Below are 246,260 nucleotides of genomic sequence, written 5' to 3' on the forward strand. Positions count from 1 at the left end.
TTTTTTGGCACTTAAAATGTGAATAATAATTGGGACATTGAACATTTCTTGGTTTTAGAACATTTTATTTTCCAGGTTTGGGGTCTTTTCAGTTTTTCTAAAAATTTTGAAATTGAAACAGCCTTTTTCCTTTGTTTCTTTCAAGAATACATAGCATTTCCCCATCACTTCACCAAGCATTGATCTGCTGTAGATTAAACAGCAGCACCCCATACTTTCTATTAATGTGCTTCCATCTTTTTTAGGCAACACATCCTCCAGCTTTTGTCTTTCTGATAATGATACTGAAAAACTTAATCACACAGTCATTTTTTAGTTTGTGAGGTCTTGTATTCAATTAATCTGCTTCATTTGTGCCCAGAATACCTGGAAATTACAGGTGCTCTCACATCTAAGTACTGGTTGGCTGGCCAGCTTCCAAGTTCATTATGGAAAAAACTAGACAGCACTTTACATAAAGGTATGCATCAGTTTCTCACTTTGTGATGATACAAGTTTCCATTTTGCCTTCTCTTTCCCCATAATCGGAGAAGACCTGAACGTGGGTCTTTATCATCATCTTTGCCCTCGAGCAAACACTTAATTGACATGAGTAAGCTAATCAAATCCTGAGCAGCAGACATGCCTGAAATTGTGGCTGTTGAATTTGAATACTCTGTTTCTGCTGTATGCTTCTAATTAAACCCTACAGTTCTTATATGGGACTCACAGAAATTCTTGAAAACTTAAGTCTGTAAATTCTTCAAAACGTAGGCCACTCTCTTAATCCTGTTGTAGTTGGTAGGAGCATTTCTAGATGACCTGGAAATAAACCAAAATAGATTTTTCTTTTGCTGTTCCTCACTATAAAGGTTCTTTATAACAGTTTCAGAGAATTTGACACAACTGTACAAATTAGGACTCGGCTGCATAATTTGTTAAAAATACATTTTAGTCACCATAACTAGATTACAAAATTGTTGTTCTGTGCAACTTCACATAACGTTATTAGATAGAGAGCCAACAGTAAAGCTTTCCGTATCATCAAACTTCCTTCATCGGTGCTTTTTATCATCTCCCTTGCAGACTTACGCCCTGCAGACCAGGTTTTGATATATTTACCTACAGTAGCATCTGTCTCTGTAGTCCTGTATTTTTCAGTGGAACTGCTGTTGGAGCAAGGTTACTGTTCCATGTGCGTGTAGGAATGCCACTAAGTTGGTCCTAAGTGATTTGATGACTGAATTATGTTAATTATGTCTTTGTAACTGGCATTCTCTTGTGCAGCCTGGGTTCAACTTCATGGAGGTTGATTTGGGGAAACGACTGTGGAAGGTGAAGCCAAATACAGCGTGTTGCACTTTCATCCTGAGATCTTTCCACCGTGGTCTAACGAGTTACACCAGCTAAGAATGACCGTACTGGCTGCACGAGATTGCATTCTTTAAAATGACTATATACTAATAATTGCATAAAAGTATATCTGTGCTTTAGGAAAGCATTTTATAATAATGTTATTATAAGAAATACTAAAAGACGTATGGCATTTTTTAACATCCTTTGATACCGGATACTGTTTGACAACAACTGTTGGCCAGCCAGTAGCTGCCATCTGCCCATGGAGAAACTGGTTATGGTTGTGGTCACTGTGTGGGGGCAAAGGCAGACAGCCAGGGTAGACTGCTGGTCACCTGGTAATAAAATACAAGAATAAAAATGTTACAGCCTTCTAGATTAGCAGCTCACAGCGCATTATCCATGGTTTGCTCTCTTCCCTGCAAGCAGGATTTTGACAAATTGTCCTCTGATGTAAGGTGTAATGTTCTCATTAACTGATTGGTACACCTCCTGTTTGAAAAATGTTTGTGGTTCTAAATTCTCTCAAGATTGTGGTGAACCATTGCAGAGGGATTGACTGCATCGCTTTATTTCAACAACTATGCAAAAATAAATTATTTTTAAAAATGAAAATTAACTCAGGCATTTACTGATTTGCAGTTAATATATTGTGGCAATGCATCAAAAAAGTCTAGCATGAAACTACTATGTTATTTTATTATTCCCTACTTTTGTATCATGGAAATCCCTATTGATCCATGCATTATGTATTTTTTATTAGGTTTTTAATAGCAACTGTCAAAAGAGACACCTGTGAGTCAGAACTATTCTTTTTTTTTTTTTAACATCTTCCCCTCTTTCCTCAAGAAAGAAATCTCTGTGTGTCTCTTCCTATTGTTGAAAAACAATATGAACTTTCATTTTCAAAAGCTAGCATTTTGCTACAGTTTGAATAGATTCCTCTTTCTCTGGGCTTAAGACTACTATATCTGAATAAACTTAACAAGAACTTCTACTCTTAGAACTCTGTTATTAAATACTTTGCTGCTCTGTCAGTGAAACATGAAGAAATGTTTGTTCGCCTTAAGTTTGTGGTATCTAGTTCCCTGTATCCAGTTTTTCACAGCTTAAAATGAAGTCCATTGTTTATTCATTTGTATACAATGAACACACTTACAGTGCCCTACCTTTAAGTGTGAGAAATAAGTGTAAAAGAAGGCTGGCTCGAGCTTCGGTGGATAGCAGATGTCCTGGGCTTCACACCTGCTTGCATGGAACTTGCTGTAGAACAGGCTGAAGTTTTGTTTTGCAAAACTACCATCAATAGTTCAATAATCTGAGAACTCAAAATGAATTTTTGTGTCACTTGTAATATCTATATTATTTAGTCTTTAATGTGCATTATATACTTGTGAGTTTGCATATCATGGAGATCAGTTTGGCTTTGCTCCTATTTAAATCAGGCCAAAACCATGATTGAATTTTGTGTTGTTCTATTATCCCTTCATTGAGTGAGAATCATCAAAATGCTCCATAGTTAGTAGAAAATTATGTCGGCTCTCTCAGCAGTTTCCTGCAGACAGTAGAGAAAATTTCTGTTACCCTGAAAGTGAATTTATTTCATTCCAATAAAAAATGCCTACTACTATAATAAACAGCTCGTATAAGGCACCAGAGGGAAATTTCAGCCATATGTGGTTGTTCGAGCCACGCGTCCTGGGGACAAGCAAGAACACTTGTTCATGGTTGTTCATCCATGGTCATGTACGAGGTCTATTCTCGGGTTAACTTAAAGAATAGAGCTGAGCAGTTTGATTTTTTTTTAAACTACACAGTAAATACAGGGAAAAAGTTGCATTCTGTGCTCTAACAACAGGGGTCTATATCCTATCGCTAGGATCGCAGGGTAGCGTTTGCAGAGCTGCAGGGTGCGTCAGGGGTTTACAGCCCTGGTGTTCTGGGGCGCAGTGCTGTTACCTAGCGGAGAGCAGCGGCCTCCTCGCACCAGAACTGTAATGCTGGCAAACACAACCTTTTTGGTGCATTTTCTCCCCTCTCCGCCGAAGCCAGACGCTGTTTATGGATCTTGCTGGTGTGGACATTCACAGAAATGAAATCTTGTAAATCTGTCTGGCCGCGGGTCAGGCTACGCCCGGTTGGCAGTTCGGCCCGGACGCAGCTCTGGGGCGGGGTGTCTAGACGGGCTGTCGCTGCCCCTTCTGCCACGGCAGGCCCCCAGAAGAAGGGCGGCGCGGCCGGATTCCTCCTCGGCAGCCCCCGAGCCGCCATCTCCGCGCTCGGCTGCCCTGAGGCGCTCCCGCCTCGCCGCGGGCCCGCAGCAGCCCGGCGGCACGCGGGCAGCCGTTCAACCGCCGCCGCCGCCCGCGCCCCGCCCCCGGCTCCGGCCGCCACCAATGGGGGTGGGTGCCGGCGCGGCGGCCCCGCCCCTTGGCGGGCTACCTCTCCTCGCGGGCGGCGCGCGGCGGGGCAGTGCGCGGAGCCGGCGATGGCCACGGTGCGGGAGAAGGCGGCGGCTTTGAGCCTCAGCGCTGTCTGCAGCCCCGCCGCCAGGCCGCCGGGTACGGGGCGGGGAGCGGAGCGGAGCGGAGCGGAGCGGAGCTGAGCGGGACGGGACGGCGGCTGGGGGGGAGCGGGGCGCCCTCAGCGCGGGTTTGGTGGGGACAGCCGGTGAGGTGAGGTGAGGTGGGGCCGCCCCGCTGCGGGGTCGGGGGGCCGGAGCCGTCCTGCTCTGCGCCCGGCCCCTGCGCGCCGGGAGCTCCGTGCCGGCGCCTTTCCCCGCTCCGCAGAGGTTCAAAAGTTGGCCGCTCTCCGCCGCCGGTGGAGGGAGGCGTTTCCTCCCCGGGAGGCCCCGTCCGGGCGTCGCGCCTGCCCCGCCGCCGCGGTGGCGCAGCTTCGCTGAGCCGGCGAGGAGGCTTCGAGGCCGGGCGAGGGGGCTTGCGGCTGGGGCGGTGGCGCCGGGGCGGTGCCCGTCAGGTGCCCGTGGGGCTGCGGGCGGCGGCGGGTGCCAGGGGGCCCGAGCAGCTGTGTCTGTCCCGAGAGCAAGTCAAAAAGCAGGCGGCTCGTTCATGCAACCTGAAGGGCTAAAGGTTGCTTGCTGAGAACAGGTTCTGTCTTTTTCCCACCTCGAGCACCGTAACTTTGTAAAACCTTGTAACCTTGATACTTACTGCCACACTTAATACCACTTCCCCCAAAAAGATTTTGGGAGGTATGTGTGGAAGGAAGGGGTGATAAAGCAGAGGTTAATAGTAGAATTATTGCAGGTAGTATGTGTTGATATTCATTTTAGCAACAGAAACGGGTGTTGATGTATGCTTGGTGGTGTTGGGTTTGGGTTTTTGGGTTTGTGTTTGTTTTTTTTTTTTCCCTTCCAAACAGGCCAGTCAGCTATTAAAACATAGGGCTGGAAGGAAATTCTGTATTCTGTTTTGTTTGTTCTGCCTGCCTGAAGGTGTCATTGGGTTAAAGTATCAGCAAGCGCGTGCTTTGTCTGTCTTGTACTTTTAAAGCTTTGGAAACTGGAGGTTCTGGAAGGTTTCTACCTAGTCTGGTTCAGTGCCTTGTATTAAAAAGTTTTTTTTTCCTGATGTGAATCTGTTCAGAAAGCAGGTGTCTGTTTGATAATGGCTCTGAAGAGAACTGTTGCTGTCCTTTATAACAGTGTTGGTGTGTTGAAATGCTATTGTGTTCTCTGCTTTCCCCCCCAGTCTTTACAGCCTCCCTAACTTCCCCTCTTCCCCTGCCAGCTTGCTAATTTCTGGGCTCTCGAGTAGATGGAGATCAGCTGGAAACTCTGGTGCCCAAAACTGGAATACAATGCTCTAACTAAAGCAACTCCAGACTAAACAGAACAGAAAAAATACCTACTGCATCTCTGTGGAAAATGTTCATGGTAATATGTTCCAGAATGAGTTGCATGTTGTTTTTTTTTAAACACTGCATCACACTGTTAATTCATTTGGTTTGAGGTCTGTCATAACCCCAGATGGCTTTCTGTAGGAATGCTGCCAACTACTCATTCCATATTCTGTCCTTCAGCTTTTGATTTTTCTCCTCTTCCTCTGCTTTCTCTCTTAATAAATTATTCATCTGATTTACTGAGAAACATATATTCTAATTCTAGCCTCTCTGGTGGCTGCAGCTCTTCCCAGTTAGGTGCCACCTGCAAACTTTGTAAGTATATTCGGTATTTTTAAGTTCTTGTGGAGGCTGAGTCTAGCCTGTGGTCAAACTGTTAGTTGCTAGTATGCTATTCTTAATCAGATTGGTAAATGAGTAATAGTTTAGTGGTTTTATTGGGGGAGGGAAGACTGATTAGGTCAAGGAAGTAACATTGAGTACACAGAGCTTAAATCTCAGTTGGAGCTGTGGTGGTAGAGGGCTGTTGTGTGGGATAAATGTCGAGTGAGTGGTGTCTCAGGAGAATTTTTGATCTTGTTAGTGATATGCTAAGTACCGATACTAGGTAGTTTGTGTGTATGCACAATCCTGTAGGAAAGAAGGTTCTGATGTGTCTCTTCATCCCTGCTTCCCTCTCCCCTGCCCAGCGGCATAGTTTTGTCAGTGTTAGCAGGGGAACTAGGGAGTTACAAGTACATACAACTAGCTTTTGGTTGTGGGAACATGTGCAGAACATGTGTTCTGCAGGTATAACCATTAGGTGATGAAGGAGCATGCAGAAGGATAGTGTCAAAGTGACAGGCTGGAAAAGTTAGAAGCTCCAGCTTGCGAAGCTTCAGGCTAATGTAATGAGAGCAACCACCAGAGAGAGAGACATTGGTACAATGCAGGCAGACTTGCTAAGAAAGTCACAAAATGTTAATACATGAGCAACCCAAGCCAAACTGGAAATCTCAAAGATTTTTAAATCCTTAGAAGATTCATGAAAGCTAGTAGCCAGAAAGGGGGCAATTATTTTCTAATTGCAGCATGAATTCAGTCTTTATGCTTTCTCTGTTCTTAGGCTTTAGCTTGGCACAGAAACCATTTGGAGCAACGTACGTCTGGAGCAGCATTATCAATGCACTTCAAACTCAAGTGGAAGTGAAAAAGCGTCGCCAGAACCTGAAGTGCTATCATGACTGTTTTATTGGTTCAGATGCGGTGGATGTTGTCTTTGCCCATCTTCTACAGAACAAGTATTTTGGGGATGTCGATATTTCCCGTGCTAAAATAGTGCGTGTATGTCAAGCGCTGATGGATTACAAAGTATTTGAGGCTGTTTCAACTAGGGTCTTTGGAAAAGACAAACGGTCTGTATTTGAAGACAGTAGCAGTAGCCTCTACAGATTCACAAATGTCTCAAACCAAATGGAACTTGATAAAGATTACCAGCAGTGTACACCACAAAGGTTAGTGCGTGGAACATGAAGATGAGAAATTTTTTCAATAGGAAAATATGTGTTCTGGGAGGAGAGAAGGGAAAACTGCTGTACAATTACAGGACCTGCGGGGGGAAAAGTAGATAGTATATAGATGTTTGCGGGTGGAAGATATGTTGGAAACAGCAATTTGAAGTGAGCAAATCATTCAGCCCGCATAGTTACTGGTTTTCTGTGTCTGTTATCACATCGCCTTGGGGGAGCTGGGTAGAAGTTAAGTGCATTACAGATACTGATCTATTGGGCTCTAAACCAATAAAACCAACTGGCATTCAGGTGCATCAGGCTAATGCAGTGGAACAATCTTTAGTCACTCTGTACCTAGCTCTGGCATAAGCCAGTAATCCATCCAGTTTTTAAGGAAAAAACAGGTAAAAATTGCTTTCTTCTTTCATTATGTTAGCTTCACTACACTTCAAATTTAGCTTTCTGAAATGTTTTCAGCTGTTGCTTTGTTTGTGTATGACTTGTTGCTAGGCTAGGTAGCAGGCTGTTATGCTATTGCATGCCATCATAGAACCAGAGGGAAGTGCAATTGTGGGGTTTTGTTTCCCTGCCTCTTTAGGAGTGGGCAGAGACAACCCTCGTACTAACTAAACCATCACAAAACAGAACACACTGCTATGTAGATGACACTTTGCCAAATAACTTCCCTTAAACAGTTTTTGTCAAGCATTCATCTCTGAACATACTCCAACGTATTCTTACAAGAAACTATATTCATGTGGTTATTGCAATAGTTTTAGCAATACGGACTTTTGAAAGCTGCAATTAGTATTGACCTAAAAAGAAAATACCTTATGTGATTGATGTGCTCATGAGAGTAGCAAATGTGAACTTCAGTGCATCAACCCAACTGATCAGAAAATTCTAGAAGCTGAGATTAAAAATGGATAGTTCCTTGGTCCTGCTTCTCCCCCCTCTTCCTTACCCCCTCCCCAACTAGCTCTTGTCCTGTGCTAAAGCAAACTGTCCCAAGTCTTTATTTGGAAAGAGCAGAATTTGTGAGAAATGAAAAACACTTTAATCAAATGTGGTATTTAAAAAATACTATATTCATCACAAGGGCTGTTAAAGCAAGACTTAGAATGTATTGGACAAACAGTCACGAAACAAGGTTATTCATGTTCTATTAGTGTAGAATGAAGGTGCTTTTCTTCTGGGCAGGGCACAGATCCATTGGATTACATTTCTTCATGTAGTGAAAGGAACAGATCTATTGATACATACAGCTTGTCACATACGCAGCAAAGATAGTGGACATCAAAAGGATTTTGCAATGCCCTAAACCAAAGAAGCTATAGAAACTGAAATTAAACAAATATGCTTGGAGGAATAGTAATTTTGTGGCTCAAGTTGTTATGCTACCTACTTGATAGCATATGAAGGCAGTTATGAGAAGAACCAGCTAGCACGCAGGAATGGGTGACAGGTTTCTGAAGCCTTCCATTAGTTGATGGCACGAACAAGCTGCATAACTTTAGGAATGGCCCGTAACTTCAGGCCTCCTAGGTTTTTCAAGAACAGCTCTTAATTTTTGTCCTCATTTTGCCATCAGGAATAATGTCTTAAAACTCTGGAAGTTTTGAGGGGGGAATTTTGTTTGTTTTTTAAATAATTTCCCCTCCTTAACCATTTCCTCTTCTTAAATTTTCTCTGTGGTAATTGAGGTAGCTTGCTGATGCTGGCTGTGACAAGTTCCAAGAGAGGAACTATGCATTTCCATGCAACTGTTGCATGCAAATAACTTTTTAAGGTATCATACATTCTCCTGTGTGACTTGGACAGAGAAAGTATCAGGCGGAGGAGAGGGGGGAGAAGATTATGTAAATATTTATATAGAGAAAACATTTTTTTTTTTTAATCTTAGACAATTATCCATATCTATATGCTACATGGTATCTTTGCTTATCCATATATATGGATATAATTATATATAAAAACTGTTTCTTAATCTCAGACATGAGAAGAGCATGTTGTTTCACTCTACTCCTGTCAAACCAGAAAGCTTGGAGGATCTCTGGGAAAACCTGAGTTTAAAGCCTGCAAATACCCCTCAAGTAAACATCTCGGATAGTTTGTCCCGTCGAGGTAAGCCAAATAATGTCTGTCATTTGTTCGTGGGAGAAGGAAGGTAACTGTAGGACTGGAAAGGCTTAGGCCTGTCAGATTGGAGAGGGAGTCAAACTGACTCTTACAGTATTTTGTTTTGAATGCCATGTCATAACAAAGGCAAATTATATTTGTTGCAGGCTTGCTTTTTACCTTTTTATTTCATCAGACAGGACCCATTATCTGTAGTTGAAATAAATCAGTGTTGAATTTTGTGGAGAAGAATACACAATTGTGTAGAGCTTGACTTGAGTTAGGATGTTCTTCATGATATTCAGTTACCTGCACTACTTCCATGCTTGACTTAATCATGGCCAATAGTCTACTGTTCGCTAAAGCTCTTCTCTTGCTTTTTAACTGTGTATCTGCACCGTCCGGCGCTCCTTCGATATTGTGTGAAACTGTTCCTGACAATTCATGTCTTCTCTCTCAGACTAAACTGTGATCTAATGTGGTTTTTCCTTTGGTTAAAAATGCTAATGCATCCTAGAAACACTCAAAACTTGAGCCAGATCATAAATGTGGAAGCTGTCATAATGACAGTATCACTGTTACGCTCTTTTTTTAATCCCTTATCTAGAGCAAAGAAGGCTTGTGAATTGGAGCACAAAGCATGTAAGGCACTTCAGACTTATCCAAAAAGCAGTTTCCGACTCTTGTAGTTAACTAAACAAATCGCTAATTCTTTCCTTTGGTGGTGATAAAATGCACTTAAAGCTGATAAGGGCCACGCTCTCTGCTACTGTAAATCTTTATTTGGGTAAAATTAATCTGTTAGGACCGATGGGAGGAAGGGGAGTTGTCTTTTTCATAATCATTCTTTTTGCACATGCTGAATGTCTGTGTGCTTTGTGTATTCCACCCTTCCCAGTTATTAATGAAGTGTGGCAAGAACAAACAATTGCTCGTCTGCTGCAGCTTGTAGACCTTCCGCTCCTTGAGTCTTTACTTGAGCACCAAGAGATCAGACCTCAGCTTCCACAACCAAGGAAGGGAACTGGATATGTCATCACAAGTAACTACCTAGACAGGGAGATTCTCAAGGCTTTCAGTGACTCACAGTAAGTATTCATCGCTCACCTCTGCCATTTTGAAAAACTTTCTGCTTTCATAGGAATGTAAAGTACGGTTGATCTTTGGGTAGAAATGTAGTAGTCTCCAGTACTGCAGAAAGGATGCGAGCAGGCACTTTTCTCCCTGTTAGACTTGACTGGATAAACTGGTAAATACCAATTGCTAAACTCTAAACCAGAAGTAGCTGAGACAATTTGTGCTGAACATTGGAAGAGTTTTTGAATGCAGTGGTGGTATTTGATAGTATTCAGAGGGGAAATTGTTTGCTGCATTGAGGGAAGAATAGAGCATTTTGCTATCATCTTGAAATTTTTTTCCTTAAAACATTACCTGAGGGAGTAGTTTAGTTTCTCCTACTACATTAAAAAAAAGCCAAGAACGCTGAGCCTGAAACTGTTAAAAACATAGTCTGAAAAGTTTTTACCGGTCTGAATCAGACCAAGGTTCAGGTTTCTTGTTTATCTAGCAATAATTATGTCCTTGTCTAACAGTAGAGGACACTGCTAACTTTAGGTTTAACTGCTTGTCACTGTTTACCTGGTGGGTTATGAATTCTTCATCTTGATTAAATACATAACAAAGAAGTATATGCCTATGATCTAGCCGAGTGTGTCAGGAAAAGTGGTTTTTGTGTGTGTGTGTGTTAATTTCTAATGTATTTAAGTACTCTCATGCAGTGAGAAACCAGCCTACTTGCTTTCTGTGAAAAACAATGCAACCAACTCTGAAAAGCATCAGTAAGTAATGCTACAAAGTTAAACCACTCTGTCTTTTAGAACAGATGAATGGCTCTCAGCAGCAATAGATTGCTTGGAATATCTTCCAGATCATATGGTGGTAGATATTAGCAGGAACTTGCCTGATCAGCCAGATAAAGCAGACACATGGAAACTACTGCTGTTTGAAAATATTGGTAGATACTACGGCCAAAAAAAGGAGCCGCTGTTAAGCCATGCATCTGAAATTCATTTAGGAATTGCAGAACTATTGGGTAAGTAAAATAAAGTTATATTCCTAAGCTTATGTGAGAGAGATACTGACAAACTGAGTGTTTACTACAGCAGCCAAGCTTAAAGGTTGACTTCTGCAAGTTTTTTGTAATTTCTAGTCATGAAGACCGTGCTTTGAAATAAAAAGAAATTTTGGTCCTGAGTGTATGCAGTTCTGTAGTTTGTGTTCAGTTCCATGTAGAATGGTTGTGAAACTGAAGTGCTGTAATTTGGTAGTAGTTGGTATCCATGGAAATTAAATACAAATATGGCCTAATATTAAATACTTAGGCCACAACATCTAAAGTTAAAGCTGTGTGGATGCTTTGTATACCATTCACAACTCTCCCCTCTTGTCCATAGAAATGTGCATTTCTTAAATTTTATGTTTAGACAGTATTTTAGAAAGCTTTTGGTGTTTTAGTCATCAATTAACATCTCATCTCTGTTCTCTTTATTTTTCATCCTTCTCTGCCTTCATTATTTTTCTTGTTCCATGTTGGTAGGAATATTTTGCATTTATATCCCTTTCCTCCTCCCTGCATGATAAAGGGAGGATACTAGTACAACCTACTTCATTTAAATAATTCACACATCTAAAATGGGCATTCTGCTTAGTAAGGCCAATTAAAACTTAGTGAAGCTCTACAGAATGGTTTGCAGTTAATTCGTCAAGCTAGGACATATTCCTCATTTCTTCGTAGATCTTTATTTCCACAAGAGGTCATCAATTTTCTAAACAGAACCATTTTCCTCTTTCAGTATTTCACATTCCATTCAAGATGGCTGAACTGTAATTGAACTTAATTGAAAGTGAGCTTTCCTAAATATCTGTCTAAAAGCCTGGGTGTGGGCTGTTCTCAGATTGTATGCAAACAGCTCTCATCAGCCTGTGAGAAATTTTTGTGAGAATGAATTGCTTTGTTTGACCAGTTCTGTTTAGAGAGATGAACTGCTCTGCCGTGACTAATTTAGGTGTTTTATTGTAACATTTATTTAAATAAATGTGGCAATAGATACCTTTATCTCTCCCCAGTGAATGGGAAGATGGAGCAATCTTTAGAAGCTGTTCAGCTCTATTTGAAGCTTCTAGACAGCCAAGTCAGGGAGGAGTTCAGAAGACTACTGTACTTCATGGCTGTTGCAGCACATAATTCTGAGCTCAAACTACAGAAGGAGGTAAATGTGCATACTTAACTGTTACGTATTGCTTTACACTTACTGAAATCTAGAGGTCCCAGATACTGGTCAGAAACATATTTGTAGCTTAAATATGTGACTACAGGAGAAGCAAGGGTTCTAAAAGAACAAAGGCAGTGTTCTTCTTAAAGGGGGAGACTAATTATCCTCTTCTGATCGTTATTTCACGTTGTCCTTTAGAGTGACAACAGGATGGTTGTGAAAAGAACATTCTCTAAAGCTATTATCAACAATAAAACCTTATCCAGAGGGAAAACTGACCTCCTGATCTTGTTCCTTGTGGATCACCAAAAAGATGTGTTAAAGGTAAGTGCTAGAAAATGACCAGGGTTTTGTTATCTTGTATGCTTATGCAGAATTGCCTTTTTCTAAGCTGCTGTTTGGCTGTCTTCTCTTTCTATTCGAGATCCCAGGGACACTGCATAAAATGGTCAGCAACAAACTGGTGGCTTTGCAGAAAGGTCAAGATCCTAGTATGATAGCAGGTAACAGTTTCAACTGAACTTTTAATTCTTGTCATGCACCCAGATGAGAAATAGAAGGGACTGAGATGATGCAAAAAGATTTGCTGTAACAATGACTAATTTGACTCTAAAGGAGGATGGGTCTGTAGAATCTCCAGGGTGGCTGACTGTGGTGTTAACTATCTGAATGTCTCATGTTTCCTTTTAGGCTATACCTTTTGCCAAAAACTTGACGAAAGGGAGTATCGCTCCAATACAGAGAAGACCACAAAAGATGAGCTATTATCTCTATTGAAAGCTATTGATGAAGATTCAAAGCTCTCTGACAAAGAGAGAAAGAGACTGCTAGGTCAGTTTCATAGTAGTAATCCAAGTATTTTTATGCAGTATTTTGGAGATAGAGTTACTAATATGTGTGTGTGACTTTAAATATAGATTACTTTCTATACTCCAGCATTGAAAACACTAATATATTTGTAAGTCTTTTGTATTCATGTATCTAATAAAATTATTTTGTGGAAATGGATGGAATTTATACTATTATTACCAAAGCCAACGGTACCCAAGTTTAGTCTGTACTTACAGTTTAGCTTTGCTCATTCTTAATTGCTGTAGGGCCAAAATAGTCCTTCCTTTTCCTCATCTACAGCCAAGTCTATTGACTCCTTCTATTCAAGTATCAAAATTACTGAGATGGGAAACACCTCTCCATGAATAAGATCTTTCTGCCTTCTTTTGCGCCAGCACTGAATTTTATGCTGAACAGTTTTTTCTAATTGGTCTTGCCTTATGTGGCTCTTATGTTGCATTGATCCTTGACTTGCTGTGTGATGGACAGAGCTGAGTAACATCTTCTGCTTGATATCCTACAGCTTTTCTTCAAGCTTGCCAGCTAACTATACTGTGTATGTATATGACAAATTACTATGCTGTTTTAAGCTAAAATGGCACCATATTGAGGAATTGCCAGGGAAGATGACTTTTTCCCAGCTGAATCCTACTCTGTACACTGAACTCCCATTGACTCTCCTGGGATGGTAAAGATATTCTGGATTTTTAAGTCAGTCTGGCTTTGGTTGCCATAGAACATACTGTTTATGGCTAGTTGTCTTCATCCCTGTAGTGTTTTGCTCTGTCTGTAAGTCTTATTGATGTCACCAGCTGTAATTAGAAAAGAGCTGGAACAAATGCAAGGCCTTTGGGTTTTCTTATGGCTGTATATTTTACCTATGTCTAGTCTACAGTGGAAATCCCAAGCTGTGCAACACGGGCAATTGCAAACAGGAAAATACATAGCATGATCAGAGATCTAATTTTGACTCTTGCGGAGTTACCTTTAGGATGATGCCAGCAAAACTTCATTACAGTTCCTGTTGCAAGAAATCACAAATTTTGTTCCATACGCAGTGCTGATAGAGCTCTGTTCTCTTTCATTGGGGGGGGGGGGGAAGCTAGTTTAATTGGGATCAAAGGTAATTTAATCATGAAAACAAAGTAGTAAAAACTATTACAAACCCATGTGGTGAGCTGTTTTTAAAAACACAATCCTATTTGAGATACTACTCTGTAATACGACTGAGGAGTTACTCAGTGGTATTAGCGGTGTCTGTTGCCACTGGTTATTCCTTCTCCCGAGTACTTTCTCTGAAAGTGAGATGATGACTTGGTGTGCAATAAGACAATGTGTTACTGTATTCTGGTGAGGGATGGAAGACAAACATGTAAGAGGCTTATTCTAGTCAGTTAGAAAGGACTTCTAAAAGATAATGAGTTCTTGAAAACTGATAGTGTATGCCTTTTTAGTAGTTGTTTTTTGTAGTTCTTAGTTTTAACTGAAAGCTTTTGATTATAAATGCACTCTCTCAGAAAAGGTGGCTTCCACCCCCACATTTTAAAGTGTGGGTTAAAGGCAGTTTCCTGCTGTTAGAATTTCTGACTGTATGTTTCTTAAGTTACTTGTGGCGTTGTATCGGTTGCATCTCCTGCAGAAGTATATTTCTTTCCTAACTCCTGGTTCTGTGTGCTGTCTGGGCGGACCTCGCTGTTAAGAGGATGAGATTTCTATCTTGAAAATCAGTTCCTGCCTATGGGCACGGCCTGCTGGAGCACGAGTTCTGAATTACAGGTATCGCTGCACTGTGCCAGTCACTGGCTTGGTGCTTTCAGGCTCCTGAAGAGCAGTCTGCAGAGCAGAACCGGGCAGGAGAGATGTTTGGGTATGAGGCAGGGCCGGCGTGGCCTTTCCTCTCCTCGGGTGTGATACAGCTCTAACAGTACCTGAGATTTACGTTCGGCGTGAGCTGGAGAAGGTGTCTGTAAGTGGGACAGCAATGGAGCGCCCTGGCTTCTTTCCCTGGTTGCTCTTGGCCTAGGACAGTGCCTTCCCTTGCTGGGTGGGTTTAATCTAAGTAGCGGCAGAGACCTATGTATGGCTACGGGGGTGCAGCCCTTGCTCGGAGCTGCGAGCGCCGCAGGGAGCTGCTCCTTGCTCTGTGACCCGGGGGCCGCCCGCTCCCCCCCCAAAAGCAGCGGCGAGCCATAACACCGAGGGTTACTCCCGCACGCTTGCTGCAGAGCGGTGCCCCCGGCCCGGCCCGGCCCGCGTTGGGGGGAACGGCCCCACCGACCGCAGAGCGGCGGGCTCCCCTCGCCCCGCCCCGGCGCGGGGAGGCGGCGGGGCCCGGCGCGGGGCGGGCCCTCGGGAGCCGCTCCCGCTCCGCTCGGCAGCCGCCGCGGCCCGCCCTGCGCTGGGGCTGCGCCTGCGGCCCAGCCTCGCACCGCCGGCCGGCAGCAGGGAGCCGGGGCTGGGCGCTCCCCCCGCCAGAGCCGGTGGCCGCGGCTCCTTCTCCGAGCAACGGTAAGGCGGCGGCGGCGGGGCCCTGAGGCGGCGGGCGAGGCGGCTGGCGGCGGCGGAGAGGTGCGGGGCTGGGAGGCCGCCGGGCCTCCGCGGGCCTGTGGCGGCGGGGAGGCCCCCGGGCCCGGCGGGGGCTGCCTGCGGGAGGGGGCCCGGGCAGCCCTGCCCCCGGGACCCGTTCGCTGGGGAAGGCGGCTGGGATGCAGTGCTGGCCGAAGGAGGCTGCCACATCCCCTTTTCGCTCTGTGCCTTGCCCCTTTGGCGTCTGGAAAACCAGACACGGCCCCCCCGCTGCGCGGCAGGGGCTGGGTTTCCCTGTGGCCCGTGTATGAGCCGCTGTGGCACCTCTGCCTGGGGCTGGCAGCGCAGGGAAGGCGCCCCGAAACTTCGGAACCCCCGTGAAAGTGTTGCAGGAAAATCGGTGCCCGGTACTGGGGAGGGCAAGGGGGGGGTGGAATAGTAACGTTGCTGCTATGCGGTACGGTGCTTTTGTTACGGTACCTTGTATGCTTTATTTTGGTAGACCCTGCTGATGGACCGGGACTTCCAGGGCCTTACACAGAACAGGTTGCAGACAGGGAGAACAGTAGAAGTTCACAAGCATCCCCTTTAATTTGGAAGAGGAGCAGAGGACGGGCCGTAGCTTCACCACGCAGAGCTGAGGTGCAGCTTGCCTTTTAGTGGATTACGAGGGAAAGTAGGTTTTGATGTGGCGGGTGAACAGAGGGAAGAGAAGGGAGTTCAGCATTGGAACAGAGCTCGAAGAAAGCTGGCCTTCAGGGCTCGTGTGTTTGGCCTGCAGGTAAGGGGAATTGTTGAGTCTTACCTCAGAGCCACGCTTCAAGTTAGGAGGAGCTGCTTCAGTCTTGTGTGTACTCCGTAGAAGCACAGTGAAGTTTACTTAGTGCTGGTGTGCATCAGATGATTTGAGGACCTTTGATGACAAGAACCTGTGGAAAATATTTTATTTAAATTTTAATGTGTTGGGTTTTCTCTTGCACTTCTGTTTTTACTAAAAATAAATTGAAGGAAAGTGCCAAGAAGTAGACTTTGTTCTATTAAGAGTCAGAATTGTTTCTGTGAAAGGAAAGATGATGATTGCGCTTTTGGAAGTGGTATTGTCAAGCTTGTTTACCCAGTGGAAAGAGGATTTGTTCTAGATGTGTTCTGGCAAATAATAGCAATAATCCAGCAGAAAAGAGTGGACTATTGCAAACTGAACAACTGAACCAACAAGTGTGCCCGTTTACCTCATCTGCTGAACAGTCATTTGGTGGAACGGCCGAGGATTTCTTGTGCCGGCTTTCCACAGCTGAAATAGGAGTTTTTTTTTTAACAAATGGTATTTAAATGAAATTGCTTGTTCTGAGACTGTAGCTCCTGATCTGCCATTTTATGGAAAGCGATACTTTAGGATGTAGTCTGTGTGGTAGGAATGATGGCCTGGTGGGCAAAGCTGGGGGTAGTAATCATGAGACCGATTATTGTCTTGGCCCTGTCATTTAGTTTCTGTGAGTCCTCAAGCAACTCAACTCACACCTCAGTTTCCTCTCTGTAAGCAAGATATAATATTTCTCTGCTTTTCTAAAGGTAGTGAGGATAAAGTGCAGCGACAGATTGCAAGGCACTATCAAGTGTCATGTGCATTAAAGACCTAAGTGGGTCTTAGTTGAGTCATCTTTGTGCTTCAGATTTTGACTTCAGGAGGATGCTTTGTGGAAGGGAATGGGTAGGAGGAACAACCATCTAGTCTGGCTGAATGACTGTGGAAGCCTTTAGGATAATGCTTTTATTCTAGCCAGATGCAACAACATGTTTCCCTCCTCTGTTTAAGCAGTCATATCTTATAATTTCTATTGCAGCTGGTGCTATGATTTTCTCTATTAACGGCTTCTTTATTACCAGAGCTACTCGTCCTCTTGCTGCTAGAGTGTTTGCAGTAACAGACCTTTTGTCCGCTATACCGGAGATCCGCTTCTCCTGGAGCACGTCACTGGTTTCCCACCAGTGGTTTCCCACTGGTTTCCCGCTTGCGTGCTGGTGTGGATGCCTTGCGTTACACCTAGCTGGAGGCTCTCTCTGCCTTAGTTAAAAGGGTGGCAGTGTGACTGCAGCTCTGCCCAGACTGCCACTTTCTTGTCCCAGCTGGGATTGTCTGTGTATGTGAAGGGGGAGATGATCACGCGTTTGGGGCAGGGGCGTCAGTGACTCTGTTCCACCTAGAGGTGGGGGCTAATATACATGTCTAACAATACCTGTACTGATGTCTTAGTTTCCCTATGTAATTTATCCCATGCTTTTTATGCTTTGTTTTCTTTTCTAAAATAGAAATCACACAGTGCTGTGGACAAGTGTTGCATGTTGTTGTGTATCTCATGCATCTAGCAAGATGATGATCCTGAGTCATTGCTGTAGAACAAAACCATTTCTTATATGCACTGAGCTTTCCAGCTGTCCTGTAGAATCACATTGGCACAATCAATTTAAGCACTGATGGAGAAGGGTTAGTTGTTACAGCTGTTGTATGAAAATAAAAAAGTCTCGGTGCTGCATTTTACGTTTCTACACTGTTGCTTGCTTGTGCTGCATCCTCTTCAGTGTAGTCTTTGACACTGCAAGTATTTTTTCCTAGCTGGTGTGAGGTGCCTGTGGAGGCTGTATCTCTTGCTGAGAGCTTGTTTCTTTCAAATTTTGGAAGTGGGGATGATGGGATACTAGGTGAAAGAGGAAGTTGTTGTTTTTCCAAGAGCTTGCTTTTTTTTTCTCTTTTGAAAGGCAGACTCTTCCTGACTTCCCATTTCACAGAACATCCAGGTTATTTAATTGAGTTAGAGACATCATATGCTCTCTAATAGATTTTTAGAAAACTGAAGTCTGAACAGTACCTTCCTGTATGGCAGAGAGTTTTCAATGGTAAGATATGCAAATTACGTTCTTCAGAGGGAAATCTGAATACGAAATAAGTGAAGATAATGAATGGTGAGACATGCTTTTCTAATGGTCATTTTTTCAGTGTAACTTTGGGTACACCACAGATATCTGTGATGTAATATAAATATTATTTAATATCTAATGTTTAATAAACTAGTATTTTAAATAATATAACTGTTCTTTACTGTCTTAATGGTTTTTAAAAAAAATCCTGGTATTTTATGCATAAATCATGACTCTTGCATGGAATGAAAATACGGAGTAGAATTTTATATTAATATCTCTCTAGTCCTTTTCCTGCTTCTTAATGCATTTGGATGGCTCCGAGTGAAAACTTTTAAGTTCTGAGCAGTTGGGGCAGATCATAGGTCAGGAGTGCATTATGTTCAGAAACATATGTATGTTTTGTAGTGGGGAAATGTCTCATTTGGCATAATCTTTTTGTAAAACATGTTTGTAATATTATTCTGAAGGTATTTTTCACTGCTCTCTCATAAGCAATGCTAAGAAAGAAAATTAAATATGTTTTTCTTTCTCATCTGTATGCATTATGGCAAGGGAACAGTTTCAGATTTTTGAGAACTTACTAGGAATGCAGATTAATTAAATGGTAGCTGTGTTGAAAGCATCCTGTTTTGTCTAAGATGGGAAGTGAGTCACTGAATCCAGGTCCCCTACCATTATGGGAATGATATCATATAATTCCTCACAAGATTCCTTTTATTTTTTTCTTAATCTGGAGAACTCCCAGGGATGTTTTCCCACTCAGCCATGTCAGAAAATGCTTATTCATTCCTTTTTTCATCTTTTTTCTTTTTCTGAAAAGAACCAACTGAAAATGTCTCGGAATCCTGACAAGCCACATTCAAGTGAAGAAAAGTTGAGTGGTTTGGAGGATGGTCAAGAGGAGAGCTTGGACAACCCGGATCAGTCTATCAGAAAAAGAATAAGACAGAGTGCTCCAGGGTCACACAGAGATGATACACCGAAGTGTAAGCAAAACTGCTTTATTTAAAAAAAAAAAGTAAATTCTATAATTGTTTTTGGTGGAGACAATCATGGCATTTTATAGCATTCTGTGCAAGTTTGACTGTTTTGCAGTTAAATATTGTGTGACTCCTGATCGCTTGCTTTGAAACGGTTTGTAACACCTTTCTGCCCATTTTGTTCTAGTACTTAATTGTTCACAATGACCGTGTTGCTCAGAGCCGCATACATCTTAGATACCCTTGCGTGTCTGCACTCAGGGAAAGGATAAGCACTACTCCAGTATATTCTAGCTGAACTGTTGCTGCTGTTTGCATTATCAGCTGAACCTTCTGGGTTGTTGCAGCCTCTGTTTCTACTGCAGGGCAAGGAGGGCTGTTATCAACAAAGTAATGTCCTGTCGCCCCCCTCGCAATACAGATGGGAAGTTGTATGTTTAATCCTAATACTGCTTCTCCTGTCAAGCAGGAGTGCATATTTTAAGTTTATTCCTAGGGCATGTTTTTCTTTGTCATTCTGCTTTTAACATGAGAATCTGGATGCAATATGGCTACCAATTATTTCTGGCAAATCTATAGATAAAACCAAGGGGAAGTTTTCTGGTCCCAGGGTTTCAATTCAAAGAGGCAGAATTGCTCAGATAACTTGTTCCAAATTTCTGTAGGGAGTGTCTCAGCATGTAACATTTTATCTGTTGCATTTTTTTTTTTAAATAGTGTTCATTATTACCTGAGGTTTAGTGTTTAGTGTCATGTTACACAGAGGAGATGTTCTGAGGGAGTTTATGTTCTTATGTCTTGCTGGTTGCCTGATAAGAAATGTGGTGTATGTATGGAGAGAGGCTATGAACATGTGAAAGTGAAATGCATAGCAGAGTCTTGCACTGCATTGTACCACAAAGAAGTCGTTGGTCTCAAGCGCTCCCCTCTTGTAAGGGAGCAGATATAATATGAGAATGAAGTAACATGATTTAAGAGCATTCTTTGGTAAATGAAAGAGTCTTAGCTTTTAGTGCATCCACTGCTGGAGTGAAGTCATTTGGCAGTTGGACAAGAGCACTCTCATTCAGCCGTGAACTTTGTTGTCCTGCTAGTTCTTCTCAGAATATCAATCCTTGCTGTGTTCCCAGAGTCACTGTGCAAGATTAAGCTCCAAGCAGAAGGAAATAAGGGTTTAAAAGCACTGCACGAAAAGAGCAAGAGGTTATTGAAAAATTAGCACATTGGAACCATACTGTATATACTTGGAACAGCTTTGAATGGCAGACAGGTGATGGACAGTTACTTTTAAAGGCCCTTTTCTATGTTACTAACTTAAGTCTAATCAAACTGAATTATGAAATGAGGCAGACATGATAGTTTGCCTAAAACGTATCTCAGTGAACCCAGTTTATGAAGATCCCTGGTTGATTTCTTTCCTTTTGAGAATTAGTATGTTGCTCCTACGCCCGGACTGTAGTTGAAGTGAATGAACTACAGAGAGGAATCGATCCATTAGAGCAATTCTGTTGTGGCTCTTTTCTGCTCTTCTGCTCCGCTAGATGTTTTCTGGCAGAGCCGAGACGAACTTTGCCGTTCTTGTCTGCCTCACCTGAGGACACTAGTGATCTAGCCTTCTCCTTTTTTACGAATACCTGGACCGGGGAAGAGCTGTGGTGCTTCTCCTAGCTTTTGGCAAGGCATTGCAGAGCACACAGACACACTGCTTGCACTGGTGCTAGCACAGCTAAGAGGAATCTTTACCACAAAGAATCAGTGGCAACAGGTTTCAGTTGGCTTCAGTGGGGATGGGATTACTCCCCTAACCAGCATGGCCGACACCCTTGGCACCTTCTCTGCCTTTATGTTGACTTGGTTTTAGGGCTGTGACACTTCCTGCACTACAGCAATGCCAGTAGTGTCCCGGGAGGATGCTATGTAGTCCAGAACAATTAATTCCCACTGCATCCAGCAAGCAAATTAAGTTTTCTGAAACTGTCCCTGTCCCTCTTCTACCTTCTAGATTTCTACAGTCAGTCACTACCTTTGTCTCCTGCCTAATGAAAACTGGCCTGTTTTTTCAGGTTTGGCGCTTCCTCCTGCTCGTGTGTATGCCCCAGGGCCCAATTTTAAGCTGCTTGTTCATCCTTGTCAGTCCCAAATGCCTGCCAGAGGAAGGTCTTAGGCACTGGTGCTGGGACTAGGTCTTGATGTCCTTTGTCACTTGGACAGTGGCCTCTGGGGAAAAAGAGTTTGGAGAAGTGCCAGTTGCACTGGAAGTAATGAGAATAATTAGCTACTAGTATGTTATTGCTTAATGTTAATGGTGGTTTATTTGCCGACTGCTTTAGAGATGAAGTCACTTCCTTGAAAAATCTAAAATTGAAATGGCAACATGTGCACAATAATTGGGGAAATAGTGTAGTGAAAATACTAGTATTTTTAATGATTTCTTCCTACAGTATGGAGAAAGATGATATTAAGCAATCCTAAAAAAGTGGGGTTTTGGGTGTGAGGTTTGCTTTTGGGTTTTAAAAGAGTTTGATGGAACTTGGAAGCAATTGACATACTGAGCCCCAGAATGTCGACCTGGGTTCACTCCTTTGTTTCCTGTAATACTCCAAACCTGTGTCACCTGCCAGCTGGGAAGAGGAAGGGAAGGAAAGGAGAAGAATCTTCAGATGATACTGTCTTCTGGCCCTTTGTACTGTCAAGAAGGTGGAAAGGGTCCAAAAATACCGGCAGACTTTTTTTCACAGATAACTGTCTGACAGTTTAATTTATATTGCAGCTAGTCCTCCTCGGCCTGTGTCAATAGAAGAGCTCATGGAAACAGCTAAGGGAGTAACCAACATGGCATTAGCACACGAAATTGTTGTTAATGGAGACTTCCAGATAAAACCAGCTGAATTACCAGAACACAGGTAAGATTGTTACCAAACAGATACATAAATTAAATTTGCATTTGTAGAACTGCAGAACAGCTCCAATGGATCAGGTAAGGTCTCTGGCTAGTACCTTGTCTGGCAGTGCCTGACATGAGGTAGGAAAGAGCACAAGAAGAACGTAAGCATGCAGTTCTGCTTCCTTAGAAATGTGTGTGCGTGAAAGTTGAACCTCTTGGAGTAATTGTTTGGGCATGTGTGGTGCGAATCCCAGTGTGGTGTGGTTTCTGTTCGTGTCCCCTTGTCCCAGGAGCCTGAGACTGCAGTCCTCTGAATACCCAAGTCTAGCTGCAGGTGCAGGTAGTGCTCTTAGCATCTTTTTAAGCTTTCACTGCCTGCAGGAGTAAGATGAAACTGATCATTTAGCTTTTTCTGAGCCTAATAGTTTCTCCAGGGATTTTTTTGGGAAGAGATTCTTGTGTTTTATTAGGTTAGTTCTTTCTCCTTTTAACTTTGAAGTCTTTCCTTCTCATTCTGACCTACAGTCATTCTATCCCCTGCTGAGAGGGGAGAGGGAGAACAGAAGGGGCCTTGATGTCCGGTCGCATATTGGCCAGTGTAGCTGACCCAGTTCTGATGTCTGGTTGCATATTGGCCCGCGTAGCTGACCCAGTCCTGTTGACAGATGCTCCATCTGCTGTTCCTTTGTCTGTCATGCACAGAGAGATGTGGCTGACTGTGTTTCCTGGGTTAATTTGTGAAAGTTGAGTGCATATTTCGTGGAAGAAACTGGGTCCACATTGGAACCAGTGTTGTCTGCAGGTGTCTATGTTTGAGAGAGACCCCAAAGCACGTTACCTTCACGGGTGCTGCAGGAGAATATGCTATGGATGGCTCATAGAAGACTGGCATTGGTTGTCCTCTATAGAAAGTGGTCATACTGAGACAAAAGGTCTGATGCCCATCTCCACCAAAACAAGGCGACAGTGGTTCCCGTTAGCATTAGTAATGAGAGGATGTTGCTTCGAACTAGAATCAGCCCTGACTGAAAAGGCAGTAATGGGAACAGTCTCATCTTCCCTTCTCACCTGGACTATTCCTGTCTTTCCAGCTCTGACACCAGGGTATTATACCAGTGGTGTTTTATTAATGGCTGTGGACTGCTAAGCAATAGTAACCAAAGGAAATGTGCTCGTGCTATTAAACAGACTGAACCTCGTGGTTCCAGCAGGAATTGCCTTTGAGTAAGGGTTGAATGGAGCAGATGAAGGTCTTTGCTGTACTTTGTTCCCTTGTCTCAGCCTCCGAGTTGGTAGGAAACAGAATCGTGGCCCCCTTAAATGTTAGGTAGACCCAGGCAGTGTGGTCCAGCCCTCCTTTGTTGCCGCACTTGCAGGTTGCGTGTGATTCAGTTGTGGTCCCATGAGCTGGGACCTGTCTCTAGCCTGCGCAGATGCTGCCTCTGAAGCAAGCATTTGGAAAGCGTGCCCGAGACATGCAAAGCTCCTTCTCCCCATTCTATGTTATGTCTTCTCTCTCCCAGCATCTTTTGGGGGAACTTCCATCAGGTGTTTTCTGCTTGGCAGTTGAAGGCTGAGAATAAATGCTTCATCTGAAGTCCCACAGTTAAGAGAGTGCTGTTCTATTCAGTGTCCGCTTCTGCTCCGTGTTCCTTCATGTGAACTTCTCACGTGAAAGTGTGCTGTGATAGTGGATAACCTTTCTGGTATGCTTTAGTGCCGTAAAATTGGTCTCAGCGTTTTTCAGGGAAGAAGGATTTTAGCATGTTTTCTTTTTTCCATCCTTTCTTCTTTTCCCACCCCCTTTCAAAAAAAAAAAGAAAAAGGAGGGGAAGAGCTGGGGACCTATGCTGAACTTTGGAAAGTTGGATGCCTTTGCTCACTGATGCTGAGCAGTGGCTGTAGTTGTTCACCAGAGTGGCTGATTTGCATCTCTTCACCTGATCACAGAAACAGAGGTACTGCAGAGGTCACCTTGCTCAGGAGTGCCTGGGTGTTGCAACGGGCCAGGCCTGCTTTAGTGCCAGATCCCTGTATTCAGCTTTTGTGAGGGTTATGTGTACAGCTATTTACCACCTAGAAAAGAAAGAGCAGTCCTTCAGATTTTGCTTGAAAAGGGACTCAGGAATTTTCCTTGGGTTAAATATTTTGTGTGTATAGCTTAGAATTCCCGGCAGCTTGAATGTATGAGTAGGCAAGTGGTTGGAGAAGCAAGCAGTTGTGACGGTATTTGCAGCTGTATGCCCTGTCAGTAGAGCATGTAGTGGCTGGGCTTAGAGGGCCACGGGGCATAAGTGCCTCTGGGCACTGCCTGAACCTCAGCCGCACACGGAGTCAGAGCCTTGGGAATCTGGTGTTTGTTGTGGGCGTTCTTTGTGTGCGCACATGTACGTGTGAGCATTTTACTTCTTCGGTGTTGAAGTTAAACCTGGTGTGAACAGGAGCCTGCCTGCTGAAGAAGAGTAACTTCAGTATTTTGAATTAGGAATTGGAGTGAAGCAGTGGAATTCATTTATTTTTTTACACAAACTGAACTGGGCTCTTATCTCAGGGTAGTTGCAATATTTATGCATTGAAATGCAGAAGCTTTTGTGTCAGGGAAGTTACTTCATTTCTGTTAGGTTTACTTGATGAATTTTTCTTAGTAGAATTGCATTTCCTTAGGCTTTTGAAAGGAACATGAATGAACTGGTCTTTTGAAGACAAGCTGTAATTTTTGTGATTTCTTTTTTTTTTTCCTCCCAGTCGTTTACTTTAGAGGTAGCATGTGATAGGTACTTTCAAGGATTTTAATTTGTAGCTGCCTTTGCTTGTGTGTAACCCTTTATTAAGATATAGGCCATTCCAAATCCTGTGTCCAGTTTTTCTTGCTTTTCCGGGTAACTCAAAATGACAGATCTCTTTTAATCGTCATATATTCATTATTACATTATGTTCATATTATTACATGCTGTTCTTCAGGAGCTGCACGTTATCTATGTAAGGTGGTGCAGAGACAAGTATAATTTTTTTAACTGGTTATATTTACCCACAGCTTAGAAAAAAAAGTAAGAGATATTGTGCATAAAGCTTTCTGGGATTGTCTGGAAGCGCAGCTAAAGGAAGATCCACCAACATATGATCACGCAATTAAACTATTGGGAGAAATTAAAGAGGTAAGATGATGTGATATCAAGGTAGCTTATTGAATTTGTGTAGCTGCATTGATATGAATGGGCAAAAGTGGTTGAAGTTTGGCTTTTCATAAAGGACTCTCTTGATCTTTTTCATTACTATATCATTGTCTGTGAACGTATATAAGTTGTATAACCCCAGAGGAGAAATTTGAATGTAAAAACAAATGCAAAACCATGTAACTCCAAGCTTCCTTCATTTTATGACAGTGGTATTAGTTACGGAATCAATGAGATGCCCCAGCACTGGGCTGACAAAGCCAAGTACAACAGTCTTACGTGTGATCTGTACTACAGAGTGTTTGCCACTTAGTAACTTCAGTATCATACAGAATGGGGTGAAACACTTGGAGTTGGTTAAAAAAAAAAAGAGATTCCTCTTGTAAAGGGCAATTAGGTTAAATAAAATTGGTTCAATAACTGTTGTGATCCTTGTAGTCTTTGATGTGTAGAACTAATGCACTGTTTAAAACTTTCCATTTCAGAATCTCCTGTCTTTCTTGTTGCCTGGTCATACTAGACTTAGAAGCCAGATTACAGAAGTTCTGGATCTGGACTTGATAAAACAGGAGGCAGAGAATGGGGCCCTTGACATCTCTAAGTTGGTCGAATTTGTTATTGGGATGATGGGGACTCTCTGTGCTCCAGCTCGAGATGAAGAAATTAAGAAACTGAAAGATATTAATGAAATAGTTCCTCTGTTCAGGTACTGAAATAGTATTTATTAGTCACGTTGAGAGTCCCTTAAATAATTTTAGATGTGTGGGGGGGGTTCCAGTGGGGTAACCTGCAAATCTTTGTAGAAAAAAAGAGCGATAGGGAAAGGGATATAGCTGTGGGTGTGAAGGGGAGAGATGCTCCAGAAGTCTTTAACAAGGACCCTCTTTGTTGTGGTGAATTGGGGTATTTGTCTGGCTCCTGCATATCACTGAAGGACATTTTCTTAAATGCCAAATGCATATAAGCCTTAAGATAACAGCTGAATGGTCAGTTTGTGTCAGAATTTAATATCAACAGCAGAAGGGGGGAAAAAAGCAAGCAGGAGCATAGGAAAAAGGTATTACTGTTCTCCATCCAGTTCTTCCTTTCCCCCAATTTGAGCTCTCTTTACCCCCCACCCCACTCCCTGTATAATATCCTTTCAGTTCTAAAGGGAGTGTACGTACCACACCTGGGAGCACAGAGGCTTCTGCTTCGGCACCATGTTCTCAGTTGAACAGCTCAAGGTCTCAGTAGTCAGAAGAAATTTCATTAACCTTGTTGTTTTCTAATTTGATAAGCTTCCAAGAGTTCAGGATTGACTTGGCAGAAATATCGCCAGCAGGAATTAGGTTGCTTTGAAATGAAGGTTTTTTTTCTTTGGGTTTTTTTGGTGGTTCCCCCCACCCCGTCTGATTATTTCTTTCCCACTGAGGTTGGCTTTATAGGCTGCCAACAGAGATAGTATGCAAGCTTGGAAATCCAGATGTCGTTTTGTGTATTCAACATACGATGTTGCACATCCTGGGAAATACCATCTATGGAGCTAGTAAAGTTAATTCCATGGAGGCTTTTTTACAGGAGAGCAAGTTTTAGTTCCTACTTGGAAGAGGCACGTGCATGCATGTACATGCTTGCCCAAGCTTTCTCTCTGTCTCATGCTCTTAAATTGTTAAGCACCCTGTTAATGTTTCCCATGCATGTTTTTGCTCTTTCCTTAGACAATCTGTAATAAATCTTGTAAATAGTACCTCTTAAAGATCTGCAGCCTTGAATAACTTTTTCTGTTTGTTTGTTTAGAGCCATTTTCTCTGTATTAGACCTAATGAAAATGGATATGGCAAACTTCGCTGTCAGTAGTATTAGGCCAAAATTAATGCAGCAGTCTGCTGAATATGAAAGAAAGAAGTTTCAGGAGTTTCTTGAGAAACAGCCAAGTATGACTTTGTTCCTTTCTTTCTTCCCCTCTGACCTCCCAGTAAACTGTGTGTCTTTGCTTGTAGATCATGAAAAGAAATCAGATTTTTTTGTAAGTTCTAGAATTTGTATGGTGAATGGCAGCTTGCGCCCCGAAACTGTGGTTTGCAAAAATCTGCTGGAACAACAGTTCTGCACTTAGTGTGCTGGAGTTCAGTTTTATTTCAATACAGTGTAGGGCATAATTAGCTAGCATCATCTCACCTCCAATTTCCTGTAGCTGTGTGGTTTTCATTTTGTTTTAGATGTTCTGCTTAATGCAATAAATGAAATGCATGTCAATAACTGATATCATGGGTATTAATAATAGTAACTAATGGGATTATTTGGAAATTACTGATGGAAAACCCTGACTTTGAAAAGGAATTTTCTTAACAAGATTTTTTTTCCCCTGCTCTTCCAGATTCTTTAGACCTTGTCACAAGGTGGTTGCAAGAAGCAGCAGATGATCTTGCAAAGCAGAGATGTAAAATGTTGCCTCCCCACTGTAGTGCTGATGGTGCCGCTGGTGGAGCTTCTGCCTTGTGCTCCACTGCTGTACAAAATCAGGCCTATCTGAAGCTCCTAAAGTGGGATCATGTAAACAGGCCTTTTCCAGAAGTAGGTATTTAACAGAAAAATTGATTTCTGTGCTTGGTCTGCTTTTCTATTTCTGGGATATAACAGAAGCTGTTTGGATTTGTAGCCTTGCAACAAGTACAATACTAAAACATTTATCTCTTGATTGAGAGCTCTTGTAGCTCTTCTAATAGGTACTTCTTTTTCAGTATTGAAACTCATTTAGTTGGAAGAGAGGAGTTAATTCTTCTCATTTTGTTCCTGTTACTCACCTGCCGAGCACGTGTTGCTCTTTTCTGTGTCTTTGTCTTACCTTCACTGCGGTGAATCGCTCGGCATCACACCGTCACTTCACCACCCAGCATTCTGACTTACGCTGTGCTGGCTTCCTCATTCTTCGCAGACGGTGCTAATGGACCAGGCCCGCTTCCAGGAGATACAGCTGGAGCTGGAGCAGCTCCTCTTGACTGGGACCGTCCTTCTGGTCACCTTCAGCGCAGCAGGCTCGGCGCTCGTTGATGTGCCTGGGTTTGCTGAGAAAATCAAAACCATCGTCAAGGTGCTGCTGACAGGAATGCATCTTCCGTGAGTATTGAATAATCCTAGTCACGCAGAGGCAGCGTAGTTCTGTTTTCACCCTAGTAAATAATCAATTTAAGCCTCTCTCTGGCTGTGGACTGCAGAATACGTAGAGGAAGCGGTGAGGGCTTGTTATGAGCCCAGGCTGACAATTTTTATTCAGCTTGCTCAGACAGAACTGTCTTTTCTTGCTCCGTTCTTTTCCGATACGTACATGCTCCTTTTTTCGAAGTATGTTTTTTCATGACGCCTGGTTGGCACATGAGAGTGCAAGCAGCTAACCGTGCCCACAGCTTGGGCCAGGCTCCCTCGAGAATTCGAGCGGGGTACGGTAAGCTGCTTGCAGATGTAGAATGATTGCTGTGCACGTTACGGGCTGATCACTGTTCGTTGCATTAGTCAGAGCTGTCTGCGTAGGTCAGCTCTTATTTGTATGGATTGTTCAGGCTGGAAATCTTTAATGTTATCCTACCTTCTTGTTTCATATCTCAACTTTATTTTTCATATATATAGAATGTATTATTCTTTATAGTGCTGGCTTTATCTGGATTATGCTTCTTCCATTACATTTGATAAATAAGGCAACTATAATTGGATAGTTTATCTTTAAAAGGTGGAAAAAAAGTGAATAACTAATACAGCTAAGTAATGCTCTACTCCACGTTCTCTAGCTCCTTTAACCTGCAGGAATCTTTGGCTACCATCGGCGAAAAGGTGTGTGCTGAAGTTAACAGCTGCCTCTCCCAGCATGGGTTTACACCATTCTCAGCGGAGAGAGAGACCGTACTTAAAGGACAAATCCAAGCAGCGGCCAACCCGGATAACACCATATGCAAGCTAATAGGTATGCTTTGACAAAATGCTCTGTTCTCAAGTGACCGCTCGTCTGTCTGTGTAGAACTGTTGGTGGCGTGTCATGCGTGGTTCCTCATTTAATGTTTCAACTCTGTTTACTACGTTCAGGCTTTCTGTATTTTATATGAGATTACACTATTTCTAATTGACTGCCTCTTTTGAAAACAAACCAAAACCCTTGGTCCAATTTTTCCAGATTCTCGAATCGAAAAGTTTCTGGAGAATTATCTTGCATCTAGTCACCAGAAATCATTACCTGCTGTTCCTGGAGGATTAGGCCCTATTCAAAGAGAGCTGGAAGAGATTGCTGTCAAGTATGTTCGTCTTGTCAACTACAACAAAATGGTCTTCAGCCCTTACTATGATGCAGTCCTTGGCAAAATACTGACTAAGGAAGAATCCCAGCTTGTAGGGGAGCCAGGAGAATCATAAAACCAGTTTGTATGCTACCAATACGGTATTGTCAGCTATCTTAAAAAATTGCACCAATATTTGTCTAGGAAAACAGCTTTCCATGTAAATACCGGTTCCTTTGAATTCACTAGCGATGATTGACGAGGAAAATACATGAGATGCAAAAGGGGTTCTGAAGTAAATGATGAGAGAGAGATGCATTTTTAATGTAAGTATGCAACCTGGGGGGGGATGTCTTGGTAGTTTTTCTGGCTGCAATTTTTAGATTTTTGAGCTGATGGACAAGTTTAGGACTTTTGAGCTGTAGGACAAGTTTAAGAACCAAACTTTGTATTTAAGTGGCTCATTTTAGGGCATTTTACTCTAATTTACCGTGAATTTCGTTTAATTAATCCAGAGCAGATTAGCAACAGTCCTTCCCAGAAGGGGTGATTTGGCTTTAAAAAAATCTTACTTTAAAGATTTAAGAAGAAAGCTAACATTCTAGATAGATAGGAGAAACTTTAACAGGCAAAAAGCAAAGCCAAACAGCACTTTATTGTAACATTATGGTTAGTACGGTAGGCTAGTAGTTTTTTCTGCATTTTACTGCATTTTTAATAGCATTTTTTTGCTGTTTACCTGCAGATGTTAGAAAACACATAATATATTTTTGTAGCAAATTTTCTGGTTATTGGGTAACTGTCCTCTGCTATGTACAGTACTTACAAAGGTGGCAATCTTATAGATTGCAGCTGTATTTATCTCTTGTAAAGACTTCAGAAGGGCAGAGCTAAAATGTTTTGATAAAAGTGGCATTTCTTACCTTTCGTTTGCTGGTAGTTTACTCCTTTTTATGTGAAATACTAATTTTAAAGTAAATCTTTGTCATTTTCAGAAGGTGGATTTAAAGCGTGTGAAACTTTAGGCTGAAAATTTTACTTGTTTTTTAAAACTACAACTGGAGATGGTTGCATATTCAATCACGTCTTCAAAAACATCCAGGAAGTGCAGAGCACTATCGGAAGTATGAGTGATTTTAATGTACTGTGAGAAGTGAATGATTTCATGTAGTTTGAATATACAGGCAGTATTTTCAGTAGACGATTTTTTTCACTTCGTAGAGGTGTTCTTGAAACTTAAAATATTTGTAGGTGTTGACTTTAATTAGCTACATGTTGTATAGATGAGCGTTCACAGAAGAGCTCAATGATCTTACAGCCTTATTGCAACTTCAGGCTCAGCTAGGAGGTAAGTACATTTGAAATTTTCCTCTAGTTGAGCGCAACGCTGTATTACAGTAATCAAAATTTGATGGTTTTATGAAAGCGAAGTTCATAGTTATAAACAGTAAGTGTCCCAAGTACTAGCCTATTCAAAATAGGATGAATTGTCTTCTTTAAAAAAAAAAAACCCAACAAGTTGTATGAAATAAATAAATGAAAGGGCCCTTTTATTGCTAACATCCAGGTTCATTTTGTTAATCAACTAGCCAACCAAAAGAATAGAACTTTGGAAGGAAGCACCTGATCATGACTCAGTGCTGATGCTTCCCTTTCAGCGTCAGCGTGGATATAGCTGCGCTAACTGTGAGTTTGGAGGAAGGTGGGATAAAGACGACCTTTTATTCCGTATTAGCCTATGCAACTAGAAACCACATCTTTTCTCATTCATTACAAACCCCCTTCCCCCAGGGGTAAAAAACCCCACCAAAACCCTGTAAGAGATCACAGCTCAGACAAGTGATTTTTCTCTCGGCTAAATGGACTCAAATAGTAAAATGGATGTCTATCTGCTGAATCTTTCTTTGAGAACTCAAAAATGAGGAGGTTGGTTAGCCAGAAAAAAAAGTTCTGAGTAGGTTTTTGGTGTGGTCTATTTCATTGTTTGAATCGGGAAAGGATACTACAGAGGTCTTCAAGATTGCTGCATCTTGGTTATTAGCGCAGGATCCACCTCAAAATACAGCCTATAGCTCTGCAGCTCCAAAAAATGCATTCAATAGTCGGCGTAACAAGAGGGCTACCAGAAACGTTATTGCTAGAGATATAAAAAACAATTTAAGTAACCAAGACAAGGCTGTTTTCGGTTCTGTTAAATGAGACTTGCACAAGTTATAAATTCCTGCTGTTACTTTATGGTTTAGTATTGCCTAGAAGCTGCCTTTAAAGGCCCCTGTTGAATTATGCATACTACAAACATTTAGATGCTGTAGGGGACGATCTGAAGGATGTGGGGAGGACCAGCATCATGGTGAAACAGACTTCGAAAAGGCTCGGAAAAGTACGTGGCTGATGCCAGACGGAATGGGGCTGCGTCATCAATAGATACAATTGCACTTGCTTAATCTAGGAGATGGCTGCTCCCAGGTCTGGAATTCAGGGTCCAGATGTCTGTGACGGCCACCTCCTGCTTACTCCGACATCGAAGCATGGACTGTGCTGCCACTAGTGTGTGGGTATTGCTGGCAGGGTCGATACAGTACGGCCCGCTGGAGGGGTCTGATCCTAAGGCTTCACGTAGAACAGAAGTGCAGTACCCACATCTGGCTCCAGCCGCACCTCTGGGGGTGCACGCGGTGGGAACGAGGGAACATCTGAAGAGACTGTAATAAATCGCGTTAGTGATTTTCTCAGGTTGGTTTTTTAATTATAGTGGTTGACAAAGAGTTTCTCTACATCCTCTTTAGAAGACAGGGCGATAGGATTAATGGCAAAGCAAAAAAGGAGTTCTCGGATTGGTAAGACCAGGCCGTACCTCCCTGCGAGCACTTCCATGGTTGTACATGAGCCGTTTCACCTTTCAGCCTGGTAGAGAGGAGCAGGGCCCTCAGCCATCTGCGCTGCTGGTGGCAGGAGTGGTTTTCAGCTTGTCCGAGGCCTGCGTTTCCTGTGGCCCACGGGCGTTCCCACGCTCTTGCCAGAGGGCAATTCTGAACAGTCACTTACCAGTTAAAATCTAAAGTATGCGTAGAAGCTGCTTCGAAAGTTCATATAGTGTTTTTGTTAGCTTGTTTGAAAATAACAGGTTAAACTACGTAGCTACTATAGTAACGTTTGGCTTTGTACATTACCTGGAAGACCAATGCAGTTATCCAGGAACAGGTTGTGTTAGCTAGTGCTCCTGGACAATCCACGTTCGAAATATGTACCGAGTTTGTCTTACGATGCTGTCTTCTTTAAACAGTCATGGAATTACAAGCAAAAGTATACTGTATCCTCTAGAAAAAGTGGAAAAAAAGCTAATTCTAATATGTATGCTCTGATCAATTTCCTGTGATGGTCTTATTAACATCGCTTTTGAAGTGGCTGAGTAATATTTAAGAAGTAACTTGTTGTGTTTGAATAAAACCAGAATGAGGCATGATGTTATGGATATCCTTTTATTTTAAAGGAATGTTTTTTTCCATTTTCAACTACAAAACAGATTCCATACATTCTGCCATAAATAAAAACGAACAATAAGGCAGGACACTACATGAACAAACTGAGAACAACTGTTTTCCAGAAAATGTGAATTAAAAATGCTTCACAAGTATAAGCCATCCAGTTTTTAAAATAAAACTGTTGAAAACCCACAAGATTTCAAGTGGTAGATGTGAACACCCTTGAAGAACAAAATGCAGTTTTGACATTTTGCACTTTTGGTTTTGAAAACCTAGTTTTGTTCAGAGCACATTCTAAGGTTGTTCCGGCTGTTTTCGTATCAAGAACCATATGGGAGAAGAGGCACCACAGTAACAAAACCATTTTCAAGACTTTTTTTGTTTGCAGCTGTCCCTTTTAAATGCTTGACTTTTAAGAGACTGACGGACTCAATGCAAGTCTTTGTCTGTCACAGCAGAACTCCAAACTTGTTTCACCGGATTCTCTTTTGCTGTCGTGCTCTGTAAATGTCGTGTACAGGGGGAACTACGGATCCTTTCTCCTCATCGTCGTCAGAATCTTCGTGTGGTCTCTTAACAGCCTTATTGAGCATAGCGTTATTTTCCACAGGTCCATTGCCTTCCACAGCTATTTCGGGTAGGCCTCCGGTAATTATTCGTACAGCTTCATCAACAGCTGTAGAAGGAGAAAAAGATGAATTTAATTTGTGAAACTAGATTCCCTGATTAGAAATAAGCATGCAAACAGGGACACCGAGATAGATGATACGTTGTGGAGATTTCTGGAACGCGAGAGATTTTCCTACCCTGTTCTCCTACAAATGTTAAGAATGAAGTCTCGACTGTCTAAAACTGCGAGCTATGGCAAACACTAATTACAAAGTAAATGCTACTGCTTCAGCTCGAGCCCTCCCTTTACACAAGCACTGAGGTCATTTGCAAGCTTAGTAAAACAGGAAAGCCTGCTGGGGAGACAGTATAGCCAGTTCGTGATTCATCAGAAAGTATGCATAGTAAGTCAGCTGCTGCTTACCAACAGAGAAGGCTTCAGAAATACCATGTATAATTTAAATAGATGTTTTATTTTCACTCTAAAAGAAATTAAATCCTAGCTTGCTTTATCTTTGATCATTTGCTCCTTAGACTAATAGAGGGGGGGGAAAGTAGCATATTATCATCTGCCGTAGCTTACAGGAAGCCTGGAGTATGGATCTATCCTGGTTTTATATGTCATAACTCGACCTTCGTTGTAGGAGCTCAGAAAACTTGAGTTGTTCTCAAACACTGCAACTGTGTGCGTTCAGAGTCACGCCTACCGCTGAACTTCCCGTACTGCAAATTTGTAATGTAATGTTACAGTTACAAAGCTGCTAGAAATAATGCCTTGCTTCTTTTAAAGGATATTCTGAAAATCTTCATTTCTTTCTTTTAATGGTTACCACCAAGATGTTATTAAAGTAGCAGCTGGTGATTTTCAGCTTTTTGATTTTGGTGATCTCCCCACAGTTCAATATACAAACATCTCTAGGTAGATTCCAACCTACAAACGTAGCCGATTCAACAGTATACTCTTAAATAATAATTACACATCTGTAAATGAGGCCTGGATTTCAGGCAGCAACATCCATATGTAAAACGAAGTCATATGCAGCACTAGGACAGACTCCAGAGCGAACAAGTAACTTACTGTCTGGCAGTTTGCATCTTCTAAATATCTCCATGAGCTCATCCACTTGAACAAAGGGACCCTGATTTGTTACCAAAAAAAAAAAAAAAAAAAGTTTAGAAGATTATTTTCAAGAGAGTGATACATACTGTGGTTCTGCCAAAACAGAAGCTCTTCTACAAGTTTTGGAAGTTTTCAGAATTCATTAAAACAAACCTGGAAACAAACAGGAGGTGGCAGGAGCTTCATGAGAACGACGGCTGCTGGTGGCACAGGAAACACGCCGCCGGGGACGGGGTGTAAGCCTGGCGCTGTGGGAAGAAAAACTGTATGAGGGCAGTGCAAGCCAGCGGACTTCAATTGCTTTTGCAGCATTATTATTTGATGCAAATAATTGCTACCCTGTCACTTTGCCTCTGCTAATTACATATTGTTTAGTCAGTGATCTGAAGTCTATAAGCAGTGTATATAAGCAGCTTATTACCATTTACCAGGCCCAAACTACTTGTACTTATTTCCTTGTGACCTGAGTATTAAGTAAAAGAGATACGCCTTTAGCAATCCAATTAAAGAACAGCCTAAAATTTAAGTACATGTTTAGATGACTGAAGACTAGGAAAGTCTCTGTGATTAGGTCTGCTAAACACGCAGGTTCGCAGCTTGCCGCCAGGTGAAATATAACCACTTCCGACTGAACGTCTGACTTACGTGCTAAGTGCCTTGGCTGAAATGGAATCATTTGCTGAGTGTCCGGTTTGGGATATTCAGGTTTTCTGTCTACTTCATCTTTGAGAACAGGCACGATGGAAGGTGCAACCACAGGGTCTGGAATTATAGCTGCCAGCTTGGCACGGGAGACATCCTGCGAAAGGCAGTCAGAGAGCACTGAGCTCGGCAGGACCACGTTGCTTGTTTAAATTACAGAACAAAACATCTCTCTAGACCAGTTGCTCGTTCTCACTTTGTCACCATTAGAATTTCAGATGTCCTCTTAGAAGACCATCTGGGCAAAACTTGCATGTTTTCATCAAACGTTTTAGTCCTACAGCGTCCCAGCTGGGAGCGCAAACACTTGTGTTTGTCACCAAATGGGACCGTATTTGTCACTTTTGAGTGGCTCCTTTTTTTAGGCTAAAAAGATTTAGGTGAACAGGTGCAGACCACTAGGCCTTCGCAACTATCATTTCTCCCTCATTTCATTCCCTAGATTGCTTCAGCTGGAAAAGAAAGAAGGCATAAGGCAGGCAGCAGGCATGCAAAGCACCGGTTCAAACAGGATTATATTTTGGCGTGTTACAAGCAACAGCCATCGGCCCAAGGGCTGAGTCGCCTTAGGTGCACGCACCTCACGTGCGCTTCTCAAGACGTACTCTCTTGTGCGCACGCCTGTAACTTCAAAATAACTTCGTCCCGATTGCATTAAAAGAAAAGCATTCGGTGGCTCAGCGCGACTCTTATTTCCACCTATCAGATTATTTTACCGCTGTGTGGAGACCAACAATTCAGCTGCTTTGCTAACTTCCATGACTTCTGTATTTTTCAAAAACTACTTTTCTATGTAAGCAATAAATGGCAGCTGAGGCCCTATTTTTGAGATGTGAATTGAAGGCTCTTTTCCTGTTCATGCAAATGGAAAACAGCAGTTGCTCTGACAGAGCTGTTTCTGCTTCCCTGGCAGCCTATTTTACATCATGCTTAAAAAAAATAAAATAAAATCAACATTTTATTCTATTCCAGTGGTTTTCCAAAGTGTTACGGCCTTCCACATGACTAAGATAGTAGATAAAATACATGTGGTCAGAAACGAGATGGGAGACCACCAGATACAGGTGTGTGGCCTGGACTTTAAATTCCGAAATAGCAGCACCAAAGCCCTGTAGCCGTGATAAACAACTAGAAAAAAGCAGGCGGCCCCGGATCTCTGTAGGTAATTTTCCTCGGCCATTTGCAGCAGTCAGTGGGGCCGCGGTATGTTTGCTTTGATACAGTTCTCAGTGAAGTGAGCGGAGCAGAAGGGCAGCCAGCGATGTTTCATACAAATGACCTGATTCTACAAACTTCCAAAAGGATTTTGGTTTTTGAAGGGGCTCAGGTTTAAGTCCGAAGCGGAGGCCTGTACCTGAGTGCTGATGGCATTAACACAGGAATAACAGTGAAATGAAGTGTTCTTATCCACTTACCTTATAACCAAGGGCCTTCAGTTCGCTAGCAGAGCAAGGGTACAAATCCATGAACTTGTACCTGTCTACCAGCAGAGCAGTTTCTTTACCCTCGTATTCTTCCTTGAATGCTGTAAACCTCCGTTTTTCAACTTTCAGTATACTAGCTAGATCACCAATGTTACTTTCAAAAGCTAAAAACCGAGCCCAGATTTCCCTATAAAAGAACAGACAAACAGACAGTTGCTGAGGGAGAACGAATTACTGATCACGACCCAGTTAAACACAGGAGAGGAGAGGTTCAAAGGAGGCAATCTGGGAACACGTGACCATTTCTACCCTTTACTTTAGATGGGCCTATAACATGCATTGCCTTCCCAGTGTATTTCTGTAAAAGCTTTCAATCTAGTGGATCGTAACGGACTTTGTTACGGAAAAGAAAGGATTACTGGTGTAAATGACTTCGGCATTTGAGGTAAGCTTTTATCATCGGTGTAAGATGCAGAAATAGACTTCACTCAGCCCGCTACACAGAATTTCACTCTGATCCTGATATGCGGAGGACCTCTCAACACAGATTATGCTTTAGTTCACCTGCACAGACTAGCATATTCTAGCAGGCAAGAGCCAGCCCCTACAACACGACAGGCAGCACTTCAGAATTTTTACATAGCCCAGAATATATGTACTCCCTGCTTACTTCTCTGTGGAAAATCTCATATATAACTTAAGCAACACCTGACCGTATTTCTGGACTTGATTCAACTTTAGCTTTGGAGTTCACCTTTGAAGATTCAGCTTTTAAATTCTTGGTTTTTCTCACTTTTAAAATGGACATAAAAATACTTCTCATGAAAGATCAGAATTAAAGTGCAGAGTGAATGTGCACGGCCGTGCGATGTTTGATTTCTTTGTTTTGATGCCTGTCTACCAGAATAATAATGGTGAGCACTTGGCCTGCGAAGGGTTTGGTAAGCGTCTTTTCAGAGAAATAAATTTTAAAAGAAATAGTGAAAATGTGGCGGTGAGTGGTTAATCCAACCCTTTTCTGGGTCTTTCCCTATTTTATTTTCAGTTGGCTGGGAGTCGTTCAGCATTCTCCTCCATAAACTCCTGACTCACCTTCTCTAACATAACGCTCCCGAAAGATGCTCCCAGCTCCCTCTCCCCATCTACCTGGTGAGCAATACACGCCTTCAGCCACGCCACCTCCGCAAACCACTGAGCCCCTGCTGCGCAGGATTTTGCACTCTATCCTCAACACTCCTGTGTCAGTGAGGTTTTAAAGTCAATAAATTAATGAATTTCACTGCAAGTGGGATAGGGACTTTCACAAATCTGTCACAGTTGTTGCTATTTTAGACGGCATGAAGAGGGGAAGGAACATTGGTACCTAATTTTGTCCCGCTGTTCGTTTTTCTAATTGATTTGGGATGTCTGTAGTTGAAAGGGGTTCTGTATCTTTTTTAGTGTAGTGAAACTGCTTTTGCAGACGTACCCAGATTTCTCAGGTGGAAGGCTCCCTGAAGTTAAAACACGTTCAAACAAAACTCTTGTATTATTGTCCTCTTTAAAAATAGAAAGAAAAAAGAAAAATCACACTGAGTAAAATATATTAAAGACAAGTTAAAATCATGTCCATTCAAAGAAATGTGTACATTGAATTAAATATAAGGCTGACATTCCGATACCTGGATTTGAATTTTAGTAAGTAGAAAAAAAATCTGAACACCTACATAAAACTTTACCAATGTTAAATTCTACTTTGAATTTGTTATTTGGAAGTCTGTTTTCGTTGATAGCAACGAACCGATCCTAATACAGGTTCTTTTATAACAGCACAGCTATCGCTTGGCATCTCTTCAGGATCCCTGTTTTTTTCTCCTGTTTTCTTTAATTATCACAAATGGCATAGCTCGGTAATTTTAAATTTGGCCTTTCAATTCATTACTTCCCTTTTAAATTAGGGCAATATTGATATACTCCTATATTCCCCAGAAGTCCTCCCAGAATTATTAGACCTGGTTCCCAATGAGCAGGCAGCCTTTGTACGTCGCCAGCTGGGGGAATGGAGTGGTTGGTGGTTTTGTTCTTAAAGCTGCTAGCTTCTGCCCTCTCTCTCTCGCTGTGTATTTTACCATATCTTACATTTACAGGAGTTCAGTGATCCATTTTCTTGCTTTTCAGTAAAGCCTGCCTGGTTGCTAAGACAGAGCAATACACTGGCAAGTTTTAAGATAATTTTTTCTGATGGCAGTCTATGGAAAGGCATTGCAAATATTCATGTAGACCTAAAATGGTTTCTTGCAAAATTAAATATACTTGGACTTGAAAAGATCTCTCTGTTTACAGCTCACAGAAGAAGAAAAGCTCTAAATCTGTTCAAACTTTCAGAGCCTGACAAAACCAGTGTCCTGTAGCCTGACAGGAGAGAGTCGTATGCCTGGTGCCTATGGGACGCACTGGGAGGGAGGTTCAGAAGATCCAGCAGCACCGCTGCCTGCAGCCACCGCTCACACCAGCGGCGGGGGGGCTGGCTCGCAAAACTGAGCTAGCAATTCGCAATGAAACCCAGACTCTGTTACGCCCCTGTGTTGTTATGCTACAAATACCGAGCTAGAGTATTGAATGCTTGAAGAAATACCTGAAGAAATCTGAAAATCTAACGGGCATCTGGCAGACAGGAGTGGGCAGAGGAAGAGCCTGTGACGAACCGCTCTTCTCCCTCTTCTCTAACTCCCCATGAGACACGGACCAGGACAGTTCCACACAAGGGTCCCTGTCAGCCCCTGCTCCCCGCAGCAGCTCGGGTTTCTTGTAACATCGCTGTTAACTCCTGCGTCAGGGAATCCCACGCAGAGACTTTCCGCCGCCACCGCCGCCTCCTGCCCGCGGCCCCCCAGCCCCCTGTGCCCCCAGCGCTGGCACAGCAGGGAGCTGCCTGCCTTGCCCGTGCCCTGCTCTTTGCATTGCAACCACCCCCCGGCAGCTTCCAAGCAGGACCTATCTTCACAATATTGCTTTTATATCTTGCTCGTCTCATCTATTTGGGGAGAATGAGTTCAAATTAATTTTCGTAGGGACCAACTAACCCATCGCTCCTCTCATGCTGATTTCAACCTCCTACAGACCTGTTTCCTTGGGATTCAGATTTCTCAGGCTGCTCCCCACTGTTCACAGCAGATGCTGTGGAACTGCTGCAATGCAAGTGAGTTGCAGTTTGGAAAGTTCCCTCTCCTCTATTCTATAGCATCAAGATCTAATGTCAATGCACTTCGGGAACTTCAGTAAGGACAAAACAGCAGGGTTTTTTTTCCAGATTAATTGTCGAGTTTTATGAAAAGGTTTCATTGCTCTTCAAGAAGAATTAAAACTAAAATACAAAGAACTTGGCCTGAACCTAAACTCACACATTAATGCTTCATTAGACCTCTTCAAGCTTACCATTAAGGTGAGAAAGGTAGTCGATATATGCCAGCACATATTCTGGAATGTCCCCGTATTTCTTCAGCCCTAGCTCAAAAATCTTAAAGGCCACAGACTTATCCTGCAAGCATAAAAAAAAAAAGTTATTAGCTTCAGTGAGCTATGCACCCTCCTGACACTTCTTTAATATCAAACAAAGTATATATAATTACCTTACTACAATAATACTCCATTAAAGCTGCTGTTACATAGACGTGATGGCGGGTCCGGGCATCCTCTCTTGCTTTCTTAAATATCATTCTTCCAGATTTTATGCCTTCTGCTCGCCTTGCAAATTTCATATATTGGATATAAACCTAAGGTGCATATTAATATTTATATAGTATCAGTGCTAACAAAGAATACTAAGATATAATAAAGTTTTTGACTATATCTAAAATAATCTTTACTCACAGAATACAGCTAATAACTCATAATAGAAACAGGGCTGTGTTGTGCCTCTATGTTGTTTTGCTATAAATACTGAGGCAGAGCTTTTTATATACATTTTTTAAAATGGAATATACCTAAGACCGATCCCCTGAAATGACAATAGTTAATACACAGATTTTCCAAGGAAGGGGAGGTAAGTAGATGAATGTAGTTTACGTAAGCCGGTGCTTTCAGAGAACTAGAGGCTTATTGTAAAAATGGTAACTTTCCAATAAGGTTAAGACATCCGTGAGGCTAAAGAACTGTCAAAAGGCCCGATGAAGCATTTTACTGTACATTATACAATCCGAGATACAAATCATCCTGTCTGCAAATATTTATACCCAATCAAGGGAACAATGAACGTGCTATTTAACTCAGTGGCCAATTTGTGATTTGCCTTTCTTTGGGTTTTAACTTTCCTCCACTCAGAATTAGATCACAAATAACAGCATTCCTCAAATGGGAGGAACTGGTATGTGGTTTCTCAGCAAATGTGTATTTGGGAAGCATTATGACCGGTGTTTAATGACTAGAACATGTCAGTAAATGGATACCTTTCCTCTGACACTGACCTGTTGTTTAATTTTAGACCTCAGACCTTTTTTTTCCTTTTCATGCTTTGTTGTGTCTATTTATAAACTAAATAACTTTCTGAGGGCAGGTGACTTCCTCACACCATTTGTTCAGTACCAGCACAGCTGGCACTACAGACAATGTTGCTTACTGTATAACTTAAGCAGCTGGACTGCAATACTCTTTGATACTTATATGGTGCACTGCAAATTTATTTGCAAACTACATGTACGGTGTATTTCTGTGAAGGGAGAACAATGGGCAAAGGCAACGTGCTGTTAATCAGTTAAGGGGAGGAAAGTGAAATTTCAGTTGAGCCAACAGAACACACACCAATTCTTATGAGGTGCATCATGAAATCTTTAATATCTTGTATCTTCATTGCTTGTTTTAAGAGATTCTCCAAAAGAGACGGAGGAGAAAAGTGCACATGACTTAGTGTATCTAAGTGGATTCAAGGCTATAATTATCAACCTTGCTGAAATTTTAATCTAATTCTGTCATCTCAGTACTCCACCTGCTCAGTCATCCTCGTGACCCAATGAACCTCCCCATTCTTTGTGTGTACTCCGGTGACTATCCATGCAACTGTGGAAAAACTCAATACTAAGGATCGCCTTACCAGGGTGGGATCGATGTCTTCAATAGCCAGGAGTCGGTTATATATGCTGTGTACTTTCTCATACTTCATTCGACTCTAAGTGAATAAAAAGGAAATGCAGACTGCTTAGTAAAACTATTACAAATCACCTGTGAGAATGCAACAATCAATCTGAAGAAAAACCGAACATTTTTCTGCTTCCTTTTTTCCCCACTTGAACATTATGTATGTCACCCCTTTACTCAGATGCATTTTTTGTCTTGTGCAGTCATTTCTTTATTTCCCACATTAATTTCTCACTAGTGCTTACATACGTGCTTTTCAAGAATCTCTGAAGTCTTTTTCTGATTCAGTGATACCGCAGCGGAACTGCCATTGTAGGTGTTTAGGATAAGAAGACTGTTTCCTTTACCTCTGTCTCAAAGTAACGTGCAGACAGCTAGGAAAACCACCTCCATCACTCTCCAACCTACGCATTTCTGATAATCCATTCTGTTCCCTGCCAGCTGCAGCCCTCCAAATTGTGTTGCGCAACCTTAAAAAATTTAAATCGCCAGTACGCTTAGGATACAAGAGGCTGCACTGAAAGCCACGGAAAGCTTTTTCTTTTAAGGGCAAAAGGGTTTTTTTGCTGTTGTCCTCAGGATCTTCCTGCAAAAACTCTTCCACATTATGATAAGTGGGCAAAATATATCCTGCAGAGGATTCCATAGTCCTCATCTGATCAGTGGGAAGTGGCCTTTATTCCTGACGGTTCACGTCCAAAACCAACCACTGCCGCCGCATGACTCATTACGGAGGCTGTGCGGTTTGGTGGCAGGCTGGGTAAGGAGATTTCTCAAGAAAGCTGCAGTATAGGGTGCCTCCCATCTTCCCTCACAGCCATGCAAATACAACATTAAACCCCCAAGAATTAGATAGTTCTTTATCCCCATTTTAAAAGTGAAGAAGCTGATGCTCCGGTACATGTAAATCTATCAGCCTTTCAACTTCACAGTAATTTGAAAAATGTGGTGAATACTTAAGTGGAAAGACAGTAGATTTTAAAAAAATTTGTAACTCATCATACGGGCTTTTCCTCTCCATTTTGTCAGCTCAGTCTCAGAAACACTGAATGAGGTTAAGGCTAGACGAATCAGTAAATTAATTCTACAGAATTCTGGGTATTCAGTATGTTTCAAATAAATGACATTATTGATGAGAGATGTCTTTGGGTTTTGACGTCAGTACATCACTGTTTTTGCTCACCTCTTCATAATCTGCATATGCAAAATAAAGAAGCATATTCTTCTTTAATAAAGTGCTGATCGCTCTTTCATAAATATTAGCAGCCTCATCACTGAAAAGTTTAGCATTGTTCATGTCCTGTTATAAAATAAGTATGATAATATAATTGTTCAGCATCTGTGACAATGAAGGCCAATCTATGGAGTATCTTTGTGTGTGAAAAGTCCCAGTGAACTTCCATGCAGTGCTCCAATAAAGAGATAATCATCTCCCCAGTACTTAAGGAATCACAAAATCAGGCCAAACCCACCCCCCAGACCTAAAACTGGCCAACACTGAAATAGTTTTTCGTAATTCTTATCTCAAATGCAAATATTTTTCTTAAAATAGCCCCAATTTTAAAATTCTGAACATGACACAACTTATCGTGCTAAATATTTTTCACACCCCCACCCTTGGTTCTTAAGTGTTTGGGAGAAATTAACAGTACACCATGTCAAAGAAGTGAAATAAGGAAGAAAACCAATGGCAATCTGCTTACCCCTTTTTCAGCTAGCAGTTTACTGGATTGCTCGAGGTACTGTGCAGCTTCATACCAGATATCTGGGTGATGTCCCAGAACCAAAAGGCATTGCTCATAGGCAAACATAACTGGGGGGAAAAAACGTAAGAAATACTCCTTGTACATTATCGCAGAAACGGTACCATCTTGCACGATGGAAGTATGAAATACAAAACCCAGCAAATAAATCAGACAATATTAACACTAATTAGCTTTGAATACAACGATCACAACTGCAGTTCTTTTATGTTGCCAGGAACTTTACGAATCATAACCAGCAGCTAAAACCTGCCTCCTCCACAGAGGAAGAGGCAGAACTCATTCAAGAACATTGGCCATAAAATCAGGCGGTGACCCACCGTTTCCTGACCTCCAGTGAAAGTTCAGTGGCACACGACTACAGCACTGTCCCCCAAAATCCGTGCATTACTTTCAGCTTGGCTTGAGCAAAAACTAAAGAGTAGTTTAAAAAAACCATCCACACAATTCAAGAAATTTGATCAACTTCTGCTCCAGCGTGATCCCTGAACGCTAAATCACATCATTACTTATGCCGCAATATCTAATTACCTCTTTTTGTTATGAGAGTTTGATCTTCGGTCCGCAGAGGATTGCTCTTTTCCCACTGGATGTATTTCTTCCACATGTCTACCTGCTGAGCCTCTTGCGGGGTATTTTGTGGGGGGACAGAGGGAGCATTGCGGTCCAGACCTTTCATCACTGTCTCATATTCCTGAAACAGAAGCGACGTTTGGAACAGCAGATTTAAACACACCAAACACTTATTTTGGGTTATGCTTTATAAAACTGATACAAATGTTTTAGCATACTAACCTTATTAGTCTAACATACGCTTTTATTTGAAAATAAGAACCAAGTTTAATGCTAGTTTGTAGAATTGAATAGAAGAAAGAAAAGTCAACACAAGGTTGTACCTTTGCTACACGTCGTGCATTCATATAATCTCTACTCCTGTCTTCGATCATCTTCTTGGCTAAGTGAATATTGATGCCCTGGAGAAGGGTAAAGAAAAGGAATTGGGAATGTGCGATTTCACTTTGGAAATCCTGAATCTCATTTCATACAGAAAAGAACTTGAATGGGGATGCAAACATGAGCAAGAAGGACGAAGTTATTTTAAAATACTGATCTTGAAAGGTACTGCATTTCTCCTAATAAACGTATGGGCAAGAACTTAGGTATCAGAGAATAAACTCCCTACTAAAAATCAACTGACCTGAAGCACCTCAGTATATTTTTAATCACTTACAGCTTTCAAAAATACAATGAACTTTACGTAAACCTGCTGGGGGAGAAAGCGTAAAGAATGTATTTGTGATTTACATTTTTCCTTTAAAATTCTGGTCAGTGCCTCGTCAGAGTCACCACTCCCTGCCTTGCTGCTGCTTGCTGTTCACCAGGTGAAGACCGAGACAGCATATGAGCAATTCCGTTTTCTTGGACAAGTAACAACAGAATTGACCTCAAAGCTCTGCCTTCTCTGTTCCTGAAGTAACTGATAGCTTTTAAAAGAGGTGATATTCAGCACACACCTTGCCACACATGTACCTTTGTCAGCTGAGACTTGAGACCTGTCACCGCAGAGCGCGACACCCCTCCTGGGCCGCGGGCCCGCGCAGAGGGCCCTGCCGTGCTGCTGAGCGAGGGCAGCAGGGGATTCGGGGCAGCTGGGCCCCCGGGCACAACCCACACCTCCACATCAGCAACACAGGCCTGGTCACGGGGTCCCAGGCACAAACAAAACCCCGAAGAAACGCTCTTATGGCCGGATAAGCAACCGCCCTTTTGTTCATGCCTGTGTCAGGGTGGATTTTGCTGGTGTGGCTTGCCAGGACTTTGAGGAAGGTGAGCACAGCTTCCAGTCCTGTTCCACACAGGCACCTGCGCTGGGTACTGACTCATTACAGAAGCCAGGTACCACCCGGACTCTCGCAGAGCGCTGCCTAGGAGAGCTATCTGGGCCAGGTAGCATACAAAACCAGCAATGCCCATTTAACGCAGGGCCGGGCTGAGGACGCAGCGACGCTCTCCCAGAATGCGCTCCCAGCCTCGTGAGGTGCAGCCATGCAGCTTTGTGAGCCAAAGATTGTCACTTCTCTGCCTCGCTAGGGGTGTTACCACTTTTGACCATTCGTTTAATTAAAGATACTAGTGATTGAGGCTGATATTGCTACCTGGTGGCTACCAACTGAGCTAAAGGGAGGCTTAAGAGTATTTTAATTGCAGCAAATACCCAGTAACCTTTTGTACTGAGACCTGCACATGATCTCTGTGGTGCTTGGCTACTGATGTGGGGAATCACTTCCCGCTCAAAGAGCCCTTCTGGTGAGGGGCATCTCCATCCCTGTGCCAGGACACCCGTAGGCAGCAGCCCTTTCCCTCCAGGCCAGCCTAGCCAGAACAGGACACGCAGAAACCCGTGTCCGAGCAGAGCGCCGGCCCTCGGCTTCCAGCAGCTCTGAAGAGCCCGAGGTACTGGTTTGGTTACAGGTGTCAGCCAGAGCTGCCTCAACTAGGAGGAGGTACAGAACGCAGGACAGGTTTCAGCTATCGTTTTGACAGCCTCCCTACGTATTAATGAAAGTAGCAGGAACTAGCAGTGACAGCCTTCATTTGCTACGTGGGAGGGGAAGAGGAGGTTTACAAGGAAGTTGTACTGGGGATTTGCCTACGCAGAAGGCATGTCGCTGGGTACCTTCCCTGGTGGTCGGCAGGCCACCTGCGGTATCCCTGAATACCGACGGGGTGGTGAGCTGTTACAGTGCACGCTCGTGGCTGCGGGTGCCAGGAGGCACTCCCACTGGCTAAGCACCGTGGCCCTATTAGTGTCAGGTCAGCAGTCCTACAACTTGCATCATGAGCGACAAGGAAACAGAAATTGTCCCTTCTTTCCTGCTCAGTGCACAGCTGACCCGCAGCATGCCGGCATCTCCAGCCCCGGGCGTAATCTGCAGGACAAGGGAGAGTGCTGTATGAGCATCCCTGCTTGACGGTGCTGAGCACGAGGGCATCTACCCTCAGTTCTGCATTCTCACCTCTGCTGAGGGGGACAGGTTAACAAGCCATTACCAAATGTGTTTACAAATACGCTATAAAGGTGCAGCTACAAATTAGCGTGCAAGGTCAATGAGCTGAGGTTATGCTTGCTGAAGACAGTGTGGTAGCAGACTCACCTGAATTGATGCTGTAACGGCTTCAGGTGAAGGATGGTGAGGAACATTTTATATGTACTTGAGACCCTGTAACTTAATACCGTGAAGCAAGTCCAAACCATCATAGCTGAATGCCATTTTAACCTGTTCTACTATAACTGAAAGGAGGGGAGTGCCTCCTTGGGGAAGCAAGCCCTCATTGCCAGCTGGTCTGCTCTAGCTTCCATTAAATACATTCTCTGTCACTGATACCAGGGATTTCTAATTCACCATCAATTCTACTAGGCCAGCTGGGAAATGGGACAGTTAAATGTATCCTATAGAAAGTCTTTAAAATAAAATAATTACCTTTCAGGTACCTGTGCAGTTTTGCCACAGGTCTTGGTACATACTGCACATGCAAACTGTGTTTATACTGCTGATCTTTTACACATAATTATTTAGTGGATACAGTTTGGGCACCATACTTAATTATACTTTTTTTTTTAAATGTCACAAACAAATTTCATGTTCTTGATTACCTCTTCGTACTTGTTATAATCTCTCCAGAGCTGTTCTATGTTTATCATTGGATTCACGCAACCACGCTGGTAAACCCTACGGACAGCTGTTATCCTCTGGTTTTCTGCATAAGATCCTACTGCTTCTCTAAATAGTGGGGAGAGAGATTAATGTCAGCTATTACAGATCATAACTGGTATGAGCATCAACAGTACATTAACTGAGCTTAAAAAAATTCTTTCAAGGTACTTACACGCCCTTCAAAAAATTGATGTAATCCACCCAGATCTATGTGAGAAAAAATATTACATATAATGAAACCAATGTTTAGTTGTATTGCTTATAAAGTAAGAAATAAAACGGTTTTTGATAAAAAAACATACCTGGTATGACATGATTTCCATGCCAATCTTATCCAGAGCAAAATCATATGCCTGAGCCATTTTTTCTCTGAGGAAAAAAACAAACCACAAAGACCATAGAGCAAGTCTTTAGTATTTAAAAATTCTTTATTTAACAGTATTCTTTTGTGCAGCAAATTCTAAACAAACATTGAGGCATGAAAAGTATCATTCAACAGCTGAGAGTAAAAATCGGCATTCAGATAGCTTTAAATTCTGCATTTAGGGGTTGGTTTATTTTTTTAAGAAAATGATGTAAATCTGTTGGTGGCAATCTAGCACACTAACAATTCCTGAGACCCCCTGCTCCTTAAGTGAGTGCAAATCCACGTGTACTATGGGCACTGGAAGTTGAGAAGATAGAAACCAACTGCTCTCTACCTCTTCTTAGCTGAGACGTACCCGAGGTTTCTTTTTTCCCCAGAATTCCCCAAAATTCCCCTTGTCGTAATTGTCCAGGAACACCAAAAGGCTGGGGCAATTAGGAGTAGCTCCCCTGTGTGGAAACTGGCCAAAATCTTTCACGTGATTTCTTATCCCCCCAAATTGAAAGTCATTTTCCCCAAATTTAAAATGATCACAGAATATTTCCTTGGTTAAGTTTCAATGAAAACAGCTTTTTCTCTCTCTCACTTTTCTCCCAGTCTCCTTTACTCAAACATCTTTCAGTACCTTACTACTCCTTGACCGTATTAGCAGGAAAAATAGAGGAAAGTTAAATTAGATAAAAAGATGGGGGGGGGGGAGGGCACTGATACTTTTAAAAAGTGTTTCAAAACAGTCTTGTAAAAACAAATTTTAAAAAAATGTGCTTTTTTCTGTTAATGCATTAGTTATCTTGCCAGTTATAACACAAAGAAATTATGGTGGGCTGGGAAAGAAACAGTTTATAGATGCTGAAAGGTGCTGATATTTTTTGAAACCTCAGTCAGGAAGAAAAAGCATTAAACTCAGTCTGCAGGATTATAAACAAGTAAAATGTAGTAAATGAAAAGGGATGAAGATTAATACATCCCCAAATGACGACACCCTGTTTTTTATGCCTTTTTATGCTTTCCAAAACTTTCTCTAATTACTGAACTATTTACTATTGCTAGGCAAATACAGTACCTCAGCTAGAATCAATGGTGAATTTTGTGGAGACTCTAACCAGGGCCCTGAGGGGGAGGGCAGCAAAAGGTCCCGACTGAGGAAGAAGCGTGTTTCAGACTGGCTCAAGCACCAATCTCACCTGCAGGGAACTGATATGGATACGCCAGCTGCTCCCCTGCTCTTGCCCCACCTCGTTATGTGCATCCAGACTAAGGAACCAATTTTACCCAGCAAGCTCAATTAAAGAAACTTTACACAAACTGTTTTCTAAACGGAGATTATATATTACGCCCCCGACACTCCACCAGAAGATCCCCAGGCAGGTTTGCCACCCAGGTCCTCCCCACCCCCTAGTCAAACATCGAGAAGAGATTCACCATAAAACTAGAATAATTCAGAGCAACTCTGTTAACTTACTTGTAACTAGGTAGCTTCCCCTTGGTTTCTCGTACATAGGAAAGGTAACATTTCCATAAATCAATGTGTAAAACCTTCATAAGGCATCGCTGAAATAACTGTTTAATACATCAAGAAGACGTGATCAGGATTCCAGATATAGAAATTAGGTTTCTACTTTTAAAGCATGAATTAAAATAATCTTTGTAATTACAACTGAGATTTGTAAGAAAGAATAAGTTAAACTACTCTTCCTTTTGACTAAAGCATCTCCTTGCTATGCAAGGGAACTGGAGAGAATTAAGCAGAGAAATCCCTCTGCGCGCTTCACTGATTACAGCTTGGTAGCAACAGCAAATTGACTTTAGTGATACTTCTTCTCTTGTGTTTTTGAATAGCACATTCAATGACAGCTATCGTTCTTTCCAATCTGCTTTAGCCTAATCACAAGATACTTGTTCTTGCTATAGAGATATATTGCATATATTGATAGGACTCACCTTTTCCACTTTGTCATAATTTTTTGCTTTAATCTATAGGGAAGCAGAAAAAAACAAATCACTTAAGAAACTATTTTAGAATAGTAGGAATATATTCTTCATACAGTACTATAGCATTCCAGTTTGTACTTTGGCTGCCTAAACTAATTACATTGCAATACCACATAATGTTGCAAAAGTATAATTAAACATACAAAAATCATGTACTTTGCTTAGCTTTTTCAAAATTACCATTATTTAATTATTATTTTTATTTTTTATTATTTTTCACTTCCACTAGGGCCAAAATTTAGGTATCAGTAGGTAAAGCTGGTTTCCTGTATCTGGTTTGGACATCCAGACTTAGCCTCTTATTTTAAGGTACTCTGTTGCCTTAAGTGCATATATTGACTTAGATACCAAAGCCTCTAGATCAGGATTTAGTAAATTAAGGGTAAAATACCATATTTACAAAACTAAAAGGCTAATAAATGTATTATATTTGAGTATTTATTTCTCAAAGTACACTTTGCTAGAATACGCTGATGCAGAATAAGGGAATAATAAACCCTGGAGAATCTGTATTTTGACAGGTGCCCTCAGCCTTGGTGCTCCCTTCCAGGAGGGACCAAACCACGCTCACATCTCGGCACTCGTTTCATTCAGACAGCACGCACACCGCAAGGGTAGAGGCAGAGTCTCGAAGCAACAGGTTGCCTTTCAGATAAGACACAGAAAAGCACAAGACAGATGTAGAGGGCAGATTGGCACCCTTCATTTCTTTATTGGCTCCAGCTATGTTAACTTACTAGGCAATCTGTAAAGACACACTCTGAAAAAACAAGGATAATCTACAATGCCTCTAGAAGATGCTTATCTGTGTTGAAATAAAGAGCCTTTAACAAAATAAGGACTTGTTATGCTGTATTGCATTTTTCTAAGCATCAAAACTCCTTTTTAAAACTCATGGCTCTTTGTTTATTTAGATTTTTTCTTGGCGTGAAACACGAGAGCCACAGGAGCAGCTCTGAAAGCTTTTCCCCAAGGAGCATGGCAGTAGGCAGTAAACAGCACCCTTTTGCACCAGGTATTAATGATATCATTTTTATATCATCCTCTTTCTAAAGCATGAGAGAATTTTTAATGGAAGCATTAGGAAACACCGTCTCATCTGCAGGAGGCCTAAAATAAATAGTATGTCCTGTACTGCCCTGTGCACTGCCTTTCCTGCCTGCTGTTTCCCAAGTTTCTGTGCTCCTGCAACACCCCGGCCTCCAAGGCCCCTAAACACAGGGGTCCCATAGAGCATCCCCACTCCTCTCGCTCCTGAACAAGATCAATTAAAACCAAGAGAATTCAAACAAGTTTTGCAGAAAAACTTTAATGGCACACATGGCAGACTGGACCCTTGTGTCTGTACTGCTTTTGAACTGGAGCAGCATCCTGCCCTGGTTGAAATGATTTCAAAAAACCCGGGTTTGCAGGAAATTGAGCCTAATTACGTCTTGCACGTGCAATTTTCACAAAGCCTTTCTACAAACTATTCAGTTAAAAGACAGCTGACCAGAGAAATGACGGATTACGGAGATAACATTGCTCTGAAATAACACTTAACTATAACAAACCAGGAGGCGGCGTGCCCGTGCTACAGAGAACACCTCTAACCTCTGCCCTAAGACCCGCGGACCCAACGCACCCTCAGGTACGGGTACGTATCCTACTGCCGCTTTCTCACAGCTTTTTGTGAGAAGAGCACCATCTTTCAACCTTGAAAAAGCACTTACAATAATTGCAGGCTGTTTAGACAGAAGTCTTTTATGGACACAAATTAAGGAGTCTGATCCTGCCCTATTTCTATTTGAAGGACAGTAACTTCTTATATTTTCAATTTCTCTTCGACCGTAAAGTCCAAAAAAGACATCTCCCATTTTCACTGCATCCTTTTTTGACAGTAAGAGTAACTTTTCAGGTTTCTCAACACCTCCTAGAACATGATGAAAAGGATTCAACTCTTGCTAAAGAGCAAGAGCTCTCCAGCCTATGCCTCCCAGCCCCTGCAAACTCCTTTTATCCTTGGTCACCGAGTGGAAAAGAACAAATGAATCTTGGTTTGTATGTCTACACAGAGCACAGCTGCCTGCACATTTTTCCCCTTGTATTCATTCAAGTAAAATCTTCAATAAGACGAGCAGAAACTTTTTTTTTCTTTAAAAAGAGTGAATACCCAGGAGATAGTTTAAATCCTTTCTTTTGTGACAATTAAATAAAACGAGTCCATGGCTTTGCCACGGACAAAAGGCATCACCTTGTAGTTAGTTATTCAAGAAAAAGACCAAAAATAATTTTTAAAAGCTCAGAATGAAAAGCTATAAGCAGGCAGAGCAAAAATTGGTGTGCCTTCCAGGTTTAGCCACGTAAAAAATGTTCTGCACATCTGCCTTGAGTTACTATGCCAAAGACAACTCCTAGACGTAGCTGATAGGGCTGCGAACGCTGCCTGCCTGCTTAGCGCACCTCCCTTCCCCTTGTCACCCAAAAGCCCAATGGCAACTATTACTCAGCATAAGTGACCCAGACTGACCTCAGTAACTGTATACAGCATCAAGTAAGCGCACAGTAATCCCACGTAATTGTTTACTAGAGCAGTTTTATTAGCGCGTGGCATCACTGTCACCAAGCAACATCAAAGAGACAGAGCACAAGGAGTACTTATCAATTAGACTTACATGCACTTCCAGTAACAAAGACCTTGAAAAGTTAAGTATTTTGCTAAGGAAAAAAAGCTATATCCTTTATTTACATGTGTTATGACTCAAAGAACAAAATATTGTCTACATGAATTATCAGATATATTAAAAGCTGCTGTCCACATCTGGACTTCAAGTCAGTGTTATGTATTTGTTACATCCATAAACATGGTTTGATGTTGATATCTGAAAATTCAGAAATCTCAGTACCGATGAAGTTAGGAGGTTGGAGATTGGCAGGATTTGTTAAAAATAAAGGAAAAGAAAAAGCAATATTGGCCAATGCTTACTGCGTCTCTCTCACTGAAGAGTTTTTACCAAACCCCCAGAGCCAGAGGGAAGAGCAGCTATTTCCCCTGCAGGAATCTGTTTGCGTTTCTTGCCTCACTGCTCCCGAGCAAACATCCTGGCAGCCCTGGCACCGGGATGCCACAGGGATGGGAAAGCCCATCACCAGATAGGGCACACGCTGCCTCCAGGACCCACCGTCACACGTTTCTGTTACATTTCTTGTTTTTCCCATTAGACACAGGAACAGGCAGGGATTAGACGTGGACAAGCATTAAAGGATGGACATCAATACTGTATTTTTGTCCTTAAAGACAAACATAACAAAGTGAACTTTGTACAGATCTTTACAATAGATTATCCTTCAATTTCTAACGCTGCCTGTATTCCTATTCCAATTGCTTTGATTCAAGAGGTAGGCGTTACCCTCATGGAAGCTAACACGTAAGAGTGTCTCCACCACGAATCCACCACCTACAGAACGAGCTTAGGCATACTGTCATTCTAAGGTAAAATTGGTACATATGAACATCCCCCCTCCATCCTTGGAGACCACCTAGTCTGACCAGCTATACTCGGACACTCCTGTAGCAAAACACATCTGACCTCGCCTTCCTCTGCCTGTGAAAACGACAAATTCCACCTGTTTTGCAGAAAGAGTAACTTTAAATTTGATGCTCCAATAGGAAATTTAAGTCACTACTGTATCAGCTTTGTACAAGATGAATTTATAACAAAAGCCAAATTTCTTCCCAGAATACACAACATGCTTCCCAATAACGAGCTTCTCAAACATTCAAGGGCAAAATTTAATCCATAAATTACATGGCACTTCACCCTTTTTAATAGACTTATTAAAACATATGTATCATTTATGATTATGCAAAGCAAGTGTTTATATTAATCTAGAGACTTTAGACTACTTGTAGTTATCTGGAAACATACCATACAAACCTAAAAAGTCTGCTTGTTTTATTTTAACCTTTGCAGTGTTTCTTGGTTTTGACCAAGCTCCTAAGGAAACAAGGTTAGCACATGGTACTTGAGGATCTGCATGGCTTTTTCTGCCATGACTCTCATTTCCTTCTGTGCCCCATCTATTTCTATATCCCAACTCCCTCTCCTTTTTCAATGGTTATCTTCCAAGGAAAAAAGAATATTTTTTCAAGCATAAAATCTCATGTGCCCTTATCCACTGCCTCCAGCTCTACCCTTGGTGAGGTAGATCCTCTTGCCCTCTCCCCTCCCCACCACCCCTGCACTGCTTTCCAACAATTTTTTTTTAACTTTTTTTGGAAGAGAGACCTGAAGAGAACCGCCACGCGCCACCGGCAGACCGCACCAGCTGATGAGGGACAGGCTGAGAGAGGAGAAAACACCACAGCAGCGCTGGCGTTAACTTTGAGGATTTAGTTCATAGTGATTGGTATTTTTAGAACTACTATTTTCTAAAATCTGGTTTAATTATAGATACTACCATGTATGCAACATCTTTAATGTTTTTTTAAAAACACATATACAACATATGTTTCAGAGTACAAAATTACAACCAGAGCATACATGTATGTATTTGGAAGTATTGCTTTTGTTTATTAACTGAAGGGAGCTCACTGTTGAAGACCTATATTCATTCACACAGTTAGATGACTAGGTATTAGGTAATTAAAAGTTAGCATTTTAAAAATACAATCAGACTACACAAAATTTATCATCACTGAATCCATTTGCGCTTCTTTTTTCCTATTTTTTTTTAACCTCTTGATTGTTAGGGTAAAATAATCAACTACCTGCTGTCAAGTCCAGTGGGATGTAATTTGGGTCTCTACTAGTATAGAACTGCAGGTGTAATAAAACACATGCACGTTTCTCTACCTGTTTTCAAAATATAGATTAGGCCTGGCTGGACAGATGTTCACACTTTATCTGCAGAACAGATACTGCTTGGACCAAAGCAGTTCAAACTTCTCAGACTGCCTCAAAGAAATGTAATCTTTGAAAGGATGAAAAGAGTGCAACATGCTAATTCATTCTATCTTTAGCACATTCAGCCTTTTGCTATTTGCTGAGGCTTCCAGTCAGCGACTAATTGCATGAGCACTTAACATGACAAACTCGTTTTCCTACAGGTCCAATAACAGCAATTACCTTTGCAAACAGCAAACCAAGCTCTGCTCAAGTACATGAAATGCAAGGGAAATGCAGGGCTAACACTGCGCTCGCATGTGGTCATTAACCCACGGAGGCTGGATTATAACTGCCTAGATAACTGGGTGTAAAACTTATCCATGCTGAACAAAGCACATCTTTCATTTATGCAAGATATTCCAAGGCTTAGCCAATGAAATCCTTTATTTAAAAACATCGGCATACAATTGCTGATGTAATTTCTGTAATATATAATTTTACTACAATTTATATCAGATAAGGATTGAATGATTCGGAATTTCTGCAGTCTCCATTTGGAATTTTAATATTCCTTGTGAAAATATAGCTTTTATCATGCTATTACTACAGATGGCAAGGAAGAGATACAGTACACCGAGTACAGGAAAACTCATTTTCTCAAAATGTAATAAGATGACGTTCTAAGTATTTTCATTCAGTATGGTGTAATTTTTCACATTGTTATGTGTCTCAATTTCAAAGTCTGCCATACAATGGGATTTGAAAACTTCCTTAAAATTATTCTGAATGAAATGCCTCCAACTACTATTACAGGTATTATTTCTAGAGCTTCCACAACCATGGCATTACATCAAAATTTAAAAATCATGTTGTTTCCACTAGATATATCATCACTTGAAAAACAGTCTCCTTACAGGATGCAGTCATAGCTGCCATACAGGTGGCTACAACGTAGAGCCAAAAAAAAGCACCATTTTGCAGTCTGCTTCCTGATCGCAGCCATCATTTAGGTTTCACAGTTGTTTCCTGATTTACAAAATAGTGGCCTATCACGGACACTATCAAGTATTTGTATTTATATTTAGATATACTTTGAATTCGCTCACAGTATTTAAGAATAAATCAACTTTTCAGTAACCAAGACTATTGCTTAAGCTAATGAACAGGACCTGTAATTCTGCAAACCCAATTACCAGTTAATATCCTACATATATAAATATGATAACAGGCACATACTGGGCAGCTAGTGAAAATGTTAGCTTTCTATAGCAAAATTCTGGGCCACGTCACCATTTCCTGTTAAAGACAACGAAAACCAGCAAAAAGGGGCTCTGTCTAGAGGAAAAATGATCCCTAGTAAGTGAAGGGCAGCATTTTTCATAAGGAGCAGGAGGCAAGCTGTAGTGGGAGACTGGGACAGGAGACAGCAGCAGAGCTAGAGAGCGCTGCTGCATGAACAGCCAGGAATATGCAAGGTTGCTCCTCACTCTCGGTAACTTCTTGAAAATTGTCCTTCCAGCCTCATGACCCCAAGCCATTAATAGCCTTTAGGAACAATTAAGCAAAGCACATTAGGTTAACACACTCTACCAACCTTTCTCCTCTCAGGGGCAGCAGCCTAGAGAGATCTCTACATGAACACCTCCACCATCTGACTAATTGTAAAAAAAAAAAAAAAAAAAAAAAAAAAAAAAAAGGCATGACCAAAGACTTGAAAAGACTATTTCCAGAACTGTGAGCATAAAACCAGATTTATCTGGAAGTTCGGGAAAGGGAGGAACCCAGCTGCACCTGCAGCAGGTGGTGAGGGAGCAGCTCAGCGCAGAAGTCTTTTCAGAAAAGAGTGCAAACGAAGAAATTGTGACATGCTACTCTGAAGACAGAGCAACATATGCCCCAGCTGACACAGAGTTAAATCATTCTTTATTAAAAAAACTATGTAAACAAGTAATTACCAATTTAAAAAAAAACTGTGAGTGGAAGATGTCTTTTTGTTTCACCTATTAGACTAAAAAAACAAATACCTTTAATTTTCAGATGCATCAGGAAAGAAATTAATCCAGAAGAATACAGGAATATAATATCATTAGATATCAGCAAACTGTTTGCATTCTAGAAGTGCAGTAATACAAGGATTGAGAATCTGGACAACCTTGCTTAACAAACTTACAGTAAACAGACTGATCTAGAAATGAATAAAGATTAATGCATCGCAGTAAAGAAACTTAACTTTGCTACTAATAGAGTTTGGAATATTAAAGAACTATCTACCCCACCTAATTCCTAAGTATCTACTCCAGTGTAAAGAAGAACAAGGACTACATTAAGAAATAAGAGAGATCAGAGATGGAGTTACTAAAAAATAGCTATTGTGCTTTAATTTACACCTCAGTGCAATTTGAATTAATTTCCACATCCAGACAAAGCTTTAGGACTAGCCTCTACTCCCTTACAGAAAATGCTGGCCTCCCGGTCCTGCAGCGAGGCACTTTATTCATGTTAATACTTCGAAAAGCAAGCATAAATTTCAGGCACCGCTATCAAGAGACTAGCCAGAGGGTGTACAGAGAAATATTTCTTTATAGGCAGCATTAAAAAAAAAAGTTTTGTGGTGACAAAACTGTTAAATGATTTTTCTAGTTGGAGAACGGTACTGAATTGCAATCACTGATTCACTCACTACTCATTTATTTCTGATGTCACATATACTCTTTTTTCTTGGCTTTGTTTTCAATCTGGGTTATAAAAATGAGGAAGCGATTTCTCAAGCTTATTTCCCCTTTCTTCCCATCTGTTTCATTCTCCTGCTATCTATTCTCATTTTGTTTGTGTGTTTTACTTCCTTTCCAGAACGCACTGTCAAAAAAATTCAGATTTGCAGTTATGTTTAAACACTAAACCCACCTCATGTTATTACTTGCACTGCTATTTTCCTTCCTGACAAACTGAGTCCCATCATTGCAAATATCTCCTGTGGATTAGTATAATTCAAGTAAGGCTGCCGAGACAGCCCTTTTCAAGTCATGATGAAAAGCACACTCCATGCTCTTCAGAAAAAAAGGACAACTTCAGTTATCTGTTACTTCACTGCCCTATGGATCTGACACCTAAAAATTGTCTAGAAATTGGGGGTGAAGTAGAGAGTTGCTGCATCTCTAAGTTTTGTTTACCTGCGAGTACTGCCTCAGTCTATTGACCTGCCTGCTCTTTGCTGTCTGGGTAAAGCTCACATACGTATAGCTCATATAGAGCAGCAGTTACTCCTCGCTTTTCTTCCTTGTTCTATTTCCTCAAACTCTTCCATGCAAAATGGTTAAGTTTCCTCTACAAATGTTTTAAGACAACTGTCCCCAACAGCATTTGATACTAGGTATACAATCAATAGTTATGCTTTCCCCCTTCATATACCTGCTCTTTACTTAGCGTAAGCAGTTCTTACACGCCAATTTAAAAATCAATAGACCGTAAGACCTCTTTAATAAGCACCTTCTGTTTGTGGTCATACCACGTTTAGTAGATGGCAACACATATTTCCTGGTTAGAGAAAGACAGCACTACATTATCACTAGTTCCTTTTAAAAAATTTTTAATAGAAATTTTGCTACCTCCCTTCCTGATTAGTCAATTTTTGCTCCCGTATTATTTTTTGCTCACTTTTTGCATCTAACAGCTTTACACGGTCATTCCAAGATGCCGCTCCTTACCCACTGATGTCACCGAACGGCACCATCCACTTCACACTCCACGTTCTAAAATGTGCCTGTAAAACTCCAGCAGCCTACCGACGTGCACGTCTGACTAAAGGCACCAAGACCTCCTACCTACCATCAGGAAGATGTCTTTCATACCTCTGCTCAGCACTACTCAAGAAAACAAGAACTTGTCTTAGGTGTTTAGGTCTTGCCACATACAAGCATGGTTTCTGTAACAGTGTCTAGCTTTATGCATATAATTGGGAAGTACGAGTTACCTACTCCAATCGTTTTTCCAAATAATGGAAGACAATCCAGTGTTCTTTGCTCCTTCAGTATTTATTACGTTTTATTGTACAACACATCTTTATCTGTGGTACCCATTCTTTAATATCTTCTCCAAATCAGGAAAATCATTACCTTTTTTATTTAGGCAATTTGCTCATTGTTAAATTTAATGTAATATTAACTGTATGCTGCAATTTACAAACGCTAAGCATCCTTCTATTTTCCACTCCTTTCTAGCCAGATTCAACTTCGTACTTAGATTCTCAATTTGTCTGCAAATCTCATTTTAATAAAAAGTCAATTTTCAAATGCCCCATGGCTTGTAATTTCCTCTTCAATTTCACACTCACTTTAAGCCACTGCAGAAAACATCACCCCAGATTCACACTCCTGCAAACTACCTTGCTTCCTTCCTGACTTAGGCTTTTTGGTTCTTCCTACGTACTTTAGTTCACTTCTGCTTCTCATTCCTGTTTCTCAATGTATTCTGTATTTTACAGAAGCAGCGGGAAGTTTTAAAAAGTGTTTTCAGATGGCGAACATTAATAGATCTACTGATATCCTTTGCAGTTATTAGGAAGTATGCCATTTCACAAAGAAGCAGTACTTTTTCGCCGAGAATTAGTTTTATATTAGTTTAACTCTCAGAGGAACAAATTTATAGGACTCAAAAGCACATATAGCACCCACGAACTGCAAGATAATCTGTTAACATGACAACATGCAATGAGATAAAGACTTGCTGTCTTATTTATTGGCCAGATCACTGAAGTTTAAAAGTTAAATTAAGAGGGAAGCATAAAAGCAAGGTATTTGGCCCAGTCTGTAAACACAGATAAACCACATCAGTTGTCTTCCTCAACCGCATATCATAAGCAAACAGTCCCTCAGCAGGGGCAGTGGAATTGGACATATGCACTCCTCTTTCTTCAGCTAATTTAGTAAGATAATAGGCGCCAGTATCTTGACAAGGTTGCCAAACTGAGGAGCAAAGATACACTGCAGCCTGCCATCACCGCTAGCGAGGCACTAACCCCGTAACCCAAGCTAAAAACTCCTTGCAATACTAAGACCTTAAGAACAGGGCAGGGATCAGACTGCTGCCACAGACTGCGTATCATAAGGGGTACGTGAGGTATCACTACCTAGAAAAAATGAAAGACAGTTGTTTCATTACACAGAACTCGCACCTTAAAATACTCTAAGATCTAGCTTAAGACCCTTAATTTAAAATCATCTGGTTGCTTTTGACTTTTATCAGAAATCAGCATTCATTACACTAACATACAGCTCATTAAAAAAATCATTCCTCCTTTGATTTTGCTATCCTCAAAGTATCTCAGAGAAAGTAAGAAAGCAAAATTTGCAAGGAAGTTATGATTTTCTATGTAATTTTTTTGATATAGCTGGGGAAAATGCGGCATTTTAGGGGGCATTAAGTTCCCCATTAGGTTTATAGTTTGATGACTTCTCACTACACTCATTGCGCGCCTACAGTTTTGATATATTCTTTTCAAATATGCTTGCATAAAAGTGCAGAAAAGGGTAAGTTTGATAACCATAATTGTTTCACACTGTGAATTACGATATTTCAGAAAATTAATTTTTGTAGAATAAAGTTATCAAATGATAATAATAATTTTTGTATGTAAGCTTTTAATAATTCTTCAACAAGATTATATGTTAATAATACACCTGAACAACCTAGAATTTCAGAGACCTTACTTTTTAAAGGAATCCTTAAATATCTATTTATAAAAAGAAGCAACACATCTAGAAGGCAGCAAAGCTCCCTTAAACAGTCTCCACACTGACTTAGCAAAAAGGGCTAATAGTCCAAATGAAAAAATCTTAGGACCAAAAAGAACTTCTGCCCTTTTGAGTGGTCAAATTCATTTAGAGACCATCCATTAATTTCTTCCATTTTCTAGAGTGGACCTGGTCTAATAAAGGCTCTGTGCAAAATAAAGACAGCCAAACAAGCAATTATCCTAAGAAAAAGGAACACAAGTTGCGTGAAGAGTAAAAAATGGTACTAGAAGATGTAATTGTATCATAGAGCATAATCTTCTTACTGTTACAATATTAGCACAAGACTAGCTTGGCCTGTCAGCAGAGGACAAATTGTTCTTAATGTTTTGTCTCCATGGCTGGAATGTAAAGAGCAATTTTCCAATAATTTGTTGCAAAAATAGCCCAAAGAATGGTTCTCAAAGCCATTAGATTGGTCTTAAGTCTCCAAAGGTGGCTGGGGACTCTAATGTTTGACCACAGAAGACAGCTGTCTCATCACAAGAAAACAAGAATCAGAAATCTAAAACTTAATAGTAGAGAATAATGCCCAGGCACACGTAATTCTCTGCAACTGCGTCGCAGCATCAATTTGCAGTTGACAGGATATATACTGCATTACAAAATAAACCTTACTAAAGCCAAACCAAGTGCACATGAACTGCAACGCTACAAAAATAATCTTATAAGGAGGGCATGTGGGTCCTGGCTTTGCCATGGATTTCCTATGAAATCATGAAGAAACATTTATTATGTCAGTCATTTACTAAAATGGGAAAATAATCTGCCTCAGAAATCTAAGGTTAACCTAATGACTGAGCTGGTTTTGTTCTACAGCAATGAGATATTCCAGCTGAAGTTCAGGGAATTAGCATATTTTTCTAATACAGACAGCTGCCCTAATCGAAAATCCTTCAAATGCCTGTCAGAAATCAAGGAAATTCTCTACTGTTTCCTTTCTGAGAATGCATATTCTTAATCATAGTTACTGAAAAGTCTCATCTATAATGTTAAAAAAGGAAAGATTGTATTTTAAAAGTTGATTACGGAATTAAATGTCCAGATTTGTCTTTTGGCAATGAAGAAGAAAAAATTCACTATAAAAATAGCATTCAGTGGTAAGAATTAATAGCTTCCTTAAACATATGAGTTTTACTGCAGGGTCTTCTCAATATCTCATTACCAAGATTGGACCGATCACAAACAGCCTAATCTGAAACCACATGAACAATCCAAATCTTTTTGGTTAAAGACTTGATCCAAAAGCATTTAAGCGGGTAGACTCTGCACAACTATTCTGGGGCTTCTGTTTCCAGAATACTTGAATTTGAGTGTAAGTACAATCCCAGCTAATCAGGCTGCACAGTACTTTAAAAAAAAGCCTGCTGGGCTCCCATCTATGGGAATAGTCCCACTACTCATAAAACAGGATAAAGACAAAAATATACGTACAGGTACTTTTAAATCTACATGAGTTGATATTAGTGCTTAGAGGACTTTATTAAGCTACCTTACACTTGAATAATTGGCTACATAGAGATGCACTGATGTTGGAAAATAAAAATACAGATTACACATTACCATGTTTACAAATGAAAGCTATGTAGATGACATTTCTACTGGGGGGGGTCAGTGCTACACTCTCTTTAATTTTACAGGTCAGCTCAAAATAACTTACACCTTATGTAGGGTTGGTTTCTGGTTTGTGGTTTTTTTTTTGTTAAACTTTCCATGCAATTAGAATTATAAGATTAAAAACCCATGTAAGTCAGCTGTACCTGTTGTAAGACAAAAGACTTGTAAAGAAAACTGTTCATTATGTTGTTCCTATTTGAAATTCACTGGTGTCAGATTAGCAGAGAGAAGAGCTGCTCTGACTTCAGATGTCTGTTTAAAAAAAATGTCATGTTCTAACATTTATTTCACATGCAGCTAGGTAGGTGCACTTACAGTTTATTTCACATCTTATAAGAAAGATGAAATGCAAAAGCCCATCATAAAAGCAGTACAGAAACTCACAGCCTATATAGCCTAGCAAAAGAGAGAGGCGGAACACAACTGACATCCCAGTTTCCTCCCACCTCTCCCCATCTCAGTATATAGAGCAGAAATACCAGAAGTTAGGGTCAAGTTTTTAAGCTAAAGACTCTGATTTTGGAGTAATGAAAGGACATTGGCACAGGTAAACCCCTAGACTTGCCAAAGAAAGGTTAGCCTGGACCCATAAGCTAGAAAGAAAACCCTGCTTACTGACCAAAAATGGAATTACTACTTTCACGTACACCTGTACAGAACAAATAAATACAGCTGGTAGTTCTGCCTGCCTTGCTAGAGAGCACTCTGAATAATTAGCGTTTCTTTTCAGTAAAGCACTGTTTCATACTAAGTCTCATTTCTTTGTTGCTTTTCACAGCAATAAATGAGTTTGCTTCTACACCCTGACACCAACAAGTGGTGTCCATGTAGAACTAGACATATTCTAGGAAACTGCTGTTGGAGACAGCAGAGATCCAGTCAGTTTGATACTTCTTCCCCGTACCCCTCAAACTGAGCATTTTGTGGCTTTTCCGCTATGACTGAAGATTCAGAAACCCCAAGTAAAGTGTTCTAAAACTTTCTGCAAAAAAGACTTCAGTAGATGGAGAGCAGGAAATTATTTGATTCAGACTGTTAGGATAGATGCATTGTTATGTAGACAAAGACTGGACAGAAAAATACAAAATACTTTCAGACAGCATTTGCATTAAAGAATGTTGCAAAATGCCTGCCAGTTTCAAGCACTGCGTTAAAAAATAATATGTAGGCTCTCAGCTGATTTCTTGCATCTAATTTGCACAGAAGCACACAGGGGCTCTCAGAAATACCAAGATAGTTTTCTTTTGTTATATTTGGCTGCTTTAAACTAGGATGCCAAGAGCAGAACTCGGTCTAATGTAAAGACACCAAGCACAGAATACCAAACCACCACCTGTAAAAGCAACATGTAACTAACACGGTAGCTTTACTGATAATCTGTATCACTGGCAAAAAATATTTGGTTAAGTATAAACAGAAAACTGCTACTATAACATAATGTAAACTACCTAAATTGAGACGATGCAGCTCTCAGCAAGGCAGACAAGGTTCTCAAGAAACGGCGTGAATTTCCCCACATTCAAACTTTAGCCTAGGGTTGGAAGACGATGGTGCTTGACTCGTTTTTGGTGTACATCATCATGGTGACGCAGTGTGCTTAAAAGTCCAGTCTGAAGGTTTAGCAACATGGAGAAGCATCACTACAAAACCTCTGTGATTCACTGAATCAGCCAGCGCTCGAGCAGAGAACTGACCTCCAATATAGATCGCAGCAGACAACTCTGCTCACGCTGGTAAAAAAGATCGTAGTCTAGACAGTTTTTAGCAACTCTGAGAAAGGCAAAACACAAATAGTTCCACTGAGTTCAAGCACTCAGTGCAACTTAACAGTTGGTCAAGATTTCTATGGCACAAAAGTACACTCCAAGAGCAATGAAAAATGTCTGACCATGAAGGTTTTGCAGAAACGACAGACTGTTGTAAGTCTGTCACGCAGGCTAACGACAACACCTCATCAGTGCAGGGTCTTCCTTTGATTCAGACCAAAGATCAACAAGAATTATCAAACTTATTTAGAAACACCAGTATTTTTCTCATTAGTAAATTAAAAAAAAAAAACAACACAGATTTACCTTATTTTTAGAATTTCTGCAAATGGGAAAGAAAAAAAAAAATCACAAAACTTTTCTGGGGGTAAAACTGAATTTTAGGAGCATCAGTAAAATAACAAATAAACATGTAACATCTAACTTTGTGCCTTTTTTTTTGTAAATAGGTGAATAGTAACTTTTTTTAACACCTAAGACTAGTAGCAAGAACAGTAGAAACTTTACAGCATTATGAAAAGAGAAACTTACCTCCATCTGCTTAGTGCCAGAAAAATATTTCTGCTGAATTAAAGCCTGTCAGCTAATTTTAAAGTTCCATAGTATCTCCCTTTTAATACTCATCTTTAACACAAAAAAGCACATGGGATATAATTTTTAAATACCAATCTTAAATTGAATTTATAAAAAAAAAAAGCCTGAATTATGTTTAGTGACATCTTATGTGGAGAAATTAAGTTTTTATCCTTTAACAGTAAATTGTACAGTCAGTTTGCTGCTCAGGCTTGCCAGGACTGAGATTTTATCATGGGCAAATACCCTGGAATATTCTGAGGTTTTAAACAACTACTTATGCTGCCCATTCTGCTCAAGTACTACTGTGCAGAATTTCAGTTGACATAAATACACTGATAACATTTCCCTGAGGAACGCTAGCTAGTGGGCAACAATAACGGGCAAGTAACATATACTTACCAGGGCAGCAATTCCTTTTTTTTAGGGGGTGACGTAGGGCTGGGGACACCGCTCCGTATTAAACATTTTAGCTTGCACCCACAGCGTTTTTTCAGGTAACTTGCAACCAAAAAGTCATGAGCTGGGGACTATTTTAGAGTGCATTTTTATAAAGAAAACCTGAAGTAGCTAGTAGGGGTGTCAGGGGCACCTATTTGTCCTTTTTAAGATTCATCCCAGTCTATTTAAGACCAGTCCATTTGAAACTTTACATTCTTCATTATAAATGAACTGTACTTTCTTTCAGTTACTTTGCATATAATAATCAGTCCTCATCACCATGGAGTAAGCATTTCTAGCACAATTTTACAATTAGACAGAATTTACAATTCCCAAAGCCACAGTCAGTCAGTACTAGAATGATGAAATTCCCCTAGTGAAATTAAAACCGCTAGACTAAGACTTTTGGTGTAAGGCTTGCCATTCTAATTTAGTACGAAGGAAACGTTTCTTCATGTACGAACTTGTCAGCACTATCAGGTTATGCAGGTAGACTTTCAAAGCATATTGCTTGTACTAAAACTATTAATTACTGCAACATCTATGGAAAATGTGGGGAGAGGGGTCAATTGACATAGCCAAGGGAAGGAAAGATGCAAGCTAAACTTCCACCAACAAGATGCATTACAAAAGCAATTTTCTGTAAACTTACTCACTGTCACTTATCTTCAACTTACATTAATTGCATGCTAGTAAAAGTGTATAACACCTTTAAGTAGATGAAAGCCGACATGTATTAAATTACCATCATTCTATTCTTCACAATAGTAACATCAATGAAAAGGCTTCTTACACCTCAAGCTCCTGCACTGATACGATGTAATTACGATTTTATCTTCTAAGTATCTGTGATACAGTACAAAAGAGTAAACTGTTGAGATTGAGCCAAATTTCAGGGAAAGTTTAAACGAAACTCAGTTCAGATCTGTTCGTACAACATACTGCGTATCATAGGCTGCTAAATGTGTCTATGTGCTTTACAAATGCAATGCCATTACCATCTCACCAGCAGCCATGCAGTTGCATAAAGAGATGTTAAGAGCATGAGATTTCTTCTGCAATAATTAGGATGTAAAAGGCTTGCCATGGGATTAGTTTTGGAATTTTTTTTTTTTTTAACAAAATCAGGAAAGTTACAGAAAGGTGGAAAAAAGTTACAAATATTATTTCATTACTAGGGAATCTCCACCCTCCCCGCTTTCTGCCCCATCAAAAATGGTAAGCAGAATCATGCTTCTTAAATTCAAAGATGACGGAACCATCCAAAGACAGCTTCTCGATAAGGACTCCTAGGACATCCTTTCCATCTGAAAGATGAATTGCAAGGGCGCATCGAAAGATACGGCCCACAGGAATATCTGAGAGAGTCCACAATTCTTACAGCAAATACACTTCTAATTCTGCCCATGAAAACATACAAAAATAATCTTTTGATGGATAGGGAAGAATGGAAAGAAGGCAGGCCAATACTGGGTTCAAGACAACAAAAGTAAAGCAGGGAATCTAACTCTGCTTTTCCCATCATTTACGCACTGCATCATGTTTTTGCGCTCAGACTGAAGCTGTATACAATATAAAAAAATTCCGTTCATTGTTATTCTAAATATATTCCACTTCAAGATTATGTACAAATTATTTTTGTAAGTTGAGTACCTATAAACTTTTAAGTACTCTAAGTAAATTATCTGTAGACAATTTCCACTGATATGCTCATACACTCAGATTTCTCTTTAGTATGATTTTAAAACAACATTAATTATGCTGTGTGACCTTATACATAAACATGTATACACACATCAACAAACATGTATACATATACATAGCTTGAGAGATTCCTGAGGAATCCACAGGCATGGAACCTATAGTCATCTTGTCATTTAACCATAAAAACTAAAATAATCAACATTTTGTCAGTGAATTTTAAATAGTGCATTTGATTGTTGCTTTACCTTCCGTTCTAACTTTGGAAATACTAAGGATGCTTTTTTTTTTTTTTTCTCACTTCTGATCCATCACTGGCTTAAACAATATTTACATGTGTGTATATATTAGGGAACAAGCCCTTAACAGAAGCTGCAGGGATGCGGAATTTGACAGGAGTCAAATAAAACATTCATTTCCTCTCCTTCATATAGCCTAAAAGCAGATTTGAGATGAATGGTATCAGTATTAAAATAGGACAAGTCACTTCATAGTTCAAATTCCAACTCGAAACTATTTTGAAAACATGCTAAACCAGCTCCTAAATTAAGAACTTAACTGGAAGTTTTACCAGCACCCATACATACACTATAAAATGCCACCAACTATAGCCAACAGTGTTATACATTTTATTTCTCCAAGCAGGAGAAATAAACAGAAGATGGGGGGTGGCAGGGAAGACCCTTGCAACTGTTTGTTCTTTGACAAGGCATCTTCCCCTTTCCTAAGGAAAACAAAACAAAGACCCAGATACACTGAGCTGCCCTTTTTCCTATTTGGTCACACTACGAACATTTTAAACATACTTTGTTTCATGTATATAAATGTAGTTCCATTGAGCACAATGAAGTTAGCTCACACACTACCTTCACCATGTCTGTTTTACCTGCAGGACAGCACATTATGTTAACTACATACCTGCCACCTCATTTTTGTAAATCTAACCCATTTTAATCTCTAAGTAGAGTTTATTTTTATTTTGTTTCAACAGTAAGAACAGTGTTTGAAAATCTGTACTTCCAGCAGAGATGAGATATGAAAGAAGTTGATGGCTTTGCTGCAGTCTGGACATGTAAAATACTAAATCAAACAACTAGGCATCATTTTGCAAGTTATCTTTCTAGTCCAAATGCATGACTTGCCAAGTATTTTTTAAAATTTATTTGATATTCATTCTCATATAAACCAATACAGAAGTATCAGACTGTGTAAGAGTTTGTTCTGCTATGGTCACGGGTTAACACTTCAAAGAGCGTACAGTCATTTCTCTTTCCAGTTTCACACACTGGTTATTTCTTATTCTCTTATTTCATGCACTAATGCAAACCATAGGGAACTGGAAAGAGTAAGCTGCCCTCATTAGAAAGTCTAAGTCATTATATAGTCATATTACAGGAATCAAATGAGGTAAAACAGTTGATCCTCCATCATACTACTGAACTTCTCAAATTAGTTGATTCAGAGGAACAGTTTGAATTAATAATGATAAAGCCTATACAATTCAGATATATGCATAAGCTCCATAACTGTTTGACCGAAACACAGAGCGAGCATGAAAGTGTGAGTAAAATTGCCACGCTTCCTCAGCATACCAACCACTCTAGCTCTCCTCCTTTTGGAGAGGTTGAAGATGTTAAAGCTCTGAAAGCCTTTAGCCCAGCAGTCAGTCTACAAGAGCTTTGGTGACAGGATCTGCTAATAGATCAGCAATGTGTGCTCACTGGAACTTGTGAAAACTAAGATTAGTACATGGACCCTGCCGCAGGGCTTAGTGCAATCCACTTCTAAGGAAACAGACCCAGAGCCAGACAAAATGTTTACACTTCAGTTTAGAAGTGAGTTCTATTAAACAGTCTTGTCTCAAGATGCAATAGGACTCTGCTCTATCGCAGTGTTACTGAAAACTGTCACAATCTAAATTTAAAAAGAACATCTTTCTACTTAAAATGCCTATCCTTAAACTGAAACATTTCTGATGCCACAGTTCCAAGGAACTCTGGAAACGCTCCCATGCTTCTACATTATGAACATCTGTCACTACCAAACTAGTTAAACCACAATACAAATCAGATTCCAATCACCGTAAGATCTTCTCATGTGTAGTTAACTGCATGTATACAATGTGCTACAAAAAACATGCATGCCGTCTGTGCAATGGTACAGTTATGCACCAATGCATGTAATTTCTTCTCACTTTTGAATTGTTTTATGTAAGAAAGGAAAAATGTCAAAGCTTGTGGTATTAGGTACACAACACTTCACTGCAGAAGTCCAAAATTGTTACTGGATGTAGAACAGCTGTCACACTGAGGCCATCAGTGAGAAAAAGCATACTCTAATAAGGGGAAAAAACCAATGCACACTCTTAAAGGAAGACCATTTGCACTAACAGGACACAGAAGTGCCAGAATGAATGGCTCGCCTTCACACAAGTTTCTAGGCTAAGAGAAGCCACTGTATTTCATCACAGCAGTGACTCAAAACCTTTTCATAGTCTGCAAAGAGACTGTGCAGCAAATAAAGTCAAGCATTATTTTATGTAGTAGCACTAATAGAGAAGGTTTAACAGAAAGTGTTGGCTCAGCCATAAGGCTTCTCAAAATCTGAATAAAGAGCATCAGGTAACTCAACCAGCTGACAACTGGAAGAGATGTAGAATCAATGAGAAATTATGATAATAGCTCCCTCACCCATGCAGATGAAGACAACCAATCTGTAGCTAATACAGGGTACACAAGAAAGCTGTAGAATTTTACTTCTGGTTCTTTCAGGTTCAGACATGAGAAAGAAGCTCAAGTTTGTGCCTGACCTACCTAAACACACATTTCCCCCTCAAAATACCAACAGAAGGACCAGCAAATGACTTCGACAAAAGAAAGCACACAGTGAGAAAAGTTTTCACTGTCCTCATTACACTTAAAATGAGACTGCAAAAGTGTTGTGAACAAGAGTTTTATACAACTAACAATTCCAACAGGGATGTTTCTGTCACCCCACACGGAAAGAATACAACAGAAGAGGAAATAGTTCATGTTTATTCATGTGAAAACAGCAACACACTATAGAAGAGGGTTCATAGTATATCTCTTCATTAGGCATCACTTCCACTTCAAAAATTAAAATTTCTAACACTTTCCCATGATATTTTTTATGATCAAATACAGAAAACAGAATTATAAAGAAACCCACTAGTGTTGTATCGCGCATCTTCTGAAACTACAAATGTCAATTATGTGGATAACTTTCTGATATTATACAACTTGTAGGACCATGGCAACTATGCAAGATGTACGTGCCTGTATTTACATATTGAGCAGAAAAGACAGGAAAGAAGTCGCATTCGCTTTCTAGTGCAAGTCTACAATAATCACACAGACAGAACAACATTTATTAACAGGAATGGAACAAGTCCACACATGAGTAAGAAAAGATCATAAATAATACAGTTGCAAAAAAGATTAAAAATCTCAGACTGAGGTAGTCAAGAATGTGTAATATGGACATTTGTACAGAGCGCCTGCACAGCAGTTTCTCAAAAGCAGAAGTTTACTATGAGAAATGTGGTAGACTAGCAGGGTGGGCATGCATTATAATGGGCATGTCTTCCATTAAGAAATTAACAAAGATCAGCTAGCGATATATACAATGTTTTCAGTTGAAAGCACCACTAAACAATCTCAGCCAAGAAGTCTATTCTACTTTGACTTCTGATAAACTCCAACTTCATCCTGACAGAAGTCAGTTCCCATTTTTCCCCAAGCAGAAGAATTTTGGTGGTATAACAACTTTTTTTCTGAACTCAGAACCAGATTAAAGTAAAACAGGGGAAGAAAATGCTTTGAAGAAACACAAACATTTTAAACAAAAACAATCATTTTTCTAAATGGTTTTATTTACATTTTTCATATACAAGAACGTTAAATGATACATTCTGACTAGTATCCACACCAGTGTGAATTACATGAATTAAAGATACTGATGTATTGCATATGATGAAATGCAAAACAATCAACCCTAAGCTTTGGTCCCGCCCTCTGAATCCTCATACAGCATCTGGTTTGTTACCGAGACATCTAGAATTCAACGTGTTCATATCAAATAGAAGTTATCTGAACAAATATATCTAGTTTCATTTCTTTAGAACAAGCAGTAACACAGGAGTCCTACTTGCAAAATTCGCAAGACAAAAAATACATATTAACAGCCAAACACTTTACACACATGTTACTAGCTTTGTAATTTATTGTTTCTAGACTTGGGATATTTGTCAACTGTCTTGTGCTTACGATTTTTCAGTCTTTAATTATGGCAACCTTTCAACCCCTACTAACAACAGTTCAAAGTGGTCAGGATATAATGCAATATACTCAACAACAAAAAAAGGTAAAAAGGTGTGGTGTGAACTGGCCTGAAACATTCAGGACAATTACAGATTAAAGTTTCCACTTAGAGCAACTGGAACTAAAAATTCTTTAATCATTAAAAAAAATGTTGCAAATACATGAACACAGTTAATAAATGTGCTTAAGAGGATTTTCAGCCTGGTGATTTCTCAAAGGAAACTAGCAGAGAAAAAGGTGACAACTTCAAATGCTTGCTTCAGAACTACTGAAATATTTACAACACTGGTAAAGTAAAAGCTGTTTCATGTGCATGAAAAGCATTATCAAGTCTTTCTGTATCTAAAAGATGATTCAAACAGTCGAAGAGACAAAAGAAATAGTAATAGACAGCTGGGCCTATGGGATCATAGGGTGTATTACATCAGAATTTATTTTTACATTTTTGTAGCACCTTTTAGCCAGATGCCAAAAGCACTTTAATCACTAAAGCAGGCCTCACAACAACCCTGTGAGGTAGGTAGGTATCTGTTTTAATAATGGCAAAACAGGTTAAATAACTTACCCAAGAACACACAGCAAATCAGCAGAGCAGGCTAGAATCCAGATCATGTGATCTATGAATTTAACATTATGGCACATGTGGGACTGAGGCTTACATGTTCCTTTAAAACTGTGAAAGAGGCACTGACGTGTGAATTGATTCAAGTTTTCTGGAAGCAGATTTTTATGGAAAAGGTATCAAGAGAAAAATATGCTTTAAGCAACTAGAGGAAACAAGAGTCTGAGTAAGAAGAGTGGCATTACTGTACCACTTCCTAAATTTCCGTAGATGCAGAATAGCACATTAACTATTTTACTTGCTAAAATACGTATCAAAAATAGACTACATAGTCTGTGAAATTCACTAAATGAAACTCTATTCTCACGAGTCTTAAGCATTCAAATGCTACGACCCAAAAACATTGTGAGCTGGGAGTTGGTTCATCCAATTCTATTATTTCTATGTCCTGCAACTGCTTCTTTGAATGTCAGAAGAAATAAGAACCAGCGTGAGAATCAAAATTTTTTGACCAATTCAAACTTTAATAGTAGAGTTCCCATTAACAAATTGTCAAAGCATGCTCTTCTGAGTTAATCTCCATGTTCTACTGACTACCAAACCAGTCATAATAGCAAGACCAGAGCATATAGATCGGTGCTTGGCACATGAAATGGAAACATGAAGTATTCAGTTACTTCAGCACAGTCTGTATATCAATAGCAATAAGTTAGATGATACACTAAGTGCTGAGCACTGCTTTACACTATATTCCACTAGGGAACAAAGTTGTACACAAAAAGGAAAACAAAGTCAGTGAGCTGAACAAACACTGTCATAAAAACAAGAGGTAATCACAACAGTAAGGCCTGCACTTAGAAGTTTTACATTACAAAATGAACTGGCATATGCAAGGAAATGGTTTCTGTTCGTGTAGATTATAAACAATGATTTCTACTTGAAGATTGGAAGTGACTACAAAGAACACACTCCTCTAGTTAGGCAAAGGGAAATTTAAAGATTTCTAACAATTTTATAAAGAATACAGCTGTTAAAGGGCTAATTCCTTTTTTGTAAGGCCATAATCATAACCCTCACCCTAGCTCATCTTCCAATAATAGACCACCACTACGTAACAATATTCAGCTCAGATTTATGTCGTTCAGAGGAAAAAATTCTCTAGTGAAAGACAACCTGCCAGAAAACAGCCCCCACTTCCCTCTCCCTTTTTTTCTTTCTGTGATGCAAAGAGGAAACATTATCATGTTTAAGAAGTGATATGCTTGTTTTGACATCAGGAAAAACGCAGCTCACAGATGACTGAAGATTTAGCAATTTTCAGATTTAAACACTGAGGCAGTGAAAGTGAATCAAAAGCAACGCTAAATAAAGATTTACCACAGGTTTACTTTCCCAACTCAAGGCTGGAAAGATACTTCTGAACTGTCCAAGAGAAACCTTCTAGCAGGAGGAGACTACTAAGATTTCCAAGGAAAAAAGCTTTTGGAAAATACCTTCCCTATATTCATTGTAGATCTTAAGGCTGCAATAAAAGAAGCCTCAAAACAATTCCTCTATCTCAGGTAGCCTTCAAAAATTATTTGAAGTCTTAATTTATATTCAACCACGCTGTTAAAAGAACATTTGAGAAAACATTTCATTTTGAATTTACTCTCAGATGGGACTGTTCATATGATACACAACTTAAAACAACACTGACAAGAGTGCCCAATTGTGTGAATGTCTATTTTTTAGAGAAAAATTTGGAAATAAAAAGTTATTTCAGCTTATAGCTATAAACGGTTACATATATTAAAAAAGACAGAGAAAAGCACGTTGCTTTCTAGTTAAATCAGTCACTATGTGAGTTTTGAGAAGTTACTGGAACCAGGAAAGAAAAGTTGAAAATCTAAGTCAACTTTAAAAATTTGCCTGTGAAGATGGAAGATAAATTTCTAAAAAGTAACCTCTTACATTTCTTTCAAATATAACCCTTTTCAAGTGTAACCTCTACCAGAACTCTACAGTTCATGTTTTTCCATTGTTTTGAATAACAGAATCATATATTCCATTTCTCTTATATTTGAAGTGTAGTTACAGGCAGACTCACACACACACGAGCTACTGATCTTTACGCCAATTCTTTCCTTCTCAAATTTACCTTGTGTTACCTGGTTACCATACCTGCTGGGTAGAAGCTGATCTTCCTTCCTTGAAGAAGCAGCACGTAAAAAATTATACCCTAGACTATTTTAAGTTTTGCCACTGTTAATATTTCCAAGTACTACTAGATTATAAATTAGTTAAAAGGTGTCGATTAAGGGAGGTAATGTCTGTCAATTCATCTCTGAACACGGTTCAAGATGAGAAGCCTCAGACAAGAAGCTTTACACTGATAATAGTACTTTCTGCTTAAAGATCTACAACATAGTACAGGCTTTCTGAGGCAGTCTTATTCAACTTCAAATTTGAGAAATGGGAAAGATCAAGGTTTTAAATAAGCACAGAAATCAGACAACTTAATGTAATCATCAAACTAGATTAGATTCTAAAGACTAAATCCTGTAGCAAACATTGCAGGGTACAAGAAGCTAATGGATTTGGCTGCAGGGTTCCAAAAGGAAAAACACACATCTGTATGTGTTAGTGCAGTCACAATCTCCCAAATATGTGCAATCGTCAACATTCCAACTACTACTACAAGCTACTGGAAACAAAATAGTGAAAATTCTACAATATTTAATTAGGTAATATTAAATTTAGGTTGCACTCTTTTGCACTATAGCATCTTACTAAAAATTGCAATATAAAAATTTGTTAGATTCCCATGGTCCCAATTTCATTCAATAATCTTCAAAATTTACTGCCAGAACACATTTGGATACGTAATTTAATGTAAAATAAGATACGATAACTATACAATGCAGTTTTGCCATTCAGATTGCTGCTTAGCAATTTTCACATAAAATGGAAAAAAATTTAGCTATCTCATTTCTCATCTACAGAACACAGGTCCCCACCCCTGTAGTCTAGCATGTAGAAGATCTGTCTCTTAAGAACAAATGTGCAGCTAGAAGATGCCCACAGAAAGCATGTGTATTAGTATTAAATATCAGCTACAGAAAATAAAAAAAAATCCAATTATACAGTGCCTTTCATGGCATGTCATTAAAGACTGTTTAAAAGATCAATGCACTTAGTGGGAAGTTTTATACAGTTATGTAAACAATCACAGTTTTGTTGGGATTTTTAGAAGCTAATGAGTTGTGCTAATGCATTTTCCCAGCATTTTCATTCAAGAAATCAGCTTCCATCCCACACCCTCCCTGAAAACACTGTTCACAGAAACACTCAATTCCCTAAGAAAGCAAAAAAATTAGAAGATCCAAACATTCACAGAAAGTCATTCAAATAAGTTTGTACGTATAAATAAAAAAAAGTCCTCTAAATAAATGACACGGGAGGCAATAAATTGACACGACAAGTAAATAAAAGGCTAAAGCACTCCAATACCATTGAAACGGTTTTAATGTTGTTGCAATTCCATAATGCAACAATCATCAACTCATAAAAGACCCAATACTTTAGAATTCATTTTAATCACTCCTTTGTACCTATTTTACAAAATAAAGGCAAGGCATATTTAAAAAACCCTTTTTCCTAGATATTATGTGCCTATCTTATTTATGCTTATGAAAGTGTAAACTTAAACTCCTATTAAATATTATATAAGAAAAAAATGTAAAAATATTAACCTCTGCTTCAATGTACAGTTTCCAGAATCTGCCAGAACTGGGGAACTGGGCAACAAGGCGTTCATAGGTCTTCCGTGCTTTGTCTATAGGTTGATTCTAAAAATTGAAAATCAAAACAGCATTTACAATATTATGATTTATGTAAATGAATATGTTGATTTTACTCCAGAACCAAATAGTGTGAGTGGACCATAGATAAGGAAATGTAATCCTATGTCACTAAACCTGTGCCTCTCGAATGAGAATGCTCCAAGCGTCAAGGTCATATGGATTTTCTTCTAGTTTCTTTTCAGCTTTCTTCACTTTTTCTGGGACATATTCGGCAGCCTAGAAAAATTAAAAAGACGACATAAGAGATCACAAGTAGAGTTTGAAAAGTTCTGTTCCAGCTACAAAGTCAAGCTAACAACAACATTCTGACAATGTAACATTCCAGATCTCAGTTTTTATGCTGGAGTTACTAAATTGTAACTTTATCTGGAAAACAAGTTGTCCCAGTAAGATAATGCACTCTTACCACAACAAGTTCTACATATTTGGTGAGGCAGCAAAAAGCTAGGCTAAACTGACTAGATGTTTCTAAAACACTAGAACAAATTTGAGTTTGCCAGAAAATTTATTGCACTATGAATTTTAAACACTTTTACCGACCTGCAACTTTTAGGATGCAAAAAGTAAATTCAGACCAATTTTTCTATTACAGACCTCAGTCAAACAAATCCAAGTTACTGCACGAGTCATTCTGTATATGCAGGACAGTAAGTATTTCATATCACAAGTTACAGATTTAACAAGAAGACTAGGAGATGACAGTTCTAGCAGCAACATATACATGTTATCCAAGCACAATTTGTTAACTTTCTGATCTGTCAATCAGTGCATTCTTACAGTTGCCTTCCTGTAACTTTGGTACTAACTACCTTAAACCACTTTTTTTACACTCAGACATTCATATTGGAGTTTAAAAACTTTTTTTGATATGAAAAGCTTTACCAAATTGAATGTTAACTTGTTGGCATAGTTACTACTACAGTATAGGCTTAAGTGTTCTTTTAAAGACTTGTGGAAATATCTTACTTTATGATCTCCAGAAATTTTTTTTCGAGATTTAACGCTGTTAGCACAAAGTAGATGAAAAAAATTACAGTCTGATGATCACATACAGACAAGGCTTAAAATACATGCTTGTTACAACCCCAAATGATACAAAGTTTTTTATTAAGCATGAAATATTGTTCTGACCTGTACTCCAAACAGCTTATTTACTAACTTTCCAAACTCGACTCATTTTCAGGCAGATGTTAGCAGTCCGAAATCACACGATCAAGTAAATTCTTGCCTTCGTGAGATGTAATGATAATAACCTGTAAATTATTACTACAAGACCTTTCTTGTGAAATTTTACAAGTCAGCTACATAATTACTGTTAGAATATACGATTCTGTATTGTATAGCGAAGTGTGATTTATTTACTGTACAGAAAATTCTAAAAAAACCTGTCCGTTGCCGAAAGGTTGTTTCAAGGAAATAATTTTAATTCTTAATATTTGATCTAGGTCAATACATAACTCTGAAGATGAAAAAGACAGCAAACAGGACAGAGAGAACTGATGCTCCTATCAAAGGTGCTATCAAACTTATAAAGGGAAGGAGAAGGTAACTAGAGAATACAGAGGTATGACGTCTAGTAAAATTAACAAGCATCACTATTGAGCATCACTATTGCACATCACTCCTGAAGGAAAGCAGATGTTCCAAGAATACAAATCCGAGGTATTATTAATGGATTTTACTGGAAGACCATTTACAATGGCATTATATGAAGATAAGCTGCCAGTGAAGTGTCGTACAAAACAATGACTTAAGGAAAGAAAAAGCTGGGGTTAGCAAATGCAGTAAGCCCGAGTTACTTAGGAACATCAACTTTATTTTCAGGAGTGCCCTGCCCCTTTGCTTTTGTCAGCCTCTGCAAATGCACTACTATACAACACTTGCTTATGTTATACATTACAATTCAACGTGATCATTTAAAAAAAGCTACCATATTTTTGAATATTTTTCAGCACTACCAGTTTTGTGTCAGTCCTACTAGCAGGATGTAATTCAAGGCATATCTTATAAAATGGACAAATTATCAAAAATGTTGCAGAACTGTTAAACTGACATGTAATAGCAGCCATGCATGGAAGTGGAAACGAAAAAAAAAATCAGTAGGAGGGGCTTTACAGGAGTTTAAAGACCATTATTCTTTTTGTTTCAGTTCTCGAGTCGTTCTTAACATTAATTGCTCAGTGCAAAGCACTGTAGCTTGGAAGGCAAGTATCAAGTCCCACAGCAAACAATTATAAAATCATTTTGATTAAAAAATCAAATAAAAAATTAGTAGCTCAAAGGTGTCTGCTCAAAAGTAGTAAATTTATAAATTTCCATATGAATATTTTTACAACCCTAAGTCCATCAAAATTCTGACTCTGTAATACTGCATGGTACAGTTCAACTGATTTAGGCTTAAGATGCAAAACACAGTATGAAATCAACTAGTGGTTTTATTTCTTCCAAAATGACATCATAAAGGAAGACGGCATGATAGAAGACAGCACTGAAGCTGAAATTTGCAAAATGTAAAGACTATTTATGTAAGTTATCTCTACAGATGACCCAAAGTTGAAATGTTGTTTATTCAATAAAGCACTAATTCAAATTCGCCCACACCAGTGGTAAGCATTGCTTCTCATTATATTACATCTCAGCAAAATCTACCTGTCAAATGTTCAATCAAGCATATAATGTTCTGCATTCAATTAGACAGAAAATGCCTATCAGGAGTACTATAATGTCAGCTACAATTAAAAAAACCCCCACCCTACAAAAACAACTGGAGCATTTGTGGAAGCACAGGGTCCTGCACTGTAAGTAGTAACTTTCAAACAGGAAAAAGTAGAATGGGCCACGGAAGCACACCTCAACTATTTTAGTAGTAGTTCAGTTGTATTATCTCAAACCTTTCCATGTGACACACAAAACGCAGCTGACACTGCAGTGAAACAATTAAGGCTTCCAGGAATTTGATTTCACCTATGCAGATGTAGGGCAATAAACTCAGAAAGGCTGAAATAAATTAAGCTGGTGAAAAAATAAATGCTGATGAGATGCATAATCATAGCAATCCTACATTAATGTTGTATGTTTGACACAGGACTCCTACTCTGTATAAGAAGCATAATAAAATGTTCATTCTTTTATTGGAAAAAATAAAAGACTTATTTCCTAAATTAGCAAATATTCACTTTGCAGCAGCAGATAAAGTTCTCATGCAGTTATATAAGACAAAAATTATAGGAGCTCTGCAGAACTGAAAATAATAGGATCAGGGTTTTAAACTGGACTGCTTGGAATTCATTGTACCTTATGGCATATGTAAGAAAACACCCAACTTCCTAAAGCCAGCGAGCACTCCATCTCCAGGATGAATAAAAGCCATCCACATTTCAGAGAGGCAAACTGCACTGCAGGCAAATCAGTGTCTTGGTTATATCTGAGCCAAAACAAGGCCTCATTACCTTGCACCTTCACAAATTATAACTCCTAATATACTGGAGAACTCAACACTTAGGATTTCCAGTCTGGACCATTTTGCCAGAACTAGGAATGTCAGCAAAGATGCCTTCAGTTACACGTCAGACCTGTGAGGACATCTGCAAGCATGCAATGAAAGGGAACAAGGAGCTTGACTTTTAACCTAGCTCTACTATAGCCAGAAAGACATTCGATCCCAGTTTTGAAAACTGCACGTTAACTGCGCTCTGTGCTTAGATCTGTTGTTATCACAGTTCAAGTGTAAGTGGCGTTTGATTATGTATTTTTAATTGTACTTGCACAACAGCCAATATCCAACAGTGTGAATACTTAATTCTTGGGTGTTTGCTCACTGCCATGACCCTTCCACTAGATAAGCATTTTCAGTCCCTCCCTCTGGTTAACAGAAGCACTTGAGTTACTCTCATCCCATGATCATCTATAATCCTGTAACAAGCCAGTTCAGGGAGTTAAATCAGCAGAAAAACAATCCTATTAGAAAAGTGATTAACTTTCTAACGGTTCAACTCCTTGATTTCAGGATCAGATGCGATGCAGAATAAAGGATGCGAAACTATACAGGACTTCAGCAGTCGCAACTTAAGATCACATTAAACTACCGTAAAACTGCACTTAATTGGGTATATACTGGCTTTTAACTTTTCTTTGCTGCCTGAAAAAAAAATGCTGCAAAGAATTGTTGCATACAAACTGGAAAAATACTTTTTCCCTCTGCTTTTGATAACGGTGTTCAGTATACCTCCCACATAATCAGGCTTCTATCCCACAAACAACCCACTCAAGGTCACACAATTTTTTTAGCACTGCATGTTCCATGTCCACAGGTATCTGTATTATTACCACCTAGTGTGATTCACAGCTTCCCTTTTATTATTTATACACAGATAAATAGCAATGGATTTTTAGTTTCACAGGTACTAAGAGTGTAGAATGATCTTTATGATCACAGTTTTCAAAATCTGAAAAGACCTAAAACCAAATTATCCAACAAGAAGCCTAAGAGCTCCTTCCTGCAAAATAGATCAATTGCACAAAATCCAAATTTGAATTCATAAAGGATGTCTGAGGGAACAAGAACAGAAGAAACAAAGTTGACTTTTAGTATTTACTAAAAGTTATTTATCAATCCCCTTCAAGGAAAAATTCTTGTTTTATACCTTACTGCTAAAAGCAAGAGTTAACAGTTTCCCCAGGCCTCTGAGAATGAACCCTCATGACTCCAAAGTGTGTAAGAAAATACCTAGCCAAACACCTCTTTCAACTATCCGCACCACCTAATGCATCCAATTGCTTAAAGCATCCTCCTATTTCCACAAAAGGATCTTCTGCAGTGAAAAGGAAATGTATTTAAACAGCTGTTCCATGTGTGAAGTGGCCAGTTTAAGATGCTTTAAAAACTACCACTAATTATGAAATGAGAACTTCTACAAACAAGACATATAGGCCCTTGTATACAAAAAGGCAGTAATTTTAATGGCTGGTTCAGTCAAATTGGTTCAACATTCAAAAGGAGTTACATCCATTAAGACAGAAGCTACTGTTTGGAGGTTTTGGCTGGCTGTTGCAGTTTAGCATAGCCGGGACTGTAACAGACCCAACGGATATAATTTTAAGTATATTAACATGCAACTTAACAAGCATTGTTAGTTGTCCAGTTAGGTTAATTTACAGGTTTGTCTAGCCTAAGTTTTTTTTCTTAAAGTTTAGTTATAGCTGTATGTGCACAGAACAAATTTTAAAATCCTTTCCTTCAGTAACACATCCCTTCACTACAGTTACACCTTATCAATCCTTGCACTTTCTTAAATCTGTTTTTAATGCCTTGCCTTCTTCTATTCTACCACTAAGTCAATTCAACTGTGAACACAACCTTGAAAAAATTTTTGTCCTTTGAGACTAGCAGACATAACCCAGCTTATTTATCTTAAATAATTTAACAAGGATACTTTTGTAAGTACTGCTCCCCCAGCCCCCATAATCTGGGCTGGTTTACATCTCTGAACAAATCAAGAGTTTTAACTTACTAATGATTTAACACTCTCTCCTCATGAGATTATTTCCCAAATGTTAGCATTTAGACAGACACATTTCCCACTTTAACTTCTTAGTATACCTGGAACTGACTGACCCTGGATATGCAGCTACAATATAGAGATTGTTTATGATTGTGTAAAAATCGGAAAAAAACACCGCATTACCAACTCAAAAGTCCTCCTCCACCAATCCTTGCGTTCATTCTGTTTACAATCCATTCCTACAGTAAATGTAAACAGTGACAGTAAACCCAGTTTTACTATATATCATATATAACAATATGCTCTTAGAGGAGTTTCGTTGAAATGGCTCCACCTGAGATGTTAAACCCACACAATCCTGCAAGATTAAACTTCTGCTTTCAGTATTCTGCTCAATGACATCTATTTTTAAAATGTTAAGGTAAAGTTAACTACAGAAACATTTACTATTGCATTTAGGATTCAGAAACTTACATGATGTAGTATATCAAACAGACACAAGGCATGAATGAGAGGAAGGAGTAGGAAGGAACAAAAGTACCAGTAAGAAACCAGAACAGACTGCTTTAGAGGTCTTTTCTATAGTCTCAGAGACAATACAGACATCTTTTTTTCCACAGCTCAGTCTTGGACGAAATTCATATTCATGTAAAGTAACATGGATCACAGACTGGGGTATGTATCTTAGAAACAGTTACAGGAAGCGTGAAACGCATGTTCTAGCCTTAAAAGATTAGGGGGAAACTAAGGCAGGGGTAAAGCAAATATTGCATCAAGTCTTCAGATACAATTGATGCCTGGCAAGTATATATTTATTAAGTGGATAAGAACAGTGGTTCTGCCATAGTAGAAAGAGGCAGGGAGTAAAATGAACTTAGGTCTTGTTAGAGAGTTCATGAACCAACCTCCACACAATTGAAATGAAACTAGATGTATACATTAAGGTCCAGAAAAACATAAAGGCATGCACAGGTGCAAGCATGTACTCTTTGTAACCTCAAAACATGAAGAGGTTGGGAAAAGCTTGTCAAGGAATTTTCTGGCAAATAGTGGCAGATGCAGCCTTTCAGTCTACAAATGTGGACTTCTGTGATATCAACAGGGCTAAGTGTTTGGTATTCTAAAAACCCACCTTGGAAATTCTGGTTTGTTAAACATCACGTAGGCCTTGCCAGGGGTCTGGCAGGGACCTGACAGATTTAAATCCCGACATCATTCAACTGGTTCTGCAGAAATTAATTTGGGTCCAGCATAGTTAACACAGTGCAAGAATTTAAAATACACTGCAATAGTGCTGGCTTCATCACATTTCTTTGCCCCCCTGCCCCAGTCTGTTCTACAATAATGATGGAAGGAGGAGACAACCTATATAAGTGTAGTTTAGGCTCCTGATCTACACAGTAGAGCAGCCTGGAGCTAAGCTCAACCTGAAGGCAGTAAAGCCACACTTCAGTTGCACTGCACCTGTTACAATAAAGCCTCCTAAACCCCAGCTGGGTCTTTAACCTTAATACCTCTACTCTCCCACCCTCCCTACATCCAATACTCCACTCTCTGTTCTTCCTTCCCATACTACCACAACTTTGTACTCGCCGGGGACAGCATGGCAATTCATTTTTCACCTGGCTGCTTTTGGAAGTCCCTTCCAAACCCTAAGATTTGGAAAGCAAGATGCAGACCCCTCTGCGTGTCAGTGAGTCAGAGCTAACAATTCTGATTTGTCAAATATTTTTAACGTCTGCATCATATGCTACCATATGTACATCTTATGTACAATATAGATGTAAATTAACCATACAGTCACTCCCTTATACTGATCTAACTATGCGACTGTCAACGAAAATGGCACCCAAAAACTCAGAAGCTGGTCGTGGAAGCAGCAGCTGAAACCTGGAACGGGAAAGCCAGACTCAATCCCACCTCTGCCTAGTTTCAGCTTCCTACAGAAAGGATCATTTAAAACCATAAGAATATTGCGCATGTAAAGCCAGAGAGCCCTTCAGATAGCACTAGGTTACAATATACAGCAGCTGCAGTGTGGGGAAGGGAGCAAGGCCCAACTGCCCCAATCACAATGCTTTGCTGTTCCTCCTTCCACAGAGACGCAGTGAATTTAGGTCTATCACGCTCTTTAAGACCACAGTTAGTCTGACATCAACGCATACTTAAGGTACCCCTGCCTCACTACACAACTGGATGAGTGGTAGCCTAGGGTGCAGAGAACTTCATGGCAGTACTGCTAAGGACACTGACATCTAATTATGGCCTATCTTAACATTAGCAGTAAGAAACAGAAGTCTGACAGGGTAAGAAAAAAAGTGTAAATGACAACTTAGTGAAACTGAAGAAAATTGATGAAAGGGAGGTAACTGACCATAACAAAATTAGAGACTTCTAGAAAACCAGAATCCAGAAGCCTTCATAAAGATGATGGAGCAGGAACAAAAAAAATTAACCCAGCCTATAAAAGAGTTGGTTTTTTTTTTATTTTTATTTAAAGTGCACCCAACATGAAAACAGTAATCACAACGGGTAAAAAGGATGAACCTTAATATGGATCAAAAACCAAAATTCAAGCCATATGTTAAACTACATGCTTTACATAGGCTGCAAATAATGATTTGCAATTTTTTGAATGCTAAAACCCTCTGTGATATGGCATCACACTATTAAAGCTGTTCCTTTCCAGAATAGCTTTTACTTCAGTATGCAGACAATAATTCAACCTTTTGCATATGAAATTCTCCCTTGCAAAAGAAAATAAAACTTTAAGCCAGCATTGTTTTTCTTTAAGTTAAATAGTAATGTATTACAAGCTACAAAAACACACTACTTTAACCAGCAGCTTAATTACGCAACTGAAACATCAATATAATTTAAAAAAATATAAATTGGAGTGGGTAAGCTTAAATGTGAAACATATTACACATCAGGATTATAAAAATTTTATTATTCTTACTTCTTTGTAGCCATCTACTTGTGATGAAGTAAACCATTCTGAAGAATCTCTTGCTTAAACATACTACAAGTATATTTATTAACCTGACCAGCTTTGAGCATACAGGCTGGTAATTCATAGGATATATTCCTAATGAGACAGAAACTGGTTATTTTACATTCTGAGCACTTGTCTCTCCTACACCACCACCCCCCCCCCCCCAGAACTGGTGATCTTACAAAGACTTTACATGCCACCCTTTCAGAGTACAGGCCCAGACACACAGGAACATAACCTGTTTTGTAAAGAGACTGACACTCTACAAAGAAAAGCTTCTTAAGAGAGCACTAAGTCATCAGCTTAATTTTAAGTGTTTTTGTAGGATACATTGGCCACTAAGGCATGCCACAGTGTTATCAATCACTCCTCCCTCAGTCAGGAACTTTCATCCCCACCCCTCCAATTAATACCAATTTTAAACATAGCCCTAACTATTAAAAAGACCTGTTTAGAGAAATTCTGCCAGTAAGTCGGAGGTAGTTCATGGTAATATCAGACTTAAAAAGATGATGTACAACACCCTGATTCCACCTGCCTAGAAAATAAGAAGTTATGATAAATACATATTTTAGTATATTAAAACCAAGCCAAAACCAACTGAAACAGTAGTTATTCCCCCTCCCCCAAGAGCAAGAATGCTGTACCACAAGGAAGATTCTTTATTAAATAAGTGTATTTTGTTTGCTTCTAATTTAAAGGTGTTTTAATAATACCTTATTCTGGAGGAAAAGGGTATTGTTAAAGAGGCACACAGCCTTATATGTTAAGTGCATATGTTCAGCAAACAGTCACTTTACAAAACACTGCAAATGCATCAGTGTAAACTGCTTATCCGGGTTTCAATTTTCTTCCGGAGTGCGTGTACTCAATGACCACGAATAAATGAGATCAGGAAAGCGAAGCTCACTGGAATGCCTATTGTCCACCTCGACCTGAATTAAAACTTGCTTACCAGAAACGCGAAAGCTGAGAGAGACATGGTTTTCGGAGCATTACGGGTTTTACGGAGGGCGGACGCTGGGAGCGGCTCCGCGCACCCCCTTCCCTCAGCGCAACGTTTCGCTGACGGAATAAAGCCGAGTTCCTCAAAATGGGTGTGTGCGGCGGGGGAGGGGAGCCCTTGCCCGACCGCGCCGCCGAGCAGACCGGCAGGGCTTACGGGCGCAGGCAAGAGGCAAGGGCCGCGCCCCCGCACCCCGGCCGCGCTCCCCCCTCGGCCCCGGGGGCGGCTGAGGAGAGGCCGCCAGCGCAACGGCAGCTGCGGGCGGCGGCCGGCCCCACACGCTGCGCCATACGCCCAGCCCCGCCGAGGCCTGCACAGCGCGGCCACCACCGGGCGGCCCCGGGCCGGGCCGCCCCACCGCCGCCGCCGCCGCCGCCGCGGCGGCGGCCCTAGCCCCCACTATTCTCCTCAGGGAGCGGCCTGCGACCTCACCCTCCTCCTGCTCACCTGGTCGCCGGCGGCTCCCTCTCCGGACATGGCGTGTTAAAACAGAGCTGGGGCACAGAGGCCCCAGATAAGATTAAAAACCCCTTTAAAAAGCGCCCGGCGCTGCTGCCGCCGCTGCGGGCAGCTCCACCGGCCGCGCCAACCGCTGCGGCCCGGAGTTCCAGCAGCGTTAGCAACAAAATGGCGGCGCAGCGCCTCCGGTCCGGCTTTCAGCGGGGGCGGGGGGAGGAGCGGCGCCGCGCCGCGCGGGGGACGCCGGGAAAAGCCAGGGGCGGTGCGCGGGGAAGGTGGCTGGCGGGAGGAAGTGCGTCACGGCAGCGCGCGGTCCCCGGGGCGGAAGTGGTCAGTGAGCGCGTCCCGGCGGGAGGCGGCCGAGGGAGGCTCCCATGGCGAGGCGGGCGCGTCGGCCCGGCACCCGCGGCGGGGCCCGGCCTTTCTCCCCGGCGTTGTGGGGGGCGGGCCTGGCTCCCGCGGGCCACCCCGCTTGCCTCCCGCCGCGCAGGGGCAGGGCGAAGCACCGGGGCTCGCCCCGGAGCCGCGAGCGGGGCGCTCCCTGAAGGGCGGCCAGGTTGGGCCTTGTGGGCCGCCGTCGTCGTACTCATGGCGCTTGTAAGGGTCGCATTGTGGGCGTTTTCTCCTATCGGTCGGTCCCTGTTTCCTGGCGGAGCGCTTATTGTTGAAACTCTGAAGGACAGTGGGCAGAAACTGGGAGGTTTTGGTGACCTGTAGCCCTGGCCCTGCGGGCTCGTCACGGGCTATTTCGTTAACGAAGCATTGCCTCTTGAACAGTCGCGTCTTTGCAGCAAGCCGGTACTCTGCCCTTGGTGAGGTAACGTCAGCAATGTCTGCTAGCAGTAGACCCCTCCCTTCCACCTCACAAGAGCTCTCGTTAATCAAGGAGGCAAGTTCAAAAGACAGGCTAAGAGGTCATCGTCTCAAAAGACCTCAAGGACACAGGAGACAGCTCCCCCTAAAGCTACTTAACTTTATTTGCAAAATAATCGCCAGAGTCTGTCCCTGAGAGAAGGGCTTTGAATGGGCCACTGCAGAGAAACTGTCTGCTATATGAAACACATTCATTGAAGGAGGCTTGGCAGATACCAAGGTGAAAGCTGACTTAACTGCCTTCACAACAGCAGTGTAAGTGTTCTTGAAATTGTATGATACAGTCATATTTATGGAGAAATACTTGAAGTAACTTGATACTAGCACTCTTTGGGTTCCTTTCATCCTCATCTTCCAAAAGTCACCTTCTTAAATCACAGTAATGTGTGGAAAGAGGACATAAGAACAACATAATATGTAACCTTTTCTTCTGAAGCTTGACCCCCCCCCAAAAAAGGGAGCAGATAGTAAACTTATTTGACCAATCTGTGGAGTAGCATTTTTCTTCTCCGTATTGAAGAATTTTGATTCTGTTATTCTTCAGAAGTGAAATACAAACATGCCTATCAGTCTGTTGTGATAGATAAGCTGTCCTGTTCTCTGATTTCTTGGAGAATAGTGATTTTTGTCATATGAGGCTAATTTGTTGTTTCTTATGGGCTATTTCTTCCATGTCACAGCAGATTCTGTTTTGAGAATATTTGATACGTAAATACAATTTCTTTGCAAAAACCTGCATTTCCAATTCATCAGTGTAATGTTTTTCCATTTCCCATCTAGGAACCAATTCCTTGTAAGTAATCGCTTAAAGCAATGCTGGTGAAACTTGTAATTAGATAATATGTATGTTATTCTAGGTTTAGAGTGTCAGCTGTCTTACTGGCCTGGTTGAAATTTTGTTCTAGTTGGCTTTTTGTTCAAATGTATTTCTAGTCTAATTTTAGCTGCTTCTGGTTTTGGGATTGCCTTCTTTAGTTTCATAGAACGAGAAAGGTGTTTTTGAATGATCACAGCACCAATGACTTCTTGCTTGTCTAACAGAAGGAGTTAGTAAAGAGTGATGCCTAATAAGTGATGCCGAACGTCATTAAGACTTTTGTTCCTTACCTCCTATAGCTCCTCATCCCACATAATAAAATAATCTGCTATCTCTTAAACTGGTGGTGTTCTTGATTTCTGTAATTCCATGCATAGAGCAGACCTCAGGCAGAACGCCAGCTGCTGTAAATACAGCTAGTGCCTATTCCCTTTCTGTCAAGTGCTGCTGTGGCAACTTGAATGAGTTGCAGCTCTAATTCGTGGTCTTAACTCTAATGTGTTAGTTGGAGAAAATTAAAAGGAGCAGTAATGTACAGAAAGAAAATTAAAATTTAAATTCTTATCAATACGTTGTACCTTACTACTTCAGCCCTAATAGCTTGCCTTGTTTAGCAGTTAAATGTGATCTTTTTCGCAACTGTGTGATAATGAAGATGTTTGTATTTTGGTGTGAATCTCACAAGGGGCACTATTACTTACAAAACCTGTATGTAAATGATGGGTTATGTTTCAAAGTAACTTTAGAATGTTTCCTTGTCTTAAATTTAGAGTTTAGATATAACAGTGTTAGCTTAACTCAAGTTTTGCCTCGCTGTAACTTAAATTTGGGCCTCACGCAAAAGTCTACTGGCTTGAGTTCAGTAGCCTTGTAAGTTTATGTTAGTTGACCCATTTGACAGGCTGATTTGGAGCTTTCTTGTTGATGGTATGGGAGCAAATAATGGGGATGCAGCAGCTAAGCTTACAATTACTTAGTTGCTAATTCCTTCTGCGTAGCTCAAACGTTGTTTTAGAATGTGGCTGTTCCTTCCCTTCCTTCTGAAGCTGAGTCATCTTGAGTGGAGTAGCTCAAGGCTTCTAGCCCAGCGTAACTGGAACAGTGAAGACATGATTACAGGCCTGTCTGCTTGGGAAGGCTGCACTTTAATTTTCAGACAGTTTGTGATATCAAAGCACCAGGACATTGCTAATATGTACTATGCTGTAGTGATTCATGCTTAGCTCAGTAATTGACATGATACTTAATGGCAAGCTATGAGTTAAGGAGTAAACTATTGTGGATTATACTGCTCTGTAAGTGAGTGTTGCGGAAACTGAAAACAAATCTGAAACTGAACATGAATTCAAGACTACTATACCTACAGTTCAGTGGTACTTGTCTATTTTTTCCAAGCAGAAATATTTAAAAATTATGTGTCACTTAGAAAAAAACAACGGAAAGAAAGTGAGATCTTAAAACAAATAGACGTTGAACCTCAAAGGCTGTCAGGCCAAGATCTTGGCAAACCATAAAGTGGAGCAAACTTGAAAGGAAACTGCTTTCACAGAGTTGGGGCAGTGGTTATCAAATAGAGCTGACATACCTGTCTTCCAAGTGATTTTAGCTGCCACAGCAGATTATTTTTTAATACTATTTATGAAATCGCAGGTTTTGTGCAACCCTTTTAGTGCAACTCTATAACCACTAAAAACATTGTTCAGAGACTTTTTTCAAAAAGATTCAGTCACATATATAATTATGTCTGCTCAGTGCTTGAGACAATGTTTACAGCTCTTAGATTTGAACTGCCCTATTAATTTCTATGTGTTAATGCTGAATCTCAAGCTACCTGAATGCAGAGGATGCTGGGAATTGTTTACCCCACTCCATTACAATATTATTGGAGGCTGTGGGCTGTGCCACCCCTCCTCTAAGATGAATTTCAGCATATGTAATGTGAAGACATGTTGACGTGAAAACTGAGAGACCCTGTCTTGCTATCGGCCAGGGTGATGGTGGGCCCTGTTGTTTCCTCAGCTGAGAGTTCTGCAGTACTTGAGTACCCCTATAGAGCCCATAATCTGTCCCTTTATATTTCTAAATTCTGATTTCTAACACCATGGGAATTCTGTGAACTGAAAAAAGAAGGTAGTCTAAATTTATATTCCCATAGGCCATAATTAAGAATGAAATTAATCTTTCTGCCAAACTGGTTTTGCTCCTCATTTGACATCCACTGGTTTAGAGTGAGGTGTGTCTCACTAATTGGTTGCATCAATGGCAAAGATGAGGAAGGAAGCAAAACCCAAGCTAACAAGCTCTGCTGAATTTGTTTTTGTGTGCTCTGCACTGGTACTAATGGAGTTTGTAGTGAAGAGTGAAGGAAGCAGCTGGGGGGATTTGGGTGGTGAGGAGGAGAAGGCAATAGTGCTCAGCTGAAAATGGTATCCTATAAGGACCTGTTGTGGTTTAGCCCCAGTTGGCAACTAAGCACGACACAGCCGCTCGCTCTTTTCAGTGGACAGGAATGTGAAACTATCTGCATGGCTATGTGACCGGTAGGAGCTGTGTCATCACATCTGTTGCCTGAGTAACATTCTCTGAAATAGGTTTCTTTCTGGACATTTTCTCACTCTGATCACTATGTCACATGCAGCACAGCACTACAGAGAGCCTTTCTTTGCTCTAAATACATGATTTACAGGTGCTGAAGTAGGAGATTGGAGTAGTGAGCTGCTTGCTCATTACCCGAGACTCAGTCAGACTCATACATGCACTGTGGGGTTTGGAATATGGAAGACCTTAATATGTCAAAATGATTCAGCCTGGGTTTTGGATCTGTTGCCACTTCTGTGTTGCTGGATCCAGTAGTGGGCTTGTTTATCATCAGTAGCTGGGGAGGATATGGTTTATTTCGTTCTAGTTCTGCTTTGTTTCCAATTCATGCCTTCTGTTGTCATCTTTCCCATTTGACTGCTGTAAGCAATCTGTGCAAGAAAGGCATGGTAGGCATACACTATGTTGGCGTTATTCCAGCTACCAGTGTCTGAGGTGCTGGTGATTATCATCCCAGTAGAGGTTTACAATATGGGAAGTGCAGAGAGTCATGTGTCATGAAAGATGTCTAGATTACAGAAACAGAAACATAAGTTATGACAGCAATAGCAAAGGACGAAATTCTGTGTCCCATTACCCAGTGAATCGGGCTTCATGATCACAGTCTGTTATGAAATTAAAAAGAAGGGAGTCAGTGACATGCAGTGGTAAATCATGTGGGTGTAATGCAATGCAAGGAAGTTTCTTTTTTGGAGAATAGGGAGAAATGTGTCAGGTTTTAAAATTATTTTATTTAATGAGTGAAACTGATTTAGAAATTTAGTATATAAGAGAGAACAAAGGTGAACGGATTAGTGAATAAGTAGGGTGAATAGTAGAAAATAATTGTAGCGGACTGCATAGTTGCAGTAATGTATTTTAATAGTGTAATAAGATGTTATAATTATGAATTGAATTCTAGCCTCCTCAACATAGATTCATTTGCTTGATTTGGCTATCATTTAATGCTGTTTAACACAGTATTGCCTCATTTATTTTTTGAAAGCAGCTTTTCAGTTTTCCAAGAGAAGTATAAATAATCCCCATGTAGACCAAACAAGCTTTTTCTAAATCTTGTTCTGTTTGTATTCCAGTGTTCTTTCCCGGTATAAGTAGTTGTTCTCGTTCTATAGCACTACTTGCTGTTGTGGATCAGTATTAGCATTCATCAACGTTTGTTTATATTACCTTGCAGATTCTTTGGAAAATTGACCATAATGAAATCAAATCTGAAGCTGGATCTCAATCTCTGTTTAAACCTGTATTTTAATGATGAAACATTAAGCAGTGAAAATAGTGCTGAAAGTTGTTTAAGCTGACAGCTGGATATCCTCAGAGGCAGGGTTACATTGTTTTTTTCTTAAGATTTGTGGACAGATATTTATGGATGTACCATTTATAGTCTACATACAGTGAGTCCAACATGTCCTGAATGCTTTGGGTGTATAGTATGTGTGCAGATCAGTTCTCCAGTACGTGCGCAGTCAGTCTCGCATGTCCAGCAGCCGTTTCTATGGCATTCCTGCATGCCTACCGCGAGGCTGCAACAGTGTCCAAGTGTCTGAAAATCAGAGAGAGACTAACATCCTCCAGTTCTGCCTGGACAACATTTCCAGGCAGAAGAATAGCAGAAATCTAGAAAAACTCAAATTGCAGAACAAAGTTTAAAAAAAACCCAAATAAATAAAAAAAACCCACACAAACAAACAGAAAACCAAACCAACAAAAAAAAAAAAACCAACTGAATAATGCTGTTTGTCTGTGTACTGGATTAAAGTGGAGTCCAAAACAAGCCTTGCAGCTAGAGGGATAAAGATGAAGTAACGTATACAAATACAGCAGCACAGTTCACTAATCGCAGTGTTCTCCAATTCTTGAGTGTTTGACTTTGTAACCATAAGTATTTTTGAAGTAGTTAAAACGTGTTTAATGACCACTACCATGGCTAGATCTCTTCTTGCGGCTTGTCCCTGTTGGTGTGTGACCACTCCGTGTCCCCAGCACTGTGACTCACCCGGGAGGTGGCAGACAAACACCACTCCGGCTCGGCTGGAAGCAGAGCGAAGGGGACAAGCAGCACGTACCTGGCAGCCGCCCAACAGAGAAAACGGCATGGCAGTAATTTCAGGTCTTTTTATGTCTAGATTACAGGACTTTTTCCTGCCGCGTTACTATTTGACATCAGAAGTGGCTTTCTATGAATTCTACTATGAGTCACAGCTTGCAACGATGAACCATTTTTAAAGTATTTTAACTTAACCTTATTTTAGGAAAAAGTCATGCGCATCCTGGTTTTAAGGTAATACTCAAATACTCAAAGGTAATCATAAGGGCAGAAAGTAGAAGCATATGGAAGGAAAACAGAGGCATCAAAGGATGATTGGAAATCAAAGAGGGAACTTGCCAGTATTTAACATAGCAGTCATCATCCAACAAATAAAAGGGAGAACAAAGTGAGGTGGGGCAGAACATACTTATTTGTAATTGGTGTTGCACACTTTTGCATACCAGTATTCAGCCTCAGTTGTTTTCTAGTGTATGCTTACTGTGGTTGTAAATACAGAGACAAAGCCTTTTAATAACATAGTGTTGATTGCAGTTATTTCTCACTTATGGTACAAAATTTAGTGTTAATTTGATTATCTGATACAATACTGGAGTGCTTCCAAAAATGTTACTGATTAACAGCAAATAAAAATTGAATCTCTAAGCATAGTGTTGCTTGCACTCAAATGCCTTCTACTTAGCTGAATAATCCAATCATCGTAAGATGAGGGTGTAAAAGTAAGTTTGTAAGACATTAGGTGCTATTCATACATAAACGTCACAGAACGTCACAGGTTTACCTCTGGCTGTTTTGGGTAGGACTCTTGTTTTCTTAAATACAAGCTGTCCACAAAGTAGGAAGTTCACCCTGCTGACATAAGTCCTACCTATTCAAGCGCTGTGTTTGTGCAGCCTGGAGAAACAGGAAAGGTGGAACTGGCCAACCAGTCCACCTGTAATGGGGGTGGGGAGGTTGCTATGCTACTATAGTATTTGATGTTTTACTTGAAATCTCAGCTCCAGGAAACAAGGGTTTACGTAAGAATCAATCAGTCCTTCTTTCTTCTAAGTTAGTTTCCTTCTATTATGAAACAAAGCTTGTTTGTGTGATCCAAGTACATAGCAAACTCTCGGAAACCTAGAAGCAATGTGAAAGAAACCAAAGTTAAGGATTGTTTTAGTTTCCTTATTTTAGGCAAGCTTGAGTTAGGAATCTTGGAAATGCCGGTACCCTCCTGGTGCTGGAATAGCAATCACCCCCTCCTTCCACATTCATGGTGTACAGCTTGATCCAGAAAATATTCCTTGCCTCAGTTTACCTTCAAAACCTATCGCGACTGTCCTGTGTGTCCCACCTTAAGCTACGCTTCTGTCTCTAATGCAGCTGTTGTCAGAGTTTATGGTTATCAAAGTTTATTTTGAAGAAATAATTAATGCTTCTGACTTCTGTGTGAATCTCCTATACTGGTGCTGTTACCTAATCCAGACTTAGACCTGCGTGCTGCACTTGAAATAACAGCTCTCTCTGAGTTTATCCCTGTGTAAATTTACCTTGGCAGATTGCATGCTCTTTGAATTAAGGATTATGTTTTCATATGTGTCTATAAAGCATCTGGGTACCATGGTGATCAGATCAGACAAGCAGACAGTTAAATTTGCACTTAATGTTAACTGACAACGCCAGGGTCCTTTTCCATAAGAAGTTGGGCTTCATGTTAACAGAGCTGTGTTCTCTAGCCAAAACAGTGATTCCAAGTATTAGTGTGTGCTATTTTTTAGTAAATTAATAGGGACACAAAGCTAAGGAGGTGCTTTTACATTCTCTTCATTAGCTAAGCTTGTAGTTAGCAGTGGAGTTACTGCCTTTGAACCTCAGTCATGGCACCTCAGCTCAACCACCACGTGCTATAGTAGAATTTGCTTTGGTTATGTATTTCTGAAATAGCATAACGCTGCACTTTGAAATCTCAGTTAAAGGAGATGTCTCAGCCTAAATATAAGAAAAAATATCCTTCAGGTCAACAGTCTGAAAAGCATTGCCTCTTCTCAGCAGCTCTAATTACGTATTGATTGTACTTAAATCTTACGTTACAGTTCATTTCATGCATTTGTTATTTTTTCGTTGTGTTATTTTGACAATTTTTAAATAATAATACATGGGTGAGTGTTTACTCCGAAACAGTAATTTCATTTTATTAGCATACAGAGGGCAATGAGGCAGAAAAGGGAATGTCATGCTTATATGTTAGCTCTTGTTCCAAGTAGTAACTTTCCAAAGACTGTCTGGGAACAATTCCTGGGGAAAATTCCTCCCTGATTATGGTACACATCATCACATACTGTTTGTGAGTTGCTATCGCTATACAGCGAAGCAGTTAAACCCCTCAATGGTGAACTACGTGACAGGCCATGAAGCAGTTCTTATCATATATGTCTATAATTTTAGTTGCGTACGTATGTATATGTAAAATTACCCAAACCGTAATGATCCTGCAGTGATTTAACACAAAAATGAGTGCGCCATGGATTTTTATTATACTTGTTTGCTCCTTGACCAGCAATGATCTGCCTTTATTTCTCATCATTCAGTGTTTCTGTTGCTGCTCTTCCTGTGGTAGTTTGTCCTGGTTTTGTTCCTTAAAGCAACAGAACAAGAGCTGCTGCGTATCGGACATATCCATCCGTTCCACTGCATGAAAAACAGAATTTCAGTGCAAATTTGGTCAAAAACAAATGAATCCCACAACTTTCCTTTTTATTTCTGTAATTCGTTAGGAATTATGAGCACAGAAGGATGTATGTATCCCAGCACAGTTTGGGAATGCCATCCACTCAGACATGACAGTAGGTTTGGGAATATTGTCAACGCTAATTACCTTGTAAATCCAAGTGCCCATTGCAACAACTGTAGCTTTCCCAGTTACAAACATATTGCCAGCAGATCTGAAACAATTTAGCAGTAATTGTTTTCACAGAACGGTAGAAACATGCCTTTGGGCTATTGTTTGGATGCTAAAAGTACCAGGGGACTTTCTCACAAAGCTGTATGCCTATAAAAAGCTCTGGACCTACTGTGGGTTAGACATCAAAATGTGCTTTCTGCAGTATGTGCTCGTGTTCCTGAGTGAAATATAGCTTATGTAAGAATCACTGGGCTGTCAGAACAGAACCAGCGCAGTCCGTGGATCTGTGTCAATGCAGTCTGACAAAGTTGCTGCTAATGCTTTTGTGGACTTCAGCTCTAAAACAGCTTCTGAAACTCCCATTGCAATCTCCTTACAGAAATGTTGCATGCCTAAAGAGCAGCACGTCTCTATCCTAGTAATTAGGGAGAACAGAATCCATTTCTGTGTCGTGTAACAGACTGCCCCTACGTTAACTTTGTTACTACTAAGAAATTAATTTCAGGGGCCTCCTTTATCCTGTGATCCCCGAGATGAACAGAGAAGGCATCCCTTAATTTCTTCTGGGTGCAAGCAAGAAATAACGTAGTATGCTGTGGTCCTGTATGTCTTGGAATACAGAGCCAGGCAGCTCTGTTTGTCTACGTGCTGGTGAGACCGAGGGCATGGCAGCAGCATGGAAACTATCAACAGTGGCCTGGTATTATGGTGGGATATACAAGTCTTGTTGAAAAGCATGTGCTGGCTTACTTCTTGGCTCACATACTGAAGACAAATGTTCAGGGAGTATGATAAGCTAACTGATGACAGTGTGCATATGTGGTGGACTGAAGGATGGCACGTAATAGTGTCTCCTAAGTTATTTGCTCATCAAAGGATGTAATTGTGTTTAGAAAAGCTGAAAGACAGCAGGTTTGGCTGGTTGCATTAGAGTACTTAAAAGACTTAATGCATTGTGTATGTTATCTAGCTCAATGTGCGTTTTTCAGAGGTATCTTTGTCCTCCCACTTTGCTTTTTGTTTCTTCCTTTGCTGTATGACTCATTTTTATAATACGCTTTTGTTACAATTATCTGCTGGTTTTCATAGTGAAACCTATTCCTTCCTTTTGCTACTCTCCTTTTCAGGTTGGCTTTGAGAATTCATATGTTTATAAATTCATGATCTTTTTTGCTTTTTTCTCACAGAAGCTAGCTCTCTGTACTAGTTACCAGTGTTAAAGAACCGTGTCTAACTTATTTACCAAATCATTACATATCTTTTATTTTCTGAACATATTCAAGTCTGTAGGGGAAAACACTGCTGTACACACCAGAAAAGCGAGAACGCTGTGAGAAACATAAGTTAATACCAAGAGGTAATGAAGAAAAATGCCACTGTTTTAAATATAGTGGTAAATGACCCTTACAATCATGATGAATTTTGAAACCATATTTACTCATCTTTTCAAAGCCCTCAGAAGAATGCTATGGATTAAAAACTGTTAAGGCTTGTTTTATCCCTCTCCTTTGTACTTAAAAGTTAGAGCATCTGTCACTAATACTCAAACAGAAGCACTGCTAGCCGAGAGAACTAACTAGTTAGATTAAATACATTGTAAAAGTCTATACAGCTTTTTAAAAATGCCTCTATCTACATGCATATATAAAATTGAGGGAACAACTGCAGTTTCTCTTTCCCAGCTGTATTTCATTCATTCTGATTTTTGTATTTAACTCATTTTAAAAAGGAGGATATATAGCACATAACGGTAGCAACATAAACAAAGGCATTTATAAAACCCAGATATAAGGTGTCTGGGTGAAAAGGCAATTTCAATCCTGGACCTGAAAATACAGATTTTTTTTTAATTTTTTTTTCTAAATCTGTTTAAAATATTTCATAATGTTAAAGCACATTTTAGTTCAGACAGGCCTTAGCTTATACATTTTTCTCATATTTTGGTTACTTGACATGGGGTTCTAGAAAACAAACTGAACTGTTACCAAATGTGAGACATAAGTTACAGACATCTAAGGTGATACAGCATGTTGTCTCAGAGTCATCTAGCAGAGCTTTCTGGTAGCATTGCCGTCTATTTCAGTAAAACATCTGAGTGACAGTGAACAACAAATGACTAGGAAATGCCAATAATGTAAGAAAGGGGAATGAAACACACGCAACTGTTTTGAGAGAAGCTATTTTACCTTTTATTTTTGGGAATTCAGGAAAAATATTATTCCTCATGATTATCTGAATATATAGTATTGAATTAATTTCTTTTGTATTTTAGAAAGATTTTGAGTAAATACATTTTCCCATTATGTTCTGAGAATAAAAAGGAAAGGGAATACTTTAGGCACTCATAAAGTGATAAAATTCAGAGAAAGGTTTGTGTTACTTTTCTGTGATCAGTACTTGTAAATAACTATAGAATATCCTTTATAGGAGTTGTCCAGATTTTTTTACTGGGGGTAAAGAGGAGTTGGCCTTTTACGTAGTTCTTTTTAGGGACTAATGCAGGGCACATACTGAAAAAATTGTCTGAAATAATGTTTAGAATGCAGTGTCAAAATATGTAAGAATTAAACCTGCCATAGGCTAAAGTAGGTACCACAAGCTTGAGGGAGGATAGAGTAAGGAAAGAGTAATAGCCCTTATTTGCTTTCTCTTTATCCAATTTTGTAAATAAAATGTAAGAAACAAATCTAACATCTTCAATGTGTCAAAGCCTGTCTCTCTGTAAGGAAGGGATTCCCTCCTTCAAACTGTAGGCACTCTTGAACCAGCACTGAAATTTATAGTCAAATCCATCTCCAAAGAGTAAAATTGGAAGTGTAATTTGAAAAATGCTATAAAAATAAACAGCAGCCAGACGTGGGGTCACCATTGCTAAAGGAAGAAAAAGTCCAAGCACGGCATCTGGAGAGTTTGTGCTTTCCACGTGGCTATCATTTCATGTTGACTGTTGGATCCCTATTTCTTCTTCTTAGATTGTCCTTGTCTTTGCATTAAATTCTGATCCTAGAGAAGTTAATTGTAAAGCTCACAAAGATCTTACTAGTGGACTGCTTTAAAGAATCACTTGTAATTTGCAGAGCTTTGGCTGTAAAACGGGGTTATAGTATATTTGAGGTAGCCATCTCGTTCTGAGTGCAATGCTGTTTTCTGCACATCAGATCTGTCAGATCCTGTAGACTGTTGCATTTGTCCCCTAATTCCAAGAATAATGTCTTGTCATCCCTAACAATTACTATAAAAATGTGAAGAGGTGCTGTAGCTGTTCCAGAGCAATTTGTATTTTTGACACCTATTGACCCTTCAAATCCTTTTAGGAACTTGCAATCTTTGAAAAAATCACAAAATCATTATGGAATTGGCTTTCTGGCCTTCATCCTCTGCCTGTTTCCTGACCAGAAAAGCAAAAAGGTTAAAAAAAAGAGGGGAGGGGGCAAAAAAAAAAAAAAAAGCATTCAGTCCAGACTGGTATGGCACCTCTAGGCTGTCTGAGTAGGGGAGAAGTAAATAGCTTTTATAAACAGGGTTCCAATAACAGAGCAAAAAGGTAAAACCAACAGAAGACGTATTAACTTGTTTACTTGCTTACTTCTTAAACTTTCCCTACCAGCTTTTGAGAATCTTGACACATCCATCTCTGCTATTCATAAAGCATCTGTCCTGCTTTTTTCATTGCTGTTTTTGCCACCAGTGGTATGCTTGCAGCTCACCTGTGCTTTACTCTACACTAGCTCTGTTAGCAAGTCAGTGTATGAAACCCACAGTGTGGTTTGGGAACTGTAAAACTTCACGGATCTAGTGGATACTGAGCTGGGATATTTTCCTTGCAGGATCTGAAAAATCCTGGCTGCTGGAGAAAATGGCTCTCATGGCTTGGACGGGTGTGCTCTTTGCTGGGTAAAAAACTGGCTGGATGGTCAGGCCCAAAGAGTTGTGGTGAATGGAGATAAATAAATCCAGCTGGCGTCCGGTCACAAGTGGTGTTCCCCAGGGCTCAGTATTGGGGGCAGTTCTGTTTAATATCTTTATCAACGATCTGGATGAGGGGGTCAAGTGCACCCTCAGTAAGTTTGCAGATGACACCAAGTGGGGTGGGAGTGTTGATCTGCTGGAGGGTAGGAAGGGTCTACAGAGGGATCTAGACAGGCTGGATCAATGGGCCGAGGCCAACTGTATGAGATTCAACATGGCTCAGTGCTGGGTCCTGCACTTGGGTCACAACAACCCCATGAACACTACAGGCTTGGGGAAGAGTAGTTGGAGAGCTGCCTGGTGGAAAAGGACCTGAGGGTGTTGGTCAACAGCTGACTGACTATGAGCCAGCAGTGTGGCCAAGAAGGCCAATGGCATCCTGGCTTGTATCAGGAATGGTGTGGCCAGCAGGACTAGGGAAGTGATCGTCCACTTGTACTCGGCACTGGTGAGGCTGCACCTCAAATACTGTGTTCAGTTTTGGGCCCCTCACTACAAGACGGACACTGAGGTGCTGGAGCGTGTCCAAAGAAGGGCAACAAAGCTGGTGAAGGGTCTGGAGCACAAGTCTGGTGAGGAGAGGCTGAGGGAACTGGGGTTGTTTAGCCTGGAGAAGAGGAGGCTGAGGGGAGACCTTATTGCTCTCTACAACTGCCTGAAAGGAGGTCATAGCGAGGTGGGGGTTGGTCTCTTCGCCCCAGTAACAAGCGATAGGATGAGAGGAAATGGCCTCAAGCTGCGCCAGGGGAAGTTTAGGTTGGGTATTAGGAAAAATTTCTTCACTGAAAGGGTTGTCAGGCACTGGACCAGGCTGCCCATGGAAGTGGTTGAGTCTCCATCCCTGGAGGTATTTAAAAGACCTGTTGATGTGGTGCTTAGGAACATGGTTTAGTGGTGGACTTGGCAGTGTTAGATTAACGGTTGGACTCGATCTTAAGGGTCTTTTCCAACCTAAATGATTCTGTGATCTTCCCTATTCTCTCTAAAGGCTCATAAGACTTCTCTTTTTTTCTTCTTTTTCTTTTCCCTTTATTTATTTTTTTCTGTATTTTCTTCCTTACAGAACATTTGTTTTATTAAATTGCATTCAGACAGGATTTAAAAAAAAAAAAAAGATGGGGATATTTAGGAAAAAACTCCAAACCCAATACACATAATCTGGTCATTTTTCTGGTATAATTTGTGCCAGTGACTGTGTCACATGGCTCTGCACAGCACTGGGATTTGCACATGTGTCATGGGTGACACAGTCTACTTCATATTGTCTTTGTAAATCTCAAGGTGAGAAGAGTATGTGCCATGGTACTCATTAAACTGTGCCCTGGTTTCCTCAAGTATCCTGGTGTAGGAGCTGTTACTGAGGCAACACAAGGACTACTGTGCAGCTCCCATAAAAACAAGTCACTGGGGTGTGTCAGGCGTCTACATACACATACACAGTGGCTCTGCACTGAAAATTGCCTTTTTTTTTTTTTTAAAGTTAATCAACTGAGAAAAGCAAATGGGGATGGAAATAATAACGTAAAAAGAATGCTTAAAGGTTTTTTAAATTTTTGGATTTTATGTTACTTTTCTGTGCCCTGCTTTGAGTAGGAGAGAATAGAAATGCTGCTCATCAGCTGACCTGAGCCTGCATGAAGCTGATGGGTGGGTGGCTTTACCAAATGGCAGTATTCTCACCTGTCAAGTCTGATACTGAAGGTTAAGCAGAATCGTTCCCAGGTTGGACTGGGAAGAGTAATTTTGCTATTTTGTATGGAGAAATTTCTTCATGGAGCACTAGTGTTTTGTCCGTGCTAGCTGTACAAAGGTATGGAGCGACCCAATGAAGGCTATGACTATGTTGTTCTGAACAAGTGAGGTTGTGATAGTTGAAGTGCTTTGCTGAAGTCACAGCTTTTACATTTGGCTAGAAATAGATAAGAAGCAGAAACCTTTTCAGTTAGCCCCAAATGAAAGAACAGTCCTCAGAGACAGGCAGCAGACACAGTTCTCTCATATTAAGTCATAGGTTGCATATAGTTGTTTGTCTAACCTTTTTGGCTTTTTGAGTCTGTACAGCAGATGTTAATGCACCTGAAAATAGAAAGCCTGAAACTTATATATTCATCCTTGTTTCATATTTTAAAGCATGTGTGTATATTTATATATGTATGTATAAAAATATGTATACAAATATGTATGACAGGCCCCTTTAATGGTAATCCCTGACCCATTCACTTGCATCATGCACAGCTGACTACCACTTATCTGCTCTGTTCCCCAGAGCCCATTTTGTATGTTAACATGCATGTTGCTCTTGCTGGTAGGATGAGCAGAGTCCATAACTGGAATTACAAGGCACTGACAGGCTTCCCGCATACGCCATCTCTTGGAAAAAACCTATTTGCTCCTATCCTTCCTTGAAGCAGGGGACGCGTAGATACTGTTCTATGGTGGTGGCTTCCATTTGAAAGTCCTCTTGAAAATCCTGCTGAAAGTATAAAAGGCAGGCAAGCCTTGCAAGTTGTTGCCTAATACAGGTATACCTCCAGGTGTATTTTCTGCTCAGATCCTGTGTTCTAGAGCATCTTTTTCTTGTAGTGGCTAAATGTTCTGATAATGGCAACCTCAGACAGGTAATGTGAGATCTTCATGTAGTAGTGCTTGTTGGGTTAGCTAATTTCAAAATTACTTGTTTTGGCAAACTACTGTATGTTGCCTAACACTTATTCCACAGGTGCCACAAACGGATCCCAGAAATGAAGGGTTCCTTTCAAATGCACCCAGTTTTTTGTTAGTAGGATTTGGAGGAGTTTTGGAGTAGTTTAATTTGCCATGATGATGAAGTATGAGGGCATATATGAATTTAAGATCAGCTTGAAAGACCTGGGAGGACACGTATTTCAGTGAGTGCTTTGGCTGTGGTGTAAATACTTGTTAGGAAAGGGCTCCATCCCCGGCTATTCTTCCACCTGCTCCTGGGTTTCCTCGCCAGCTTAGTCAGTCATCTCATTTCAGACTGTAGCCAGATGATAAGAAGGCCTATAGGCACTCTGAATACAAAATCAAGATTAAAAAATGGAAGAAAAATAAAGGTGGAAGCACGGAAGTGCTAGAAAGGAGAAATCACTCTAAAGGCTCTGAATTACTGATGGTCCTTAGCTTGATTAGGCTAAAAATTCTCTTTGTGATCAAAAATGTATGTTTAAAATACTGAAACCAGAAGGGTGTCAGGATACCAACACGTGGCAGCATCCTTGTGTCTAAAGAGGTTAGGCAGAAACAAAATGTAACCCATGCAGAAAGGAAAAAACCGGGCATGAATGAGGGCTTCATCTTAGTGGGGTGACCAAGACAAGCCCCCATGCGTACTGCATGATTTCTGCATGGGCTGCTACATCCATTGACCTCCATGCACAGGTTTTATTGTACCAGCATGCAGGTACAGGAGAAAGATTAGCTCTGAAAAACAAGTTTTAAAATAATTGCTTTAGAGCAATTTTGAAAGATTTTTTTTCCTTCTATTCAACCATGAAATGGAAGTATCCTGCTGATGGCTCCAGCATATTTTTTAATTGAATAATTAACGTGGATAATAGGCATTCAGCAGCGTTTTTGTTGGTAATCACTGGATTTACTAATCTCCCAGAAGGTGGGATGATTCAGAATCTTTTAATGCCCCAAAATAGCAGATAACTAAAACCCTACATACACAACTTGAAATAGAATTGAGTACAAATGTTGAAGAGGAAAAATCAGAAAATGAGCTTGAGGGGAAAAAGGTGGTGGGAATAATAGTCCTAAGTACTAATAATAGTAAGGATACCTATGAAATGACATTTTAAGTATTTGAAGTTTGCCATACTTTGCAAGTGACCAAGACTTCTTTCAGAAGAATCCTCTGTCTGTGCTAGTTTCTTAGCAGGGCTTTGCGGCATAGTTGGTGGGTTGGGCTGGACTGAGAGCAGAGCACCCACAAAAGCCATGTGGCCACTATGTGATGGGTCTCAGGAGAGATTCAGAGTGGTCACGCATGTGTTCCCATAGAGTGGGTGCTATACTAGTCAGCTGCTGAAAATTGTATATGTAGTAACTGTCTGGTGAGCTGTGCCATGATGAGAAGAAACTGTACGGGTTTTTGTGGGGAGGGTTAGCTCATATAATCAACGATACTTCATTCCTGAAGAAAGTCTAATGAGCAAATACATGTCCTGGGTGTACTGCATCATACATCTATTAATGGTGACTAGGAGTTACACGCAAAGTTGCACAGCTTAGGTTAAGCTTTTGTGTAATACCTTTCGTTGCAGTAACGCAGTTCTGGATGTAGACCACTACTTAGATTCTGTGTATCACTTACTATGTATCACTTACAGTCACTTGACAACGGGGGGGCTGCTGCTTGCCATTGGAATTAATTCTCACAATAACGAAGAGCTAACACAAAGCTAACCTCTTTCTTTCCCGAGTGCAAGAGGTATGTTTTTTAACATTAACTTTTCCTTCTCTGGAGAGGGTGGAAAAAGAAACTGCAAGTGACAAATGTTAGTCCTAATGTGTACTTGACTAGATGAAGACAGTCATGCTGAGGTGACTGGGCGTAGGATGGAACCCAAACGGAATAGGAAGTGAGTTACTAATCTTATTTCCAGTGTCCATAAAACAAGGCTATTAATTAACCTCTATAATAAGTACTCTTTTTTACAGAGGTATAGGGGACACTTGAGACTTCACTATTCACTTCAAAGAACTAGTGATCAAGTTCACATTGGCACAAGCTGGGCAGGGCTGGATTTCTCTACACCGTGCTTCTCTGCCAAATTCTGTCTACTAAACTACATGAGTGTGTGTTTGAAACATTATTTGCAGGCTTTGAAAAAAAGATGCTGTACAAAGGCAAACATTATTTACCAATTTGAAGACGCCCTTTGGTTTGTGGCAAAAATCTGTCATGAAATTGGGAATCTCTAGAGAAGTCTTGTCTGCTCCCATAGAAATTTTTACAGTCCAAAATACTGACAAGTGGGTCCAAGAGAGATACAGTACAACAGTGGGCAGGGTATTCCCACCAGTGTAATCTTAAATTGCACTGACTCTTCTCGGGCTGCGGTGCCTTCCAAGTGAAGACTGAACATAGACCAATTGTTGCTCATCCAAGGAACGATGCAGGCCAAAGTGCCTTACTGCCACTAAATGATTCCAGATTAGATAAGACAATGGCTTTCACAAAATAATCCTGATACAATAAAAGAATACTGACGTTGTTATGCACTATACCAAGGCAGCATGCATGGGAGCCGCTTTGGACATATGTCCACGCTCACTGTATCATGATAGCTTGGCAGCCTCTCTGTGAGCTCTCCCAGGACCTGAAGAGCAGAAACACTGCAAGTCAGTAATACTGTACATTGGCAGAACTTCGAGGAAAAGTTAGTCTGTGTCTTTTGAGATCATGCTTGCCTCTAGCAAGTAGTATTCTGTCTTGTATCAGTATTCTTTGGCAAACAAATAAACAGCAAAATAAAGCAGAAGTAGCTTAACAGGAAGAAAAATGGATTTGGAACGCTGCTTTCGACGAGAGGCCAGACTCTGCCAGGCCTTTGTGCATCAGGTGGTATAAGAGCCACTAGGAGCATCACATACCCTTCACGCAACAAGTAGGCAAGTGTATTAATTTCTCCTGCTATGTGTGTACACCCGGGAACAAATGTTGCCAGAAAGGCGATGGGCAAGAGGATCAAAATTACTCTATCCCCCATTTAAATCTCTACAAGACACAGAAGGGGAAGGCTGCAACACCTTCTAATCAAAAGTGGCAAGTCTTAGGAGTCTCTTCTAAGTTTCACAGTAGCTGGGTTTTTTTTTCTAAATCTTGTTGTTCTTGAAAAATACATTATAAGTTTAGTTTAATTGTTTTTTTCCGAGCAACTCTTTTAGAAAAGAGAACAAAGAAGTGAACTTTGAAAACACAAAGACTAGAATTTAAACTAACCCACTATTTATTACTATTTTGACATCTTTTGGATGCCTGGCTAACTGCTTTAGTTTCTAGGTCTATATCATGGTAACTTTCACACACCTTCTCATACTGGCTATTTCTGGGAGTGATGTGTTTTCATGAAAGCACTACTTTTTCCCCAGAACTCCATGGAGTAGTATAGTATTTTACCACTGCAATGCCATGGTTTTCTGGGTTGGGTTTGTTTTTTTGTTTTTGAGCATCAATTAGTATCATGTTTATTAAATACTTAACAAAGGTCTGATTCTACAAACTCTTAAATCCCAGAAGATTACACTGGGAATTCTTAGGCAGTGATTATTCATGTGACTAAAAGTTGTTCATGTAAATACGTTTTTACAGGAATAAAATGGTATAGCCTAAATATGGTAAGTTATTTTGATATATAGGGATTTCTGAATTAAAACTATGCTTTGTTAATAGAATACAGATATTATCACTGACTGAGCCTTCCTGCAATCTGTCTTTTATAAATTTTCTCCCCTCCTGACTTTTCCTTCTTTCAAAAGTTGTAATCCTGGAATAGATTGAACCTGAATTTTAAATTTCAGGTTTGTATAAACTAAGTGGTGGAGCCATATCACTAGCTCTGAATTCACTTTGGGTTGCTCTGTGCTCCAAAAATTCATTCATTCAGTGCTTTGAAGTACTAGTGTGATCAGAGAACACATTGTAAATTTATTAATAAAACTGTATTATGTCATCATTAAGATAAATTACGAAACAACAATGTACAATTCAATACATTCAGTTTTAAAATAAAGAATGGATGGTGCCTGTATTACTTCACATAATCAAAAGAATAGTTGTTGGTTAATAATTAAAAGTTGCATTCCGTATATACAAAACTGTGGCAATAATTGTGTTCTATCTGATTTCAAAGGTACTTTTAATATACTTAGGAGTATTGTTCGTCCATGTGCTGACAGAATTATTGGAAATTCAAATCTGTGCTGGTGCACCAGAGTTTTATTTTTTGTTCTAGTCACAAGGTGGTTTTTTTATGGATGACAATCTTTGCATTTTTTAGCTAGGTATTAATATCTTGAGCAGCTTGGAATTTAAGAAAATAGTTTGGTTTAGTGTACATTTAATCTGTTTTCATTTTCATAAGCCTGCATGTCACTTGCACAGCGTATTATAGGATTGATTGATCGAATGACATTGAATTATGATCAGCTGTCTGAGTGGGCTTTATTACTCCAGTGTGTTACTACTTTAGCATGGAAAAATTTTGACTTCAGGTTGCATTAAAAGGTAATGTTGTCCTCTCATCTGCATATGCCAAACATGATGCTTAATTGCTTGAGAGAGAAAACTCTCCATATGCATCCCAAGTATGAGCATGCCCCAGGCTGCAAGAAAGGGAAAAGAAGTCGCGCCTTGAATTGTCTCATCTTCCAGCCCTGTTGGCAGAGTGAAAGTAGTAAGGTGGTGGCAAGTTTCCTCTTCTCTTGTCTTGTGATTGGAGAAAAATATAGGTTAGCCTTCAAACTTCTGTGGGAAGTAGGATACTAAGCAGCATTTCCCTGTGCTTTGTTAAACTCTCCCTGACTTGAAAGAGAAGGGGGAAAAACCCCATCCTTCTTACTGTTGGTGGAAGCGTCATAGTAGTGCTGCTTTTTTACTTCGACTTTTTTTTTCTCGTAAATTATTACTTTTGGCAATATGCATTAGTTTGTGCTACTAGCAAATGTTGGTAAAAATAATTAGCATATAAAAATGAGAAATAGCTTATTTGTATTAGGTGCAACTTAAATTGCCTGGATTATCCAAAGAAAAGACCGAGTACGAGTGGTGATACGCCATGCGTGCCTTTAACTTTATATACCTCCTTCCACGTCCAAATATTAAAATTCAAGCTAATAAAATTGTATTAAATGTTTTATATTGTTCTGTTTCCCTGGTTTATTTTGTATTTTATATAAGTTATATATAAAGAAAAATCTATTTTAAAAGCTTTTTGAGAACTCTCTGTCTTCCATCTGGCACGAAGAGCATTTCTAGAGGGGAGGGGAAAGAAACAGAGTACTGTCTGAGGTAAATTTGATAGTAGAAGATGGGATAAAACAAGAGGCACTTAGACTAATTTAATTAATGCCATGGTGAATTTAAGAATATGCTGTCCTCTACAAGCATAAACATAGATCAGTAGCTGAATTAAGGAAGCAGTATTAGACTGCACCTGTTGGGTTTCAAACTGAATTCAGACCTTGTTTCAGTATTGCAGTTGGGACTGGCAGTTGCTGAAGGGATTAAATTATTTAAAGCCTTCAGCTGGCTAGTGTAGGCTAGCAGTAGCTTATAAAACACTTAATCTATTTTTTTAATCTCTTCATATGTTTGCTTTACTTAGACAGTAAAACTATACATGACACACACCTGCCACATTCTGAAGCTTCTTTGTCAGATATTTTAAATTTATCAATTAGAGCAGCCTTTAAACTGTAACCATTTGGGTTTCTTTGACAATACACTTCTTGTTAGCCTGTACGTTTTCTTTGATGAACTCAAAACTAAACATGAAGTATGCAGACATAAAGTTCTCTTTCCACAATTTCTTTTAAAAAAGAGGTTCCCTTCTTAACGCAAATGCTGCTCTCCAGATAATTAATGTTTACTGTTACCATTTGGTTTGTGATTTAAAAAAGAAACTGATTCCAAACAGTTTGGAGCTCTGGAACTATTTTTGCAGGGCATTAGCCAACTGCTTACACAGTAGTACAGTAAACCAGTTCAAAAATAGGTGATACTGTTTAGCTTGTTACGTGATATGGCACTTGTTTCTAGAAAGCTAAGAGTAAGTAATGAGTAGTTACAATATGGATTGGACGGAAAAGCAATCTGGATAGCTGTGCAACACAGGATTAATTAGGTAAATCCTCTTAGGTTTGATTAGCCATTGCTTAGATCTACAGTTTATTTTGTCATTGGTTGTTCCTATTAATGTCTTATTTTTGTCAAAGTTTATTACTCCGGTTTCAGTTTTGCATCATACCTTTTTTGTGTCAAAGTGCCACTGAATTAACTTACAACCTTCCAAATAATAAGCAGAGTAACACCTGGAGTCAATTCAAATCAATGTTGGCATTCTCTTAAGAGTCTTTTTAATAATAAACTTTTTATATGGATAACTTCTGTTTTGTTCAGCAAATGATGTATTACATCTTTTTAATTTGGCCTTCAATGTTCAGTTACAGGACAAGAAGGCATATATATCTGCTAACAAGGATGAGTAAATGCTTATTCATGGAGGTGAGATGTTTCCTGCAGTATGCTCTTCGTGAAAAGCAGATGATGGTGATATTTCTGGCCAACCTTTAATTTTCTTCTTCTTTTTCATTACATTGCGAACCTGTGATTTTATTTCTGTAAAATGAGTTTTTGTAGTACCATCAGTACAAAATAACTTAGCCAGCTGATCTACTCTAGATTTTTTTTTATATAATGTATAGTGTAAACTTGAAAACTTTAAAGTACATATGTTGCAGTTGTTTCACTAATTAGCATTCCTTATCTCATACTCTATCTCAAACTTTTTTTTTTTTTAAAACTAAAGAATATGCCATTCTTCAGGAATAAGTAAGGAAAAAACAGACGAGAAATAAAAATTCTTACACTCCCCCCACTGCCTCCCCAAGAGAGACAGAAACTAACAGACAGACACTTCAGGACTATAGCTAGATGGCTCAGCCAACTAGGGGGAAAAATATGCAAAAAGGCATGGGAGGAATTGGGCATTTCAGTGGGTGGTAATCAGCACTGGGATTTCATACTGTTATACAATGCTTCGTACATGTCAGGGCAAGGCTTCATATTTGATATGATACATGTAGCACAAAATCTGGAAGAACAGCGTCTCTGTTTTCACTGCCCCTTCTGCAGCGCAATTTGTTAGTTAGAATTTATTGCAAATATTTGTTCAATAGTCATCTAAGTATTGTTTCTTCTATAAGAAGGTATTATGTCTGAAATTCTGTTTCACCTTGAATGACCTAGGAAACTTACCATCTTCGTCTATGATTCATCTAATATGATCTATAAAAGCGAATGGGGTTAGCCACTGTCGTGTCCCCAAACCAAAATAAAACTTAATTATAATAGAAATTTAACTCTGACAATACAATGCCCTTTAATAGAAAATCAATTGAATATCGTAGTTGTTTATAAAACCTGCAGGAAAAGACAAACCAGAATGCCAGTTGGAAGAGAGAAGTGGGGAATGCAGGTGATTAAATGGTACCTTTACAGCCTTCCCATTCCTAAAGCTAAAGCCGGAGCCGGGGTGGTGTCCGTGAAAGATGAGAACTATTCCCGTTTGCTCCTGTCTGACAGCCCCCTCGGGGACCATTCCAGCAGCTCTGCGGGCTCGGATACAGCGTGTGCCCTGGCACACCTCTGTGCCGGAGGCTGCGACGGCAGCGGCACAAAGCTGCGCTGTAGAAACCTCATTTCCCAGAGCCCATCAGAATTATGGCACGTCGAGAGAAAGGGAAGGGTCTTAACCTTTGAGTGTGTGGGAGGGAGAGCTCTGGAAATGGAAAAATAATCATGCGGCCCAGGGGAAGTGTGTTCTTAATATAGGATAGAAAATGATTAAATGTGATTAAATTTAACAGTGTTAATTTTCTACAATGTTGGCTGAGCTAACTGTAAAGTTTAATATCATCTCATTCAAAGCAAATCAGAACTTTGCTGATAGTACAGCTGATTTTGTACTTCGTGACAGACCACTACAGAGCACTATGATTTCCCATAACTGGGAAGTAAATTTACTGTAAAGCTTTCTGATGGGGGGAAAAAAATGGCATGATTTTTCCATTGTTTCTCTTTGATTCCTTGGCTGGTTTTCAGTCCTGCTGTGTTGCTGGACTGTCAGGGTCATAAAGCAACACCACAGCTCCTGCGGACACATCCATGGGTGGGTTTAGCTCTGCATTGAAATGACATCAGTGAGAGGAAATTCTGCGGGTGACTGCAAAATCTGTCACCATATGCCTCTCATTCCGTGACTGAAGGGGACTGTTTGAAAAACATTGAAAAGTCTTTGGCAAAATGGTACAGTTACTACCCACCAGCTTGCTGCTAGGAAGAGAAAGATGAGCTCTGGGGCATGACTATCTTCCATGTCTGTCTGTCTTCTACATGATGGTGGGGTTCAGCTCCCCACACCCACTGTCATTGGTGGGTGCCATTCCCAGCCTGCGAAGAAGCATTTCAGATAATTGCAATACGATGAATACATGATTGGCAGCAACCACCGTGTTCCCAAGCCACTGCTTGGTCAGAAACTGGTATTGAGGCATTGTCAGTCAGCACTCCCTGCTGTGGGATGGGATGTACAGTTGGCCTGGTGCGACAAACTCATTTCAAGAGCTTTAATAGTAGCGGAGTAACTGTCAGTGGAAGAGGGAACAGCTTTTTTGTGTGTGTTTTTTTGTTGTTTTTGTTTTTAAAAACAAAACCATAAACCAAACCACATAATTTGCAATACTTGCACATTCCCAATGCCAGGGATGGGATTATGTTTGTAAGGTTCTCTTACAGAATAAAATAGGAGGAGAGTTTTTGTGTTCATTAGCACCTAGATTACGTTCAGCAAGTTTTTGCAATATTTACCATTCTTTTCTGGGAAATACTGATTAAACCTGGTTTTCTACTAAGAAAGACTGATTCAACTAAATGGGAAGGATTCATGAAAGTGTAGTGATTTTGTAGATGGTTGTAATAAATAATGTCAACATGTTGCAATGTAATCAAACTGTTGCATTTAAATAATTTTTTTTTTTCCAATATACTTCAGCTCAATCACTTCTGAGGGCTGTCTTGATGTGTCTTTAGGTGGAAGAATCTTTCTACAGATGTCTAAAGCAAACCTTTTAGGGGATGTGTTAACTACCTCATCTCTAGGTACTCATTAGCATCAACTAAGCAAGACCAGTATACAGAGAAGGACTACAGAGAGACAAGGTTATTTTAAGGTGTCTGGAAAAAAAAGTGGACTTCTCATTGTGATTCGTGGAAATAGGACATTGTGAGTTTTCTGTGGACTGAAATGAATTCTTTTTAAGCAACATTAGATATATTCCCTGCCACAGATCACTCTTAATGGTAAAATATATACTCTCTAGCTCAGATAAAACAATTCTCTGAGCTAATATTGATTTAGGATTAGAGTGAAAAATAGATTTCACTTTCTCATGTTAAACTAATTCCAAATTAAGATTTAAATTAAAAGGTTAGAAAGAGGTCTCAAAAATAAATCACTTTGGAAGCCTCACAACTTTGTTATTGTTTGTCTAATAAGCATCAAGCTTTAAAAATTATACTTTGAAAAGAAACTAAATGAAAAGTATTACTCAGAAAGGAGCTTTGCCAAAGATGTTTTAGTGAGTAAGTTCGATTCCACAGTCACTTAGTGAGGGTAATAAGGTACAAAAGGCAATATAAAATCATTGTAAATAGTGTAAATGCAATTGATGCTAGAAATGACAGAATTGAGTCTGCTAGACCAGAAGGCATTTCTGAGGCTACTGTTGAAAGATACGCTTACTGAAATGGAAGGGGAAAAGGATGAATGAACAGATTGCTGCAATCAAGATACTCCATCACTGATCAGAAACACAGCTAGGAGCTGATTTTTTTCTTAGGTATATAAAGCAAATCAGTTAAGGGACATGAGTTAACCAGCTCATTTTTAAGCACCACTTAGTGCAAAGGCTACAGACAGTGATTAGATTAGTTTTAAGTGCCGTATACTAAGTAGTACACTGTTAAAGAACTAGGTAACGGAGCAATTTCCTATTGTGTTTTTAATTAAAGATAATATTTTGAGCTTGGAATTGAAACATGAGAAAGTTAAAGAAGTAATTATTGAATTAAACTAGTGCTTTTCAGTATCATCTGCTGAGTGGAATGCTATTCTGGCTTAAAAGCCTTATATAAGCAGCTAAAGCAATCTTTCACACATGTAATAGATACAACTATTTAATAAAAAATGAATGAAGAGCTACTCATACCCCACTGTGAAATAGTTATTAGTTTCTAGTGTAATACATGAATTTGTATCTGCTAAAGAAATACATTTAAATGGTAAAGAATCTTTGATGACTGATAGTTACATTTCACGTGTTAAAACAAAAATATTTATACTGCTTTTAAATTCACAAGTAAATAGCTGTCATCATGCCAGACTTATAAAAAGCTGATTTCCATATTATATGGCATGTAATGATGAATGGAACCACACTAACAATCCAGTTCGGGTTTTTGTGGGGTGGTTTGGTTTTTTGGTGGTGGTTTGGTTTTTTGGTGGGTTTCTTGTTTGTTTATTTGTTTGTTGTTCTTTTTTGGGTTTTTTTTTACTTTTCTCAGTAAATTTTGATCTCTACGTACTGGCTTTTGAGGGTATGTTGATATGCGTGCAACCAGCACTTGAAATGGGAAAATGTCAGAGTAAAATCTTGATCCCACCCATGACAGTGATGTACTACTTGAAGATTTCAGTGAGACTGGTATTGCATTTCTTGGGCTTTACATGGTATACACATTTTTGTCTTTCAGGAGAGGAAAAGTGTTGGCAGCCCTACAATAATGAATAACACTGGCACTGGCAAACTTTCTTCCTTCAGGAAATAAGGACTCCTGGGGCAGGCGGGCAGCTGGTGCACTGATATGACTCTGCCTATAGGGCTGGCCAACATTGTCTCCTTTTTCCTTGTATACCCCCTTTATCTTTCTGAATCCATCTGTTGTCTCTTGTCTGATACTTAGATAGCAAGCTCTGTAAGATTTAATTCAGAAACCATCATTTTGTTTTATATTTTAGGTGACTCCTGACTGTGAAATTCTGGTCCATAATTTGGGCTACTCTGCTAATATTACCGTCTCTATGTCTGTTAAAATTAATACTAATATTCTGTGTATTTCCACTCACTTTTGTTAGTTAGTAATTTAATTTAAGCATTATGTGACTTTGATTGAGTTTTATGTGGTAGTTACAACACACAAAGCACCAGGAGATATTTGATTGAAAATGGAGCTTTTACTGTTATTCCAGCATTGATCTTATTAGCTGTATACGTAAGAAACTTGATAAATAAAATATTCAGTGTGGAAATTTTCCTCAGTAATCAATAAGCATCCGGAGCCATATTCATCCTAGAAATAATTTTATTGACCATAATGGCTTTGCACCAGGAATTCATTTAGCCAGCGTTGCTTGTGTTGTGCGTAACTGTCCATTAGCTTCCTTTCTACGGTCATGATGTTAGAAAGTTTATGCCCGGCCCTGATGCTGCTGAACCCCCCGGCCTGTTCCTGAATATATTATGACTAATGGCTAATAGTGCTGGTGGTGATGATAATCATATTGCGTGATTAACAACTACAAAGAGGAAAACTAGGTATAAAAGGAAACTCTACGAGGTACAGGGAGGACAGCAAAACTAGTAACAGGACTGCTTTTTGGCATCTTGACTGTAGCGTAGGATGTGGTCCCGTGTGTGATGCCCGCTGCAGTTGCCCTGGAGACTGTGCTGAACACAGACCGACTGTCCGGCCGGCCGGCTGGGACCTCTGTCATGTGGGGAAACCCGCAGGATTTCTCTCCAAGTAATGACTCCACTTCCACAGTCTGGGATGCCGCTTCCCAAGACCTGTGCATGTCCTTTCCCTCCTTTGTAATCTCTGCTTAAGTATAAATGATAAACAAGTGAATAAGAACAGATATAAAACTGGCTATACACATGTACACTAAGTACTTACGGCTCAAAAATAAATACCTTAAAACATGTTCAATGAATTAAATGGTGTTGCTTTTACTCTATAGACAGGTTGGCTGAAAAGTCCCTACCTGTTGATTAAGTAGTGCTTTTTTCTGCTCTTTTTCATGCCTTAATTTTGGGGTATTTCAGTCCGTGCCCTAACACTTGCCATTTTAGCTATGACCTTGAACTGCTTTTAGGTATTTTTGTGAAACATGAGTGATAGGTGATGTATTTCCTCACAGGATGCACTTTTAACACATTTTGAGGTATTAACATTTATGAAATTGAATAATAAATTAAATTGAGTAACAAAGCATATTTTTAATTAAAAGATCTGGCTACTTGCAGATTTGTATTTTTTATTTTTATATTATTTTATAAAGCGCACATAGAAAAATAATTAAGTCTACAAAGGTGCTTTTTGTCATTGAAGCAGGAAAAGGAGAAATTAATTTACACTTATCAAATTGTATTTGTCTAGAATAGCTGTACACCTCTTCTGTTTTAAAATATGGCACAAGATGTATGAAGTACTTTAATCCCTGGCAGATGTATTATTTATGTAACACATGCCAGTTCATTATCTTATTCTGAGAGAGATGCAGTTTGTATAAAAAAAAAAAGAAAAAAAAGCTGAAAATAGCCTTGAGGTTCAGTGCACATAGTAGAACTGTAGAAATTGTGTTTTCTAAGTCACAAGTACCGTGTTGACAAAGATAACGTATTTGTAGAAGGCTGTCCGATTTTCTGTTTTCTTGAGACCTTCAGTCTGTTTCAAATAGCATCTGAGGCTGATGCTGTGGGCCTTTTCTTGTGCCTCTGTGTCCTGATGGCCGTTCTTCCGTTACTGGTGATCCCCTCCAAGAGAAGCTACAGCAAGATCATTTCATTGTTATTGCAAAACTCTGAAGATAACGTTAAAACTTTCGCATGTACATATTCAGTAAAATCTCATCATGATCTAGGAAGGCTCAGTCTTCCTGGTGCAGCAATAATGTTTGATGCTTTGCAGTCTCTGTCCCTTCATTTTCTCACCTGTTGCAGCTCATGGCTGTTCATTTTAGCGTTGAGCATGACATGATGTCTGTGACTGTGGTTTTATTTATAGATACAGATTTGCCATTTTTCTTTCCGTTTCTGCTCTGTCATCTTCTTTTAAACATCAGATCATGTATGTGTAGGGCTGTACTCCCTGTTCCAATAACAGAGAGTGGTAATTATATCAAAAGATGATAAAGCCAGAAAAACAAACCGATTTCCTGTCTCCCTTCACCCCAAATCTAATTAAAATGTTACATGGGTAGACATGTTGTCTTCAAAAACTGATGCTGTGATGATGTTTTAGTGTATTTTACACTAAAACATTTGTTGTTTAATCAAAAGTCTCTGTGATCTAAGTTAGAAAACATGAGCCTCAAGTCTTACTAACAACAGTATGTTAAAGAAAAAAACAAATGAAAAAATTTATAAACCTTTTCCTATAATTAAGCTTATAAACTCAAAACGTTACAGGCTACAGCACCGCCGCCCCGAACTGCACATGCAGTTAGCTAAGTAGAAATGTTACCTTATCTTCCCCTCCATTGTTTGAAGAGAGATTGCTCAGAGGTTACAGTATTTTGTGGACCATAATGACGGTCTGCTGCTATTGTTCCTGTGATGCGATACTTTCTGCCAAGTGTCTCATTACTAGGAGTGGACATGGTGTATTTCACTCGGTCAAAACAATTCATTAAACTACTGCTGAACATCACGTTTTCCTTTGGAACAGATTTGGACCGCTACTGGTTTGGAACAGAAAAATAAGCAACAATAAGCACAAGTTAGTTTTCTAACATTTGGAAAAATTTCATTAGAATATTTGTATCTCAGAATAAACACATTTATAGGAAAATACGTTCTTTGCTAAAGGAGGAAATGTTTTTTCCCTTATAATTTTTTTTTCCTTACAATGGTTTGATCTGGTTTCATAACTTATGTAATTAAAACGTGCCTTTTCTGTTGTTCATTCTAGGAGGAGAGTCTCTAATGTGGTAATTTAAATCTTTAGAAGATATTTTTAACTGGTATTTCATTAATGATGTCTCATGGGGGGGAAATAAGGACGACATTAAGATATCTGCTTTTAAAAAGTCGGAAAACATATGGATAAGTTCCTGATTCCTAAACTATTAAGGGAGGGTGTAGGTGAATGTTTGCAAGCCATGTGCAAACTGACTTGGGTAAAACCGCTTCTCAGGAAGGATTTGTGCCACAGACAGATTAGTAACAGGCCCTTACACCAGTGCAACAGAAGGGTTTTTTTGTTGGGTTTGCTTTTTGGTTTTAATGTGGTTGGACTCCAGCTGCTCATAGCAAAGCCCTGGCTCAGTCCTCAAGTGCTTTCACCACGATGTTGGAGGGACCCAGGTAACGAGGTCGTCTTCCATTTAATTCTAAACTAGGCTTGGATGCGATCCAGTGCCTGCCAGAGTTAAACTAGGCTTCACTCCTCTCTGCTGTGCTTTGTGGGGGAGAGTGATATATTCTCCGTTAAGATAAAACAACTCCTCTTTGCCACGATAAAACATCAGCCTAAACTAGGAGTCAGTTAATCAGGCTATTTCCTTTAAAAGGCTTTGGAATATGTCCCAAAAGCACAACCCCAGAAATCTTTTCAAGTAAGTAGTTTTCGTGGAGTCAGTAGACCTGCTAATAAGCAACTAGTCACTTAAGTAACGCAGGATTGTGTTTTAATTCTGTAATTTGACTGCCTGCTTATGTTTAATGACGTTTATTTGTAGGAATGATGCATTTTGGAAAGTGAGGTCAGCTGGAACATTTGTGGTGTTCATCTGTCTGCAACCCTTGATCTTGCAATGTATCAGTCACTAAAAAAAGAAGTGATTACTCAACTGTAAAAATGAAATGGTTGGTAATATTACTGGATGGTACCCTATGAATATTCTCAAGTGTAGGGGGCAGAAATGATGCTCGTTTCAAAACAATAGTAAAAAGTACACTATTTTCTATTAAAGACTATACTAATTAACACTATATCATTGGAATTTTAGTTTGAAATAAGTTTTTTATATTAAAAAGTCATTTTTCTCCTCCATAGAAAAAGTGTTTCAATGTGTTTTTAACTTTTTATGTTAAGTAAAAATACTTTTTTCCAATGTTTTGATATCATTAGTTTGGTAATGGATTATTTTTACTACTTGGCTCCAAAATCAAGTGTAGTTTTTACTGCCAGCATTTTTAAAGCTGCATTTTCTTTTGTGTTTTTTTTTTTTTTTTTAAACTGTCAGTGTGATTCTGTGTTATAATTCTTATTTTTCATTGATTGCCTTGGATGTTATCCTTCTCCCGTTTTATCAGATTCTCACGGTTTTGTTGTGTAGTATTCTGATATTGTAAAATATTACATTTGTCTTTGCCACGTGCCTCAAAAATAGAAACATACCGGATTTTTGTACACATTTAACATTTGTTAATCCTAACAATCACTTCAAATTATTTTCCTGCTGGAGAGAGAAAAGAAAACGGTCAATATTAAATATACTTACGTGAAAGACACTCAGACACCACAAAGGCTAATAACTACATGAAAATACTAGTTAGAAAGACTCTTGCAAGAAAATTTACAGTGTCAAACTACAAATTTACATCATCATGATACATTTCATGAAGATATACCCTTTCCTTGTGGATCTCCTAAGGTGTATGCATGAGGAATGATCCTCTTAGAAAGAGGAAAAACAGACTGAAAATGAAAATATAGACTGAAAAATACAATACCGTGATACATTATCATTTACGTGATCCAGTAAAGACATTCAAACTACCCTGTAGAATATTGCATTACTCTTTTTATTGACTTCTGTAAATACGAACAAGAACTTATCATAGTTAAGACGCAGTGATGAAGCATCTGCCAAATCTACACCTATTGATGTAATATGAACACAAGCAGAGAAATAAGCGTTTCACAGTACCCCTGAACAAAATCATCTGTGACAATTGGCAGGGTGCCATTTTTTTAAATATAGTTGTCCCAGTTGGTTGTTTCAACAACTATGGCACTTAAAAGAACAATAAGGTTGAAAACAAACAATTATTTAAAAAAAATAAATTCTGCAAATCCTAAATTGAAGTAGTAATTATTTATGTAATTTCAAGATAAACCCTTGATGTTTTTCCACTTATGTGTTTTTTCTGCTGCTTGATATATAAATGTCACTCTTCTGTAGTGTAGTCATACGACCTTTCTGTGATGTGAAAAATAAGGGAATTAGTGTTTTCGTTTGGACGAGGTATGCATTTCTGAAGAGATCTTGTGAATCCTAATTTACCATGCTTCGGCTGCATCGCAGAGCAATCTTGGAATGAGCAAACTTTTTGGGTGAAACTAAACCAGAAGTGTTCCAGCCATCAGTGGATGTTAAGTATTCATTTAGTATGGATAGCAGGTCCTCAGCACCAACTCTTCAAATTTGCTTCTGTTGGGTTGCATCAGAGGGAACATCAGAGGTCTCCTGCAGTTTGTTTTAATTTTTCAATGAAGACACATAACCTAACAATTCTTCAAGGCTGATTTTTTCTTTGGTAAGCACTTACAGTTTTTTTGGAAAGCTGTAAGTCCTTGCACAAAATTGGCTGCTCATTATTTTTCTTAAAGAAAGCATTCATTACAAAGCAAGAAGAGGCAGTTCATCTCAAGTCAACCAGCTTTTATCTACATGATAACCAAAAAGATTTTAAGGATTCCTTCTATATTTCCTAAGACTTACCATTTTAGTCACCCTGTCATTATCTTTGTACGCAAGACAAGTTAATGTCCTAAGAGTTACCACTGACACTTGGTAGAATTTGAAATAGCAATGTCAGGATGGTGTGTGCGGTTCCTTAGAACCGGATTTTAAGGGCTGAAGAAGAAACAACCAGAAAGACAGGCAAGCAGAAGAATGTTTTCAGTCTGGTTTTCTTCTTTGGGAGAGCCACAGAAGTGGATCGCTCCTCATGAATACCTTAGGAGACCCACAAGGAACGGTGATGTCTTCATGAAATGAACATTGGCATGAGCGTGCCCCTTGCAGAAAGCCCCAGAAACCACCACTAACCCATGGAAGGTGTCTTCTGTCCTTTGCAGCTTTCAAATCTTATGGAGGAGCCAGGCTGTTTAACTTGCAAAAAACAAAATGACACCCCCCCCCCCCCTTTTTTTTTTCAGTCCTGTATTAAAGCTGTTTTAGTAAAGAAAGTAGTATTTTGGTGCAAAAAATGAAATGGAAATAAAAGCTAAAATTTATGTTTGAATATCCACACTTATTTTTGCAAATGACTTCACTATGTAAACTCCATAGAGAACCCTGTGAGTTTTTTAACCAAGGAAATACAGTGCTTCTCAACTGACCTTCCAGTTGTTGCAAAAAGAGCAAAGTGTATGTTTGCTTTAATTTGAAAGTCATTTTCCATTTACGCCCAGCAACAGAAGGTTGGATTTTGGATATGTCTAGCAAACAAATCTATGGGGAGGGGATCTGGGGCACTTTGAACTATGTTTATCTGAATATGATGGTAATCAGTGGAAAGTGTATATTTACTTTTTTATGTTTTAAAAAAGCATTTTTTATCAGTTTAACTCTGATCCCTTTACAGGTTTCAGCAAGAATTTGGATCTTGAAAAGCTCTAATCCAAATGCATCACATTGAATGCTTGTTTCTCATAATACAAGTCATAGTTCAGTGACAGTTACATCAGTTCAAAAAATACTTTAGATAAGGAATTGCAAGGATAAAAAAATAGTTAACTTTGTCCAGTCTTATCTCTGTTTTGGAAGGGTAAATATTGTAAACATAAAATATTTCAGCCAGTGTGAAAAACTAGTAAAGTAATACTATAATTTGAAATCCTACCACAAATGAATTCCCTGCTTAACAGATACTGCTAAATACTGTGGGAAAGACTAAAGACTATGGCCTGAAAATTAAAAAAAAAAAAGAAAAATTGAAGTGGAACCTTCCCCTATTCCACCCTCCTTGCGTTGATCTGTACTTGCTGCTCCTACTCTTCAAGTTAGGTGACTACAGCCTGGATCCCTTGAGTGGTCACAGCACCGCGTTGCCAGCCAGCACGCTTCTGCGTTGTTTGGATTTTGTAATTTCTACCCAGAAAACTAAACTGAAGCCTGCGCAGCTCTACCTACTAGCTGACAGGGAAACACTCTGCCTTCCTCTTTGTCTTAGCTCTGACATTCATTGACTGTTTTCCTGAGCTGATGCAACTCACCCAAGAAAACCCTTTTGTGCTGGATGAGTTGAATCTGCTAAATGGGAAGTTCAGCTCCAGCAATGGAGAGTTATCAGCGGGAGAACTGAACTGGATGTGTAGAGCGCAGATCAGGAAAATTGTAAGAGACCAGTTCTCTCCCTTTTCACAGCGATGAACTTTGAGGGTGGCTTGCTGTTTCATGCAATTGCACCCTACGTTGTTAGCAACCGAGTGAAGGGCCTGGGGGATGGAATTACAGCCCTCTGGTTTTGCCTTCTCCCATCCTTATCTTTGTGGTTTTGCTCCTCTGGGCAGCTCTAATAGCACAGCCTTGTTCGGGACTCAAGTTCGTTCAAGAATTAAGAGTCCAGCTGATATAAACAACTCATACTGGCGTAAAAAGTGTGTTGATGATATAGGTTATAGCAGTTTGATGAGAAAAACAAACTGTTCTAGTCAAAGCATTTTCTGTCTGTGTCTACGCTTGGGATTTTGATAACAAAAATAGCACAAAATGTCATTGGTAGGTGTGCCGCCAAAAGCTTCTAGCCTGCGTTTATCCTCAGATCATCTCTCTCTGCTGCATAATAGATTACGTCTATTGGAAATATCTTCTATAACTTCTGTTTCTTCTTTCCACTCTAAGCACTCACACCTAACTACCGCTTATCCTCTGCAAAGGTATAGAAACAAGGAGGAACAAAGAGCCTATGGAGGTGTGTGTTTCAACGCTGAAGTCTAGAAATGAATCTAAATGACATGGGCCTCCTTCCACTGAGTTACTTAAGTACTTTGAAACAAAACACTCCCCTCCAAATGGTATCAGTAGTCCACATTACTTACAGGTGTAACAGGAGTTTCCCTATTAACCCCTCAGTCGCTTACCAGCACAAATGTACCTGCCAACAGAAAATTAGGACAGGGAAGTGTTTACTGTTTTTCAGATGACAAAACAATCATGCGAGGGCTTCTCAGACACAGTTGTATTTAACCTCTGATAGAAATATTCATCAGAGTGTTTAAAACTCGCTGATACAGCTTATGTTGTCTCACCGCGTGTTGTGGGTGGGTAAAAACTCTTCTGTGGCCAAAGCAAGCCTTACGAGTAGTTGACTGAAGGAGGAGATTGAGCACTTCAGCTTGCAGTGGCACTCGCCGGACCTTTCGTGTCGTTTGGGCCCTTTAGTCCTAAGTATGATGAAATTTGCACTGAGCATAAGGAGGCCTTTAACCGAAACAGCTCCCAAGGAAGGAGAAATAATGGATCTTCAGAGAGATGCTGTGCTCCACAAAAGCAACTGAAGGAGTTTCGAAGAGATTCGAGAGTTTGATTACACGGTGCTGATACTCCCGTTGCAGGCTGAGCGGAAGGCTAGCTTGATCTAATTAACAAAACCTGGAACACGAGGACAAAACTGACAGTGGTGAGACGTTTTGGGGGGCTCTGTTATTTAGCAACCAGAACTCCAGAGAGAGACCAGGGAGAGGTTAATCACCCCAAAATCACCCCCCTCTTTTCTAAACCTAAATTAAAATCTGTTTCTGAAAGTTGATGAAAATTGTGCAAATGTGTCAGTGGAGCATTGGATTCAGAATTTTGTCTATTTTTAGAGGATCAGTATCGTTCAAGTTTACAACTGTATTTGGATCATTTTGGTTATCAAACTATAGGAAATTGCATGGTGAAAAGTAAGAAAATCGCTAGAAATAGTTCCTAAAAAGCAGCTGTAAAAAATATGTTAAGACTAGTTAGTAGCCGAGAAGGAGGATTTTTTTTTTTCAGTAGATCACAAGCGTTTAATTTGGGGTGACACGTATGCCAATTTATGTTTGTGGATGAAATACGCTTACAGATTGAATCAGCATATACTTTTTGCTTTATTTTGTTAAGTCATTTTAGAGTTCGTATGGTTAAGTAAGCAACAGGAATGTTTATCAACATTTAAAGTCTTTTAAAAGAGATAATATGTTAATAAAATGTGTATCTGAATAATTCTGTAGGATGTTATTTTTTAGGAGATGTGTGAAGAGAAGCTTGATTAATATTTATAAAATTAGTAAGAAAAAGATGTGATGAGTGGCTCTTGAGAGCTATAATTTCCTAACATTGACACCCACCTATTTTTCCCCACCCCTAAATTATATGTCTCATTACTTAGACGACTGAGTATCGGTGGTGTTGCAGTAGTAACTCCCATGTTACATTTTAGTACTTCCGTGCAATAACTCTGTCTTCTCCAATTAATTAATTCAAATTCTGACTTAGCATCCTAACAATCTTTGTTACAAGGATTGGACCTGAATAAAGGTTAAAATCAAGCAGACACGTGTTGAAAATACTGGAACAAGTAGTGAGAGAAAAATAGGAGAGTCCAAGTAGTTGTGCAAGTAAATAAAGAAACTTGTTGGTTATTTTTGGCAAGAGGTGGAGGAGCATGTGATGTCCAGTTGTAGCTGTAGCCAAGGATTTATCTAGGGGCTAACTACTTTATAGGCAAACAGTAATTCCTTTTTCGCCCCACATCAGCTGAATACTATTTAGGGTCAAGAATGCCGTTTGCAGAAGTTGCCCAGTCCTACAACCGGCCACTAATATTTAAGTGATGTATAATATTAGGGGTATGTTGTTACTGCGGGTGTACCCTGTTATTTTGTCAAGAGTTGGGCAAGGCAAAATGCTGCACTCTAACGCGGGGCACAAAATGGTCATTGCTTTTGCTCCGTGCTGTTCCTTGCATAGCAAGTGGTGTGTTTGATGGTGTCTGGCTAGCGTAGCAGGGACTGCTCGTCAGGGAAAGATGGCAGACCGGCTCTAGAAGGTTGGTGCTTCAGTTATTTTTCAGGGCTGGGTAGGGGAGTCTCTTCATCTCATCAAGCAAGAGCACTCATTTAAACAAATTTGGAGTTCACATGTTCATTCTCACGTTGTCATCTTCTAAGCTGCAGGTCTCGAGAGTCAGATCTTTTCCCTGACGCCAGTTTCCTCATCATGCACGATGCGTATCTGTGAATGTTCTGGGAGTTGGCAGCTAATGAGATGGGGAAGAAGAGCTCACCGTGTGGTGTTTGATGATTAGGATTGCCGTCACTGGAGGGGTTTTGCAGGTGCTCCTCAGGGAGCTCTCCGAAAGCACGACGTTGCCTTCCTCCAGGTAGTGACAGACCAGGGCGGCAGAGGAGAGTTGGCGGTCGGAGCACCTCAGGGTGTCCTCACACGGCTTCCCGCGGGGACGGTCAGCTGGCGGTGAAGAGGCAGAGGGTCCTGCCTCGGCTCCCCCGCTAGGCTGCTGCTGGGGGAGATGGTGGCCACGCACCTGCCTGGCCTCACGGGTGCCAGAGGGCAGGATGGGCGCCCAGCTTCCTCCGAGCCAGGCGAGCTGGGACCGGCGGCGGAGCGTTGTTCGGGCGCTGAGGGGCTGAGGGAGGGCTGGGGCGGCTGCGGGCCCGCCGCGCTCGGGAGAGGGGAGCCCCGGCAGCGCCGGGGGAGGCAGCGAGGGCGGCGGCGCGGGGCGGCTCCCGGCTGCGGCGGGCGTCGCACGGCGAGGCCGGGCGGGGGCGCTGCCGCTGCCGCCGAGGCGCGGGGCCGGGCCGGGCCGGGCGGCGGAGCGGGCGGGCGGCGGGAGGGCCCCGCAGGCTGGGCCCCGCTGGCTGGGCGCGGGGCCGGGGCACGCCGGAGCGGGGCCTCGGTGCGGCGCGGCCCGCAGGCCCCCTCCGCAGCGCTCGGCGGGGCCTCGTCCCGCCGCTCCGGGGGGATGGGCGGCGGCGGGCGCCGCTAGGCCGCCGCGGGCAGGGCAGCGGCGGAGGCGGGAGGAGGCGGAGGCGGCGGCCGGGGGCGGGCTGGGTCCCTCCCCGGGAAGATGAGGCGGAGGCCCGGGCTGCCGAGCGGGCTGAGCTGGGGCTCTTCCCTCCCAGCCGCCAGGACAAGATGGCAGCGGCCGAGGCGGCGGCGGCAGGAGCGGCGGGGGTGAGGGGCTGAGCCCGGCCGGAGCGGCGCTTCCCCGTGGCGCTCCCGGAACATGCCCAGGGCGGCGGCGGCAGCTCCAGCTCGGACGCCAGCGTGGCCCGATCCGTGAAGGTGAGCGGCCGGGAGATGAGCGGGGCCGTCCCCGGCGGGCGGAGAGGGGCGCTGCCTCTGCCCGCCGCCGGCTTTCGCCTCCCGCCCGCGGGGGGCTCCGGGGCGAGGGGCCGGGGCTGACCTTACCCCCCTGCCCCGCGGCGGCGGCTGCCGCCCGGCCGCGGAGGCGCGGCGCGCCGCTGCCCTTGCCGGAGCCCGGCGGCGGGGAGCGGGCGGCGCCGCTTCGCCTTCCCGCCGCCCTCGGCGGCGCCCGCTCCGCCGCGCCCCCGAAGGTTCCCCTTCCCCGGCGCGGGGAAGCGCCCGAGCGGCCCCGGCTGCCGGGCGAGGCCGCCGGCGCCCGGCGGGGGGAGGCGTGTCCGCCCGCCTCGCCCGTTACCGGCCGCGGGGCGGCGGCGGGGCCGGCCGGGCTCCGGCGGTGCCCCGCTCCCCTCCCGGGCGCGCCGCGGCCGCCTCCTTGTATGGTGCGGTCGGGCCGCGGCCGCCGGCGGCCGCTTCCCCCGCGCCGCGCGGGGGGTCCCGCGGGTGGCGCCCGGGCGCGGCGGCGGCTCCTCCCGTCACGGGGTCTGCGCTCGGCTGCCGCCGGCGCCGCGGCTCCTCGTAGCCCCGGCGGGACCCGACCGCTGTCCCTCGCCCTGACCCCCGAGGAGGGACCCGCGGCGGGCCCCCCCCTGCGCTGCGGGGAGAGTTGGCGCCGGGGCGAGAGGAGCAAATGGTGCCGAGGGGCCGGCGTAAATACAAACAACTGGGAAGGAAGTTGACGCTTTAAAATCTGGTCAGTTCCCAAGAACGAGCTCTGTAAAAACAGGGGGGGTTGTTGCTGGTGGCTTGAACGTAGTGGTTGCAGCAGGGATTGTGCTGGGCTTGTTCTGGTTCTTCGTTCACCGTGGTATCAATTATAAAACTGGCAGATGCGTTTGCATGTGTTTAACGCTGTAGGAAATAGTGATTTTCTTTTTTTTCTTTTCTTTTTTTTTATTTACGTGAAGCCCTCAATTGTCAGTACTGTGTGTTTGCATGTATATAAACATCTTTCTTTTGAGGCTCTACTTTTGCTACTAACTGTTGCGTCTGACTTAAAATGTCAGTGCCAAAAAATGCAATGGTTTCCTTTTTTGTTAACTTGATAAGTTGTTCAGAGACTCTCAGGCTTGCCTTCCCAGGAATTGTGTGGAGCTCTGATGTTTTTGTATCTTCCTGCTTGAGTATAACCTTGTTTATTTCAGTTACTCTAGTATCTTTAAATTGTGGGGGAAACGTGTTATTAACACGAGAGACAGTTACATTAAGTAAAGCTGCAGTTGTTGATTGATAACAATGCGTATTTCTGTGATTATCCTCTTCCTCCCCCCCCCCCCCCCCCCCAGTATTACCTCCCATTACATCATTTGCAAAAAGTTTATGCTCTGATTTCACACAAAGGAGAAAAGCTCATCTGGAGTCTGAGGACTTACTTTCTGACGTATAAAATAATTCTGTAACAGAGTTAATTTGCTAAAGGTTTCTATAAGCTAAGTTTAAAATTCACACAGTAACTGTCTAATAAGCGTGGCAGCCAGCAAAGAGATTAATTAAGTATCTGGAAAATAGGTCAAGACTGTATTATGAAGTGGCATGGTGAGATCGCAAATAAATAGAGCAACGTGTTAACATGGACTTACCGGGAGAAAACTGATACCGATGTAACAGCAGTGGCTGCTTTATCTTTGCTGCCGCGAACCATTTATGGTAGCGCATGGTGAGGTGGTGTTTATAATCATGTAAACTAGGAATTAGATGGAGTTTTCATTTAATGCTCTTCTTACCAGGGGCTTCTGTTGTAGTGCAAGTTCTGCCGCTTGCTCAGGGTGTGGCATCGGTTGTGCCTGTAAATTATTTTTTCACAGATACGTTTGGCTTGGTGCTCTAATTTGCGTTGTGGTGGTGGTGTGTGGCTCTCCAGGTCTGAGGGCACTTTGTAATCGGAGAGATTCCACTAGCTGGAATAAAGTTCCATTAAAAAATTGGTCGGAAAGCTGCCCCTGACCTGGGGTCTTTGCTGGCGTCTGTGATTTTTCTTTGTTTGAGGTTTTTTGTGTTTGCGTGTTTCCTCCCTCCTGTCTTTCAAGCAACTACCTACAGAAATAGGGAAATGAGGCCGGCTCCTGCATAATGCCATGCCAGAGACAAAGACAGGGTGTGGGGAGGAAGAGTGAGCTTTCAGCTGATCTTACAGAAGTTGACGCAACTGATAGCACACACAAATTTTAATATTTCTGCTTTTCTTGTTGTGTGCTTCAATTTACAGCAGTTGCTTCAAAACAAAAGTTGTTTTGGAGTTGATTGTTGAGAAAGCGTCTGTCGGATTGATTGTGTCCGTTAAAGCGGATGGGAGGCAGAGCAGCGCTTTTAGAGGCAGAGCGTTAGCTTGCCAGCTCCTGGGTAGAACACGATTAACTATGCTTAATTCTTGTGAAAATCCTAGCGTAAACGTGCGGGAATATCGGGCTGTGCTTCCCCAAGCTTCTGTGTTTAGATATGTACCTCTCTGTTCTATTTTAAGGGATTACACTCTTCCTGTTTTCAGAATAGTTTTCTTTTTAACAGTATATATTCTCTTCCCTCTATTTTCCATTCTGCCAGTATGCTGATTATAGCAACAAAGGTCCTTTTGACAAAACAGTGCATTTTGAAACAGGAATTTTGTAGTTGGCTTTCTTATGGGGGGGGGGGGAGAGAGGAAGAAAAGCATTGGTAACGGGCACAGCGCTGTCATTTGAGGCCAAACATGTATTTCAGAGGAATGTTAAATACAGAAGGAAAACTTCTTTTAGGTGAGCTAAATTTCACTATTGCAATGTGAAGTCTGTAAGGTACGTGGCATATGACTGCTGTGCACATACAGAATAGTTACTGTAGGCAGTATTGCTTTCTGCACGGAACTTTGTGGAAAAAAGCAGAGAACATCTATTTTTTTTTTTTTTTTTTTTATTAGACAAGCCTTAGCTTCACTGAACATATAATTATTTCATTCTGTATGCAGAAGCGTTACAGCTGAGGTAGACTGCTCCACTGACTACCAGGAGTGTGAAGCAGGGTAGAGCAGGCCTGCGAATCAACTGGTGATACTCGATTGAGGGATGAAGAAACGTGGAAGCGGGATGTCCTCGTGGTGATACTGCCACTCCTCAGTTACACGTTCGCTGTTGAATTTTGTGAAATAGTGTCCACCTTTCATGCCTCGAAAAAGCTTGTTTGTACCTTTTCGTGTTTTCTGAGTTTCTTCAGTTCCCTGATGGTGTTATAGTGCAGTTACAGGAGAATTTCGGAAGTCTTGGCATAGGATTACTTTGATGAAGAAAACATCCTTAGCACTTCTTCATTGAAACTATGAAGCTCCTGTAGATTATTGGGTTATTGTCATGGAGGAGTGGTTAGATCGCTTAAAGAATCACCGTCAAAGATACTTGCAACGAGTGATTTTACTAGAAATTTATAGAAGTGTGATTTAACAAAGTTCAATGGCAAGGTTCGCTCTATTACTTATTAAATGAATGGAATATATATAAAGAAAATAGCTAACAGCAGTTTAAGGTTTATTCACAGTTAAAGAGAGAATCCCAGGAATTTAGCAGCAATTAATCATTGGTTAATTTAGCACCTGCAAAGTGATCAGATAGGATTTACTACAATATTTGAATCGATTCACACACACACAATATGCATATAAAGGTGTCTGTTAAAAGTTCCTCTCGAGCTAAGTGAAATACTCGCTTACAAATGATTGTCTACACGGGTGAAGGTTGAGCCTCAAGGGGGGGGGGGGGGGGGGGGGGCCTGGAGTTCAGCCCAGGTCCTGTTGCCGGGCCTCTGTACTTTGCAAACTTAGGAGTTCGCAATTTCTGAGAGGCGTCCCGCTCAGAGAGAGAGACTGGGCGCAGCCTGCTGCGGTCCAGGAGAGCTCAAAGGGTCTCGCTTGGTACCGCTGTTCTATAGGTTCGTGAGATGATTGACTTTAGGCATCAGTAAATTTCCATCCTGTCATCACAGTCTGGGTCGGTAATTACTGGAGTTCGCAAGAATTCCAGTGGCACTGGTACAGATTCACCCGTACCGATCCGCCCGAGTTACGACACAGATAAGACATGTTCCAAGGCTGTCAGGGGGCGACTGATTATTCCTGGTACGGTCAGTGCTACTCCCACCTTAGCCATGCGAGAGCTCCTGGTACGGCCAAGGGACGCTGAACCGCCAAACTCATTGCACAAAGGCCAAGGCTTGATGGGAATTCCTGAGATCGTAAAGCGGTGCGGGGGTGGGGGGGAGATGCACTGCCACAGTTACATAAACTCAGAGCTGGTCAATTTTCATCTGGTCTAACTATTACATTTTCTTGCCTTTGAAAATGAGGGAAGTAAGAGTTGAGCTCGATGCTGGGAAACTTTTACTAAGTTAATGTCTCTGTTCTGAAGTCACCGAAATACTATTTTTACTTATTCAGATTTCTTGACTGAAAATTGGAGGTGGCGTGGAAAATACATATTACTTTCAATCCAGGTCTTGGAAGAAAAGCTCATTCTTCGGATGGAGTATGAGATAGATCTCTAGGTATCTGAAGCTGTATTTCAGAACTCTGGTTGGGTTGTGCATGAAACCAAATATGAAGAAATGAGCAAGGATGAGCACTGAGCATATCAGAGATGACTGACGAGCATGCAATATACCTTAAATAACGATGTTAACTATATCTAAAGCATGTTTCAATAGCTGGTGCTATAAAATGGGTTAGCAATGGGTTACCTTTTCTGACTTCTGCAGGCAGTGAACACCCTCTGTTTGACCTGAAATAACCTATAATGAAGCATAAAGCCTGGAAAATCCTGTTACCTGTTCTTGGCTTCCCCTGCATCCTTCTATAGACCATTTTAATTTAGAGCCCCTATCTCTTTTAGAGATTTCTAGAGAAATGGAAGCGCTCTTTCTCTTCAGGCGCACTAACTTTTGAGTGACAGATGAGCAGAGGAACAACATGTAATTGTGAAAGTGGGTTTTAGTCTGGGACTTCATTTGATAGAGTAGTATTTCCTACAGGGTGTAGGTACTTTTTTTTTATTTCTTAATTCTTCAGTTGTTTTATTTCAATATAGTGAATGTTGGGAAAGATGGCAAGAATTGTTATGAGTCTTGTTTTTTAGATGCAGTTTGGCAATAATCTTTGTACAGTTTTGTAGGGTTTTTTTCACATTATGTCACTATTTTTTCTTTTTTTTCATACAGTGTCTTAATATTCCACTTAAATTTTCAGAGTGGATAACTTTCTGACAAAATGGGGTTAATGTCTAGCTTAGCATTTTTGCTTGAAAACGGAAGAAGAGCCAAATAACTGGAGTGATTTTTAAGTAAGTCAATTCAAGTAGTTTAGTTCTGATTTTTTTTTTCTTATTCAGTGACTTGGAATCAGTTTAATTTCAACATATCTCTCCCTGTGTTATTAACTTTACATATTTAATAGTCCCAGCATTATGGAAACTTTTTGTACAGTCTTTTTTTACCTTTGTTTCAGGAAAAATTAGAAAAGTATTCCTTCTTGGAACTATGGCCTTTTCTTCAGCTCTGTTGTGCCCTAGAATATTTGGGTATAACGGGATGAAGCCTAGAAAAATGTTAAGTTCAAGTTCCAAAATACAGCAATAAAATAAGACCCAGTGAAATATCCAAAGACAAAACAGATATAAGAAAAATGTTCATATATTTTGAGTAGGATCAAAGCTATAGCAACTATCTCAATATGAAAAAAGTAATTGGATTCATATGTACAGAGAATTATTATTGCATGTTATGAGTGACACTCCTATCAAAAAAACTATTTTTAAAATCAGTAATCTTAAACTCATGCGACTTTCCATTCTTGCTAAAATAATTTAACAGTTCTAGAAAACTATTTTAGTGCTTTTTAAAGCATATTACAAATTAAATATGTTTAATGCTTTTCATGTAAAAAGCCGGCTATTGTCAAATGAAAATCCCTTCATGTTTGTATAAACGTTACTTGACGAATGCGTTCGGCACCACAGTAACTACTTGTTCAGAATAAGTGGTGGAAAACTTAGGGATGAGAAAGCTAAGGGGACTCTGCACAGGCATCAGGACCTGAAGATGCTCGTTAGAAGAGGAGGTGCGGCTGCAGGTGGGAGATGCTCACAGCCACTTCCCACGCCTGGCAGAAACCCCTCTGTAATCCACTGACCCGAGCATTTCTTACCCCTCTCTGTACTGGAGGCTGTGCTCCTTTAGGTTACTGCACTATATTGTCCTGCAGCTGTTTTTATGTGAGCGGGACACTTAACTTCCAAGACATGAGATTGGCCAGAATTTAAATTGCTGGGTGAGACCAGATTTTTATCACAAAGCTGAAGCTTGGCTGTTGCTTTGCCTTGGGGTAAGTGGCGTCCAGTGTGTGAGAAAACTTGCTTTGGGTTATTTTAGGAGTTTTGCTTTAGTTTTATTTGACTCTTGGGTAGAAAGTGAACTATGAGATGGAAGTGGGTCTCCTCACCTTGTGCTCACCTTGTCTTGAAGCATGATAAATATAGCAAAACTGGTCCCTGAGCAGGAAAACTGCCAGTAGGACAACTTCAGCTGGGATTGTGATAACTGGTGCAGCTGTACTTTGTGTGGGGCTGGAGTGTCTTCATTGCAAAGATGTTTGCTGCTTTTATTAGTGTGACCAAATCCCTCCAGGCTGGCTCCCTAGGGTCTTTGGATGTGAACTGACATCTGAACCTTTCCCCGATCCTGCTGGTGTCAACTGAAACAAGCGCCTGCCCACAGAAAGGAGCTAGCATAGGCTTAAGATCTGAATGAGAAGGTTGTCATATAAATGCAAAAGGGCAGAGCGAAAACAAACTTCAATCCTGATAATCAGTACCAAGTTTATTATAAGGGAAGCAAAGAAACTTTTTTTTACTGGGGATTTAAGCTTCCTCTAGAAGATAAGAGTCATCACTAGCATCAGGTATTCATAAAAGTTATCTATGTGCACAATTTTATGTGAAGCCTTAGTAATTTACTTTTGAAAAGTAATTTACTTTTTCATATGTAGATATGAAAACACATTTCTTCTCTCATGTTTACTAGTCTCTGTTGTTTACTACTTTGTTTGGGTCCTTTGTCAGTGTTTACAAAAAATGGTGTGTTAACTTTTGCCTTATTCCACTAGTTTGAGTAAAATGTACTCATTTCTCCCCCCCCCCCTCCTGCTTCCGTACGGTGCAGGCTTTGCCTGTATTGGTACACAACAATTGGTGGAACTTGCACAATTTCCAGAAGGCTTTTTATTTGTTTCTTGTGAGATGTCTTTCTGCCTCTTTGACTGAAAAAGCTGTTAATGTGCATCGTTGCCTTGTAAACCTCTTCCTTCCTGTGTTTTCCTAGAAACCTTGGTCATCTGCTACTTCCTACCCTTTTCCTTTCAATTATTCTGTGTTTTGGGTTTTTTTTTTTTTTAATGATTAGAATTGCTTGCTTGTCTAAAATCTGTCTGTTCTAGTTGAAACAGTTTCCACAGCTTGTTTTTGAAGATTTAAACTATTTCTAGGGGTAGAGGAGGTCCTCACAAGATCTTTATTTTTCAGCACTTGAATGTGTTTAATATGGGAATTTTGGTGTTTGGGATCTTACTGTGAAGACCTTTGGAAGGAAGAGGCTTTGCTCCTAAGAGAAGAAAGCAGCTCTCTGTCTCCTCTTTCCTTATCGATTAATATCAACTTATTTTGTGATGCAAGAAATTAATTGGTATTCAGCCTAATAGGAATAGATTGCTTTCATGAGATTCTAAAGGGTTTTTTTAATACCTTTTCATTATGGCTTTTGAAATGATGCTATGGGCTCGCTTCTTTCTTTGACTGTGGCAGCTCTGAGCCCTGCAAGAGGACATCATGGGAGGTTTTCTCAAGAAATATTTTGGGAGCTCTTTGTGGCAAGTGCTCTTTGAGACTAAATGTGTTTTTAAAACTCAGTTGAAGAGGTGTCTAAACTTTGTTTTAAAGATTAAACCAAGAGCGAATGTTAAAAGTTTGTTTATTCTACAAATAGAAAGATTATTAAACACGGAAAGGAACACAACAGAGGAAAAACTGATGTACCTTTATCTGTATTACGCTCTAGCTAGCATGATCATATGCTGCATGTAATCTTGCCTTTCCTTTTGCACATCTTTCTGTATAGTTAAATCAATAAGTTCCCCTGCATAGGGGAGAGGGAGAAATTTCTTGCCCTGGTGGCTTTGGGAAACATTATAATATAGGTTATTACAGTTATTGATTTTGTTAGGAGGCAAAAGGCTGAGCCTTCTGTGAAGAGAGTATGCATTTCTAATGCACTGATTTTTGCCCATAGGAAACGCTGCTTCCTCCACGTCTCTAGAAATCTGAAAGAAGTGGTAAACACCTATTTTTCCCTCCCTCCTTTCTTCATTGTTCTATGTATGCTACATTTAATTTGTACAGCTATTTTCAGTAAGTGACCAATGCTATCTTCATGATGTTGCTTACAATGAAAGAAAAACACTTGTTATATAAAAGCAAAATATTATTTAAAACACAGTTTTAAGTAAGGAATTTGTATTCTAAAAAAGATAGAAATCAGGACTTAGTAGAGTTCTCATTCTGAGTGTGTGTGTGTATATATATATGTATAAACTTTCAAACATATGCCTACTGAGGACGGGGTGTGGGTATATATATGTACATGTGTGTAGATACCTCAGTAAGTATATGTTTGGAAGTTGCTACTGGGTATAGCTGAAGTGAATGAACTGAAGACTGTAGCATTCAAAGATAAATCGAGAAGTGTGTTGGATTAGATATCTTTATTTTTTTACGATGAAGACAGATTTGAAAAAATGGCTAAGAATTAATATTTACTGTAACATTTCTGTTGCAGAAGGAATTTGAATATGGTCTAGGTGCTGTCTTGGCAACTCAGTAACTGCTTGATAGCTAAGTTCTTGTTGGTCCTGTTGGAAAAGTGATTATGATTTTTCATGTATTTGAGGAAACTTTTAACTCAAATGTCACTTACTGCTAGGTGATTCTCAATGTGTAGGAAACATTGTTATATACCTCCTGAACGTGCTCTCTTAGTACAGTAGACCCTGATTTGCAAGTTTTTGCATCACGTCAGACGCGGGAAGCTCGATGGGTATTTGTATGTACGCCGTTGCAAACTTAATGTGCGAGTCCTGTGGGGAGAACAGTAGCTTTGTGTCGCTGTACTGATGTGTGCTCTGTCCAGCTGAAAATCTTTTATAGTAAAAGGATGAAAGATAATTTTGAATAAAACTCCTCCCCAGTGAGTAGTTTAGAGGAGTTGATGAAGAATCAGCTTTATGTCAGTAGGATCCCTTCATGGGCATGCCGATGTTCTGGCGTACCAGCCATTCTGTTTTCCATACCAAGCTCTAGGTTGTGAAGGAACAAAGCTGAAGTAGCAATGAGGAAAATAGCCATCTAGATTTATGTTCTTACAGGAGCTCCGTTTGATATTGTCTAGAGCTATTCTAAAATGAAACTCCTGAATAAATTTCTTAGCTGGGTTGAAATTCTAAAAAAACCCTTCTAATTCTAAAAAAGCTCAGCAGACTAAGAATGCAAAATTAAGCAATGAATCAAAATAAAATGGCTGGAAATAAGATGGAAAAATGGCATACTTTTTTGTTTGTTTTTGTTTTTTAAAAAAAAAAAGGAAAAAAAGACAGTGGCATTTGAACAAGTCATTTACCAACAGGCAGTTTGAGCTAAACCCCTCTATCAAACTTTATTTCTACTTTAGGTAAGGTGGCAAAATCTTTCAGAAATACTGACAGCAATGGAAAAAGCGTGGCTTGATGTGCTGCCTCTCTGCTCCCCTTGATCCCTCTCACTGCGTTGAAGTGGCAGTAGTTTGAATACATCCTTCAGCACTGTACTGTAGTGCAGAACCCGAAGGTTTGGCCTCTGCTAAACATCACCATTGGGGACTTTTATTTCAGTGTGCCTACTGTTTTCAGGTTCAAAAAGAATTAGTCTTTCAAAAGAAGAGATTAGGCTGGCGAAGCCCTGGCTGGTTGAACTGCGCTGTTTGTGTTGATGGTGGCACATTCTGATTTGGAGAGCCCCTCTTTCAGGGCTGGTGGCCGATACTGTGCTGCTCGTGCTTTCTTTTCAGTTGTGTAACAGCTTCTTGCCCAGCAGAAAAATAAATGCTTGAAGTATTGTTCCATTTGTCTTTTTAACTATGATTGCAGTCATATTGCCATTGCAAGATATAGCTTTTGATATTTGTGGAAAATAGGAATATAGCAATTGTATTCTTCAGTACTGCTACTGGTACAAATGATAGCGTTGAGTCATAGGAGTTCACTCTGATATTTTATGTGATTGTGTTCAGTGTACAGCATTAGTTCTTTTTCCAAGTGTTGAGACAATGGTGCAGTTGAGACTAGTTTGCATCACACTTACATTAACTTATATTTTCAGTTTCTGGTATCATTGCAACATTGGTAGTGTCCAATTAAAAAAAATCTCAAGTGTTGCACAAATCTGAAGCCAGCCTTGTAACGTTTTTCTTAGGTAGGTAGTAACTGCATTTTGTAGCTGCAAAATTGGATCATTTTGTTGTTTGCTTCTCACTAAGACTCTCTCCAAGCTTGGAACCAGCCTCTGGCCTTCCAGCCTCAACCTTTGCCACTGATGTGTGCAGGACTGAGGTTTCACGTCAGGCAAAGGCTACCATCAGCTCAGCTTAATTTTGGCCAAAATTCCTGAGCTCTGAAAGATCTTCTGTGTTTTAATCAAAGAATGTAATCATTGCTTTTGTCATTAAACTTCTGGGTCCCTGGTTGGTACCCCTAGAACCGGGTGTTGGCTTCTTCAGTGAGCTAGCATCAGAGCCGCCTCTGCCTCTCACCGTTCTCTATGGTGGAGTATGTGTGTGTGCCTGTGCGGTTCACGTCCAGCATTGCCTCCGTGGTTACGCCACGAAACAATTCATATGGCACGTGTTACTTGAAACACCTCGGTGCTTTCTCCTTTGCTCCGCTCCCTCCCTTCCATGGGTCAGAGATCTGTTCACAGAGCTGTTTTCGAGGTGGCTGGGAGGGTAGGATTCCCTTGTATCTCTTAACTCTTTGCACTTTCTGTAGATGTGTTTTCCTTTATAAATTGTGAAATACCTCAGTTGCCAGTGTTTTGTTATGAATCGTACAGCTGGAGTAAGGGAATTCCTCAGGGTGAACAATTCTTGGGTATGAAAGCGCTCACATCAGTACAGCTTGTTCGGCTACATATCCAAAATAAACAATAACACAGAGGTGCTGCTAGTACCAATAATAAGGTTTCTTCTGGGCGGAAAGAGAGGGCAACTAATTCAGCTTTGTGTTTGCTAAATAACTTGAGAAGTTGGGTGGCACCTAATATAAAAAGAACAATTGTTTTTTACCTGGGAAAAATGACAGTTAGTATCCTTACTGTGTTTTCAAAGTGATGCATAATGTAAATAAAACACTTCATAAGTGCTACTGCTCTTATTGTGCGTTTGCTGGAAGTTACTGAGCTTTTAGAAACCCTCCCTTCGTGCCCAGCTGTCCTGCAAGAAGGCGTGCGAGTGTGTTGGAACTGGTTCTCACCGATGGAGGCTTGAAAGAAGTTGGAAAACAAGTTTTCTTGAGTTAAATTGTAACTATAGTATTAGGTGGCTGCCGCTGGCTAGGCTTTGCCTGCTGGGGATTTTACTACAAAAGCAGCAACATAGTGATTGCACTTCTCCGGGCATTTAAGAGGGGCTGTTTATTTTGCAGAAGAATTAAGGGTGTAGCGTGGCAATTTCTTTTTAGCTCTGCTGCAGTGGCCTTACTAACTAATTACTCTGCTACACGCCCCCTCTTACTCTGTCATGAGGAAATGTCAATTTATAGTTAATTATTAATGGTGGTCAGGCCTGGAACAGCCTGTGCTTCTCAAGGTTTTTACAGTCTGCCAAATCGGTCATGTTTATGCATTTGCCTAGGACTGCTTGAGAAGGCTGGAGACATAATTTTAAGAATCTAGTAAAGAGCATTGTTACAGGTAGGTGAACATTAGCGAGATGTCACCAGAGGTGCTCCATTTCACTGAGCAGCGGCTGCCTGGTTCTCGATTTAGTTTCTGTAGAGAGAAGCTTGACTTGGGGGGGGCAAACTGTGAAGCACCTCCTGTTTATTGTCACTACTTTGTGAAAATGTGTTAATTCATTTATTTAAATGAATTATTTTGAATAGGTTTACTTCATTACTTTGTTCGGACTTTCTTCAGAAGCACAGAATTCACAGTCTTAACTCTGATCAAAATTTACACATTTTGTATCATTTTATGTTTAATAAGTCAAGTGCAGACTTCCCAGTTCTCTCTGCTTCAGTCTGAGAGCCAAGCAGACTCCTTTCCTTCAGAGGGACCCTGTGTAGAGGTAATAACAGTTGGTAGGTGTCGTGAGACAGGCTTTCTTTTCCACAGGCCCTGCGGTATTCACTAGCAGCACCTGGCACGCGAGGCAGGGTGCAGCAGCCTCGGTGTCAGAGCAAAGCACGCTGGAGAACTCCTGAGCCAACTTCAGCTTGTGTGTGCCGCTGCGCTGGAGTGAAGTTAGGATGGTCATCTTACGCTTGGGGAAGAAGAGCCTTTAAAAATGTGTGTAGGGGGAATGGACAGAATTTTCTGAGAGTAAAACTGAAAATCGAATCTGAAGCTACTCGAATAGCCGGAGGCTGCCTCTGGTACTTCACCTGGGGATTGCGCTCTTCAGTCCATCTTCTGATGGATTTATTTACTCTGCTTTAGTTTGCATCCTGGAGTGGTCTTGTACTGCACACATTTGGATTTTATTTTAAATGAAATTTAGTGGGAAGATGTGTGTCAGCTGCTCATGAGTATTCAGGCCCAAGTAACCTCCCTGAAATGAGCACAGAATAAGGTGTGTTGGTTTTTTTCCTTTAGCACCAGCTGCTCTACTCTACATGTCCCTCTCTTATTGGGCTGCTGGACTTGTCAGACTATAGCTACATTAACAAGCTTCAGTTTGTATGAGGAAGCAGGAGTAGGCTCGATAAGAAATGTGCAGAAAGATGTATAAGCTCAGTGAAATGATTTGTGAGAAGGCTGGGGGGAAGACCCACTTTGTGGTATGGTGTGTGTTATACTATTTTATTTAACCAGAAGACTTGCTTAAAAAAAAAACCCTACCCTGCAACACAGTCACTGTTCACTCTTTCCGATGCAGCTATCCATAGGATTATATTGTACCCTGAATCCCCCAAAATGGTAAAAAACAAAAAAAAAACCCCAACCCCCCCAAAAAACCCTACCACCAAACAAACAAAAAAAAAACCCAAACAAAAAAACCTCCCCCAAAACAAACCACTACCACCCCTCCAACCACAAAAAAGAACTCCAGACCAACAAAAAAGCCCCCACAACACGGCAGTGCTGTTACAGTAGAGGCTGTTGTGGTGTTTTCCCTTCCGCTTTTTAAGGTTTGTTGTGCAGCTCTGCTCTCTGGGTGCGGGGCTGCGTTTTGATCTGGGTGGGGGGAAATCAATTCTATTAATAACTTAGCTTCTCAAAGCGAAGACCTCCAGCAGCTGGCTGTATTGGACAGTTACATGCTCTTCTGGAGTACTTCGTTGCATGTATGTTAATGTATAGTAAAGAGTGTGCTTCTGTCAGAAACATCTTCTGAGCCCTGTGTGAGAGTGCATGGCAGAGGTCTTTAAGTAGTCTCAGTGTAGGACGCTGCGGGATTTTTAATGTGCCTGTTTCATTGGAAGACCTATGGAAGTGTTTTATTCATTGGTTATATGAAGATACTGTAGCTTCTCCAAATGAGATTGCATCTTGGAGTATATGTTTAAAAACAAAACAAAAACAAAAACAAAAAACCCCACTAAACCAAAATTATGGGGGTAAGGGAGAAGTGTTTTGGGGAAGCTAAGAAATTAGATGCTTGTACAAGAACTCTAAGACAATTTTTACTTTTCTGGAGTAAAATTTGACTTTTTTGTTCAGTCTGTCATGATTGCATCCAAGGTTGTTCTTCCAGGGTATGCCATCTGTTTTTCTGTTTTATTTAGTGCTTAATTTTTTTTTCTTGGAGTTGCTAAAAATGTCCTCAGAATAACTCAATAAACACTTCTTATCTGAGAACAGAACTGTTAGTGTGGTCAGAGTTCAGGGTCATGGAGCTAAGCTTGTAAGAAGTACAAAAACCCCAAAAGACGATAAAGAGAGCCTGGTTTCTCTCATCCTGCTGAAATTAATGTTATGGAGAAAGCTGGGACTATGTGCTTCCAGTCCTTCTGGACTGGTTTGAATAGCATGAGCTGTAGAAAACTTAAATGTTTTTGAATGCCAGTGGTCCCAGCAGGCTCAGGTAAGGATTTGAGTGGTCCTCTGGCCATGCTAGAGGACTGTCCTCCCCCCCGCCCTCCCAGTGGGTTGTTGTCCTGCCTTCAGAAAACCTCCTTAATTGAAAAAGCAGTGATACACCTACACTGCAAAGTAGCTGTCTCGATTTCATGCTGTCAGCTTTGGCGACACACTTGCACAGGCAAATACCTTCTCCAGAAGGTAAACCAAGCAAGGCATTTGCTCTTTGGTTGCAGCAGATCTGAGGCAAATGGACCTGCTGGGGTTGCTGCGGCTTGGCAAACCTCTTGCCCATGGGTCCAGGCTCCTTCCCATCGAGCAGCGTAGCTTTGGCTGCTCGCGCCAGACCTGTTTTTGCCCAGGAGCTTAGTGGTGTAGCTGTGCTCCTGGGTCTGCTCGGCATTTAGATTTGTCACCTGCATTAGACTCGGAGTTGCGGAGGTGGTGCTGGGCATCTGAACTCTCCTGTCTGCAAACTTTGTGGGATAATGCAGTAGCGTTACCTTGAAAAGAGGGACAGTTTCTTTACTTCTGAAGTGTACAAGTTTTTTGAGGTTGAATGTTTTACTTTTCATGCACGTGTGTGTGAAAGAGGTATAAGAGGGGATTCTGGTGAAAAGGCAAGTGGAGTTTTTTTACCAGGAACCATGAAAACATTTTAAGAAGGAAAAAAAAAAATATTTGGAGCCTTTAGTGTCTTTGGAGTAAGTGTGGCAAATCTGATATTTGAGTTGTCCCAGAAGAACTGATGGAAGGTTTGGCTTGGCCTGAGCCATGCAGGTGGCACTGGAAGCTCTAAGTAGGCTTGAATGTATGTGTACTCTGGGGTGGTTGGTGAGGGTTGATTTTGGAGCTCTAAGTAATGTGATCAGGATAAACAATTCCTTTAAATATAATTATTATAGGAAAGAGGGCAAGTCCCATAGTCAGTAGTATGCTTATGCTGTGTACCAGGCACTTTGTAACCATTATGTTATTTAGGAGAGAATGTAAGAACTTGGGAGAATTTTTGCCTGTGTTTTGAGGTTGAGAATTAGTCTTAAATCCTTGGCGTGGAACAGGAGGCTAGTGGCAGCCCCATAATGTTTAGTGACGAGAGAGCCTGGCTGCCAGTGGTCTCCAGCTTTCTACATCTTCTGGCTCTGGGTAAACAGCTTTGGAAAGGAAAGGGCTTTGAAGTTTTCTTCTACTGCTGGGGCAAAAACCATTACAGGATGCTAAACTGAGGTGATGGCATGATTATTTTAATCGTTCTTGAGATGTTTAAATGCTGATTTCCATAAATCAAATCACAGTTTCAGAATAATTATGCTGTGCGTTTGGTTATTTTTTCATTTGATCAGAGTCATTGCAATGTCTGGCTCCAGTTTTGTGTGACTCATCTGCGATTTAAATACCTCTTGCCAGAATCTTCATGCACTTAGTATGAAAAAGTGATTTAATCAAAGTAGTATTGGTATAAGCCATAACTTCCCTGAAACCTTGTAGTCATTTACACTGGGGTCCATCCAGTGCCTTTTTCTTCATGTTGAGCGTTACGTGACAGAAAAGTTTAAGGCTGGTGTTTGACAGGTCTGGAAGGGGACACAGCAGGGTCAGTGCAGAGATGAGAGCCAGAAGGTACAGCATCCGAGAGATGGGCTCTATGTATTTTAAAGTGGAATTGAAATTCCTCGTCCTATGTGCAGGCCAGGTACCGTTGCCGTTGTCGTCCTCCCTCCTGTGCTGTGCTGGCACCCTTTGCTTCGTGTCTGGGAAAGGGAGGTACGGTGTGGAGCATGACCCTGGACGGCCTTGTGGCCCTGCTTTCTGCAGAGCAGGTGTCCTGAGCCCGGGTGAATTCAGGGAGGCAGTGGGACTAATCCTGTGCCGTCACACAGGCTATGCAGAATGGGGCTGCTGTGCTCGGGGGCTTCCCGGGCTGGCAAGCTGCCTCCTCCTGTGCAAAACTGTTCTTCGTTACCGATTTCCGAGGTGCGAGTGCTCTTTCCGAGAGGCTGTACAGGTGTAGCCTTTCGAGAATGTGATGATGACCTCAAGGAAGGTAGAGTCATTCAGGCTGAAACTTTGATCTCAGCCTTACTGGGAATTCAAAAGTTAAAATTACCCATAGTCTTTTATTCTAACTTTCACTTCTCTCTTAGCAAGGAAGTAATTGTGCTGGCAGAAAAAAAAAATTAAAAATATATGAAAATTATATACAGAATATAGAAAATTATATATAGAAAAACAGATGCTTTTTCTTCCTTTCACATTCACTTGAAAAGAAATTTTCTGTGAGAAGTCTGTCCGTGTAAGTTCTCTACCTACAATTATCAGCCCAGTTTTCAGAAGTGATCTTGCTCAGGGATATATTTTATATAGAATATATTTTATGTAGAATATTATGCTTAGTTAATTTAGCAGGTTACCTTAGAGTGTAGGTTTTCTATGGCTCAGCTCCTGAAATTGGCATATCTGAAAGTATGAGGCTAATATTTAGTTTCCAAATCTGAATTGAAGGGGGGGTGGAAATTGGTGCCTCTGCCCCCTACAGCTGTGTCGCTGATGTGCAGACTTCTGCAATGGGACGGTATATAACTTACAGAGAGCACTTGCCTTTCGTGAATGGGTTAGATTACTGTACATCTTAATTTAACCAGAAAGCTGCAATGGTTTATGTGAACATACACACGCCCCTGAGGTATTTTGGGCCCCATCATATGGCCTGCTTGCTTTCACTTTCATCACGGTGAAATTGTTGGAGTAGCGACAGTCGTGTCACTTGTCCATCTCTTCTCAGAAGCCTGATGGTGCTTACAATGAGTAGGTTGGATAGCTTGTGTAACAGGTAGCATTGGCTCGCAATTAAGAGCTTTTAAGTTATTTTACACCATCATTGGTAAATATTTGAATTGGTTACTTATGTTACTGAACACGACAGTACTTTTGTATGTAGAAATGCTGGGGTTTTTTACATGAAAGCTGAGTTTTTAATAGCACAAAGGTAGTTCCCCCACTTGAAAAATTACTCGTAGTGGCCTGCTGCAGATTATCTCAGCCCTGCCCTGTGCGACCAGCAAAAACGCTGCCTGCTGTAACCTGCTGCTGCCGCAGTCCTTGTGTGCTGAAGAGTGTGCACTGGTGGTAGGGCATGATGACCTTGCTACTGGCCGTAAGACACTAAATAGGAAATAACTTCAGGCTAGCTCGTTTGGAAAATATACTCGTGTCCTGATTTTTTTTTAGAAGAGGAAGCTGCTGCAAAGCTTGGAAAGGTGAATGCAGAATTCTCACCCGCTTTTTCTTTTTTTCTCTCCCTCTGTAGGTATGGCCTCACAAGTCTTGGTCTATCCACCATATGTTTATCAAACCCAGTCAAGTGCCTTTTGTAGTGTGAAGAAACTCAAACTAGAACCAAGCAGTTGCGTGTACCACGAAAGAACCTACCCGCAAATCTATGTGAATGGTAAAAACTTTGGAATTTCTCCCCGCAGGGTTAGTACGTACTTTCAGACTAAAAACCCATTTGACAGACCTCGAGGACGGAACTTCTTGTTGCAGTCAAATGCTGTTGCTTTAAAAAATATTGCAGGTGCTACAAAAGCGTTAGCAGCGCGGGCGCAGCAAGCTCAGTTAGAGGCACCTCGGACTGGGACGCAAGGAAGCCGATCAGATATCCTGGAAGGAACCCAGCGATGTGGATTGAAGCGTAAGAGCGAAGAGCTGGATAATCAAAACACCACGATGCAGATTGTTGATGAACTGTCCATCCTGCCTGCAATGTTGCAAACCAACGTAGGAAACCCAGTGACGGTTGTGACAACGGCTGCAGCTTCAAAACCAAGTGGTACAAGCGGCGATGGAGATTACCAGTTAGTACAGCATGAGGTATTGTGCTCTGTGAAAAACACTTACGAGGTTCTTGATTTCCTTGGGCGAGGGACCTTTGGACAAGTAGTGAAGTGCTGGAAAAGGGGGACAAATGAGATTGTGGCAATCAAAATCTTGAAGAATCATCCTTCGTATGCACGCCAAGGACAAATAGAAGTGAGCATACTAGCGAGACTAAGTACTGAAAATGCTGATGAATTTAACTTTGTGAGAGCCTACGAATGCTTTCAGCATCGTAACCATACTTGTCTGGTTTTTGAGATGTTGGAACAGAATTTATACGACTTCCTGAAACAAAACAAATTCAGCCCTCTGCAACTGAAAGTAATACGGCCTATTCTGCAACAGGTGGCCACTGCACTGAAAAAACTAAAAAGTCTGGGTTTAATCCATGCTGACCTCAAACCAGAGAACATTATGTTGGTGGATCCTGTTCGGCAGCCTTACCGAGTTAAAGTAATAGATTTTGGGTCTGCCAGCCATGTATCAAAGACTATTTGTTCAACCTATTTACAATCTCGGTATTATAGGTAGGTGTCTTTTTACTTTGTTTTTAACTTTTAGTGGAACAAGGTTTTAGCGTTTATTAAAGTTAATGGCTTAAATAATTACTCTTCCAGCTAACTAATAAGAATAATTTGGAAAACATAAGGACCATCTAAGGATGAAGGCCATACTAAAATTAAGTGGTCGGTTACCGTTTTAAATGTGAATATTTGCTTGGAATGTTTTTATAGTGCGATTTTTTTTTTTTTTTTTTTTTCTAGAAGTATGTTTTGTGTTGCACTCTGAAGTCATCACTTTCTGTTATTTTGAGACCTCTGAGACTTTTTAAAAGGAAAACAGAAAAAAAAATGAGCTTGATTAGGATGCCTTTCCTGCCTTCCTAACATGATGGGTTTTTTCTGTAAGCAGCTGGACAGTGAACTAGAAGTGCTGTATTTTTATATCCTGTTGCCAAAAGATTATGTAAATGCCTCTGTTTTTCTCCAGCACTTGTAAATATTTTTCCTAGTTCATATAAACTCAGTTCTGATTGAGTGCCTTCAGCAGCTGTGGACTTCAGTGAACTTCTGGAGTTAGTCAGTGATAGGATACTTAAATGTTTAAGGTGATACCAGGCAGGCATTTAAAGTGATTTTTGTACATGGTTGCGTTCTGCATTGGCCTCAAAATGGAGGTATATTTCTGATTCTGTTTTTTAATCCTTCGTATAGTTATCCAATCTGTGTGACATGTAAAAGCTAATAGTATTTAGCATCTGAGGTCCTTTCGTTTTCTTTATAAGCTGAACTTGTCTTGATTGCAGATCTCTTTCAGTTCTGCTTTGCGTCATTGGTGATAGTATGTCCTGGGTATTGCCTGTCTCTGCAAATTCAGTAAAAAGCTAGTAAACTAGGACAATGAGTAACTTCGAGATTTTAAATATTTTACAGCTATTCATGTTGGAAGTGAAAACTTATGGCTCATTAGACATAGCATTGTTGTGCTTATTCAGTTGCTACACGCAAATTTTAGCTGTAGTTTTGTTTTACTTGGGTTGATGTTCCTTTGCACCTATACTTTATATAGAATTTTGACATGCTTGCTAGGTTGAGCAGGTCTGTATGCTGGGAAGATCAATGTGCAACTCCTTGGCACCTTGTGTGCATTTTGACCACTAGCGTTGCATTACGTGCACTGAAGTGTGAGTAAGCGGGGTTTGTTGTGGATGTACATTCAAAAATATTCTCCCCTTCTTCCCCCCAGGAATAAATCTCGTGGGTGTATGCACTTGTCTTACCTCAATGATGTTGAATGATATTTATGTAGACTCATATAACATGCGCACCTAAAATTCCCTAGTTACTAAGTTGCACTTAAGTGCTTTGTAACTATTCAGGCTGTTCAGTATAAGATCATATTCTTTTATCTTGTATAGTTTTATAATCCTTCTATAAAGCAGCATTGAAGTCAGTATTTTTTGAGAGTAAAAAGGACGTACAAAAAGAAAAAAGGTTAAGCTCTGTCTACTTGAACAGTTTTGGTGTTATATTTAAATATTGGTTGAGATAATTTTGAAACTGACTTAATTTTGAAAAAAAATATGATGCTATACTTCAAAATTATTTTCAGCAAAAAGTTTACTTCTGAAAAGTTTTTTAGCATGCTGGATTTCGTCGTGGATGCATAGCTTTCTACCAGTTGTGTGATTCAAATTAACTTTGTGTAGCTTGGCATGCAGTTTCTCAAACTTTTTTTGTATTGCTTTAGGAGCACCTGACTAGAGTAAATAATATCAGAAAATAGGGATTTCATCCAAAAGGTCTCAAAATAGATGATGCTAGGGAAATTTGAGGAGAAAAGCCTTGAAGAAGAATGAGAAGGGCCTTCAGAGAATATATTGTATTGAGATGGAATTTATTTTGCAAGCGATTGTGCTTCTTGTCAATCAAATAAGGAGCTACTTCATAAAATATAACTGTACTTAAATGTTTTTTGTATTAGAAGAGGGTGGGAGTGATAGTGCAGGTTTGACTTGTTTAACTATGACATGTTGAAACAAACCCTTTAAAAAAAAAAATCAAGCAGCAGTTGGGATGTTGAAATATCTTTTTTTTTTTTTTTTTCTTTTTTCCCTTAAGCTCAGTGGTGCTATGTGTTTGTTTAGGTTATTTAGCAAGAAAGCATTCATTTAAATAGATTTTTATTTAAAGCTTCATGCTAAATTAATCCAATTAGGGTTCAATTTGGAAATTTTTTTTAAAAAAATGCTTGTTCCCTACAGCACCTGTTTTGTTAGCGTGATCCCATCTGTATTCTTGTATACAATCTTTGAAAGCTGTTTCTGTGCAAGCTGTATGTGTGTTGTCGTCAGGTTTACCTGTGATTCTTACCAGTGGGGATCCTTGTCTGTTCAGAGATGACAGTGCATGGGATTTTGAGTCACCAAGTGACAGGCACAGCGCACCATGTTTACCTAGGAAATATCCCTATATTTAGTGGGAAATATCCCGTTAATGTCAATGTGATGTGAACCTGGCCTCTTCTGAAGTGCAAAAGCACTCAGCCAGGGGCAAGCATTTAAAGAAAAACGTATTAAGGAGAAGCATTTTGTTTTTAAATGACTATTTTATGATCAGAGGTCTTAGAAAAGGATGGAATGAAATGCCCTTAAACAGCGGCGTAGGATGAGAGGGCTGCGAGGAAGCAGGGCTGCATCCCCGCAACATTGGGATGCTGCTTCTCAACCCTGCAGTGCCGGTGCCGTCCTGCTCCGGGGTGATACTAACCCCATCCCTGTCCCTCGTTCTGCTCACCCCACATCTGCCCGAGGGCCCGTGCCAGCGTGAGGAGGGAGGGAGGTGGCATGGGGAGAAGGGAGGAACTGTTATTTCTGGCAGCACTGTTAACTTATGCCATGGTCATTTTCAAGAAGAGGACTTGCCCTTTCTTTATGGAAAGCGTATGCCCACCAGTGTCTGTGGAGGCCTATGTTGAATGCTCAAGAGAAACCCATAAAGAAGTTTTGCAAAAGTGACTAAGGAGAAAGGTTACCTTTTTTTTTTTTTTTTTTTTGTGAGAATGGACAACGCCACAAAATCTACTGTTAAGGTGTTTATTTTGAATGGTAGTATCAGTATTTTGCCTCTGTAAGAGGAAGTGAGTAATGAATTGGAAAAATAAGTAATAAGAGGATTAGGACTTAAGGCAGGGAATGTAATACTGCCAGGTGAATGGATAATGAGCTGACTTACCTTACTTACCTTAGTCTGTAGCAGAGGTGACATAATGATGACTACTGGAGACATGACAGTACTTCTGAATTTTAAAAAGCTGTAGACAAGCAGAAAAGTGGAGAGGAACTGGATGGAGTGATAATGATTTGATGTTTTTCTGTTTCAGCTTTGTCAAACAAAGAGAAAGTAAGAAAATGGTTAAAACAAGTATAAAACTACGTTTTGACATTTCGTTACCTTTTGGAAACTCCTGGCTGTTACGTATTGCTAGAAATTAGAGTATTAATATGAATAAATACTAACCACTGTACACTGTCTTAAGTCACAGATTATTATTTTTTGTTTGTTTTAAAGATGAAATGTTATTCTGAATACTGTTTCCCTAAAAGACAGTGTCTGTGCTTACATGCTGTTTTTATGCTGGTCTGGATTTTAATAGCTGTGGGCTAGAGAGATCTGGTATTTGAAGCCTTTTCTTTGCTGCTGGCCCCACACGTTAAGACTGTTGACCTTTTATGAGTGATCTAAGTAGGTAAATAACTAGGCAGTGTATACATTTTGAAAAGAAAAAACCCTTTATACAGCAGAGGTGATCAAGCTTTTCTCATATATGGAAATGGTATGATAAGTATGTCCCTGTCCTTTTGGTCAGCTGTGCCCCAAATCATAAAGAGAGGAATGTTGCATCCAAAAATCAAAAGCTTCTTTTCCCCTTATCACATGGCGCAGGCTGCGGAGGAGGGGAATCGACACGTTTCTCTTATTTCTAAGCCTGGTGTCTTGCGTTTGTCTGGTGAGGCAGAAAGTTTTCCCAGGGCATGGTGTTTCCCTCTGGAAGTCATTTTCCTTTGTTTTGCCTTTCCTGAGGTTACATGTATTTAGGGAAGTGGGTGTGAGAAGAGGGGCTTCGGAATGGCAGGCTCCAAGGGGCCGTAACCTACAAGAAGAATCGAGTGAGCTGAAATGGTCAAGGTAGTCCTGCCCGTCTGCTCCAGGGAGCCGAGTTACTTTCCTTTCTGTTGCCGTGAGAAGCAGTGGCCGCCTTAGCGTTTTGTGTTGAGAGAGAGCTCTTTAGGCCTGGTTTGGCAGCAGACTTCTTCTTTCTTCTCGTTCTCCCTCCAGGAGTGTTTTTCCAGAGAAACTTCTGTTGAAAGCTGTGTATAATTTCCCCTTTTTGAAATAGCTGTGTGCAACAGCAGTGGTTAAGGAGTTCTGTTTTACTCGTTGGCTAATACCCACATGACAGTTAGCGATGCCTTCTGCACACTGCCATTGTCCATACCGTTCAGTTGTTGTTCAGAGTGGGTAAAATTTTATTTAGAGGACTGACGGTTCGATCTCATGGTAACATCTATGTGGCAGGGTTTGGTAATGATGAAGCCTCTTCCTTCTCCATACTTTTCTTCTCCCACTTGTTTGGCTGTAACACCAACTGAATTCATAAAGTGCATCGCCATGTTTGCATTGCACGTCGAGTGTAAATCACTAAGGGAGCGCTATGGCAGTGTTTGTGTGTGCAGAGCTTCGTGATTTCTAGGGCTTGCTGTTGGTTGGGAGGAGTTACTGCTTAATTGTTTTTCAAGGGGAATCACCTTCATCTTGGGGTTGTCTTCCTAAAAGACAGGATTTTGAAAATGAGACTTAAGTAAACCTTACAAAATTTACCATTCATAAAATCCTTCTGATACCATGGGCTTAACAGTAGCCATTGCGGGTGTAGGAGTGAGTGTGTTACTTTGTTGCGTGCTCCTTATGCACAGCCTCCGAAGGGAGCTGAACAGTCGCTGCTCCGGTTGCCTGAGTAGCTGCCCCCGACGGTTACCTTTCGTCTCCTGTCTCCCAAGAAAACATCTCCTTCAACACACTGTATCAGATTGTAGTGCCGTTAGAGCACAGCTGGAAATTTTACTGAAAATATGTTTTGAGAGCAAGCACTCGGTTTCCTGATGGAAGGATGCTCCTCTTGGCATCCAGCGATCTGTATGCAAACTGCTCTTTGGTTTGGGAAAATGAAATGAATGGGAAGCAATATAATTGATCTCCATATAAAACAGGGCACCAGCTGAACCTGCAGTAGGCTGAGGGACAACTTGTGTGATGCTGGCAGAATGGAAGGTGTCTGGTTATTAAGGGACGCTCATAGCTTGGAAATGTTTTTCTGCTCTGCTGGTGACAGCAGTAAAATACGATCCTAGTTATTCAGCAATGTGCCCATAAGGAAAAGCGAATGATGTGAGTAGATGCACTCAGGGGAGTCAACTCATTCCTGAATTGGACAGTGATATCCTCCCTCCAGCCTTCCAACTAAGGATAGTTGCTAATCAACAGAGTTGTTCCAGACAAAATGCCAAATGTCACTAGTGTTGCAGCAGAGCTCAGAGAGATGGAAAAATCGCTGTTGGATGTATTCCTGTTGGACGAGAGCAGGCTTTTCCCCCTCTCCTCCTTTTACCCTCCTCTCCCATAAAGGATCAGAGAGGATGGAGGAAGAGTGATAATCATTGTGTCCTGTCTCCTGACATTGCTTTCACTCGCCCAGTCAGTCCTGCTGCAGCTCAGAAAAGTGATATGATCTGGTGTGATCTCTTCTGCTTTAAAGGGTTTTGGAAAAAGAATAAAGTAACCAAGTTCTGTGGCTTAATTACTGCCCATGGGCTGTGCTGTAGCGAGCGCTATGTGTGTGCTCTGAGGCTGTTGCATTCGGACAGCTTTTTATTTATTACTTTTTCAGCTTCATACTTAGTTTCAGAATAGACCACCACCAACTTATGCTCCCTGCCCCCCCCCCCCCCCCCCTTTTATGAAATTTATTTGATCTGTTATTCTCCCTCTTTCTTATACACATTATGGCTGTGAATTCCTGGAGAGGCTTGTTTCCTCGCTGGCCTTTGTAACTTGATTAGATGTGGTCCTTGTCACGCAAGGGACTCCAGAGAACGCTGGCTGACAGTACCTCCCTAGAGTGTTTTTGTTAAATTGAATGTTTTCTTTTTGTAGGTTAGGATTGTTGGCAGGATGGGTATTAGGAATTGGTAACATATCCATTGTATCTCAGTAACTTGTTGATTATCTCTCCTAACATCAGATCAACATACAACTTAAGTATGTTTAAAATATCAGTTAAAATCTTGTATACAAATAAACACCTATCTTAATACAGATTTTCTTTATAGGGACGACCAAGGGGAGAAGTCATGCAAAACTGACATCTCAGGAAGCAACTGCTTTTTCAAGTCCATCCATTGCTGTCACATACTTGAAGTTTCTAAATAAGCTTTATCTAGAGTGGGATGTCTTGGTTTTTCTCCTTTCACAGTGCCTAAAATTCTTGCCCCCTTTTTTTTTTTTTTTTTTTTTTTTAAATTTCAGGAGGTTTAAATGGGAAGCAAAGCTCTGTTAATAAATCGAGTTTTCTGTCAGGGAAGCGCAGTATGAGAACAAGCTAAAAATGCCTCCGTAAACAACTTGCACTTCCAACATGCTAGCAGATGTTATTCTATCACTTTGAACTGTGCATCACTGAAGTGTATTGGGATATCTTAAAATAGTCAGGGGTGGTGGCCAGAGACTCTAGACTACTATAGATGGTGAGGCTGTTTCGCTGTTGCAGTGAAATAAGCCAGAAGTACATGCTGCTAAGGTCATTTGCTTGCTCAAGGTCAGCATGTTCAAAGTCAGCTGCCATACTTGTGGGCATGGTTACTGTCAGTAGTATATATGAGAGAGTCCTGATAATGTAAGGAACTGCTTTTACAAGTGAATTGGGATACTTAACACATTTTTTTCCCCTTTAAAGTTGCAGGGCTCTGATTGCTGGTTTATTTTCTTATCTGAGCAAACAGAACTTAATGTCAAGATAAGCTTCTGTAGCTTGCATCTGCGAACAAATTGCTTTATTGATTTGACAAGATTTTTGTTTGCACTTTTTGCATAGTGTTCATTAATTGTTTAATTGACTTCCTATTTTAAACTTCTGTTTCATGATTACCAGGACCTAACCAAAACCATTATAAGTACCCTCCAGGAGTGGCAATCTTAGCTCATCATAACTTCATGTTTATATGGCTATTTGATAACAAATGTAGTTTCATTTCTCTCTCTTACTATTTTCTAGTCAATGTAACGTGGTCTCTAATACCTTATTGTTCTCTGTTCATAGGAGCAGAAAATAAAGGTAGATTTTCTGGTAATGTTGTGGTTTTTTGTTAGTGGTGGTGTGTTTTGGTTTTTGGTGGGTTTTTTGGTTGGGTTTTTTTGTTTTGTATACTGTGGAAACGAATGGCAGGGTTACTATAAACTTGCAATTTTTTTTTTTTTTTTTTTTTAATCCTCTCTGAAGCTCCAGAGGAGTGTCATGGGATGGGAGTGGATGAAATGGCAGACAGCCTTTGAGTTGGTCGTTTTTCTGAGCTAGAGATTTTCCAAGTAACATAAGCCGGGATAACACGCAAAGCATTTGCAGGTACCATGTACCTGCTGGAGATTCTAATAATGTCAGCCCAGATTTCAGATTACAGATTAATAGTCATGGTAGGAGCAACAACTTAAATCAGAGTTCAGATGATGGTTCTCTTGGTCTTTAGACTGCCTTGGTTTGAACAGAAGGGAAATTCTTTCATAATCTTGAAGGAGAAAGAGCTCTTGCTTATTGCTGTATTTCAGTGTTTTGGGGTTGAATGATAAACTTAAGTTTGTCATGGCTAAAGTTTTGGGAAGCAGCTTTTATTTTTCGTACATTAAAATAGTTCTACTGAAATGTGATCCTTTTTTACCACACTGATATTTGTGTCACAAAGATTTGTTCATCATACATCAGTGTGTATGTGAGTGTGGATATATTGGATATCTTAATTGCAGAAAATATCAGTGGTAGCTGCAATGCTGTATTTGTAAATATTGTCTCTAACTGCTCCCACGGTGCCTGTTTGAAAAATATGACTGTGTATTTCTGTTGTAAGAGCAGGTAGTACTAGATCTAAATCAATGTGATTGAAAGCGAAACCTATACATCAGCCCCTGTCTCTTCCATCTGGCATCCTTGTCTTCGAAGGAGAGCTGTTTTGCGGGTGAAGGCTACCTTCTGCATCAGCTCACAGCATCCAACACGAGTGAAGAGGATGAAGCAGACGTGTGGGGGAAGAAGTCTTTTGTGCGGTTGAGTACACGCAGGCTGGCCGAGCCGCTGCGCTGCTGACACAACCTGCGAAAGGGAGAGGACGTGCCGCAGCTGGGGGCTCATCCCGTTAGCTGCGGAAGGCAAACTGCCTCACTTGATCTAAAAATCAAGCAGGTTGAACAAGTGCAAATAGATAACGCGGGCACATGTAAAACATTTAACACTCAGGCGGGTTCAGACCAAAGCCAGCAATAAAATACTATTGTGGTTAAAAACCAAAACAACGACAAGAGAAAACCCTTTTGTGAATTCTGGCATTAAATGGAAAGTGTTAGAGGTGTCTGATGTAAAAATAAGTATTTGGCGTGTAATTAAGTAAAATGAAAATTCGTATGAAAACAAGTTGCCTGAAATGTCCATATTGTCAAATTTTATACTGTATGTTTGAAGGTCCTTGATCTTACAGTGCTAGCTAATATTTTGGAGGGATTTTTGTTTGGACTGTTAATAAAATACCTTCTAAAAAGTGAAATTGGATTAGGAGGCTGGGGGAAGCAAGCCAAAAGCATTTTACAGATAAGATTTTTCAAGCAGTTGCATTTTGAAGCTATGATGTTACCTTAAGAACATGTGAAGTGTCATTGTGCTTAAAAATCTTGGTTTGTTGGTAATGGGGCAGCAACAGTTGATTAAAGGGCAGGCATAATGTAATTTAAACCAGTAGTACTTGTGTGTGAGTAGGTGAGTCTTTATGCAGACAAGGTTGTGCCGGTGAGGCAAAAAGTAAAATTGTTTTTATCCCTATGAAGCATTTAATAAAATTCTGAATCTGCCTGCAGGCATAGGTGCAAAGTATGTGGGAGAGGGGGCAATGCCTTGGCCTTCTGTCCCACGTGCTCGTTATTGGAAGTGGGCAGAAGCACAAGCTGGTAGTACTAAGCCTCCGCAGAAGATGGATGGCGGGAAGCATTGTTGTCTTCCATCGGTGCGGTGTTGTCCAGCTTGTTGTATGGCATGACATGACTGCAGGCGGACTTCAGCTCCTGTGCCTTAACACCAACGTCTGACCATTAGCCTGTGAAGTAATGGAAAAACAACTGCATCCACGCTTCTTAGGGAAGGCCCACTTAAATGATAGTAAATTCAGAATACATTTAATTTCCTTGTGCTTCCAAAAGTCGAAGCTTTGTTTACTAGCATAAAGATCAATTCACAATTATGGCCAGAATGTCTTTCTCAGTACACAATATGTACTTCAAGGAGAAATTATGAAAAATAGGTTATTTGGAAATGCAGGGTATCTGGAATTTTATATCAAATGTGAAGTATTACATGTTTTGCAAAATGCGCTACTTTGTCTGGATTGCAGCAGCGTAGGAGCCTGGCCTTTTTCTTTGAGGGGAAAAAAAGATAGTCACAGTGCATCTTCAGAGCAGGCAAGTCAAACCTGTTCTCATTTCTCTGTTAAACTTGAGTCAAATGCTCCATGGGATTCAGGATTTCGGACTCTTGCCTTGCTGGTGTACGCTGTGCTAGGCCTACCATATTTAAAGCGGCCTAAAGCAGTGAAACAGAGTGGTTTGCCAGTTGTGCTGTGTGAGTGCATCTGAGATGTAGCCAGTGAAGTTTGCTTGCGCAGGAAGCTTTCTTGGCGCTAAAAATCAAACGTTTGTGGAATTTTGTTCTGTGCTCTGAGGACTATTGTAAATGTTGCCATTTTGCCCTTTGTAAATACCAGGAATGTTTCTGTTGTCCCAGGACAGCGCAGCAATCTCTTGCAAAATGTCATCTCTTTATGTGCTTCCCTTAATTCAGAATTGCACCATAGTTGAATTTTTATCAGTATTTTGGATGCCTTATTGGATATTTTCGAGAACGATAGGTTCTCACCCTTATAGTCAATCATTCAATACTAAGTGTTCAAAATATTTAAAAACACCAGATACTTCACGATGAAATCTTTGAGAGTATGCTTCATTATTTCAAGTGTAGTACATACAGGTAATCTTGGAAAAAGAGCTGTTCCTTTAGCAGCAATATCTGTATTCATATGTGTGTGTATAAAAACATACAGAACACAACTGAACTTTTTCTTGATGTTGCAGGTTCAAAATTAATGTGAATTTAAAATGTCTTTTAATTATCCAAAATTGATCTAGGAATTGAATTGGAACAGTTTTTTCATTATTTTTATTACTTCCCCAATAACATTTGGATACGTGCATTTCGTAACTTCTTTGAAAAACTGCATGCATTACATCGCTTACGTACAAGGCTTTTATATACGTGTAACACTATGTGAAGCTTTTAAACTGCATATTAATGTAGTTTTATCAACTGAAAAACTTCTTTATTTTTAAAATTGGTTTGAGTTGTTAGGGTATGCTGTAGGTCACAAATTGGTAGTAGCACTTAATGATACTTGTCAGAAAGTTGCTGTCAGAAGTGTTGTTCACATTAATAGCGCTGGATGTTGTGCTGAGTGCCTTTTTGAACCCCAGTAACGTTTAACATTTTGAGCTGTTAATTTTCTCACTCTTGATAATTAACCTCTCACTTCTTGCCATCCAGTACTGTTTTAGCTCAAGATCTATTGGGTATTTCTTAATATAAAGTATGCTATTTGGCTGTGCATGTTTTGTTAAGAGAATTTTTAACACCTTGAAACTTTCAACAGCATTTCCACACACTCGTCCCGTCCCCGTGTCCCGTTCCCCCCCCTCCCCCCAATGGTTTCTGAGGTGCATTTAAAACATCTTCTGCATCTTCTACATGGCCAAGTTTCTGAGTTCAGTAAAGTGGCTGTAGTTCCTGGGGTTTGGGCTTTGTCTTACGGTGCCATAGGTCTTTGGCTTTTGTGGAGAACTCCCTGATGAATGAATTCTGCATTGGCTTCTGGCAGTAGCACAAGGGGTTGCAGGGCAGAGTCTGTGCAGTGATGGATTTGCCATTCCCATCATGAGATAAGCACGCTGGGCACAGTGCTGCGTGAAGATGCAGCCGGTTTTGGACACTTCACCTCTCTGGAAGAGTAGCTGGAAGCGGAGCAGAGGGCCTCAGCGGTTTTGGTAACAAGAGCCCTAGAAAGTAGAACAGGAGGATATAATTTGCAGATTATACAGTATGGCTTCTGACTGTGCTTTCATTTTCATCTAGCCTTGAACTATTTCAGCAGCTTCCACTAAGAAAATATTCTTAAATCAAAGGCTTTCCTGTACATGCAAATGAGCTGGGAAAGCTCTGTAGGTAAAAGTCGATGTCCATCTGGTTATGCTGAGTAATTTCAATAGAGAGAGGCACTAACAAAAGTCAATTGCTTAACTGACGCTGAAGTTTATTTCTTGCTGTTTCTTTACTGGTGTCTCTGCCTTACGAGTAGATGAACTGTATGGGTCTCATGTTGACAAAGACCTGTTTTTTAAGACCAACACCACTTACATCCCTGGTGTTGTCTTGCTTTCTGCAATTTTCCTATTTAGCATAGTGTTAAATATAGGCAGCAGTTGGTAAAAACCTGCCAAAAGGTTAGGAAGCTGACAGATATTTAACAAGGGAAAAAACTGCAACACTGTAGGGTATCCATAGAAGGATAACTGGGAATTAGCGTGTGTCCTGAGTACTCCACCCTGCCCTCTGAATTACTGTCCCGTAGGGAGGGTTGCTCACGGAGTGGTGCCGCCTGCCCTTTGGGATACTCAGTTTGTAGCCATGCACTTGCCTTCCTGAAAGAACAGCTTCAGGATTGCCTAAAGCTAATCAGTACTAATTTTATTTTGCTTCATCTCTGGTTGTTTTAAGGTTACATTGGCTATGATTATTAAGCATTTACATAAGAGAAACACCTTTTTCTTTGTATTTCTATCTGTAGCATCATTATTAGCCTATGTACAAATGATATCAAATGACTTCCCCCCCCCCCCACTCTAATGTAGAGGTATCTGATGTAAATTAAAAGAGAAGCCCCAAAACTTAGTCTGATATTTAATGCAGATTTACTGGATTGGATGGAGGTTGTGCCCGTATGTGGTTTCCTGTTTTGTAGCTATTTTTTGACACTTCAGCATTTTCATTCTGCATGCACGGAGGATTGAGTTTACGTGAGACCACTGGTGGACTCTTGCAGGCTTGTATGAAATACTGCCGGTGGAATACCTATTAAATCATTCGGTTAACCAGTGTATATGGGTCATATTCCCCCAAGATAAATAATCTGTATTAAGTTTAACCATTTCACAGAAGACAGTGTTATGTGAATTAGGAATACCAAATGCAGAACAGTAACCTCAGCCCTTCCTCTCCCTTAAAGACAGAATCAAACTTGTACCAGAAGTTAATTATTTTGTAATTAGTGCTCTTCCCCCTCGTGACCCAGGAGACCTGCCGTTTCCTAGTGTGTGCGTGGTGCTTGTTTTGGATTTCCATACGTTTCTGGTGGTGGGTGCCAGGCTGACGCTGCAGGGGAGGTGTGTTGAGTCATGGCAGGGGCGAGCGCTGTGAAGGAGCAGCGTTCCTGCAGCTGGGCAGGTAGGCGATGCAGTCTGCCGGTGGCGTGCTCAAACGTGCGCCAGGGAACAGCTCGTCGGGCATCTTGAGGATGGCTCCTGAAGAGCCGAGTCCCTGTGCTTGGTGCACAAGTGAACGGGAACCAGTGCAGTGCTAGAGCGGGAGGAGGAGGAAGCAGAAACCCGCCTGCCCGCACCGAGGTGGGTGCCTGGTGTGGGGCTGGACCCCCTGGTTGCTTCCAGTGCCATTCGCAGCAGTTGGGCTAATGCACGCCGTTTGGGGCGCCAGGGACTACGTAACAAAACGTGTACCTTTCAGAAAGCTAGTGTGTTAATTTCTAGTTGCTTAAATAAAGTGAAAGGCTACTATGTATGGTGGTGTGGCTGTGTTTTATTTATGCATCCCCCTGCCATGTATTACACGCATGCATGCCCTCAGTCTTTATTGTTCATGAATTGCATTGCTTGCGTGTCTTAAGTGTGTGTCAAATCAGATGCAATGACTCGTGTCCCCTTGCTGCTATGCTTTGATTTCAGCTTTGCTTCAGAAGTTTATAAAGATATTTTCAAACATTTTTCCCTTATCTTGTTTTTTTTTTCTGGGGCTATGCCTTAAGAAAGAACTCTCTCTTTTGTGAGACAAACTCAACGTTTTGTCAAGCAACTGACTTACGGGGTTTGAGGTGAAAGCAAAAATGAACGGCAGTACACAGGCTAGTGTGTATTAGCAAATCAAAAAGTACAAGCGTTCTGTAGTTTAACAGCAGTCATCTGAGTGGATTCATTCTTCAGTTCGTAAGTTATAGTGATGTAGCTTAATTTTTCTGCACAAGGCTGTGCCAGTGTAGTTCCTCTTAAAGATTCTTTGAATGTTTTCTTTGACTTTTTCATTAATCTTTAGAGAATGGTTACAGATAAATCTCTGAAGTTTCTGTGTATGTTGCATCTGTAACTTTCCAGCGGTGAGCTGTGAGGACAAGCGAAAGCACGTGTTTTGAAGATGGACCGTGACCAGCTTGTTGGAGGGGACATTTGGTTGCCTGCAGTCACAGTTCTGAAATGGGTAATGCAAGAAACTTCTGCGATAAGAAATAAGGTGGTTGCTGGGTGGGTCTAATCTACTGGGCATTTGGGGGAAAACTTCTGACTTCTGAGATTTTTTGGCTGACTTCTTAATGTGTGTAAGTGTGCGTTTGTCCCAATACCACCGAAACTTTCAAGTACTTCAAATCTGACAGCAGATTAAAGTCCCGAAGGTGCCAATACCAGCAGTACAAACAGCAGCTGCCAAGCAGAAGGAAGATTCAGACTAGTGATTCCTGCAAGGTGAAAAGGAAGAAGTTGGTTGTTATCCTTGCTGTTTTGCAGTAGCCATCTGGCTAGTCAGCGGTGCGTAGCTCTGGGCTAACTAAATAATATGCTTGTTACCCTGGCATGTTATAGAAGGCAAAATAGAGATCTAAGGTTGCTCATTCTTGTCTGGGGAGAGAAGTAGTGTAAATCTGAAAAAACAGCAACAACAAAATATAATTAAGTCTAGTGATTGTTGATAAGCTTGTACATATTTGCGTGGCATGGCAGAAGATTCTCTTCTTCAGCAGAATCTGGCGCAAAGACCTGTGGAGAAATGTGTGAAAAGCTTCCTGACTTCTAAAATGGAAATCGTTTCCTGATGTTTACTAAGAGCCTGTGTTCTTAGTTCTCTCTCCAGCTCATTGCTCAATGCTCACTTCTCATGAATGGCGCTGCCACCGCAAGAAGAACAGAAAACTATGCAGACAGGACAGGGAACTTTATTTAAAAAGAACAAGACAAAACACCCATACCCAACCCCCCCCCCAACAAACAAAAATCCAAACAAAAAAACCTCCACCCAACAACTAAAACAAACAAACCAAAAGCCCCAAACCCCCAAAAGCAAAAGACATCTCCACCCAAAAACGTATTGGGGAGTGGGAAGAGAGTGCATGCTCAGAATCATGTCACGATAACCGTAGCTGTATATACCTGTACTTACAGGACTGTCTTCTCAGAGCAGTGCATTGCTGTATTTAATTTTTCTCCTATTGTGTGGTTTGGTTGGTTTTGTGTGTTGTTTTTTTTGAGGTTTTTTTTGGTTTTTTTTACACTCCCTTGTAGAAACAAATATTTTATAATGCCTTACTTGCTTTAGCCGGTATATAGTATTTTGTGCCAAACTTCTGTAGGTCTGAACCTATGAGAAGGTATCTGAAAAAGTAAAATTAACCCAGATTGTTCTAAAATACACTCTGGTGCTTGACATCTGAAGGACTGGCACGTGGGATTCTTCACGTATTTCTGCTAGCCACTGGTCTTTAACCGCAGCATCTTGAGCAGATGCCTCTTTAGGGTTATCAATACTGCTAGGTATCCTTAGGAGTTCAGGTTCCTCCTGTTCTGCTCTGAAGGAAAAATACTTTATGCCTGTAAATTAAATTTTCTGGGGCCATATTTACCTTGTTGATATACCAGAATCAGTTCTGTGGTTGGGGAATCTTTCCATCACTTGGAAACGTGTGGATGTACCAGGAATAGTGGTAAGTCCTATTCTGCCTCATGGTAAACACGCAAGGCTCAGGGTCTTCCACCATCAGCCCTTGGGGCACGGATACCTAGCGCAGAATGCACGTGGGGACGGTGTGTTTGAACAGCTCCTTATTGCGCTACAGGTAGGCAGCTCTCCGGTCTGAGAGTCGCTGGCTAATCTGTGTAATTATTTTGAGTATTTAAGTATCTTCAGTTAAGTAGCCAGCTTTGCTGCCTTAATAACATCTTACGCAATTGGACCCTTCCCACGCTCCTTGCCGGCTCGAGGCGACGTGGCACAGGAGAACTTTCAGTGTGCAAAAGAGCTAGGAATGCAAAGGGACTCGCTAAAAAGGGGCTATGCGCAATTAAGAATATTTTCTTTTGCAAGTCAAAATTCCTTTTTTTTTTTTTTTTTCTTCTTCCTAAATCTGTTGTATGTCAGTTATTCTATTTACAACTTTTTTTTTTTCCCTTGCATTGAATGGACTGTTACATGTTACTAAAGAGCTGGTAGCTGAAACAGATTAACATCCATTTCCCTGGGTATTAATCTATGACGTGGTTAAGCACAGTCTCTTTTTATTCTTTGTGAAACTTAACTTTTAATTTAAACTGGATTTTAAAGAAAATATTTTAATTTTTTTACTTTTCATTTCTAGTCAAACTAAATTTCCGATTTTTTTTTCATTAGCCATAGTCTTTTTCTTCGTTGGGCTCACGTGTGACTTGCCTAAGAAAAATGTGAAAACTTTGTCATGCTTTGAAACCTGACCTGTGGAGTTTGCACAACTGACAAATGTATGCTTAGGAGTACTGTTTTTGATACGTTTTACAAAAATAAAAATAATTAGACTCCCATTCCTGTGAAGCAACCAATGCATTTTAAGTAGACCTAGATGTCAGTACAATATCCTTTCCTTTGTAAAGGGGGACTCTTCCTTTGCTTAATCGCATTATTTCTCCTATATCAAATATAACCTATTCAGTAAAAGGCGGGATGAGGCAAAGGGCTGCAGAATACACGTGTGAGCCTCTAATAACCTTCTGAAGAATATAAAACCAGCTCTGAATGCTCAAAGATCCAGTCAGTATCCAGTCTCTGATAGTGACGAATAGTGAAAGCCTAAGCAAAGACAAAGCAGCAAAGAAGGTACATTTATATTGATAGTTCCTAGTATATTCTCCCAGCTGCTGGCAGTCTGAGCTCATTAGCTTCCTTAGGTTGGACCTTTTGTGTCTAGTAGCACATTAGAAGCAGGTTTTTGTTGTGCCTTTTTTTTTTAAGACATGTACTTCTGTCATGGCCAAATCCAGCAGTGGAGCTCCACAGGCCAGTTATATTTTATGGAATAGATTTTGTATTTGTTGTATGAAGAGGTCCTGATGAGGAGCTGCTTTGTGGTGCAACAGACAAGTTTATTGCATGAGTGACCAATGCTTTGAAATGTGATTGTTGGCTGCTGATGTTGCTGAGCCAGGCAAGAGCCCCGGAAAATAGGGTAAATTGTGTTGGAAAAATGGTCTCATGAAATTTTCCAAGCAGCTCTGTTCGAGTACAGTAGGGTAGTACTTTTTGCCAGTACAGAATGAGGGAACTGTAACTTGTTTTCTGAGTCCTTTTTCTGCAGCTAGCACATCAGCCTGTCTTGTCCCTAACGAAAATGTTTTCTTTGGATTGTGTTCCTTGTGTACTTTAACCTTTTTGGTTATTCCCCTTTGGCCTCCCATAAGGACGTCTTGGGGCCCTTCATTAGGAAGGCCTGCGCTCTGTCTCCCGCCCGGCGTGATTAACATCAGGAAGCAAAGTGTTGCTGGGAGAGGAGGAAGTAAGTTAGACTTCCAAATCCCCCAGCTTGGAACCAACTGGGGTTTTGTTGTTGTTGTTCCTGTTACTAAACCTAACTTTAAAATCGATTCTGTTTTGCATGAAGCATGGTAGGAACAAACTATGACTCTGCTTTAAGTTTGCTTCTTTCTGATTTTAGTTTGATGCTACAAATGGGAATGAGATAAAAAAAATGAGAGCTCTGCTTGTGTTGACGTGGCTCTTGGTGATTGCATGAAAATGGAGGGGTCAGGAGTTCTTCTTCCTTGCTCTACCTCTGCGTTACCATCCCGCAGAAATGGAAGGGTGAGGGAGGGCTCTGCGAAGGTGAGCGGTGCAGGACAGAGCATGTTCTCCAGTAGCGTTACCCTGAATGCATGTTTGTGCAAGAAATGTTACTTTGAGGTAGATCTGTTCTCTCCTAGCTAACTTCTCCATGTATTAATAAATCTCCTACGTATCGCCTGTGTGTGAAGAAGTGGGTGGAGAAAGTGAGTGTACGTATCAGTGAGTGTTGCTTTTGATAGGAAAAACATAAACATTTTCATGAGAAATGTTTGCTGAGAATGCAGAGCTGGATTTGCTTTCCCTCGAAAATGTCTGGGAGTTGGGTTCTAGGCGGTAGTCACTTTTCACAGAATCAAAATTGAATTGTCTTTAAACTAAGAAACCAATAGTGAAAAATTAGATATTAGTTTCTTGGTTGGCTACAAAATGTATTTAGCCTTCCAACCTGTGACTGATGTATGGTCTAATTTCATTAGAACAGGTAATCCTGTGTCATGCATCTCTTGAATGTTCTTTGCAGCAGTTTTTTTTAGAGCACTTTGGAAGCAAATTCATGATGAGCTTGTTGTAATAGTCACACACAGGATAAAGAAAATAGCTTATAGGTTTGTTCTGGAAATGATGACTTGACAGTAGCCTCTGGCAGTGGAATTTAGCTATCAATAGTGTGTTAATCCAGTTAAGTAGAGAGCCTTTCATAGGGAAATACGAGTCGTGTTCTAGCTAAATAATTACCTTTAAAGTAATCATGCAACTTGTAAACATTGCCTCGATATTTTTGTGAATTCTTTTTTTGACGTGGTTATGACACAGCAATAACTCCTTATTGAAGCGGTAGCACATGCAGTGGCTCTGGGTGGTATTCATTTCAGAACATTCTTATCTAAAGCTGAGTTGATACATGTAAGCATTGGCTTTGTCAGCTAGTTTTTGCCCATTCCTGTTTACTATTTAGAAAATACCAAATGTTATGGCAATTGTAATTATGCTTGCATTTGTACACCGCTTTTTAAATCATAGCAAGCTTGCATTGAGGCACACTGGTGATTTGGAGAAGTTTATGAAGCCCGTGCTCTGTGCTTTACCTGCCTGCTAAGTGGGTGTCCCCAGGGGACTGTTTGCCCCATAGAGTTCCCCTGGACACAGCTCAGCTCCCATCCTCTTTTCCTCTTGGGGTACGGGCAGTGGTTCAACAGTTAAGCAACGGTTCAAATCAACTAGAAGGAAGAAGAGGGGGGGTTAAATGCATGATGACTTACTTCAGTTAACTCCTATTGTAACTTCAGTCTCTAAATTCATAGATTTTTAACATACGTTATTTTTTTTTCCTACACTGAACAGTGAAACAAAGAAACTCTACGATTTCACTTGTCTCTCATTTCAGTGGGTATACTGGCACCAGTGGGGGATAAGAAATACTCAACACAGTGAGGTATGTGCTTACTCTGTAGAACAAAGCCTATTTTCGGTAGCTCTCTTCAAGTTGGTAGAGCTGGTAACAGCGTGCCTTGCTAAGATTGCCATGCCATTCTGTATTAAAAGATGCTGCTATAGAGTCCTTAAACCTTCCAGATGTAAAACATTTGAGCTCAATCTGTTTGTTTCAGATGTTTGAGGCTGACTGTGGGGTTTTAATTTTTTTTTTTCTCCTTTTCCCTGATGAAACTAATCAACCAAAGTTGCACACCCCCTTCCCCCTGATCTTGGCACATAAAATCTGATGATGCTTGTTAGGTTGGTTGGTTAGTGTTCCTGGTAGCTCACCGTGCTGCTTTGACATTGGAAAGATAATGGAAGCAAGTGAGTGGCGACCGGTCATCTGCCACAGTTCGTATGGACTGCATGTGAACTTAAACTGAAATCAGGGATATACAATTGGTAGTGAGTCTATTTTTGTTGTGTTTAAAACAATAAAAAAGATTCAGAAACAGGTCTGTCATCTTTGAGAAACCTTCACACATATAGTTTTATAAATCATGCAAACCCGTTTACATCAGACTTAACTGCAGCAGGTCCATAAATATGCTCCACTGTTACAGTTATAACTCGCAAAAATGCATATGATCACTTATTCTAGGGAACTGTAACCACCTTTGGGAGAAAACTTAGTAATCGTAACGCACTTTTTTGCTATGTGAAGCTTAATAAGCCTTAAAGTGAACACTGTAATATTACATTGACTGTCCTCAGAGAACATGAAAAGGTAGCAGAATGTAATGATGTCTGTTTTGGAACAGGACTATCTTGCTTTTATTTCAGAAGACAGTTGCTTGAGGTCTCTTAAGTGTAGGTAAAGACCTTTTTCCTTGGTACTTCACCAAAGCAGTTTTTTGTCTTTAGGTACTCACAGTACCGTACCAAGACTTGATAAGTCATTGACACACTTTTTGTAAACTATAGTGATTTTTATCTTCAGATTAAATTTTCTTTTAAAAAATGCAGCCTTTGGGATTTTTTTGGATGTCTGCTGAGTTTTCTGTCTTTCCCAGTTGGTTATTTTTAGTTATTTATGTTTTTAAAAAAATCTGTAATCTTGAATCATAGTACAAGCTGATTTGCTTAAGGGCATTTGCAACATCAGAGCCAGAAAATAATAATAATAAAAAAAAGTTTGCCACTGTCATCTAGTCTAGTTCTCAAATGAATAATGAAAATATTCTTATTTATCATTATGCTTTAATGGACTCTTTTCCTCATAAGGTTATGTTACTAGCCTCTAAGTCTCTCCTGTTTTGATTTTGATGTAGATCTAATGCTGTTCATGTTTCCAACTATTTATTCTCAAGAGGTTATTTCTGTATAAGGCTTCAACTATTCCAGCATCTTGGCAATTGTTTAATAATGGATAATTTTGCCACTCATGTCCCGGCGGCATCGTTAATGTATATGTTGTTTATAGAGCCTTTTCAAGGCTGGTTCTTCCTGGGTAATTCTAAATACATTTGTAAGTCTGACTTGGCAGTGGGATTATTGCCAAGGATTTCTTTAAGTATATTGCTCTGCTTTTGATAGTTTATGCTACCCTATTCATGGATAATATAATTTCTTATTCATGTATAGTCAAAAAAGAAAGGTGACTCTCTACTGCTGTCCATCTTAAAATCAAGATTTCACAAGGAAAACATTCAGACAAACAGACTTCAGGGAAATTCATGTTATACAAAAATCCCACTGAGCTGATGATAACGATCCTGTCTGATTTCACCTATAATCTTTGGCCAATGTCAGTGACCAAAAAGAACTACAGGAAATTTATGAATCTAGAAGAAAACCACAAAGATTTCCCCCACCGATAGAAACGTGTGTGTGTGTAGGGACTGTTCAGTTTGCAGGTAGCAAATTTGGGACATTGCTGGAACGGAGCAGTAGTGGGCGGATTTGGGGAGGTGAGTTTTCTCTTTCAAGAGGAGATCCCCCCCGCGCCCCCCCCCATTTTAACATATGCAGTGTACACTTAAATTTTTAGATTGACTTCTTCCTTAAAGTGAAAACCACAATATAAAAATCCCAGAAAACTTAATGAACTTCCCTCAAAAGGAACTATTAGCTCTGTTAGTGAAAGCACAGCATGGCCAGTGTTGGGAGCCTTACTAAAAAGCAATGCAATAGTGCAAGGCTGGCCTTTGAAAGTTTGTCCTATCAATTTGTGGTATGACAACATACTCTAAAAATAGTTCCTGGGACTCAGAAAAGGTAACGCTTTGATTTGAGGATTTTTTTTTTTTTTTTTTTCCCCTTGGAAAATTCATATATGCTGGAAACAAAACAAGTGTGAATTATTCACATCTCCAAGGAAATCACAAACACCTTTTTAGAGGAGATTTGTTAACTGAACTTTAGCCTTCATCTTTTCAAAGAGCAGGAGTTCCCAGTAACTACTCCTACTGTGTAGACTCTCAAAATACATTAGCCCTTAGGGCAGCGTTAGGGGTTTGGCCAAAGGTTATAGCACATGCAAAACAGTCAGACTTCTCAATAGTTTTATTTTTGCAGTTTTTGTTAGTTTTTGGCATTTTGAATAAATTCTTAGTTGGCATGTTTTGGTTTTGTATTTTTGGTGCAAGTCATTTGAAAGTTGAAACTAGAGTATCTCCCTGACATTGTATGGTACTTACATGGATTATGGATTTTATGTGGTGTATATATGTCAATTCTCAGTTTAGGACATATTTGAGAGTGCTTCATAATCTTTTTTGGTATTATATTAATGCATTTTTTTAATAGTTCAAATGAAAGGATGTTCTTGAAATAACTACTGCTATTATTTTTTAAAGTTCAGGAAATGATTATTGCTCCTCACACTTTGCCAGCAGAGTGTCTTGCAGAGTCTTGTGAAATTCCGTGTAATATTTTCTCTGTACATTGAGAAGAGCAGGCAGTGAAGATAGCTTACCTTCCCTTTCTCTCTTGGAGACAAAAATTCTTATACAACACCAGCTCAAGGCACTGAGCAATTGGTGCGCTACAGCCCTGTTTGAGTAGTAGCGCTTCTGTAAATGAGGGGAAAGTTCCCCGTCTATTTGATCCTTGCTGCTTCTGTTAATATTGTCAACAAGTGTGCCTTGTCCTAACGTGAGCGTCTGTCTATCTTGGGAACAGAATGAAGTTCTTAGCCATAAATGATGAGCTGCTCACAATTATTAGTGTCCTGAACTGGACTCAAAGGGTTCACTGAGATGAAAGGCTCCCATTATTATCCAGTTATTATCTAGATCCCATTATTATCTTTTTTCTTTAAACTGGAATACCTGGTTTTAACTTTTATTTGCTCTGACAGCAAGATTATAACGTTCTTCTTGATTAAAAAGAATCCCCAGTGCAATCGGGTTTTGCTGATTTCCTGCCCTTTAGTGTGGTGGTAGAGGGTCTGGTTTTTAGCATTAGATATCAGGCAAGAATTGCTTTAAAAATGATATCAATGTTTATGTACTGAGGAGAATAAATGGAAAAAAAAGCCTACCCTGTGTTTTAATGTTTGGGTAGAGTGTGTTACATTTTTGTCTGTAATGTTACTTTAAAAATCTTTGCAAAGCAGAGCTTGCAGAAAAGCTGGGGTTCTTTGCTGTAGTCGCATTCCTGTTGCAGCATGTTGTCGGGGACTGATATGACATCAATCTGGATGTAATAGATACATAGTTAAGCAGTTTATTTTAGGATCCGAAACTCTTCTAAGAATAGACAGGCTCTCCTTTCAACAGGAAAGGACAAATAAATTAAAATGGGATACCAGGGAAGGAAAAATAGAAAAAAAGCAGAGAAGAAAAATTATCAAAGGAGAACAAAAAAGGGCAGAACCAGCAGCCTGGTACTGGTGGGGTTCGAGGCTGGGGTGAAGCATGTGAAGGGACCGTTGCGTATGGATTCTTTCAGCAGGCTGCAGTGCAGTGACAAGCAGGTGATGTGACATACTGGAAGGCTGAAGTCTTACAGTCTAGCCTACCAAAATAGCCTTGTGTAATTTTCCTCACTAGCGGTCCATAGGTTTAATTCAGTGGTGAGGAAAAAAAAATAACCTTTTAGATTTTCTACTGTAATTTCTTAGTTTTGTCAGAACATTGACAGATGATTTTCCATAGTGCTGCAAAGCTTAGGCTTTTTGGTATGTCCTCATGATTATGTTAGTGGGATCACTAAACTGTGGGTCAGGATGTGACTTCTGATGTCGTATTTACACCAGAGGTCTGACCATAGAAATTTGTATGGGAAAAACTCACCAGGCCAGCCAGTCAGCTCACTTGCCAGTGCATCATAAATTCCTACAGCAGTATACAAATTACAGTTAAGGTTGTTGGACGTCTGTGTGTACTGTATGTTGAGTGTATTTTTCTGCATTGTTGTATGGAAGCAACAGGTCCCAATAAAACATTGTGCCAGGCACATATGTGTTGGGTATGAATCTAGCAGTAGATTTAGAACCTAGAGGTGTTTAAAAACATTTTTATTCACAAAAAAGTCTCTACTAGTGTAACCTTGGGAAAGCAGATTTAATTTCACGTATGTTAACCCACCTGCCCCAGTTGCTGCTCTGTAGGTTTTCTGTCATAACTTTCTTGTAATGTTTCTATTTTTTTTTTTCCATTTAGCAGCTGACATAGCTATTAAGTGACTAGATAATACTTTATATAGGGGAAGATCCAAAGTGAAATGGATTCTGGTGTTCCATTTATTTAGTGAACAGGACATGAATCTCCTATGTGAAGCTGTGGCATCAGTACTTGACTTTTTGCTAGACACTATTTTTTTAATTGTATATGCTTTGAATATTTGAATTTTAAGTGATCAAATGTCACAGTTAATCCAATATAATTCTTTTTAAATGTTAATTTCTCCTACAAGTCTTTTGCTTGTTTCTCTTTTAAAATAAAAGAAATTTAACAAACTTACTGTCTCTGTTTATCCTGATGTCATGTTGTCAGTGTTTGATTCTTGATTTGACAATGTTTTTATAATCCAGTATCACTACATAAATTTTCTGTAATGAAAATACTGACATTTTTCTTAAAAAACCCTTTTTTTTCTCTTTTTTTTTTTTTCTTCCCCTGACAATTTTTTCTTTGAGGGCAGGATTGTGTCATGGGCAACAACCTTCAGTCTACAAGTCAGGATAATAGACTGTGAAAGCCTTATTCCAATACTATGTAGAACATTATTAGGTAGTTAAATAAGATAAACATACTAGCTCATATGAATACAGAATGATCTGGAGGTCTGAGAGAGATGAATGACGTGACATTGCTCTGCCTGTTCAGGAATGTTTCTGTTGATTTTTGGTGAGCTTTCTATAATTCAAACAATGTAACTTTCAGTCACAATTTGTCGGTCTGAATTGCAAAATTTCATGAGAATATCACTTTGCATCATCCAGGTGGGTGCACATCAGCAGTAAAAAAAAAAAAAATATCTTTTCACAATGGATGAGGATGCGAGCAGATTTTCTTACCTTCTCAGGTATCCATATGGCATGTTATGTCCACTGCAGTATGCCTACCTGAAGAACTGTAGTGCAACAGATGTGTGCTAGAAAGTTATTTCAAATAGTTTCATGCTTTATTGAGCTCTTGGGGCTGAGCTGCAGACCTGCAGCAAGCAGGCGTGTTGTTGCCCTGTGTTGGAAGGCAAACTCGTTTGCAAGTGTTGCTGCAGAATGAAAGGAATTTTCCTTTGTGTCTTCAGGATAGATTTTCCTTTGATGTGGTGTGGTGGTTTGTTTTTTTGTTTTGTTTTGTTTGGTTTTTTTTTAATAGCTAGTTAATATAAAGTAACATACTATGATTCACATGATTCTTGACATAACAGCCGTATCCTTGCATTCTTTGGTATTTTACCTGAACTAGGCCAAAACAAGAATCCATTTAAATATAAATAAATAAGAGAGACCATCATGCTAATCAAGTCATATCAGAAACCGATACCTCTTTCTGTTGCCTTGTGTCTGGTGGGAGTCCCTTGGTAGGGTTTTTATGGCGGGACCAGGCTGCTCGCTTCTTTAGGACCACCATGACTTTGTACCCTTAGTCTAGATGTAGCAGTGTTGTCATCGGGGTGAAAGGACAAGAAGCCTTCACACAAAACTGACTTACAAAGTCTTGCTATTCTTCACAAGCATGCTACAAGCAAATACTGCTGTGCTTATTACTCTTTTGTAGAACTCCCTGCCTGTTCTTCAGCTGGTGTGTTTGGGCACTGCAAGTCCACGCAGACCCTTATAGAGTTAGAAGTTGATATTTCCACAAAATCAACACTAACAAAGCAAAGGGTGGTGGGAATTAAAATCTGACATGTCTGATTTGTGAGGCCTTGAAATCTCCCACACTGTGCTGTTCGCGTTTTTCTCCTATGCTTGTTCAGAGCTGGAAATCATTGCTAGTGTTTGATCCTCTCCTTGGGTGGAGGCCAGTTTGTGGTTGCCACCTGCCCCACTGCGTGGCCTTCCACAGTTCCTGTGCTTGCCCTAACTTCTCTCTCTATTCCAAGCAAGATAATTTCAAGCTAGATTTTCTTCAAAAATAATCTGGACAATTCACCAGCTCAGCTTGGGTTTTTGTTTTGGCAAAAGATTTTTGGATGTTTTCATCTTCTGGGTGTTGCTTCGTTTCCCTTCCTGACCCTTCTCCTGTCCTGCCCCAATGAAAAGAAAGAAGAGAGGAAAAAAAACCCTGAAGGTGGTTATAGCATATAGGGAGGCATGTCAGGAACAGCACACTATACGGTAGAGACTGTCTCATTAAATTAGATGCATAGGCTGTTATTGCAGCTCAGGAAGTTAGTATGACTGCTTGCAAAACTGCAGAAGAAAGGGTGTCTAGGTCTTTGTAGTAAGAGACGTGCAAAACAAGAATTTGGACATTTCTGTGTGTGTATATATACATACATACACACCTGTAACAGCCTATAATCCCTCGTACTCTGGGGCAGGATTTGGGAGTCTGCACACACAACTGTGTACGCCGTAGGAAGGCAGGAGAGGAGGAAACTCCCCTGTTTGAGAAGGGAGTTACTTCTCACGGGTGGCTTTGGTCACCATCCGAACTGTGCGCCTTATTCAGCACCTTGACGTGGTTGGTACGAGCAGAGTGCGGCGTAGGCAGAGCGCGCTCCCTGCTGCAAGCGAGGACAGAGGCAGTGTCTGGGCGACCATCTCTTGCAACCTTTGACTCTTTCAAGGAGAAAGCACTGCGAGGCGGTTTCACAGTTAAGAGTAAGGCATGCAAGCACAAGTACACAAAGGATATTGTCAAAATATTATTGGTAAGTAACCTCATTTGATGCTTTAAATATTGGCACTTCGCTATCCAAAACGTAAATAAAATGTATTAAAATTGCAGACTTTATTTACCAATAAAGCATCTGAAGAGTTTCTCTGTACACAATTTTCTTCATTATATTGCTACATCAGTACCTACTGTGCTTAATTTTCATGTAACTCAAAAACTGCTTAGCATATCAAGTGCATAAATAAATCACTTGGTAAGTTGCAGTCTTTCCCAGGAAAAACAAAATAAGAAAAAGGCAGAAGCATAAACATCTTCTGGTTTTAATAAAATCAACATCTCGTTTCACTAGAGATAGTGAATAAGTGGAAAAGAATCTGTTGAAGTCACTTATTTTATTGTTCTCAGCTGAGAAAAATCAAAAAGGAATAACTAAATCTTTATTATCTTTAGTACTTCTCATAAGTGGTAAGAGAAGGTGTATTAGGTTAAAATTTGTGATGGCTCTTTCAAAACAAAATTCTTTTTCAGTATCAGGAAAGAGCACTAGGATAGTTTGCTTGTAATTTTGTTTTGTTTGATGAAATTACCTAAGATTTATTTGTTATTTGTCTGGTTTGATTTCCTGTTGTCTTTTTTTTTCCCTCCCCCTTCAGTTGTGAGCCCTATGTTCAAATTAACTCTTTTTGCAGTGATTGCTTCTTTTTGTAAGTAGGTACATATTTGGGCTACTCTCTATATAAGGTTTTTAGATCCTATCTCCTTCTCAAGGTCAGGTCAGGGTTCAAAGTTAAACTGGCAGCTGCATGCCAGTCTTGTACATTATATATAACCGTGGAAGGCTGTGATGTTAAGTAAGTCTTTTCTAGCCATTGAATGTTGCATAGTTCTATGAAAAAGTTTTATTATGCTAAAATGAAGATTTTTCTACCAGGAAATGAGAGTTCCTTTTGCGCGGCGCTGTGGACACCACCACAGCGATACCGTGGCCTTAGAAGTTTACAGGAGATACGGTGACTCATTTCCTCCTGTCTTCGCTATCACTTGCCACGTGAGGGTCTGGTAGTGCACCGGACTCCTTCAAAGGAGGAGGGAAATTATGAATGAGGGGATAACTTCTCATATCTTCTTGAACATATTTGTTCTCCCTGTGTTTTGTGATATATGGTGACATAGCCCTAAATTGCAAAGGAATGTTTTGGATTCTTTCCTGCTACCTCAAAGATACAGATGCCCCTATCCAGCTTAACTAATGTTTCCAGAGTCTGTTTCTGAGCACTTACATTTTTGCTTTCAGTCTTACCTTCTTAAAGTTTAAAAACAAAAACAAACAAAAAAACCCAAAACCCAAACGCCAAAAAAATCAGAATTTGCAAGTTATGTACTTCCTAATGCCTAATTATAGCAGAGTTAAAAGAACACTAGAAAACTGTACAGGAAAAGCCAGGATTGTGAATGTAAATCTATAATACAGTTTTGCATTATAGATTTACAGCAACAATCTTTTCAAAGGATAGGGAGGAAGGCTCACTGTCTGGCATAGCGTACCATACTTGCATTTCAAAGACCGAATGTACGTTAACACATGACACTACCGATCTGTATTCTAAGAACTCAATGGGCTTAAAAGCAAGAGATAATTCAACTATGAAAATGTTCTTAAAAAAAAAACAAAAACCAAAACCAACAACAAACCCACCACTCAAATGAACATCTTATCTGTAACATGACTTTTTTTAAAGACTTCTGTAAATTTTATTGACATAATTCTTATTCTAACAAAATGGCTTTACGAATGAGTCTGACCATGAAGAAGATTGTAGAGACTTTTTAGTTTGGATCAAGGGATTTGCTTGAGTAGCTCTTATCTTTGTACAACAATGGTGATTTTAATATGTAAGAAATGAAAGATGCAAGTGTTATCGGATCCATGGTTTATGTATTCTGGTATTTTGTTGCTGGAGAAAATTTACCATAGCATAAGGTTGCACTTCAGTGTCTTCTGATGCCAGTTTCTTCCAGCTCTACAGAGCTGATGGCTGTTTTTCTTGTACATTGATATGAACCTTACTATTTAATCTAGAGCTGTTGTGGATATTTTTTTGTGTTGATCCGTTCTTAAATACTCTTAATATTTTTTACCTCAACAGCAGCCCGTGACTCAAAGGCTAATTGTATTCTGGCTTTAAAAAAAATACTTCTATATTTACATCAGTCTTTAATCTCAAAGGGGATGGGGGATTCCTTGGTCTTCTATAGTGAGGTAGGGCATTAGGAACACCTGGCTCCTCCTCTTCCATTATTTTATATATAATTTGAGTAATGTTACTGATCATTCATTCTTTCCTGAAGCTTTATAGTTCTAACCAGGGTTTCTTCTTGTACCTAAGTCTCTTCAAGTCTTTAATTTATATTGTCCTTCTCTGCGTCTTTTCTATTTGATGTATCCTTTTTCAGATGGGGGTGACCAAAACTGAACACAGAATTCAAAAGTGAACACCCTATTCAAGGTGAGGGAATATCACTAGTTTTATATAAGGCATAATAATTTTTGATATGTCTTTGTCCTTTAAAAATAAATACTGATATCCTGATTATTTTTGCTCCCAATTGTGAGATATTTTTCTCGAGTAATCTGTAAAGTTGTCCAGGATCTTTTCACTGGAAAGTTGGTTAATTTATACCCTATTAATTCTTATGGGTAATTAATTAATGAATTAATAATGTGCATTAATTTTCAGTATGGTTTACTATACACCATGTATGCTCTACTGCCTGTCATTGTGTTGATCAAATTGCATGTTTGAAATTCCTTCTGAAGACCATCACAAATGCACTAGAGAACCAACTGCTCTGTATATCCTTCATCATCCACAGATTTTGTCATTACATGGTTCATTCCCATGACATCCTTCAGATTATTGAAGTGTACTTGCCTGTGGGTTTTTTTTTTCCTGAGTATTGCCACCTTGATTTGGATCCCTCTAGTCTAGAGTCTTTCCTATGGTCTTGCAGATCTCTTAGAAACGTTTGCCCTCCTCCACAATCATGATGAAGACTGGTAGTTGAAGAAAATGAATTGTACATGAGAATTCTCGTTAGAATGCCCATTACCATCTCATTAACTTCTTCACTGCATCTGATCTTTCTTTTAGATCTCCTTTCTTTAGAAGAAGAACTACACATCTCACAACCCATATCTAGTTATTTCTTTCATGAAGTATATGCTTTATGTGTTCCTCATATGGCACCGTTACCTTCAGCTTCTGGCATGGAAGTTGGTATAGGTGGTGGCTAAAGGTTTTGGTCTTGGAGAGAAATCACATGGGTGTGTTGAAAGGAGTGTGAGACATGAGGGGAGGAAGGCTATTTATATACTCTTCTCTCATCTGGAGGGTGGCAACCTGGTGGTCAATAAATAAAACAATGGCATGTGTTAGACAGTAGATACGTTGACCCTTTCATACTGCCAGGAGAGAAATAGAAATCAAAATTGATCAGTCTTTAATCTCGTTTCCTTGATATGTGCAGGGGTACATACAATTGTTACAGCACCTTCAGTGGGAACATATTTGAGAAATTATTTATGCGTTCAGCAGAATTTTTCATAAAGTTAGCAGTTCCAGGAAGCTGCTGGTTTTGTTGGTTTATGCTGTTCTTCAGTTGCTATTATGTACATTACCTGTTGGGTTTTAGTATTTTCATTTAACTTTTGTTCTAAATTGGATTTCTGACCAAAGACTTCTAGGTAGTGATCATTTGAAATGGCTTGCCTTCTTACAGTTTTTTTCATGATGTATTTTTTTAATATGGCTAAATCTTGCTCTCTATTCTTCATTCCCCTAGTGTAAAGGTTGGAAGAATTTTTCTGTTACTATGCCAAGGTTTTGATTTTTGTGTAGTTTTTGCTTGTTTGTTTTTTAACCCTCCCTTGAGGAATTATTTAACTTTTCTTCAAATGTGCTTATTTTGTTGCTTCATTCTAAGCTGGCTAACATGCGGAAGCTAAATTATTTTATGAAATGTTCTGGTCTTTAAGCAAATCAACAGAACAAATTGTGTGGTTTCTTTCCTCATAAGTTTATAAAAACCTATAGAATAATATGTATATTCATGGTCTGTGGTATAATAAATAGAAACGTGACTATCCAAACAAGCAGCTGAAGCAAATATTCATTTGCATCTTTCATCTTTTTAGATATTTCCAATTGAAAAGTCTGCTTCAAGAGAGTTGAATTGAGCTGTGCTGTGTCAAGCCAGAAAGAAGGATTTCAGATGTGTTAATCTAGCAATTGTTGCTTAGTGAATCTTTCCAGTGTAGTAATATTGCATTTCAAATTCTAAATGAAGTTTTCTGTTAATGTTTTAATTAATGTTTAATTAACATTGATAAGAAGTTAATGTTTAATTAACATTGATAAGGAATTAACATTGGTAAGAAGGAAATAGATGCTCTCTCTGTAAAATCTTACTTTTAATTTCATTTAAGTACATTTAAGTAAGATTTGATATCCTTAAGAAGTTTAGAAAATTCTGGTATTCTCCTTGTTGATGTCTTGGTATGGGAAAACAGATGCTGTTTACTAAGTTGGGAACTACAGTAGCTTCTGGTGTACCGAGCATCTTGTCATCAGCAGTAGGTACCAAGCCAGAGAGAGAGAGAGAGAGTGGTGGTGGTTTGAGAGAGCGAAGTACCAAGTTACAGTCTTTTTTGAGTAAACTGATGTTAAAGTGACTGTGTTGGGACATCTGGAGCTCCTGCCACTTAATTTAATGTCTATGGTTGTAGTTAGGAAAGGGAATACCTTCCTTTTAAGCTGTATGTAAAAATATTTCTTACATGAACAAAGAGCTGTGGTTCATCTTGAAAAAATAAAAATTGAAGAATGACTCCCTGCTCTTTAACCCTTTCCTCCCCAGTTGTCCAAATAGATTTAAACTGGAAGTTTAAAAGAAGGAGAGAAGGAAAAAAAAAAAAAAAGTGCTTTTGAGCATACTATTAACAAACTTTTCCTTTATCAAAAATATTTGAGCTGGTTAAAACCAATCTAAACATAATCTAAAGCCAGTACAAGTTGTAACTTTGTCTGCTGTGGGAGAGTTGCTCCATTTTAAGGACCAGCATGAGGCCATGGTAGGAGATGTTGTACCTGAAAAACAGCGAATTTGACATTTCTGCGGAGCAGCAGCTATTCATCTTCCTCCCTTCAAGCTAGTCTGAAAATTATTTTTGTTCACTGTCCTGTAGTGAGGTGCGGGTAGCCCTGCTTGGGAGCACATTTGTTTCCTCTTCCTTTCTGGATGGTAGGTCAGGTGTTGGGAGGTGAGGAGGACTGGTCTTGCCTCTCCTTAAATATGTCCTTTTTCCTTGGACTTATTAGCATTTTTATTGGTATTGCAGAACTACGTGGTACCCATGAAAAACTAAAAGATTATTATATTGTGAAATACAGTAAACGTTCTTTTTTTTTTGTCATTGTATCTACCCTTACCCTTCTTTTATTTGCCATCCTGTCCCTCAAAAGAGACGAGCGACAGACTGACCGACTGTGGCTATTTTTATACGGTGCACATATTAACCGTTGAGTAAATGTAAGAGGTTTTAAAGGGCTTATTTTAGCAGAAGCATTTGTTAAAGCCCCTATATCCATAGGCTGTGTGTATATTCATTAACTATTCAGGGCTGTAACATAATACAACAAAAGGAAGCGTATTTTAACAGAGATCTGTAACAACCGTACTCAGGCTGGCACCCAGCCAGCGGCTGAAGGCAGATGTTTCTTATGGCTATTTCTAGGCTTGTGGCATCTAGATATATTAAATTTATTTCTCGGATAACGAAACTAGCTAATACTTACTCCAGTGTCATGATCCTGCATTACAAAAATACATTATGTTTGATCCCTAGAAGTTTATTGTAATCAAATCTTTGAAGGCAGTGGAAAACTGAGCCTCTCCAGTTTCACCACCAGTGTGACAAGATTTATCCTTCACATAATCGCATCCGAAGCGGTTTGTGACAACGATGGGAAGAACTGAAGTGCTGGCATGACTGGAAAGTGCATAAATATTTAACAGAATATCCTGTCCTGTAGACTTTCTTATCTGTGGAAAGTCTCAGATTTTCCCCATTGCAGAAGCTTGGTGGTTTCACTGGTCAGGGAGGAGGCAGAGCGTTGCGAGTCTTTCCTCGGCAGTGAACGTGCATCCTTGGAGCTTGGAGTGTATCTGTGTACAGCTTCTGCCAGCTACTCCTTGTGAAAAGGGATGGAGATGCTTCAGCTCTTGGTCTACTGTATACTGCAAAATAGATTCTCTGTCCCAATGTGGCATGAAAATAGGAATTTGTTCCCAATCCAGTACGTTTTGGTGAATTAAAGAATATTTTGATAAAGGTAAATATCAGAGGAGAAGATAAATGAGATATGTAGGAATTTACTATGGTCAGAGACTCTGTTTTGTATGTGGAACGTCAATGTGATACACTAATATGTGCTGAAGCGTAAGATTTTTAAGCTTTTACGCAGGTGAGAAATCACGATTTTCCCCACCAGCGTGTTACCTGGTCAGCTGAACGCTACCGTTCTGCCCAGCTGCCCTGGGAATTACCCTGTTAGTTTTAACCACCTTGCTACTGTTCTGTGGCATGTTAAGCTAACAACGGATTGTCTGTTTTAAAAGTAAATCGCTTTATGGTGTGATGCTTTAAATAATATACATCTCCAGGCCTCTTTCAATATCAGCATGCAGATATATTTTAGTTCTTTTTCCTTTTGTTAATAGCTTGAATGAACTGGGAGGAAAGGTTTAAAAAGAACAAATGTGATTAAAATGGGTATCTGTGAAATACTTGAGTTGTGTTCCACATGAACGGAAATGTTAAAAGCCCATTTAGCGGCTGTGTCAGTACAAATTTTTCTGGTTCTTGAATACAGAAATAAATTCAAATGCTGTTGGTTAAATAATTCACATTTGTTTTAGGAGAAAAAGAAGACCTGGTCCCTTTAGCAAGTGCAATGGTTTCATTTTAAGTGATTTAAAAATTGATCACATTAAACTGATTTGAGTTCATTGAGGGATTTGCAGTTCTGTAATTAAATTGATATTTTAAATAGTTTTAAGTGTACTGTCCAGTTGGAAAGTGTGCAAGTGTATTTTCAGATAAAACTTTTTGTTTGTTTTTGAGATAAATGACTGTGTTGTGTTTAGAATGTAGTTACAGGCATATGACATTGAGTGGACGAATCATTCGGGAAAGGCAAGAATGTTGAATCAGTGACATTCTGTTTTTCAGGCATATCAATTATTTTGATGTATGTTGCAAACTGATACTTGTAGGAAAAAAAAAATCTCAGAGCTCCAAAAATTACCACGGATTATCTAGATAAAGCAAAATGCAATTTCTGATGTTACGATTTTATTTGAAATAATCAGCCTGTGTTTTCAAATAACAGATTTTGGGGTTTTTTTTGTCATGTTGGATTGTTGAATTACCTTTTTTCCTGAAGGAAAAAATTCAGTAACCATGTTTAATTTGCAGAGCACCAGAGATCATACTGGGATTGCCGTTTTGTGAAGCCATAGACATGTGGTCGTTAGGGTGTGTGATTGCAGAGCTGTTTCTTGGATGGCCACTGTACCCAGGAGCACTGGAATATGACCAGGTAGTAGAATACATTTCACAAGCGTATGCACGTTTTCTGCAACTTAAGAATTTCAGATCATTAAATCCAGGATTTCAAATGTTAATAACGTCCCTTATTAAGTAGTATTTCTTCAAGTCTGTTCAATCCTTTTAATTTAGTCTTATTGATTGTCCTAGAAACATAAATCCTGTTTCTAGACCAAACTGTATATTTTGCTGCTTTTCTAAATTAAAGTTCAATTTCTCCCCCCCCCCCCCCCCCCCCCCCATCTTGCAAAATAAATGTTAGTATTGAAGCTGCTTTTTCTGATGGAAGCCAAAGTTTGTGGCCACTACTGTTGCATTGTAATCTCTCTTTCACTTGCCGTGAATGGGGTGGACTCTGGAATGTCTGTTCAGATGTCAGGATTAGTTGCCTTCTGAATACTTCATGGTGCTTTCTGGAAATCCAACATAGCTCAAAGATTTGTAGAGCCTATACTTCACGAGGAACGAGCATCAACTGTTGCAATAATGCTGTATATATGCAATGGTAAAGCTTGAAGGTGTTGAAGCTGTCCCTTTGCTTTGTTGGAGTTTTCAGCTACTGACACCATTGGCATTAGTGAGCTGACTTAAAAAAAAAAAGTTGTTTCTAATGAAAGATGTAGAACATTTTCTGTTTAAAACACTTGAGAGAAGTCTTTTTAATTTTCTAGCATAATGTAGAAATTTGGGAGGAATGTAATCAGCATTCTGACTATCCCTGCCTGGTTTTGAACTTTGAAAGTAAAGAAATCTCCTGAAAATCCCAGATGCCACAGCACTGGCTTGTTACTAACTTCTACACCTTTGATTCAACGTTCAGTTTAGGGGCAGTTCCTCCAGCATGTTGTTTAGGTTATTCAAATCCTGATCTTCATGCAGTGGACTTCTGGGTCCCTGTGCTTACAGATCAGACCTACTTTTCTAAAAATCGTTTTGTTAAAACCACTGTCAGGGGATATATTGATTTTTGTGTCTATTTTGGTAACATTTCATATTTTAGTTTCCTTCATTTACACAAACTTCAGTGTTTCATGGGTAGGAAGTAAGCTATGAGTGGAACATGGGTTGAGACCTTTGTGCAGGGCATTGCTGTTAAAATCGAGAACGAAAGAGGAAACAACTAACAACCATATAGTTCATTATGTTCTTTAAGAAAAAAGTGAAGGCATTTGTTTTTGGAAAGAGTCTGTAATACTGTCTCAAAAATTTCCAAGAACTTGGCAAATTTGTTTACCTTTTATTTTGAAAGAAACTGCAGGAGACGACCTGGACTTTCAAAAAAAGTGCCAAAAGATATGATTTCCAGAATTACTTTCACTTTTGACCCTGTACTGCTGTTAAATAGCTGTTAAAAGGGATGCTGCTGTGGGTGAGGAAGGACCTGTAAGCCCAGTTCATGGTCTTCTGATCGTGATCTCCCATATACGCAGGTGCTGCTTCTGGCTGTGGAACGTGGCTTTGGACCACATCTTCAGTTACTTACGATGCAGTGGGGATTTGAATGGTGGAGAATGCTGCCCATGTCCTGATTCTTTCCTCAAATTAACTTGTGATTTGTCATGATGGCAGCAGCCCAGACTGTTAATGTGTGCCAACGGGCTTACATAGCTGTGAGCCTCTGACTTTTGTACAGAGAGCAGTAACAGTGTAAAGCTCAGTCTCATGATTATGAGGATGTTTTTCAGAATAATACGGAGTCTCATTTGAAAAGAAAAGACCTTCTTTCCCCCGCTGCACCACAGCCATCTTGTCGTGTATGAAACCCATGATGAAGGCAGTTTAGTATGGTGCTCAGAGCGCCTACCTTCATAGTGCTCAACTTCATAGCCAATGCTCATCTTCTCTCAGTTTCAGACAGCCAGGTCCTTATGACAGCATATTCCTGTCTCATGTTTCTTGCTATTGTAGGCCCAGGGCCAACACGGCTCGACATCTAGATACTGCTGGCCAGTGCAAGTAAACAGCTTGTCACCAATGACAGCCACCTTCCAAGATGCGAAGGACTACATGGATTAGGGGTTAATCTTGGTGCCCATAAGATTTTCTGCTTGCTTTACAAGTGAATACTGAGTTTAAAAGACATTTAGTTAAAGACAGACATATCACTCAAGTTTGCTGGAAGCATGAGTTAATAACTCGTCTAGCAACTTGTCTGATCTTCATGTCGGAGAAGTTGGGTGGAAGAGCAGCTGTAACCTCCTCTGCAGCAGCAGTGGGAATTACCTTACTTTAGTCAGCCTTGTCGTTGTTCTCAAGCAGGTCTGCAAAACTTGCTTCAGAGAAATTTGATTCAGGGTTTTCCTCAGTGCACACGAGTACAGCAGTCGTAGAAGATGGCTTCCAAGGAAATTCCTTTCCTCTTGCTACATAGTGTGTGTCACCGAGTAACGAACAGGCAAGGGCTTTGTGCTGCCTTTCCCCCTGACATGTGGCAACCAACACACTAGCCCTTGAAAGGAAGCTCTTAGTTATTATATTCATTTGTGATTATATCCAGTAACAGCTGTACTTCTCAGTGGAAAATAGTGATGTCTTCTGAGCCTTAATACTCATTGAAAACAGGCCACAGGTGCTTAACTGCTAAATTTTTGAATAAATGCATTGTCTTTCCTCCTCCTAATTTCTAAGACTTTATAATATGCTTAGAAAACAACTAAATGATCTAGAATGACTTCTGGTCAGAGTGGGATTCTCTTTACTTCCTGATGTAGGGAATTATAGAGGATACCAAATACCAGAAGTTGGCAGCATTGTGTTTAGTTTCTCCCCGCTTTGGTCTGTCACTTATATTTCAGCAGAAGCCTCGTGTGTACCTTTCCTCTTTACTGCCCATCAGTTTTTCCCTGCTCAGGTGCTCCTAGCTCTCAAGTCCTCTGTTTTCCATTGAATTAATCTTATCTCCTAGTTTCTGGTTCAGTGTATTTCACTGCTCTCTCGTTATGATTTTTTTCCTTTCTTCCGTTCTCTCTTATTCCCCGGTTGCTCCACCTTTTCCAGGGGCTGGCCCACGCCAGCAGCCGCTGTCTGGAGGCATGTGGCATGGGACCCTGCCCAACGCCCTCCAGCCCTTGCTCCCCGTGGACCTTCAGCCCTGGCTGCTGGAATCCGTACTCCCTCTATCCCAATCTGCAACAAGCTCAGTGTTCAATTATTGCCAATTATTCTTCCAGTTTGTCCTTCCTGAAGGTGGTTTTTTTAATTTTTAAAGACTTATTACTTCTGAGATAACTCCCCCCTTGTACAGTGAGTTAACATTACATGCACAGTAATTAAAAACACATCATAATGTGTTGTTTTAACAGATTTCTGTCAAAGCCTTGAATCTTAACTATTTTAGGTAATACTTCGTATCATCAACTATACGAAAAGCAATGAAAAATGCATAGTAAATTATCTTCTAAAATAAATGCAGGATAATCATTTCAGTGGAAAAGAGCATCTGACCGTTTCAGGCATAAAGCTAGTCCATTCCCATCGCATTCAGTAGCAGGTTTTCTGAGATGAGGACAGTATCTTTTGCTGGATGCCTAGAGGTTGTAGGCACATTCCCTTTCCAAGTGGAACATTTGATTGAAATGCAGGTGTGTCAGAGGTGTAAAAGACTGATACACTGGAAACAGCAAACAGGAAGGATTTTTATAGCGTTGTATAATGAGAGTATGCCAAAAAACATCATCAAACTTCTGTACGCAAGCAAAGCACTCCTACTAATTGTCCTGTTTAGAAAGAAAATATTACATTTAAGATTCGAGTGAGTTGAGAAAGTAATGACAGCCACTCTCCCCAGCTCCTCATTTCTGTGACCGAACTTTAAAAGCTTGCTTATATAGGTCACTTTAGGTTTGTTTATGTATGGCTTTCTCTGAGAGATGGAGAGAGCAGTATCAAGCGCTCAGTGTTAGGTTTCTCTCCTGTGTAAGGTGTAGTTGTCGAACTACGGTGCTCTGAGGGTGGCTCATTTTGCCATTTTTAAAATGAAATGACAAGTTTTTAACGTGTGGATCAGATTTTGAAAATCAGAGGTAAATGACTTCCCATGTTGGTTTTTTTTCTTCCTCAGATTCGTTACATTTCACAGACTCAAGGTTTGCCAGGAGAGCAGTTGTTAAGCATGGGAACGAAAACTGCAAGATTTTTCTGTAGAGAAACGGATGCACCATATTCTAGTTGGAGATTAAAGGTAAACAGTATAATATAGTAGAAAACAGTATAAAATCTATTTGTAACCAGAGAAGCCAGAGGGGCCAAGGTTCACTATGATATTGTTAGCTCCCTTCCACATCTCCTGTGATTTTTATCAGTCCCTGCTCTGTATCCCTTCCATTTTTCCCATTCCCCAAAACCAGCGCTCCGAGCTCATGCCCACGTTTTCTCCCCGCCGGCTGGCCCAGAGGCAGGTCTGGTGCAGCCGCCACGCTGGGTGGCCAGTGCACGGGTGCCAGGTTGAGAGAGAGCATTGAATTCAGATTAAGCCTTGTATCTCCAGAGGTACTAAATGAGGTTTTTTTTCTCTTACTCAGTCACTGCTTTTCACTTCGCTTTGAATAATTTGTCTCTGGGGCCCAAACTGCTCTGTCAAAATTTGTTCAAAACTGGCTTCAGGACCAGAAGTTCCTAGGAGAAAGGGGATTAAGAAACAACATGACTGTGTACAGCTCATTTCCTTCAGATCTCATGCTAAAACAGTCTTTGTCGGCTGAAAGTTGCAATACAATAAAAGCAGATGAAATTAAAAAAATGTACTTTTACGGTCTGCACGCCTTCTCTCTAAGCAGCACTATTGCACACTGGCCCTAAGCAGAGCTTTAACTTCCTATGCAATTTTTTTTTTTTTTTTTTTTAAATTGTACTACTTCATTCTGCTGCTTCACCAAATTCACGGAGGACGCGAGGAGTCAGGGAACAGTTACAGTTGACATAAAACTTCTGCAATAACAAACAGCTGACGAGCTCAAAATGCAAGTTGCGTAATAACTCTCCTCAGCAACTTGGTAAATCCCTGGCGCGCGTTGGGCCGAGCGGCCTGGGCCGGTGCTGCCCTGCCGTAACGCTGCCGGGTCGGGTTATGTAAGAATTCTCCCATTACACCGTCCTGATTATTCCAGTTTTCTGGTTTTTTGAGCGGTTGATAATTAGGTGACAGTTTACATCTGGCTTCTCCGTATCGGAGAACCTAAATGAGTTCTTGATGCAAACAGCCCTCCCCATTTTCAGAAGCTGTTACCTTTCAGAGGTTAAATCTCTCACAGCAGACTAAATGCTGTTTTGGGGGAAGAAAGGAGTTTTGGTATGGACCATTGGTCATTACTCACAGGTTTTGTCAAAGTTAATTTTGGAAACTTTTCTCTACTCTCTACGTTAAAAAAAATTTTTCCCTGCAGTCCTGCCTTGCCTCCTGCAACATGGACTCTTAAAACAAAACCTGCCTCCTGGTGCTGTCTGTGTTGAAGGAGGAAAATTGTAACAGAAGGTGGTATTCCAGCTCGTAAATCACTGATAGGTGATCGCATTCATTCTCTGGGATTTGTTTTTCATGCTTCTGTGTTTAAAATGCTTACACCAGCTGTTGTGTATGCAAAGGAATAAAAGTATAAAAATAACAAAAGAAAAGAGAAAGCAAAGAGAAATTGAACAGAACCTGCCTGGGTTTTGTTTCATTTTTTTACAGTGATATGATGTTGCTGCTGTTTGGAGTTAAAAGTCTTGAGCTTGAGGAAATGTATAAAATACAAGTAATAGAAAACCTGTGATATACAAAAATATGCGCACACAAGAGAGGTTCATTAAACAGTGTTTTGCTAGGCTTTCAGCACTTCCTGTGCGATTTAGAAACCATCTGTTGTAATCCAATACTACGATCACTCAGACGTGAAATTCAGTAGTTTTTGTATTTCAATTTAGAAAATGAAAGCAGTCAGCAAAGCAGCATACAAATATACAATTGAAATATTAATTATTTTTTTAAAAAACATGTTTATTAGGCCAATAAATACATAAAGTTACTTTGTAGCTATAAGTGTCCTTTATTGTCAACTTCTAAACTGCGCTTTCCTTTTCTTTTTTGAGACATTGGAAGAGCACGAGGCAGAGACAGGTATGAAGTCTAAAGAGGCCAGAAAGTATATTTTCAACAGTTTGGATGATATAGTGCATGTGAGTATGAACGCATTCTTCCTTTGCAAAAGGAATGTGTGATTTTTTAAAACATTTTACTAGTTTGAAATAAACACCTTTTAGAATATTATTTATTGTATATCAGTCATATCCATTATTGTCTGTATATGTTGCTCTGAGGAAAATGTCTAGCTATGTCAGTCCTTTGGGCTTTTTATAAAGATCTTCCTTTGCCATTGCTTGTGTTAAACAATGGTACTTGTCCTTGTGGTGGTGGGGAACCCTTTAATTTTATGTATAATGTGTACTCTCTCTTCTACCTTATCTGCCATTCTGGGTAAAAAAAGAATGCATATGGATCCTGCTATCTTAACTATATAATTTCCACTATAATTCTGCTTTTTTAACAATATAATTCTCTATATAATTATGTTTTTCCTTTAAAAAAAAAAAACAAACACGTTTCCACACTTTTCTTTAGCTTTATAACTCTCTAGTCAATAACAAAAGGAAATTTTTCATTCTCTTCCATATCCTGAAAAGAGAGTTAAATCTTTTTGCAAGATCGGCATTAATACATGGTTGAAATTCTTTTTTGAAGACTACCTCTGTAGTTTAAGTTAGACCATATAAAGATCTTTATCCCACACCTTTTTAAATTCCGAGTCCCAGTCTGGAATAAAGCCTTCAGGGGTTTTTAGCTGGGGAGGGTGCAAGGGGAGTAGTGTGTGTGCAGAAAAAAGTCACCAATTGCAAGCCAACCGTACTGGGATAAGCTAGCAAATTCACCGTGCCCTACATGATAAAATCATTGAATATTAGTATTTTATAGCAGAAAGCAACAACAGGAATAGTTAAACCAATATTCATGTCTTCTATGTGACTGTTTTGTTCAACACCAGGTGAACATGGTGATGGATTTGGAAGGAAGTGACCTGTTGGCAGAGAAGGCAGATAGGAGGGAATTTGTCAGTCTGTTGAAGAAAATGTTGCTGATCGACGCTGATTTAAGAATCACTCCAGCTGAGACCCTGAACCATTCTTTTGTTACCATGAAGCACCTCCTCGATTTTCCTCATAGCAACCAGTATGTAACACACACAAATTATTTCTTTAAATCTCCGTTGTAGTAATTCATGTGTATAATAGTGTTGTTTCATCTGCTATCGGAGAGAAAAATCTTTTGTCATTTTTGTAACGTCTTAGAGAATTCTTTCAAGTGATCGCAATATTAGACACATCTACTTGGTCAAGGAAGCTGTTTGAATAACTGTGGGGTTTTTTTCTGAAAAGTAACATTTAGAGCAATAAATTTCTAAGTTATCATTTATATGCCTGGTTGATAAAATTCCAACACTGCAGAAACTTGGGCTTGATTTTTGGAAGTGTGAAGAGCCTTAGTTCCTGTCAGTCATTGAGAGCTAGGGTAGGCATTTTCTCTTGAGAGTAACGTCTCAGATACCTTCTTTTATGCATTGGTTAATATCGAATGCATTGGAAGTTTTCTTGCAGTTCTGGAATTGTGAGTTTCACTGTGGATTTCCTAATGTGCAAGCATTTCACTGAAAGAAAGAGCTTTCCATCCATTTAGTTTACTATCCTTCCTAGTTTTACACTGTTGTTAGAAAATGGTGTTAGATACAAGGAGCAGGAAATAGCAGTATTTTTCTTGATTTTAAAATATGCATTACAAAGGCTTGACATGAACGTAGTAATAGCAGTATTTCTTTTTTCTGCTTCCGTGTATGATGCCATTCTGTGAAACTGGGAACTCTGGGCTTTGAACTATGTTGGGGGGTGGTGGTGTTTGGTTTTTTTTTTCCTTCTTCTGGGGAATTTGTTTATACATTTAACAACATGAAATTCTAATTAAAGCAACTTATTTTCTGATTTTAACAGAGTGAAGTCCTGTTTTCATATCATGGATGTTTGCAAATGCAGATCAAATTTGTATGACTTAAGTAATCGCAATAAAACATCACTTATGAGACCAGTTGCCTCAGGCAGTGCAGCTAATCTGACTGCGAGCTTTACCAAAATTGGTCCAGTAAGAAGTCAGGTAAAAACGTGGGTTGTTTTGTTTTTTTTTTTTATTTTAAATTATAAATTCCCTTAATGCAGTTTTTCTAATTAATTTCATAATTGAAAAAGTACATCTAGTACGTGACAAAATCTTCTGTCTTTCCCTCTCATTTTTTCCTAATGTTTTCTTAAGCAAACAAAGAAACCAATTAGAATTCAGTATGTTTCAAAATTAAGTTAGAAACTGGTGTTGCCATAGCAAAGCAGTGCTGTATTGTAGTGCCCTCCGGTGGCCAAACGGGATTGCTTCCTGTGAAATGATGTGAAAGTTTAATTTTTAGAAGTTATTTTAGTTGTTTATGATATAAGCTGGTGGGACAAGTGTGTGAGAGATTTACCTTCACAGTTATAATGTTGCCTGTACTGAATCTGTTCCCGTAGGCATTAACTGCATCTGCCCATTCAGTTTTGCACCAAGGGATACCACTGCAGGCAGGAACTGCTCAGTTTGGTTGCAGTGATGTTTTCCAACAGGCATTGATTATATGTCCTCCAACTATTCAAGGTATGTTTAACCGTAATTGTTACGGTTCCTGAAATACGAGAGTTACTGTCTGTCTGTTAGCAGTATTTGAGTTTTCCATTATATCCACTTAAGCTATATAGTTAAAAGAAGTTAATTGTGTCATAAAAAAATTAGCATGTGAGTCAGATCCACATACATTGCACCTTTCTGAAAGAAATACCAAATCAACATTTGCAGAAAATCCAGAGCCCATCTTCATATACCACACACACATACATACGTGTATATGTATGCATATATATATAGGATAAAATAGAGGGACACAATGTGGAAGCTGAAGCAAGAAAGGAGGGTATTCTGAAATAAAACTTGAGAGGAGACAAGAAAGATGAGGGGAATATCAGTGTTGTGGTGGGTTTTTTTGTTTCTTTTCTAGTGGTGTTGTGTGTTGGGGTTTTTTTGTTTGTTGGTTTGGTTGTGGTGGTTTGCTTGTTATTTTTTTGTTTGGTTGGGGTTATTTTGTTTTGTTGTTTTGTTTGGGTTTTTTTCCCAACTATATCCCTAGGGTATCCTAGGGATAAGGATAAGAAAATATAACAGTTCTTGTGACAAATCTGCTTGCATAATAAAGTTGGGTCTTTTTATTGGACTTCCAAGTGAATGTTTAAGAAAACATCTGGAAACTTGGAGCTTCATTTAAGGATGTAGCTGCCTTATGTAAACAGTGTCACGTTTACTGTCTTGTGGTTATAATGCTAGATAGAACTGCTGCAGCTTTCTGATGGCTGAAAAAGCACATAACTAAATCTTTGAGAATGTTGATCGCATCATGTTGTGAGGAGGAAGGGGCAGCTTGGCTGAACTCTCCTGTATTACAAAGGATAAGATTGTTTTAAGCATCCAATTTTATATTTATGGAAAGAAATAATTGGCTGAGGGTTCAATTGTCAGAAACATTTGGAAGACTGCGAGGTGGAAATGCTAGCACAGAAGTATTTCCGCAGTGTAGAAAATGACCAAATAAGCATATGCATCTCTAGGACACATGGTAATGCAGTTAACCTCTGTTTCCCTAAACAAATGCATTTGCATCATGCAAACGTAGGTCTTTTTTGAAGGAGTCTTTAAAACCTCGTTTAGATCTCAGAACATATCAAGCAAAACTTGTTTTTTCTGTTTATAGTGGGCTGATCAGAGAGGAGCTGATGAAACAGCCTTTCTTATCCTAGTAATACTCATTTATGGAGAGGGAAAGGTAGTTTATATTGTTTGCTTATTAAGTTAGCTTGATTATAGTCTTCATCTCCAAAGATGCAATTTATTTGTCTTGGTGATGGTTCGGCTTTATGTTGAGATCAGATCTTGAAATGATGGAGTTTATAGGAAGTAGTTTGTTTGGTTTTTTTTCAGAATGACTTTCAAACTCCTCATTTCTCTGCAGTTTGAAGTTCTAGAAATCACACTAGATTCACTCTGAAAAAAATCCCACAACACTTTTAACCTAAACTTAGAGCCCAGGAAGTCTTTCTCTCTTTAGATAAAGACAGATAGGGCAGACTTTGTCAGTAACGTTATTTGTGGCTGCATCTATCTTGACTTCCAGAAACTCATGAAAGCTCCGAGTATTCACCGTGCAGAGTGTCAGAGGCTGTATGAGCTAAATGCATAGCTTCATACAGATTTCCTTCTGAGCACTTAGTATGGCTAAATAATTTCTTATTTAAATTGTATATATGCTTTGCACAATGACATATTCCATAATTTAAAAACCCTACTGTTTTCATTATACCCAGATGAATAAAGTGATTATAGAAAAGGAAACAGTACAGGCAAATACTTTATCTGTGATCTGTATAGTGTATTCTTAGTATGATGATAAATTTCCAAATTAAATTCTGCTACAGCTTGAATGAAGGGAATATAGTGTTTTCATCACATAGGTGACAAGTTGAGTTGCTGGCACGGAGGGAAAGGGATATTAATGGTGTCTGGCACTGCTTCAAGGTTTCCCCGCTTGGCTGCTCTGTCAAATATCTGAAGTGCTAAAGCTGGCTACTTCTGGCAGAGTTAAGACATTGCTGTTCTAGATGGCTGTGTGGAAAAAATTAGTCAACAGCGTTTCAAAATTAAAAGCTTTGGACTGCATAGTTATAACTTAGTATTGTGTTATGATATGAGAGAACTACATCAGATGAAGATTTTCTTTCATCCTTTACTGTAAAGATTTAAAAAACAAACAAACAAACAAACAAACCAAAAAACAATCAACCACTTTTAATCTTTAGTTTAGTAGTTCTTTAGTAGTTACCTCCGAACACCCATTGCTTAGTCTTTGACTAATGCACAAGACACAAAGTGCAGTTAGAAGATGAAATCAGTACATTTGCCTAGCCGGTATTTTCTTCTAGCATAGCTGTTCTGTTGCAATATCTGTTGAAAAAAATTCATTTTAGTTTAACATTATAATGTCAAAAATTATTATTAGTAGTAAACATTGCAGCATTGCTATACATCTGTTGGTTTCCTCTGACAATAATGAAATCTATACAGAGCATGAGATGCATCTTTTTCCTATTATGCTCTTGTGGAAATATTCCAACAGTGCTACGGTTTGCATTATTTTGATAAAGGGAAGAATAAGACTATGTATTCTACTGCAAATACTTGATGGCATAGACAGAAAATTTTACATTGTTTCCCACGAAAGAGTTGGTAACAAATAGGGGCATTATACATGTGGTGTTGCCAGCTATAAGAGCGAAGGGGAATGGGTTTCAGCTAGCTAGAAATACAGAGCATGAGATGTGCAGGAATCGGCTGTGAGAAGCTTTGAAATTCAGTTCTGCTTACTTTTGTCTGCTTCCTTTCAAATCTTTTAATGTAATTTGTGATAAAGAGTAAAATGCTTAGCTTTGCAGAACTTTCTGCCAAAGTCGTTCCGCTTTCTAGCAGTCTGTTTCCGAATAGTAGCTATTGGCAGTTCTTTCTGGAAATTACAGCATCAAATATTTGTGCAGATACGTAATGGCACAAAAATCTTTTAGACGTTGACTTATTTGGTTTGAAAGTCTAAATTATGGAATTAATTCATAAACACATCAAGAAAAAAAATAGTAAAATGTTGTAAAGTTATCCTTTATGTTTGCATTCTGCTCAGAAAATATATGCAAGACTGGTGTTTTGCTTAAAGCTCGAGTATGTGTTTTTCTCCCTGATAGGAATTCCTACAAACCATAGCAAACCCACCAGTTTCTCCCTGAGGGTGGATAATGCAGTTCCGCTGGTGACCCAAGCCCACGCGATTCAGCCACTACAGATTCGAGCAGGAATCCTTTCTCAGGTTGGATTACTTTAAAGTAAAACTCTTGTTTTATTATTGGTTGGTGAATATTTGTGCCCTGTAGAGTTCTGTTGCAGTCCCTCTTCTGTTTTGTGCTGAACTACAAGCAGCTAATGTGAATTCCGTTGTTCTTTGCATCATGAAATCTGCTCTGCTTCACAACAGACGTGGTCGAATCAGACCCAGCAAATACTGGTTCCTGCATGGCAGCAAGTAGCGCCAGTGGCAGCTCCTGCTACATCTCTGGCCTCTGATCCTGTGGCTGGCCCACAGAGGCTTGGAGACTGGGGGTAAGTCCACGTATTTTTGTGCAATACCTTAATGGCTTTGGTTTAACACGATCTACGGGTGCAATGCAGATGACTTGCAATTTAAAACTTCCTTTATTTTTCCTCAGGAAGATGATTACCCAGGGCACCCATTACAATTCAATGATACCGCAGCCTCTTTTAACACATCAGATAACCTTGTCTGCCCCTCAGCCAATTAGCGTGGGCATTGCACACGTTGTCTGGCCTCAGCCTGCAGCCACCAAGAGGAACAAACTCTGTCAGAACAGGTTGGTAGAATATTTCTAACATTCAGCGATAGTGTATCTGTAGTTGCTGTTCAGTGGGCAGGGGAATAGCCTGTAAAAGTGGCACGTTTGTTAGTGACAGTTGTACTTAAATGGCCTTCTGGGAGAATTTGTTCTTCTTGCCCTAAGTTTTTAGTGTTATTTTGGTAATACAGACTAGATGAAAAAATACTTGCAATAGTAAGAGATTTTAGTTCCTGATTAGTATGTGCCTATCATGATAGCAAAGTTGTCTTTATAGTCTTTGGGAAGGTATAAGAATATATTGAGGTAGCTCTAATGAGATATTCCTAAGCTTATGTGTGTGAGGATGTATCAGCTTTAGACAACTAAAAATAAAGAGATACTATATAACAGGGTTGCAGTATGCCTTACAATTGTTTTAAGAATAGTCTGTCTTTCACTGGTGGCCAGAAATACTTTAGCTGCTTGCTGAAGAAAATACGCCCCACTGCCATACAAAGTATTTGCAAAGGTGTTGGATGCTCAATAAAGGGGAAAGCATGGCAGAGGGCAATTTCAACAGTCTTGTTTTAAGCAAGGATTTCATCCAGAGGCCACCAGCTGTTGTTTTCAGGGAGAATCTTTGCAGGAAATCTGGGCAGGTTTTGTTTGCTTGTTTTTCACCCAAATGGGATTTTAGTTTCTGGTTTTGTTTATAAGAAAATGGGATTTTCAATGTATTGTATTCAATGTTGTTGCAAATTTCGGTCTTAGATATTACTTAGTTTGGACGAGGCAACGTAGCTTCTTATTAGCGTGTTTCTGGGGTTTTTTTATTAATTTCTCACATCATATATGCCAAGTATTTATGACTGTTTTTCCAGTTTTATGCCTTTTTTTTATTATTTTAGAAAATTGGTGTTTTAGCTTACATTGCTGTGTTTCTTTTTGTTGAAAATAGTACAGTTTTCTGGTCTGTTGGTAGAAATTCACTAAATGTCAAATGGTGTGCTTTCTTTGCAGGAGCAATGTGTTACAAAATACCAATATCCAAAATTCAGCCTTTATATCTCCAAAGATACTTAACCTGAAGGCTGTAAAGAGAATAAGTTGTATAGAAGCACAGGACAATCATAACGTGGAAGGACAGGAAAGTAACTGTTGTGACGCATCGATCAGGCTGGACCCTGATTCATCTCTTTCAACCAAACAGCGCCAGGCTATCTTCATTGCCGGTTCCCCCAGCCCAGCAGTCAGCGTGATCACCATCAGCAGTGACACAGATGAAGATGACATAGGACGAACACATTCACTGAGAGAGTAAGAATTGATGTTTACTTTTATTAAGGTGTTACCTAAATATAGCTGTCTTAGCATAGCTACTGTAAATGAATCTGAGTTAGAAGATGATGAACAATGCACTTTAATCAAATTTCACTCAGAAGTTAACTCTGTAACCGTATATTATTTGAAAGTGAAAAATACCTTCAAAAGTCTACCTCATTAATCTATGTAAGTTAGGCATTTGCAACAGGAAACAAATATTTTATTATTCTTCTGTAACAGAGTTGGTCAAAACAGAATACTTTTAGGTCCAGCGTACTTTTTTTTTTTTTGCTTAATACTGTCATAACCTATTTATTTGTTGAAGATCACTCTTCTGGCTTTGTATAATCAATGTTATCATTCTAGCAGTAGCATCCAGTAGATAACATTACATACATACGGGTAAAAAATACTTCTCTAACAGTATGAAAAGGTAAAGGGTGTAAAAGCAGATGCTGAGTGTGGTCCCTCAAAGAAGTTTTCTTTCACAAAGCTATTGAAGAAGCATGTACTGTTTTAAATGAGGGCTTGAAAGTTTAATGTTTGTTTGACTTTATTTTTACTTGTCATGATTCTGAACTGGAGGAAGTTGTATTTTAAATCTAAACCTTGTCAAGTGTTTCAAGACTCTGAAGTGTTGTAGTAAAATCTTTTATCTACTTGTTTCAGTATTGATTCAGTAAAAACTTATTCATTTAGTAGGTTTCAAAAAAAACGCATGTGTAGTCTAGAATTTCCAAAAGAGCTCTGAAAAGGTTTAAAAATCTTTTTTTGGATGTAAAAGCAACAAGGAATTGGATATTAATTTACATTCAAGGGACGTTTTCTAATATTTGACCCCTTTTAATTCCATAATTACACCTAAGTCAGTGGTGTACAGAAAGAATGAATGAGAGATGGTATGTTTGCTCACTTTCTTTTTGTGTGGTAGGTGTAAAGGTAGCCTTGACTGTGAAGCCTGCCAGAACACCCTGAACATTGACCGCGTGTGTTCTCTCAGCAGTCCTGATAGCACTCTGAGTACTAGCTCCTCGGGACAGTCTAGTCCATCTCCTTGCAAGAGATCCAACAGGTAAAAAGCTGTACTCCTTTCAGTAAAAAGAAAGATCCTAGTATGCAGCAGACTCGATTTATAATAAAAAATGCGAAAGTTTTGTTATGTTGCCATCTGGTGAGGCTAAGTGATGTATTTAAAAATTAATTTATTGGCCTACAGTTGCACAGCATAGACTGTTCTTTTATTATTCCTAACAGATCTGTCTTGCTACATTGGAAGTTTACAGAATACTGAATGAGTGGTGTTTACACAGAAAATACAAACATGTTACATGCAACTTCCTTTAGAACAAAAATCTTCTAAGGCTGCAAAATTAAGTAAGCCAAAGTAGGATGTGACAGATTTAAAGTTACCAGAACATCCTTAATTTTTGCACACCATTGTGTATCTTGTGTTGTAATCTTTAATGACATTGATGCCTTTTTTTTTTTGCTACCAAACATAAGCCTCACTTATGTGAACACTATTCACATAAGCAACTTTTAAATATTTTTGTCTTTACTGCTTGATGTCTAACTTAAGGCTTCATTTTTGCACATTGTTCGAAATTCACTCTTACAAAAACATTCAGCATAAATCTGAACTGTTTTATGGCATTTTTTTTCTACAGTACCTGAGAGCTTGACACTAAAGCATCTATCTGTGTGACACTCATAAAACACAGACCTGTGACGCAGTCAGAAGTTTCACTGACTTGGGATGTTCTGGCTGGGGCACCTGCAGATGGCTTTTCCTATTTCAGTCCCTGCCCTTCTGGTGCTAACATGTTGAAATTTTCATTGTAGCTACTTGTGGCATTTCTACAGATCACATTCCTAGATATGAGTTCGTGGACAAGGAAACATTTGGCATATATAGTTGCTGGTATTGGTGAAAAGTTTGGTTTAATATGATTTACCCAATATCCCATGGAAATTCTGTGATCTAGGGATACAATGCATTTTTTTTCAAGCAACCTGTGGCTGCAATGAGCATGACCGATTCTTTTATTTTAATTCTACAGTTCACTTCCTATTTTCTGTGGAATAGCTTTCTGTATAGAAAAGAGCAATTCAAACTCGGAACAGTTTCATTGTGCAAAATGAATAAGATTGGAGTCTTAATAAAAAAAAGTGTGTTTAATTAAAGATTCTATCACAGCATGTATTGACAAGGAAGTGGAACTGCTAGTCTGTACAGGCAGTTTTATTTGTTTTAAATTTTGGACAGTCTGACTCGATGATGCTTTTAAAGGATAATTTATATAAATGATTCTGTTTATATAAACACAACCCCTCTCCCCTGAAAAAAAAGGGGGGGGGATATAAGAAAAGACTTGTGCATGAACAACTTCGACATCCATTTGATATTCTGTAAGGCCTGAAATCTTTGGATTCAATAAACAAATCTCTGCGGTATTGGACGCTAAATACACTGAAAGGTGTAGTGGGCTGTTATTCTCTGTACTGTCCAGGGCTGGGAAGGCGTATTCTAAGGAGGTGACGTGTATAGTCTGGTGAGTGCTGGGACTGGGGAAAGGTTTTAAGTTTACTCAAGCTGCAGCTTTTTAATCCAGTCACACGGGTGTTTGGGTGGATTAGTTTTCCATTATGTTACTAAACCGATCCAACTCATTCTGCAGACACAACTGCTAGATCCAACAACAAAAGTATAGTAATGGAGCACATGGATAGATTTTTCATTTTTTTAGTGTGACTTGATGTAGAAGATAATCCCAGACAAATTTCTGCCATTTCTGGGACTTTGGAGATACTAAAATAAAAAGTTGCCAAAGTTACATAGATGGATTATAAACCAGGTATATTTCCTTGGTCTTATTTTCAAGCATTTGTCATTTCTGACTGTGAAACGAGAATAACTAGAAGCATTTGAAGAATTTCTATTTGAGTAGTTCAATTTTAGTAAAAATTTAGGTAACGAGACATGTCGTATACTGGCAGGCATCAGGCAGTATTACTGGTTGATAGTTAACATTGTCCATCCTGCTTACGATATCCTTTAATAACAAAGCATTCAAAACTTCAGACAAGTTTTCATAAAGACCTGCTTGATTTTACAGTGTTTTCTTTGAATTGCAGGGAACTGACCTGTAATTCACTTCCCCTCTGTAATTCAACTTCGTGTCAATAGCAGAGGAGTGTGTCAGATTCTGGTTTCATTAGCGTTTGACTTATATTAAGTCATATAGTTAGTAACTTGAATCAAAAGTTAAGAATATAAAAATACAATTAATTGCTCAGTAGTTGTCACAGTATTGCTATTTGTTGCTTAAAAAACTTATTCAGAATTACCTGGCTCTGTTGACTACGACTTCAGGTTTTTGTGCTGGCCCTCATAGTGTCAAAGTACTTTTCACAAAAAAAAATTAAATTTTGTAAATTGTTTTATTTATATTGTCTTAATTTAATCACTATGCTATAAGGACCTGTTACATTAGCTATAAAATCACCAAAGGACTTGACCGTATGTTTAGGGGTTAGTGAGTTCAGTGCTGTTACTTGCATGTTTTAAGGTAAGCATGTATTCCACCAATTTTTAATATAAACCGGGGTTTTCATGTTTTTCTAGTTTATAGAAATTCTTAATTCTCACGCCTGTCCTCTCCAACCAGGAACTTTGTTAGCATCTCTAATTATTTATTCATCACCTCATACCGTTCATTTTAGCTCTGTTAAGTGAAGGATGTATCTTGCTATCTATATAATCCATACCTGCCACAGTCCCAGTTGAGGACTAGTTAAATTTCTTTTTCCTTGTGGTTAGTGATGGATTTGTGATGTACCTTTTGCTTGTGTAATAAATAATATGTAAATGATCTGGCAATATACCTCATCGTAAATTAGTTTTCTTTTCCAGGTTGTTTACTACTTGCTGCCTAAAAGGTATTTGATTCTGGTTCTGCTGATTGGACTGTGGTCTGGCTTCTGGCAGCTGGCATTTACTATCTTCTTAGCCCTTTTTTCTGATACAAAGCACTGAGCTTCAATACATGTTAGCAAAGGCTATTATTTTGAGTTGGTTTCTCCACCTCTTTCCCCTTCCAGCTGCCTTGATAAAAGCAGTGGTTGAATGAATGAGTTTGCGCCACTTGACCAGCATGGATTTCACAGACCACAAGTGCCAAAATAGCTGCGGTGTAAAAAGAGGGTTGCATTTGTCTCCTTAATCTAAATCTGTGAAAAAGAATCTATTGGTCACGCACAGGCAGTGCTCTCTGGAGGAGCTTCGGAGACCTAATTTTTCAGTAGATAAGGTCTAGTGTAGCTGCTGGTGGTTGATATGCAGATGAGAGGGAGCTGCCTGCCACTGTGCAGATTGCTTCCTCAGCGCGCTCTGTCCCATCCTGACTCTCACGGGCCCCAGGGACAGCTTTTCGCAGACTCTGGGATGTGGCTGATTTCTAGAAGAAAATTAGATCAGTATGTTCTCTTTTGCTAGTGTAATAACCATCAGGATACCTTTATGTTTTGATTCAGGAAGAAACAAAATAATCTTCTTCAACCTTTTATTTGTCCTAAAAATCTAAATTTCAGGTGGTTTATAAGTACAAGATTATTTAAAAAATAAATTACAAAGTGGGTGCAAGTTGGGTTAGACATCGAAGTCTTTATGTAGAAGTTACCTCCTTTCTCTGAGCCTTGCAATTTATGGGTAGAATGAGTCTGAATATTGAATTGCCATCTGAATGTCTTGTATAATTGAAATGTAATATTTTTATCCACCTTTGAGTAGTTTCACTTCCATAAATTTTATGTGGTAATTTAATAAAAGGCACCTATATTATGAAAATGTATTTGTTTCAATGCAATACTTTTATTTTTCGATAGCATGTCAGATGACGAACAGGAAAGTGGCTGTGATACGGTGGATGGTTCCCCAACTTCAGACTCTTCAGGACACGACAGCCCATTTGTGGAAAATGGCTTTGTAGCTAACACCAACAAAAATAAGGACGCAAGAGCATCGGTTAATCCTGAAACCAAATCAGCTGTTTGCACGGTAGTGGTACCACCGATGAGACTTGAAAACAGGTTACATCTTGATGGACAGATGGTGAATACCGGTAAGTTAGTTCAGGTGGTTTTTTTTCTTTCTATACCAGTAGATAAGAATAGAAATTTGAATATGTAGTCAATAGCCATATATATGAAGATTTTGACCTACTCATATATCTGCTAATCTGTAATAAACACTTCTAAATTGTGTTGGTTTTTTGAGACTTTAATTAGTGTATTATTTTATTATTTCTCCCTGCATGCTGAAGCAAATGAAACTTTGTCTAACTTTTGTTAGAAGAGAATAGTGACAACAAAAACATAACATTGTTCATTTATATCTTGGAAGATGCTACGTGCCAGCCACTGAAAAAAGGTCGGTCTGTCCTGGGAAGAATAAACCAGTCTTCTATTGTAGGAAACCGTCAGCAAAAACTGACATCAGCATTCCATCAGCAACATATAAACTTCAGTCAGGTATGTGCACTTACTAACATCTAAGAACTATTTTCTCTGTCTTGAGGTTCCAAACATGCTGAATGCTCACAATTTCAATTGCTGTAAATGGCAGCTGCAGGTTTTCCACAACTTGATTGCAGAAGTGTTCAAATCTTGAAAATGGATTTCAGCTTACTGGGCAAGTCATAAGTATCTTTCACTTTTGGTCATTTTCTTTAAAGCAGCTGACTTTATTTTTAAAAATGATAGAAAAGCCATACTGGGAAAATTATCAATGCCTACACAAAATCAAAGCACGAGACAAAATGAAAAATATGTTAGCGTATTTTTTTTCCTACATCCAAATGCTAAAATGCTCATAGTGTGCAGTTAAAAACTGGGGCTGTATTTCAGTCTTGTTCTGTTAGTAGTGTGCATGAAAGTGCTTGTAGTTTGAGTATCCAGAGGTGAGATAGAGCTTGGCAAAACCAACTGCTTCTTACCTTTGCTGCCAGGTAGTGAAGCTGGGTTGGGAAGAGGTGGTGATTGTAGTTCAATGCAATGTTGGAAGATACCCAAAGTTAATTTAAAAGCTACTTTTATCATTACCCAGCAACGTAGTAAATGTGTCTGCTGTGGCTGAGAACTGAAGTTGACACATGACATCAAGTTTAAGCCCCTTTTAATTAATTTTGAGCTGTAGCTGCATTGAGCTTCTGGTTAGATATCTGGAGGTACGTTTAATAGAAGAGCAGTACCTGTTATTGTATAAGTCTTGCAGAATAACTGTGAATATTAAATTGTAAGTTAAATACTAAATGCAAGCATGCTATATGTAGATAAGAGGATTTACCAATAATGACTTGAGTAGTTTAGATTGAAAGAAACATTTGGGTGGGTGACAATGATAATGCAGAAGGATTGGTTTAATTAATTCTAAGCAAACCTTAATATGATCAGCATAGTATTAATTTTTAATCTCTTCAATGACTGCAGCTCCTCAGCCTCTTGGCAGAAAGCGTAGAACGTTATTTTCATTACAAAAATTTATGCTGATCGTTCCTTCTTTGGTAGATGCCCTGTGTACTTTGAAGTCTGCATCATTTAATCAGAGTAATTGATTTTTAGTCCTTCTCTTTATAACTGTTAATGATTGCCGCATCTTCCTGTGATCATAGCCCTAGACTTCTGTTTGCCTAGTTGTCTCAGATATTTTCAAGCCGTTTATTATTTTTTCTGCTCTCCTCTAAAATTTCTCTCCTATTTGTCCTCTTTGTGCCTCATTATGGTGCCCAAACTGAATGCAGCACTTCCAATTGATGCCAAGCCAGTGCTGAGTAGAGTGGAATAAGCACCTTGCTCATGTGATACATGGTATTTCTGTTAAAACAGCCCAGCATGGCATTTTATCTTTTTTTTTCTTTTTTTTGCAAGAGCATTAAAATAACTTGTGTTCTGTTTACCATCTCTTATTGTCAGATTTCCTGTCTGTGCTACTATCTAAACAGCTAATATTTTTTTTGTTTAAGCATTTAATTATTCCTGTCTCTATATTTCTCTTGATTTTAAGTTGACTAGTTTTAGTGCATTATTCCATTTTTCAGACTCTCTTTATACTTAGAAATATTAAGAGCTGCTCATTTCTGTGTGTGGACAGGTTCAGCACTTTGGATCTGGGCCGCAGGAATGGAATGGAAACTACGCTCATCGGAGGCAGCAGGCTTACATCCCAGCCAGCGTTGCCGGTCATGCTTTCTCCCTTCCGCAAGGAAGTCCAAATCACACTACCGTGCACGCGCATCTCTCTGGAAGTACCCACCTTGGAGGACAGCCTGCTATTCTTCCGTACCCGTCGTCGGCACCCCTTAGTACTGCTGCACCTGTTGCCCACCTCCTTGCCTCGCCATGTACCTCAAGACCCTTGTTACAACATCCAACGTACAATATATCTCATCCCAGTGGTATAGTGCACCAAGTTCCAGTTGGCATAAATCCCCGTCTCTTACCTTCCCCAACCATCCCTCAGACTCAATACAAACCAATTTTCCCACCACATTCGTACATTGCAGCATCACCTGCTTACACAGGATTTCCATTGAGTCCAACAAAACTCAGCCAGTATCCATTTATGTGAGAACTCAAATACAGTATATTGAGGAATCTCAATGATACCGAAGTTTGATTTAAGAAGAAACATGGTATTTATTAAATATTAGCCATGGCACAACAGGAAAATTATTTTTTTGAATCATGTAGACTTGGGTGCAATTTAAACAACTCTGAGCTTTAAAAAAACTCACTTTTAATGTGTTTTGCACATTTGGTATAACTTGTCTTTGGTCATGTTACCTTCTTATATAGTAACTTTAGACAGGTGACTTATGGGAGCAGAAATCTGGTTTTGCTCCTGCTATTTTTTATAAAATTGCCTTCTAACTAGTGCAAGACACGTCTACATTTGGGAAGCCATTAAGTGTACAGAACTAGAGCAACAGATGCACATATGTCAGCAGTACAGTGTAGAAGTAACTTGTTTGTATTGCGTATCTTGGTGTTTAAATGTTGAGTCACTTATCTAAAAGTTGAGCTGTTGTTCTTCACATTGCATGTGTCTTTTGCATGGGCAAAAAAAAAAGCCTAAACATTGCTCTTAAATGTTGTTGTCCTAATAATCTCAGCTGCATTGTAAACTGTTCCCACACATAGTGCCTTAAATATTTGAGGTTGTTAATGTTATTACTTATATATAAATGTTGAGGACTGCAGCACTTAAAAATTCAGATCTGCTGATTTTTTGATAGCGTAATGCTCATTTTGGGTTTTGTGTGGTATGATTTTAGTATTGGGTGTGTTTTCCTTATCGAGAAGGCAGCATGTTTTGCTGTAGCCGAATTTTGCTGTCTTTTTTCCCCCAGAATGATCTACTTTAGTAGTGCTTAAGAAAAGTTGATTCAGTAGCTATTGAGTAGTGACACACAACACAGTATTTCATACTGGTAAATGGAACTGCAATACAACCTAAGTAGTTTATTTTAAAAGTGTTTGTCTAATTGGATATAATAAAATGTTTAGAGGTGCGGTAGGCATGACTGACTAGCTAACGAAAGAAAAAGCCAAGTGCTCATTGATCCATGATGTGGTTTCATCTTAGCTTGAGCAAACCATGCAGTATTTAATAACTAGTAGCAGAATATTTACTATTGAAGCTTGAAAAGATGTGAGTTCTTTGTGTGCAATCTTTCATTTATGCATGGGAGAGATTTTAGTCTTTTTACATTATAGTATTTGTTTTAGCCTGTTGCGGGTGTTTGCTTATTTAATACATTCCGTCAGGGACGTAAATTACATGCTTTTTGCATTTTTTTTTTTCCTTAGGAAGTGTGTCTTTTTCGTTTTTTGTTTTGTTCAAATGAAGTTGCTTTTGCAGCACCAAAGACTTAATCATCCATTTCCTATAAAAGGTAGCTACTTTTTCATAGACCTCAAGTATACTGTAGTGTAGAGATGGGATTTACGGAAGGTATTAAGCTGAGGCTGTGTTTTAGCTTATGGGCAAGTAATAAATTGTATCATTTATCTTGAATGTATCATAGATAAGCTGCTATATAATGATTGCCACTTCAGATAGCTGTGAAATTAGGTGATTAACTAGTTCTTTCTTAGCCTTCTAATTTCTGTACAAGTCTAATTACATGAAATAGAAGCCGGGTTTGGGGTTTGTTTTCTGTTTGTTGGTTTTTTTTTTTTTTTTTTTTTAAAATTCTGTTTTCATGTTTGAAGTGTCGTAACTACTATACTGTAAATGATGGAAGATGATTGCATATGTTTTTTTGGGGTGTGTTATTTGCATCAGTATTTTATCTCCATTAACTTTGAGCTCATCACTGCATATAAGTGGATGTATTGATGTAACTTAATTTTTTAATGTTTTCATATTGGCATTGTGTAGACACTTAAGAAGCTGCATCTTGCAGGCTTGACTTAACTTTTTTTTAAAACAAAATCTGGAATACAATCCTTGCAATGTTGACTGGAATAAGAGTGCAAAGCATTTGAGTTTAACTCTGTCAATAAGCTAATAACTGGTAATCTTTTTCTTTACTCCACTAACACAAGCAGTGTTTTATTTAATGAATGTCTGAATGAAATAAATGTGCCTACATTTGATTTATTTTTAAGTAATAACTAAAATACAACAGTATTAGATCATAAAAAAATAATAAAAATACCAGCAGTACATTTTTAATCACACTGAAAATTAAGAATCCTAACCTTTCCCAGAAGTTTCAGTGTTTTTAGTAATCAACTCTATGCATTTTGTACAAGTGTGTGTATATAAAGTATACATTAGAAACTAGGAGTATCCTGATGAATTTGAGATCCTATCGACACATATATAAAGCCTAAATATAGGGAGTCAAGAAAATGCTCAAATTGGATATCCACCTTGCCACTTCAAACTTGTGCTATATGGTCCAGCAGATAGTTTTCTGTTCACTCCCTTGTGTTGGGAAGCGACGGTTTTTTTGGTGCTTACTCCATTGCAGGCAATGGACACACCAAGAATCACCAATGCAAATGGAGTAAATGAATTTTGTATTGTGATAACAAAAAAATACTGCATTTTTTTCTGGGGCCATGGGGATCTTCATTGGTCTAATGTATTTACTGTACTTTCTTTTTACTGTGCTTAAGGTTTTAAGCTAATATGCTTGTTAAATTGACACAATTATCTGTATATCACAACAGTATCATATCGTATGCAGGAAAATGTTGCTGTAAATGCGCCCCAAATTAGATCTGCTGCTCTTTCTATGTCTTGTAATTTTAGAAATGTCTGCATTTCAAAGAATGAAATATTTGGGATCCTGCCACAGCTTAAATTCAGTATATACCGGGTGACTTTTCCCCCATCCTGCAATACACTCTGAGAGAAGGGACTCTTGTCACTGCAAGTGTCCGGGGCCCATCTGCAGAAAAACAAGCTTTCAGGGCGAGGGCCTTTTCTGTGAAAAAAGTCATCCTCTGAGAAGCAGTTACACACGTTACCGTTTTAATGCCTTTTTTAAATAAAACACTGCATGACTACAGAATTGCATATCTGCATATTACTTTAATTTGCAAGATTTTATATGAATTTCTTGTGTTCGGTTTTTAACTTTACTTCAGGGTGTTTTATTGGTCAAATATGCTACTGTATTAACTTTTTTGGTTTTAATTTTTAAATTTTCTGTTTTTACTGCTAATTAACTTGATTTGTGTTAAGTAAAAGTTAAATCACACTGCAAGCTGTAGGAAGACTTGTTCTAGAAATACCCAGTGATAGAGACTTGATTAATAAGTTTGAACTGTTACTGTTTAACAATTTGTAGACTTGTGGCTTTTTTTTGCTTTGGATTTCTATGCTACACTAGTTCGCCATGTAGCAATTGCACTGTGCAATATTACAATATGAGGACTGGGAAAATTTTTTATGGATGTAATGTCTCTTACAGTTTGCGATGGTATTTCTTTCTAGTTCTCAGTGATTTAAATGTGACCAAGCCTTCTGTACTTTGTCACAAAAAGCGGGTTTTCCAGGTGACTATTTTGGTGAGTGTCAAAATAAGAATTTATGGTGTATTACTGTCAAGATTCACTTTGAATTAAAATATATATTGCAGCAGATGACTTTTGGTGGCTTTCATTTTTTGCTGTGTTACATCAAGGCTGGATTAAGGTGAAGGCAATGAAAATTCATGGGAAGGGCTCTAAAATTCTGATATAATCATTTGACTAAGCCGCTCTTCTTTCTGAAATTTTAAATTTTATTAACTTTCAAGGTTTGCTTTTAGGATGATCTTAAGAATCTGCCTTTAATGTAGCCAAACCTTGAAGGTTTTTTTGTTCTGGTTGTCCTACTTTTGCAATCTTAGGACAAGGTTATCTGGCCCAGATACCAGCAGATACATCGCTGCTGCTGAAGTTCGTGCCCAGCCGGTGGCAGCTGCTGCTTGGCCAGCAGGAAGGTGCTCCCGCTGCCGCAGGTGGCCCCACGCGGTCCGTGACTCCAGATGGCCAGCCTGGTATGGACCAGACGCCCGTGGAAGGCACATTTGCCCATGCTGTTGCCAGCCAAATGTGCTCATTCTGCCATGGGGTTACGGTGCTTACTGAAATCTAGTGGTTTGGAAGCAGTCACGAAGCAGGCTATATGCATATTTATGAAGTAGCATGGTTTCTGTGCTTAACATCGCATTTAAGGTGCTGTCGTAAATGAAACGTAAAAGACTGAAATGACAGTGCAATATATTTTTGATGCCGAACTATTTCAGAATTGACAGAAAGCTTTACTTAGCTAAATAGGAGGTGCTGGTGTTACTGGTCTTTCACAGCTGCTGGCTCCTCAATGCAAGATGGTCATAGTGTCTGCAAAGCTCGTCCTGCAGCACTGCGCCTCAGGCTGCATGAAAACGCATCTGCCCGAACGCTGCAGACACCTCTGTCGCTATGAAAGCTGCTTCCTTTTCGTTCTTTACCGTTAGGCTTGTGTATTGGTGACTTTTAAAAGTGCATTGGTGTTGGTGTCTATAGCCATCATTTCCCATAGAAAATAGGGCCGCTATCTTGCTGTGTTTTACACTCTTGATTTTAGAAACATCTAGCAAACAAGGAAAGGCAGCCTGAGCCTTTCAGAGGGAATACGCTGTCTCTAAAGTCCTTTCTGTTCTTGCTTTCTATTAGCAGTAATATCTGACTGTTCCCATGCTCTTTCCCGTCCTGTGGAAAGATAGGACTAGGACAGACAATTAGGAGTAAGTAATCTTCCTCTCGGCTGTCTTCAGGATGACTGATACTGGTTTAAAATTTGCAGAGTATTTCCCCTGTCACTAACTGCAAAGGACAAATATGTACTGCAGTTGTGATGGCAGATTCATTCAAGGAAAAGCTTTGAGAGTCAACGGAGCTGTCACATGCTACAGATCTGTAGGGGGACAAACTGGTTCAGGATGATGCAACGTTTTCTCAATGAATTAGCTTAGGTTTTCAGCTGGGGAGATGGTCAGTCTCTGGGAGGCAACAGAGAAGCTACTGTTTGGTACCATTCACAAAGCAGTACAGCCCTGACAATGGTGGTAGGTTCACGTTAATCGGCGCAACTCGCGCATACAGTGACTGCAGCGCCCGTAATGAAGTGAGGCAGTGTGAGTCAGTTTTCCTAGGGTTGTGAAACACTTCTGCTCCCCGCTAAAAGGGCTGTGACTTCCTTACAGGCCTGTAACGCGTGGCTTGTGCGGCACGGAGCTCAGAACGCTGGAGAAATGCTGTAGCCCTTCCTGCCGCTCTTGCCACGCTGAACGACACCGTGGCTTAAATGGTCAGTCTGACACCCATGAGATCCTGCTCTGCAGGAAGGCGTATTACATCGTGGATAAGACTTGGTGGGGATTGATGTTAATTATATCTTCCCACTTCTCACCTGTAAGAAGGTGCATTTTATCTCGTAGGAGTGTTGGGTTCGTGCTCTAAGCAGATTCAGGTAATTCTAGCTGCCCCTCTCTTGGGAAGCAGCGCCGACTATTCCGTGTTAGAACAATGAAGCTTCTGCTGAGAGGCCGAAATACACATTTGAATGGATTCTTCTCCTTACATCCTGAAGTAGCAGGTTGGGAGCATCTACACCCTGTTTGTAGAGATGCCGGGAGACTGAACTCTGTTCTGTGGTTGTGCCTGCAGAGTGAGATGTTCATAAATTTGGCCTATTTATTCATCAAAATGAAAAATGCCAACTGTTGGGTTGCAAAGAGGGAGACCGTGGCCTGCCACCTGCTTCATGGAGAAGTCGCTGCACAGCCACTGGTCTCTTCTCACCTGTGAATGAGATTCTCATCTACGGGTTCCTTCATAAAGACAAGCAAGACTCAAAATGGTTGTGGTAGGTCTACTGCAAGCAAGGCAATCTTGGATCTAGGTTTTACTTCTCATTTCAACCAAGGTCATACAAATGATGTCAACCTCTTGCTCTGGGGCAAGGGTTGGAGAATCCATGCAAACATGAATTTTCCTCTCTGTGCATATGGCTTATTGTTACGTAGCGTGGTAGAGCAGTACTCTTCCCCAGCAAGAGACATACTGGTCCTATGCAGAAATACTCTATATGTCTCCTTAGCCAACTGGAGTGGATCTTCACTGGCATGGAGCATCTTGATTCTTTATCCATAATAAGACATCTCTTCTAGAATCTGAACTACTTTCTAGCATTAAGGATTCCACAGCTGAGAGGAAACCAGGTTACAAGTATGTACACTCCGCCTCCCTGTCCCACAGTCACGGCAGGGAATACGTGGGCAACACGCGTGTGCTGCTTGCAAAAATTAAAAAAAAAGTACCTGATATGAAGTGTACAGAGCACGTGCACACGCTAGGAGAACACGTATGCGGAAAAGCAAACCTCGGAACCAAGTATGGATGCACAGATACCCCCCAGAGGTTGAAATTATCTTTCTGGACAATGAAGACAAATAGAATTGGGAAAGGTAAGTTTAGGAAGTAGCTAACTACAGTTACTTGGGGAAAGTGATTTTTCACTAGCTGTAAGAGATCCTATCCAGGAATCATTCTGGAAAATACACATTTTAAAAATCCTTTGAAATAACAGCTAAATCTGCTAGGAAAAAATATACTTGTATTATATACAAAATACATATGCACACGTATATACTGTATAATGGAAAATTGAGAGATGACTGTAATGGTTAAGAGCTAGATCAGGAAAAAGCACTGTGTCAAAATTAAGTTAATGATGGATCTATTACAAAGATTGTGTTATGACAAAACCTAGAAAAATATGAAAATAATGAAACGGGTTTCACACAGGACTCCCTAAAGGTAAAAAAAGGTACCACCAGAGGGCCCTGTACTAAATACGCTGGCCCTAAATAAACGGGAGTGATGAGTAAGCTATCCATTTTACTATAATAATCATACAACTGCCATCTTCTTTGTGGCTAATCATTAGTAGTCATCATGTGAAAGCTAGTTTTGCATAGAATGAATTAGTGATTTGAGGAAAAAGTGAGTAAAATGGCACAAATGGGACGTGTTAGCAGCCAAGTAATGGTATTGGTGACGTTCTGAGTGTGCTAAGCTAGTCAGATAAATACGTTATTATGGGTCATCAGGACTCTGGGGATGCTGTGAGTTGCTGGGTAGCGGGATGTAAAGCTGTGGCTCGCCCGTGCTGGGGCTTGCTCTACCTCAGACCTGACTTTTAAGAACTGATCAGAAAGAAGACTTCTTCCTTTCTGCTGGAATTGCTGGGAGGCCGGGGCAGCTTTCCTGCACATAAGCGATGCTGCGCCCTTTCAGAATCGGCTCTCGGGGTCCTGGAGCACGTTCTGCCGCCAGCCCACCTGCGCTTTGCTCCTCCTCCCCACCATCACTGTTGCCCACAGACATGGTCTGGGAACAAAACGAACCCAAGGAAGCAGTGCCAGGAAAGAAACGGTATTAGAATAAAGAATTCACATTACCTCTGCTGAAAATACTAATTAGGGGAAACACTAAATGAACTGCCAGGATGTCTGATCTGACTGTGACCGAGGCCGCTTCTGCCTCTTGGGGCTCACCTTCTCTGATCTCCATTACACATTTTACGTACCGGTTGGTCGCCTGGTGTACCTTTAAGCGTTGCAGAGCCAAACCTGTGTGCTTTGAAGCTCCCCTTTCAGCCTGGAGGTCTGAGCCTGGTCACGGGCAGGGAGGGAGCGACCAAGTGAGTGAGTGCAGCAGAGGGGCGACAGAAGACCTTTCCAGGGTTTGCACACTGGGCGGCCGAGGACGTAGCTGCCCATTTGCTGAACCCCTGCGGTATGCTCCAGCTGCTTTATTCTCGGAGCTGTTTCTGCACTTGCAGAAATGCTGCCAGTGGTGCGCTGTGCTGTGGCAGGGCTCAGGCTGCTTCGCAAGAAGAGGTTCTCGCTGGCACCTCAGGTAATGAGGGCCACCTTTGGAGATGTCTCGGCCCGGAGACTCACAGGTCCCTCAGCTGGCAATAAACGGCTCCCGAGGGGAGCAGAGGACTTTTGGTCTTGCCAGGTCACAGGACCACTGTGAGTGGGCGCAGCTTCGTTTACACCTAAAAGGTAGTGCTGGGCACAGCTGCTTCCAAAAATGAGGGAGGGACTCGGGACGGGAGCTGGCCTTGCCCCCAGCGTGCCCTGGAAGGCACGGAGCGGGGAGGCTCCCCCGGCTGCTGCTGCCGCTGGACAGCGCCCTGCCCGCCCGCCCGCCGCCTCTCCCCGCGGCCCGGGGGCGCTGGGGAAGGGCCCCGGCTCCGCCGCCACGCCGCCGGGGCGGAGCGGGCGGGCGCGGGGGGCCGGGCGGCCCGCGGGGCGGCGGAGGGGGTCCCCGCGGCCCCGGCAGCGCCGCCTCCGCTCCCCGCCTCCCCGCGCTCGGAGGGCGGGGAGCGGGGCCGGGACTGGCGGCGACGTGAGCCCTTTGTGGATGAAGCTCCCTCCCGCGCCGCTCTCCGCGCCGGAGCCCCAGGGGCCGCGCCGCCGCCGCCGCTGAGGCGCAGCGGCACCGCGTCCTCCGGCCGCGGCGGGCGGCCGGGCAGAGCCGCCGGCAGCATGCGGTGCCCCCCGCTCCTCCTCCTCCGCCGCCGCCGCCGCCTCCCGGCACAGCCGCTGCTCTAGAGCCCGGCGCGGCGGGGCGATGGGCAGCGCTGCCCGCTGAGCCGCGGCGGGGCCGTGCGAGGCGCGGGGATGTGGCGGCGGGCGGCGGGCGGCGGGCGGAGCGGGGCGCGCCCCGCGGGGCCCGGCGGAGCGCCCGGCACCGCGCCCCCGCGCAGCGCCCCGGCGTCGGGCGGCGGCGCGGGCCTGGCCGGGGCCGTCCTGCTGCTGGGGGTGATCGTCGCCCTCCTGCCGAGCGGCCGGGCCCAGCCGGGTAAGGAGCGCGGCGCGGGCGCGGGGGCGGGCGGCCGGGGCGGCCCGGCGGCGGGGAGCGCGGCGGGCGCGGAGCGGCGCTGCCGCCGCCCTGCCCGCCGAGGAAGCGCGGCTCTGCGGGGCGGCTCGGGCTTCCCTGCGCGGCGGTGGCCGCCGCCTGCAGAACAGCCTCACCTGCTGCAGCGGCGGGGGGTCCTCCGGGTGCCTAAGCCCTGCTTTCAAAGGCGAGAGGGTGGAAACGGGGAATCTACCCTGTGCCGTGCAGTGCTGTAAGTGGGGAGAAATCCAGGCTCCTCCTCATTGTCTTCTGCATCCTTTTTTACCCGCTCACATGAGCAGAGGCTCATCTGTGAAAGGGGGATGCTCGGGGGTTCTGCCTTTTGCCGTCGGCAGCCTGCGCTGCGATCGTCTCCCTGCTCTTCCCGGCTATCGCACAAACAACAGCTTTTCCTACGGGACAGGCTAGCTGGATTAGCTCTTGTTCCTTGCAGAGAAAGAGGGACGGGCAGAGGCTTTTGTTAAACCAAAGGATCGTTCCTAGTGATTCTGTATGTGTGTGGCGGGGAGGAGGGGAAGATGAGGAGGGGTTAGGAGAGGGCAAGCTCTGCTGAGGTCTGAGCGCTACAGCTCAAATGCAGCTGAGAGCTCCAACAATTCTGGGTTATGTCTTTCCTATTTCACTTGACTTTTTGAGTCAGGCAGTATTCTGTGCTCTCCTGACTTCTTACAGCAGTCGATATGCTCAGTGACCTCAATGCAGAGATGATTACTGTTGCTAGTAGTTATTGTATGTGCCAGATACAGATGCCAAATATAATTCTAAGGCTACGCTAAAATAATAGAAAGAGGCTAAAATTGATATGTGGCTAGATTAATCCCATGGATTTAAGAAAAGAGTAGGGATGTGAATCCACATTTCGAAGCTGTTAACATGAACGCACAGTAATCATACACAATTGATGTCAGTTTTATAGCCATAATATAATAAGGTTTCTCATTTGCAGGCTGTAGGTTGGTGGAACAGTGCCTCATACTTCATTACTTGTTCTAAATGTGTAAATACTGCGGTTTCATTTATCTCTAGAAGATAAATTGACCCATGATCAGAGGAATGGCTAATTTTTTTACCTGTGCTTGACAATTGAGTCGGGATTTCACGTGAACTCTTGCGCCATGTCCAAATGGTGAAATGTATCTTCCCTCAGAGGTCGCCAGCCTCTCATAGCTGAGTTTTAAAAGCTGAGGTGTTTCTGACAATGCAGCAAGACACCTCTTTACACTTGAGCACTGGATTCAAGAGTAGAATGAAAAGTATTACTATTCTGCTTCTTCCTTTGTGGTCTCTATGTCTTTATGCCACAGCCATTATCTCACTTTTAAGCAAGGAAATCCAATAGGGTTAAAAAATGCAGTTGTAGGTATCTCATAGCCTACAGCTTGAAAAAAAAGAAGTGAGAAGCTACAACAGTGCTAAGCCAAAGTACACAGTGACAGTATGCATACCACACACAGTGAAAAATACTGTCACCGACAGGCATTACCTGGGAATTTTAGATGATCAGTAGTTACGTTTAGGTACTTAATCTGTTGTAGTTAATAGCTTTGAGCGTTACAGCTGAGATGATTGCAAGTAAAACTTTATTAGTCCTATGCAGTGTTCGTCATTAGTTACGATTGGTAAGGTGCATAAACTGGGTGTCAATGAACATAGAAAGCTCTGTCTTCCAGTGAGAAGCTGAAATACCGTCTCCTGTTAAAGTCAGGGGCAAACACGTACTAGAGCCAGATTTTCAATCAAGAACATTCATTTTGTCTAAGAAGGATAACTGATATATGTTTACATAGGGCAGTCTACATGTAATTCTGGATTTCTGTTAAGCAAATGTGCTTTTACTGATTTCCCTGATTATTACTGTAATGTATTCAGTTCATATGGCAGGTCTAGTGCCATGAAGCCCAAGTGGCATTAGGTGATGCATTAAACACTGGGAAGAGCATTTGTCATGCACCATTTTTACCACAGCTTTCTCCACTGGGGAATATTTGCATCTATGGGAAAATAATGTCTGTACATACATACACACTCACAGATCATTACTTGGTTCTTCTGTTGGGTTTATGTGCAACACGGGGCATCGTTGCGTATGAAGACGAAGCAGGGAACTCGCGGCATGGAAGGTAAAGAGAGAAGTTTGACTCTGGTGCTGGTGCTACAGAAGACAACTCAAAAGTTTCCTGATCCCTGAGATGATTTTAAATAGTTGTGGTAACAGTATTTCCTTTGACCTCAATACAAATTCAGCACAAAGGGAAAAGATCTCCCTGAAAAGAGACCCTGACAGGACGAGGCATTGGGCTACCACGTGTTGGGAGCAGAGAGATCGGTTATCTCTGTGTTAGGGGCTCAGAACCAGACCTTAGTGCTGGTCAGTGCTTCGGGACGCTTTCACCATCGAGTAGAGTAATTAGGTTTCAAACAGGAGATGAGAAACTTTATTTTTAATTTTAGAAGTATTTTATGCTTCTTTAGCTGGATACATACAAACCTGCTCAGTGACATGCAGAGTTATTAATTAGTTTCCACAGTATGTCATCCCCAGGATCACCGCTTGAATTCAGGTTGAACATAAAATTACATTGTCCACCATAATCAGAAGTACATAATGGTGATTTCTGATGGGTTATAGAATAGTGAGTGCAAAAATTCAGCCAAACTGAATATATCTGTCAAGAAAGGAAAAAGTAATGAGCCAGAAAATGAAAGAGAGAACGTGTGGTTTTGGATTGACTCCTACCATGCTGCAGCCAGGTAAAAGTCCTTCGGGAACCAGAGGCATGAACCGTGGGCAACCATTTTCCTTCAGGGAAGAAGAGAGAGGCAGTTTCTGAAATGGGGGTAACTTTGAAAGGCAGCTATTGAAAGCTGATCTGGTCTCGGTGGACCATCTCTCAGCCGGTAAATACACATGGCACTATTGTTTGAGTAAAACAGAGGAAAAGGCATGTTGCTCACAGTTGTGTTGCCCATGAGCTTAATCAACTGATCAGAGGGGCTGCAGTGGAGGGCCTGGGGAAATAAAGTTTTAAGAAATGTTAAAATATACCTTTTACATTTTCCATCATCCTTTATGCTTGTTTGTGTAGCCTGTTTGAATGATAATCTTGTCAGGGAAAGGTCCATTTCTTCCTGCGTTTGCTGATCACTAGCACAGTGAGATCTCACCTTAATTAACAACGATTTCAAAAACAATAACGACACCTCCAGCGCAGTGGCTGCTTCTCGCAGCTGGAGCTTTGATTGAACAACTCGGAGAGTGCTCCGTGCCAGCTGCTAAATTACCAGTCCCACCTCCTACGGACCGTGGCTCTCGATGGATGGCAGCTACCTGAGCTCTGACTCAACACCTCTCAGCTCCTGAAATTCCACAAAAAGCACCAGAATTGGCACATCTGGTAGTGTACGGGTCGGTGTTCCCATTGCCAAAGAAGCGGCCGCAGAGGCGAGGGCTCTGAGCGTATCGGGGCGCGAGTCCTTCCCCGGATCCAGCTCTGTGTTGAGGAAATTGGTGAGGACATGGAAGAAGGCACTCTACACCTCCTGTGGTTGCTCTCCAGAATTACCAGTCCAGCATTTTAGGAAATCAATAGTTCCAGGTTGGTCACGTTGCTCTTTTAATGTTCTGTCTGATTATCTCAACAGAAGAAAATATGTGCAGATATCTCAGATACCCTGTGAAAGAGTAGTGAAAAGTTCAAATTCTGACTCATTTTATTCAAAAGAAAACAGGAATCTACAGCATGGGCTGAAAGATTAGGCCACCAGGAACATGCAAAAAGATGCTTCTTTGGAAGGATTTGAGGATTTAATGGGTACGCTTGGTATAGATCCACCAGTCGGGAGTTACCTTCTTCCACTGCATTCCTGGATCTCAGTTATTCCCCACATTAGCTGATAATAAATAATCTGGTTTTAGTATTCGTATGGATACAGGATTCTTTAAATTCATATATACTGAAACAACTTTGATGAAACTGTTCTCTGTAGATTAAGATAAGCAGCAGATATCTCAGATGAGGTTCGAGGGTGTCCATGTTTTGCCTGTAAGGAATGCTGACTGGCTGTTTGAGACCTATGGTTAGAGAAGAACTTTTAAATCTTTTTTTCAGTCCTGTTCAGTCATCCAGTAGTGTATTGGATATGTTGCATCCTCCTAGTCTTCACTGCACTATTTTCTGAAATCTTTTACACTTCCTTGAGGTCAGGTTGATGAACAAGAGGAAGGGGACTGAGTAATTCTCTGTTTATGGCATTTTCTTAGTCATGTGGGAACGGTTGTTTCTGCTGAAGTAAATACTGATGATATTTGCATGTGAATTTAGAGTTTGATGTCCTAACATGTCAACATTTCATAAAAAATGAAAGAGCGTTTCAGTGGTTATTTACTGTTGTAACTCCCTTCTGCTGAGTCCAAGGCAGGAACTACTGCACTTACTGAACTCATCTGCGTTTTACTGCTAATCCTGAGGGCCATGGGAAGACACTGCCTTCCTACCAGCAAGGTGGGATAGCACTGGTGGGCTTTGGATATAGGGCATTTCTCAGCTAAAACACCCCACAGAATAACATTCCCAATGAGGGTATTTAGTTAGAGGAAGTACAGGAGACAGGAAAAACAATTTCTGTACGTCTCACACAGAGCAGTTTGCTGCTGAAGTAGTTTTAGTGTTCTTGGCACAGCTGGTCTTTGTGCCTGAGATTGCCTCTCGAATGTTAAGAGTCAGGTTTGTGAAGAAAAGGCAAACATGTCTTCTAGAAATTAGTTTTGAAAAATTCAAGGAAATAACACTTGTATACTTGAGGTGAGGGTGTGCAGGAGTTTGCCTACCAGAAGAGAAAGAACAGAAAAAAAATCCAGGTAAAATAGATTGGGACAGAGCACGGCAGATAGCGCTGTACCTGCCTGAGTGAGAGGTGCTTGCTCAGAGACTGCCTTCGGGAAGGTGAAAGCACAGCTGTATGAAGGACCAGAGATGAGGCACTTCCACCACTGTAGCCTGGGTGATACATCTCCTTTCTCTGCAGCCTCCTCTGAGACTGGGGGTCCTGCTGTCTCTGGGCTAAATTGTCCTTTATCCACCGCTCAAACAGCTTCATTTTGTGGCCTTTGTCATCAGAGCGTTTGAGACCTCTGTAGTCATTGCTGGATCACATACATATAAGATAGGAAAGACTTATCCTTATTTTTACAGTTCATGGTCTCACCCGTGATCACTCTCGCACTGTCTTCTTCATTCACAGTTTGAGGCTAGGTTGGCAACTCCAAGAGGAGTTGAGCAGAAGACGGGCAACTGCTGTGAACTTTCTCTCTTTCAAATGTTAGTGAAGCCTAAACCCTCACACCCATAAATTGCTTAGTGATACCTCGCTTATTCTCTTCCTGTCCTGCCTAAAACCCAAATACACAAAACCCAGGGATCCACAGCAAAGATTTTTAGATTCCGTAAATTAATCCTCAGAGTTTATCAAGAGACTAATGAAATACTGTTTTGAAAAAAAACACCAGGGTCTTCCCTTCCTCCTCCTTAAACATAAATTTCAATAGTTTTAGATTTGAAAAGGTCTATGACAAAAGATCTGGAATTGAAAAACGGGCAAATAAGAGCAAAGTCCAGGCTTTGAACTGACATTTTAGTGGCAGTCCTACATACATGAAGAAGGATATATAGGGAACATCTGCATCTTGTAACTGTTGTCACAAGAAGAAAGGCCAGTAATGTTTTTAAAGTCTGAAATGGAGATACGATGCCGATAGGTGTCCGAAGTGCGTCTTTGAACACAGATGATGCTTTTAAAGGCCTCTCAACAGAAGCTATAAGTGACTCAGTTTGACTACTCCATTTTAAGAAAAGGAGTTATTGCAGAAAATGGGAAGTCTGAAGGTGTGTTCTATGGGCCCCTTCTGGGTGAAAAGAAATGATTATGTTATTAATATTTAAATAACAATTACCTTTGCAGGTATGAGGTATATACAGTGTGTATAGCCAAATGTAACACACATAATATTTCTATTTGATCTTGAAGTTAAATCAGGGAAAATTCCTTTCTGGATTCTGGGAGCAGGAGGAAGGAAGGAAAAATGAAAGAACATTCGAAGATGGGAAAAATAAAAATCCAGACTTAGAAGACAGTGCCTGTTTCCACATGTTCTCCACCACACATTGCTGTAGATCTGAAACTATCTACAATACCTTGTCTATCATTTTATCACCTGTTAGCCATATACCAGTGTTGGTCTTTCAAGGGAAATACCCCAGCTGGTTCCTACTGACTTTGAATAGGAAGAATACATTGGAGGAAAAACTATGCAAGACTGTAAACACAGAACATAAGAGTTCTGGGCATATTCTCCAATTTTCAGGTATTGTCATCGGGTTTGATGCATCAGTTGGGGAAGGAGCAGTAGCTTTTCTTTAGAAATTTCTCCTGAATTGCCTTCATGTGTATGCATTTTCCTTATTATGACTAAAAAGCCTCTGTGGCGAATGTAGTGATTTTGGTTGCTCTCTAGGAAAGTCTTTGTGTACGATATACCTACTGATCATGTGTTTTCCTAAGTGCTCATGCAGATGGGTGGTGATAAAAAATTCCTGAAGCAAGCCAATATAAATTAAAATCCATCTGTATACCAGTTAATAAAAAAGCAGCAGAACTATCCTGCATTGCTCTGCTGTTCAGTGATATGATGATCTCACTGCAGTGTCTTTGGCTGGAAATAAGTAAAAAGTCTTTAAATAAATTGTTGCCCTGTGTTTGAGAGGTATGGATTTTATAAATTAAACCTTACGTAGTTACTAGCTAGGATAACACAAGAAAATTGTTGCATAAGTATGTGTAACTCACAATGCTGAGAGATTTTTTAAGTATTAGTAAGATAAAAGAAAGGCTAAACACTTAAATGCATGGAAAATAAAATGTCAGAAAGCAAATTCCGAAGGAATGGGGAACAAAGATGTATTAGTTTTCCATGGTATTTCTTAAACAATGAAATAACTGAGGCCAGCAAAATGTGTTGGCAACCAATGTAAAAATGGTAAGAAAAGAGTTGAAAAATGGAAGTTTATCCTTGGGAACAGTTTGTTACTAAATAGTTGTTCTTTGTTTTGAAAATAAAAAAATTACTTAGATTATGTGATGTTGTTCGTCACTGAAGTTCTGACAAGCTGATCTAAAAGAAACCATTACAGACTTGCCTAGTTCTTTCTTTGTGTGGTTTTATTTTAATCTGATGAGTAGCTTTGGCAGATGAATATATCAGTGATGAAAAATTGGATTTTTATGGGGGTCAAGGCTAGTTAAGAAAGGGAAAGCATTTTTACAATTTTCTGTCACCGTAGTATGTCTTCAATGTGAGGTCTTTCAGCTGAAATTTTTAGGGATAGTTTTAAGAAATCCTTAAAACTGATGGTTTTGGTTTTATTTAGCATATTCTGGTCTGGCCTTCCATGATACTGTAATTTTAAAGATGCTTCTCTGATCTTGGGGTAAAAGATCTTGGCTGAATGATTTTAAGACCAATCTGGGCTTGATTGTTGTAGCAGTTCAATATTCTCAGGTTTACCAGAATTTCTTGATGCTCACCAGCTCTGAAAGTCTCAAACCCTATTTTTTTTTTTTTTATTTACTGAGTGTAGCTGCTGAATTAGATATTCACATGAAAGTAGACTTGAAAAAACTGTCCATTGTTGACTGGCAGTCCATAAACATACTTGAAATTGCCCGGCTTTTGCAAGGAGTGGTTAGTAACAGAGATGTTTTCAAAGCTGCAACCTGCTGAATTTATGAATATATTTCCCCATGCAAGGTTTGGTATCCAAAATTCATTGCTATTTAAAAACAAAAGTTTGAGTTATTGGAGAATTGGAGCTTGGGCTCTAAATTGGCTACAGGCAGTGGTCTTTTGCTAGGCGAATAAGCAGGAGTGTTGATTAAATGTTTTATGGGGTGCTGTTCGTGGCTCTTCTGCTATTAAAAAAAGCATCACTTTCTATACCTACCTTTTATTTTCTTTGGTTAATGAAACACCTATAAAAAGCTTATGGAGTCCTGTCACATAATTACTATGAAATTATTGAGTTATTTTCAAAAGGAATTTTACCAGATTGTCACCTACCAAGAGCTCTGAGACACCTTTATGTTTTACTGGAAGTGATATACAAAAATCCTGTTGACCAGCTTGGGTTGTTCCTGAGCACATGCAGCATTTCCTCGGGTCATCTCCCGTCCAAAAGAATAGTGCAAGTTGGAGAAGGGTAGAGATCGGCTATAAAAATGAGTACAGAACATGGAAAAATTGTATTAGTAAAAGATTTCTGGGCATTTAGGTCACAAAGGAGTCACTGATGTCAAATTTGTCTTCTGCATAAGATGAGCCATAAGATTTCTCTTTGTTTTAGCGACTGATACAAGTGTGGCAGCTCTGGGTAACCTTTAAAAGACTATATGATCCTAATTAAAATTTTCCAGGGGCTGGGCAGTTCACCACAATTATTGGTGAAGGGCATTACTATCATGTTTGGAAATGTATATAATTTCAAAACTGCGTTTTCTAGCCACCCTATCTACCAGACTGAAGAGCTCCAAAATGTCTTTTCCATGCATAGCTACTCGTACACTGTGATCAAGTCATGCCTTTCACTTTGAGTTCTCAGATGGTTCAATCAAAGGCATATTTTCCATGTCTTTCGTCATTCTTGTGAGTCGTCTTTGAAGCCTTTCCAGTCTGATGTCCCTCTGGAACTGCAGAGGGAAGAGCTGGTCTGATATTCCTGGTTCATCAGGAACAGGCATCAGCACCAGTGGCAGATGTACTATAGCTTTTTTGTTGTAGTGCTGATCTCCCCGTATGTAATAATTGAATTAAGGTTACTCATGTAGGAGTTCCCATTGATCTGATTATTCATCTCTGCTTCCAAGATTTATTTTTTTTTAGAGTAAGTCTACTCTGCAGATTTGGTATAATCGAGAGAAGCAAGATTAACAACTCCTGATACTACAATGCTTCTCCTACTTGCGCAAGCTGCAGTCTGCTCAGTAGACATAACCCTTCATCATTGTTCCCCTCCGTAGACACTCTTATCCCGTGAAATTCATCTATAGTCTTTATTTCCAGATGTGTGATCTGATACGTGACTGCATCTGCCTGCCTGCTTCATTGTTCATCACCTTCCCAGTTGTCACCTGAGAACTTTTATCACAGAGAGATTTGACTTCCTCCAGGTTACTGATAAAAATGTTGAGTGCAAGGCTGAGAATCAGTCCCCATGGGAGTCTATTAGAAACATTGCTGCTCAATTTAATAATTTAAAATCTGTTGCATATGCACCATATTAATTTTATATTTTATTAATCAAAATGTGAGATATAAAGTCAAATGCCTCATTGAAATCTAAGAATATTAGATCAAATTTGTAGTCTGATAGAAATATAAAATGAATTTAAAGTGATTCATTGTCCGTAAAAATTCGTGCCAGGGCATTAATTATTCCATCCTCTTTTTGTTCGTCATTAATCAAATTCTTTCTCTGCTAATCCAGTCCATCATCATCATCAATATCAAAATCTCTGTTTGACAGTTCCCATTTACCCTGTTTAAATGTCACAATATTATAGAACAAAGATAAATACTGTTCTTTGTTTGCTTTGTCTCCTAGCACTAGGAATAACGGGACAATCAGCAATTGAGAAAAAAAGAAAAAAGTCCAATTCAAAACCAGGCAATGCTGCTTCACACTCCCTCTAGCTGTAGGACTCACTGCCACAAAAATGAGTACTTTAAGAACCCCCAAAACGTAGGTCTGGTGCACTCTTTCATAGTGCCTGGCTGTACTGACTGATGGAGACTGGACGGATCCTGTTTGGTTCAAGGTGGCATTTCCTACGTTCCTGTATGGATGAACAGAATATCCCAAATTTGAATAATGAGCACTAAAAGAATATAAACTATAAGAAGATGCATGGAAAATAAGCTCCTGGAAAACCAAACATTACTTGAGTGTAGGAGACGCTTCTCCTGAGGACTTCGTGCCTTACTTCTGTTTCATGAACAGCCGTGGAGACACCTGGAAGTCAACATGTGTCCATGTGTCCCTGGTGTCTCTGTACACAACCGGCGCTTGGGCTTGTGCTGCCTTCCCGGCAGCGCTGGTGCAGCTGAAACTTGAGATCAATTTATCAAGCAAGTGCTGAGAGCTGTGCATAGGAATGAGTTTAAAAGAGGAGGGAATTAGGGATTAGGTAAAGAGAAGAGGACAAGCGTACCGAGTTGAATAGACTTTCCAGTTGCAAACTGTCTAATATTCTTTGCTTTGTAGGTGTTTCAGGCAGAGGTAATGGGATACTAGGTGAACACTGTTAAGACTTTATTCCTTGAATGCATCTAAAGAGTTGGAGTATTAGGGTTGTATTAGATAGAGCTTGACCTCTTGTGCTTCTTGCTGTAATTTATTTGGGAGCTGGAAATACACTGGTGAAAAATCCTGGCCCGAGCGGAGCCCATGGGAAATCTACCGCTGCTTTTCACGTGGGTGAGATTTCAGTTGGTTTGTTTTCCTTTCATGATGACTTTGGCTTCCTTCTTTTTGCAGCGTGGGTCTCAGTGTCCTAGGTAGGAGACTGGAAAGGCTTTTTAATATTAAACTCTTTTTTGTCCTCTAAAAGGCCCCAAGCCAGCCACTGCAATTAATGAAACTCTTCCAATGCTCGAAGGGAAGCACATATAATGCTTATCTGAAATTAGACTACAGTCCTCCAACATGCTGCAGAACGCTGACCCCTGTTAGATGAACTGGCTGGGAAGCATGTATTTTGTTCAAAAGCCAACAGCTCATTTGCAAAACCAGTGATGAATTAAAAGTAATAGATAATGGGAACAGGACTGAGATAATAAAGTATGGAATATTCAAAGTTTATCAGATATTTTAATATATCCGATATATATTTTCAGTATAATGCAGATAATTAAAATCACCCCAAAGAGATAATCTTACAGGAACATATTCTCGGAATGCAATTTGTTTTCAACAATATTAACTGTAGGCTACAATAATGTAGCGTATTAAGCAGAGTATATGTAGGATAGATTTCTGTAGCTATTATTACAACTACCCAATCAAAGAAATCTCTCTGTATAGTTTCTACAATTATTTAACTGCTAATTTGATTCTAAATTTGTCTTTCTAGGCAATTATTGCTGAAATCTATGCTATCTACTTGTGCACACACAGAAAAATTAACATCATTGTAGACAGCCTAAATTCACTGTATTGATGTTGAATTGTTTAAACTATGAGGGTATTTCCGTGACTAATTAGGTCTAGCCATGGCTATCTTAGCTTTCAGATCTGGCCTGGTCCTGCTCGCATGGGAAGTAACAGGAGGAATCCCAGGGACCTCAGTGGGTGTGGACTGAGTCTCTGATCTGTGAGTTGGGTCTGAAGTAGGGGCTGTTTCTCCTGTGAAATACCACTAAGTTTATAGTGATACACCTGGGAGAGGTGTTTTCAGAAGGGAGAATTTTGCCTGTTTGTACTACCATAATAACCAAGGAAACAGGCAAAACTGTTATGGAGGGCATTAAATATATAGGATGACACTGATGCTCTCCTTAAGCACATGCCTAAACAAATTGAAGTTGCCATTTTAAGGTGCCCAACAAGTTGTACTGCTAATCTGTTGAGCCCTTCAGTGACTAAGACAATGTAAATAAGACACAGTAAGGAATAATCTGGAACCTAAACAACTGTAGTGCGATATTTGAGTTATCTATGCCTTCTTAAAATTGGTTTTCCCCCTTAAATAAATGTTAGGTTGTTTCAGTAGATATAACTGTTAGCCAGACAGCAGAGTACAAAGTTACCTGCATTAGTCTGGTGTAGTACTGAGACATCTGTGCCTCTACTGTGTGTGGATATGGCATTTTCAGGAATACCATGAGCTTTATTTCCATTCAGAGTGGCATGTAATAGTTGTTTTGATATTGTTGACTTCTGTTTCTAGAAGGAAGAGAAAAATACAGTGGTACGTGTATTTTAAGCCTTCTCAAACATGCTTTTTCTTGTTTTTAAATCCAAATAACCTTTGATTGAGAGTGAAGACAATGAAGAATATATTGATTCATGCTTCTCTTATAAAGAGTCTCTCTGTGGTCTCTCTGGGTTCCTTTGCTTTCATAGAAAAATAGTTTGGGAGTAATTAACTTCAAAAATGCATACTTCTTACCTGACATCATCCACTAGTAAACTACCAGGTTCTTAAAACAGTAAATCAGTTTGTGTGTGTGAAAGCTGCTGTGAGCAGCAAATTCCACCTTTTTGGTATCTATGCATATTTCTGGGCGTTCCAGCATATCTTGGTAGAAATAACATGGTTTTGCCTTTTGAGCACTGAATGCGTACTTCTGCACCCGAAGGTTTGTTAATTACAGAGCACCTTCCTCTTTTACAGTCTTTTTAATATCAGAAGAATGTCATTCTTTCTCTTCAATACTATTTAAACATATGAAAAGTTAAAAAAAACCATGATAGCAATTAAGTGATGAAAAGTAATGCTCTTTTATTACTCCATTCCTGTATGAAGTAAGACTTATTCCCATCAGAGTAACACTTATAACCCTTTTGTTATATCAGTACTCCTCTCAATGATAATATTGGCATTTATTCTTGTAAACAATTCAAGGATTGCCATTTTAGCTCATGCCACAGTCTCCCTAGGGAAACTATTTTTTACAAATATTACTATTGCACCTTTGATAATTTCTATGTCTAAAAGAGAAACATAATCTCACTTTGGAGCAAAGAATGTACTTTATTTGCTTTCTATTTAATACAAGTGGATTCTTATAGGAAAGGTGGCAATATGATTTGGAAAATTTAGATTAAATGGAGTTTTATGCATGAGTTTATTTTTTGTTCTTAAATATATACTGACAGTGTTGATAGAGTGGCATTTAGATGAAGTTTCTGGTGCATGATTTTGTCAACAGGGTATAACAGGGATTATTTTTAAGTACTTGCCAACATGTACGTATCCCATTGTGTGGTAAAAATTGTTCTTAGGAGTACTTTTAGGCTCACTGGTTAAGCTATCTTTGCTAGAAAAAACTTAGTAATATTCAAGAAAAGAGATAGTGAAGTCCCTTAAACAAGTGTCTCCTGTGGCTCCCCCAGCACTTGTAGGGGGTTTGTATTCTCTCAGCTGGGAAACCAGGGGGGTTCTTCAGCTTCTTGAAGAAATAGTAAATATTCTTCCAATATTTTGGAATAAAAGAGATTAACATAAGCAGAATTTACAGGGTAGCATCTCTTTTTTTATACTGGACCTCGTGTTTAAACCTGCAGTTCTCACTTGCATTCTCTAATTGTCTTTGTGTGGTACTAACACGTAGTGTAAGTGAGCCTTCCCGCTGCCAGAGCAAACCGCTGAGGCGAGAGCTGAGGTGAAGGAGCGAGTCCCAGCTAAAGCAGCAGCAAGTCCCAGGTGAAGCACCAGCAGATGCAGACGGTGTCTGCGGGAGGGTTCATGTCCTCCGGTCTGCGCTGAGCGTGGCCACTGCTGCTTGGGCTCAGCGCCCGTGTGCCAGAGCTCGTCCTACAGGCAGTGGCCAGAGCCAGGCTGCAACCCAGCAACAGGCAGTGTCTGTGGTGCAGTGATTTGTTGATTCATCTGGAGTTTTTCAACTCTTCTGTGATGTTTCCGTGTTGGAAATTGTGCCGCATGTGCTATGCATTTAGTTTTGTGGGGCTTCTGTATAGTAAGTACTTTCTGTATTGACTGCCTGCTCACTGTTCCTCAAGTACTGTGTCAGCACGTGTCAGATACTTCATGGTCTTTACTGGAGTGTGCAAGTGTCTGGAGGGTAGTAGTTACACTGCTCCTGTTGTCTGCTTAGGCTTTGTTGCATGGCTCCTGATTACAGAGACTCTAAGAGATAAAGTTATGTACACTTATTCATATCATCAGCTTTAAAGAATTAATTTACTTTAACTAGCATTTGTGTTCGCTTCATTGACAGCAGTATTTACATTTGATGAACTCGGGCTTTTAAAATCCATGCTATTGCACATTTTGCTTCCAAAATTTCATGAATTGTAGGAGCGTCACCAGTGCTGAGTTAGTAATACATTCATAGATCTTGCTGTATTGAAAACCCTTTCTTTTCTTTATGTATTTATTGTGACACAGTTATCATGGGCTAGTTCTCTCACTGTAAATCCAGAGGAGAGAGAAGGCACCTATCCATTTTACTGTGACTTATTTCTCTATCCACAGTTGCTTTTGCTGAGTTAATCTCAGTGTAAAATATCAATTTTTCATCTCCACTTCATGTTAACTTTGGTTTACTCAGTTTAGACAATCTATGTAGTCCCAGTGCTATATCCCCACTACAAGATGACAGTGTTAACCATTTCAGTGTAATAGCACTTTTTTTTGGAGGTTTTGCAGAAAAGAGGCAATATAGATCTGAATGTATTTCTCCTCAGCATCATCTGCAAGCAGTGATGCTCTCTGAAGGCAGCAGGCCACCGAGACCTGGCCACCAGCATGGTAATATCAAAGACCTCCGTAAGACCCAGAGAGGCTGCTCCTTTCTTGGCATCACGAGTCTCCGTTTTGGCTTTGTGTTTGTACATTCACTCAGGCAGAAACACGTTATGCATTTCTAAATTGACATATTTACCTAATTGTTTTTAGTAGTTGTTTTTTTTCAGGCCAGCTGATTTGTACACTTTCCTGAGCATTTAATTTGATTTCTACATTAATTCCGTATCAGGGAATAATTAGAATAGACAAAGAAAGAATAAGTAGGACTTAAGTTATGAAACAAAACTGCCATGTGAATTTATTGCCTGTGGTTCTTCAGGACCCAGTCATCTGCTACAACTTCTTTTAATAGCTCCTTCTGACTTTAATGTGATCAAAACAAATGTAGAGTTTTGTTCTTGAATTACATTTGGATTCTGCTGCTGAGCTTTTGGCACAAAACCCATTGAAAAGGGGTGGGAGTGCTGACCCTGAAGTTTGGTATACCCAAACCACTGGGGATGTATTGCAGAGCCTGCCTAAAGCCCTCTGGTACACAGTTATCTTCCCTTAGTCAGTTCATTAAGTGATCATGCTGGCAGAAATCTTTAACAAAAATAATATTGACTTCTATGTCAATTCTTCTTCTTTGTAAATGCATCAATTTGTAAATTTGTAAATTGCAATACAATTTGAAAGGTAACGTGCAAGAAACACTAGCTAACATTTTGTAATGTTTTGCTTGCTTTCTTAGGGAAACAAAACTAAAGCGATGGATTTTACCTTCCTTTCTTTTCTCAGTCCATTTGAAACAGTGACAAATATACAACCATCCTCAGTAACTTTTTAATGCTTTGGCCAGTTTCCATCAGGTTTGTCAGAGATAATGTCTGCCATCTCAGGTTCCTCCTGCTTTCATATAAATCTGTGCCTGCAAAGATGGAAGGGAGCTGATAACAAATGCTCTGCTGTTATCAGCCGTTTCCTGATGCTCCCAACCAGCAGAAGTGTGTGTTGGAGCCAGCTGTCTGGGGGGGCAGGCAGGGAGCCGCCGTCCGAACACATGGGAAGGGTTGGGGTTTTTGGGGTACACTGTGGGGCTGGGGGGCTCGGAGGCCTGGGCAGTGGGAGCCGGGCAGCGTGGGAGAGCTGGGTGAGAAGAGGGGATGGGGCTTCTGAGGGTGTGGGGGGGAGCTGGGATTACTGTGCTAGGAGGATGCCTTCCCCAGCAATTCCTGTTTTGTTGCAACAGGAGGGTCCTGGCCCTGACCCTGGCAAGCAAACCTGAGTTTTGCCGTGATGCTGGGTAGGGAGCCGTGAGCTGCTTCTGGGCTTAGGGACAGAAAGCGATGACAAACATCTGCCATCGCTTCCATGGAACGAGCTGCTATAAGTGCAACTCAAAAGACATTATAGACACAGTTGTTGTTGGTTCATTCAGCCAACAGAAGGTACCAAGAAATACAAATTAGCTCTTAAAAGGTCTGGCCTGTATCTCCAGGCTTTCCTTATTTGAAACAAAACTCCTGTCAGCACACAGTCTTGTTTATATAAACACGTATACACACGCAACAGTCCTCTTTTATTCCATGTGCATTGTCCTGCTGAGTACTCACTTGCAGCTCTAGGTCCTGTATTTATCACTGTGGCAGTAATTGAAACTTTTCAGCAGCTTTCCACAATGCTATTGACATTGTATTATAAAGAGGAAAAAAAACACAAAAAAACCCCTCAGTGCATTTTTAGAGAAGATACAAAATTATGTTTTCCAAGATACCTTGCAGTCAGATATCAAGTGTCAAACACTCAGCGTCCTTCTGAAATAAGTTTGTGTGTTTGTTTGTTTTTCTCTGAGGGGTTATTCAGAAATTGCTAACTTGTATCAAGTTTATGGGTTAATCTCATAACGAGGGGATGCAGATCACTGGTGCTCAGCCTTTTCTTTGGAGAGAGGAAAAAAGAGGACACAGTCCAACCTGTAATTTTCAGATCAGTGATTTACATTATAACAAAATATGATTTAAGATTTTGTAGTAAAACAAGATGAAATGAACATAAACTTTGGTGCAAAAAGAGCAATATGTTGCAGTTGGAGCTTGCAGAAATTGCTTAAAAGTAGATAGTAAGTCAGGCTCTTGGAAGCTTCTGTCCCTCGCTCATCCCAGGTGCTGCCTCCTGGAATGAAATTAAGGCCTGCTCATCACTGCCTGGTGGCTGGGTCAGGGCTTGTGAAGGTGCTGCCATGGCTACAAGAGAGAAAAGGGAGGATGCCAGTGAGAATTTAGTCCTTTTTGAATTTGCTGAAATGTCTCTGTAATTCTTTTGATGTGACAAACTGATGCGACAACCTGTAGTGTTACTCCCTGTGTCCTGCTATTAGATGTTTTAGATGTTGGAGTAATACTATTCATTAGCGGGTATAATATTACAACTGAGATTTACATGAAGGCTTTCATGGGCCATAAGCTGAGGTTTTACAATATCCTATTGCTTCTCACATTTGTCCTTTTTGGCCTTTTGCCAAAGAAAAAAATATTCAAAAGTACCCAAGGATCTCTAAGGCTCAGTTTTAAAAGTACCATAGGTACTTCAGACAGCAGTGCTCAGTAATTTTCAGTGAGACAGTAGGTACCAGAGCACCTACTGCTGAGAGTTACAAAGGCGTTTGTGTGCCTACAGTTACAGATGGGAGCCTGCGAGATCACTGGAGTAAATTAGGCACAGAAATTTTCTTGCCTTTTCAAAGGGCTGGTGGCTTCTCAAGTGAGTAGGTGTTAGGCAGCTCTCATAGCTGGCAGCTCCTGCAAGTCTTACCAGGCGCTTACATGCATCATTTGTAAATCTGCCCCTGAGGCATTTGTGGTGAATTGTTCCAAGCGCTGTATTAGTTTCGTGTCTGTTTTGTCATCCGTGCAGGCACTGGCTTCTCTGATCTTGTTTGCAAGGTTATGTATTGCAGGTTATTCTTTTAGTAGTTTTTGTTCAGCTCAAAGTATCTATATCTGCCTTTAGTGTTAAATACCAAAAGCACCAGCCCTTCATGTTGCTGATACTAAAGAATTAAAAATAGTTGTCACAAAACCGACGTTCATTTTGCAGTAGTTAAGCAGTGTTGATACAATATGCTTGGGTTATTCAGTACTGCCTGTGAGCAAAGACTGCTGCTTACTTCTCTGTCTCTGACCGACGGCTCTTGAGACGGTGCACAAATGCCCTCTTATAGGTGAGAAGAATCTTTGCCCCGTGCATGTGCTCATATGTATTTCTTGCTCTTTCATGCGGCAATGAATATTTTGGTAGCTATGATAGACTGGCATATTAAGTAAATGTATGTATTTGTTTGTATGTAAATGTATTGCTTGTATGCAAATGTATGTTTTTATGCCCCTTCTTTTTTTCCTGTGTAAGGCCAGCATCTGTTTATCTGAAGGTGATAGCTTTAAAGTTGTTGTTTTCATGAATATTTGATCTGATATAAGGTGCCCAGCTCTGTGATTTATATGTTAATGGATTAACAATCACTGCAATTTCGGAATATATGAAAGAAATGGAAACTAGCTCTTTCCCTGTCTTTATTTCCCCAAATTTGTATTCAATCATGATTTGCATTTGACTTCAGAGCCACCCACACTGCTTCACACAGGTTGGTTACACCGAGATTGCTACTGTAACTGCGGATGACTAGGCAGAAGCTGTGCAGAGAGCAGCGTTTCCTCCTTGCTCTCTGTGCACGGATGTACGTTTGCCTTTCCCCCTGCAATGAGAAGCAAGGCTGTTCTCCCAGGTCAGCCAGTGGATGCCAAAAGGGTTACACCTCTGCAAGACACCGATTCGGGGTATTAAATTGAACTGTCTGTAGGATTTCTTCATGTTATCAGGATATTTAACCTTGTCCTGCTCCTTTACTTTTCCAGACATTGTCTTCCTTCCAAACTACCCTTTATTTCCTCCACGCACAACCGCCTTAGGCATCTGCCCAGCAAGAACTGGGCAGAATACCTGGAAATAATCATGCTGGTTTGCCCTTTCACAAAATTATTTTGCAAAACTTGAAAGAATGAAGGAAGCGTTCCAGCTGTAGCCGCTGGCTCCCTGCACACCTGCTGCAGCACGCGTTGCACACACACACACGCACACGCATGCAGCCAGAGCTGGTGTTGCTCTGAGGATGGGGTGCTCCTGTGTATGGAATAAGCAGCAGAGTACTGCAGATGCTGCAGTATTTCATACCAAAGGTGTCACGCATGCTTTGCATGGGTGCTTTAACCAGTGCATTGCCATAGAAGGGATGTGTGCATTTACCCAGTAGTTCCCTGTGCCTCCTAATACCTCTTTCCTTGGTGTTCAGTAATGGAATTAATGTGACAGGAACATGGGAATAGTGACATGTTTGTCAGAGGAGATAGATGAACACCTCTGTTTATCCCGTCTGCTCAGCTCTCTGTGTGTCTCCATCACCTTGGGTGATGGCCTTTGCTTCACGAGGAAGAAACATATTAAATTTCTTCAGCCTGAAAAAAGGTGAGCAAAGGGAGGTTTTTGAAATCATGAATTATCATTCATGGAAGCCATCCTGGTGGTGAAGAGAGAATCATTACTGACTACATTCATTTATTTGTATTTACTTATGAAATATGTCTCTAAACCCAGGCTTCTTATCACTAATCGCCGTATGAATACCAGACTAAAACGTAGTCCTTCCCCAACAGCTAATAATGCTTCTGTGTCCTGTTCAGTCTGCTGCTGATGGTGCAAAGCCTTCTTCACTGCTTTGAGTTTAATCTGGAGTAGTTATCCTTTTCTCTTCAGCTCAGATTCCCAAATGACTCTATGGGTATTTTGTGCCATCCAGCTAATGTATTTCCTAAATCAGGTGTATCAGGAATAAAATGTGAACATCTTACTTCTGGCACCACAAAACTGATTTTTGCTCCCTTTCCCCAGTGATGCTTTCTTTGGTGATGACAGCATTTGCAAGTGAGAAAATGTCTGTCTTCCACTTTTCCTAGCTGTAAGTACAGCCAATTTATTTTAGGGAACTGCATGGGACATTTTTTAATTAATCTTTTCCATAAATGGTGATATTGTATTACATGATTGAGATCATGGGAACTAAACTCTGTGGCTTTGGGTTGTTTTCCAGTTATCATTGTGCAAACATAAAGGAGAGAGAGTACAGAAAGGTTCTGTGAAAATGCCTTCTGCTCTGCCACTCTAATATTTTTTTAATCAAACCTCTTTGAATTTATTCCGTAAACTCTATTTTTCCAGCATTCCTAATTCTTGGGAGACTCCTGAATTCTGAATAGATATTGTAAAACATGACATGAAGGTAGGCTGCTACTTATCCTCAGGAAACCTATTCAGTTCTGCTGGATTACAGCTTTCAGAGCTTTTAAACTGTGTAAGCATATTTTACATCTTGATAGTGAATGAGACGCATTGAGCAGTGTCTGTCAGTCAGCAGTGAAATGGAGTCAGCATTTTATTACTTATAGCCCTGAAGGTAATTTAATGAAATTAACAGAAAAAACAGTTATATCAAATTGCTATGGCAGATATTTGGACTATAAGTGCAGTACAATAAACTCATATTCATATCAAAATGGAAAATCATGTGTAGTGGAGCACTAACATTAAATTTTTTGCATCTTTAATGAGTTCATTTCTAAATACAACTATGAAATCTCTTACTGATTTCGTTGCTGTGTTGATTTTTCTCACCTTCAGTGTACTCACTGTGTTATTAGTGTCATTTATGATACGAGTTGTTTACACTAATGCCTCAAGGTGTACATCGATAGTGTCACTTTTTTTAATGGTTTATTGCATTAGGAAATCTGAACTTGGTACACACCTGGTAATTTTTTGTCTTAACATCTGATACCTGGTTTTGCACTGGCTTCTTTGAACCCGTCAGGCAGCTCGTTTCTCGTGGCAGCGTCTGGATGGGGGCAGCGGGTGGAGCGGGCAGGTGGGTGAGGCACGCGAAGCACCTTCCGTGCAACTTCTCACCAGCTGAAGGGTGCCCAGCGCGGAGAGCGCAAGCAGGATCAGATTATTTTTACATTAGCGTTTGGGATTTGTACCAAATGTGCTATGCCTTGAGTGCCACAAATGAAATAAGTGTGCTGTAATGATGTTTAATCAATTTGCTATTAACTTGCTGAAAACTGCTAAATATTGCTGATCAAGACAGAAGCCTCTATGTTACTGTTTGTATTGGATTGCTGGTGACAGCACTCCAGTTTCATCCTAGCAGTACATGATTTACTAACTAGTGTCATCTTTACATATTTAGCAGAATTCCCTGATATAGAAATGAAACAGGTGAACTATTATTAAACTATATATGTTGATAATTAAGTGGTGAGGTGACTGGATTTTAACTTGCAAATGTAACCAGTACAATTTACGCCTCCCAGTAAACTGCACTAATTATAGCCAAAGTAAGGAATTTTTAATAGTTGCTTGGAGAACTCATTTTTTTTTTCTTGCTTGCATAGTATTACCAGACAGCATTTCAAATTGTGGAGTAAGGTAATTTCACTAGATCTGTCTTAAAGGTTTTAATTTCTTGTCTCCTAGAAATTACTATTTTATTTAATATGAAATTAGTATTTTATTTGATGTGTTATGTGTGGACATAAATAAAGATCGTTCTATAGTTAGTAGTTTAAAATAGGTTTATTTGTTTAGTGGATTGCTTGCTATGTGTATTTCCTATGAAATTTATAGTGGCCTGACCAGTAGGGTTGTAAAACGTAAAGTGATGTATTAATGCATTATAACTGTACTATTAATTTTTACCCTTGTATGATTCACCTGCCCCTTTCTGGTCATATATTTGGAAAGAACAAATGCTGTTACCTTAATGCACAAGATTCAGACTTGAGAACCTCTTGTTGCTATTCTTTTATTAGTGTATAACCAGAGTAATGACACTGAAATGGGAATGAGGTTGCGAAGAGGGTGCAGAAGTCTGGAAATAGGTAGGCTAAGGTTGCCTTTTGAATGCTTATACGTTACAGAATAGTCTTTAATTTCATAGTCTCTTTTCTTATATTTTTTTTAAGCATTTTAAGGTTTTTATCTATGTCCCTAAAGAACGGATCAAGCACTAGGAATGAACCAGGGCTGTGAAACGAAGGTTGCTATCTGCAAGACCATTGCCTCAGTTGTAGGATTTGGAAGATGTTTTCTGCTGTGGACAATGAACTGCAGAAAAGGAAAGGTCTCTCGGGACAAGGCAGCTGAGACAGGCTTTGTGCTTTTGAATGTAAAGAGTCAACACAAGAGAGTTGTTTGTGATGCTAATGCAAATAATTTAAACCAAATTTGAGGCTTCTCTTTTTCCGAGTGTCTAGTTTGAGATATCTAAGGCCTAATTTTGAGTACGTGTTGAGAAGGAGTTTTGACAATGCTGCCAAATTCTAACAGGTCTTTAGAATTAGTGAACTGTCATTTTTCAGAGTCTTGTAATGAGTAGATTTGGCTGGATAGTCATAGGGATAGTAAATGACATGTTTCTGACAGTAAGATAGCTCCATTTCTGTATTTCACGCCCCTGCTCCAAAGCATCTGTATGCTTATATTTCTCAAGGAAAAAGCTGCAGTAATTTTTGAGAGGACAAAATAGCACATTTGCTCCCTAATTTTGTTTTCTTAAAAAACAATGTTTTATTGAAACGCCACATCCCTACATCTCCAAATTAGATTTCAGAATCATCTATGTATAAAAACCTCCTCTTGAATATTCCAGTTTATCAAGCATACAAGGAAGTGAAAATAGGGCATTATGGAAAGAATTCCGCAACCTCAGCTACAGGAGTCCCCACCAGTGATGCCTCTGATACAGCGCCGCCTGTCACATTGGTTGTGTCAGGATCAAAGCTGTAGATGGGATCTGGGAGTTGAACACCTCAGATGTCCTGAGTCCCAGTCCAGTACATCAGCTGTGGGGTGTTTCCTGCCTTTCCTTCATTTTTACGTCTTCAATTGGTTATGATTCATGATCCTTTATAAAAAGGGCTTCACAGCGTTAGTTCTCCTTTTAAAGGGAAATTTTCATTCCAAGGAGGCTACCGGCAGGATGCAGTGTGGCAAAAGTACTTCAATCTTGAAACGGTAATAAATATTTACAGCTATTTCTCCGGAGCTCTTTAGTATTGTTAAAATGAACAACTCTAATTACAGAATATTTGTTGAGGCTGTGATGACTCAGCCACTGGTGCAATAAACAGAGGAACAGAAACAGTGTCCTTCCCGGCTTGGAAAGTGCTCCTGCTGTGGTTGTTGTGGCATGAGTGACTAGAGTTAGCACCACAAATGCAGCTGTGATTTTGGCTGCCCCTGACCGATCGAGCTTCCTGGTGCATCAAAAGCTATTTTTGAAAGTTTATTAATAGGCAACAAAAATTAAGTAAGTATTTAGCTTTATGTCTATTTGGAAAATGTCTAGTTGTAGTGAACAATTCTACAGTGGCAGTTTGCTATGCTCAGATTAGATTATTTTGGTCCGTTATTGAAACAAAAATCTGAATATCACCTGCAGTGCTTGCAGCAGTAACGCTAACGCTGATCAGGGCATCTGGTCAACTGCAGAACATGCTGTGGAGGAGCGTGCAATTTGCAGACATTATGTAGTACCTATTCCAGTTAGTTTTGAGGTTTGGAGTGAGCTGCTGATGAACTCCGCTCTTGACCTGGATTTCTGGGATAATGAACCCCAGGAGAACAGGCCTGTAGAATTTTAGAAGGGTGGAATTGGTGGGTTTTACAGAAATTAAACTTCTTTTAAAAATCTCTACAGATCAGCAGAGAGAAATCTGTGGTTTCCTATAGGGTCATTTAAGAGTTCTATGGAAAACAGATCATTCTCTGTTGAATTTCATAGTATCTTACCATAAAAGAATAGTTTACAACCTCAGGTTATTCATTGTGCCAAAGGATCATTCTCTTTGGGAGAAAAACCTTTTTTTATTGTAAGGGTGGTCAAACACTCCAACTTTGCCCACAGAAGCTATGGAGTCTCCAGCCTTGGATATGTTTAAAACCTGACTGGACATGGCCCTGAGCAACCTGCTCTGGTTGACCCTGCTTTAATGGGGGGTGCTGGACTCAGTGATGTCCAGAGGTGCCTGCCAGCATCATCCATTCTGTATGACTTTCTCTAAGGTGTTCTCCTTCCAGTTACCCCACAGGTACATGACTGGAACTGTAGTAAGGGAATAAAGTGCCAGGATTTGTTCTATAGGACCTGCAGAGACCTGTGGTTGGTCTCAGACCCAAATGCCTTCATAATAACTCTATGTCTATCAGGATAGATCTGGTCCACGACCTTATTCTCCTGAAAAACCCCTCTCTCAAGGGCTCCAAAGAATGAATATTAGTACTTAAATGATAACTTGTTTATTTTCCAAAGAGAATCTATGGAGTCATTACCTTGATGTACGATTCCAGGTCTTGTCCGTGCAGAACCGAGGACTGCCTGTTCCGCTTACCAGCATACTCCTGCAAGGCACTCCATCGTGCAGAGCAGGATCCCAGTGTACCATGCTCCAATGCGCGAGACCCATGCGTGGAAGGTGACCCCCTGCTCACAGGTCTCATAGACATCATCTGGCAGAGCATCAGGATTCTGGTTATTGAGCAACAGGTAGAGAAGAGTGTCCCCTGCATCATAATTCCTACATGTACAGTGGCACAGTTAACACTGTATCTGTGTGTGACTTCAGAGGAGCCCTTCACCATGCTAATAATGACCTTATAACACTTCTTTTTTTAAAAGGCACTAAAATGAAAACGAGCTGTACTCTTTTCTGTTTCATTCCCATTGCCAAGGATAACAAACCTGCACTATAACTCCATGCTGCAACCTTGCACAGAATCTGAGGCAGGGATTTACAAAACCCCTTCAGGAAGGAGAAACGTTATCATGCAATCAGCGATGATCTCAGCCATAAACACCCTGAGGGGTACCGGGACCTGTTCTCAGCCGTGACAGCTGTGACTTCTGTTGCCTTGCTTGGAAGAAAGCAGTAGCGAAGAAACAGCTTCAAAAAGGCTTAGGAAAACAGTAGATAGCAGGAGACAGAGGTGGAAAAAATAGTTAGCACATTAATAACAGAAGCTTTTGTCCAAGATGGTGTCTTCCACAGAAAGGTGCATCTGCCAGCAAGAAAGAATTGAACTAAAGATTGTTCAGAAACATATGGATGACCTACTCATTTTCTCTTCCCCTGCCAGGAGCTAGCCCCTGTGCTACACAGATGAATGTTAGGCATTCTCTAATTGATGCACCAGCCACCACGGGTGCTGCTCTAGAGCAAAACCAACTCCACCATTTTTTGAAGACCTGAGATTGCCAGATACACTTTTTTCCCCACAAAGTGTGGGCACAGAGACCAAAGAATTTCCAGGAAGATATCAGGAAAAAAATAAAGGAAGGTTTCCACTAAATGAATGGAACTGTGGGAAATAGGCTTCGTAGATGTGGCCAAATTGTGCAGGAGTTTTGTTTTTTTCTTTTTAAACAGCATTATAAATTGCAATTTGTGTTTAGATGTCTCTGTTGTAGCTGTGAGAAATCAGGGTCCTTTTACAGGAAAAAAAAAAAGAACAACTAAATTGTTTCATTAAACTCCATAGACATCTTCATTAAGCAGGTCAGCTCATTTCAGACTTAAATTTATAACAACACACCTAAAAGCCTTTGCAGTATTGGAGGTCACCCACAAAATAAAGTGACACAGTATACGAAACTTAAAATCACGGAATTCCTGCAAAGAGTCCCTCCTTAGCAGTTTGTGGAATTATTAGCAAAATTTTTAACATGTCTGTTTATGGTTTGCTTCATTCCCAAAAGGCAATTTTCAAGTCCTACATCAGAGAAGAGAATTTAAGAGTTGCTTGCGTGGTGCTTAATCAGGTGCTCAGGTGGTCTCTGTGCAGGGTTCAAGGGTCTGGCCAACTTTGTGAGGGGAGATATGAGAGCTGGGCAAACCTTCGCTTGTAAATAACTTCAGAAGGGCATTTGCTTTTCTTCACCTGTAGAATAACAATAATAATCACAATCTCCACCAAGTCAGCCCACTCTCTAGCCAGCAGTTTTGTAGCATGCCATTCCTGTGGTGACTTTTGCTGGGTGGCACGGACAAGGGACAGCAGCCTGTGGCTGAATAGAGAACATGCGTTTTTGCAAAGGTTTACTCCATATTTGTCACGGATGAATTGGTTAGGCTGCTTAAAGAAGAAAGGTGGCGAGGGGGAATGCACCACCACAATTTTCACGACTCCTTGAGGCCAACTGTCTTCCTCCTCAATGTACAAATTGGCACCTGAACTTCTAATAATGAAATACACTGGAAATACTTGAAGTATTAGTGCAGCAGGTTGGACAGCTAGCTTTGCTGATGGAGACTCCAAAGCCTCTCTGGGCAAGCTGTTTGACCACTCTGACAGTAAAATAGGTTTTTTTCTTATGTTTAAGTGGAATTTCCTGAATTTCAGTTTGTGCCCATTGCCTCTCCTCCTGTCACTGGGCACCACTGAGGAGGGCCTGGCTCCATCTTCTTCACTCCCCCACCAGGTACCGCAGAGGGGAAGGATCACCTCCCTTGTCCTGCTGGCAATGCGCTGCCTAACACAGCCCTGGAGGCTGTTGGCTCTTTCTTCTGTGTGTTTTGTTTTGGAAAGGATAGCACTGTTGCCATTAGTGCTGTCCCTGTGAGTGCTTGACCCCATCCTTCCTCTAACCCCCTTCTTCACGTGTGGGGACAAAGGGAAGAGTACAGGATCTGAGCTTGAAACCCAAGGTTCCCTGATGGATATTTCCAATGTGGAGCAGGTTTGGAGGTATGTTATTAGGACTGCTAGAGTGAAATGGAGGTCTGAGACTGGACATATATGATTATATTATTACAGACTCAGCTGTTATTCATGATTAGCCCAAAGAAAGGTAGCGTTTTATAGAACAACTCCAAAAATAATAAGTGGCTGCATTAAAATTCAGGCCTTCAACACCACTTCTAGTGGTTTACATCAAGTTGCTTTGCATCCTATGCAGGTACATGAAGGTAAAATTTGGCCTTGTAGCTTCAGTTTCACCATCGATATGCATATCAGAATTATTCCACAGAATAATTAAGTAGGTTTCTAATTCACACTAGAAGTATCCCCATGTGATTTGGCTAAGGCCATTAGAAATAAAGGTAGTGAAAAATAAAGGCAGCTTTGGAAAGTTACATTTATAAGCTCTGACAATGGAGCAGTTAAAGAAGACATGGTTTATTGTGTCAGTCATTAATGTAGAAAAACCTGAACTGTTTCCTAATGATTGCAACATGGGTCATTACATAGGGTGATCCAGTAGTGCATAAAAACTACTATCAGCAAAACTGAGAGAGAAGGGGAGGAAGGTAGACGTTATTGCTGCCTTGCAGCAAAATGCTTTGCAGTAAATTGGCACTGCTCAGCTGTGGCGTTTTGTGATGCTGCTCACAGGATTCAGCACGCAGCCGCTTCCAGGCTCCCACTCTGAAAGGTCTACAAAGTTTCGGTTGTAAATACAACGCAGAATTGTATTGCTAATGTGAGTAATCTTCTCAGGAGGTAAAGCATCTGTGGTTTTTTGGGTTTGAGTTTTTTGGTGTATTGCAGTTTCCTGAAGCCATTATTTCCAGTGGCAGTAGTGAGTGATATCTTACATGGTTTGTCAGTGCCACAAACTCTTAGCCTGCTCTGGTAGCTTAGCTCTGCTCTGCTGCAGAGCAGTGGCCCGCTTGGTCAAAATCTGTTCTTTACTGATATGACACACCAGACCTGATTGAAGGTCTATGTTTTTATTGACGTTTTTCATGGCTTCCATATCTCTTTCCCTCCTGCTGTTGTCCTTAGGATATCAAGTGACATCAAGGGTTGTGCACCCTGCAGGCCTCCCTGCTCCAGGGGCACTGAAGTAATTTCCCTCTGGTACCTTGCTTCTAGTTTTGACTTTCCTCAAGAGAGAAGTGCTCTTTGACAAGATAAAATATGTCAGTTGTAATTCTTAAATCAACTGAAATATTGGATCAGTTGGTATACAGAAACAAAATTACATGAATTATTAGAAGAACTCCAGTAAACAACAGAGAAAACAGAAGATGATGCTGACCATGTGCACACGATCCTGGAGCCTAATCGAGATGTCTTTTTCAAGCTCCACCAAGAATTTCTCCATCTAGACTTCTTTTGAAAGGACAACATAATACTGTGGACTCCATTAATACTTAAGATTCATCAGGGTTTTTCATTGTCTACATCTGAAAGGTTCCAATTTCACATTAGAAATAAAACACAGCTATTTCCCAGTGACAGCTGATGGTATTATTACTGGCCAGGACTGATTATACTGCAGTCAGGCACAGTGCAAAAATCTTGACATAGCCTTGTCATTCTCTGTCTCTTACAAACATACGCCTTTGCTGCTGTAGTCCTACTGTGAATTAGACCTGACTGTATCAGTCAGTCTGCTGACCATGTAAATATCCCTAGGACCATCACTGTAACTCTACTTTCTCCCATTTTCCCCCTCAATCTGTCAATAGCTACTGTAATGCTTCAGTTTTAGTTAGAGTTGGCTGAGTCACACCTGTCACTTGTTATTTACTTGTTGCAAACTGGTGTGTTCTTAGATGAACTGCTAGCAGCAGGAAAATTCAACTAACACGGTTGTGGGGAGAAACATGGAAACTTTCAATACACTTAACAAAATGTTCTCTGAAATGACTGATGGAACTTGTTAACTGTTTCTCTTGTTTTCTTTTGTTAACCCAAAATCACATTTTAGCCAGGTAATTTACTTTTCCACAATATTTGCTGACTGTTTAGTGTGAGAGTGGAGATGAGTGACGTACATTTTATAGCTTACTTAGAGCTCGAGAAATCCTTGACAGTACTTGTCTGTGCTTCCCTAGTGGTGGAAAATATTTTTTAACCACAGTTGTGAGTATTTGAGTTGGTGTCTACTGGGAGTGAATCAGTACAGAACCTCAAACTTCCTTCTCCAGCGTATGCAAGAAGCGGTAATTGATTCTCACGTTGTTCTTGTGAAATGTCCTGTACCCTATAATCTGATTCAGTCTCAGTTACTGTCAGAGCATCATAGGGGATGTAGCAGATACTACTGGAAAATGCTTATTGACAAAGGAAATCCTAATTTGATCATTTGACATCACCCATAACATCTATAGAGAATCCTTTCCAGTTAGCATAGGTACATTTACAGTCTGTCAAATATTTTCAGATTTTGTGATATATAACATAAATTGCAAGAAAATCTGATGCATTTAAGTAAGAAATGGAATAACATGCCACATAAATGGTAGTGCTGTTGTGGAAGAGCAGGAAACTCCCAAGAAATTATGTGTTGCGAATGCTCCATGTGAAATTTATAAAATCCAGTGCTGGAAATGGGACAGGAAAAACGTATGCAACTTGGACCTTCACAATTAAGCTGAACTGTATTTAGTAATCCCATTAAACCAGACTATAAGAATAGTCTGCTATAATCTTAGCATAGGCTTTTTGCTTCTATTTAAATATTCCTTGTATTACGGAATAGCTTAGCTGTTAAATTTCTTGGCCTCATTCTGTATTTTATTTTAAACATATTTGTATTTGTTTCCAGTCTGATCATGCTAAGGGTGTCCAAGTCAATGGAAACACTGAGCATGTCTATTCAAAGCACTTACTGAGTCCTAAGCTCTGTCTAGGTAGAAAAAAAATATCACTGTGTCCTGTGTACTGCTGTTTTTTCGGATTAGCTTTTCTAAAATCATTTGCCGTCTGAAGAACTGTCTCCTAGACTAGCTGTTCTCATACCTTATGAACTGAGAGAAGCAGTGCACCTTCTGAAGGCTAACCCAAAAGTCCTCTGGAAAGCACATCTGGTTGTGGTAGAGACAGCCCATGAAATCAGTCCTGCAAACACTTCACAACATGAGAAGAATAGAGATGGTGTGTGTAGGGAAAAAAATATTATATTTGAATGAAATGGTAATGGAGCACAAGGAACTGGTGTAAGAAAGCTGGCTTTTAAAGAAAAACATGGAGTTGCTGATACATTTCTGTTTGGATAGCCTGACAGATACACTGCTCTGGACAAAAAACCTCAGAGCTTCTCCTGCCGCCCACTTATGATGAGGAAGGTACATTTATATACTGCCTGAGAGGGTATTACCTAATGCTTCTTCTGCATTTGTTGCCTGTAATAGTCATTTTGATAATGTAGAGAGGTTTAGAAGAATGAATCAGTGTTAGGTACCAGAACGACCATTTTATTTATTGCTCCTAATTCACGAGTCCTTTCACAACTTACTTTTATCTTACGGATGCATTTTCTGTGGTAGGACTAACACAGGCTTCTCCATCCCACCGTGGATACACGCCACTGCACCACATAATGCAGGTTTTCTGACTGGACGATGATTATGTACTAGCCTGGGGACAGAAAAGGAGCTATAAGGCCTTTGGGAAACACTGGCAACATGTAACCAATATCTAATCTTTTCACTGTAGAGTTGCTGATATAGCTCTAGTGAAACATCTACTGACTCGCGTGCTGTTGCCTATTAGGCAACCTTCCACTCACCAGCTACCCTTGGGGGTAATCTGTGCTCATGGGAAGTAGTAAGTCTGTGTTAGCACACCTTTTTGTCTTTAATGTCTTTTATTGCTGTAGATTTTTTTCCTCCACAGAATAGATAAATACAAATTTAATCTATCCATTACCCTACTTGGTATTGTTTTGTGGTGTACGTACAATCAGTAACTTTCAGACAATATTTACCAATAGTGAGACCTCATGAGTAGAAGGGCAGTCAAAAAAAAGTTCAGTGATATTGTAAAATGTCCATTAATCCACGGACTATTTTTGTGCAAGCTTTAAGTTATGAGAGACTTGAAAGGAATCACTGGCTTCACTTCCTTTCTTACCGCTTTGAAATAAGGTCTTACAAGCATTGTGACTGAATGGTTGGAAGTATGGATGAATTAGGGTTCCTTCTCTGTCCAAACAGGTGAATCCTGCTGCACAGCTGAGCTTACGGTTGATGGGGTCCAGACTTATAACTAATTTTTTTTTATTGCCATACGTAAGGCTTGCTTGTGCTGGAAGCGGGGAAGATTCAGAGCGCTTTGCCCAGAACAGCTTACTTAAAAATATTTTCTTAGCCATAGGATTGGAGGGCAACATGAAGATCTGCATCTTCTTGACAGGGATCTTGACTCCATCTCTGGTCAGTAGTGACAGCAATTCTCATTCAGAAACAATTACATTACAGCAAATCCAAAGAATACCCATTTCGGAATTGCTTTGAAAATGAAATCTAAAAACTGTTCATTTCTTTAGTTAATTCAATATTTAATTATTTAAGGCCATAAAATAAATCATCGCGGTTTTGCTTATATCCTGCATGCTGTAAAATGAGTCCTTGCATGCCTTCTGATAATAAATTATTACTTTCTTTTATCCAGAGCAATGAATAATGTTGCCTCAGTCACAGCACAAGAGTCCAACTAAACACTGATTTTTAATTTTTTCTTGTGTTGCAGTTTCTATACCCTTTGGTTAAAAAACAGTGAGGTTCATTATAGGAAGACCACTTCAAAGATCCAATTTACATTTTGTGGCAATACAAATGTTCTGAGCAACAAATCCCAGAGAAAAGACCTGGGCTATAAATCCCATCACGACAGACCTCCTATAGCCTCCTGCAAATTCCAGATGCTTTGGGCAGATTCTTTTTGGCTGATGGGAGCTTTGATTGTTTGCAATGGATTCATAATAGCAGCTCTAAAACTGTGTCTGATGCAAGTGAATTTCCTACAAGATATGTTTATCTTGTGCCTTATTTATTACCATGAGCTGTTTTCCAGGGAAACGCACGAACGTGTTTGCTATACTAACTGATCATCTGGGCCATTCTGGTAAATAGAAACCCTCCAGAATAACTGAATCATGATCCGAGTTTTGTGCTGGTGAATTTTTACACATCAGTGTTTTCTACAGTAACATTGAAAGCTAATTATTCTACAGATTTAGGATTTTCTCTTTTACCTCTTTCTCATTTGGTGTGTTGCACTGACACAACCCTCGTCGGAAAGGTCTCTAATTCACAAGGCAGTTAGCCTAGTTGGCAGACTCACTATCCTAATAAAAACCCACTCTTCTCATATCTGAAATACCTCCCTCTTCTACCTATTCAGGTAAAGATTTTCTACAATGATGTATGCTAACCCCCTTGCTGGTTTCTTAGGAAGGGAAATAGCGGTAGCCTTTCGTATTCTACTTGTCATCCCTTTATTCAAGAATTTCACTGAACGGCTGTAAACATTAAATTAATTCAGATGAGACCACTGCCTCTCAAATGATCCCTTTTTACGCATACTGCAAGTGGGGCACAAAAGCACAGAGATTAAATATCTTCCAGAGGCTCACACAATGAATTATTGTCAAAAGCTGAGCCCTGGAGTCCTGAATGCATTTCAGAGTTGCAGAAATCCCTCACACAATTCCCTTGGGTGCTGAATATACGGGATACACAAAATGCAAGTATCTTTGATCTCTGATTTAACTATTATGTGCTTAATTAAAGGGTATTTACAGAAAAGATTTCAGAATTTTGGTTTATGAGTCTCAGGTTTGCAGCAGCTGATATAACAATGTGGCAAGGTTATATATTGCAGAGGCTGTTGCAGTACTGAAGCATTCTGTGACTTTGGTGCAGGTAAGTGAGTTTCTACGACACCCATTTAAAAAATGCCTTTCTAAGTGGAATATAATTGCAGCACGTGCATTTTTAGCTGGTAACATTCAGGTGAATACCTGCTTGCTCTGACTGTCAAAATGCAACCCAAGCTACTGCCCTGAAAATCTTCATCTTACAGCCTCATTTTTAGAGGAAATGCTGAGTCTCTTCACATTCTGATTTAGCTTGTTGCTGATATATTTCTGTAATAAATATTGTAATAGTTATATATTTTTTTGTGTTTTGTCTATACATTTTGTGAAAATGTCTCTGAGATAGTCTTAAAAAAATATCCTAGCCTTTCTCACATGCTCTGTCAGCTGCTTTTTCAAGTTGCATTCATTTGATCCTTTCAGTTAATAATAAATCCATTGTCCAATGTCAGAGAGACTACAGGCCTTTTGCAGCTTGCCAACTTAAGTCTAAAAATTTCTTCATATTTCATTGTTGTCCACCCAGTAAGATTGGTTTTAGGGCTCTACTGTCACATTGCATATATGAAGCATTGCTTGAACTTGTACTTGGAAATAATTTGTATGAAATGTGTGGATGCATAATTTTCACTTTTATGATCCCACCGCGTCAGTTCTTTTCTCACGCTTTCCCTGCTGGCACACACCACCTACGTACTACCCCTCTCCTTCTGGCCTGCCTGTCCTACCCGCTTTCCCCTGCTTTGCCTCACGAAAGCTCCCTTCAGCTGGGCACGGCCTCTGCCTGCTTTTTGTGGAAGATTTCTTTTCTTTTCTGTTCTGTGAGTGGAAAGGGACCATAACCACACTGGGCATGATGCTGGTGCTGCTCAATTAGTACAGTTAGCATTTACTCTGAAGGGATCACTATTTTTTTTCCAAGCATTTAAATCTATTCCAAACAGAAATCACAAATTCTCTCCTAAAAATAATACTTTCCAAAGCAAGCTGATCACAAATAACAAAATCATTAAAATGCTAAATAATTGCAAGAGAACATTATGCACTTGCTTGCATTAAGAATATATACTTCTTTAAGTGATTATGAAACAACATTGGCGTGGACAGATCTTTCCTTGGCATGATTTGACTGTTACATCGATGGATTTACATTGATTTGTATCAGATAAAAATCTGACCAGTTTGACATAGCGGAAAAGATTAATACATATTTCAGAGCAGCGTTGACCCTGCTCCTCACTCTCTTGGTTTCAGTGTGTGAATCAGAGGTAACTATGTTTAATTTAATGATACCAAATATGCTGTTGGCTTGCATTATAAACAAACTACTTGATAAACACTTTGTAGTATTATTTAAATGTAAGTATGGCTTGGACATGTGAAAGTCTTTTGAAGAGAAGGATAGCAGTCATGCCTCCTGGTTTAATGCTGAATGGTATAAAAAATGGGGCATATACATCAAGTCAACCTCCTCTAGAAAAGCACTGATCTCTCTGTAACTAGGGGCAAGTCAGAAATACACATAATCAGAGGCACATCAAAACCCTCTCTGTAAATTAAAAGCATTTGTTAAAAATATGCCATTTGTCTCATGTTCTTCTGTAGAGAAATCGTCTCTTAACCATGAATATTTCTGCTAAATGAGATATTTGTTACATTCAACAGGAACAAAGGAAAATACAAATCCTAATGATTTTTTAATGACTTGATTCAGCTGTTTTTAACCCCTTGCAATCAATAGCTGATTTTTTTCCTAATTCAGTGGAAATGATTACACCTTCCCATCTAGCACCAACTCCACAGGAAATAGCTATAGGGCATATTGCTCTCCATATTGACAATTTTAAGACTTTTTAAAGAATGCAAATCCTAGGATTGTTTGCAATAGGACTTTGATGTTTTGTAGTTTACAGACCTAGTGTGAAAAGTCTATGGTTTTGCTGTCTATACAGATCTGGATAAATGTAAGTGAGTTCAGATACCACTCCCTGTGTCTTTGGCTTATTAAGGTTTTGTGTTTGTACATGTTCTTCCTACATTTTGGTGCATACCACATATACAAAATCTCTGACGGGAATGGATGAGAAAAGATCATCTCGCAGAGATCATCAGCAGAGAAGTGAATTCAAGATTCATATTTTTTCTGTGTAATGAGCTTTGTACTTTTTCAGCTCACCTTGTTAATGGCACTGCTGTGACTGGGATGGTCTAGGAATCTAAACAGGACAACATTTATAGGAGGAGATGAGATGTTTTATTAGGAACAACTTGCAGAGTTGGCAAAATCGCATGTTTTAGATGCACAATCCTTTCTTCATCTTTCAAATCAGAAAGACAAGCAGCAGCTTTCAAAGCTAAATGCATGAATACAGGTGCTCAGAGTATAGTTAGAGAAGTATGAATTAAAGTATCTTTGGGCACGTTACCAGAGAAGAGAGAGAAGGAGGTAGATTGCTTTATAAGGACATGAAAAATGTACGACTAGTACAGAGATTGAGTCCTTTTGGTTTCCTGATACCATGTGCTTACAGGTATGTCAGTTATCTTTCTATTTATGTTTTTCTGTCTATCAGAATATACTTGCTTCCCTCAAAAGACAGAATAGAAAATGAAGTAATTAGTATCTGTTTTGGACTCTGACATCCCAAGTGCAATATAGTCGGAAAAATCAGGTTCTCGGGATTTCAAGCTTATATCCAAAAGCAGTGAGGAGTTGGCAAATTTTGGCGTTAATTTTCCTGTACCTGATTCCTGATGTGAAAACTCATCCTTTTTTTTATTTAGGGAATGGATGAGACAATTTTGTTAGGGACAGCATTCTCAGTGATAAACATGAAACAAGAACTCATCACGAAAATCTGGTGCACGCAGCGAATATGGCAAATATATGGTATGGAGAGGACGATTAAAAAAAAAAAATGAACAGACATCTTAATTCCTGATTGCTATCCAGTCCTCTGCTGAATAAGGCAAGGATCTGGAGGAAAGGGTGGCATGTCTGTGTGCAATCAAAGGCTGTTGTAGAGGAACATTTTCTAATTTTAGAATACTTGACTTTCCAATTTGAGTAACATTTATAACATCAGGTTTCAGTGTTTGATTAAATGGGATATTCAGCACTATTGTGCAAAATCTTTATGTTATGTCAGTAAAAAATAATAGAAAGAGAGAACATGGTGTTGAGCTTCTCAACCCCAGAACTCTGAGTGAAGGCTTTTGACTTTGATGTTGCACGTGTCCTCTGACTTGTTGTGAGACCCTTAAGAAGTCACCCTACCAGCTGTGCCTCAGCTTCCCTGAGGCCGGTGTCTTTGTAAAATAGGGCAGATAGATAATGCATCATTAAATAACAGGATTTTGTAATGGTAGTTTATATTTGGAAATATCAGTTTAGTAAATGATCAGCTTTGTAGTGCATATAGATGAATACTTTATTAGATTAACCTCTGCTTCATTTTGCACACAACATAATTACTGAATTCACCATTTCTTGATTTTCTTTGTGAAATGTCATTACAGGATATGTAAAAAATAAAAGAACACTTAGGTACTAATTATGGAACCATTTCTATTAGGATATTGAAGTTTTATTCAATTTTTCACCTACCTTAAATGTTACTATTCAATTTTTTGTTTTGTATGAAGATCACGGTATATTTTCATCATATTTATCAGAAAAAAATATTTTTGGAATGTTTAAACTAAATCTATTGCTTTATAATCTTCTATATGCTAAAGCTGGGATTAAAAGTTTAGTGTTTGACTGGGAGGGTTGTTTTGCCACTGAATGGCTGGTTTGCTCACCTTCAGGCTTCCTCTATATTAAAATCATTGTCAGGTAACATCAGATGTATCTTTGAGAGAAACTAATCAGACTTACTAACACTTTCACTTTATATTGCCATTAATCTTACTTTAATCAAAGTATCCATTTTCTTAAGTTATAACTGTCTTGAAGATGCCAGATGAGATCAAAGATCCTTTTTCTATCAGCGAGGAGAATGCTGTTGTTAAGCTCTCTGTTGTGTTGCAGAGCCTCGGGAGGCAGGATGGCAACCTCTTTGCGATGGCTGGTTATTCTGTCCCGGAGTACTCTAAGGCCATTCTCCAAGGCAGCATCTTTTCACGGTAAACCTGCCTTTGTATGGCCTGTAAGTCTGGCAGGCAATTAAATGAGTGATAATTGAGGAAACTCTGTAAAGTCCATTTTGTTTTGACTTAATTGGCAATCTGTTTATAAGACTATTATCACTTCATCCTTCTCCAACAAGTTGTTCACTTGAGTTACGCTATCAGTCCTCGTTCATGCTGATCTTGCTGACAGGGTAATTATTAAAGTATGTCATACTATTAGTAAAGATGGCGTATTGCATAATGTGTGTGTTCAGGTCACGGGGAGCAAAAAGAAGTTCTTATAATGATATAGAAATCGCTGTTGTAGGTGAAACACCTACTAGAAAGCCTCCACTTGTTTGGCATTTCCTTACCTTTTAGGATTTATGTTGGAAAAAGTATTAAGTAACCTCAAGCAAAATATGTTATGGAATATTGTGTAATGGATGCCACAGTCAAAAATGTAAAACATGGAGAACACGTTTCCATGGTACTCCATTGCAGAGAGGTTTGGTGGGAATGGTGGGACTGGTGTGCACAGAGAGTGAGTGGGGATGTCTGGATGCAGAAGGAATGGAAGGGATGGCAGAAAAGGGGTGTAGGATCAAAACACATCTCATGACACCCTGATCAGGAGGAGCCTGCAACCAGACGAAAATGAAGGACAAACTGCAAATGGGGAACCACCGAGATCTTCACTGCGAGGTAATTGCAGAAAGATGAAGAGCAGGGCTGGAGCCATGAAGAGACAGAAATCATAGGCCAGTGTCAGCTCTGTATGGCCCAAAAAGCACACCCAAACCCAGCAGTGGGCTGCAAGCCTGGGAAGAAGCCAGGGGTGTGATGGGGCTTTTCCCCAGCGTTGCTGTGGGGAGCCCTGGTCCAGGTGGTGTGGCCATTGTGCTCCTTGGTGCCCAGCTGCAGGGCAGCGTGCCTGGGCATGCTCGACTCGGCGCGCGGGAGGGCGTGGGTTGGAGGGGGTGAGCGAGTGAAATCAGTTTTGCTTTTAAAATAAAATCATCTTAAAATCACCCCTCCCTGAAGCCTCATGTTGAGCTATGTTAAACTGTGGCTACAGCATGGCAAATGTATCTGCTATGCTGTGACCTTGCAGTGTCTGTAAGGTGACAGTGTAACACGGCCAATAAAGCACAGCATTTTTCACATTTGGGGCTGTGCCCTGTAGAAGTAGCTGTCTGAAAAGAAGTAACGGGAGTGGGTCAGGTACGTGGGGGGAGAGGGAGTATTTAAAATGTTTGGCAGGAGATCAGGGGTGGGTATGAGTCACATTTCTGGCATGGTACGTATTTTTAGCATTTACTCCTTATGCTGTATCTTTTCTCATTTTATGATAAATAAATACGAACCCCGAGTGCGCCTCAGTAGCACCAGTCTTCTTTTTTGCATTCAGCAAAGCTGTTGTGGAGAGTTGGTGGTCTTGGGAGTGGGACCTGCCTGGTCTCTGTGTTTGGTGGGGAAGGGCAGCGGCCACTTATTAGCCCCACAGATCTTCAGTTTCTCTGTCCTGCTCAGAAAACCCTTTGTGATCTTTCCCTTCTCTCTCCAACCATTAAATAGAAATGTGAGATGCAACCACTGAGAGATGAAGCTCTGGTTTCTCCAGGCTCCTGAGAGTCAGACTGGAGAAGCAGGCTGGAGTGCTTGCAAAGAGATGGTGAGATCCATATGTCTCTTGTGGCTCTTTTGAAGGGAAAAGGATCATGGCGAACTCCAGGATTTTATCATTATAGACATTGTATGGCTTTTAATACTCTCCTCTCTACAGGAGACCTGTTCTCTGTGACTAGCAGTTAGGGAGTGAAAGGGAACACATGGTTTTCCTGCAAGTCAAATCACCATTCCATCTCAGATGTTATTTCTGAAGTTTTTATATAGTGATATGACTACTAATTAAAAAGGTAAAGAAATAATATTTAAAAGGATAAAACTTGGTTTTGTATGTTTAGCCAGTTAAGCACTAAATGTATGATCTCTGCACCAAGATGTGCTTTATGCCATGACCAAGGGCTTCAAGTTGTCTGCCCGAAATGTGGGTGACACTACTACGCTTTGAACTAATGATATCTAAGCATCTTTGGGTTGTTGGTCTAAGGATAGAAAAGATTCAAATTTCCCATTATTTATTTGAATTAGTAGTGTAGTGAAAACTCTACCTGGCATTGTAAAAAAAAATGTGCCCCACTGCAGAGTTGCACTGATGATCTGATAGTAGAAGCAAAAGGCAGTCTTGTGATGCTGACAGCTCAGATTTGTGTAACTACTTCACCTCAGAGTTACATGGATTAGTTTGTCCTTAAGTTTCTGCACATTTTAAGAAAAACAAAAATGTAAAACATCATCAACGTGTATTTGTGCTTCACAGAGGAATGTGCTTAGGCCTTTGCGGATGCCCAACAGGCAATCAGTGTGTCCAAAATGAAAGTACTTCTCTCTAGAAAAACAGTTTCTAAAGTATTTGCTACTTTCTTATATTGTTTTGCCAATACAAGTGGCAGGTAATTTTTTTTAATTATGTTTAATTTGCTAAGGAATCATGCAGATGCATTAATGATAATGGGAAAACAAGCCTACTTCTGCCTAATGAATTGGCATGCATTATGCCTGGTGGACTGAAAAGAAAGAACAAAATTTTAACCATTTTTTGAGTTTTTCATTTGTCGTATTCTTTACTCTTTCTTTTTGCACATTGTATTTTTTTTTTGAGGAATTTGAGGTGTTTTTCTCAGGACCTATCAATCTGCAATTGTCTGTGGATTCATAGTAACGATACGTGCAAGAAATGTGTGCATTATTTATTCTTTTGAAGTAAGTTACAAAAAATTGTACTTTCATTTAGAACAAAATATAGTAAGCATATAGTTTATCCACTTTACTCTTGGACCAATAAAAGCAACACCTAGCTTTCAGTGAGTAAACAGGGGATGGGAGGTGATAAATATAAATGTACTTGACCTTCTAAGTCCCTCAAGGTTTGAGCTGGAAATTTTCTTTGTCTTGAATCAGAGCAAAATTCGGCTTCTGTCTCCTAAAGTTCCCTTTCATGTCATTTTGGTGTACTCATTCTGTAGGACTCTGCTGTGGGATGTTCTGTAGAAGCAGGTGTGTGAGCATAAATGAATCTTTTAATGCATATTTTTATCATCCTGTGGCTACTTACGCAGTTTGAAAAAGAAAATGATGGTTATTAACTAATTGGAAAAGTGTGTTTCCTGTGTGTCCTGGGACTGTGGATTATAA

At 40.3% G+C, this 246,260-nt stretch overlaps 4 protein-coding genes across 17 annotated transcripts; 3 read left to right on the top strand and 1 right to left on the bottom strand.

Annotated features, from left to right (window-relative positions):
* Positions 1–3,789: 3,789 nt before the first annotated feature.
* On the top strand, positions 3,790–13,084 carry DEPDC7 (DEP domain containing 7). Of its 2 annotated transcripts, XM_087744132.1 has the most exons (10): positions 3,800–3,896; positions 5,085–5,230; positions 6,302–6,689; positions 8,680–8,810; positions 9,703–9,892; positions 10,682–10,896; positions 11,931–12,073; positions 12,275–12,400; positions 12,501–12,579; positions 12,767–13,084. In XM_087744132.1, the coding sequence occupies exons 3-10, from the start codon at positions 6,535–6,537 to the stop codon at positions 12,979–12,981; spliced, it is 1,254 nt and encodes a 417-aa protein (XP_087600258.1). In that variant the 5' UTR covers positions 3,800–3,896; positions 5,085–5,230; positions 6,302–6,534; the 3' UTR covers positions 12,982–13,084. The 2 variants fall into 2 exon arrangements, with proteins under 2 accessions (XP_087600250.1, XP_087600258.1); XM_087744124.1 differs by lacking the exon at positions 5,085–5,230 and having other exon boundaries at positions 3,790–3,896.
* Positions 13,085–15,276: 2,192 nt separating this feature from the next.
* Positions 15,277–33,093, top strand: TCP11L1 (t-complex 11 like 1). 9 transcript variants are annotated; one of them, XM_087744060.1, is made up of 12 exons: positions 15,277–15,415; positions 15,936–16,214; positions 18,192–18,391; positions 19,170–19,335; positions 22,100–22,232; positions 25,248–25,368; positions 25,872–26,092; positions 27,166–27,302; positions 27,746–27,942; positions 28,304–28,485; positions 29,151–29,323; positions 29,531–33,093. In XM_087744060.1, exons 3-12 carry the CDS (start codon positions 18,389–18,391, stop codon positions 29,764–29,766), a joined length of 1,569 nt encoding a protein of 522 aa, XP_087600186.1. In that variant the 5' UTR covers positions 15,277–15,415; positions 15,936–16,214; positions 18,192–18,388; the 3' UTR covers positions 29,767–33,093. The 9 variants fall into 9 exon arrangements, with proteins under 9 accessions (XP_087600186.1, XP_087600223.1, XP_087600230.1 ...); XM_087744097.1 differs by lacking the exon at positions 18,192–18,391; XM_087744104.1 differs by lacking the exon at positions 18,192–18,391 and having other exon boundaries at positions 15,936–16,075.
* On the bottom strand, positions 33,094–85,617 carry CSTF3 (cleavage stimulation factor subunit 3). Of its 2 annotated transcripts, XM_087744031.1 has the most exons (21): positions 85,366–85,617; positions 75,531–75,632; positions 75,306–75,401; positions 49,864–49,896; positions 49,385–49,482; positions 47,858–47,924; positions 47,728–47,762; positions 47,495–47,621; positions 44,736–44,813; positions 44,371–44,533; positions 43,780–43,889; positions 43,260–43,376; positions 42,033–42,107; positions 40,576–40,719; positions 40,382–40,484; positions 38,436–38,505; positions 36,959–37,154; positions 35,487–35,640; positions 34,995–35,089; positions 34,800–34,860; positions 33,094–33,788 (listed from the first exon to the last, which is right to left on the bottom strand). In XM_087744031.1, exons 1-21 carry the CDS (start codon positions 85,393–85,395, stop codon positions 33,586–33,588), a joined length of 2,157 nt encoding a protein of 718 aa, XP_087600157.1. In that variant the 5' UTR covers positions 85,396–85,617; the 3' UTR covers positions 33,094–33,585. The 2 variants fall into 2 exon arrangements, with proteins under 2 accessions (XP_087600157.1, XP_087600164.1); XM_087744038.1 differs by lacking the exon at positions 43,260–43,376.
* Positions 85,618–85,711: 94 nt separating this feature from the next.
* Positions 85,712–201,331, top strand: HIPK3 (homeodomain interacting protein kinase 3). 4 transcript variants are annotated; one of them, XM_087744151.1, is made up of 16 exons: positions 85,712–86,505; positions 141,378–142,473; positions 176,195–176,318; positions 180,387–180,506; positions 182,393–182,479; positions 183,343–183,527; positions 184,340–184,499; positions 184,904–185,027; positions 188,207–188,328; positions 188,494–188,618; positions 188,726–188,887; positions 189,872–190,168; positions 191,106–191,246; positions 195,059–195,294; positions 195,576–195,703; positions 197,322–201,331. In XM_087744151.1, exons 2-16 carry the CDS (start codon positions 141,380–141,382, stop codon positions 197,796–197,798), a joined length of 3,582 nt encoding a protein of 1,193 aa, XP_087600277.1. In that variant the 5' UTR covers positions 85,712–86,505; positions 141,378–141,379; the 3' UTR covers positions 197,799–201,331. The 4 variants fall into 4 exon arrangements, with proteins under 4 accessions (XP_087600277.1, XP_087600268.1, XP_087600285.1 ...); XM_087744142.1 differs by lacking the exon at positions 85,712–86,505 and adding an exon at positions 123,405–123,659; XM_087744159.1 differs by lacking the exon at positions 85,712–86,505 and adding an exon at positions 124,223–124,431.
* Positions 201,332–246,260: the final 44,929 nt, after the last annotated feature.

The sequence above is a fragment of the Nipponia nippon genome, unplaced genomic scaffold (assembly GCF_047370975.1).
Source record: "Nipponia nippon isolate SJK-2023a ecotype South Korea unplaced genomic scaffold, ASM4737097v1 scaffold_10, whole genome shotgun sequence".
In the NCBI taxonomy this organism is placed as follows: domain Eukaryota; kingdom Metazoa; phylum Chordata; class Aves; order Pelecaniformes; family Threskiornithidae; genus Nipponia; species Nipponia nippon.

Bases quoted from the DNA above. Each gene is read 5' to 3' on its own strand.
- DEPDC7 (XM_087744124.1), top strand. From the start codon at position 3,824: ATGGCCACGGTGCGGGAGAAGGCGGCGGCTTTGAGCCTCAGCGCTGTC. The intron at 3,897-6,301 runs GTACGGGGCGGG...CTCTGTTCTTAG, and splicing joins CCCCGCCGCCAGGCCGCCGG to GCTTTAGCTTGGCACAGAAA. The intron at 10,897-11,930 runs GTAAGTAAAATA...ATCTCTCCCCAG, and splicing joins AGGAATTGCAGAACTATTGG to TGAATGGGAAGATGGAGCAA.
- TCP11L1 (XM_009461520.2), top strand. From the start codon at position 19,026: ATGGGAATGATATCATATAATTCCTCACAAGATTCCTTTTATTTTTTT. The intron at 22,233-25,247 runs GTAAGATTGTTA...ATTTACCCACAG, and splicing joins GCTGAATTACCAGAACACAG to CTTAGAAAAAAAAGTAAGAG. The intron at 26,093-27,165 runs GTACTGAAATAG...TTGTTTGTTTAG, and splicing joins GAAATAGTTCCTCTGTTCAG to AGCCATTTTCTCTGTATTAG.
- CSTF3 (XM_087744031.1), bottom strand. From the start codon at position 85,395: ATGTCCGGAGAGGGAGCCGCCGGCGACCAG. The intron at 75,633-85,365 runs GTGAGCAGGAGG...TAATTTTTCTAG, and splicing joins AGGGAGCCGCCGGCGACCAG to GCTGCCGAATATGTCCCAGA. The intron at 43,890-44,370 runs GTAATTAGATAT...TTTTCCCCCCAG, and splicing joins AACTCTCATAACAAAAAGAG to TTATGTTTGCCTATGAGCAA.
- HIPK3 (XM_087744151.1), top strand. From the start codon at position 141,380: ATGGCCTCACAAGTCTTGGTCTATCCACCATATGTTTATCAAACCCAG. The intron at 176,319-180,386 runs GTAGTAGAATAC...TTTCTTCCTCAG, and splicing joins GAGCACTGGAATATGACCAG to ATTCGTTACATTTCACAGAC. The intron at 195,295-195,575 runs GTAAGTTAGTTC...ATATCTTGGAAG, and splicing joins TGGACAGATGGTGAATACCG to ATGCTACGTGCCAGCCACTG.